General features: G+C 43.2%; 3 protein-coding genes and 1 long non-coding RNA gene across 6 annotated transcripts; 2 read left to right on the top strand and 2 right to left on the bottom strand.

Annotated features, from left to right (window-relative positions):
• Positions 1-60,267: 60,267 nt before the first annotated feature.
• On the top strand, positions 60,268-68,046 carry NMUR2 (neuromedin U receptor 2; the record flags this gene model as incomplete). The annotated part of the gene is made up of 4 exons (XM_084536189.1): positions 60,268-60,987; positions 65,673-65,757; positions 66,670-66,795; positions 67,735-68,046. The coding sequence occupies 4 exons, from the start codon at positions 60,268-60,270 to the stop codon at positions 67,992-67,994; spliced, it is 1,191 nt and encodes a 396-aa protein (XP_084392315.1). The 3' UTR covers positions 67,995-68,046.
• Positions 68,047-87,465: 19,419 nt separating this feature from the next.
• Positions 87,466-238,710, bottom strand: LOC311444474. The gene is made up of 6 exons (XR_014697895.1): positions 238,613-238,710; positions 180,048-180,198; positions 107,678-107,755; positions 93,125-93,461; positions 91,242-91,362; positions 87,466-88,404 (listed from the first exon to the last, which is right to left on the bottom strand). It is a non-coding gene; the product is annotated as an uncharacterized lncRNA (long non-coding RNA).
• Positions 214,194-250,771, top strand: GLRA1 (glycine receptor alpha 1; the record flags this gene model as incomplete). Of its 2 annotated transcripts, none has more annotated exons than XM_084535679.1 (9): positions 214,194-214,285; positions 231,115-231,245; positions 234,675-234,742; positions 242,524-242,747; positions 244,345-244,427; positions 245,399-245,536; positions 246,061-246,275; positions 246,485-246,631; positions 250,481-250,771. In XM_084535679.1, the coding sequence occupies exons 1-9, from the start codon at positions 214,230-214,232 to the stop codon at positions 250,769-250,771; spliced, it is 1,353 nt and encodes a 450-aa protein (XP_084391805.1). In that variant the 5' UTR covers positions 214,194-214,229. The 2 variants fall into 2 exon arrangements, with proteins under 2 accessions (XP_084391805.1, XP_084391804.1); XM_084535678.1 differs by having other exon boundaries at positions 250,457-250,771.
• Positions 250,772-265,522: 14,751 nt separating this feature from the next.
• G3BP1 (G3BP stress granule assembly factor 1) lies at positions 265,523-286,460 on the bottom strand. Of its 2 annotated transcripts, none has more exons than XM_084535676.1 (12): positions 286,275-286,460; positions 274,052-274,165; positions 272,737-272,818; positions 272,212-272,385; positions 271,312-271,402; positions 270,719-270,812; positions 270,151-270,355; positions 269,344-269,445; positions 268,735-268,846; positions 268,268-268,393; positions 268,050-268,180; positions 265,523-266,592 (listed from the first exon to the last, which is right to left on the bottom strand). In XM_084535676.1, the coding sequence occupies exons 2-12, from the start codon at positions 274,144-274,146 to the stop codon at positions 266,386-266,388; spliced, it is 1,419 nt and encodes a 472-aa protein (XP_084391802.1). In that variant the 5' UTR covers positions 274,147-274,165; positions 286,275-286,460; the 3' UTR covers positions 265,523-266,385. The 2 variants fall into 2 exon arrangements, with proteins under 2 accessions (XP_084391802.1, XP_084391803.1); XM_084535677.1 differs by having other exon boundaries at positions 268,050-268,159; positions 286,275-286,419.
• Between the last annotated feature and the right edge of the window lie 1,898 nt (positions 286,461-288,358).

The raw sequence follows: 288,358 nt of genomic DNA, 5'->3' as shown, positions 1-288,358 counted from the left end.
GACTTACATGTAAGTGGAGAAGGTTGAATAACAACCACTAAATAATTTATTCAAGGAATTGCTCAACTTTTTTTTCTGCAACTCTTATCTGATGAATATCTGTGTAAGCACGGGGACTTCTTTGTACCTGGCTGTTGTGGTGCAGTAAGGATCTTACGAAGGCATTTTGGAATTTGATTGCTATTAATTTCAGGTCATTTACATCACTGGAAAACTTCCAGTTCCACTCAGTGAGGTTGCGACCAAGAGGTTCTTTTGAATCCTTATATTTAGAGTATGTGCACACATGTATATAGCCAGCAGCTGAAATTGGATTTACCACATATCAATATAAACAACCAGAAGGGCCAGTGGTGACTAAACCACTGTCCAGGGTCATACCCTAGGTGTAGAAAATACTAGGTTTTCTTCTGGCAGAGCCAGACTTGCTGTAAGTGCACCTGGTTTGTGGACCAAACAGGAGAGAGAACCTGGATGTCATGCACTGAAAAGCAAAGTATGGGCAGCATAGCTATTTCCTAGCAGGAGGACTGAGTGCTTGCAGTAACTATATATATGCCTTAATTCTTGTCAACATCTAGATCTGATAAAGGATTGCATGAAAGGAAAGTGGGCAGGGTACCAAGTGTAAATGACCAAAAGAGGACCCCTGAGTTAGGTACTGCCAATGTTCTCCTCAGGATATTTTCTAAAGACAAGCTCCAGTGTTGAAGTTTGCTTCTGGTTTTATTTTTCCCCATGAAAACAGTTAGTTTGGTTTTTATTTAGACATTTTTTGTTTTTAATTTCTCTGCAAAGTCCATTCTGGCTGCAACCCACAGGGCTATTTAAGAAGACCTGGATTGGACCAGTACATTTATGGTAACAGAGGAGAGTGGTTTAGACCTTTAAATAAATCTCTTCCTAGCCTCCAGATGGGAATTATTCAGTCTTTGTTGCCCCTAAGGATGTAACCCTTTTTCATCCAAAAGAACTTCCCCCTCGAAGGTTTTTCATACTGCAGCCTTCTTCTTTTAGCTGGGAAAATACAATTGAAAAACCCATCCCATTTATTTAAAGAGCTTTTATTATTTTAAGAACGTTTCTCCGTCAGGGATGAACGAGGTTATATTTGATAAATCAGGGGTTGGGTCTCAGGTGAGATACTCTTGTCTAACCACATGATGCCGTGCCTGTCAGGCTGGTGTGCACCTTGCCCAAAGTGGCACACAAACCCAGAGCAGCTGAGCTGCTGAGCTGCTGCAGTCCCTGATGATGGAGAGGGAACAGGGCCCAGCCCCCGAGGAGGACAGACCACCAAACGTGTTTAGGCTATGCTCTACCACACATTTGGAAAGACTGACTGCGTTTATCTTTCCTCAGGAGCGGGCTTAGCATCACTGGTACACACCACCCCAACCCGCAGCTCTGCTCGCCGCAGCATCCCCAAAGCCCTTCCAGAACACCAGAACAAAACAAGATGAACCAGCCGCAGTCTGTAGCCACCTAATTGAAAGTTTCAGAGCCTGGCAGGCTCTGTTATCCCAGATCTCTGGCGGAATAGCGTATTCCAAGCTTCCCACAATTATAGCTACCAGCAGCACAAGCATCAGCTCCTGCGCTGGGCTTGGTCCTCCCACACACCCGTTCCTCTCGGGTTTGTTGCCTCAGGACCAAGTTGCTTGGCAACAGGACTGTGCAGCTTTGGTAGACAAAAGCTATTATTTCTGTCACACAGATGTGCTAATGTGATTATTGACTGGGGGGGTGGGGGGGGACAGGTCAGATTTCTGATACTTGACAATTTCCAGGCAACCAACTTTTAAGGGAGAAAGGCAGAGAACCCAAAAGCCAAGGCAGCCAAGGCGAAGTGAGGGGGCAGGCATCTGGCAGATACAGCAAGGGGCAGCAAGGGGCAAGATAAACATGCCCAAAGATTTTCCAAAAAAAATGTTTCATCCAAAAAATTAATGAAAAGAGCAGTTTGATGGGTTTTAGTTGAGGTTTAGCTGAGGAACGTCTACCGAGTTCCTCCTGAATTCCTGCTGATGCTCTGGATGCAGGCTGCAGGTAGTGACCCCGGTATTCAGCCACGTCTCACAGAGGAGCTGCCCTGGAAGAGAGCCTGCAGCTCTAAAAATGCTGCTGATCCGACAGCTGGGTGAACAGAAGCCCCCAGGACCTCACAGATGCTCTGCAAGGACCAACCTCCCTGGCTATTTGCTCTTAGGATCACTCTGATCCTAAAAATGTTAATTTCACCACTTTTATGCTAATTTGGACCAAGACCAAATGGCTAAAAGAAAAATTCATTTTCCTTTCCTTTCCTTTTCTTTCCTTTCCTTTCCTTTCCTTTCCTTTCCTTTCCTTTCCTTTCCTTTCCTTTCCTTTCCTTTCCTTTCCTTTCCTTTCCTTTCCTTTCCTTTCCTTTCCTTTCCTTTCCTTTCCTTTCCTTTCCTTTCCTTTCCTTTCCTTTCCTTTCCTTTCCTTTCCTTTCCTTTCCTTTCCTTTCCTTTCCTTTCCTTTCCTTTCCTTTCCTTTCCTTTCCTCTCCTTTCCTCTCCTCTCCTCTCCTCTCCTCTCCTCTCCTCTCCTCTCCTCTCCTCTCCTCTCCTCTCCTCTCCTCTCCTCTCCTCTCCTCTCCTCTCCTCTCCTCTCCTCTCCTCTCCTCTCCTCTCCTCTCCTCTCCTCTCCTCTCCTCTCCTCTCCTCTCCTCTCCTCTCCTCTCCTCTCCTCTCCTCTCCTCTCCTTTCCTCTCCTTTTTTCCTTTTTCTCTTTTTTTTTTTTTTTTTCCCTGCCACCTCCTGTCTTTCAATGTTCACATGTATGTGTATTTATGGAGGGAAGATAAGGCCATAGCTGAGCAATGACCATTTCTGGTTCCTAGGTTACTCAGTTTGCAGGTTTATACCAGATTTGCAGGTTTATATCCAGATTTGGATTTCTGGGTGGCTTTCCATCTATGTCACTTTTTAGCCAGAACCAAATAAAAACCTGCCCATCCTCTGAGTTTCTACCAAGCCAGCTTGTGTAATGCTTTTCTCTGGCTGAGCATATCTATGGGAAGGAAGAGCTCTGCCCTTTCCTTCCAGGAGGTGCTGAATGGTGCCTGGCTGCTGCCATGCAGATCCATAAGGCTGCAAGTCTCTGTTTTACTGAGCAGAGCTTTCCCATTATTGCTTGAGTGTTTGACCACTCTCAGATGTTAAAGTGTATCAAACATAGGATTTTATTTGAATTTCTACATAGATCAGTTTTGTTTTTTCTCACTTAAAGCCTTTCAAGAAGAAATTTCCCAAACAGGATGCATTTTCTTGGTGCCGAAGTCCAAGACTTATTGCTGCATATTCACCAAATTGTGCAGTCCACTGTTTAACAAAGAATGTTCCAGGCTCTGTACAACTGAGGCTCACCCTGCTCATTGCCTGCACTTCTCTCCATCGTTACTACTTTTTAAACAAATAGATAATGTAACTAAAGTACCCAAGCAAATATCAATAGCAATGAGCAAGGCTAGGTGAAACTGAAACTCGTTATTCAAAACATGTGTTCGTGCTATTCTGATGAGTGCTTTTCAATAGAGGTACGATCCTTGCAATGACAGTGCCCATTTTGTTGCCGCTTCTCCTGCTTGTTATTTTTCTAGCATAAGGTGTGCTGTTCAGTGTAATGAGGCATGACAGACACCAAAGGAAAAGCTCTCTCGGGGAAAAAGGATGGCCCAGTACTATTTTGCTGGCAAAATGGAATTGCAGTGACTAGAGCATGAAATGCACTTTTCTGCTTTCTTCGGATGTGAATTAACAGGAGGGAGGTCAAAGTAGTAGTAACAAATGTCTCTTGGTCCATGCCTAAAACTTGACTTGCGCCTGGAGCCAAATGCCAATCCAGCATGTAAAATGGGGAGTGTGTGTGAGGGAGGGAAATTATTTCTTTCCACTTTTTTTTTTTTTTTTTTTTTTTTTTTTTTTTTTCAGGGAAATTATCTCAAAAGTGGAAGAAATAAAAATGGGTGAAAAAGTAACTTGGGTGTCGGTTGGGGTTGTGGGAGGGTGGGAAGAGATTTCAGTGTTCATCTCCATTCCAGAACAAAACGAAAACTAGACCTTTAAAAGAGCCTGTGGGGGATTTAAAAAAAAAAAAAAGAAAAAAAAAAAAAAAAAAAAAGGAAAAAAAAAGAGGAGCACATAGCAGATTGCTGGGGTATTCTTTTTGGCTGGTATTTTGTTTTGGCTTCCCTTTCAATTTGGAGTGAGTTGAAAAGATGAAAATCTTTCTACTTGGTTGTAAAAAAAAAAAAAAAAAAAAAAAGATACTAAACACTTTGCCTTGTCTTGAAACCAAATATTTTTCTCCTGAATTTTCAGTTGGGCCATAAAACTGAATCAAGTCAGGAGAGTAGCCACATAGTTCATCTGGCCTGTAAGGTAAGACCAGAAAGACCTCCTGAGCTGACATTTCCTTCTGCATATATATGATATATATACAGAAGAGTGCAGCAGTTGAATGGAAATGAGGTATCTCTAGCTGTTATGTACTGCAAAATACACTGTATGGATGTTTACAAATCCTAGAGAAACAAAGGATCCCTTCTGTAACACAACTTCCACCCATAACAGGAATTTGGTTTTAATTTTTGCTTTTCCCGCAGAGCTGAAACTATGGCTTGAATGCTAGGATCCATAATAACCTTCAGATCAGTTATCAGGGCTTACAGTGTTGTATGTTTCTGGGAGTTGATAGGTGAAATGGAAAACAATAGAAGAGCTTAATTAAAAATAAAAAAAAAAGATTGATTTTGGATAAGCTAGAAATTGAAAGCTGGAGCCCTAAGATGCAAGTAGGAAACATGCCTGCCCTTAATGAAATATTTAAATACAAGGATTGAACTCAAGACCTGCATCTACCCAGCAGTGAAAGAAGCTGAGAATCCCTGCTGAAGGGCTGCATCTGTTATAAAAATCATCTTCCAGCCATGGCTTCAGTTCCTTTTGCAAGAAATCAATTCCTTGGTGAAGCTACTTCTCACTTACAGTGTAAGTTACAATAATAGACTGCGGGAAAAATGCATTTTTGGCACCTTTTGGCTTAACCTACTTGAAAATGAACTTCTCCAGCTTCCAAAATGAGCAAACTTCTCTGCAAGAATGGTTGCAAGGGGAAGTCAATCTGTTTGTAGAGCAGTGAAGAAGTGTGATAAATTCAGATCTCCAAATCTTCCATTTATTATTACATGGTTCCCACTCAGGCAAACTTCTTACTCACTTTAATAACCATTGTGCTTTGATGGGAAGCAAGTACAGACCCCAGGATTTTTCCATGTAGCCTAAAAAATCCAAACGAATATTGATTAAAACTGAAATGAAACTAAGAGGCACAGTAAAAGCTGCCTGCCTGTTGCAGGTGATTTATTACACAACACTGTGTTTTCCATTTGGCTCCTGCGCGGGTAGGCTCTGAATACTAGCCCTGAATTAGAGGATTTATTCTATTCAGCCACAGAACAAGTTCTGGCTGATACAAATACTTCTCACTGAAGGAACTGAGTCACAATTTCACAAATAAACCTTTTTTTCGAGCTTTAATTGCCGAAAAAAGGAATATTTTGAGCACCGTTTCTAATAGCGCCATCTGGTGATTTCCCGGCAAAGGCTCAGGCTCCCCAGCCAAGCGACAAAGGCAGCCCGCAGCTCATCCACAACATATTCCTCCTGTACGTGCTGCCCCAGAACTTTGTGCAAGAATAAAACGCAGGGCGATAATTTAAGCTTTATAGGAATCCACTTACTGCAGAGAAATACGAGCAGAATTTGGTTTTGTATGTCATCAGTGCTCCCTCTGCCTTTACTTATCTCAAGATCTTGGTGCCTGTTCCTAGAGACATCAGCACAGGCATTACAGAGGGGCTGTTAAAATCCCTACCAATATAAGCTAGCAAGCAGACATGAGGAGTAATCCATTCCCATCCATACAGCAAAGCAGAGCCCAGCTCCCAGTTCTCAGGACCTGTGCTCTTATCACCAAAGGATGCTCTAGCAATCTAATCTTTCCCCTGCTGTTAATTCTGCACTAGTTTCTCTGTTTTGTTAATAAAATCAAATGTCAGCTATGCCACGAGGAGAATGCAGTGGAAGACATCCTGCTAAAAAGCATCCAGCTGTGTTGTAGGTTTTCTTTCATATGAGCACCAGGAGAGATGGCAGCACCTCCCAGCCTCCCTCTGCTCTGCGCAGTTCCCCCACCGCAAAGTTCACAGCCTCTCCGGGTGTGCAGGCAAGAGGAGAGGCAGAAACAGCAGTGACAGGATAAAGCAGGCTGCCTTACATCCCCTGCAAGCCCTCAGAAATCAGGAGGGTTATGCAAAAGGCAGCAATGTTCAGAACTTGCCTCTAGGTGTTATGCCATGCAGTGCCTTGTATGTGAAGACTTTGGCCTTCCCCATGAACAACAGTGAAAATATGGATTTGTCCAAAGTCAAAAAAAAAAAGAGATACTCCAACCAATGCTGACTTTGTCTCTTGAAATAAATACTAATAATACTAATAAAATAAAAATAATAATTAAATGAAAAAAAAAAAAAAAAAACTTTCCTGCTTTATCCTACAGTGGAAGAGAGCTGTGGAATACAAGTGGAAGATGGTTTACACACATTGGTGTAGGTTTTCCTTTCATTTCCCTGTGAGGAGGAAATCCCCATCTGACAGGTTGCAGGCAGGGTCTCCACACCAGGGCAAGGCTGAAAACCCTCTTGGCAGGATTCAGGGAGCTGGGGTGTCTTGTGCACTTTCTGCAGGAGGCCCCCTACTATTTTCCTCCCTAACTTAATCACAGAAGAGCAAGCTAGAGGAAGGCAATTTTCAATAAGCCCATCAGCATAAAGAGCTGTAATGTCTAGACGCCTACCTAGGATCGGTACAAAATTCAGGATAAGAAATTCAAGGAGAGCTGGGCTTATAATAGAAATGTGGAGTAGCAGAAGTTCTGTGGGGATTTCAAGTGTAATTCAGCACATTTTGCCCTGCTGTGGCAGACACGTTTTTTTTGCAAGTGTGTAACGCATCCTCTCTGTTCTTTTGCCATAAGCTTCACTCCTACAATTTTTCTTCTTTTTGTTCCACTATTCAGCAAAGCAGAGACATAAAACACTGCCAGGGACAGTTCTGCAATCCCAAGGCTGATGTTGTGAGATAAGATCAGCTTAGCTTCAGGCAGTGCTGGTATCACATGTATTTATTTATTTTTCAAATGAACGCAACGTGTCTGTATTCAATGCTGAAGCTTAGATTATTCTGTTCCTTGTGTAGCAGACTTTGATAACAATAAGTCATTATATCATTGCATGGTTGATGGTGGCGCTCCAGTAACCTTTTAAAGCACAATTGACCGTCAGAATGACTTCATCCCAGCCAGTTTCCTATACTGCAAGATGCAGAGCTTGCAAATGGCAATACACCTACCTTAGCTCAAGATCCTGGTAAATGACAAAAACAAATGTCCTTCTCTCCCTCCCTTAAAATCTCTCACTGAAAGAGAAATAAATTTTTCTTACTCATCATGCTGCTTTCTCGCCTTTTCAAGCTTTGAATGTACCCCAAGAGATATTTTTTTCTTAATTTAATTAAAAATCTTAAATGAAACAATTAATATTGCATCATTTAGGATAACTGGCATTGTTTTTATAGGAGCATGGTGAGCTCCTTTTAGAAGCAGTATATTCAAAACCAATGGAAAAGATTCAAGTTAGTTTTCTCTTTTATTTTAATTACATGCAAATCATGGTTCTGTTTTAGATACATGGAAATAAGTTCCCCAAGTGCTTGATTATATTTAATAGGGGCACGAAAGTCCTATCCAGAGGCTGCAGTACCAGCCAGAATATGCACAAGCAATGGAAGGCTGATATAGAAATAGAAATTAAGATCTCCTTTAGTGTTTCCATTTTTTTTTTGTTATTATTTATTTAACCCTGCTTATGCAACATGCAGCACATTTGGGAAGCTTGTTGCTAGATAAGAAGGTTCTTTTCTTCTGAACTGAACAGTTAAACTTAATTAGTTTCAGCACATTTTGAAAAATGCAGTGATTTTCTCATACACACACACACACAAAAAAAAAAAAAAAAAAAAAAAAAAAAAAGAGAGGAAATGGAAAAGTTTATGGTTATTTAATAGTCTAAACAAAGTTATCAAATGTGTAATTAAAGTTTTTCTGCTAAGCACATCCATGAGTTTAGCTTTCAGAGTGCACGTGTGTGTGCACATGCACAGTCATGCACAATCAAGCTCTTTGAAACTCTGACAAACACTCTCCAGCGTAGAGACATCTGCAAAACTGCATTTCCATGATGCTGATCATCATCATCATGAAAAGCACATCATTGTTCCTAACTTACCAAAATGAATTCTTACACTTTGGTTTATTAAACAAGTGAGACCTTCAAGGCCACTCTGATCAGGCTATGCAAGACAGGATCCCCTCTCCACAGCCATCTCTCTGGTTGCTTTTGCCTCCTTTCCACAAACCAGCTTTCCTACTCTGAGCCTTCAGCTCACTTGTCACTTGTTCATTTGTTAGTAGTTCTGCAATCACCAAACTCCAAATCAGTGGTGATGGTGTTGTGTTTTGTTCCACATCAACATAAATCCCAGTGGTAAAACCCTGACATCCTTTGCACAGTAGGATTCTTGGTTTGGGACCAATGTTCTCTGGGAGACCAAAATGATCCACCCCAGCGTGACTTACCCATTAAGTGGGAGACATGCCTCCCAAGCATTCTTTTATGGATCAAAAATATTGCAGAACTTTACAAAGTGACAATACAAATCTTTAACACGTCCCTGATGCAGAATCACTCCAAGGCAAAAGTATTCCTTCAGCTGTTATTTGGAGCGATTCACCAGGGCGCTGTTTGGGAAGGGATCTCACTGGTGAATGCAGCCCCATTTAAGCTCAAGGCATGCTGTGCTTAAGAATTAAAAGAGAAAGCCTTCCTTAGTCCAATTGCATTTTGTGGTTTATGCTCGTTTTTAGCTGGTAGTCTCCAAGCATTAATTCAAAAGAATGATCCTTCCCAAAAGGGTGTAGGAAGGACATGAATAAATGCCCACTTGCTGTTTGCGATGCTAAGTGGTATTTCCCAAGGAGACAATTCAGTAGCAGCACAGGGTCTCAGTTAATTGTCCCTGTCTCCTATAATAAAGTAACTCCCCTAATCTGGAGAGAAGCTCTCAGGCCCACAGGAGTGGCCATTCACATTGGCCATAATTGGGTGGAAGAGGGCAGGCCAGCCTAACTGTTCAGCTGTGCCATGTGAAGGCCCCATCCAATTTCACATAATAGCAGCCAGTAGAATCTGAGCAACTGAATGCCGGAAAGGCTCATTTACATTTTAAATGAACCTGCTGATGCCTTTGGGCAATCTTGATGGTTAATAGCTGTATCAGTAAAACATACCATTCTTTTCTCCCCTCTAAAACAAACAAACAAATACATCTAAGGCATCAAAGCATCTCTTCTCTGGGTCGATGCTTTATCTCTAGTATGAGGTCTGCATTTTAAAGGGTTTCTTAGTGTTTTTAAACACTTTTAAAGTCCTTAATATAGACAGTGACACTGGATTTTTTTTTCTTTCCTCATTATAAAACTAAAGCAAAACAGCAACACACACACACACACAAAGAGCCCTTCACAAAAATCACAGACTCCTTGTCATGATCTCCACAGAGGACAACTACACACTGCCATCCCCTTGCAGAGGAAATACAATTCAATGTCACAGCACTTCCCTTAATACCTCAGTAATCCCTAGAGCTACTTAAAGAAGTAAATTCCACCAGTAATGGGGAGATGAACTGACTATTTAACAGGTTTCCTTCCATGCAACTTGATTTCTAAACAGGATCACCGTGAAGGGGATTTGACTACAAGCACCCATCAGCTCCATTAGCTGAGATGAGCAAGCAGAGCTCTGCGTGATTAAACCTGCTCTCAGAGATGCCTCAGTCAATTGACAAGTGATTGCCCAGACAGTTGGCTGAAGGTATTTTTGTTTGCTGTTCATCCTCACAGTGTGCTTACCGTGTAAATTGTACTCATCCATCTTCTGCTGGCCAAATTTACACCACGCAGCCTCTCTCCACCTCTCATCTCCTGTTTCCAACTTGCTGTGACTCCCTTCAAGGGCAGAAAAATTGTAGGGCAAATAAGCATGGAACTACCTTCAGCTTCCTAATGTATTCCATGGCCAGGAAGGATTGCAGAACTGCTGAGCAAAGATAACAGAAAACTTCACATTTTTTAATAGTCCAGCACTCATAGCAGGCTGGAGACAAATGTTTTTGTGAATGAACTCTTATAGATACAGATACAGCTTCTCACAGATATGGATATGGCTATAACTACTCAGATGATGGAGCCATACATCTTGCAAAATCACCACTGCCTCCAAGTCCCTCAGGAAAGCTGTAGACTTAGGCAACATAACACAGGTCAGCTGATTGCATTCAGGCAGCCTGGATGGCATCAGAGGATGGAGAGGGAATTAAAGAAAATAGTGATATTCCCTCCGGGGATGACAAGAGTAACGGAGTAGATCAAAATGGAACAGAGCAAGTTGCACAGCTCTCCAGGCGATGAGATGCTGAAAAGCAGGAAAAGGAAGTGCCACATTGTCGGCTAGGTTAAATGGTTCCTTCGAGGGACTGGGACCTTGGGGATGGTCCCATCCATTTTGTCTCCCTTTGAGCACTTGAGGATGAAGGAAGCATCCTGAAAGATGTTCCTCTGAATTTCTTGTGTCGCAGTCAAATCATTTTTCTAGCATTTAGCACTCTGAAAGGCAAATGATTTCTCCAGCATTTTATCCAACAGCCGCTGCAGAAGACTGAGCTGACATTCTTTTAAGTGTGTCCAAAGACCACATACAAGCAAGTGTTCTGCCTTATGGTAGAGATACACCATTGCTGTGTGTTGCTGAAATGAGAGGCTTTGGTCAGGCTGCATGACAGGAAACCGAGTGGGAAAATATTGGCTCCAGCTTCACTTGAGCCTCCCACAGCAGATGGGTCGAACATTTTAATAAGTCTTCTGAGCAGATGAACTAAATGTTTTAGACCACATAAGTACTGATTAGAGAGGCCTTGTGTGTGTCCCCATGCTAACATGTCAACTTCGCCAAAGCAAGAAATACAAGGTTGCTGTAGTAACAGAATTAAAATGGCAAGAGAGAAATCAGTGAAAGGGAAGGAAAGATTTTGAAAGAAGAAAGCTCAAGCCCACCTCTTTGTTACCAGTTTCCTATGGAGATGGGCTGAAATGGAATGGGAGCTCAGACGCAGATCTTAGAGGCTAAAATTGATTGTAGAGAAAATGATGAGTTGCTAAGAGGCAAGGATTGATGGAAGCTAGATGGAAGCTATAAAGAGAGGGCTTTACAAGAGACCTGGCTCCAGACAGTCTCACAACTACTTTTCCCCCAAAATGTATGTAGTGGCAATGTCATGATGGGAACCTCACTGGGAGCCCAGATTGTGCTGCCCTTGAAAACCAGCTGCAGCAAGTCTGGGTTTACTGGAAAGCTCTCTCAGGGCAACAACACTGCAATATTCATTAGGTATAGAGAGAACACATAAAATAAGTGTTAATTTATAAGATGAAGCTTAAGTGGCTTGCAAAAGTATTGTGTGGTACAGATACCTGTAGCTGGTACTCTGGGACCTAGGAGTTCTTTTTTTGTTCCTCTGCATCATCTGCAGCATGCTTCCCACAAACTCCTGGTGCTCCCTGGGCAGGCGCTGACCCAGGCAAGACCACAGATTTGTTTTTTTTCCAATTACTATTGATCTGCAGAAGCTCTAGCACACCCACACACGGACGTGAGGATGGTATGGCACTGGGAGCCAGGCAGGAGTATTTGTGGGGGTGGATGATGAGAGGACAGAGAACAAGCTATTACTCACTTACAAACCAGAGCCTTTGATAGGGTGTGATGTGAGAAAACAAAATCCTTGAGGAAGTGAAGGAATACCAAAATTGAATGTTAAGAATAAAAGATTTTTTTTCTTTGCTGTTATCTTTTTTTTTCCCTCGTGGGACAGAAATAAATGAGGTACTTAAGTCCTCCCTGGAGTTATCAGTTAAAGCCAAAAGAAACACATCAGAATGGAGTAAGACCTGGTGGGACAAACTCAGCATTCAATGGAGAATTGTAAATTATCAACAACATTCACTCCTGGGATCTCTGTGTTCACTGAGGCAAGAAAATACAGATTCACTGAGAAGCTGGGTCAACATACCCACTGGCAAACAATAGGATTCTGTGGCCAAAACAAAGAGTATTTGTTTGGGTCACTGCACCCAGGTCTCAGTTGGAGGGAGGCATCTTGTATCTTCTCCCCTTTGAATCCACAGCCTCTTCCCTTTCACCAGCCTTCCCCTGAGGTCTGCAGGGTTGGTGTCCCTTTTCAGAAGGGGAAAGTTTTCTTCCTTAATTTTTCCTTTCTCTCTCAATTCATTTCTTGATCAGGAAAGTGTAAATTAGAGGAGATGTACATCTCAGCTGCGGAAATGTTCCAGAGAGTATAGTACCACATGCATTTGTCAGCCCTGCTCTCAACAGCTAAAATGAAGAGGCTTCCATCACTTTTGCTATGGCAACCACTCCATGTACTTCAGTTAAACTTCATTTGACTTCTTTTCCTCTGATGATATTGAGCTGGATTTGTCCTTCCCATGGTCAAAAAGCCTGCAAAAGCCACTCTGAATTCTGCCTGCATGAGCAGAAATTGAAGGCTAAGCCAGACAAGGCACTTTGACAGTGCAAACTGCCTAAATGAAAACATATGCAATGTCTATACGTAGGCAAATACATCCAAATTAATTCAATCTTACAGAGGAAGGTTTGTTTATTCATTACACAGAGTAAAACTGAGAGTCAATTTGCAGAGACCTGGGCTGGTATTGGCCTTCTGACACTGCAATGCGAAACTGGAAGCCCATGTTCAGAGCAAGCTAAGAAATCCTACTCTTCCATCTTCCAAACAAACAAAGGAAGGAATCAATTTTAAGCCATGTCCTTCTTCTCTTGGGAGGTGACAAGTCATTAAGAAACCTTCTTCAGAGTTCACCTTCTCCACCCCACTTCCAGAGGAGTCTCCTTCCAGATTTTTGAAGAGAAGTAACTGCACTTGAAGCTTGGACATGTGCATTAACCTGCTGCTGTCTGTGTTCTTTGCAAGACATTCCTAACCACAGGGTAACTAATGATGCCAGCAGGAAAATACTCTCAAACCTGGATATCTTTGCATTAGGTACCTGTCATCCAGATTTTGATCTGATCCTTTGGAGCCATCTTATTTAGGAGAGAAAGTGAAATTTTACCGTGAAACGAGAAGAAATTTAGTCTTTATTTTCTCAGAAAAGTAATGAGTTTCTGAGTCCTGCTGTCAACTTTTGAGGTACAGACTAAAAGGAGCAGCATTTCTGTTAATTCCCTTGGAGCCATCTGCATTTATTTCCTGCTTTGTTGCTAATTAATCTGTTTGTACTATTTATACATTTGAACTGTCACGAGTCTAAAACTGATCCAAATTACTTCACAGCAACTAGGGAGTAGCCTTGGGGAAATCAGAGGCATTCCAGGGCACTTCGGATGCAAGCCTAACTTCTGAAACCTTCCTCCCCAGGGAAATCTCTCTCCCCTGGAGAGAGCACATGCAGTCAGCTTAAACTATAAGTGCCAGGCTCTTTGCAGTGCCTAGACTCAGTCACTCTGTTTTACTCTCCTAGCTTGTCAGTGCTATTAGCCCACTCCTGCACTGAATTTTATCCACTGCAAAACGGATTTGCCCAGGGCTACAAATTGCTTTGCGGTCTTTGGCCTCTTGATGTTTGTAAACAGAGCTAGACAAGCCAAGAGGTAGCTATGTATATAGACATGCATACACAAACCATTCCTGCAGCTTTGCTCACACCACAGATGCACGTGTAATACCAGCTACTGCTGAGGTATTGAGATTCGGTGGGTTTGAGTCCTTAAGCAAGCAACTCTGAATTGTACAGAAATCACTGGAGACAAGAATAGTGTATGCAGGTGCTGGTGCAATTTTCTTCCACATGACTTTTCCAGTGCGGAAGGGCTTCTGCCATTCCAGCTCTGGATTCCAAGCAGACACAGTGTCACCTAGAGGAGAAACTATGGCCATGCACATAGAGATACAGAGGGAAAATGTTTTCATGGGAATGAAAGTCATGAAAGAAACCGGTGCTCGTACTGATACAAACTGCAGTTTTCCCTCCCTCATTATCTTTCTGGGTTGTGCTGTGTGTGTGTGCATGGGGCATGACATGAAGGTCTCTTGGGAAACTCCTTTGTGATAAACCATAAAGACTATCTCACTGATCTGGGTCATTTCTGTCTTTCTATTATCTCCTCCTTATTTCCCTTCCCTTGAGCATAGCAGGCTAACAATAACTTTTGATACTTCAGTGCCCAGTTTGAAATGCTGTAGAAATAGCTTGGATAGTGAATTATTTCTTTGTAATTGGAGATGAGAGCCAGCAGGAGCCAGGAGGAAGATGATTGGCTTGCATTTAGGTTCTCCTTCTAAAGGCCCTACTATTTCTTTGCTTCTACTGTACAGGAAGCAGAGAAGCTGTTATTTCTAGCTGTTGAGTACAATAGGGCTTGGAAGAAATGCCCTGGGTTTATATTAACCTCCTGTATTGAAAATCTTGGCAGAGTTAACTCAGTCCTATATACCCTTGCAAGATGCAATAGATAAATGAAGTATTGAGCAGTTCACTGCATGGGAGGTTTTTCAATACTGCTTTAGAATAAAAGCACCGTTTGGCATGGGCATTTCAGGTAGTGCAGAGCATCGTGCTAGTTTTGGCCAAAGTTTCCCCTTGTATGTCTCTGCTGTGCAGTCTCTTCTGCCCTTGGAGAGCTGGTATAATTTGTCCCCAAAGATGGATATACTTATTTCTCATGGCACCTAGATAAATTTCTGGCATTTATACTTCCTAATCACAGGCATTAAGAGAGCATTAAATATAGTGGTCCTGGGGTTAGCTGCTTGATTGCGTGATAGAATTTCATGCTGTGTAGGAAGGAGAAATGAGGAGTAACAATAACACTGCTTTACAATACGCTCTTCAGTTAAAGAAATCTAAAAGCAGTTCCAAAAAGGCTGGCATGTGGGAGAAGCATTGACACAGGCCTGGCAGGAAAGGTAATCTGAGTCCAAAGTCAATTCTGCCCTGGACTTGGAAGATAAGCATCCATGAGCAGGAATAACTTTGCATGAGTGACTTCTTCCACAAGAAGTGAAGCTGTCAAACTCATTTTGAGAGCATTTCTTCAGATGCAAACAGCTGCCTCCAGGCTTTGGAAACAGCATGTTATTTAGGCAGTACCTGATGTAAAAAGCAGTTTTGAAAAGCCTTTATTTAAAAGTATTTGTGTAAACCAAGCCCAGCAATCCTAGTCAAATCTGTTCTGGGATATACTGGAATCACAGGAGACATAAAAAGATCATGAGAACCCCACTGGGTTTAAGAACAACAATGAAGAATGCGGCAGTACTGGTACAAATGAAACCAAACAATAATCCAGGATATTCTTAACACAGTCAGTTTGGAATATGAGGTTCACGAATACTGCTAATTAGATGACACAAGATCAACTACAATTTACATTCAGAGGACATGAATAGGAAAGGGTATGAGTATTTCTTTGGTAAACAGTTGAATAATAATAACAATAATAGTTGAATTTATAATAAAATTAGACATAAGGCTGGGATGTGCTGAGCACCTGCTGATCACTTGCAACTTCAGTTGACGTGAGGGCCAGTTTGAAGGATTTCACACCTTTCTGCATTTCGTATTCCAAAATCAAGACTCTTTCAGAGGGCTGCTTTAAGTATAACTCATATTTAAAGAACACAATTTGATTATTGGTTCCAGAGCTGGGAGCTTGTTTATCCAAACATGATTTATGCTCATCAACGAGATTCAGTCATCTTCTTGATAATATTTAGATACCAGAAGAATAACAGGCTGGACTTAGAGTCTTCTATATCCCCTATTTCAGTTCATTCTGTTCAGTGTCATCCTCCCATCCAGCTATCTCTATCCTGAGTATGCACTGATGACTTGGACAAGTCACTCTGTCTTCCACATAATCTTAATTATGCAGGTGATTACTGAACAGTTCTGTGCAGTGGGCAACATGCAACAACTGCAAGCATGCTGAAGTTTTTAGCAGCACATTCCTATAATGTAGTTGTTCAGAGAAAAGTAGGTAACTACAGAAGAGAGAAGTGAATTTGTTCAAATCCTGATAGTCAGAGACATCTGACTGGGGTAGACATGAGGGTGCTTCAGTTGTTATCATGGGAGGGCAATATACCCAGATTTTATAACCAAGTATGTTCATATTCTAGACTTGGTCTGCTCCTGTGAGTTACTAAGTACAGAATCCCATAATGATTTTCTAATAGCAAGGTAATTGATAGTGGGTTGGGGATTACGCTTAGCATATGGGAAACCCCACATTTTGGGAAAGGGAGAAAAGTAGGAAGGAGAAGTTCTGTTAGGTGTTGTCCTCCACTAACACTGGACATACTACACATCACATCCCCTAGTTGTATGCTAATCACCCCACTCATTAAGCAGTAGGAGTTGATTAAACAAAAGTCGCTCAGTCTGATGATGGAGGTTGTGTTAAGTTCCAAAGCAGATCAAATTAGGTGGCTGGATAAGTAGTTGCATACATTAACATTAACTAGCCCTCTCGTTTGTAAAGATCCAGGCAACATCTTTCTGGGTGCAGCCCAATCAGCATTTAAATCATGTTCTCACATGAACAGTTCAATCATGTTTCTGATACTGCGGGTCTGTGGCTACAAAGCACAAAACATTATTAAAAATACATAGATTAATAAATAAATAGATATACTTTGGGCAGGTGGAAAGCCTGATAAGCAGGTTGTCCCTTCCAAATTAACCTGCCTGGGATGGTTAGAGCTACATTTGTGCTGTTATTAGATTCAGGAGTCATTGGGATTTAAATCCAATGACCTCAAGATTAGATGTGTTCAGTCTCCTGAGTCATCCAAAACCTGTGTCTGAGAAATGTATTAATATCAGTGCTGCTGTGCTTCAGAGCATGGGTTATCAAATCTTGCAGTGTCATTTCAGGTCAGGGTTATGAAAACCTGTTGTGCTATTTCAGGTGCTGTTAGGTAACCCATATGCATAAGCAATATTTACCAGTGTTTTCTGCATTGTTTCTGACATGCTGAACATTCAGGAATCCTACTCAAATCTATGGAAGCTGCATGCTTTCTGCACCTTTGGAAAGGAAAAGAAGTGTTTCTGGTACTTTTTTGATGGATGGACATGTCTGTGCTTGGTTTACAGTAGGAACACTTAACGCCTTCTGGTGCAGACATTCTGGTGCCGATTTCTCACAAATGAATGGGTAGGAAGCACAAAGCAGGAAAAAAAATAAATAAGAAGAAAAAAAAAAAAAAAGAACTGCCTTTGCTAAGGGTACTTCTTTCATTATTTCTGATATGAAAATATCTGTGTACACTTACTGTTACTCCCATGTTAACTCAACCAGTAAACCTGTAGTAGCAGGCCAGTATTGTTCTGTGTATCAATGAGTCCCCATGTGTAGCAAGTTTAAAAAAAAAAAAAAAAAAAAAAAAAAAAAAAAGCATGAGGAAGGAGAAAGACTAAATATAGTTATTGCCATGTTCAGGAAACAAAGGGGGGAAAAAAAAAAAGAGAGAGAGAGAGAGAGCAGTTATAAAGCTTTATCATTTCTTTCCTGCATAAGAAATTCAAATGCACTCTACCCTATCAGTTTTAGGCAGACAGATGCCTTCATACTAGAAAGGCTCAATAATATTGCATTATTATTATGACTTCTTTAGAGAGGATAACATTTCAACTATTAAAATCACTCGCTTTGTCCAGGCTCATTGTTAACAACCTACTTTATCATCATCAGTAACCCAAGTAGTAATGCTCTCACTGGATATGGTAATCAAGAATTGATTTACAGTCTGAGCTGAGCCTAGCTGCCATTATGAGAGTCTCAGTTGCCTAGAGATGAGAAGTGGCTTCCAAGCTGTTCATTTGTTCTTTCTCCTTTAAAGGTTGGTTAGGCACAGACCAGTATCCCCTCTCTTGTACATACGTGAATCTCTCTTACTGCAAAATAAGCCTATGTAATTCTTTTGAGATGAAACTTTATGAAAGTCGCAGTCTATGAGGTTTTGCTGGCAGACTGCAAATAGTTGACGCAGTCAAAGATTCATAACTGCTATCAAGAGCTGGGAAAACTTCCTGGAAGAAAATGAAGCCTCTTTGCATCATTACCCAAAGTCTAAATATCCCAGTGGCTGGACTGATTGCTGGGCCCCTCGGAGCACTTAGGTCACTTGGCCACGATGTGCTCACTGCACAGATGACAGACTACTTCTGCTTGATAAAGATGTAGCTGAGGTTTGGAGCCTGACCTTTCATCCTGTACTTGCACATCCTCTGTCTCTATTAGTCATACAAGAGAAGTGGACTTCAGTGGAAATAAATAAAATAAAAAAAAAAAAAAAAAGGTGTTAGAACAACTGAAAGTGTCCTTCCAAATATTTCCTTTGGAGACAGTGGATATTTGGTCTCTTGAACATAACAGTTATTTTATTAATTTGTAGCCAATTAAACATGAGCTGCAATAGCGAATTAGGCTGGTCAGAAGAAAACGTGTTTTATCCCTGTCTGCAACAGGACTCCGAAGAGTTTGATTGCAATGAAAGAAAAGGACCATGAAAAGTAGTTCTACTTCCTGGCTTTTGCTGTACATAATACGTACATCTGCTCTTTCTGTAGCACCGAAGCTTTCCTGGACAGTAGGTGTTGGCAATATTAGGAAGGAGTAAATTCATCCATGTGGCTGTTGTCTCAGTTACATATCACCTACACCATAGCCAACAGAATGAAGCACTTCCCTTAACATAGAGATCCAGTGACTTCAATAAAATATTAAGTGTTAACAAGGCTAATTTGGCAAACAGAACATTTAGAGCACATATTTTGATTGGTACAAGGAGTTGTAAACCCATAACTCTGTACTAAAGTGTCAGCAAGACTCCTGTCTAGATAAATTCTCTTTTCTGAAAAATTATAGCAGTCTGGGAAAAAAAAAAAAAAATAGCAAGCACTGTTATGTGTTGGTTTTTCAGAAATTATGTGATCAGGTTGCAAATTAGTCTGAATTCAAAGGTAACCTACAAACACAATGTGTCATGCATTCTCTCTTTTTCTTCAATGAAGATGTCTGAGCAGTTTGAGAGAGAAGGGAGCAATGGAGATGAAATTGTCCAGAGATGACAAGAGGGGGATTTATTGGCATGTGATCAATGAAAACAAGCCAGCTTGTTTTCACTTATTACCCATGGTCCTTCAGATCAAAGTTTTACAAAGCGATAGGTAGTTGCAGGCTCAGATTTGAGATCTCTCAGAGGTGCTGATGCTGCTGATGCTACCCTTTTAACATCCAAACATTTTTTTTCATTCTATCTCATTAGAGGGAGTAGGTCTTAGCACTGAGCATCTGTCACTGTATTTTAAGCACGGCAATCAATAACCAGAAAACCTTAGTGGCTTCTCAGTTTCCTCATCTAAAACATAAGAGAAGTTCTGAGACAGTTTTGAGCTGTCTCCAGTCCACTGCATAACTTGTGTTAAAAGTGGGGCTGGCTGCTTTCTGCCTTCAAACAGAAATGGAAGATACGGATGTCTGTTTTTCCCTATACAAAAGAGTTGTGCTTTGGAATCTGAATGTCACAGACTTAATCCTTACAGTTAATCTCCAAAGCAGCACATTATAAATATATGTAATCTGCATTCCTGAGTCCACACACCCCCTAAATTCACACCCTCTGAACATTCAGCTCTGCTCTGGCTATGGCCTTATAGATTAAAATTAAAAGGATCCCAAGAGGTCCTTTAATCCATCCACCTGCCCTGGGATGCAGCCCATGTTCCTTTTTTTGAGCAGAAGTTGCACAGCTCTCCAGTTTGATGTCCCTGAACACCTCAAGGGCTCTGCTCTGAAAATGAGGAGGAACAGATGCTTTCTGTGTTATTTTAGTATGAATATTTGTGTTCTTCTGAAATGAACAGAGAGTAATATCAGTAACCTCTTGTTTTTACAAAGGTCAGAGAGAGTGTGACAGTGGTTTCTATGGAAATAGAGTGAAAGAGCTTGGATTACCTCTTAGGGCAGTGAGAGGATGACTTGAACCATAACAAAATGCAGTTGAAATTCTTCCCATACTGCAAAAGAAGGAAAGATGTTGCTATCTAGTGGTGACTAACAGGCCAATGAAATAGTGTCCCATTAGCTAGTAGGGCCAGGGCAAGGACAAGCCACAAAGAGCCCTGGTGAAATAGCTACAAGAGAAATCATTCCCTTTATAAAGTGGCTGGTGGAGGGGAGCCATAGTCTGAGCTGCTCCATTTGTTCCTGCAAGTCTTTATTTTACACTGTCACTAGATAAGCATTTTCCAAAACACTAAACAAAAAGAAAGTCATCACTCATAATTGCTCATTAAGAGTCATTACAGCTCCTTGAGTCCAGTCAGCATTTATGAGCCTGTCTTTAAACCCTGGCATTGCTAGGTGTATTTATTACATGTTAATTAGTGCATGTGCACACATTTGAGTTTACTGAGCATCTCCTGCTGAGGATATTAGATTTCTAAAGAAGCTGCTCATCTCAGGCACAGATACCCCCCAGTAAGCAGATTCCCACTGGGAAAAGCTCATTAATTAATGAGAAGCTCTGGATTATCATTTTGAATGTGGGCATGGAAGTGACCAGCTAGGAGCAGCTGAATGACAATTAAAGCAGACTGTCTTGCAACAGCAGGACGCAGCTGCACACTCTCCATTTCCCTGCTGACTTCTCCATTCCCCTGTTAGGACACTTGACTTCAGCAGAACCTGTCAAGTATTCCCTAAATTTCTTGAGAAACTTCTTGCCGTGCATGTATGAACAGGAGAGAGAGGGGAATTTGGCAATTCAAGGAAATGACAGTGTCAGAAGTGGCTAGAAAATGCTGTCAGTCTTAAGAGGTTAACCTGGAGACCTCAAGAAGATTTTAAGCTCTTTAATGGGAGCAGTCTTAAAGATGGTAATATTACAAAAGTGCTCATAAGAAGAAAAGCTTTCTGCTGCAAGGAACTTATATAACGTCGATTAAGCCTTTCTAAGGGATAAAATAAAGGGAGAGTTGGCATTAAAATAGACCTACTGCCTGGTGAGGAATCTGCAAAAGCTGGCAAGCAGGAGGTGATATAGGATCTATAGATGTTTATCACAAAGGAAGTTTTAGATCCTGTATGTTCCATGCAGACACGCATGCAAAAAATAAAAAATAAAAATGCACTAAACACTGGGCTGGGCATAGAGTGAGGTATCTGCAGCCTTAGTTTAGGAAGATGAGTGTCCCACTGCAGTGAATGGAGAGAAGTTTTAAGAGCTCCTCAGAGCCACTATTCAGCCTCCCTGCACTGACTAAAGTGAAATGTTATGCACATCCCCAAAGTCACATCATGGTTTTATGGGTTGGCCACCTCCTCAGATGACTCCTAGGAGAAGGCAGTGGTCATTGTTCTGGTCTGTAATCTAGCTTTTATAAAAGGTAAAGGAAAAAAGTTTCAAGGGTTTTCTTTCACAAACACAGGTGAAAGATGCAGAAATCCCTGTGTGGCCCCTATGAGCATGCCTATATCAGCACAATGAAGGCTGTTTTGTTTAGTTTAAGGGCATGACCTAACATCTTTCTGAAATGCAAGCAAACATTTCAGCAGCCAAATTAAGATGTTTCCTCTGTAACAGACTACTTGTTCCTGTTGGGGCAGTGCATTACACACACTGACTACAGTGTCATCTCAGTGTTTTGTCTAAGAGAAAATCTTGAATCAGATACCAGGGTAATACCTCAACCTACAGTCAAGGCTCACACCAGACCTAGGCATTGCCTAATGAGTTTTCAGTTTAAGCAAGCAAGACAGGTAAATAATAGGAAAAATGCACGTTTGTTGCCATATTCCTATATTCATTCTGTCAGACAAAAAGAGAAAAATTTAACTCACCTAAAAACCATTCACCTCTAATATTGAATTGAGGCAGACTAGGACCTTGCTGTCAGCATGGCTTTGTGAACGGGGCCAGCAGTTGCCGAGGTCTGGGATGTCCTCTAGTGGCCAGTACGGCACAGTGGGAGCTGGAGGAAAGAAATGCATCTTTTCTGGAAAGAAACAGGTATTAGCTTCCCTAAGCATTGCTTTGGCTTCCCACGGAGACAAGTCTGGAGAGTTCCAGATATTTTTGTCAGTTGTTAAATTCGGTGTACAGATGCCATTACTGGCTCCTCTAAGAGCCCGTGATTCACAGCATGAATCCTATATTGCAACACCGAATTCAAGCAAAGCACTTGCCATTCCTGCAGAAGAAAGACAGAAATAATGCTCCTGTATTACAGTAGGAGCTCTAAAGCAGATCCAAAAGTACTTTGGTGCCAGGCTTGGCTAGGTGGTTTGAGCTGGTTCAGGACACAGAGCTCAGTCCCAGTGTGAAGGCTTTGCCACTTTTGGGATCAGTGAACAGGCAGGGAGTCTGGATCAAGCCTCACCTCTGAACAGGGAGGATCTCAGTCACACATATGAAGTAGAAAGGTTGAGGGAAGTTCATTGTAACACCTGGGTCACAACAATATGTTTCACCTGGCTGACTTGGGAGGATAGATTTAGTCTCTGTTCATCTTAAAAAAAGCTGCATTAGGCAATTCAAGTTGCCAAGTGTTGAGAAACACTGTAAAATTCAGCTGGTGACTCTGAGAGGAAAGTGATGAACAACTCTAGTGTTATATTTCATAATAGCAGAAGAAATAGATGCAGTCTGAAGGAGCCAAGACTGATTTTTCACACAAAGTGCTTAAAAATTAGTTCAACTTGAAGTGAATGCTCCAGTCAATTTGTTTTTCCACTATCTGACCTGCTTTGTTAGTAATGTAAGAGTAATAGAAAAAATATATTGACAAAACCATATCCACAGAATACAGAGCAAAGCCTGCCTGCACTCACAGGGAAGACTATTACCGATTGCTACAAGAATGTTTCTCAAAATGGTTTATAAGGCATCAGCAAGTCTTTAATTTAACTGTGTGCCATTATTACATGCTGAGTGTGGGTTATTATTGTACTAATAAACCATAAAGAAGACTCTATAACTTCATTACCACAGTCAATTGCCATGTGCAGTGTTAATTTACCAACAGATCATTAATTGCCAGTACTCGCTGAAATGTAGACATAAAGCAAAACTATTGGGCAGAGTTTCTTTTCCAGATTCTGTTCTGCTGACAGCAGTCAGACTGAGCACACACAGAAATAGTTGGGATTTGCCAGTGGCAAGGCTTAGCAAGTACAAGAATACAGCCAGGAAGGAAGCCACAAGGGCTCCCAGTCCCAGCAGTAGCTCCACTGACCTCTTTGTACAATGTAGGTAGCTTTCAAACAAAGCCAAATGTATTTTGATCTGAACCCTTAAAAATGCAGGTTTTGCACTATCCAACAATTTTACAAATGTAACTGTTTGGGGTACTATCATTATTTTTTCCACAGAGGAAAATCAAAATAAAATTTTTTGTTTGTCTGAAGTAGCCTACCTGTGATATTCTGAACTTCTTCAGTAATGTGATGGACTGCATTGTTGTTTTTTTTTTGTTTGCTTGTTTGTTTTTGTGTCATGGGCAATGTGTTTTGTTGGGGAGTTGTTTCTGAACCCTCTTTGGGCTCTGTAATTGAATGTACTGGGTGTATATGCAGATGTATATTGTGGACTTCCATGTAGTCTTCAACATGGCACCACAGTCATCATGATAAACAACTTTAAGTGCATTAGTGAAGGTGTTGGAACAGGAAAATGCTGTTTAATGTTGACAGAAGTGAGAGATATTTACATCAATCCAATAAATCAAAATATTTAAATTTTGTTAATTTAGTTTGGGAATTTAATTTTGGTAATATTGAAAATACAAAAACACACACTAAAATCCCTGATGAGAAGTTCGTTTTTGTCTGATTCACAATGAACTTAAAGACTGAAAATTTATCTGGGGATGAAGTTCCAAACTGCAGTCTGTTGAATCAGCATATTTGTTCCAGTTTAGGAATAAAGCATAATAGTCCTGATTCTGTATGCTGTGTGCAACCCTCCCTTAATGATGCCATTACAACTGGGAGATTTTTATGTTTACTATCCCTGGAGATGTACAACCCCACTCCTTTCACATCCAGTATGGGATATACTAAGCACAACAGGAACAATTCTTTATATTTTTATCTAAATTGTTAGCACACTAATTTCTGTTTGTAAAGCTTTTCTTATACTTTAATACTTTAATACTCAATACAGAAATCTGAAAGGTTATATAAGGTGATAAAAATATTCCTGCCACAGTCAAAATGGGATATTCCTTTAGTAATAGGTCCCTGAGAATGAATATGGTTACCATAGGACAGAAAAGTATTAGCAGTACTCTGCAGCTCATACATACTGTTCAGAGATGGCCTTGATTCTTAATCTGGTGAAAGAGATGATCTCTAACTGGGAGGTTTTTGTGGTTCTGATGACAAGGTGGTAATTTAACACTATGGTCAGCTGTACCCTGAAGCATGTTTCTAATTAGTAGGAGTAAGACAAGGAGAAAAATACAAGCGAGGGAGCGCTTGAAAGTTTAAGGGCATTAATTGCCTCCCAGCTGTCAGGGTAGTAATTAAATTCAGCTTGTTGACTTCAGCTTTGTTGCGATTATGTGAAATTAATCTTCAAATACACTGAAAGCTTCCATTGCTGTTCACTTTAGTGCTGAAACCAGCAAATCCCAAACAATACAAGAGAGGCATTGACATGCAGCTGGCAGCCACCCAACAAAAAAGTCAACTTAGAGAAATGCAATGGAACTTTTTTTTTCCAGTTTGCTTTTGTGCAGTGTTCTCCCCTTGTTTATGTCACTGACAAGGCCAGAACTATGCCTGTCTCTCTGGGAGAGCAGAAACTTGGCTGACAATCTTTTGAAGAGGTCACAAAAGTCCAGCTGAAATTCTTCTCCCATTCCTTAGCTCAAGCTGGATTAGGTGTGAAGGATTACTTGGAAATTTCAGCTTTCAAAGAACAAATCCTTCCTGCTTGTTAACTTTCGATTAGTGCTGTCAACCTCCCTGTGCTATGCATCACACATAATCAAAAGCAGTTTCTGCCCCAGAAAGCTAGAACTCAAATTTCCTGCTTAGTATGCAAATACACTACCTGACTTGTGCACGTGTCAAAAATTTATGCATCAGTGTAGTCAGTGGAAGCTTTGCTATTAACATCAACTAGCACGCTAAGCTCTTTTTATGTAAGTGAGGCATGCATAAATACATTAATGCATTTTACATCCTTACTTTCAGAAAAAAAATGTCATTTTTCTATAAATACATAAATTCCTTTGTAACTGCACTTGCTACATTAATTAAGTGATGTTCACTCCTAAGCAGTGATGTGCCAAGGAGTAATTGACTGGGTGGGTTCTAACATCTAGGCAGAAACTCTGTTTATTATCTCTGCTTGCTGTTTTTAGCTACTGGGTTTTGTCTAGGTCCTTATAACTAGATCAAATTGATAACGTGATTAAGATTTCTCTGCTAACTTTTCATGTCATCTTTGAGAAGCAGGCAATTTCAGTAATCAAAATTTGCATCGGGAGTCACCCACTTCCATGGGTATGAGATAATTAGGTAACACATGTTGTGTGACATCTATGTGGAGAAAATAAACAATGCACTCTGTATTACATGGACCAGAAGGAGAAATAGTGAAGCAGACATCACTATTGCTTTTTCTTCTGAATATGGACACTCAGTTAATGTTGAAGTCTATCCAGTGAGCCAGTTGCTGTAGGTGAGCTGAATGCTATCATCTCCTGGGTGAAGGGGCTCCCTTAGCTTACCTTACATGGGTGAACAAGTGAATTAGCTTAAACCACTATGAGCCAGCTACTGTTGTTACTGAACCCTGATGCAACAGTTAAAACACACATTGAATTTTGTTGAACTAGATCCTTAGGCTTTATTCCAAAATATTTATTTGGTCTCTGTTGTGGTTCAGCCAGAGCAAGTGGTTGTCAGCCTCAAGGCTGTCCAAGGCCAAGAGTCAAATTATTCAGTTTAGCAGAGAACACCAGATCTGTCCCCTAGTAGATTATTTTCCTCCAGCAGATCCAGCAATCAATGCTTCCTTGTACCTGCTCTAATGATGGTCAGTTAGGGAGCAGCTCCATGGAGGCTCCTTTCTCATATCCTTGGAGCAAATAGCTAGCATGTGAAGAGCTGAAGTATTTTGTGGTACAGAATTTCTTACCTCATGGTTTCCCACAGCAATACTCACTGGTGATTGCCTGGCCATTACCACAAGGGGAGACTCATGGGTCTGTGGCACAGATCTGTTGCAGTCTGCGAAAGAGCCTGGGAAGCAGTGTTACATTGTGGAGAACATCAGGAGGGACTGAAATCTAGCTGGGTCTTCTCGGACTGCCCAGAGATTTTGATAAGGCAAATTGTTCCATGCCCAGATTGACAAACAGTCTAGTGTCCTCTTATCTCTTTGTAACACCTATCTGATTCTCTAGCTGGTCAAAGGCAGCTACAATCAATAATTCCCTCTTTGTGCTGTGTACAAAGATTTTATAGATTTATTTGCGGATACCTGTTTGACATCACCCTGGAGGATAGCAAACGCTACTGGCTCTGTTTTCCTTCAAGAGCTATGTTCAGTCCTATGACGCTGTTATACCATATAACCCCTGTTCTTTGCCTCTAATATGTGATATGCTGAAAAAAAGTTGTCAGTTGATAGAGGGCAGAGATCAGTTTTTCAGAGCTTGTATTACAAGGTAAAGGTTTGCAACATGAAGCCAGCTACTGGATGCAAAGCCTGGCTGTTGAGGTGACCAAAAGGCAGAACCCCTAAGCTGTTTTTGGAATTGTTTTTTTTTTTTTCCTGAATATTGCTATTATATTGCCTTATAATCTAAATTTGCAGAAGTCTCGGTACAAACTAAAAGGCACTGTGTTATTTTTACCATTCTGGCAATCCAGAATTCTTATGATCTGAAAATCAGCCACATCAAACTTCAGTGCCATTGGCTATATGCCTGGCAGGCACCCGTGGCAGCCTCAAACCACATGCTTGTGTTCTAGCTGAAGGCAGCTCTTGGCCTTGCTGTTTGTCAGCTTCCCCCTCAAGGGAAGAGTGATGAGGAATTACTGCCAATGTGTGTAATACTGCAGGACACGAGTCTCCATCAGCAGAAAGAGCTGGGACTGGTATCTCAGATAAATCTTTTTTATTTTGTTGACTGCCTCATCGCAAAGTTTAGTTCAGATTTCAAAGGGAAGTGCATAACTTATCCATTTACTTTTGAACTGCACCAGATCTCTAGGTACACATCTAGGATGGAAATGACAGTAAACTACTAGAGCTCTGGGAAATTCAAGTGAAGTCTCTGTATGACAGAAGTTCAGCTACACTCACTTAGGTCATTCAGACCTGGATATGTCAAAGAAAACTTTAGATGTTTAACGAGGGTATCTGAAAGGCCTAATTGGTGTACATTCTCTCTACAACCTGTTGTGAGAAAGAGGCCCACCTAAGGTATGCTATGAGGATAATTGCAAGAGAGATTGTGAGGCACTGAGGTGGAGAGTGAGGGACAACAAGCCACTGCAAAGTTCATTATACTCTGAAGGAAATGCTGGATGTCTTGAAGTTTATTGTACCAAGCCCTGCTGAGACCCTGATTAGCAGTGTCTGCCAAAGGCATTCAGATGGTTTTGACTCATCTTTTGAGATACCAAAGAAAAGAAACTGCAAACTCAGGGCAGAACCTAACTTTTGATTTTGTGATCAAACCTAATTTATTGCTGTTTATCATGTAATTTAGCTATGCTCTGTTGAATGTCATCTGGTGGGTGCAGTCACCACTGGAATTTCATTGGTTTATATAGATCAAATCTTCTATCTACCCCCAAAAAGAAGCCTTTTATACACCTCTGGAACCTTCCAGCCCAGCACAGGCCTTAGGTTTTGCAGAAACCTGGGCTGTTTCACAGTGTGGACACCAGTGCTATTATGAAGACCCAGTTACAGCTTTAGATGCTGGGGAGACAGCCACCTCCCACACCTTCTGTGCTGCCAAAGGGACCCCACGAGATGATTGCAGCCCTGGCATTGGCACAGCATGAACACAGGCAGCCCATGATACAGCTGCGTGGTCTTTCCCTCCCAGAGCTGCAGACTCTGCAGTGCAGGTACATCCTGGGGTCTTCCGCTTGCTGTGGTCCTTAAATACAGCTTCCCTCCTATACAAGTTTTTTTCTGCCTTTCTCATTAGAAAACAGGAGAATCACTGACCCTAAATTTAACCCTAATCTTAACTCTTTAACCCCAATTTCTTTCTGAACTATTTATTTCAGACTTTTCTATTATTTCTCGAGCAGGGCTGACAGGCGATAGTTCTGGAATAGTGAAATGTCTTGCAACCATGGTAACACAATGCACTCATTGGAAAGTTTTCTGATGCTAAAAGAATTAGTTTACCACAACCTTGTACATTAGGCTTCCTATGAGATTCCCCGGCTCACCATGTTGTTTAAAAGCACAGCACTATTGACTGATCAGGTAACATTACAGAGAATCACTCTGACATGCTACACAGCAATTGCCCCCGAAGCACACAGCAGGAGCAAGCCCAAAGGAAACTGCTTATGAAAACTATTGAGCTGAAAAATTTGGAAGCATTGTCATTAAAGGGTACTTTTGTTCTATTCCTTTGTAGAATTCCCTTGCTTCAGATATAAGCTTTAATTTTGCAGCTACCTCTTTTGATTTGTCAAGAGAAGCAGAAGCCCTGCCACTGACAGCAATAAGCAATTCCTCTCCTTTTTCCACCCTGCAACCTTTTGTTCACAGTGGGACCAGATTCCTGCTTGCTTAAATCACCAGTACCTCCACTGCAAATATTAACCATAGTTTTCCTCTCTTTCCTTTAATACTGTCTCTCTCCTCAATTTATATCTAATCTTACTCTTTTTCATCTGTATTATGCCAAATTAAGTGCATGAAAAATGGTGACTGTAATGCATGAACGAAAATTAATAAAGCCAGGAGAGAACATGAAATCAATAATCTAATGCTGACAGCTTGCTTTGTCTTTGTGGCCAGGCTGTAAGGATGTACTAGTGTTTCCTTCTGTTTAAAATTAATTGAACTATTTTATCATATCAGATAAGAGTGCACTCTTTGTGCTACTGAAGTGATAATTATGACATGATAATTACAGTCTGTGGCCTGCATGATTCTGTGAATGATTCAGCAAAGGCAATTAGTTTGCAACAGCAACTTTATGTGAATGTGTCCTTACAGAAGGGAGCCACAGGATAGTCTAGCTACTTGTTATCTCTATTCCCCAACCTTCCTTATTCACAGGAGGCTAGGGTTTTATCGTTGGTTGTAAAGGTTTTGTTTTGTTTGTTTCTGTCTTTTCCAATTTGGACAATCCATTTAGGTATACAAAATAATTGCAGAAATCAGAGACAGAAGAAGATGAAAACAGTTCCAGTCTATAAGGTTGTGGATTCTGGGCTCTTCCATGGTGTCCTTTGAGAAATTCTATTTCATGCGGGAACGATATGGGCTCACCATGCTTGCTGCACCTCAGCATGACTCCATTAAAACTGATCAGCCTTGGAGTTTTCTAAATCATCTGTCACTGTAATATCCTGCTGACAACTCTATGCTCCTCTGAGCTTGCTGAAAAACCTCAAGAATGTCCTGGAAGAAGGGAGAAAAAATACATGTTAGATGAGAAAACCAAATGTTGCTGTAGGGTAGTTTGGTTTTAGCAAGCTCAAAGCACAAGGATGCTTTATCCCAAGCCATTTACAGGCTGAACAAAGAGACAAGATATAGATCAAGATATATACAGATGAGGAAATACTGGAAAAATATTGTGAGACATGAGAGGGTGCAGTCTCACAGCATGGTACTTAAGTTGTTATGTTACTCACTTTTAGAGGGAAGGTAGGGAAGAAGGTGAGGATTGTTTGATTTCTGAGTCATTTCCCTGTATGATCCCAGTGGGGAAAAAAAAAGGAATTATGTTCATCTCAGAACAAATCAGTAATGCATTGCAATAAATAACATACAGGGCAACATTGTGAAAAATAGAGAGAAAACAAAATATGGAACAGCTGCTTAGTAAGTGAACATCATCCATCCTTCAAGCTGATGAGACAGTGGAAGAAACAGCATGTGATCATGCAATTAAGGATGATGTGCATCAGTATGATCCAAAAGAGCTGATTTAGGTCCACCTTTCCTAATTTTGTAGTGTTTAATTTTGCAATCATAATTTTCTTTGAATGTGTGTCTAATTATATCTTGGCTCTATTATTCATTTATCATGATGTTATTTCTAAGCTGGTTCCACTCTGGGCATACAAATAGGAATGTCATAAGATCAGGCCAGATCCAAAGCAGCTCAAATGGAGAGGACATATTTTTATTCTTTGGGTGTCATGGCATGTTACCATCTGTGAAATTTCAGAAGAGGTGCCATTCCCTCATCCTAGTTCTCTAGTAGATGTGATGAGCTGCAAGGGAACTGTCAGCAAGAAGGAATTGTATAGAACATGTTGCCTCCTGATAAAAGGAACCAACACACATCAACACATGCACAACACGTCACTATTAGGTCTACATTTCGAGTTCAAGAGACAGATGCTCTGCTTATGTCAGCAGAGCTCCACTGAATTCCGTATGCACCAAGTGAGAAAGTGATTCAGAGAGAATCAGGGGCTTGTCCTAAACATTGTGGAAGATCTTCTGGGAGACAAAACAGTGTGTCCTGTAACATTCAAAATGAAGGCATTTTTAGTCATTAGGAAAAACTGAATTGGCTAGAGGATAACCCTGTGCTTCAATTATGTCTTAAGGGTGAAAACCAAACAGGAAAATTTAACACATGCAGCCTAATTGGCATCTGTTTGAGTGACACATAACAAAAGTCCTGCATGTGTTATGCCTGGCATAACCCCAAGCTTAGCCATAAGAATAGCTCAATGCCAATAAAAATTTCTTTTTTGTTCCTTTGTTTTCTTCATGTGAATTCAGTACGATTATGAAAATTTTCTTCCCTCATCTCATCCTACCATCACATAGGAAAATGCTGGACATGACAGCCATGCACACCTTCAGTAGCATTTCCCCACCCACATAGCTGGAAGTAAGTAATGATAATTGCTATTTCTGACACTCTATTTGTTAACAGGTTTTAACCTGCAAATGAATCTGAAATACAATGCACAAAATCTTAAATACCAAAAATCTCATTCTCATAAGTAAATAAATAAATAGTCCAGCTTTTCAGTCCTTTCACTTGAACAAAAAGGAGAAACAAACTGAGAGAGAAATAGTAGAAACAGAGAAATGTTGGCTGGAAGGGACCTCTGGTGGTCACACTCATATTTGGAGGAGGAATATTGCCACCAAAACCAATAAAGCTCTTAGAAAGCACAGAAACTCCTCATTTTGTGTTTTATAATTACGTATACTCATTCACTTTCTACAGGTCTCTGTGTTACTGGGGAAACTAAAGCCTAGAAACAAAGAGTGCAGCAGCAGAGGTCTTAGCAGAGGAGCTCCAAAATATGAAGACTGGTGCACCACATGCAGAAAGCTGCTGTTACCAGTCCAGTATCCACCCAGCTGGAGTCAGCAGGAAAGAGCATGAGCTCAGGTGCACAATTTTGAGCCAAATGTATTGGAGTGTATCATCCACTGGGGGCTGCTTTGTGTTGGTGTACCACAACATGGACATGAGGGATGGAAATCCAGTTTGTGTCCCGCATCTCTGATTTTGTGGGACATGGCTGGAGGGCAGCAAGGAACAGCTGGAGCTGTTTGGGAAGTGCCATATGCCAGAACACCTTCCTGGTTGCTAAAGCAGGATTATGTCTGGACCCCTTTTTAGTGCGCTTGTTGTATTACACAAATTAAATAGATGCAAGGGGTCCCTGGAAGTTTTGTTGTGATTAAAGAGACATTTCCTGAGGTCTCAGTGATACCGTGCATGGGATTGCTGGCAAACCAGTGAAATCATTTTGTAGTCTTCGAACGGTAATATTTAAAACAATTTATCCTGCAATGACATCTGGTGGTTGCTTTTCTTAGACAGGAAATTCTTGCAGAAGCATCCTAGGCAAGCAGTGCCATAGTGCAGATCTTCCCATGGCAATAATTCACTGAGAATCTACTTTTGTGGAGAAGTGCAAATGTTTTAACAAGTTTCAACAGTTATGTCAATGAACGGCCCACAGTCCCTCCTTGGGGCCAGCCACTGCAGCCAGATTTCTTGTTGGGAATGATCTGATGGGCAAGTATCCAGCAGAGAAGCCACTGATGCTTTGGAAAGGTGTACGGGGGTCATCCTGCTGAGTTGCCACTAAATATCACCATGCTGCAAAGGGCATCCCTGCATGGGTGCCTCATAAAGGCGAGGGAGCCATGCAAGAGTGGCAGGAGCAAGGTGCCTTGATTGCGTCTTTCCAGACAACCTCTGACAAACCTTAAAAGACAGAGAAGGTACAAATGACCCTCAGTTATCTCTTCCCTGAAGCTGCTCACCATGGACTAACTGGAGAAAACTGATGGACCAGTTTCCCTTTTCCAGCTGCAGTGAGAGCAGCTGCTCAGGCACTGGCAGTACACTGACACTGTCCTTGGATGGTTGTGCAAGCACTTGTGGCCATCGAGGTGGACATTTCGGAGCCTGTGGCTATCACAGGCACTCTCCTGGCCACCAGGTGGAACCCAAGCCATGCCTCTCCTCTACAAGATGCACTGCCAGTGGCTCCTCTTGGAAACTCACAGGCAACTCAAGGCTCCTCTTGCATAGGTTTTATTCTGGGCTGTTGTGGGACAGACTGGTGATGGCTGTCCTGTTCAAGGAAGCACAGGAACAGTAGCACAAATGGGCATTGCCTAAGGGAAAACATTCACAGACAGCAGCAAGAACTGGAGTTATAATATTTGTTTCACAAAACAACACTGAAGAAGAACCTGAGCACACAGTGGCTGCAACGTAGAGTGAGCAATGTGAATTAATTCATAGATTTTGGTCTCTGTTAAAGTAATGTGGGCAAGATAAGAAGCCCTGGCAGCTATCAGTGCCAAACAAATATTGCATTTCTTCTTAGGGAAAAGTTCAGGAAATAGCATGGAACTGTTGAATTTGGTCTATAAAGGTTTTAGTTGTAAAGTCAGGATTCAGATGTCCTGGGATGAATTTCCGTCTGATAGTCCATCTGAGACCTGATACAATTGAATATTGTGTTAATTCAATTTCAAACTAAATTATTCGCTGTGCTACCTTCCCATTTGATCTTCATAGATTTTGTAACTTCCCTGGTCAATTCTGGGAAGTACTGATTGTCAATATTTATGGGTTTTGTTTTCTACAAGATGATTTTTTCCCATCAAAATTTTAAATGAAATCTGAAAGGTTTTGTAATGTATGTGTTTTTATAAAAGCTGAAGCAGAATTGTGCTTCCTCTTTCCTCCCCAACATATTAAAAACATGGAAAAATATGGTAAAAAAGGGGACAGATACCCTTCAATATTTCTCCTAGATATAAGCAAGTCCTCCCCCTCAGCCAGAGCAGGATGAGGATACAAACAGCTGTTGCTGTTTATGCTCTAGGATTGTGCAGGCTCCCCCCAGAGAAGGTATACGCACAGTAGCTCATACATTTGGGACCCCTATAGCTCTGCTGCTGCTACAGCTCTTTTTTGCTTCGCTTCCCTGCCGGGACCAGCAATTATGTACTCTTTTATTCTCCCCGCCAAGAGATAAAGCCAAGAGCCAGCCCACGAGGATCATACATGGTTAATACTCTATGCCTTGCTGACTCACACATCAAAAGAAAGTTCTTAATATTGTTTAACCAACTGTTGCTTCTCATTACAGGCACTGAAAATACATCTGTGATCTCTGCTGAAAACCCTGGCTACTCAGGATATACTGTGGGTTCACTGCTTAGCATCAGCAAGATCTTTCTAATTTTTATATGTTTAAATTTTGTATTCAGTCTTATTTATTTGCAGTTGTTTCTTCACACTGAAGAATCAGGATCTGAGTTCATTTCTGTCATGGTTTAACGTCCTAAATGTGTGTGAACATCCTTCTGTACCATTTTTAGGATGCTGTAACCCAGCTCTCCTTGCTGCCTGGTGGTCAGAGAGCGGAGCACTAGGATGTTTCACTGGCAGATGGCAGGGTCTTGCTTCAACATCAAAAGCTGTGAGTTTTGTTTGTGTTTCTGTTTCTTTGCTCGTTTGTTTGTTTTCTTTTAATTTTGTTCCAAAACAGAGTTCTCCATTCAAATTTCTAATTACATTTAAAGGTTGAACACCTTGAGATGAAATGTTTCATTTCCAGCCCAGTGAAACTCTTTTATTTGATCTAAAATTCAGTTTGAGAATGCTTTTGCTTTTCTTGAAAAGGTGTTGGTCTTATTGAACCTGCCTGTCCTTCTGTCCCCTGGAAGGAAATACATGACTTGAAGCTAAATTTATTGGAAAGCACTTTGTGTGTCTGGCTCCACTTACCTTCCAGGTAGATTCTCACATGTGGCATTTCACTCTCTGAGGTGCAGCAAGACTGACAGCAGGATTAGGGCTCTGACAGCTGAGCCCTGTCACCTTACAGCAGCCTTCCCACCTCTTTCTAGGAGAGAAGGCAGAGCCAGATGTGTCTCCACAAGCGGCTCCAGCCTCCCCCTGAGAAGGGTTTCAGGGATTAGCACATATTCACTTCTGCAGCATCTTGCACCAGGGCAGCAGCTTCTGACTGAGTTTGGGCAGATGTTTCTTAGTGCCCTTCCTAAGCCAGCCCCTCTGCCACCTGTGTACCATTTATGTCAGTGTTACTGAAATACACTGTGCCATACTTTTTGCTTGTTTTATTCCACCAACTAGCTGCACAAGGCTATGAGTGACAGACATAAGACAATGTAAATGAATATTTCATAACTGCAAAAAGATTCAGGAAGCTACAGCAAAAACGATTGGATGCTGGATAAAATTAAATGAATATACACAAGTCAAAGGGTAACAGATCATATGTGGAGATTTTTTTGTGTGTAGAAAATCACTCATCTCCAAAGATATGAGTTACTGAGAGCTTCATGCTCTCAGTAACCCGCATCAGTGTCACCATCTGCTCCCTGGCATTACCACTGCACAATAGCCTTGCTGTTCTCTGCCTTGAAGAAAGGCAATTGCTTGAAACACTGTTTTTAAAAGCTACTACTTTTCAAGTGATGCCCAAAAAGAATTGAGTAAGAGTTGAATGTCTTAGCAGGAATGGTGAGAAACAATCAGAAAACCCAGATAGCACACAAGACAGCTGCAGGAGAAAGAAAAGCCCAAAGTAGCCCCAGACAATTCAGGCAATTGTTTTCTTCAATGTGGGTTGAATGTATTTGCAATATCCATGCTTATGTTGAACCAAGAGGGTGAACACTGGCTGAGCTACCTGTTGTGATTCTTCATGCTCTAAAATTAGCAAAATCAGGTTTTGTGGAAAATTAAGGTTTATTTCAGCTATGCTGTGAATACAATACCTGAACTTATCTCTTGCCTGCAGAAAACCTGGGCAGCATCTTCTGTCCCTTTCTGCATCACTTTCATCACCAAAAATAATCCACATTCCTAAGGTAAAGGTAGGAGGTTTGCTGAGAAGTTATGAACAGCCTCATTGCAGCCATGGGTTTGTGACTTATGAAGACATGAAATTATTTCTATTTCCTTTTTTCTAAGAGAAAATCTTTCAAGTGTTTCTCCACGAGCAATTTTGGTATCTTAGAGGAAAACCTTAAAAAGAAGATATTTCTTCTAAGAAATACAGAGCTTACTTTGCTGCTAATATAATATCATCACTCTGTGCTGATATTGCCTAGCTAAGAAAGATGTGAGCTAGAAATTTTTTTGTTTGAAGGCCAAATGTCCATTTGTTTTAAAATGAATAAGGTAAAAATGTCTGTAAGTTTCCAGAACAGGAGAAAATCATGCTCAGGTCTGAACTGGCCATGAGACAGCATCTCTATGGCCCAAAATGTTCAGCCCAAAATGTTCAGCTCTAGGAGATGTGAGAAGCAAGATGAAATAACAGCCTGACTGAAAGCTCTGGAAAACAAACAAACAAACAGCAAACAAACAAACAAACAAACAAAAAACAGGAAGATGAATCTTCAGTATGGGTGTAAGAATCAAGTGGGGAAAGAAAAGAGGATGTTGTTTTAGACATTCAGGAATGGGTCTGTTTTTACCAGATCTCTGACCATGAAGAAGACCATCTCTATAGCCTCAGAGCTTGTTTTTCTTCTTTGTGGAAAGGAAAAGAAGATATAAAATTTTGGGGGTTGTTTTGTGAGAACCTTACACCTGTTTTGAAAACCTAAAAAAAGGGGGGGGGGATGTTGGGGGATGTTCCCTAACTTATTAATTTAAATAGATAAATATATATATTTTTTTCCTTCTAAAGAGTTTTTGTCTATACAGTCAAAGAAGGAAAACATCTACTTGACAGGGGTATATTTTTGGGAGCACCTACCTACTCATGCTGTAAATAATGTTGCAATAGTCTGTGGAAAGTGGGAGACTTCCAGCAGATTAGGCTGGAAAAACCTCATTAAGAAATACTTCAGAAGTTGTGGAAGCAGGAGGCATTGGGTCAGACTGGCTCAGGAAGATGTGGGAATTGAGCTGGGATAAGAAAGTGCCGTCTGTGTTGAGTTATTGACTTGAACAACTGCTCCCACTAGCTGTGAAATGGAACTGATGTCTGGCCTTTAGTTCCCACTGTTTTCTAAATCTCAAAATTAGAAAATAAGAAAACACTCTTTTTTTGTTGTTGTTTCTAGTGAGAAAAAAAAATACATATTTCAGTTTGAAGCAAACAAAACCGTATTTGTACATCTTTTAAAGCAATGGTAATTGTTAGTCTGTCAGCATGCATGTCCACTAAAGGTGAGAAGAGCAGCTAGATTAATGGGATTACTTTTTCAGCAAGACACAGTCTATGATTTAGCTCTAATGGTAGATATTAATCTTTGTGAGAGGGCAATGTTTATTAGCAATACAGGCAGTAATCTACCCTTTGTTGCATGGTAAATCTGGGGGTGTTGTACTTGAAAAATAAATTGTGTTCACTGTATACTAACTCTGAATCACTGTGGCTTTATGATATCCTGTTTTCCTTCTGCCAGAACTACCACAGATTGATCAAGAAATTACGGAGTGGAAGACAAATTTTCAATGCATATATGTAATGCCAGGAGAATTTTCTTCAGATTCAGCACCGCAATTTGGTACAACAGCAAAGTTCAGGGAGAAAAAAAAGATTTGCTGACAGAAAAGCCTGAACTTCACAGCAGCAGCCCAGCTAACATTTCCTGAAATGGCAATTGCACTATAAACAGACTCAGTCTGTTGGCTGTAGGGCACTGTCTCATCTGGAAACACCCATCTCACAGTGGTTGCAAAATTAACAGATATTTCCCTAATAATTCACTGTCTGAAATAGTTTGCTTTTTTTTTTTTTTTTTTTTTTTTTTTTTTTTTTTTTTTTTCCAATAAAATCCCTTGCCTTTAAAAATTGTACAGTGAATTCCAGGATGGAAAAGATACCCTAAAACCCATTACAGCTCTTTCGGTGTTCCTCCCTGCACCACAAGCAGCTCTGTCTCGCTCTTGCTCACCCCACTGTGTGCACCCGGGAGGGCTGGCTGGCCAGATTTCCAGTCTGTTTGAAGCAGTGATTCAGGGCAGTCTGCTCATTAACACTTAATTTCTCCTTTGCTTGCCCGAGGCTCGCTCTGGTGCGGTTCCAGCAGCGTGATGCAGCTCAGTGCCCAGCGCGGTGCTCACCATGCGGCTGGCAGAGCAGAGCGCTACCACCGGGTCTGGCCGATCCCAGCCCCACGCCCCAGGGCTATCATTGCCTGGACTTCTTCTCGACTTTTTGCCAATGTCAAGTTGCAGCATGGTTTCTAAAATAATGCGTTTAGTTGCAGCTTAAGGCACATTTTGTTTTTGTCTTAAGACAGCCAGGGAATAGTCACGTATTTTTCTCTACTATTCCTCCAGGGAAAATTCTCCAGGGAAGCTTAACAAATGGAAAGGTCAGTAGAGTTCAACTAGAAGCTCAGGCTCCCAGAAAAGTGTAGTGCATAAAAACCTTTGCAGGAATTTGCAAATGATATCATCTCTAAAAAATACTGTTCTCCTGGCTTTTTTTTTTTTTTTTTTTTTTTTTTTTTTAATTTGAAGTTGGAATCCCCAGCTCTTGGGAACCAAATAAGATTTGCTAAACAGAAGATGGTTACCAATGCTTTCACTAGGGCCCCAATATCCTGAGATAGTTATCTTACTGAGATAGTTATCCTGAGATAGTTATCTGTAGAGCGAAGTACCAGGATACAGAGATTGATAGATACTCTTTGTTGTGCATTACAGTTGGAAACAGGGAAATAGCCAAACTCTCAATCACATGTCCATGATGAACAGGAGGGTAGACATCATCCATGCCAACTCCATCCCATGATCTCTGGGTAGTCTGTGAAAGTGGACAATATTATCTATGTACCTACTAGACAAGTGACAATTTCCTACTGAATCCTACACCTTAGTCATTGACATCACAAAAGGATCTTTCTTCCTGGGGTTTCCACTGTCATAAATGGTTAATCAGAAAATCCTATAGCTCATTACTTCTCCTCAAAGGTCCTTGTCATTAAGGCTCCTGTCATCCTTGCAATGACTGTAGAGCCAATCTTTTACTTCTTAGGACTTTCTATGATGTTTGAGGAATGAGCTGAGCAGAGTCATCTAAGTTAAAATCAGACAAAAATAACAAGACTAACCACAGAACTTCTGATCATTTTTGCTTTTTTTTTTTTTTTTCAGACACCTGGGGTTGAGTTCCTTTGTGTGCTATCCTACCAAATGAAGTCAACCTCAAGTGAGAGAGAACACTTAGACCCCAAGGTTATGTGTGGCTGTAACTAGATCAGATCAACAAAAAGAACTATTTGATTTTTCCTTCATTTCTCTTCTGAAGCCAACACTTTTCAGAATTTCCAGCAATCCAGAAATTCCAATATAAATTTGTTGCTTGCCATTCCAGTACAAGGAGATAAAGCCTACACTTTTCCCAGGCTTTTTCTGTTTCAGTATGTGTTATTATTAAGCTCAGAATTCCTTAACCTGTTAACTGTATAACATATGAAATTCATTCAGTGGTTAATATTTAAGCATGAAAGTTCATTCATAAAACACTAAAAAAAAAAAAAAAAAAAAAAAAAAAAAAGTGTCTGAAATTGCAAAGTTTTCTACTCTGATATTGCTGTCCACAAAAAGTCTTCTGCAATATTATTAAAATTTTAATTAAGAGTGTACTTAACTGCCCTCTATTAATATATCAGGGGGTGATTACCAGGAAGCAATCAGTAAATTGCAATATTACAGAACAGCTATTACTGGCTAAAGGCTATAAAATGAAAAGTAATAGAGTTTGGGGAAAGGCATGTTATAACAGAAAATTGACAGAGATTAACTTATTTCTTCCACAAAAGGAAAGTGACAGGGAAAATCTGATAAACCTCAATGTGCATGGAAGGTTATCATCACATGAGCAGTGATCTGCACTTCTCCATATTCACAGATTTGGCTTAATTAGAAGCCAAAGAGATTTAATGGAGATATTAAGGAGAAAACAAACAAACAAACAACAACAGCAACAACAACAACAACAACAAAACATGATAAAGGAAATTTGAGCTTTAGACGAGGAACATTTGGGATACTTCAGCAATGGAGGTTTTTAAGAATAAGTAAATGTTGCAATCCTGGTAGCTATTCCTGATTATACTTTAGGTCTGGGAGATGAGAAATATTTGGGAGATAAATATTAGGCAAACGTTGCTAATCTGTAAAATGAACTCATTCCCACTCACCTGTATTTCAGCGGTTATAGTTTGGTCTTGTTATATTTGTATACTGTAGGTAGTCTCTAGAACAAAAACACCAGAACTGCATTTTGTAGCTCATAGTATTTAAGTGGCTTTCTGTGTTAGATTATTAAACAATATATTCCCTGTCTAGCAATTTATCCATTCATTTACAATAAAAACAATTAAAAGAATCACACCAGCTCCAAAAACACAGTGGTCACTACAGAAGGCCAATATTGGTTCTAATTAAAACCTACCCCAAAGAGGTTAAGTGCTGCATTTGAAGGGAGCTTAACACACTGATAATGGAGCAAGGTTAAGTGGAATGAAAGGCCATTGAAATGCACTTCAGCAATTCAAATGAAGTGGAGTGAATATTCATATGAAAGCCTTCTTTTTCAGTGCTGTGTGGGATACAAATTCATTGGAAGAACCCTCCCAGCTGTCATGTTAAAATAATTTGATTGTGCAATCACTTCAGAACAACCAGCTCAATAAATAATCCACAGATATCCCACAAAGTGAGTATAAAATCATGTGTCTATTGAATCAGGAATAAGAGAATAACTTTTAAAGCCCTATTTCTAAAAGCTCGTTTCCCTCGTGTAATTATTGGATATCACAGGAAGGTAAAAAGCTCCTTGAATAAAAGATCCACCTCTGCAAATCATTACAAGTTGTCATGTATGCTATCAGGATACTGTATGAAAAGTTCTTAAAAAATACAGTAGAACTGCAAATGACCCACCAGAAATTAAAATAAATCACGAAAACAGGTTTTTATTGCTTAAAACTATCTTGATGATAAACTATGATGATTCATCTTTAACTACAGAATTGCAACACCATCTTAAATGAATTTGTCTAATGTCATTTGAACATTTCAGGAGTTTTCAAAAAAAACTTTTGTCTTCCATAAAAGTAATAATCAATAAACCCCCAAAACCTGTGCTATTCCATGAAAAAAAGGTAGCAAAGGTAATGAAAGTTTCATTGCAGTGGATCTGGACTGCTCCTTTTGCTGGGTGTAGAAGGTTCACAAGCATTAATCTGTTTTTTTCATCAGACTCCCTCAACCGATGCCCTTGTCACTCTCAATGTGGCACTGAGAGAAGTCCCTGGTGTGTTTCATGGGGATGCTGGCTGTCTCCCCTTCAGCCTCTCCACTGGGGTGAACCTCAGAGCTGATGTTTTGACCCTTCCTTTATGCAGCACACTCAAGGAGCTCTGTCAGGTCACCAGTCTGTCCCCAGTGGAACTCTGGTCTGGGTGACAAGCTGAATAATTCCCACTTGCCCCATTGGCAGGGTTTACTGGTTATCTATGCAAACATCCCCCAGAGCTGCCATGGCAGGGACTGGGCTACTGGTCTGGCACTGGGGGAGAGGCACGTGGGTGGAAGGGAAGGCATGGGTGTCGGGATGACTTCCAGGCACTCTGCGGCTGCCACAGCCATGTGGGTTTCAGATAGACTAACCATGAGTAATTCAATACATCTTACCTTGCTGCAATGAAACAGTCATTTGTTGAGTCTCCCTTGCCGAGAAATGACTTGGAGCCACTAAGCTGTCAAGCAATATTCAATTGAAGAATGGATTTGGTGGATTAGCACTGGCCAGATCAATACTGTCATATTTGAACAGCATCTGAAGTTATTGTTTGATGGCACAGAGAGCCAATTTGGGAGAATTATCTGCCTGTTAGAGTCCAGGCCGCATCTTCATCTCATTTTATGACATTTCCCCATGGTCTGTCCCTCTGTGGAAACAAATCATTATCCTGGGAGTTTGTTTATGGTATTTTTCTCACAGTATGAACTCACAAGGCTGAAATTCGTTCCCAGAGAGTTTATGAATGTTATGAGAGTTGATTACTTAGACTCACCTAGACAAAAAAAATCAAAGAAGGTGAAACTGTGGAACTGACATCTTTATTTCTACTTCTAAAAAATTGCTGGAAAACTCTTCTTCAGAACTGTAGTCTTTATTCTTCCTTCTTTTCCCTCTTCTTTGTCTCTGTAATTAGCTGCAATTTGGGGATGGAAGTTGATGTTAAGTGATACATATAATGACAAGTGGTAACCATGATTTTTATTTTTATTTTTGAGTTTTTATATGACAAGACATTTTATACTGCAGGTAAGAACTTACTTCCAAAGTCCTGCCATTTATAGGGATGTGCACAGTGCTTGTCACTTAGGAATATATTGAAAAAATGGACCTATGTCCAGAACATCAGTCTCAAACCCCCCTGCTCCTTGCTGGGTGGGAAGGAGTTATCACCAGCAAGGCAGCGGCAAGCACTGCAAGAGGTTGCTGGATCTGTACATGTGCAATGAAACCTTCATTCTGTGAAACATGACTATGGACACATGTAGATAAACGTTGCAAGCCAAAGGCATCTGAGATGCTGTAGTACATCCTCTGGCATACCTCACTAGGAAAATCTACATGCCTGCCTATTGGCCTTGAAGATTGCAAGTTGCTCTGATACTATGCTGATGAGAGCTGTAGTGAAGGGGGATGTTTGAAATGAGCCCCATTTCCTCCTGATTGCACAAATGTGCTATTTCACAAATGCCTCCTACAAAATGGCCCCATTTTGAAATACTGGATGATGAGCTGTCTGCTAAATGGCCCAAATAGCAGCTATGTATCCTGCCAAGCAATTGACAACTTTGAAACACATCCCATGAACCATAGCAGGGCAGGCACCTTGCTCCATCAAAAAGATCATCGCCATGAAGGAGCAGCTGGCTCATAGTGCTAACCAGGCTCCTAGGCATGCACCTCACTGTGCTACCCTCTTCAGGTTGTCATCAGCCCTTCTGGACACTGCAACTTCTCCTTGCATTGCTCCTCTGTGAGGTTTAAATTGTCCCAAGGTTGTAGAATTGGAGTTGTGCCCCAACACCTAAGTAGAACATCACTTTGCTCCAGACAAAACTGAAGAAACCTTGAAGAAAGAGATTTGATTTTTTTTTTTTCATTTTTCCTATTTTCCGAGAAAGACAGTTTCTTTTTTTCTATTTTTTTTAGCATCAGTTGAGGTTGGAAGATGAGATTTACATTCTCGGAGATCATTAAGAAAACATATTTACAATGTTTGTATGCACAGAAGCTGCAGAACTCTGCTTCTGGGTTATGAAGTACACAGCCTCATGCTGGGTAGCTCATTCAGAGAAACACATGTCCGAGCAATGGGATTTCCAAGCCTTAGTTTTATGGCTACAGAAAGATTATCTTCTGTTTATAACACGATCTCCACCAGAGGGAGAAATTTGCTGAACAGTAATGGTCCTTATTTGTAAGATTATATGAGATTGAGGCACAGTTCCCAACACTACTTTCTGCAATAAGAAACTAATAAAACTTTTAGGCAAAATGCATGCAACGATTTAATTTCTCAAAAGCTCTCATATTTCCTTTTAGGATTATTTTTATTTATATTTATTTATATATTCTATTTATCTGTCTAGCGAATAACATTTACCCAGCCAGGTCACACCATGGTCTATCTAGGCTGTGATCCTGCCTCTGCCCATGGCCTGACCTGCCCCTGGAGAGGATGGCAGGGGAAATCTGCTTTGGGGAACACTTTATGACATCTATATGTGCAGCACTATTTATAATTATTTATTTGTTCTTCCCCAGAAAACTTGGGAAATCCTTTCTTTACAAAAAGCTGAGGAACCACTACATTACCCAGGCTGAGATGGCATTTTGCTGACAATTACAGACACTTGTTTTGCCTTTTCAGAGACAAACAGTGTCAAGAAATGAAAGAAATGGATGCTGTTTCTAACTGAGTTTAAAGGCATTAACTACCTCTATTTCTCTACCATGGCAGAAGGTTATTACTATCTTGTAGAGAGTACTGAATTTCTAATAGGTCGGTTCTCTTTGCTGCCTATTTTCCTCTTGTCTTTAAATAATAACATCAATGCCCTTTTTAGAATTCAACCATTTTGCCATTAAGTAGCAAACAAACTACTTCTGCTCTGGGCATGCTGATCTGCATTTCCAAGACATTTTTATAATAAACACTACATGTATTCTTCTGTCAAAGCTATTAAATCATGGAAGAAATCTACAGAAAAACAAGCAAGTGAGAGATGTGTGCTCAGAAGGTGAGGAAAAGGTCAGCACTGAAGGAAGAAGGGTTCAAATATTATTTTTTAGCATTGATGGATCAGCACCTTCAGTCCTTAGCTCCATTTTCTCAGGTGTCAAAATAAATAAATTGATCATTTTAATCCCCTCGGGTTTATAGCATGATTTACACACACAGACACAAACATACACAAATACGTCAGGCAAGGCTGATGGGAGATGAATATCAATGTCGGTATAGCAAATGTATTTAATATACTTTGTATGGCAGGTGTTATTTGATTTCTAGGAACACCTGAGAAAGAGAAGCTGTGCAGATGCCAGGCAAACACACAGAAAAAAAGGTTAATCTGGAATGAATGGTTTCAGAGCAGTCAGACACCACACTACTGCAGATTTCAGCAACTGGAGCAGCAGCAAAAGGCTGCAGCAGGGCATCCAGCCATCCTCCTGCCTCCAGAGTTTAAACAGAGCTTCCTCTACATTTCTTCCCAATCCTGCTAGGAAGATGGGTATCCTGCACTGAGACATGGCAGTATGGACTCAAGTTATGTCAGTATGATGTTAGTAAGATTTCTATTTTGGCCAAGAGAATTAAAAGGTAACAGCAAAGGGAAATCAGGACATGAGCAAGGATTGGAGAGGAAGGAGGTGCACTAATTATGTTGGAGGCACATAGTATAGGTACAGAGAGGTGGAAGGAAGATGTAATGACATTCTTTTTGCAGATGTGAGAGCCCCTTAGTTTCCTGTAATATTTATGGCTACCTGTGGGTAGTGAAAAAACAAATTCCCTTCCTCTTCAACACACACATAAAAAATAAGGAATGCCTTCTGCCTTAACACCTCTATATCACAACTTTCATAGCAAATCAATAGTGTTTTTGTCAAATACTGTAAAACTGTGATTTTCATCTTTATGACTGATTGCCTACTCTTCTTCAGTGAGAAGGTTGTGATTTCTGATGCTTTAGTTTAGACACTTTACCCAAGATTAATTTTTCAACTGATTATGTCATTCTTCTTCCACCATTCACTTTCCCATCCTTACATATTTATTAGTCCTGAATGTATCTCTGTAAGGGGACATAATCAATATTTTATGCAGCACTCTTCATTCTGGTGACTCTTTCTGCCTCTTTTGTGTGTCCTATCCTGTTGCTAACATTTTCAGAATGCAGTTAAGTCATTTGTGATTATTCATAAAGACAATCCTGTTTGGCTTTGATTTTTATTTTTGTTGTTTTTGCTACAATAAGGAGATAAATAGATTCACTTGAAGTGCTTGTCACTGAGAAAGCTGAAGTAATCAGCTCCTGAATATACTTACAGAAAGAAAAAAAAAAAAATCAAAGTCAGGTCTGCAGAAGTTTGGTTATTTATCACTTTCTTGTTTGCTGGGCTTCTCTTGCTTTTTTTTCTGTTTCTAGAAACCTGCATCCTGAACTATACATAGATTCCAAAAGAGTCTTAAATATAATCCTGACTTTGAAGTGAGCAAGCATCTTGAAACATGTGCAAGTATATTTTAGTGAATTTGACTTTTACTTTCCTGCTGTGTTAGAGTTATTATGATAATAAGTGCTTTTAAAAATGGGAACAGCTCTGCTGAAAAGTACATAGATATCAGGTATTAATGTGTTTCATTGTTTAAGCTAAATTTCCAAATAAAACTACTTGAATATATAACTAAATATGTAATATATATATATGTATATAAATTTTAATTATTTGGTTTTTGTGTGTGTAAAGCAGTAGTAAATTAGATGTCACTGATTTTTTTAATTTACTTTAAACTGTTTAACTTTATTTTTACAAAAATGATTACATTTTCCCTTTCTAAGCTGTAGCACTTTCATTACTGAAGGTATGTTTCTGAACTATCACACTCTATCAGCAAAATTAGGAGATAATTTTTATCTATAGCTCATTTAGTCATTTAAAAATTATTCCAAACAATCCCATTTTTGTCATTATGTAATCACATGTAGTTCTTAAAAGTTCCTCTTTATACTTTAGGGCATTTCAGCATACCAGGGAAACAAATAATGCAATCTAGAGAAGCAAAGAGGCAGCTGGGAATCATAAACATTGTATTCTTATAGTAGTTGAATTACTGACCCGGTTTCCAGCCCTAGGCAAGTCACAGAATTTTTTACATTTCATTTGTCATTATTAATGGCATTTGTTTGTCATATAAGGGAGAAGAAAGGAGGAAAAATTGTTTTTACTTGCTCTTTGGAAAAATTTCAATGCTCTCTCTGTTTTCTGTATTTGCTTGTGCTTGATGGGTATGTATCCTCACCAGAATTTCACTGAATCTTAGCTACCTTCTGAAATAATTTTCAGATGTTGAGAAGAAATGCCTCTGTTACCACATTAATACTTCAGGATCTGTTTCTATTTAAAGCAGAGACTATATGAATGTTACCTTGAGAAAACACGTGTATATGTGTGAGTACTCGCTCCTGCATCCTCAGCATGATGGCACATCCAGGTCAGGCTCAAACCTCTGCTCTGACAGCTCTGGATCAGATGTCTCAATCTGATCACCACAGAAGGAGTTGAAGTGCTAGACTTATGGCTACTGTGGAATTAATTTCAAAAATGTGTAGGAACAGGGATTTGAACATGATCTCTCATAAGCTTGGGGTAATACCCAGAACACTGGGCTGTTGACTGTTCTTGGAAGGGAAAAGGAACAAAGTACTTCAATGTGCTTCTTAAGAAATCTTCACACAATAATGATTTGAAATGAGTGCATTCCCATGAAAGGCTTTGAGTACAACAACTTGACATTTTCTGATAACCACTTTCTTTCTATTCAAAAAAAAAAAAAAAAAAAAAAAAAAGGATAGAATAAATTACCTATTAAGTCTAATGCATTCCCTTCCCTTCCCTTCCCTTCCCTTCCCTTCCCTTCCCTTCCCTTCCCTTCCCTTCCCTTCCCTTCCCTTCCCTTCCCTTCCCTTCCCTTCCCTTCCCTTCCCTTCCCTTCCCTTCCCTTCCCTTCCCTTCTTTGGGATATTATGATATACTATCCCCAGTTGTTACCTATAGAGAACTGCAAAACTATCCCACAATTTCAGCCAGGATCCCACTGAGCTGGAAAATTCTATTAAGGGGGAAAGCATTTGTATTTACATGACTTCAAGCAATGTCAGGGAGTATTGCTTTTCTTTCCAGTACTTAATAGGTTCAAGACTGCAATCTCACGTAGCAGATATTGTGAGCTCTGCAAAAACTGTGCTTCAAACATTATTTACAGAATCCTCAGATCTCTAGTTATATTCAATAAAAGCTGGGCAGATAAATCCCCAGAAAACTTCACATGTCAGTCATCTCATGCACTTGAAAATGTAATGGAAATGCAGACAGTAAATAAAAGGCATTTGGTTTCAAATGGCACCAATATCTTAACCATTTTAGAGTCATATAGTAGCTTTAAAACATGTGTCAGAAGTATGAGACACAGTTTTGTCTTTCTAAATATAGACTAATATTCCTTGCAATACTGTTGAAGTTATCTATATGTTTGTTTGTTTGTTTGTTTTTGTTTTTGTTTTCATTTATGGAAGGCTTAGAACTAAGATAATCCATGCAAAAGAAAATATATAGTTTCATATCTACCCTTTATAGGTTGTCCCTCTATGTAGACATGTATAAGTGCACACATATAAAAGTCCCTAATAGATCTTGTTAACAATTTAACAGGATATCTCTGAATCAAGACTTACATTTCCTGCCCTCTCTTATGTGTGTAATTGAGGCCCTGCCTCACAGCTTGTCTGTTTTGCATGAAAATGAAGTGTCTGACGCTGCACCCCTTCAAAGCTTGTCTGCTCTGTATGTAAATGTTATCTTGCCTACCTAAAGTCTCCGGATCCTATTTGCGAAGGTGTCTGTGGAACTTTTCAGATGTCAGATGCACACATAATCGATCTGAGTAAAGAAAATGGATGGTTATTAGAATTTGTGAGCACTTTGGGTTCACTGGAAACACTAATGCTTAAAGACTTGTTTTCTTTCTGAATTAGGAGGAACAGATGTAATCTTGAAATATTTTGCTGAGTGAAAAATGTCTAAAAATCAATTTGGTTTTTATTAATATATTTTTTGTGTATGTTACAAAAATTATTTAAAGTTGGGAATATTCCAAGCCCATCACTGGGCTACTGACAACACCTATTCCCTGGGTGATACTTTCAGTGATGCTCTTGTCTTTTTGATCAAATGAGAAACACTGTGACAGACTTTATGTTACTTTTCTGGTTCAGTCTCTACTCAGAAGTGTAGTTAAAACTTATTTTAAAAGGTAAAGGAATATATAAATGTCATGTTATGTCAGCCTGTATTTCACAATGTATCTTGACATGTTCGTAACAAAGCCTATCAAGCAATATTTATAACAGACCTCAGAATAATATAGAAATATTCAAACTAATATAAATGGAAAAGCACAAAGAATATTTTCACGTTAAAACTTTATTTTGACATTTCTAAAGAAGATTACATTTTACGTTCAGATTTTTTTCTCAAGGGGATTCATTTCATCAAAATCAGCAGAATCTTATAAGGTGCAAGCCCCCCGGGTTTTCATCATAACATAACTTCACCCCCCCCCCCCCCAAAAAAAAAAACAACACAGTTTTAAACAAAAGCTTATAACTAAACTTGATTCTTACCAAGGATTTCATTATTTAACTTCTACACAGCCATTTGTGAGCTTAAGATGGAGCCACTAGTGGCCAGACAAATTAGTTTAACATGAATCATCTGAGGGTAGGATCAGGAGGAGAGGAGTTTGCAAGCTGCCATGGAGTTTTGGCAAGGAAACAGCAGAAGAAGACAAAGCAGGTAGAAGGATATGTCTCCATGTGTTGAACAAGATGAATTATTAACAGTGATTGATCCAGTTGTGCTCAGGAGTGGCACAGACATGCAGCAATCCATAGCAGCACACTCTCCAGCAATGTGCACTTGTATTCACCAAGTTGTGAGGTTGGTGTTACTCACCAGAAAGGGTCAGGGATACCCTTCTGTGCCCAGTCAACTCTTACCATAGTCCCACTGAAGCAAGAAATGTAAAGAGCTTTGATGGGCTGCAGCGTAGGCTCCATATCTGAGGACTCTTCTCCAGCAAGAGTAGAAAAGGGAAAGGGGTCTCCTGCTCCTTACTGTCCTGCTGCAACTCTTCAGATTCATTTGGTGGAGCTGTTTGAGGAGGCTTTGTTGCTCTCTAGCTTGAGAGTTCCAGCATAAAGTAGAGCACATCTGAACCTAATAGCAAGTGAAAGTGGAAAATTAGAAACTTTTTTTTTTTTCCCCCAGCTAACTTGGTAAACATCTATTCACAGGGTTTGTCTATTTTTTTTTGGTCGATTGGTTGGTTGTTTTTTTATTCTTCTCTTTAGGGAGTGCTTTCACACATTTCCACAATATTTAACCTTTTGTCCCTCAGATTTCAGCACTTTGTATTTGAATGATGTGGTGCATGTACTTTAACATGCTCAAAGTAATGCCTCTTTGCACTGAAACACAGCAGTATTCAAATCACCATTTTTCTGTAAAAAGCATACTTAATTTTCAGTCTGGGCTTTTGGGCCCACTTATGGTTGACTTCAGAGCTTAGAAGCCTAACTCTAACAAAACTACACCAGCTTCTTTTTTTTTACAACAGCATAGCTGTGAGTACAGAAACTGCATAATTGCTTATTTTCACCCTTTTATTTAGTGTGAAGAAACAGTGAGAGAACACCTTCCATGGCCTGTATTTTAAAAATGCCAAAAGCACATAAAAAAGTGCCCACTTCAGTATAAATATGTATAAGGTCTGAAGAAAGAGCCTTCAAATTAATGTGTACAAAATCTGGTAGCAATCTAAAAACGTTCAAAATATCATACAGCAGATTCAGATGGGCTTTGAAGTACTCCAGGGCTCTTGACATTATTGCAATTGTCGTCAGAGAAAGACGTGATGTCTTTCAAAGCAGAATCTACACAACTTTCCCAAAGGGATGGAAGGAAAGACAGTGTTTCTTCTAGAAAGAGGTAAGAAAAGCCTCATGATCTTCCTCCAATGGGTTAGCTCTGGCTGGTACAGCACAGGGCTTAATGCCAAAAAAAGTTTAAATCTCTACAATTTCTGTAGAACATTACACTTTTTCTGCATCTCTCTGGGAAAATGGGACAATCTTGCTTTGATGGTATGGGCCACTCATGCCTATAAAGCACTTGAAAATCTTATGGGAAATCTTTTAGTGATGCAAGGATAGTTGTGCTTAGGAAGATGAGCTTTTTCCACACTGAACACAGCCTTTTTAACACAGCGAAGCACCATCTACACTGCACTGTAGAATGCTTTTCAAAGAATCACTGGCGAAATGCATGGGCCTTGATTCTCACATCCTGAAGACAAAATCAAGGCCTGTACACTTCATCTGAAAAGTAGCTATTTAGCACAAAGCTGGAGTGTGAACCGCTCACTCACTGTAGGAAGTCTCATTTAGGTCTGTGAATAAATGTTTCTCAAAAGGAACCAGAGACGTGCCAATTACTGCCCTGTGTTCTGGTTTGCACCTTTTTTCCATCTAACCAGTAAGAGTAGATCTTCTTCCTTACTCTCTGGCTGCTAGCTAGCGTTTAAACATTGTACCTTAACAAATATGAGCATATTCTCTGGGTTTCCATTAGCTTGGAGGCACATACAGTCCTGTCAGCCTGACTGATCATCTTCACTATTCTAGGGACCCAATAAAACTATTAGCAAATATGAGAGATGCACCAAATATCACCTGTATGTCTTCCCTTTCCATTCTGTTTTGTGTTAAATCTCTTGCTTGTCAGCTCTGAGACTTCAGTTTAACAGGTTTTGCTAAGGCCATGCATTTCAAAAGATTGTGATCATCAACCAAAATAAAGCAAGCATAGCCTCTGGATGAAATGAAATGAACGGCCCCACTGCAGTGGTGCTGGAATCTTTGGCTATGGGGAAACACCCCAAAAATCCAGGAGGCTTACTGACCAAATCTGTAGCAATGAAAGGGCAACCAACAGGTCTTGAAGCTAGGAGCCTGGAAACCTTCAGGTCTAACCCTGGAACTACTTTATGCCTCGAGAAAAATTCTGACTGATTTCTATAGTCCATTTATAAGTGCTAACAGACTATCCAGTGCCAACTGATCATGCATTATATCCTTCAGAGAAACGGCAAGGTAGATTTAAGTAGGACATTCCCAGTGCTGCAAAAATTTGTGTTGTAGTCTTTCTCTTCTGTTACTGGTAACATAATGCTAGGAACTGAAGCTCTGAACAGCCTTTAAGGTTTGAAGTCTCATGAGTACCAGAGAGACAGGCTCCCAGACACCACATAAATCTGCACCGTGGGCACTGCTTCCTTTCTCTTCTGGGATGATTGAATCATTTCAAACAGCCGAAGAGAGAATAATGAATAACAATGTAGGACTAATCAGGTTTATACACAGTGTTATCTTGGAAATAGCAATGGTAAAGAGCCATTCCTCAAACATTAAGAGTAAGTGCTGCCACTCAGGGGAACGCCGGGGAAGGCAGACCAATGCATACTAAAGTAGAACCAGCTGGGGAGCAGCTCTGTTGAAAAGGACCTGGGGGTGTTGGTAGGCAGCAGTCAGAGCACGAGCCAGTCGCTGCAGTACCAAGGAGGAGGTTGCCTCATGGTGCATTGAGTGGTCTGACTGCACAGCAGACCCTGCTCTGAGCAGGTTGGACTAAAGACAGCCAGATGTCCCTTCCGGGCTGCATTAACCTATAATCCTATATCCTATTTACTTCCAAATTCCTTGTTGCTTCCTTTCTCTGTTCCTTCATCATCTCTGTCTTTATCCCTATATGTTTTTCTATTTCTATATTCTGTTCATTTCCTTCTCCTAATTTCATTTTGCCATTCTGTTTTCGCTTCCAACCCCCTGTCTTTCTTTGTTCAGCTTCCTAAAAGGTTACTGTTTCAAGGTTTTTAGGTCTTATTCTCCCCCATTTTATCTCCTTCTTTCATCTTTTGCTGGATTGTTTTTCTTGTTTCAAGCAATTGTAGTCTTTAGCTATTGATCTTTAAAAACAATTGAAAAAATAAAACATCAGGCTTCCTAGTTGTGTTTTCCTTACTTAATTTCTGATGTAATTTCAGATTTATTATTATTGTCGTTTAAATACGGCTTGCTGTGTTGAAAGAATAATAACTTGACTCATATTTGAGTCACTTCTGTCTGCAGCAGAAATTTGTTTTATTAAAGGTATTGTAGAACATGTTCAGATGTTCATCAATAAGAGATACGTTTAGCATTTAGTACAGTCAGAGCAAATCAATAGAGTTCTGGGTCAGCTCAGCTCCAATTGTGGATCAGCATTTGCAAACAAGCACAGATAATGAAGGTTTCTTGGCCAGGCAAAGTTTCTATCAGTCTGGGTGGTAAATTGGTCTACCAGTGAGGTGGACTAAGCCAAATTTGTATAGCCAGTGTACAGTTAGCACTGGGGAAGGACAGAGAGAGCTGCACTGCGGCAGCTGTGGCTTTGGTGGGCCATGGTGTAAGGAAGCACCCAGACTTTTCATGCAGCCTGAAATGCAGAGGGCAAAGCCTTCCCTCCCTTGGCTGTTTGCAGGGATCTGTGTGGGGAGCTCCTGGACCTCATCTTCAGCTTCAGCATTGGGAATAAAACTCCTGACTCACAGAGTGCACTGAATCCTGGCAGAGGAGAACTGACCAGGTAAAACCACTGAATCCAAAAACACCAGGCCACAGAGGGGCTCAGGCCAATCAGCCTCACACCCCAGTGCTGCCTTGGAGCTCTTCTCACTGCATGGTGACCATCCCTGCCCTCCTGCTCCTCAGCTCTAGAGGGCATAGATGGATTATTTTACCTTATTTTGGAGGTCTGCCTGGGATTGTTTCACTACTGAGCGGACAGCAAACCCCCATAATGTTTTTGAGGCGTACACTGCAATTTGAAATGAGCTTTTTAACAAATTGACCCAGTTTGCTTTGCATGCCTAAGGCCTGTTAGGTTTTTTGAAGACTGTAGTAAATTATCCCTCTGGCATGTATCTTTTTCATCGCTGTTGTGTCTAGAGATTTCTTTCTGCCTCTAACCTTGTAACAGGAGACATTCAGAAGAACAGTACTATCCCTCGCTGCATTTAGCTAAGCCAAGATTCGGCTCCTGGGGATAGGCTAATGGAGAAAAGAGCAGGAAGAGAACATCATCTGCCAGCATATTAATGTTCCAAATTATGCACATCCTTCTCCATAAAGATGTTTTCATTAATTCCAAGTCAAATAGTATTGATTCTCAATGTGACACAAAGACAGGCGATCACAATAACCTAACTTACGGAGCAATTTGAACAGCAGCTGAGGAAGGGAATGAAAACTCTTGACAAGTGCTTTTGCCAAACAGTCACCTTAATGAGACATAGAATAATAATTTTACTGGAGCCAAGAAAATTTAGCATGCCTCGATAGTTTAAGCACACTTTCTAAAATTAAAGAAAAGTAAAAAAATGGGGTTTCATTTCCAGTTATTTCCATTATTATAAATTCCATTATTGTTATGTAAGTGGCTCAGATCTAATTGTTTGTTAGAGTATAAAATAACACATCATTGCATTTCAGAGGGAAATAGAAGGTATACATAGTTTTCTAACAGGAGAAAAATTTTTCAGATAGAATTTATTATCCTTATAGTAAGTGTACCTTCACACCAATCCTAAAACAAATAAATGTTTAGTTACCCATAACTCTCTTAGTGTTTCTTTTACTATTTCCTTTATATATGATAGGTGCTATATAAATTCCATGGGTCCCATTTACCACCTTCATCGACAAATTCAGTTTTCCCATAACAAATTGCAAACTTTCTATAAACTCCAACAATGCAATGCATAAATGTGTTGTATTTCTTTGAATGTGATAGGAATCATCACTGTGATTCCTTCTGTCTCATTAGTGCATATGTCTGATACAGACTCTGTGATACAGTGTGGATTTTTTTCTTTAATGGAGAAAAATCTTTGCCCAAATCCCAAGGTGAAGAAGAAAAACCAAATGGATGTGAGCTGAAAAATAATACTGATGAATCACATCGTGGAAAAAAAAAATAAAAAAAAATAGTAACTATGTAAGTGTTTTGTGGGTCAGACAATCAAGTGACTCAAGCTCTCCAAAGCAATGTATAAATCAAAGGAAGAAGAAACTGCAATGGAGTATCAATACTGTAAAAGAATGCAAAATGCCAGAGATGCCGAATAATCTGATTCTTTCTGCATAAACAAGTCTTGTAGTATCAGATCCCTCCTGACTCAGTCAATCTGAGTCATTCATCTCTGTGCTTGCAGTTTCAATACATTTTCTGCCATGACAATCCTTTCATCTTTCCCCATATAAATCAGAGTCACTTCACCATGATGGACACACTCAGTACAACAAGATTTTCTGCATCAGTGTTCTTTTTCAGCTCTTGTTGCTACTCACCTGCCCATCAAGCCTGCACTAAATTCATACATGCCACCCACTGGCTCTTCAAAGCATGAGCACACACACCAACACACAAAAGGCTTACTAAAAGGACATCATTCCCACTAATTTCTATCATAAACAAAGTAATAAATTTCTGAAAGTCATCTCAGTAGGTACATCCACCCTGTTGGGTAAGAGAGGACCAGGGAGTGTTTGTTAGCACTGGGCTGCCCTTGCTGGCTTGCTCTCTGCCCTGTTTTTGGCTGCCCCAACACCTTCTCCAAGACAAAGCTGAATATGGTTCCCTGCAAAGGCTGTTTCTGAAGGAAGGGTGAATAAGACTGCACAAAACTGGGGTCTACATTCATCTTGGCTTTTAACAATCTTGTTGTTAAACCCCATCATCCACCTTCCCTCTGCAGACAATAGCAGAAAACAACAAGCTCCTCCATTTCATATCTCTTACTTATCTTGTGCTCTGGTTTAGAACAAATCACTTTCTGGAAGTTCTCCTTTCCATTATTGACAAAAGTAAAAGCCTAAAAAATCAGCATAGACTCATTTGCTGTTTTTAATGACAAAAGTTAGGTAAAATGGGTTCCACTGCTGAAGTGGACTGTGTCTGCAGTGCCTAGGTAGATTGCCAGCTGCTCCTGGCCAAGAGGTGTGCTCCTGGCTATTTCCACTGTAGTCATGAAATCCACTTCTTGTGTGTGTTGATTGATATCCTGGGGACTTTAGTTATCATGTACAGCCATGGAGAAGCTGACTGCTAAGAGCCTAGATAATTGCAAAATGACTTACAATAAGGCATGGAAAGGCTGCTGCATACCCAGCTATTATTACAGCGCAGCTCCCTCCTCCAGCCTGTCAGGAGAGAAAATATACAAAATATACCTATGTATTTGATGGCATGCTGAATGTTATATTGAATACTTAGAAAAACATGGACTCACGCTCTTGCTAATTCAGTAAACCAAACAATTCACAGAAGAAAAACAACAAAAAAAGAGTCAATCAATGATCTCTAATTATAATTCAGTGATTTATAAGGGAAATTGAGTGATATTTTTCTAGCAATTGTATTAAGATATTCAGTGTAGCACAGCTTAACATTTCTGCCTACCAGTAATGTGCCCTCTAACTTCCATCTTCCTTGCATCCATATGAGATACTTGGTACAAGTTCTTACAGGACTGAGACTGTGAGCTTGAACTTGCAGTGCACAGAGCTCGGTGGCTCCATGTGCAGCTCTAAGGGCTCTGAGAAAGGAGTTAGGGAAAACCAGCTCAGTCCAGCTGGATAACAGTCCCCACAGTCAGAATTTCTACAAGATTCTGCATCTACCTTCAGTATCTGCAAGTTGGAGAAAGGGTAAAGCTACAGAAACAATAGTCTGATGGCTGCACATGGAAATCAGAAATGAAGTGCTAGACTGTAATTGCTGACAATAAGAACTGGTTGACCTGTTTTACCAAGGATTGCGGCAAACCCCATACATACCTCTTCAAGCCCTTTCCCTGAAGTAGAATGTCTTTCTAAGGGTGTACAGTGAGCATCTCTCTTGCAAACCCTGAGCTACATTCCAGGGCTGCTCAGAGAGGTCAGTTTAGGTCCAGGATGCCAACCAGGAACATCAGTGTGGTATTGCATCTCAGATAATCAACAGAATTAATTAACATGGCACAGCATGGCAGGAGAATAACTATATTATTTCCAATCCTACAGCCAGAACATTTGAAGCTGGATGAAGAACCTCTGCCTCACCGCATAGACGTAAATACCTAAAAGAGCTTGTTTAGCATGAATAAATTTCTATGTTCTGAGGAGAGCAAATATTCAGATTAGACCATCATAATGGACCATATTTCTTCAAAATATATCCCCCTGTAAGCGTGACCCACGGAGGATTTATACATTTGTTATATTTTGATTACCTCTATCATTATCTGGCTCTTTTGATGAATGTGTTCAATTTTCCCTAAAACAAAAAAACAAAACAAAACAAACAAACAAACAAAAAAATGCTCACTATTTACTGATCTAATATAGAGTCAGTAATGAGTGCCCTTACAAGGGCTTTGGGAAACATGAAGGTACTTGAATTTACTTGTTCTTAAATGTACACTGTACTGCCCTTAGTGGAAACAGCAGTGCACCGTAGTGCTCTTACATCAGATAAAGGAAAGACTCTGCTGAGTAAACGTGGCAAGAGAAATACCACCAGCATGAGGGCATAGGCAAACCCTAAGGGGATAATGCTACACTCGGACTAGCACTGGGATTTACCATGCCACAAAAACTTGTATGGCTTTTATGTTGCCAAATAGTACGCTGCAATTAAATATATTACATAACAAACATTACATTAATGTAAATATTACATTATATCAATAACATCATTATTACTTTAAACTGCACATTTCTATGGCCAACATACAGCACACAATCTTCCTTTGAGTATAGAACAGCAAGCACCAATGAAGCATGCTTTACAGTGAAAAAAAAACACAAATACTTTCAAAAGGAAAAATCTATTTTTATTTTCCATTTCCCTTGTAAAAAGAAAATATTTCCAGTCATGCAGAGCTAGAATTAGTCTTTGGTTTCCAGATATACTCTCCTCTCCTCATTGAGACAGATATGATAAACACTGAACAAAGCTTCAAGAAATGAATTGAAATATATTTTCCACTCTCCTAGCCCTTCTTGTCCTCTCCATCTGCCACTTAATCCTGCTCATAGTGGCATGACTCCAGGGGTGGCCTGCTAGACAAATAGACCAACTTTTCTCCTGTGCCCCTACTTTTACAGCCAGTCAGTTCTCATGCCCAGCAGGATCAGACACGATCCAGGAGGGAGGACAAGTGGAAGTAGATGCAGGTGAGCCTGGCACATCCACACTTCCAAGGGCTCTCATGTGTTTCTACAGCCCATAGTTTTCCTCTCACAGAGCTCAAGACTGGCAAGGCTGCCTTGGTGGCTTTTTAGTAAATAATACTTTTTTTTTTTTTTTTTCCCTGCAAGACTGAATTCAAGCTAAACAGACCTCAAGTTTCCTTTTCTCTTTCTCTATAGTGGTTAATGTGTGTGAATCAAAATGAAGACCTATTTGGTAGCTATTTTGGTATCTAAGTGTTTTACTCACTTCAGTTATGATGCTGTATAGAGAGTAACTTACTGGAAGAAAAAAAGAAGAAATGGAAATAAATGAAAAGTCAGTGAGAGACTGGTGATGAGAAAAATCCTGAAAGTTAAACAGAGATGCAGGAAGTTTTTAGTCCTGGACAAATTGTTTACAACTATTTGTCTCCTCCTGTGCCTGTCACAACCAGGCACCCTCCTAAGGATTTCCCCGTTCCTACCTTTTGTGGCAGCAGTAGTTCAAATCAAAATCAAATTCAAATTATTCTGATAATGCTGAAATGCAAGGAACCTTGTTCATCTGCATCACTAAGGAAGGGAGAAACAGGTCAAAGGAGCACCCTTGTAGCTTACCAATCAAATAAACCCTACACTCTGCTAAAAAAAAAGCTTCGGTGCAATGCAGGAATAAATCTGTGGATTCTTTCTGATGGAGACAGTCTGTGTGTGAGATAATTTCAGCAGGTCTGAAAGTTATCACAGGCGACATGTTTCTGTCTTTTAGTACAGTTCATGTGGCGTATTATTCTGCTAATATTCTAAATGAATGCACAGGAGTAAAACAAAAAATCCTCGGAGCTACACATGTTGGATATGCCACAATGGGAACAGGCCCTTGTTCTTTGCCTACTGCTGCTATTTTTGGAGGCAGTCTGTGTTTACTACAGCAGTTCTTTTTTTCTTTTTCTTTCAGGGTTATTGAACTACAACTAAACCAGAAATTAAAGAGGGAAGGAGCAAAGAAGGCAGGATCTAAGGCAACTAAAATTTTGAAGACTTTTTTGTCTTCAGAAGAGGAGAGTTTTTCTGTGGGATCTGCTGTCAAGCCACCTATAGTGGAGTAGTTTACATCTTCCTCAGAAAGCTTGCTTCTGTCAGGATTTTGGAGGAGATGCCAGACAAGTGGACAGTTCTTTTGCTCCTGGGTGATTAAAAATACACAGTTCTGGTTTAGGAGCCAGGGTTACTCAAGTTAAAAGGCTAGAACAAAGGAGATGGTTCTTCATGTTCTTCATGAGGACTCAAAAAGCATCCTAACAACAGGTGTTGGGGTGTTAAATCTTACAGCAATTCAAGGGGGAGTTGGGTAGGGACTCAGAAGAGAAAACTAGTGAGAGCTACAGAGCAAATTGCACATCAGGCTGACAAAGTCCCCTACACTACACCAGGTTTTGCAGTAATTTGATTCCAAAGAGCTTAACTTTCTGATTCTCAAAAGAAGACATCCATGCACTTCAAAGCTTTTTTGTTGCTGTTTCTGTTGTTGTTTTAGAGAAATTCAGTAAGGAACCAAGAATTAATCAGGAGATAAATGATCTATAGTGACACAGCCATCGTCTTTGTATCAGACACTTCTTTGGCTCAGAAAGTACATTTGCAGAATACTTTTCATTCAGGAAGAAATAAGTGTTCATAAGAATTCATGTAACCTTAACCCTAGAGGCACTGAATATGTTTTTGAAACAATATGGTCTTCAGAAAAATTCCCCAAACAAGGCTATCTAAAACATGGGATCAGATTCCAGAATTCTCAAAACTCCAATCAGCCCCTTTTGTCAACCCTCAATGAAAATTTTGTATGCACTTTGACACAACACTTCCTTACAAAACAGAAGTGGGAAAAAATATTTTGATATCACTAAGAAGAGCAGTTAAAATCCTGTGTCAGATTTCAGGAGAAAAAAATACAATATTAAAAAAAAAAAAAAAGGTTGAAACTGTATACTTGTCTAATTCCACATGCGTGACTACAAAAACAGGTTGGCTTTCTACAGATCACTCTCTGTTTCCAAGTACTTGCTCCCATAGAAAACAGAGAATAAAAATCAGCAGATATCTGAAAAATAAAATTTTTATGATTTTTTTTCCTGCTTGTGGATTATAACTGTCTGTAGTATTAATATATTATTTTCTGATTTCCCACCCTCTGACAAATGTAAGCATCTTGCAGCAAGCTTCTCATCCTATATCTCAAATTCCCAGCTCTCTAAATCCCACGTTTCCTATTCTATGAGCGCATCTGTTACAGGAGCTGATGCAAGTAGCCAGAACCTCTTTTCTTACTCTATAATCTAATGCACTTAGTGAGCCAATGAATATGTGTGAAAGGAGGGGCTTTCTGGCTTAGGGACTCCTCGCAGGGGAACAGCTGTTCCGACAGCAAACACTCCACCGAAGCCAGGCAAGCACACTCCTCACATCTCTCAGTGGCTTTGTGCATCTAGGTTTGGCAAGACAACCCCTCTCCCTCCCTCTCTGCAAAAAAAAAAAAGTGAGTGAACTAGCACAGAGAAACTTAAAGAAGACTGGCTTGCAGTGGTGGAGCATTTTGGGAGGTCCCATGATGGCCTGGACCAGCAATACCTCCTGGTTTAACCACCTGGCTCTGCATGAAGAACGCTTCAGGAGGTACCTGAACAGCACCGAGGATTACTTAGCCTTCCTATGTGGGCCCAAAAGGAGCCATCTCTTCTTGCCCATGGCTTTGGTGTACAGCTTCATCTTCATTGTTGGGGTGATAGGTAACTTCCTAGTTTGCCTGGTGATCCTTAAGCACCGGAACATGAAGACCCCGACCAATTACTACCTCTTCAGCCTCGCTGTCTCAGACCTGCTTGTGCTGCTTTTCGGGATGCCCCTGGAAGTCTACGAGATGTGGAGCAACTACCCCTTCTTGTTCGGGCCCATTGGCTGCTATTTCAAGACAGCACTCTTTGAGACAGTGTGCTTCGCCTCCATCCTCAGCGTGACCACGGTCAGCGTGGAGAGATACTTTGCCATCCTCCATCCCTTCCGCGCCAAGCTGGAGAGCACCCGCAAGCGTGCCCTGAGGACCATTGTGGTGCTCTGGGTCCTCTCTGTCCTCTTCGCCCTCCCCAACACGGGCACCCATGGCATCATGCTGCAGTATTTCCCCAACGGCACCCTGGTCCCTGGCTCTGCTACCTGCACTGTAGTCATGCCCATGTGGATCTACAACTGCATCGTCCAGATCACATCCTTCCTCTTCTATGTGCTGCCCATGGGGGTCATAAGTGTGCTGTACTATCTGATGGGGCTAAGAGTAAGTCCTGCTCTGACTGTGCTCAGTGTTTCTTTAGCTCTTGCTTCTGTGTTTCTGTGTCTTTTATTTCCCCTTTTTTCTTGTCCATCTGGTTTACTCAAAAAGCAAAAGTATTTAAAACCCCTGAAAATAGTGGATCTAACCCCTTCTTTGCTGTTATCCTATTCTTAAATGAATGTAGCTGTGGCTTGCAATAATTTACCCTCATCTTTTTGTAAAAAATTACTATCAATGCTGCTTGCATTTGAATGTTACTTAAATATCCTACTCTGTAGATTGATTCCAGACTCTCAGAGATTTACACCTTTGTGGTAGAGACTAGAAATTGACCAAAAGGAAAATGTGAAAAGAATAAAAAGGAGTAGGCCGGTGATTGAATCGTATGTTTTCTGTTTTCCCTCTCCTTGTGACTATGGAGTTTCTATTACACTGCTTTATTTTTCTTCTTCCCTGAAGAGGGTGATAATATTCACTTGTTAAGACTCACAAAGCTGTCATGAACTGAAATGCTACCTTATTGCTGCAGCTAGCAATTTCAGCAGTCTTTTCTTTATATAACTATGGCACAGTTTCACCAGTGATTGATGCTACCTTAGAGTTCACATTTGTGCTCTCTTCAGAAAGTGGGACTAGTTTTATCAAGTATTATTATTTAAATACAGGGATAAAACAATCAGTATCACAGTATTATTAACCTACATACCTATGTAGTCCAGCAATGCACTGCTAATCATAGCGAGTCCATGTGTTTTTTTTTTCTTTCTCTTACATTACCTGCATTTTGAAAATATAAAACCTATCTCACTGCATTGAATACAATTTAGAGTTTTAAAAGCTGTGTGTGATCATAGAGCAAGAAAGGGATGCAATATGCATGTGGAGACAGATTAACTTACCAAGTAACATGCAAGAAATTCAACCAGTTCTGTGCAAGTTCATATATCATTTTGTTGTGCTGGCTGATATTTATGGTTATCTGAAACTGTAGAAAAGCAATCTTTCCCTACTTGGGAAAAAACACAAGGATTAACAGCCAGAAGTCTATAGCACACAGATCTTTGAAGCAAAGAATGGGTTAAATTATTGCAATATCACAGTTCAGTAGCTATTGCAGGTTTTTTGCATAGTTTCATTGTTTCTTTGATGAAAATTTTGCAAAATAAGACCTCTGTGTGTGTGTGTGTGTGTGTGGAAACTAGTAGCTGTTAAAAAAGAAAAAAAAAAAAAAAGAAAAAAAAAAAAAAAAAAGATAAATCCCCAAGCTAATAAAAAGAAGTATGAAAAGTGCCATAACTTCTATTTGTGGCACCAAAAATTCTTAATCCCCACCCCAGAAGAGAAGGTGGGTGCCAAACAAGGCCTGCTACCTGGGAATTTCTGTATATTCGCAGAGTTGTTTAAGCTGTCTTTCCTGAGGGCTGCAATGCTCATTGTTTACACCTCTGCTTTTCTGTATATCCGAATGCTACTTCCAAATTTAAAGTGCACATCCCTGATATACCTGCATTGCGTTCCAAGTTGTGCTAGGCAAAATCTTTTTTTTTTTCTTTTTTTCTTTTTTTCCCCAACAGAAATGATAGCAGAATAGTGTGTGTATATAATTTTCAAGAGAAGACGCTTTTTATCTACTCACAGGTGATGAAATCTCTGAAGCTTCAGCAACACTCCAGAATCTCCTGAGTGTCTTGTATTGCTCTTAAACTGTAGTGCAAAAGCTCAGAGTTGATCCAAAGGTTGTACAACAGCTCCAACTTGGCAAACCAAGTCATGACCTTTACCAGCCTTTGTAGAAAGGGAATTTTCTTGCCAAAGTTTCTTCTTCAAGCTTTGCCAGTACTCAGGAGTGAGCGCCTCAGGATATAATGCAGAAGGAGGCATGCATGACATGTTAAGGAGCTATGAGAGGGTAGCAAACGTGTCATATGCCAGCTCTTCATTTTCAGTGAGAACGTGGGGAAGTGGCTGCTTCATGGAGAAGCTAATCCCAGTGGTGCTGATACAGGAGATAGGCTTGCATTGCCTGAGCAGCAGCCTGTGTTGCAGCAGGATTTGGGGGCAGCGGCCTGGACCTTTTCCTTCAAGCTGACTTCTAAAAGGAGACAGGAATGGGGGCCTGTATCCAGCTGTCTAATAGTCAGATCAGAGTTATCTAGGATTTTTGACAGTCACTGACAAGTGTGGAGAGCCCACAGACCTATTTATCCCACCTACCCAAATTGTCTATGAAGGAGATCTAGATAACCAGATGTGACCAGACTGACCTCACCTAGGCAAAGTTCTTCTGAGTCCAGCACATCACTTGCCCTGGGTAACACATTGGGCACATGAAAAATTTTATGTTAACTGTCTTTTAATTCAGAATACTTATTCTATAGTGTGGAATTAATCTTGATTTTCTCATCAGAATCTATTTTGCCTCTCTCTCTCATGCCCCCATAAAATATTCAGTTGTTAACTCCAGTATCAGTTGTGGGCAGTGGCTGCCTTTGGCAAATTTGTGCAGAGCCCAGCACAGATGTGGAGGGGTCTGTCCCCTGTCCATGGAGGTCATCCTGCACACCTTGTGCCCACTGACACATTTTCCTGTGCAACTGGGGAGAGCTCACAGTGCGGCAATGGCAGCTCAGCAGATAGTTGGCATCGGCCAAATCACTCAGGATTTGCATGCCTTAGCACAAGCCACGTGGCTTTTAAACACCAAGTTTTCCATCAGATGGAGCAAACATTTGATCACTGTTTGTGTCAGGTAATGTAACTTAAGGAGAAAGTTTGTCCTGCTTCTGCTGAGTTGCCTCACTGTGTTTGCCTGGGGATAGGTGAGGCCCTAATTTCACTCTGCCTTGTGATTTCTAGCATGAAATGCCGTAGCTAATTACAATGTGGGGGAAAAAACTAATTTTCAGCTTGTTGCTTCAGACACTTTTAATTCTCTTGCAGAGAAGGGGCAGCATTCATCTCCAGGTGATCCTATCTACTCTCACACATCTGCAGTGATGTAAAACCATTATCCTGGCAGGACTTCTTCTGTCATACCCTTGGCATGGACTGAAGCCACAATCCATGTCATAAACTCATTTCTTCTTCTTCTTTTCTCTTTGTCATAACTCATTATTTTCTCAAATTGCAATTGCTGAGTTATTTTTACTAGATACGCCCCCATGTATTATCGCTTAAGGCTAAAGAAGAACCTTAAAACATCATCAAATGACAGGAGAAAGGTACAAAATAAAGATACGTGTGTCTCTGTTTTATTACAGCATCAGAGAGCTGTATTCTATGAGCCTTTGGAATATTCCTGGAATAAATTACTGTTGGGACTGAAAACCACTGAAAGGAAGCTAAGGATTTTAATCAATCTGAGCAGGCATTTATCACTAGACGTATTACAAATCAGCTTATTTTATTCCTTAAGCAACAGTGGCTATGACTTAAAGTCTCAAAAGGTTATAATATAAAATAACAGGAAGCTGAATGGCACTATAACTGAATATAATTCAATTCATATGTGTTTCTTCTTTATTGGTTTTCTGAATAAACAGCATTGAAAGAAAGTCTCTTTGATCAAGATTACTACTACTTAATAAAACAAAAATAAGCACATTTAATCAAAAAACAGGAAAATCGCTGTACAAAATATGAAAGAAAGTAGCACAACTAGCATATTTTCATAAGAGTTCTTACAAGTCCAGATTGGTTTTTATCTTTTCCCTTATTCCTGATATTCTTTTCCATGTAATTTAAAGATTTTTTTTCCAATTTCTCTCTGTTGAAAAAAGCATTACTCTGAAGTTGTTGGATAATCAGCAGTTCTCACTTCAAGAAGCTAGATGCAATTATGCAGTTTCTATAGATGACTCCTTTTATAATCAAAGAAAAAAAGTGGTTTTGTCCTGATTATCTTGGCACAGTCTTTTCATCACCAAAGCATCAGTGCTCTCACCTTAAGCATATTGGGGAAGCATTTATTATTTTTTAGAAGTCCGGGGAAAATTGATAAATAAAATAAAATAAAATAAAATAAAATAAAATAAAATAAAATAAAATAAAATAAAATAAAATAAAATAAAATAAAATAAAATAAAATTGTATTTGGGCAGAGTACGTTTGAATCTGCGTATGTCATGTGCATTGCTTGTTTGCAATAGAGCATATATGGGTTTTGTTCATCAGATGGACTGAATATCAATTAGTCCAAACACTCAGGGCATGAAACAAACTCCCTTGAACTCTACACAATTTTTTTCCAGTGATTACAGCTGTGTTTCACTAAGGCCTCTCTGGGGTATTTTTTGGATCATTGGTTTGTGCTTAATTGTGGGGAACCCTTTCAGAAAAATAAACAAACAACCAATATTTTGCTAGAAGACAAAATAATGTTGAAATTGAACACAAACTGTGAACCAAATATTGACTCATTGAGAAAGGACGAGTGGGGAATGGAAATCTAAATTTGCTGTTAGTATGCAGTCTCAGATACATAAGTCTGCTGATTGTTATGAATCTAAGGCTTCAATGCTCAGTATAGACTAAAACTGAATTTTAAATGAAGATTTCTTTCACTGAGTCCTGAGTTGCCTCAAATTTTGCCTTCTTAAACTCAAACTACAGCTATATCAAAAGCAACATGTGTGGTGGCGTTATCATCTCCTATCTAAGCTCTTCTTCTGCTTCCCTCCTTTTGCCAGTTGAAAGGAGACAAATCTTTGGAAGTGGAGGAAATGTCTGTGAGTGTTCAGAGACCATCCAGAAAATCAGTCACCAAGATGCTGTGTAAGTAGTGGTGCCTTCCGTGTTCTGTTTACCATGGCCAAGAGTGTGCATGTAACTCTCATATAGATGAGGAACATATATATAAAAATATTTTTGGAGTTAATTCCTAAACTAACACTTTAGTGAAATACTCAGTGACCAGGTCCAAGCAGCGGATCCAGGAGTTAGGAGTAGCTGTGCAGGCTGACAATCAAAAGACTCAAAGGCAAATTTTTGTCCTTACCATACCACCACAGGTTTTATCCCTCATTCCAAAACTGGCTCTTGCAGCTGTCTTTCTCAGGGTCAAAATGACATTTCTTGTGCTGCCCTGGCTCCCAGGAGCTACATTTTGTGTGCTTGTAATGCATCACAACACAGGCCCTGCTCATGAAAATGAAGGTCCTGTCAAGCCACGTTCATCACCTGCTACTGACTTCACCACTAAAACCTTCCCAAGAAAAAGTAGGACCCAGGCAAACTCACATGTTATGCAGCACTCTGGAGAGCTGGTGCTGCAGCTACCCTGAAAGTACTTGCAATACTTCATAATTTAGGGCTGTCTTTAAGACGAAGTAAACCTTGTTACTGAGATGATGTTTATGCTGGAAATGTAAATCACCTTCAATATTTCATCCGACAGAATTATTCTTTAGGCAGCTTAAATCCCCTTCTGATCTGGGAACCTGTAGTCTGAAATCAGCCTGATTTTCTGTGCCCCATGACCACACATGTTCGCAGGCACCATCTGGGATAGGTTTGCAAGAGTCCTTACTGTAGTCACCAGAGGCCTTGCTGTGCATGGAAGCAAACTTCTTTCTTTCATGCTGATTGTTTCCTCCAGCTTTCTGAACTGGCTCTGCTCTGTGCTGGCCAGTGAACCCTGTCCTCGCATAACCAGCTAGTTTTTCTTCTCCCCTTTCTCTGTGCTAGTTGTCCTCGTGATGGTTTTTGCTGTCTGCTGGGCTCCGTTCCATATTGATCGCCTCTTCTTCAGCTTTGTTGTGGAATGGACTGAGCCTCTGGCTAATATATTCAACTTAATTCACGTGGTGTCAGGTAAAGCTTTCTTCTTCCTCTTGCACAGGGGCTGCCAAAATGTATTTGTGGGTGTTTTATCTGATGGAGTCATTTATTTTTTGGTGACATGAGGCATGCATAAAAGGTTTCTTGAGTTTGGTAGCCAGTGATGATAACTGTGCCTCAGACTATATGCAAATTTCTGCAACTTTCAAGATGTTGTCCAGTACAGCTGTGTGAATATTCATTAAGGAAAAAAATTAAAAGAAAAGATATTATGTATCATTACCAGCTGTTTTTATTTCTTGGAAGTGCTCAGAAATGAATGCTGCTGTCATTCAGCTGCTTCTAATGAATACACAGCAGCAGGCACCATCCTCCAGAGGGGCTCTCAAGCTAACAGGAGACCTTACTGAATGGTAAGACAACAGACTTACCTGCTGCCTGGAGCTGGGTGATATAACCAAGCATTTATGGCCCAGCCAACCATAAAATGAGGGCTTTTTCAAGGAGGAATCTTATTTTCAGTATGTCACAGGAAAACACTGAATATGGCCATTCTGCAGCTCAGACAGATCCAATCTCGTGCAATTGTCCTGGGGTGCTGCAGGGAATTAGCTCCCCTCATCTGGAAGTTATCTTCTGGCAGCTCTGACAGGGCACCAGCCGTGCAAATCCCGCTGGGGGATGAGGGCTGGAGGCAGGTTGGTGCAGCTCAAAGGAGGTGGATCATGAACAGCTGGAGACAGAGGGCTGCAGCTCATGCTGCCTACTGCTCTCCCCTCCCCTTAAGCTGCGGGGCGTGAGCTGCCCTTGTCAAGATGTGCCTCTGCCTCTGCCTCCGCCTGGGTTCTGGCTGTCCAGATGCGCTGCCACCCAGCCCTGGTGGAGCAGCACTGGCAATGATGAGATTTTCCTCTTCTGGCTTTGTTCAACCCACAAATGAGGTCTCTCTCTCCTTTCTCCTTGTTCTCCCAGGTGTTTTCTTCTACCTGAGCTCTGCCGTGAACCCCATCATCTACAACCTGCTGTCTCAGCGCTTCAGGCTGGCTTTTCTCAGCGTCATCTCTCCTCGCTGCAGGCACTGGGCCCCAAAGCACCCCACTAGCCAGATTCCTGCCCAGCAGAGCATCTTTGTGGTTGAGGACCACAACCTTGCAGACTCTGCTGAAGACACAAGCATCCCTGGCACCCACAGGACGTCTGTCAGCAGTTCTCAACTCTCCACTGGTCTGTGACTTGTCATGCTGTGATCCACATGAGAGGGAAACTGAAGAAAACGACTTTGAGAAATAACAAGAGACAGTCCTAAAAGACCAATTTCAGAAAGAAGAGCTCACAGACTGTGTCTCAAAGAATGAATGAGTGAATAAATGCATGAGGAGACTGTAATTAGTAGGTTATTGAGAGGCATTGTATTACCCTCAAGCTAATGGGAGGGCTGGAAATCTCAGTTCACTGTCTGCAAGCTCTGTCAGCAAAGACCTACTTTACAGAAGCAGCACCCACTCTAAATGCTGCCAGCACAGGAGAGAGACACAACTTATCCAAATCGTACCAAATGGCCTTTTTGTGCACCAGCCTAAACGTCAGTTTTTATTCAGCTTGAACTGAGGCAATCTTCTGGACAAGCCTTGTCTGCCCACTTCTGGCTTTAGTGAAGCCACTCCCGTTTCTGTCTCCAGTGATCTTGAGATGTGTCTGTTACAAACCTCTTGTGGCAATATGATCAAGTAGACATTAACGAGCCCTGAGCTGAGCTGGTACACCTCAGACACCAGCACCAGCACTCGCTATTTCTAGGCCAGAAGAATGAGGAACCAAAGGTTACACAAAGCAAACTTTTGCTTTCCGAGCTAGGTAAAGGTTGGAGTGGAGGGTGGTGAGTGAAGCCTTGCATCACTTTGTCAAAAAACTGCCCTCTAGTGGGTTATTTTTTAGAAGTCTCGAAGTCACTGCTGTACCTCCTTGCACTATGGCTGACTACATTTACTCAGTGCTGAAATGGCATGTGCAAGCCATGAATCTGTCTACATTACCTAGGAAATAACCATTACTGGAGGCTAAGGATATTCCCTTGTCCAAAATGAAGCTAGCGGAGGATAACTGCCCAGGGAACCTCAAAGGTCTGCAGCTTCTGCAGGTTTATCCTGCACATCAGATGATTTTATTTCTGTCCGTCTCCCTGAGCTGAGTCTAACCATGTACTGGTAGGTTCCTATATGCCCCCACCCTGCAGTTTGCAGCAGTTTCTTCTGTTTCTGGCTGATAAGACTCCAGGGTGAGGTAAGACTTGGAGGTCTCATATCTGGAGTCCCCTTTTCCTGCAGCTCAAGGGGAATTTCAGCCCCTGTCTTCTGCCAGACCCATTTTACCAACTGCATTCCTGAGAAACAGCCAAGGAGAAGGTAACAGGTACACACAGGGCCCTGGAGAGCAAAGACAACTCCTGCTTCCTGAAGACACAGCTGAAATGTTTTGCCACCCCCAAGTGGACACTCTAGTGATATCAGTGGCATTTACACCTGTAACCAGTCTTGCATTATCATTTTTCTCTCTACTACCCCATAAGGTAAATTTTCCCACAGACTTACCATGCCAGCCATGCCTGGCTGCCTGCGTGCTGCTGAGGCCCTGGCTCTCAGTTTGCTCAGGGTGCAGTGCTCCCAGTGAGGGGCTGGGACCACCGGGGCAAAGGCTGTGTGGGATTTCCCCCCTCACCCTGTACATCACCCCTGTAATTCCCTAACTGACCCCACAGGGTTCTGCTCCCAGCCCAGCTGTGTGCCACAGAAAGCTCATTTTCTCCTCTGCTGTCCTAGACACCCAAACCAGAGAAGAGAGAGTCTAGTTTGACATGCACACCCACCATATGATAAAGACATTCCTCTGCAAGGTTCTGTGGCTCTTTGAATACATCTTATTCATTTAGGACCAGAGTGTGACCTGCATTGGGGCACAGATCTGTCCGTGAGTGCTGCCACCCTCTGCAATTCTATGTTAAATGTATCTCTGACTTGCAGGTGGCCAGTAACTCACCTTCAGTTTTGAACAAACTAGCATAAAAAAAACTTCTTTTTGTCCTACAAGCAGTTTTTAGCACATTTAATTTAGCATCAGTCAAAAGAGGTCACACTGGTAACCACAAATTATTGAGCTTTTTTGGCCAAAAACAAAAAACAAAACTGAAAAAAAATTTAGTCTTGCATCAAGCCAAACATTGTTTGAAGATGTTATTGGGTAGACATGTCAAAATTCTGCTAAATTCTGTTTAAAAATAAAAAAATGCAATGAATAAAATGAGTGCTGGTTTGAGGTTGAATGCCCTGAGCTAGCACAGCTTGGTACCCAACTCAATCCTGAGGGAGGATTCCTAAAGGGCAGTCAATGTGCATTGTCCCTAACGTGTATTCAATGTCCACTGGAGGCTATTCTTCCCAAAAGGTCAGTGTTTGAGTGTGTTATTTATCACTCTGCTCTGTTATTTAACTCTCTGAATTTTGGAAGCTGGTCACAAACACGAAAATAATGGGAAGATGGATAGATATGTCATGAAAGCCCAGGATACTCCTCTATTTGTACGTTTAGTTGCTTTCATAGCCAAGTGCTGAAAAATGCTGGTAAATTGTCAAGATCAACAACTCACTTTCCCCCAAAGTGGTCTGGTATGATGAAAATATATTTATTTGAAATCAAGCATGACTTCCTAGGCAGAATTATCTATTGATTTATTTCTCTGCCTCGCTTTCCCTCTGGGAAACATGTGAATATGTGAGAAGAAATTGTAGAGTGCAGGGGCAATGCTCCAGCACCACAAACAAACCATGGACAGTTGGAAATGGGTTGCAAGGAAGCTCTTAGAGGAGAAAAGAATTGCCTGCATTGCTGATGAGTGGTACTCAGATCTAATGCCAAGTTCAGTACTGAAAAAAAAAAAAATAAAAAAAAAAAAAATAAAAAATCATGACAGTGAGTAGACAATTCTGTTCAGTTTATATGAGGAGTTTTTGGAAACTGCAGTGTTTTCAAGCGTTTAAACCATGGCTTGTCAGTAAAACTAAACAGATACTTCAGCTTCAGGGCTGGTTATATGCATCTGTGTAACATGAAAATAAACTTACTGAAGTCCCCCTTCCTATGTCTAGTCTATCCTCCAGCAGTCCTTATCTCTCTTGTTTCTCCCTCTGATATCATGAGTAGCAAAAGATGGAGATTTCCACATAGCAAATATATAGCAAATTGCTGGGCTATAGAATTTCCATGTCAAATGGAAATTAAACTAGGGAAAATCATGGTGACAAAAATAGAAAAAAAAATAATCTGGAGTTTTACTTTCTATAGTAAACTGAAGAGGAATAATAGGAAAGGACAACAAACTAAACAACACTCTTGCAAGGAATAAAATCTGGTTTTAGAATTTGGTTCAAGCTGGTGCAATGATGGCAAAAGTCCTTCAGAGGGAGCTGGGGGATAAAAGAGGTTGGAAAGAGATTCTGCAGAGAATTTCCCAGTTTGGGCCTTGCAGATTTCACAGTACAGGAAAATAAACACTTTTGGGGTTGTTAGGAATCAGCATGCACTGTGAGGACACCCACACAGAAAAACAGTGACTATCTTGTGCATAATTCAGGACCAATTTGCCTGAATTAAAAAAAAAAAATAAAAAAAATAGTATGTGTAAAATAGGCATGGGCCCTAGTGTAAGAATTTCATCTGTATAGTCAAGGGTTGTTAATTTTCTTCCACATTTCCTTTACTTTCACATTTGGCTAGTCACTAGCCTGCTGTTGCCCCAGACACAACTCATTTACAGCCAGAAGTGGAAGACTGGCTGTTACTGTCTAGACTTTGTGCAGCACTGGAAAGTTGCAGCTGTTGTTTTTACGGGAACTTATCTTAAACCCATTTAATTTTTAAAGATATGTTTGTTTTAGGAGTATGAGAGCTGTTGAAGCAATTTGCTTCCCACCAGCACAGCTAATTCATGAATGAGACACTGAAGTCTTTCTTGTAAAAGTCCAAATAACTTTTTCATACCTCCTCCGCTTATACCGTGCTCTGGGATGCAGCGAAGTTCCTTCCCAGAGGAACTGCCTTTTGTTTTTCTTTTTTTTTTTCTTTTTTGCTAGAAATGGGTTTTGCAGAAGAGACCCAGATGTCTACTACATGAAGAGCTCCATCAGAGGAAGCCTGGATTCCCTTTACAGTCAAAGGAGGAAAAAAAGCTGTGTTAAAATCAATTTATCTGACCTATTTCAGTCAACTACCTGAAGTGTTTTGTAGGTAGTTTTTATGCATATTTTCTACTCTTGCAAAGCAAAGCCAGGCAGCTAGGTGCAGGTCACCTTGAAATGCTGTATGTTCTTGGTTTCGGTGGCTGCAGAGCAGGTGTTTTGCCAGTCTTTTCCAATTTGTATTCTTTCTTTAGAGCTCAAGAGATCCCCTTAGAAATGACTCACCAAGAAAATCATGTTCCAAATGAGCAAAACAAATGGCTAGCAACTAACTCATGGCAAAGCAGTGGGACAGAAGAGACCAGCATCCTCGGGAGGCTCACTTACCTGGTCGTTCACTGACTGGCTGGTGCCTCTGGGATGCCCAAACCATGTTCTTGCAAGCTGAGGATTTCTGAAGTGCTGGATCTATCCTTCACATCCTCTCTGAGATGGAGAGAACCCTGTTTTCAGGCTTAGTTCTGCTCTGCTGGTATGAATGCAGGGGAGGGGGTTAAGTGTGAAAAGAAAGACAGTGCTCCAGAAGCAACCACTGTCCCAGGTCTGAGCTTGCACATTCCTTTCCATACTTCTGTAGGAGCTGGCAAGGGCAGGAAATATATTTGGCCTGCCACAGAATGTGCAAATAGCTACCTAAACTCCATGGAAAAGCTCCAAAGGGAAGTCGTTTCAGGCTGCTGTTGACTGCAGTGCAGGTGGGCTGGGCAGCGCTGAGCAATTGCAGCAAAGCCTCAGAAGGGCGTCACAGTTTGGGAAAATAAAAGCACTCCCCAGCCTTTCTGGAAGGAAGGAAATAAAACACCAGTAGAGGAACTTGGAGTTACAGTTATTGTTTATTTAAACACATACATGCTGGAGTTTCTGCTAGTTGGCTTGGTGGGAAATATCACAGGCAGATGGTTTCTCTAAATGAGAATGAACTTGGCTAGTGCCACACAACCCCGCTTCCCCAAAGCCCTGCAATGTTTCCTCCCAGCTCATATCACCCGTTCCTGCAGGAAACCAGCCCACAGAAATATCAACATTTACACGCTGCTATTACAGCAGCAAGGACAGGACCCTGCACCAGGACTTAGGCACATACAATACGTGCTGGGGTGGCAAGAAACCATTCCTGGCTGCTTTGCAGTAACCACCCACCTCCCTGCTCCTGGCCCAAAGTAACACAAAGCAGTTTGGGATCCTGCAAAGATGACCAGGCAGTTGACATCAGTCCAGTTGCATCTTGTTGGCCTATGCATCTCATCCCCAAGGAAAGGAGCTGAGTCATGTGCTGCTCACTCTCTGCATAGAACAAGGAATTGTCCCCAAGGCTGGGCCTAGCACGGTGCCTGACAAATCCCAGTAAGACCACTGTGGTACTCCGCAAGGCAGTGGTGTCTGCCATCCGTGATTCACCCTTACCTCACTCCACTTTTTTAGTGTACCTTGCATTAGCAACAAGGAGCACTTGTACAAGTGTTGGCCTCCATCTGGTCGCTCCAGGTCTCATTTCTTCTCCTCTCTTCCCTTCCATGGGGAACAGGTATATATTGAAAAACCCTCCCTCTCTCCCCCCAGCCATACAGCCCCCGTCTTTTCACTGCTAAGATATTCCGCTGAGAATTGACTCTTTCCCCTGCAACTTTATTTGCCAGCTGTAGGGTTTTCACACCGTATTTGTATTCCAGTCCCGATTTCAATTACCTGGCTAACCTTTTCAATTTTCACAGAGAGTGAGAATCAGAAAACAGCAGGTCCCTTATTACAGCTCACACTGGCGGGGAATGTTTCGCCCCCCCTCCCTCCCCCATGTTTGCAGGAAAGCTCTGTCAAATTCAGACAAACTCATTGATCATAACTTGTCTATTTACTTATGCTTTGCTGAATGTTAAGTATCCCGGTCCCTTCTGCTGACCTCTTTTCCCTCCTCCTTTTGGCTTGAAAGTGCTGTTTTTCATATCATTTCTAACAGCCAAGGAGAATCAGCATTAAGTCTTTACCCTGGAGCTTGACTCCAGTGGGAACTCTCACCAGGGTCAAATACTGGAGAAGGTAAAAGCTTTGTGCTTCAAGAGGGGATGGCTGCTGATCTCTGATAAGCAAGGCATGGTGCTTTTCACTCCTTATTTGTATGTCTCTGAACACTTTCCAGTGGAGGCTCAGGGTGTCACCGGGCTCTCCCTTAGACCAGGAGGAAAATCTGGCTCAGGACATCACTGCTGATCCCAAAGCCACTATTCTGCCAATAAACTGCACTGCCCGCAGCCGTCACCCATAGGCAAAATCATTTCCTCCTCCTTTTTGCCTTTCTCAGTTCCCCAAGTCAGGACTCCACCCTTATCTCCCTAATTCTTCTGAACTCTTGGTATAACAATCATTTCCAGGCTTGAGATCTGTCTGACCCATCACTCAGCCATCCAGCCCCTAAAATTTTTATTTTATTTTATTTTATTTTATTTTATTTTATTTTATTTTATTTTATTTTATTTTCTGGGAAAGGAGCTCAACTGTGTCCATCCTGCTCCCTCCAGAGAGCTTTCCCAGTTGCTCACAGCTTCTGCCTTTCTTCTGAGCCACTGGGAAGTGAGGCTTTCCATCTATCCATTTTGCAGCCTGCCAAAATTCATCACAACCACTGAGCTCCACAATAGTCAACTTTACAAACTGCCTGGCGAATGCTTCTCTTGTGCAGATGTCCAGGGCACTGCAATCTTTCCATCTCTTCCTGCTCTATTCTGATGGGTGCAAAGTGCCCACTTTCGGTGTCTGTGCCTATTGGAATCTGCCCTGGGTTCAAATCTGAATTAAACCTGAGTCCTATTGAGTCTGAATACTGGATGTACTCAGCCTGGGATGGCCTCAAATTACTAGCACAGTCGGTCAGCCACACACCTTTATAGGTCAGAAGGGTCTGAAGAAGGCAAGGAGCAGAAACCTGCTCTGAAATCTGTATGTGCAGCCTCCAAAGAGCACTTGTACACACCGTTCCCTGATTTACAGGCCAACGACACAAATCGGTGCCCACTGGAGGTCGCTCTTGTGCCGTGAAAGCCTGCGTGGGGAGTGATGCAGGGGGTGCCCTGTGAGAAGCCGGGACCCTAAACAATCCACATGTGAGGTGCAAACGATGCCTCAAGAGAGAACCCATCCCAGATCTTTTATTACTATTATTATTATTATTATTATTATTATTATTATTATTATTATTATTATTATTATTATTATTATTATTATTATTATTATTTTCCCTTATGGTCAAAAATATCCAGTGGATAAACTCAGCGGCATCATTATTGTACACAGGTTGCATGTTGCGGATGAGATACTGATGCAGGACCAACACAAGTCCAGCCATACCTATTTCAAAGCCATGTTCCTTGCCAGAGCAAGTAAATAAGATTTTTTTATGTTGAACCCCAGGATCCTAACTTCACAAAGCCACCTCCTCCCATTCCTGTGAGACAGTCCAAGAAGGGCTCAACAAATATTTGATGGGAAACAAACTTCTTCAGTTAGACACTTTGATAAAACAGATTTCACCCCCCAAGAAAAGAATCTATGCTTTTACTGCAGGATCCCACAGATGCCAATGAAAACTCAGCTCTGTCTCTACCAAGAATTGGTAACTCTAACGTTTGCATAAAAACTATGTATTGGTAAGGCCAACACAGAAAATGGAAGTGCTCATTTATGATCTCCTCTGGTTCTACCCATCTGTCTGGGGCCCAGATATTCCTTATTTCACCTTCACTGTGATTTATTTTTTCTCTCTAAATCAAGGATGAGCTGTCCTGCCTTGCCTCCAGTCAGGCCACATCTGGAGTGAAGGATACGCATTATCCACACTCATTCACTGCAGCTCATGGCTGAAGTGACAGCCAACATTGAACAAACCCTCTGTTGGCCCTGAAAAGGACAACCATAGGAAGGCTTAAGCACATATTTCTTCTGCTTTGCTGTAAGAGATAAAGAGCCATTCCTTTTCTAGCACAGCAATAGAATTATTGATCCCCACCATTGACTTCCTCCTCTGTGAATGATCAGTTATCCTCTGGTGTTAAACAAGCTGCAATTATGCATTCTAAACACCCGGAGAATCACAAGGGTCAAGGTACCTTCTGATCTCCTGCCTCTCATTCCCATTAGTATTCCTGTCTGCATGGCCTTGTGCATGCCACATCTTTCCAGCAAGAGAAATGCTGTCTCAGTCTCTCCGTCCCTCATCACTCACACTCATCTCCTACCTCTAGCAAAGGTTTTTTCCACATGGAAAAAAAAAAGAGACAAGGTGGGGCCACTGCAACAACACAGTAATATTGGATCTCCATAATTTGGTAATAAGTCCACAGCGTGGCCATGGCACCGGAAACATTATTTGGAAGACGTGACCCTAAGCAGCCCAGGACTTCACCAGCCCAGTGATGACACAGACAGAAGGCTGGCAAGCAAGGGATGGCAAGTATCCTTGCATCAGCCCTTGGAAGTTGCCACATTGCTGCATGCTGGAAACTGTGTTAGAAGAGTGGGATGCACTGTTCTCAGTGTGATCCATATGGGCAAATTACATACCAGTGAGCTTAGGCCAAGGCAGCTTTCATGTTATTTGCTTTGCGTATTAACCAAATTTGCATGTAGAGGTAAAAGGGGGGCGGTAACAAAAGAAACACAAACCTCTGCCATTTAGTAGTAGATGAAGCTCTGGTTTCTTCCCTGGCTGGGCCCATGGTGGAACTTGGTGGAAGCACGCAGAAGACAAAAGGTTTGAATCAGGGATATTTATTTAGCCCTGGTTATTGAAAGAAGGATTGGAAAGAAAGAGAAAATTTAGAAAGCATCTAGGAAAAATATAGCTGTATAGAAGCAGGACAGATCTGTGTGAGCAGGACCCAACTTTTTATGTCTTGTCTGATTTGCTCCATTGATTTGCCAAGTACATTTTGAAGTCAAAATTTGCTCAGCCTTCCTAGGACCTTTTCTGCCTCCTTCTCTCATTGCTGCAGGCTGAGACCTTGCCATGACCCAGGAATGAACGTCTGCCCTGGGCACAACTGGATAAAGAACCCCCTTTGCTGAAATACTGCAGGATATGGGTGCATCATTCTTTAATGAAGCTCAGAGGGAAATAGTGCTTGTTTTAGAAAAACAAAAACAGAAGGTTTTGTGGGTATTTGGGTTTTGTTTCTTTGATTCTGGCAGAAGCAGTTTTTCAATCCATTTATCAAGCTGCCTGCAGCTCCCATTTCAAGGCTGATGAAGCCATAATAAACAGTGAGGTGGGAAAGAAGAAAAAAAAAAAAGTCCTTTGGAAGGTATAAGCAGAGCAATTTCATAAATAAAAGAAGGCTGGGAAAAAGAAGAAAAATCATCAGTGCAAGTTTTGGCTTTCTTCTGCTCTTCATTTTATAAAATAAATTTAAATAAATGCATGAAGCAGATTGGAGGAATCACTCTTTCATTCTCAAATGTATTTTCTAAAAGTCCTGCCTGGGAATTCATCTCTCTAAATGCTCATGTCTTGCTAGTCACCCTCCAAATTACCCTTTATATTTCCTCTTTGAAACTTATCAGCATACTTAGACCCCCACAGTTTCTTTGAAAAATGCACACACTCTTAATGAAAACTCTTCATGGAAACTGCTGTACAATAAACCTCAATACTTTTAGGTACCTGGGTGCCACCTAGCTCAGACGACCTTCTGGCCAGCCATCTCAAATATAATATTGCTCCCTTCCCTCTGCCAGTAGAGAAAAGACTTTAGAGTTTGCACTAATATTTTGTCCTCCATAGTGGAGACATTGCTCTCAGTCCTATCAGTTGTTTGTCTGGGTACCAGGGCAGCCTCTGCTTCCATGGGGATGAAGTGCTACTTGCCACATTTTCTTTTCCATTTACGTTCATGGATAATTGGCAAGATGAGAGACTTCTCCAGATCTGTGCCAAGTATTTTGTGCCATTGATCTCTGGGGTATGGCAATGAAGTTACTGCATTTCTTTCCAGTGTATTTTGGATATCAAGAACTGATAGGCTTTTAGATTGGTTGTCCAGGTGGGACTTTCAACACTTTTCTTCCAGAAGCTGTCACCAAGTTTAATTAAGTTGCAGCAATTGACAAAACAAAGAGGAAATTTTAAGCAAAAGAAAACATTGACATATTAAAACAAAAACAAACAAACAAAAAAGAGAGAACTGGGGAAAAATAACCCCAGAAGAAAAAAGACAGAGAATGAAAATGAAATATAAAAAGAAAAAAAAGGGGGGGGAGGGGAAGGGAAAGGAATAAAGAATTAGAATAAGGATGAAAGAAGAGAGGATAAGGAGTAGGAAATGGGAAGGGAGGAAAAAAAAGGCACAGATGGATAAAAAAAATCCACACTGGTTTGCACTAATGCTTCATCAGATGGAAATGGAATCAACAGTAATAGAACCTCTGAGCTCCAGAACAATAGGTGAAATAATTCAAGCACAGCTTTCAGATTAAAAAAAAACAGCGAAGGGTGTTTGGTTTCTTTCTCAATCTTTCTTTTCCTTCTCTATATATAGAAAATAACCTCATCCACTTACTCACATTCTGTGGCTCATCACCACAAAAATATAAATAAAAGAATGAAACCACCCTTCGCTGCAGACAGAAAATAAATCAGAGGCCTCAGTGCTTTCTCATTGTTGCAGCTGGGGCCTGTCTTCACATTTATTTATTTTTAAATTTTCCCTCCCTCCTTGCACTCTAGAGACCACATCCCATAAAATGTTGGGTTATCAAGTTTACTGTGAATAATTCATGAGATAATTATAAAACATTTAAACCAGAACATTATTATCTTGCAACTAAAAAAAAATCAACGAACCAACAAAAAAATCACAAATACTTAATGATGTCCTCCAACATTGATGGCAAACCTCTTGTGCCTGCAATGTTCTTTATTGCTAAAATGAAATAGAATTAATCTTCAACACCATTTTTTGGGTCCTAGCACAGAATCACATAAGAAACACTCTGAGGTAATATGGGAACACAGAAATACCTATACGTATGTGTATAATCAGGCACATGCACACAAAGGTGATCTAGTTTCAGTCCTCCCCCCCCCAAACATGCTCTGAGGCATGAGGGACATAAGCTGTTATGCTCAAGTGATAGATTCAGTGCATGCTGATGGGTTGTAGGATCCACAGACACACACACGAGCTGTGCATGCAGCAAGGAGCTGGTGTGACTGATGGAGATAGACAAGCACATAAACGCTTCCAGACCTGTGGCAGCCAGACCATCCCCTCATGGGATGCTGGTAGGATATAAGTTTTTCTTTCTCATACTCTTCTACTGCAAAGATGTGTTTTCTCCCTTCATCCAGAAGTGGATCTTAGGTCAGTTTTTGTTTGGATTATTACTGCCGAGAGCTTACCTTGAAGTTAATATAATAAATTTCATATTTACACTGGTGTCAACATATCAGGATTTGGTCTTGTATATGAATCCAAAATTGAGACTGCTCTCTATGTCTACAAAGGCTCCTAGGAAAGCATCTCTGATAGTGCAGATCTGTAGCAGAACAAGCATGGCTGGCTGTGCAGGACTCCTCCAGCCTGGAAAACAGCTCCTCTATCCCCTTCCAACTGGACATGAGGCTAGAGAAGTGTCTGGGAAAATTCACAAGGCCATGTCTTCACTATGTGCTGTTGAACCTAACCACCACACTACTCCTGAGGGCTTCAGTAGGCATGTACAGAAAAATCTTAAAGCTTAGTTTACAAAAACTATTAGCCTGTGGCTGGACAGATCCAGGTTTTTCAAAAATGACTTCAGGAACATGGCAAAATTTGCCCCCAGAATATGTGGTCATCTGCAGATTCTGTGCTCATCTGCACAGAAAAGGAGGCTAAGGGCTCCTCTTCCTGCCAGCAGCTATTAAAAGGCCACGTTAAGCAACACAAGAGCTACATCTGCCTTACAACCATGAGCAGCCCTCTGTGAGGGCTGGAGGCATGCTGCACATGCTGCACAGGTGAATGTGTCCCCGAGGGATTTGCTGCTAAGCCGCTGTTAAACAAAACCGCCCGAAGCCTGAGGCATGGCTGTTTGATTAACCACACACACACCTTTGTGGAAGGATTAGGCAGACTCTATAATCACGATGTTTGAATCTTAATTGAAAACCAAGAATCTGTCCCCGGTCCCTCCCCTGGGACAGATTCTGGTCTGGGACCTGGCAGGGGAGATGTGTCTGTGTCTGTGACATCTGCTTTGGGGAAGCAAGGAGGGTCCCTGCTCCAAAGAGCCGTGTTTACCTCCTGTCATACATCAGCCTGGTAAATGCCACGGGATTGTACAAGACCAATGGAGACAGTGGGGACTGGAGCTGGAATTTCAATCATCTTTACGGAGCCCATTTAGAAATCTGTCTGCTCTGTGCAAGTGTCAACAAACACTCATGAAATTTCATCTCTGCATCAATTTGCAAAATAGGAAAAATGCTTCATGAACACGAACGTAGCCCTATGTATACAGCTGCCAACAGATGCCCTCTGGGGTGATTCTTGTTATTTGCTATGTTTCTCTCAGCAAGATGTCATTTATCCTGAAAATTATTATCGATATATGAGCTGAAGATTAAGCCCTAAGAAGCTCTATTATCCCCAGCCCTGAAACACAAAGGAATCCTGTTTCAGAACTTCTTCTCTAGGTACCTAACTCAGCTATACTGCATAAGGACCTGTGGTCAAGAGAGTGCTAACAAGCTTGGATTACCAGACTCTCATCCCCTATACTGTCTGTGTAGGGAAGCAGTCCCAATATCTAACTTATGAGCCCATCAGCGACTCTGTCAATGCTCAGGAGTCCCATTCGTGAGCATTCAATCTCAGTGCTGATGGTGCAGTGCAGTGCTGGCATTAGGAAACCAACAAGACTGTCAATGAATGGTTGCTACTCTTGTCTATGTGATCCTGTAGTTAAAGACCACAAATCACAGTGCTAGATGTTGTTCACGTCCCCCTCAGATATGTAACTATAGAATAACCCCTTCCCCAAATGAGTTACCTGTTTCAGAGAGAAGTTTACATCTGTGCATATAGATAGGGACAATGAGATGATAATGAGACAATCTTGACTGCTGCTACAGAGTCTGACAGAGTTTTGATTGCTGGTACAGCAATTTAACTAGTGTTACATAGCTAGTTACAGATCGTAAAGAGGTAGTGTCCCTTCAGGGAATTCTTCATAACCACCTGTGATTTAAAATCTGAGCTTTAACTTGACACATCAGGACAGTGGCAATAGGAGGGGGTGTGTTTTAGCTCATGCATTTGCTTATGTTCTTCCTGAACATCTCCTCCCAATATTTGAGATCATCTGAGTACGACAGTTTCCCAGTGAAAGAGCTTACGACTGCAGCAGCATTTGTTTCTCTGTGGAAGGACAAAGGGAGGATCAAGTCCAAATTGTTTCTCCTCAAATCATGGATCAACTGAGCATCTCTGATGATGTCAGAATTCCTGGCACATAGACCAAATTCAAAATTTGCACTGAAAGATTGATTTCCAGCATCAGCATTTAATGTCTGCTCTACCTTTCTTTTCCCCAAGCAGGGAAAAGAAAAAAAAAAAAAAATAACGGAAAGAGAAAAAGAAAAGGAAGGAGAGAGGGAGAAGGAGATGGTTCAGATTCAACTGCAATTTAGCATTCATTTGCATTTTTAAATTAGTTAAGCTATGGACCGTTGCAAAGCAATGACAGAGAATTTTTGTAATAATTAGTCTGCTGGGAGTGTAGAAATGGCTATACAGGCAGGTTGTGCTGAAAGAGGAAGCAATACCCAAATGCTCAAACTGGGATTTGCACAGACAAATTTACTCTCACTCATACAGGGCCAGATCCAGCTCGCCAGACATGCACAGCTACAATTCAGACAACTTCATCTGCACTAGACACTGTCTACAGTCAGTGGAGAGAAACGGACGTTTCTGGACTATGATTCATTTTACCCTAAAGTAAAAATCTAAATCAGACCAGATGAGTAGCTTGATGCTTTTGATGAGAGTTTAGCTACCTAACACAGCCAAAGACATCTCTGTAATAGACATCTGAAGTGATGTGAGGTAAATTTCACCACTGTTGTTTTCAGTGTAACCTTAAATTCTGCAGTCTTTTGTATGCATCAGTCTCTCTGCAGGCTCACTTATCTTCTCCATTCCTTCCACAATTCCTACCACAACTCTCCTGGTGCCTTTAATGAGATATATCCCTCTCCTACTTCCAGTCCTAATTACTTCAGAGCCATCAGTTAATACTCATGGAAGAAGGAAGGGTGGTCAGCATGGGAATGAACTAAAGGACCTCCAGTTTTGCCCCAGAGACCTACCTTCCCTGGGCTTGTATAAGGGCATACAAGCACACTTCACGGTACAGTGCAGGTTGCTGCATCTTCAGCAACTGGAACTCCGAGCTTTTGCAATGCCTCTCATGCATTTCGTATTTGTTGTTTGAGAGATGGGTGAATATTATAACGTCTCCTTCCTTGGCTGGCAGAACATGGCAGCACTAATGCTCACTTTGCTCAGTGATGGGAAGAGCCCATTCGTGACTAAGCGCTGTTTTAGAAACACTTCATACTGGACTGTCTTGAAAGCAATTGTCCACCAACCATTAGATACTCTCCGTCTCGTATCACTGTATATTTGTTGTCCTTTCCCTACCCCGCTCTTGGCATCTCTTTCTCAGTATGAGTGCTACTTTTTAAGTTTTCTCTCTGAGTGAACTGAAGCACAAGGAACATTGAGTGAATTTCCTGAAGTCCAAAGCTTTCACCTGATTTGAAACTTCAACCTTCAGTGTGTTTGTGTTTCTCCAGTTTTGTCACTGTTTTGCCCCAAAATGTGAATGCATTCTCTTTCAAAGCAGCAACAATCAGTCCCAGCAAATCACCATCAGGAATCAGTCAACACTATGTATCTGGCATGGGGATGCATTACTCTCAGTAGGAACAAAAAGTTAAATGATAGGGAGACTACAACCCTTCTCTGACCACTGAATCAGTTTAAATGTTTCTGATATTTCATTACAAATCTGCATCTGTCCATACACATGAAAAATGATTCAGAGTCACCAAGTACATAGAGTCCAAACACTTGAGTTGGATGTCACTGATTATGTATCTATCAACCCAATGGGATAAATAATTTAAAGAATGTATGCAATTGAAGTGTTGTCTTAATCTATGTTACAGAAAATTGCATGCAGCATCCAGGGTAATTACAAAGGAATGGGATTAGGGCTATGCCATGGAATGGTTTGCTATCTCTTAAACATAGTGCTGGATTATAGAGGGTCAGCATTTTATGGATGCTTAGTCCATAATGATGTGTCATCTGGGTATACAAGAACCAATCATCTTTGAAAAGTTTTACTTCTAGTCTCCTTCCAAAGTCACGATGACTTGATAATCACTCCACCTGCATCAAATGCGTTGACTCTATGACCGCAAAATAGAGACCTCATTATTCTGACAAGAAAGTGAGTGCAACTGGATTTCCCTAAAGGAACCCAAAGCTTTACGGTTCTATTACCGTGTCACTCTGAGTTTTCATAGGTATTAATCACAATGTTACATTTTGTCTCAGCATGGATTTAAGTGACTTGATCTAAGCTATCTATTTTGAGGAGAGAAGGGCAAGAACAGCATGAAAGCTAAAATAAATAACTGGCGATACTTGCAGTATGGATGCCAAGACCAAAACGTGCACCATTCCACATCTCTTAGCCACGTGTGCAGCTTTTGGGACTGGCATCTCATTTATCCCTTCAAAGGTTCTGATATGTTTAGTGTTACCAGTTTGCCCAGTCTCAGCTATGATATCTTAGAAAGCTCAGGTTTCCTGCTTGCTCACTCAACATTTTCCCTAGCCACATGTCCAAATGGAGGTTCAAATACTTCCTAGAATCATCTGTGCATTTTCCCTCATGATATTCTTTTGTTGTTCCTCTGGCAGAGAAGAGTTGTGGTTATTATGCTTTACAGCTGTGGTGTAACGTCTGGACAGGTTTTTTTGTTAGCGTGTAGTATAGAGGGGCACACGAAGCACACCTTCTGCCAATGCTTCTTCTCAACTGAGCTCAAGCAGCTGATCAAGCATGATGGTTTGGTTTCTACTGTAGGCAATGGAGTGAGAAACAGCTCCCAGGGACCACTTATCTCATCCTAAAATGGTGTTCCAAGAGAAATAGGCTTTATTTTTGAAGGATCATTCTCTCCCTACTAACTACAAAGCAAATCAATCCAGTTGTTTAAACTCGAAAGCAATTTTTAGACAGTTACATTTAGACTAGGTGGAATACTAATAAGAGGATTTTGTTCTTTTGCTTGTTTGGGTGTTTTTGTTTGTTTGTTTTTGTGTGATTTGTTTGTTTTTTTTTTTTTAACTTCATCCGAAGGCATCCAATGTATTTACATGATACAGTTCTTTGTTAAGCTTCTATTTTTGCTCTCAGTGAGCACTACAATACAGTGCAAGTGCAATACAGTCTGAGCACTGCGTTGCAGAAGGGGCAGAAGGGGTCAAGCCCAATGCCCTCTGACACATATGCAGACCTACTCCTATTGAGGTTTAGCTGTCTATTACTCTTTGCTGTGTATTTCCGTATGTGCAAGCAGCTTTTCAGATAACACACTGTACTGCTCCATAAAAACAAGATCCTGTAAAACCTATTCCTTTAGACCATCCCCACTCTGAGATAGCCTATATCTCTCTATTTTACAAAATAAAGGCTTGAGAGCTCATTCTCCTGAGCCTAGTGTTTCCACTGTGTTATCTGTATTATCTGTGATTGTCTTGGAAACCCAGCTCACCCTGAGGCCAGCTATTAACATCTTTCAGCATAACAACAGCTTTTATTGTCCCACTATTTCACATGCATCCTGTCAAGACATGCAGATGAATGAGTTACCAGGGGGTAAGTTTGGGTATAAATTTACAAGGCCTCTACTCCATCATAATTGCCTGTATTCATATTCTCATTCTTCATGCTCAACCAGATGTACTTGGAAGTGATTTGTCCTTAGGAAAAAAAAAAGAGGGTGGGGGGGGAGGTGGGTTACTTTGCATCTGCTCTGTAGGAACAAAGAAAAAGGTGTCCTGAAGCTTCTTGTGGAGAAGCTGACATCCTGGGAGGTCACCCACTAACATTCCCTGCCTAACTCATTCTTACATCTGTAAACCCTATCATGTCTATTCTGCAGTATTAGAAACGTTTAGGGAAAAAAAAAAAAAAAAATGAAGACTTTTAGTTTGAAAGATGATTTTCATCCAAGTAGCTGGAGTATTTCAGTTGGAAGGAAACACATTATCAGGGAGAAAATACTGAATGGGATTGTCTACACTACAATTCTTGACACTGTGTATATGTGAGCAACCATCCATAAAGGACATGCAGTTTAAATCAGCAGAAGAGTCTCCTCCAAGCCCAGCTGTAATATTTCTCCAGAGACACAACCTGAGAACATTTGGCTATCTGCATTTCTGCATGTTCCTCAAAGCTTTTGTCAGCATGACTATGATGGCTAGTGGGTATGATTTGCTCACAGTCCCAGCTGACAATCAGGTCAGCAAAATCCCAGAGTTTATATATGTTCTCTGGTTCTTTTTATTATTTAGTGGATTGACTAAGAAGCCCTTAATAGCTCCAACGACTGTTGTGTTTTCAATGAAGCAGCAAATAATTGAAAACAGTAAATACTCATTATAACTAGTAAACGGCAATACAATAATAGGCAGGCAAATATTAGAGAACTTCTCACCCAGCTGGGGGAAGCCAAATATAATAAAGCTTGTCTTCAGAGAAATAAGCCATGAAGGGCATCCATCTCTGTAATGAGTTCAATTTGCCCTTCTGACCTGTGGTGCTATTCCACCCAGAATGAGAGCAAAGCTAAAGAAGCTCCCTAATTCCAGTCTGTACACATACTTATCTTACTTAGTATTTATCTCTTACGTGAGTACATTGACTTTGGTGATCTTCAGCTCACACAAGTTGGGCTCTTTATTCTTTCTGACTATTTATCCGTTCCAGCAATGCTGAAATAAGAATTGCTCTGTAATAGTTTGTGAATACTGCGTGATGTCCTAATTATCACAGTGCTCATCATCTTCATGTTAGATGAACTGAAATGTGAGGGGAGAAGTCACAAGGAGGATCAGACATTCTGAGGAAAAGTCTGGCTCAATGTGTGCTGCTTAATGCAAACAACTCTGGGATGTTAAGAGCCACATCCAGGACACACAAAAAGGAGGAGCATCAGAATATCAATGCCATATCCCTGGTGTCTTACATTACTGTTGTAGAATTGTGACTGTGATTGGCTTTTGTTTCTTATTTAGCTTCAACCTCTCCATGGCTAGAGAAGATGACTGTAGCTTGTAGAAGAAAAAATATATTTTTCAAGGATATGGAATTGTTATTCTAATTTGAAAAAAAAAAAAAAAAAAAAGAGAGAGAGAGAGAAGCAGATACAATGATCCACAGCCCTTGGGACCTTGGGATGGATTCCCTTTCTGGCTTATATTGACATAAAATCATACAGGAGTGGAAAAATTTGTATAATGAGAATTAAAATGCACTACCCAATTTTCATTACTGAAGTGGTGAAGGTCTGTAAGGACATAATCATAAAACTTTTCCCCTGAATTTCCTCTTTTTTACTCATTAACTGACTTGTTCAAATTCTCTTCTTTGTTTAGATTTCAGCAATAAAAAATGATTCAGCCAAAAAGCTTTAGAGTAACTCTGGTTTTGCATCAGTGTAGAGGATAGCAGGTTTCACTCCAAAAGCTTATGTGCCTAGTTCAAAATGATGCTACAATTGCTGATGTTCAAGGACAGATTGGATAAGCAGCTGCAAGAGAGACCCAGCGTGGCTTACTGAGAATCACATCAACCTTCAAAAATCCTGAGATGAACACTCAGAGAAGGGAGAGTATTATGGAGAAAGATAAAGCATGCTTACCCTATCCTTATTCTTTACCAGGTGCCTGCTTATGTCATCTGTTGGAAACTGGGTACTGTCTTAGGTGGTCTAAAACACTATTGCTAGCCTTATATTCCAATGATTTACATCCACTGACTAGTTAGAGATACACTTCTTTAAGGACAATTCTTTGCTGCTGGACATTGGCAGAATAATTCTAGAAGTTTTGCCACAAACTGGAAGTGTTTTGCAAAAGGGACAGAACCAACCACAGCAATGCCAACTTCAGACATTTTATGGCAGAATAAGGATGTGTTCCTACTGGAGCAAAAACCTAATTGACCCATAATCCCTAAGAGCAACAATGTAGAATAAAATTCCCAGTATAATTGGTTTATAAATCATCCCTGTGTTAGCAGAACCTAGCAATTTATTTTGAGTATCTGAGCATTTATTCTCAGGAAACGCAGTGGTTTAGCTATATTTAAACTCTTTGGCTGGTGCTACTGGAGCAAAGATGACAACCATGCACAATGATTTATTTCTCCACTTTACTTGGGTTGTAAAGGTGTGAAGACACAGCTCTGAAAAAGCACTCTATCTAGTGGCCAATGTGCACTGCACAAATGCCATCCCTAGTGGCCAAAGCTTTCTGCTGTGCTGGATTTCCACTCAAAACAGCTGCTGATGGCCAGCTACCTTCATCCCTCCACGATGCCTGACACAATGTGCTAGCTTGTCACTACTCTTTGAGAACTGCTTTGCCAGCAAAGGTTTTCTAGGAAGTCAGTGCCCCACACGGGGAGTCCACACGGTAACAAATTCACTCTTGTGTAAATCCACGGTAACAAATTCACTCTTGTGTAAATCCTGTTCCTCAGGTCACAAGCTGTCCTTGTACCCTGCATTCCTAACTCCCCTGTACTATGCTAATGTTAACATTTATTCATTTATTCTGTACAGTGGGCACAGGAAATCATCAGGGACATTTTTGATTGATGCCAGTTAGGATGGTTACTCCTTATTTTCCTGCTTTGTGAAGAACCTTCACTCTCTGGCAAAAGGAGCAGAAATGGTTTCTGGATGCAGCATCTAGAGAAAACCCCCAGCATTAGCAACCTTCACAGGACAGTGGAGTGGGATGAGGTCCAGATGCAGATTTGGGTGAGATCAAGAATGAGTAGTGAAAGCAGTTTATGGTAGTTTTATCTGAGCAGAGGCTTAGCGTACAGAAGAAAAAGATCCTGCCTTTCTCCATGGAAAAATTTGGAGCCACCTGCCAAATCTTTCCAGCGCTCAAGTGGCCAGCACAGGGACATGGCTGGCAATTTCCTTTTCCTGATGTTCATTTCCACGTTCATCCCTCCAGGAAGCTATAGCAGGGCCATCACTTGATCTCTGCAGCTGTTCTGCTGTGTGCCAGAATGGTGACCTCAGCGGCAGCAGATGGGAAGCAATACAGTAATGTCATCCCTGTGCCATAGATTTAAAAGGACAATCCAGCTTTTCATTAGCAGAATTTCACAAAAAATAACAAAAGTTCAGGAAGTGCCATATGCATATCCTAAGCAGACAGAGGGACCTAGTTACTTTTATCTTAATGAATGATGCTTCTAATGTATAACGAGGCACTGAAAGTCTGTTAAAAGGGAGCAGGATGGAAAGGTAAGTTTTTGCACCACACTGTTCTTCTACATTATCAAAGGAAATCTGAAACATTGGTCTCCAGTTACAACAAATTTGATCATGGAAATATGGTTGTAGGGAAAAAAAGAAAAAAAAAAAAGAATCGAGAATTAAAGCTGCTTTCCCCCTTGCTTTCCAAAACTAGAAAGTAGCTGGGCAAAGAGAAAACAGTGAAAGAAGGAGCAATGCCTCTAGCCCCAGCGCAAGAGTCCCAGCCTGAGCATTTGACTCTGTGGAAAGAAACAAATACATTTCCCAGCATATGTACCTTCTCCAGACAGAAGTCCCACTCAGGGGGAGATTTCTCACATACTGATTGCAAGATATTTGGCATGCAGACACACCAGCACACACGCTCCTTCCTAATCACTTAACAAATATCATTTACCTCTTTCTAGAGCTGAAGCTACAAACACAGCCATGCCTACACTTGCTGCACCACTTGGGAATGCATCACCAGGCATTTTCCTTGAAAAGCACTGAGTGGCATCTCTGATGCAAAAAAATGTATTTTCTTCCAAGTCATCTGTTTGCTTGATATACATTTTATCTCAATGGTCACGGAAAGTTCTGAATAAACCTTTATGGAAATTAACATTCTTTGTTTAGTTATGCTCAACATGCAATTTCTACAACCTCTTACACTTTCGTCCAGCAAGATGGGTTGTACAGAATCTACCTGTCTCATGATACAGTGCATTGTCCCTGAAGCTCCTCTTGCATCCCAGCAAAGAATTTCAGCTGGGCTCTCACTCAGTGGGAAGAGATGGGGGTAACTCAGTCATTGTGCATTGCACTTGCCTTCTCCTCTGGCTGTTGTGCAAAGAGCTGATTTCATTTTTAAAATCTTCTGTTCGATTCATCTCCTGGATGCTTAGGAGACCACCAGATGGTCCCTGTAGCATAAAGACTACTTAAATGAGAACAAATACTTACAAAGAACTTCATTGAGTTCTTAAGTAGCCCATTACCTACATATGGGCAAGGAAAAGCAAGAGCTCAGGGAAGACGCTTAAAGAAGGAACTTAAGCTGAAATCTTCAAGTACATGCCACTGCTTTCAGTAAGTAAGGCACCTCTTGAGCATCAATTTTATATGACCTGGAGAGCAGTTTTTGATTTTTAAACACTGGTGCAAAATTCTCTCTCTAACCTTAGCTTTGATCCGAGCTAAGATCATGGAGAACAGGTGAGAAAGAAGAATCTATATGGAAGTGATTAATTATTGCTGCCCATCTTGGACAGTGCTGTCTAGAACTGCATTTTAAAAGCACATAATTTTGATGGTATATCTGTTCTGATTAGCCCTTCAAAAGAATATTCATATAAGTAGGAGCTGCAGCATCTCTGCTGAAGTATTCTGACGACATAATGGATTGTTATAAATATGTAATTTGCCCAAGTGAAACAAGTTCAGCTATTTAGGGTAGGTCAGAGCATTGAGTTATTGTGCCCACTCTAACATAATTCTTACTACCTCTTAGGTCAGAGAGAGCCTGTTTAAATGCAAACGCACTTTGCAACTGCAATTTGCAAAACAATGAAAGAAATATGCACAACACGGTTTGCTGACAAAGCAGAATTTAGTTAGAGTAGGACATTGTTTTAAAGGTTTACCCTGGGGACACCAGCTGTTATCTTCTGTCATTTAGCAGTGCTTTAGAAGATACGCTTTCACATAGTACAAGGAAAAGCCAAGAATAAAATCAGGAGACATTTTACTTGTAAATAACAGCACAAAGGCAGGAAAATCTGTGAGTCCACAGATAGGATAGTGATGACACAGAGGCATTCACCATCATATGTGCTACTTTAACAAGCAGGGAAAGCTCATTCCCAGTAAGAGGCTATGAGATAGCAGTTATTTTATCCTTTATTAATACACAACAACTACAGATGCTGATGTTCAGTACTTACTTTTTCTATCCATTATTTCCTATGTTTTTTTTCCTCCTAATATTGCAAACAGCAACTGCTGTTTACAATATTGTGAATGATGGTTAATGCTTAGATTAGATGAGAGTTGGGAGGAAGAGATGGATTAAATGCAGAGATTATACCATTTTAACAGACTTCTGGCCTTTGTCATAAGTGAGCTATCAAACTCAGACCCAACAAAATCCATCAGGAGAATAGCAGCTTTGCCAGCAGCTGTTACAAAGGGGATAGGGAATAATTTTAAGTCAAGACCAATAACTTCTATCGGGATTAGACAAATTCACAGATGGTGGAATTATCAGTGGCTATGAAAAACAACAGTTCACATGCAATGACTCACAACATCTCTAACCTGAGATAATGGGAAGATAAGCAGAAACAAAGCCACCTGTACTTGTTCCTTTGTTTGGCCTCCAAGGTGCAGCTGTTGTGCGAAGAAGGTAGCAGAAAAGGAAGGCAAGATATGACATGCTAGCTACAAGGAAAATGTTGGACCCTCTCCTCCGATGTTCTCAAATCTGTAGTGATGATGCTGTGAAAGGCATTCTACCATCCTAGAGCTTGGGGCGACAAGTCAGCAACTCAAAAGACAGAGGAAAAAATATATAAATACCAAGGGAGGTGGAAGACTTTACAAGGAAAAGGAACAGCAATGACCTGCATCAAAATAAACAGAGAACCACTTGCCTGAATGAATCTTTGGTTCAATACCATTTGTGAGTTCTGATCACATCAGCCAGGTCTCCAGGAGACAGAATTCCCTGTACAACATCAGCAAATTAGTCCAGTCTCCAGTTGTGACTAATGCCTGGAGGAAAACACATTAAAAACAAACACACAAACAACAAAAATCAGGAATTATTGAGCCAGTTACACACTGAGGAGAACAGGGAAAACAAAAAACCTGCAGGTGTCTACATAAACCCAAAAGACTGATAAGCTTATTTTCTTAACTTAGGGCTGTAGCTTGATAAGCACAGGGAGTAATTTTTACAGTGGCTGTTTGCACGAGGTCAGTACATAGTACAGTGGTCACCTCAAACACATCTATGGAGGTAGAGCCAAAGGGCTTCCAGCACTTTGGTTTGTATCGCATTTTTTATCTGCAATGGAGTTTGTAATGACAGCCACATGGGAAGAGCCAATTACACTTCTGCCAACGGTTGCAGCGTACCCTGTGAAATATTGCATCCCTTCAGCACCTCAAGGACTGCAAAAGCTGGGGCACGAAGTCTGAGGCTGAACACACTGAGGAAAATCTGTGTGCACTGAGTTACAGAGCAGACTTCCACGTTATGGACCTACCTCAAGGTCTGGAAAAAAATAAAATAATAATTAAAAAAACCTATCTTATTCCCTTAATTAGCCCACTTAGGCACAATTGAGCCTGCTGCACTGTGAAGGAGAAGCACAAATGTGTCAGACAGACTGGCACAGTGGAACTGAGCATCAGTGCAAGCAGCAGCAGGGACAGATTCAAAACATTGGTTTTGAAACCTGCTGTTACAAAGTACGGATCTGGGGGTGAACCAAGAGGGACTTCAGAGAAATGTCTTCTTGACATCTTCTTGTTGCACTTGATGAAGTGCTATTGCCCACTCAGACTCTCTCCATGTTCTGCTGCTCAAGCACAACCATTATTCCATCCTAGGAAGGGCTTTTGTGCCAATCTCTGATAAGACCAGGGGCTGCTTTGTCTGCTGGAGGTGATCTTGTATTGCTGCACAATCCACAGGAATGGATACTGCCAGACCTCATTGGGCCATATACCACAGACCAGAGCTGAAAAAGCCATTGTGTTCCCTGCCTCAGAGTGAAGGGAAAGACTGAATAGAAGAGATGCTGCCAGTTGTTTTCTATATTGATTCCCTTCGCACTTTCCAGTCACCAACTCCTAGCCTCATAAATACCTGCAGGGTCAAAGCCCTGTCCTCATGTGTTGGAGCAGTGACCTTGATAAGTGACACAGCCAATATACTGTCACTTCTTTGGAAGGAATTGCCCCCCAGTAAAATTTTTTGCTCATTCAGTCTTCCTCCTCCTTCAAGCAAAATCTGCCAGAACTGACTACATCCAATTCATTTTCTTCTTCTTTATATTTTATTTTCCATGTTGTCCCAGCCTCCCCTCGCAGAGGTGTCTCCCTGGGGAAATTCATGTCCCTTGTACTTTTTACTCTGTGTGCATAATAGAACATTATCTGCATAATTTATCTCTCACTACATGTTGTGTTCCTTCTGGCTAAGTGTTTTTCGAAAATAAATATATATCCTTATCATGTACACTGAGAAAAAGAGCCAACAAGCCTGTCCTATGTGAGAACTCTATGATACCCAAACCCTGAACTACCAAAAATATATTGGCCCTGTCCTTTGGGTCAAATGTGAGTGTAAAGCTGAGCTCCATTCTGCCTCTATATTTTGTAATGCTCAATTCTTTCTCTAGATCTAATGCAGCCCTTGCAAAAATGAATCAAGACAAAACTTGGAATTGAAATGCAACCCACAGAATAAGGGAATTCCATGAGATAATGAAAAAAACAAAAACAAAACAAACCCTGCGTTTAATGCCTTTTGTCACACCTCTGAATGAATCAACCGTCATGGGACTGGGAAGAAGCACCGGCTGTGGACTAATTAGCATGACCATGACATCCAGGCTACGTGGGATGGCAATGTTTCTTCCACCTAGCAAGCTCTCAAGCAGCACAACTGCCAGCCAAGCCATGTTACAGCTCATGGTATGCAGGGGTGCTGACAAAGCATTTGACCATGTCTTGAAGTTAAATGTCCTGGAGCTGCTGTGGTCCAGTCGACACAATCTTCAGTGAGCTTCTCTTCTGTCTGGTTGAGCATGAAGACAGCACTGTGCTTTGCTGATGTTGCTGTTATTTCCAGGTGTTTACAGCTTAGAGCAAGAAAATTTAAAGAAAAACATAATAGAACAGATTATTTTCTATTGATGCCTGAGGTTTCACAGTAAATCTGAATCACAGCATAATAGGGTGAAAACAAGTCCTGAATAACCAGGGGACTGGAAAATCTTCCCTCTTGGTTTATTTTACCACGTGATTACACCCACACAATTAGAAGTGAATGAGATGCTTCTGTCTTTCTTTCCGCTTCCCTTCACAATTCATAAAGTGTCCAGGTTTTCCTCCTTAACACCACACAGTTGAGCCCCTGCTTTGCACAATCTTCCCCACTAGCAGTTCACCAGCAGTTTCATAGCTTGAGTTCAGAAGGTACTGGGTGTACCCCATACAAGGACTGAGTTGGAAACTTGCAATAACAGGCAAATCCAAGAACAATGTCATTTTTAGAGTGTCACAGCAGTGGATTTGAGTCAAACCAAGTGAATTTGACTAGAATCAAGGCTGAAAGCTGTCAGAAGCTTTGCTATCCCATCCACAGATCCGCTATCCTATCCACAGTGTCCCCATTTACACATTTTAGACCTGTTAATACTGTCCCCTTTCTGATTTCTTTAGACCAATTTATGTTTCTTAGGGGAAGAGCCTGAGGAAGGCAATGTGAATTTAGCTTCACTAAATCACTAGTAACTCCCTGATACTTCTCACAAGTCTATTTGCCTTTTATCTTAAAAAGATTTTAAAAGTAAATAAATAAAAAATTGGACTTTATTGAAGACCCTTTAGAGCTAGGAACGTAGCACCTGTTGGAGTCAGCTGTGAAACCCTGAAAATAGGAGGAAAAACAAACAAACAAACAAACAAACAAAAAAACAGTCTGTCTCCTCTCTTCTTTGATAGTATTGCAAAGCTCTGCTGTGCATTTTTATGTTTTAGCAGAAGAGCTGAAACCAGACTTAATAGCTGCAGAAAAGTGACCTGCTTCATTACAGTTTCTTTGAGAATCTCTGAGTCTTTGAGGCCCCTTGCCATGGGAGCAAATACAGAGAGACTAGCATGGACTGGTTCTTGTGCATGAGCACAGTGGCAAGAAGAAGGGCGAAGGTTTATGCCAAAACAAACAAAAACTTTTCAAAGCTTCTCATCTCCTCTAAACATCAGCTGATCCTTACAAACCTTCCTCTGAAATCACAGGCAACAGTCACTTCTTCAAGGACTTCCTTGGAGGAAAGAAGTTTCCTCTCTCTCCTCATTTTGCCATATCCACCCTTTTCCCTTAAAACCCAAAGTTTCTTTGGCATGTGCTCATCAGAGCCAAAAAACCTGTTTGAAACATGACACACTCTTCTGCTTCCAGAGCTACTATCAAGACTCAGACTTGTATTGATCTTTCTCAACATTTTCATGGCATTTTATTTTCATTTTTATGTCAGTGCCTGAGTGCATCCAACAGAGGTGTCCTTCAGGCAGGTGAAGTCACACTGTCCTTTCTTTCATTTTCTCTGTGTCTGTGCAATTCTCTGTTATCAGTAATGGGAATAGGTTGCCCCTATGCTGTATCAATGCAGAGATGAGACTGCTGGCCTGGCTACCCAGTTCTGGTATCAGACCCGGTGTTGGTACCGATACCTGGACCAGTATCGGTTCTGGTATTGGTATTAGTTCCACTGCTGGTATTGATTGGAATAATTTACACAAAAGGATATGAACGGTAACATTTGGTGAGGGGAAGGAAGCCTGAGAACACACAGGTCATTTCAATCAGCTCAGCATGATCAAACACCGTGACGCATCTGCTCAGAGCATCTGTGGTGTTTAAATGTTTGCCCCAGAGTCAAAATATTGCGATACAGAAAATACCAACATGTTATGCGCTAAGGAAACCAAGAGTCATTTCCTTGGTGAGTGCTGTGATCTCGGGATCAAAAGGAAATGGAAAAAAAATCAGTTTTAAAAAGGACTGTAAGGATAATAAAGAGTTTTCTTCATTGATGAAAGTCACAAAGCTGATAGCTACCGAACAAAATTCAGAAAGAGGAATGAGATGATATAGCACATGTGTGGTCAAAAAAAAATCAATCAATTTTTGGCATTTTTGCTTTTCTAATTTCAGTTTTGGACAATCAGTATAATTAAAACAGAATTGCTTAGAAGACCTATAAAGAAACCCCTTTTTTAATAAGCATAAATAACCACTGGAACTCCCATTTTAAGTGGCAATGCAAAGTGATTTCTAGCATGAGGGATGCCTGAGTATTTTTATCTTATTGGTTCTTTTTTTTTTTTCTTTTATTTTTTTGGCAAGGTTCCTTCATCCCTTCCCCAAAGATGAAGTTTGGTTTGGTTTAACTTGCAGCCACACAACAAATCTTTGCAGAAAATTTCATCTGAAAGAGCTGAGCAACCTCTTAGCTTCGAATTTTCCTCTGGAAACATCTCTCTCACACTCAGGACTACAGAGGGAGCCTCTCTCTTGTCATAAACCAGCTTCACCAACTAAATTAGCTGGGTAACACCGAGTGGTGTGCAAATTCTCAGAGAGAAGGAAATGCACTAGAGCAACTTCATTCAACCATTAAATTGGGCTGTGTCTACCTCTTTCTTGGGGGTCACAAACAAGAACATTTTATGGTAAACCTCTAGGGATTTTGCAATATCAAGGTAGAGGCAAGGTAAATATTTCAACTCTCTGTAAAAATTTCTGGTCTGTTTATCATTGCAGTTTCTAAGCACTTAAGTGAACCAAAAATAGTTTAGCAGTTCAATAGAGCAAGACAGGCACTGTATCCATGCTGGACTGGACATGTGTGTGTTAGCTGCATCACTGACCATAATAATATCCTTAGGAATAAGTGCAGGATTCATGTGTTCTTCCAGATGACATTTTAGTGTAATTCTACATTAATAAAAGTATAACTGAAAGATCTATGCAGAATCTAGCTCCATCTAGACCGCTGAAGCTGGAGGAATACCGTGAAAGCCTTTCTGATGCTGTGGGTTGGAGCTGGGTAAAACAAACCTGAAGATGAAAGGGCTAGCACCCAATAGCACTGTCTTCTCTGTTACTACAGACAGTCAGTCCTTGAGCTGATGACAAATTGATTTGGAAATGCTCTGATTCACCTTGGTAATTTGAGGAAAGAAAAGGCCTAGGGGATTCCCTTTTCAGTCTAAAAGGGAAATATATTTTTATGAAAACCAGTCATGCTATTTTTCTTTTGTTTTATCACTGAGATGTTCTTAGCGATGGTGAAAGTGAAACATGCACAGTCCTGGGGAGAGTGAGCATCCCACAGGCAGGCAGTAATCAAACCCATCTCCTGACAACTTTGCGGCTTTGGTGCAGAACTGTAGCTGGCTTTCATCCTTTCCTTGCCTAAACTGGTCTCCTCATTACTTGTGGATGGACTCAACTTTGGTTTAGAGCATTTCCTGAACTCCTGGACAATCACATAAACATCCTGTAGCCTTGAGATTTTTCCTTAGGGCTACTTGGGACTAGAAAATAGAGAAGAAAGCAAGTAAATACTGACTCAGATGATAAATTCCATACCTCACTCCCAGCTGCTAAGGAAACTTCCACTTCTTAGCTCTCAGAGACCACTTGTCCCTCAAGCAACTACGCCATTTTCTTTCCGAACAGAGGCATGAGTTACTTTATGCCAATACTGGGATCAATACCAGCAGCCCCAGGACTTTTAATACAGCATTCACTCCATAAACAGGGTATTAGCCAAGTACTTTGTCTCAATCAAGGTACAGCACCTGACCTGAAAAGTTTAAATAGCCTTCTGCCCAGGTGATTCACAACCACAGAGCCAGCACTGGATATTTCAGTTACTTAAAACTTTACGAAGGATAAACAATATCTGTTAACCTTTGAATTCATCAGTTCTTATTTATTGATATAAAACCAAAGAACACTCTAATATAGAGCTGGCTTCTTCTCAGAAGCCTTTCCTCCCCCTCCCTTGACAACTTTTCAAGTACTAGGAGATCAAGGACTACAATGACTGAATTTCATTGAGGGGTTTAATTAACAGCTAAAAACTTTTGGCAGAATGGGAGCAGCGTGAGGTCAGCTGCATGACGTGTGCTCCTTCTGTAGAGTTAGTCAGGAGCTGCCGTGAGAGGCATTTTCAGGTTGCTGAGCATTGGGAGGGATACAGAAGAGGGTGGTAGCGTGAAGCCACAGGGCTCCCTGCAATCTGCTGAGCTCAGGAGGAAGAAGAGCACGTTCCCTTGTTGCCTTCATGGCTACCTGTTCTCTGGTGGAGATAAAGCATATGTTTGGAGCCTTACAGAGAAATATTTCACTTCATTGTTTCACTTCCAGCCTCTGGCCCAGTATGACCAAACAAGAACAAGCTGATGGGTTGATTGTCCTCCTAGAGCTCACCTTTATTCTCTTGCTTGGACAAAATACTTCCACACAGATGCCTTCTCATAACCTATAGAGCTGAATTCCTTCTCTGCTCTAGTAGCATCAGGTTAATAATGAACCACACTCCCTCACCAAGCAAAAAAAAAAAAAAAAAACAAAGAAAAAAGAAAAAAAAAAACTCAAACTCTAATCAGACACAGGAAAACTCAGAGGACAAAAACGTATAAATAATAGAATCAAAAAATGCAAAATAAATGTAATTTCAGCAACCTCTGAAGCAGGAGCTCCGTCCCTGCAGGCTGTCCGTCTCCCCTGTTTGCCAGAGACAACAAGAGGAACCTGTGTTCAGCTGTTCCCTTTGTGCAGAGATTAATTCATTGACAAGGCTCCCAGTAATGTGCCAACTCATTAATTACTGCAAGAACGGTGTCAGCAAGAAGTAGGCAAGGTGACTGCCGAAAATGGTCAGAGAGGACCGTCTATTAGTGCTCGCTACCCTGCCCATTACATGCCAAAAAAAAAAAAAAAAAAGCAAACTGATAATATCTGGAAGACATTTCTTAACTATTAAAAATCACGAGCTAAGTTTCTAATACAAAGCACTAATTTAAATCAGCTTTGGAGGAGCAGACTAAAGGGGAATTGACCCCACAAGCCAGTCAGCCCTGTTCCAGGGGTGAAACTATTAGGTTGTGTCCTGTGGGCACAGCGGAGTCCTGGAGTAGGATGGGTTGAGGTCTGCTTATGTGAGTGCTTGACTCACAACCCTGGGCTGCCTCCAGAGGCAAAGGGATGGCCACAGCCCGTTTCAGACCTCACAGCTGATAGCTCTGCCTGGTGCCTCCATCCGAGGGGGACGTGACCACCAGGAAGACTCCCATTTGCTATTAAAATTCATCATTCTTCTTGTAATGCCAACACTGGGATAACGCGCCTGGGATTAGAGGTAGGAAATCCATCAAGGCCAACACTTAGTCACACTCAAGTGCTTTCAATCCACAGTTGCTAAGTAGAGCAGCTTCAGAAACAGCCCCTTTAGAAGATCAGCAGGGCAGGGGGCCTCCCGACCGCTGTGCGATTGAAGTCAGGGCTCTTCCCCAGGCAGAGCCCATACATCTTCAGTAAAGGGGCATTTGAATGTCGGGTGGTGGGAAGCAAAGTCGTGTCACTGCATCAAAGGCTTTCCTTCCTTTGGCTCAAGGGAATTAAAGGAGTAGAGGCAATTAGCTGGAGAAACTTCAGGTTGTTTCAATTCGCTTAAAACTCAGAAGAGCTCTGGAGTATTTGTAAGAAAAGGCAAGAACCACGTTACAACTTCTCTCTTCTCGTGCCTGCCACAAGGCTGGTGAGTTTATACCCCAGAAAAAAGGCAGAGGAAGGTGCTCAGTTAATAGCTGTGGCAGCATCCTGCCACACCCCCAAGAACCTACCCATACCCCTTCCCAATCTCTGCACTAAATCTAAGAGGGTGACCTTCCTACCTGCCCTGTAATTTCCTCACCTTTTTCCAGCCTTTTTCTTTGATGGATTTTCATTTTAATTTTTCCCCCTCTCCCTTTAATTTGGCCAGTCTCACTGCAGGCCGTAGGGCTAGGAAACATTATTTTTATCCTCTGATATAAAAGGGATATGACAGACCCGTGCTGTAAAATGCCAAATCATAAGGAATTCCGCACATAACAGTTCAGATATCCAAAGGGGAGAGGCAGGATATGGATGGCTTCCAAAAGTATCTCTAAGTCCACCAGCACCACAGAGAGAAATGTACTCCTGCTCAGAGGTCTTGCAGAGATCAGAGCCTCTGGGTGTCAGTGTTAATTGTGTCACACACCTGGAGTGGTTTGAGGAAATCAGTGTTTGCTGATGGAAAACACAGGATGGGTGATGTGGGTTCCCTTAAGGGTGAGGGCTGGAAAGAAATCAGCGAAGAAAATGTGTGAAATATCACCTGGCAGCAATAACCCAGGATCAGGGTGGTGCTGAGCAGCTGGGAGAGAGCAGGGAACCTGATGTGCTGGAGGGAAGGGGAGCTGGTGGGCTGGGAGATTAGAGACACACGTGGTGGGAGTAAGGAGGGCAGAGGGAAAACCAGAAATGAGGGCTGGCAATTCAGATACAAATGGATTACGCTGAGATAAAGGCAGCTGGGAGGGAGTCAAAGGAGGTGAGATTAGGAAGTATGAAAAAATCACAGGAGAGTTGATCAGCGCTCAAGGAAAATCAGAAAGCAAGGTCACCTGGATCCTGTTGATGGCTTTCAGATGAGAAGAGTTGGAACAGTTTGAGAAGGGGAGAGCCACAGAGAAAAACATGGCAAGGTTATAGGCCAGCTGGATTTAGAGCCAAGCCAGCTACATGCAAGAGACAGCTCTGTCGCTGGGGACATGCCACCACCCAGGGGGACTCCCAGTGGCCCCAGGAGAAGCGTCGCTCCCCAGGGGCAGCCAAGTGTCACGACTCCTTGCCATGACCCCGGTGTGCTAGCTGTTGTGTGGCCATCGTGTGGCTCATCATGTGTTGGAAAATCAGATAACAGAGAGGTCTGAATAGTGCAGTGAGCAGATGATGGAGGAACAGCAACTGTGCTGGCTTGAGCTCTCTTCTGGGCTGGGAATCAGCTCCTATGCCAGTTTGGTCAGGGAAGAGAGACCACGTTGCTGTGCCCCTGGCTCCTCACAGCCTACCTCTCTGTTTACTTTCCCCTGCCAACCTGCAGCATTCACTAGCAGATTCCTGCACTGCAGTTACTGCAAAAAGAGCTGGCGCAGGTCTTCACTTGAGAAACCACCTTGGGGACTGTAGCCTTCACACAGCAGTGAGTGGGGCTGCTGAATGCATCATTCACGTAACCATCAGATTACTTTATTTCCATTATTCCTGACAAACAAAAAAGGGTAAAGCTGAGAGGAAAAGGAGAAGAAAAAGGGAAGAAAGGATGAACAAGAGGAACCTGCTTCGAGCAACTGGGGTTAATCTGACTCAAAGCCTAAATCCATGTTAGCAGTTAATCCAGTTAGTAAGGCTTTCATTGGGAGCTTTGAGAAATCCTTTAACCTCTTGCTGTAAACTAGGAGCAGCTTAACAGCTCAGTGTTCATGAGAAAAGCCTGTCAATAATGCTGCTAAGCAGGTATTTAGCAGGATTTAAGAAACAAGCATGTGACAACTCTTCTCTAATGAAGCAATTGGGCTTCTCTCCAAGAATCAAGTGGTCACTATTTTCTTTAGTCTTGCCTGTTATCTGCTTTTCTACATTCAAAAGAAGACGCAGATATGGTCTCTATCAACTTGGGCAGTATTCCTTCCCAGCAAAACCACAGTAGGTTATTTCTAAAAACCACAGCAAGGTTATTTCTATAATCCTTATGGATTCTTCATCCTCAGAGATCTTTTATGAACCAGACTGCAGTACTCAAAAAACTAAATGAACTTCCCTGTTATTTTTTTCCCCTTTCAGGGGTGTCTACAGTGTTCCAAAGAAAGCAAATTGACAAATAGCTTTGACAGTTATGGCTTTTTACCCTCAGCCTGAGTCTAGCAGGATAAGCAGTAAAGCAAACTTTTTTTTTTACCATCTGCCTGCAAAGTCATTACAGATTCACTCTGCCTGCAGAGACTGGCCAAATGTGAGCTAGCTGCAGTCCAGAACTCATGCAGTCCCGTTTAGCCTGGTGCTCTGTCCAGGTTCCTGGCAAAGGCAGACTGTGAGCATGGCTGGGGAACATGGACATAGTGCATAAACCTCACCCCTGCCCTGGAGAGAGACCTGAGGGATCAGATTCTCTCAAAGATAGGTGTCCCAAGGTGGGAGTGACCACCTCTTTGTGTGGGAAGCCCTCTCTAACCAAAGCAGCCAGTCGTCAGGGCACAGAGTTCCCCACACCAGCATGGTGGGGACCAGGATCAGTCTAAAAGCTCCAGTACAAACCAAGATTTTCCGCTACGATCCCCCAGCCACCATGTTACTGTTGGAGGGCAGCTCTGAGCTATGGGGTTATGGGGAAGTAGAGAGAGTAGATGTATGTGTCAAGAGTGTGTGGCACACACACACTGACCAAGGCACAGAAACCAGGGCTTTTCTCAGCCTTCCCCTCTGACAAATACCAGGAGATTCAGCCAGGACTGTTATCCCTCTGCCTCTTGGATCCCGGGCACACACATTTCCTGTTTCTGTCCACCTTCACAGATGAAAGGTCATTCTGCATTTTCCAACTCCACGCCAAGCAGGAACGTTGCATTACCTTTGATATTTGCCGTGTTCAGCCAGCGCGGGTAGAGTCCACAGAACATTAAGCTGGTTTTACTACCTCACCGCGCGGAGATGTTCAAAAGGAGGTGGATCACTGCCAGCCTGGCTGCTACCTCTAATGCAAAGAGCTAGGACAGTGAGCAGGGTCTTTCAGAGGGAATTAAATGTTTTGCAGCTCTCAGTGCCTGAATTCAGTCCTAAGCAAGGGCGAGAAATCCTATGTGTAGGAAGATACAAGAGAAAAGAATTCATCTCTACGCACCCAATCAGAATTTCAGTGGCATGAAGGTTTTGTGTCACTTGAAAGTATTTCCATTTCTGGCCCTTTAGTCTCTTTTTTTCTACTGATAAGGGGAAAATTTTCCATGCACACATACAGATATTAAGCCACTTACAGAAGGATTGTCTTTATGGGAGGCCTACCTAATGAGACCATGATCTATGATCCCTCGTGAATAACTCTGGTAGGCGTAAGGACAGCACACATACTAATTAACCTATAACACTGCCATTAAAAAATCATGCCATGGGTTAATAAACTGACTAGCGTAGTTATTTTTCCTTTCATAAATTATATTTTCCTATAGCTCAATTATGTGTTTTCAACTACTGTTCTTTCCCCAGTTCCAAGACGGTGTCTTTTCCAAAAAAAGACACCTTTTAAGCAAGAAAAGGATTACCTGAAAAATAGCAGACAAGTGGTAAAAGCAGGTGAGCTTCCACTCAGCTCAAACTCCAACTCAGTCCTTGTTGGGCAGGTATACTGATGGAAATGGGATTTTTTTCTGCATCACACAGTCATTTTTTCACAGCAAAATATACTCAAATGGGTGCAGTGGTAGCAGGCACCATGCTACTGAGCAATAGGTTATCGTGCTTACTGCAAAACAACCTGTTGTGTCTCTGTTTACAAGGGGAGCTGCCGCTCTTTTGTTCAGATGCATTTTGGTAAGGTTGGTGCTGACATCTTGTTTGGGAAGAGACCAAAAAAAGCCATCCCTGTGCTGCTGGGGAGGAGAGAGGATGCTGCAGGACTTGATTCACCTCCCTTTTCCTGGAGCTGTTCCTAAAAATCCTCTGCAGACACCCCTTAGAAACAGGGTTAAGGAACCAGCCCTCCATTTGCACCTCACAAACACACAGCATCCCCCCACCCCGGACCCTTTCCATCTTCCTTTCCACCTGAAGAAAGGCAGCTTGCAGAGGCTCAGACTAAGACTAACTGCTGAACACATGCTTGCTGAAAGGGGGAGATAATCTTGCATATTAGGCTGGGAAAATCTGCAGAAGACAGACTCCAGGATGAAAAGTTTTGCAGCAAAATTATGTAAAGGACCAGACTGAACCAGAGCCCCTCTTTGACAGCACAGTCACGCTACACAGACCAAGCCCCTTAGCCACTGTTTGCAATGAGTGACCTTCTGCCTTTCCATCACCTGATGAGTGACAAGATCATCAGCCACATGGCATGCTGGGGAAATGATGATGGTAGAATTAATGATCCCCTACTCATTTTGCTGCACATCCCTGCCTATTGCACTGCCTTTACCCCAGCAACTGAGAACCACGGCTGGGCTCCATGGGCATGGGACAGAGCCTCAAAATTTCAGCCTCTTTGCTGTAAGCAATCAGGGCAGACACAGACTGAATGCATAAAACAGGAGATAGCAAGGCAACAAGGGAGGACTTGGGAGAACATCAGGTAGTGCCAGGCTGTGAGCAGAGACGGATGGCATGGCATTTCCCCACGTCAGGCTTTTGGTCCCAGCAGGTTAGGTACAGCCGCCCTGCCAGATGCAAGCATCCAGCTCGGAGGGATTCAAATTAAGGTCAGAAGGGATAAAGCAACGGTGAGCAAGTGAGTGCGTTGTTCCTGGCTCACAGTCATGCCCAGATGCGTGTTCATCATTTATGAGGATAATTAAAATACATCATTTGCATGCCTATGTATGCACATACGTGCACACACACAATTTACATCTCTGGAAAATAATACAACTGTATGAGCAATTTATTTCTCTGCCTCTGTAGCAGCTATCTAGATCTTAAACTTAGAAAACGGGGAACGAAGATGGGAAGGGAAAGATCACACCTTTCTCTGTTTAACCTTGCTGGGAGAGAAGGGAAAGCTGCTCACAGCCCTTCAGCCCTGACCAGGGACTTGACAGCACGCTATTTATGCAGTTTCACTTTTGCAAGGACCAGGGCCTTGCAGTGCCTGTGATTAAAATTGGGCCCAGGAGGGGTGGGTTTGCCCCCTATCGCCATCACTCAGCAGATTAATTAGCCATAACTCTCAGCTCTACAAAGCAACCGCCGCCCAGCTCGGCAGCAGCAAATTCTGAAGCCATCCCCGAGCACAGTGCCAGCTGTGCCCAGCTCTTGTCCAACAACCATGAAGGTCCTACGTGCCAGAGCTCCCTCCCTCCTCCTCCTGGGCAACATAGCTCTGCTCCATGACAGACACACATCCTGCTCTGCGTGCTCTCTGTGGAAGCTGACAAATGTCCTTGTCTAAAACCTGAGCCACATAAAAAAGTTTGTTTTCACAGTGGCACTCCGAAGCTTTGAGCAGAACCAGCAGGTAGATATACAAGGGATGGGACTGAGCTGGCCACAGTCAGCAAGATAGCTTTGGCTCTGTGGCACATTGACAGAATCCTATTCTTCAGTTTCACATTCACTTTGTGTACCTCTCCCAAGGTATGAACACATTTTGTCATAGACCCAAAACACAGCTAGAAGCAGAGAAAGGTTTCTGAGCACTGCTCTGCGCACCACCCTTGTACAAGATATTTTGGCTAGCCTCTAATATCATGTTAGTGCCTGTCCATGGATACACAAGCACACTGAAGGGAGGACTGAATGCTTTTGTTCAGCTTAGATTTGTGATGCTTAGGCATTTGTGTATTCCCAGCCAGAAAAAGCTAAGCCCATCAGTTATGTCCTCGCTATTCTCATCATGCCACCTAATTTACACTGGCCTTCCAGCCGGAGCACTGCTCTGAATTGTCACAAACAGGCAGCTCTCCATTACGCGGCTCAGTGGAGTGAGGGGCAGAGACATCTGTGTGCACGGGCTTGGTGTTATTCAGCACAGGATCCCCAGGCCTAATTAGCTTGAACACTGCACTGAATCCTGGCTGACTCTCCTGCAGCCCTGCTTTCCAGTTCATAAACCTTTCCAGAGCACCAAGAAACACAAAGCAGCACTGCGGTCCTCTGCTCACCCCTGGCATTACCTGTCCCTGTCTGTGCTTCTTCCCAGTGCTGCTCCAGAGGCTGCTGCCTCCATTTCAGCCATGCCCAATGCATCCCCAGCTGGCCCAGAGTTGGTCCATCCCTCAGCCCAACAGCCCACCTATATTGTCTGCCTCCACACCCTCAGTTCTGGGAAGCTGGGCGAGGAAGAAGCTGGGATGAACCAGAAAATGTCCCACAGGCTTTAGTAATTCAGTGTCCCACTGCTAATTATCTTAATTATGTGTTCTCCATTAGGGACTTGACCAAGAGTGCCTGTGAGCTGAGAAACAGGCATCTTTAAGATGCCTGGGGATCATCATCACTTTGGTCTACTTCAGGATTTGGTCCTCATGCAAAGTAGTCAGCAATTAGTGCAGATGTATTTTAAGTCTGTTTATAAACGTCTTGCAGCTGCGCTGAGCAGGAGCTGGGCACAAATAGCAAGCAAGAAAAATCTGCTTGGGCTCTTTGCTGATGTGACTGGCTCTGGGCAGAGCCAGCCTTGATTTTCCTGCTCCCAAAGACATTTTCCTGCTCCCAAAGACTGATCACGTCTTTAATCTGTGAAAGCTGGGTATGGAGTGGGAGGGGGAGACGGACAATCCTGACCCTTGAATCCTCGAATTACTCAGACATCATGACTGGCCCAGTCTGTTGGTGGGATCTGCTGAGGCTGGCCAGAAACTCTCTCAGAGTTCAAGTGGTCATTAATTTGTCAGCATTCCCACAGGGGATTTCATCAGGGCTAAGACTAATGCAGAGTTAAGATCATCTTCAGAGAAGCGACAAAACAAGGAACCTGGTGACATTTCAATCCTGCCTCCTTCTACCAGGGACCTTCTGCTAAACATCAGATCCCAGAGCTGCCTGCCGAGACCTCAGATATTATCAATAAGTCTTTCCACTGCTTGTCGCTGTGACGTATTTATCACCGGTGGTAAATCAGCACAGTACCTGCTGGCTAGAGATGCTGCCCCCAGCTCCTCAGCCTCAGAGCTCCTTCCCCAGGAACACCACCAGGCCCCAGGTGCTGTCACCAGAGCATCCTCCCTCCTCTCTGCTGCACCAGCCCAAGAAATGCTTTGACAAGACACAAATCTCAAAAGAAGAGGCAGAGGGCACAGCCTGGGTTGTTAGTACAGCATCCATATGAGTGAAGAAGAAAAATCTGTATCCATGCTGACATTTTTCTTGGCTTGTTTTGCTGGCTTCCTGCTTCGGCATCCCTCAGCTTGCTGGTCATGACCAGCTGGTACCCGGGAGCAGGACCTGACTCGGCACCCCCCAGCCCTTGTTGCCATCCCCAGCTCCTGCTGCCATCCCCAGCCCCACTGACTTGGGACCACACTCAGAGCTGTGTGAGCTGAGTCGTGCGAGGCCCCATTAGCATCTCCCGAAACGGTGCAGATGGACAAGGTGACTTCAGCAATAAAGATAGTTTGAAACCACAAAAAAGCAGCGAGAACAAAATGAAGCCCCTGCAGTGCTGCTGCCATTAGGGAAGCACCAGCACACAAACAGAGGAGCGCATGGAAATGTTTGCTCTGGTCGGGAAATGAGGTACGTTCACAATGCAGCAGGAGCCGGATGCAAAATAATTCAGGCTGCAACTCTGAAGTGTGTCTTTTAACCAGTGCTGGATGCTTGATTCTACCACTTACAGTAAAAGGAGGTAACAAAAGGGGCCATTTCCCTGTCCTCATTGTAAAAGTGCTGCGGAATCAGGACTGACTATTACAGGCAACTCTGCTTAAAGACATGGTTAACTGCTGCACTGAAGTAATAATCCTGCCGCTAAATCCAGAATTTAAATGCCTCAAGGGCTTAAGGGCTGTCAGGAGTTAGAATTCATTTCCAGAGGTTTTATTTAGTTGCAGCAGCAATTTTACCTGAGGGTGACAATAAATTTGAGAAATACAGGACTAATAATTTAACAGAACTGGCTGCGGTATTTTCTTAAAGTCGCACAAACACTCACACAAAAGCTTGATGAAATGAGTTCTGCACATTGCACGCTTGCAGGTTTCATTTGAATGAAAATGATTAATGGGAACACAGAGCAAAAACACAGCACAGCAACAAAACAAATCAGCTCTGCCTCCTAAAGGTCAGAGCAAACCTGCCTCCGGATTTGGAAATCATCTCCTAGGACAACATCAGGCATTTGCTTCGGCATCTGCCTCGTGCCTCTCCCGGCTTCCCAACACCCCAGGCGAGTGGCTGGAGCTGTAATGAAACGTGCTTAGCCAGAGTTGTGGGACATGATCGGAAACAGCAATTTATACCACTGGCTCTCTAATTTCAAAGTATAACTTTTGACTGTCTGCATATTAACTGTTATTTGCAACAAAAAAATCAGAGATCTTTTACTCATACCTCATTTCAGATCAGATGATGCTTTCCTTCAGGAAGAGCTGGGGACTTGGCACTGCATGCAGGTAGGATTTCCATCACCTGTAAGAAAAGAAAAACAAGAACACAAGAGCTCATGGGATGCTCTTGCCCCATTGCCTTGGTTCCAGGTGTGAGCAGAGCAAACAGCCCTCCTGCCCCCATCCTGTGCCAGATGACAACCCTGGGGACACCTCTCTGCAGAAGTCCCCAAACTGCTGTTTCAGGGAGAGAAAACAGTGAATGGGGCAAAGGAAGTGAATCAAACATCCCAATTGTGAGGTTGTCTTAACAGAAAACCAACAGGATTTAAAGCCACAGATATCTCCCCTCACCTTCTCCACTGTTGTAATTGAGAAATATGTTTTTGTTTTTCTTTTCCCCCCCATTAATAATTGGGATGGCACAGATGGTGAAGGCTGTGTTTAATGAAATATATCCATTCTATTAACCCATGTCACCAGGGATTCGTCAATGCAAGAAGAATCATCTTTTGCTGCTGTGACAGGTTCCCTCTGCCCAAGCCTGCACACCTGGGCCAGGGCTGGGATGCTCCGGGCAGGATCAGGAGACGTAGGTTGGGCCTGATGAGCCTCGCTCAGCTACCATTTCTGCTGCTCCAGAAACTTTGTTTCTTTCTATTTCTCTTTTCTTTCCTTTTTGAGCTGATTGCCTGGTTTAGGACAGTGTGCTGGACTCTGTGCTCTCTCCCCTGCTGCCAACAGCACGTGTGAAAAGTAAGAGTGGGCCATGTGATAATTGCAAAAGGAAAAGGCTGTGGCTTTCAGTCAACAGGGTGCCACAGTGAAGGGAATCAGGCCCCACTGCTACCAAATTTTTTGGGGGTAAGCCCCATCTGAGCCTCAGCTTCATCTGTAGTGGTGCACAATTCCTAGTGCTCTGCAAACATCCAGCATATGGTTCAAGAACCACCCATCAATCAGTACAGCTTCCTAAAGTAAAGCATGACATTTTATTTCAAATCTTTGTCTGAAACAAAGTTTGGGACCTTTAGAGGGGGTGTACAACATTTAGGGAAAAAAACAAACAAACAAACAAACAAACAAACAAAAAAAAACATATTCATATTGTTTAAAAAAAAAAAGAGGAAAAAATTATTATTTTTTTTTTTGTCCAACTACACAAGTAATAACTTCTTTACTTATTTACCATGACAAACAGAGGCAAAAAGATACAAAGGCTGAGAATTAGATCAGGTGAATTTGGAGTGAGTATTTTTATGCATGTAAATCATTTATTCCTAACCTTGTTCCCGATATTGCAAGAGCAAAGACTCCTCAGAGTTACGACAGGAATGGCTTCAGCTAAAGGAAATTCATTAAATGCCAGCTGGATGTATTTTAACAGTTTAAAATCAAACCATTTCAGATTTTTCACTCCCAAGTGGTAAATCACTACATTTGCCAAAATGAATTAGTTTGGTGTTTGTTTGTTGCTGTTTTTGTTTTGTTTTTTAAAGTAAGAAAAGAAAAAATTAAAAAGACTTTGGGTTGGAAGGGAGATTAATTTTTCTGTGTTCTATTTTGGGGGATAAAAAGGAAAAGAGAAATGAAGCAGAAGGGAAGGAGAAGAGAGGGATTCGTTTCAGCGAGAAAACCACAAATCTGTCTGGGATTCATTGAAGTTTTCATTTCTTTCTTTTTTTTTTTTTTTTTCCTCAGATCAAGAAGAAGAGAAAGCACTCAGCTGCTTCCCACGCTCAGTTGCGGTGTGTTATTGATCTCCACAGCACAGTGAGGAAAACAAAATGCTTTGACACGAAATATCTATTCTCCTCAACAATGCATTTTTTTTTTCTCATTTGGGGAAAAAAAAAAAAAAAGAAAACAACAACAAAAAACTAGATGTTTATCAGTCTCTTTGGGGATGAGGAAATCCCTCTGACAGTGATTCATTCAGAAATCAGATTTACACAGCCGGAGGAACCACGGCCCGTGACACCTCCCAGCCGCCCGACAGCCCAGGCTGAACGTGGCACACACGATGATGACATGTAGCATGAAGCTCCCCCGGGGAACGTGCCAGTCAATCCATGCACGCGTGAGGGAGCACCCGATGTGCCCTCTGCCACTCAACAACCCCAGCAAACTTCAGTGCCTGCGGTGTTCTAGTCCCCTGCTGCAGCAGCGGCTGGCAGTCCTGCCACAGTGGGAGGGCAGCCCCCCCCCAGCCTCAAACAGGAACAGATATCTCTTAGATTCCCCAAAACACCTCCCAGTTTCCCCCCAAAATCTCTCAGGTTCCCCCAAATGCCTCCTAGGTTCCCCAAAACATCTCCCAGGTTCCCCCAAACACATCTTTCAGATGTTCTTGGTCACCTTGGGTTATGACCCAACTTGACTGTGTTCTTTCTCTTTCTGTTGTACAGGAGAGCAATGACTCCTTTGGCATCCTTTGAGCTATGTCATGGGCACATCCACCTCCCAGCACTTATTACCACCTCTGGAACCAGTCTCTCCCTGATGACATCACAGACACATTTTCTGGTGTTTGTGACTGCTCCCACAATGTCTTGGTTGGAGCAAAACAGTGTCCAGGTCCAAGTAGCATAAGTGAAACTCCTGCTAGGCTTTCATAACGAATATTAAGTTACCAGCCAGTAGAAATTCCTAACTTCTCTCAATTCTCCAGACCTTACTTAACAACATTAATCAGCCAAGACCAGTCAAATCTTCCCATTTTGGCTGGATTTACTCTCTTCTCTTTAGTTACAATGCAGTTCTTGCAGAAATGTCAGTATCTCACCATATGTGAAAATCAGTATTTTACGAACAAAATGTACTAACATAAGAGTCAAACAGGTTACTGACTGCAAAAAAAAAATGGCCAGGTTCACTCATCTCTGTTGATGGCAGAAGTTTCAGGGAAGCATCCTACCTCCTGCCATGAACTGTTCAGGCCTGAGAGCAGCCCTGGATCTGAACTCTCTTTGGGCTTTAAGATCCTCTGATCTAGCTCTAGATCTGATGGTCTGGAAGGCACAGCTCATCCTCTCCAGGATGTTTCAGCTGCTGAATTGAATCATTTGATGATTTCATAGTGTGCTCAACTGGGATGCCACAGGTTGGCTGTGCTAACCTAACTGCTGGCTGACTATTGCAGCTGGCTAACAATAGGGCTTGAGATAAAAGGATGAAGTTGCAGCTCTAAAGTGAAGGCATGCTAGATTTAAAAAACAAAAAAAAAAAAAAAAAAAACAAAAAAAAACAACTTGCAGCCTTTCCAAAATAGATGCCAGGATGAAAGCAGCTTGTCATCCACTTGCCCTCATCAAATCAGGAAGGCTGGTGGGCAGGTGGAGATGCCTCTTTGCCCAGGATGCTTGGTTTTGGCCAGAGCAAAGGAACTGGTTCTGCATTTGTATCCCCCTCGTAACAGCTCAGAGAAAGGGATGCTTTCTGACAGCTTGACCACCTCTCACACTCACAAGCTGGCTGCCTTGTCATTGGCAGAGTCCTCGAGCAGACCCAGCTGCCCAGACAGAGCTGGCTCATGCTTCGAAATGTGGCAGGAGGCCAGAGCAGCACAGAGATGTGCTGGCTTTTCCCTGCATAATCCCTTAACAAGGAATCCTGATGTTCTTGGGCACAGCTTTCATTCCCCAGGTCCTGCACACCATCCAGCAGTGGCTCTGATTGTCTCCGAGACTCCCCTTAGCACAGAAACAACCAACTTTTTTTCTTTATTCCCCTCTTGAACAAATGAGAAACACTGTTAAACAGAAGCTTGACTGGACTGGAGTGGCAACAAGGTGAATTCTGTGCTTGCTAGCCTAACACCTAGCCCTGTTAGTTTTTGTGCCTTTGCTTCAGCCATCTAAATCAGGCATCTGCAACAGCTCCAAGAGGCTGTGAGCCTTATCAAAGGTGCTTACCCATTTGGCATTAGGGATGGACAGAAGTTAATACTCTCATTTCTTTTCTAGCCATATCTGCTTTGACCCAGACAGGGAGCCCAGGTCATCTCCAGATGGTACTTTCTGCCCAGATATATTTCACATCCCCTTCTCCTAGGATGCCTGAGTTTAACAAGAGCCACATGTGATCACTCACTAATCCCCTTCAGATGCAACAAATGGTTTAGCACAGCAGTTTAACCAAGAAATCTTCACTAACCATCCTCACCTTGAATGGCATGGACAGGGCAACTGCAGTTTAATGGCGTGAACTGCAAGAGGTTTGACAAGCCGCTCTGCCCTGTAGCCTCCACCATCTCCCCATCTCTGTGAATGTTGGTTCACGATGGACTTTGGGAAAAAATAAGCAGTAAAAGCAACTAATTTTGCAGGCAAAATGGTGCTTTCAGCTTGCCACAGAGAGTCTGCAGTATCAAAACACAATTAAGTAGTTGCACATCGACAGACTTTCCTAATTGCTGCAAGGAGCAATTCAATTACGCTTTCGACATTGAAATGAGTCATTATCAGTCTATAGGGGAAAATTCTGTTTTTGGGGTCGTGTTTTTTATAGCATGTGCTATCTTCTTCCCAAAAGTTAGCTATTTTACTGCTGACAGTTCATTTTGGATGGATTCTTCCCTTTAGGAACTAAATTGAGTAGTTGCTAGCTCTAGGAAAAAGGTTCTGTTGTAGATCAGAAAAGCCCAAAGCCCTGCTCTCCTTTTTGGTGTAATGAGAACAGGAATTTAAGGTCCCTTCTGCCTTGTGAAATCCTACTGCTTCATAATTAGATGACAAGTAATCATAATTCTATTCTCAATTCAGTGTAATTCTAGTCTATGTAGAACCCTAATCACAATCAGGCTAATACCCCTGTTCAAACCAGTGACAGCTTGTTTTCAAGAAAGAAGTAATTCCTGTTATGAAAGCAACTGGGATGAAAAGCAGCAAAGATATTTTCAAGATATTATGAATTACAGATGCCAGAAGAGTTAAAATACTGATTGCATCCTAGGAATTGAAGCAACAGTTTGGGTCTAGTTGGGTGAATGAAAATGGTTGAGAGCTACAGGAAGACTTGAACCTTTCTCACAGTGAGTTTCTTATTGTTCCACAGTGATTTGAAAGCAAGATGACTGCAGAGCCGTGAGATTCAGCAGCACTGAATAAGTCCTGTTTTGAGAGCTCTGGGTTAAACAGCCCTGATTTAGATGTTCATGCCTGCACAGTAGTTCAGCAGAGATAGCAGGTTGCAGTAGCCGCTTGGTAATTGACCTATGGTGATTTAAAACCTTAATTTGCTTCCATGCTTCCCAATTTAAAGTAGTGTGTGCACTTGGGCATAACTGTCTTAAGAGGTCTGAGCAATATTTTAGCCCAGACTCCTTAGAAAACAAGGTTTAACTGAGCATGCACTCTATTGCTCCTAATAACTCCTAAATGCAATGGCCATTTTCAGCCAAATTTGATGCATGGCTCAGTCTTGATGCTTATAACGTCTTCATGGGTTTTGTAGAGAGCCAGAGCCAAACTCTACTCATACTTATTGAAAGCAGGTGTTGGTTGAGCGCTGTGGGAAGCCATGGCTTGAGACTGTCTCTCCTGTGGTGAGCACATCACAGGGAAACAGCCAGAAGAGGATAGCTGGGTCCTAGATGAGAAAGGGAAGACAAATCTAGGCTATATCAGTCTCTCTCTTTGTAGAAAGTCTTGTTTTGAAATAGCCATGTTATAGCCATGGCTTCTGTGACATTTCTCTTACATACAGCCATTGATGCAGGAACAAAATACCATTCCCTACCAGAGAGCCCAGCAAGCAGAGGGTGAAGCAGATCTGCCTAGGGCAAGAGGCACCGCACGCCGCAGAGCACTGAGTGGCACCTCCAGACAGGTAACAAGACTCCCTGGGTGATTTGTAGGCTCTGAACAGCAAATTTGTCACTGAGCTCCACTGAATTTTCCTTGGCCTGCACCTTCACTGAGCTGATTTATTGAATGTGCCAATAAGCGAAGCGGGCAGGGGGCCCGCTCCAAAGTCCAAAACCTGGATTTCCTATCAGTTTGCTCTCCCATCTGCCTTCAGCTCTCAGAGTTCCTTCTTAAAACAAGTTCAGGTTTTGGCTGGCTTTCAATGGCAAAACGCTGCTGGAAGTGAGCACCACTGCTTTATCTGCATGGGTTAAACTGCAGATGCTCATTTTCACAGACTGCACACTTAACAGCTGAGTTAAACTCCCAGGAGTTAAGAGGCAGCTTGGTCAAGCACATGGGGAAGAGCTAGAGCCTCCTGTTGTCTGTTAAAAAAAAAATTATGAGCTAATCATGTGCACCTTTGGGCCAATGGTTCCTTGCTTAGAAAATAAGGCCAGTCACAGTGTGCTCTGATCACAGAACAGAAAGCATTCCAGAAGAGGGGTGCTGCTTTTTCATTACTGGTATTCCTTAAATCAAAATTCAAGCATTAACACAAAACCAACTAAATTAAAAAAGAAAATTTCCATGGACATACAAAAAATATAATATATCCCTTCTTAGACAGGCTGATATAGTCCCAGTCCCAGTGACATGCAGAGGAATTAATGAGAAATGCCAAGAACTCTCCAGAACTGTTACATTTTTGAAACCAGGCTGTGTTATCTGCAACTGTGAGATACTGTGAAGCTTGCATCCATCCCACTGGGGCCATGCTTCATGGTGGCAGGATCCCACCAAGACCGGCAGGACTTATCTCCTGGGCACGAGGCCCAGGGCTAGGGAGGGAAGGGGTAACAGTTAAAAAGATGTCTGGAGTTTACAGAAATAGATTTTCTCCCTGGAATAAAACATGACTTTGAATGAATGTTTTATTCCATTGCACATAATGAATGGCAGTGAATGTGATTTGGGGACCTGTCAGAGCGGGGAGCACAGACAGAGTACATGCACTGCAGACAGGATTAATGAGGTTGTTTAACTGAAACACAGGGAATTGAGATCACTGTTAATTTTAATCCCCTTTTCTCTTTCTTCTTCTTTTTTTTTTTTTTCTTTTTCTTTTCATGATTGCCTTCTTGCATGGCTGATAAAACAAGGCCGTCAAAATATTTATCAGAAACTCTCGCAGGAACCAATCCATATGCAGCAGCATAGAAGGCAAAGTGGCATCCACTGCGCAGCGTTTCCAGCAGATTTAGCAACAAGCTCAGCTTGCAGCCCAGCAAACCCCACTATTTGCTTCCAAAAGTAGTGGAAAAGAGTCGCCAGGAAATAAAGGACAGAGCTCTAACCCAGGAGCTGCTTGAATTGCTCTGATGTGCGGCAGCATCACTTTTCCGAGGAGCTTTTTCCTGTTTTCCATGTATGAATTAATATTGGGTGTCAGGGTTATGGAAAACTGTCATTCTTGTGTGGATCAGAGCAGCTCCCTCCCCTGTGCTCAGGAGACAACATACTGTACAGCTTGTAAAGCATGGGGAGTAAGGGTAGTGTCTGGTGCATTATCTCCTTTCTGGCTGCTGAAGGCATTTTTAGAAGGGGTTTTGCTCCAGTTCTATTAACTGCTTCAATCTGCAGAGAGCATTCTTGTTGGTAGACTGGTTTCCTCCTTTAGGAGGAACACACTCCCCTTTGCCAGCTAAATGTTCCCTCTATGAGGCTTGGGGAGAGTCTGGTGTGAATGCAGTCATGTGTGGTTCCACCTGGTTAATTTGAGCTACAAAGAAGCTTATCCTGCCAAAGGAGCACTGTGGTGCTATTAAAAGAGCAGAACAGCAACAGGGCATCTTCTCCAGCTAATTGTTTCGTCAACCTGGAGAGCGACAACTGCTTGCTAAATAAGGCGCTTCTGTTCTGCCTTGCAATTGTGCTCCGCTGTCTGCCAAGAAAAGCTCTGCCACTGGAGGCTTCTCCAAGCCTCCAGAAACATTGCCTTTGGTTTCAGTCCAGAAAGACAAAAAGCAAAACCAAAAGCTGCAAACCAGAAGAAGAGAGAAAAACCCTACGGAGGTTTACCACCTTCTCACCTACGTGGAAACCACAGAACTACTAACCAAGAAGAAAAAGAATGAATGAAACTTATTTGTTGCACCTGCTTCAGAAAATATTAATGCTCAGCTAAAGAACAGCCACTTGAGAGTTTCCTCAAAAAGTTTATGTTTTCAGTTGCTTTTGGAAAAGCAATCAAATTTGCATATTTTAACCAAAATATTGAAAATGCTTCTTTCTTTCATTTTACAAACCAGGAAACTGAATTAATCAAGCCAGTCCTATAATAGGATTTGAGAAGAAACAAACAGCTATTTAGAACTAGTTATTGCTCTTCATAATGAACTGAACTGGCAAATACTTTTTTACTTTTAACTCTTCCTGAGTTATCCAGGAATCAAACACAATGTAAGCACCTATTGATTAAAACACATGCTCGTGTATGTTGATTTCCTTTGCCTCAGGCTCCATTCGTTTGCAATTTTAAGCATTAACAGTACAACAATTTTGCACTCAAAAGACAGATTTTTTTCACTAGTAAGGTTCTTCCTCAACACACTTCCTTTTAGTTTTGGCATGTCCATTTTTGTGCTGCCTTTAAACTCTGTATCTACACAAAGTTTATATCTGTCTGTACACCGTCTTTGTCCCTGGTGACCAGACAGTGAGCCCAGGCCAAACACTTCTGGGTGTTAATTTTGGCATCAGTGGTATTGGTCTGTTGTCAACAGTAAAGGTACTTTAAGTTATACAAATGGCTCCAAATCTGTGATCTTAAACTTCTGGAGGAAGCCAGTCGATAAAGTTAAAGACCTCCTTGTAGGACGCAAGAGTGAAGGAATAGACATTTCTCACTCCTGAAAATAATAATAATAAAAAAAAAATAATTGTGGAGAGAGATCACGGCTACCTCTGAACCAGCCAGCCTACTTCCCAGTAAGCCCAGGGGACACCCAAGAGAGATGTATGCAATTTCCAGATACAGCCTGGACAGCATGCCTAGCACCTACATGCCAAGCCAAGCCTAGCTGCCCCATGAGCTGTGTGCATGGGACAAGCCAGTCACGACAAGGAATTTCTCTAGTTCCAGTTATGATTGACAAGAAAAGGAATAAGAAGATAGAAGCTGAAAAGCTGTGTGCAGTAACCTTTCCCTTTGTCAGAAATGTCAAACCAATTCCTAACAGCTCACTTTAAAATGCATTTTATGTCCTCTTTTTGACATCTTTCCCACCTCCCCAGTGTTGCCAAAAGATACAAATTCACCCTGACAGCCAGAAGGGGAAGGGAAAACAAGGAAGAAAAAAAAAAAAAAATAGGAAAAACAAATCTCTACTTTTTATAACCATCATAGAGGACAACAAAATTTGGTATAATACACTTATTGACAAATCAAGCATGAACCACCTTCTCCATGAAAAAAAATAGCACTAATCAGGCAGAAACAAGGTTACTTATCCTAGCAGGACACAATTTGTATTGTCCTATTTCCCCGCTAAACACTTATGACACTTCATAACATAACAATATCAGGCTCGTTTTCTTAGATTTTTATTGTCTGTCTCCCCTCACAAAACTCCTCCATTCCTTTTCTCCATCGTGTTGTATTACAGAATCCTACGCTTTTGCATCAGGAAAGCTGTGCAGCTGAACCAAGACACATCTCACACAAAGACAAAAAGAAGAAAAACAACAACAACCAAAGCCACATGCCACACTACAAAGACAAAAGGAAGAGGTTTTAAAAACTCTTACATCTGCATTCTGTGATTTTATAGGTGTATTTCCTTAAAAAATAGATGTCTGGTCTCATTAACCATCCAGGCTTCCACCACCCTCAGCAAAGACAGAATGGGCAAGTCAGGAGAATGATTCACTTCCAATACCTTCTTTATGCAGCTATTTTGGGATGGAGTAAATCATTCTTTGAAAATTAGCCAATTAATATAATAGCCTAGGTATCCAACTCCTATAGAACTGCAGGGTAGGATGTGTGTCATGGCACATGGAAAGACAGGTCCAAAGATCAACGGCTAGTAATAGTCATTGGTGACATTTATTTGGCTTTAAACCTCTGGGAAGGAACAGACTCAGGGAGAGAAAACACTTGTTCAAGTTCACTGAGAAGGTCAGTAGAACTGCTCAGGTCTCTCAAGTGCACTCCAATGTCCTGAATAAAACATGTTCATTTATCATGCAGGGGACAAGTTTTAGGAAATGACAGCCCAAATACCACTTTAAAGAAAAAAAAATAATAAAAAAAGCATGACCTTACATTGGCACATGTTGTGAGCAGAAACACAACAGTTCCCCCAAGATCCCAAGAGCATCTGGAGTAGGAAAACACAATCCTGCAAGTTTCCAATAGCTGCCCGCTTTAACAAAAACGCTAGGCATAGGACCATATCGATGACTGTACTACCTAAGCAATCCTAAAAGTAAACGCACTGCAGTCTAACTAGAACTGGGGCAAAAACTGTGGGGAACAGAAGCACCTCACACTGCACCAAAATAATGCTGGCTCTAGGCTAAGTGATGCGAGGTATTTTGCCATTTGCAGCTGTACTGAGGACAGCAGCCAGTGTTAAAAAATGCCCCTTATATTGTCAGTGTAGAAAAGCCCGCACAGACCTGAAGAATGTTTTTTATCTGTATGTCATCACGTCCCTTTGTACTTTCTTTCAGCTGTAGCCACTTGCTTAGAAAAAGAAGTAACTGCCAGCTGAATCAGTGCTTCCGCTCCTCCAGACACTTCATAACCCCAAACCTCAGCTCTTCTCACTTATTTCTTGTGTTTACCCAACAGATCATGGCAAAAAGGGACAAGAGAAAGGAGTTTATAATAGGAAAATAATCAATACTGACATGCCATCACTGTCTGCAAGGCAATCATTAGCAGCTCAGGAGAGACCTCGGGGACCTCTGTTTGCTCGATGTGTGATTGCCTCCTGCCGAGAACTAAAGCTGCTATGAAAGGCTTCAGCAGGTGCCTTTTCCTCCTCCACTCCTGCTCCAGCCCAGGGAATTCAGTGCAAGTCAGGCAGCTAAATTACACCTCTGGGTTATTATCTGCCGTATTAATTACTGTGTTCTCCCTAATTATCCTCCTCTCTTAACACACTCCGTTGGTTTGCAGAAAGAATGCAAGGTTGGCAAACAGTGGCATTTAAAAAAGATTGGGCCAGAGGCTCAACTGCTATAAAGCAGCACAGCAGGTTTATGGAAAGGTCAGTTTATGCTGGTGCTGGAGTTTGCCCACTTGTTTTATGAGGGTGTGAGCTGAGTTTCAGCTAGGCTGACATGCCCTGGCCAGCTGGCTTGACTGGAGACCAACTGTTTGGATCAGTTGTTCTCTCATCTACATCATGACCTTGTGCAAAGTACTATTCCCTAGCACATCTCTAACGTGACTTTCTGACCTACAACTAAAAAAAAAAAAAAAAAAAAAAAAAAAAAAAAAAAAAAAAATCAAACAAAAAAATCATAACACATTATCAACATCCAGAGTCAAAACATTTCTTTTGTCTCCTGTTCCATCCTGTGTGAACTGTAGGCAGACTTGGGTGACCCAGGGACACTCATAATTTGGCTGTCTGTTCTGTTCTTCAAACAACCAGTCTGTGGTGGACTTGCACTCGGTTCACTGGCATATGGAAAATCACATTTGCAACATGAAACAATTCAGTCATACCTTTGGTGGACAAACGCCTCACTGTCCCCCAGCAGGCACACTGCTTGGCTGCAGCTTCTGAGCAAGGTACAAGCCCAGCTCACCAGACTCAAACCACTGCAGGTGTGGTTGACAAGGACGTCTGCTCGGGAGCCTGACAGCTTGCTGTTGGAGCCATTACTTGGAGCACTGGCAGATTTGCTACCTTGGGAGATGACAAACGTAACCCATATAAAGGTACATACACCTCCATCATACAGGTCTGATCCTGAAAGAGCAAGAATAGTCAGATAAAGCATATTAAAAAGGAGCAAATTCTACAATCTGGAGTGCACCCTCTGGGGCTATATTCTGTCAGCATATTCCATTATATGCACATGTGTTCATAACCTCAGACTTGCACCTCTAGCTGTGGACTATTTTTTTCCATGCCCCTCAGAATGTGTGTGTCTCTTTTTTTCTTACTTGATACCTGAACAAATAATGTCTAACTGGCACTCTGTCCTGCAGAAGACATGCCATAAAAACTGACAGTACTAAAGGCAGAGATGGACACTGCAAATGTCACACAGCTTTCTAGCCAGAGCTGGCTAAAACTCTATTAGTCCTCTTGTCAGCCACAGGATACGACGTACTCCCTGCAAATATCACCAGACTACTGTGCTCATCTGCCTGCACAGCTCACAGCTTTCAGCAGAGGCTTCTGAAGCACCCAGAAAATACAGATCCAGGCAGATGAGATATATCTTCTAGTGGATAGAAAGAAGCAACAGACATCCCATCTTAACACACTGCTCTCCAGCACAGAGAGAAATCCAGTCTGCTGAGGTCAGTGCCAGCTCTGTGTATATTGTTTAAGTCCCTCTTAGGCCTCTAGCTGTCACACAGGCCACATGCTGTTGGAAATGTTTATCCTGAGAGAAGATCCATGTTTTTCAAGAACAAATAGTAACTGATGAATTTTCAACACACTCTCTACAACATATAGCCAGGGCAAAATGAGTCACAACCCTGATCTAGGTTTGCAAAGTGTGGGCACCAAATAAGGCAGATTTGCCCTTTTCCAGCTATTTCCCACTCCTTCACTCCAAGGATAGATCCACAGCTCTGGAGAAGGAGAGGCAGAGACATGCATGTGTAGGGACAGACCCACAGAAGGAAGAAAAAGTGCCTCTAACATCAAACTCTGAGCCCTTCCCTGCACATGTGACCCTTTATTTACTCCATTTGCCATCTCCAGCATAAGCTGGTGACACCAGAGCCAGAACTGCATGCCTTTGTAGAGGACAAAGGGATTTACCTCTCTTTTGGATACAGGAGTTTTGCTCCAGCCATATCATGGCTGGAAGCACCCAGCCGAGAGCTGAGAGCAGCCATATCCATAAGAAAAAGCCAAGGCATAGTTAGATCAGTCATGTTATAGTACTGAAGAAGCCATCTCTGCATTAATTCATTAGTGGCAATAAGAAATTTGCCCAACAATGCAACAAAAAAGAAACTGTAACATAAATAAAACACCACTGTTCCAGCCAGCAAAGCCCCTTCCTTGTAAGGCCCTTCTTCAATGGCTCTGAGCAATCCCTCAAAAAGTAGCACAATCTTTCACCAGGAGCTCTGCATCACAAAGGTGACCTTCTCCATGATGCTGCAAAATATTCAGGGTGTAAAATGTGACACAAGATTACGTCCTGATTCCTACCCACACAGGCCATTTTTAGGTAGTTCCACAACCCATTTCAGTCAAAGGAAATCTTAGCAGCAAGCTCTCAATCAAGACCAGAGTTAATTTGAGTTCCCAAGGCCTCCCTAGTTTGGCTTTTTGTCCAGAGGAAAGTGTGCAGTACAGTGTTTGTGCTGATGAATGGGTTGGCATTAGAGTAACAAGGTGCAGGAGATCCAAAGCCGTGCTGCTGTGAATATACATGAGTCACCATCTCTACGTGTGCCAAGCGTGCTTCCAAACCAAGCTGCAGTTTGCCCTTGGTTGTTCAGCTGGGCAAAGGCAAGTGTGCAGAACTTCATTTTTTCAGTGATTCAACACACTGACATAACAGGAATCTCTGTCTCGATCTGCTTACTGGGAAACATCAAACAAAGAAGGCTGTTGTGTGTTTGCATTTTATTAATAGTTTACAACTTGAATTTTTCTGCTCTTTTGTTCCTGCTTATCTCAGAGAAAACTACACATATATATATATGGTTGCCAAACAGATTTCTTGCAGGAAAGAAGAAAAGTATGAATAATGGCTTCTGAAGTATAGATAATTAGCAGATCAAATAACCCCAAAGACTGGAGAATTTTTTCATCATCTGCAGATATTCGCTTTTGCTATTTTTCTAAATAAATTATGTGTACCCTCCAGGTACATTTCTTTTCCTAGTTCATATAACAAAAATGAAGGTGTCTACTGTGGGGGCAGGGTGGATATTTATTTTTTTTTACTTTAATTTACTGTTTCTGACAGTGAGAAAATGACAGCTCTGGCTGTAGTTAGGAGTCATGCAGGCAGCTGCTGTACAACCTTCCTGACCATAGCACCTCTACCTTGTCATCTCCACTCCTACAAAGGGATGCTGTGCAATTTAGTCTAGTAATGCCAAGGTAAAGTTCGCCAGCATCAGCAGGACACTCAGTGGACACACAGTGAAAATTGGGGGCCCATTACTCTCTGGGTGCAAATGGCTGCAGCTCTCCCTTAGGATTCCAAGTCAAATACCAACATTTTTATTTTATTTTTAATATTTCCTTACTTCTTATTTATTTACTGTGCTTCTCAGTATATCCATAACAAAGGAACATGCAAACCTCCAATAGCATGAAACCAAAGCACTTTGCTTTTCATCCAATACAGGACAAGGCTAGGACACAGGAGAGGGTCCTTTCCTCTCCCCAAACAGCAGTTTATCCACCACTAGAGTCAACTCATCGCCAGCCCACGGCTGATATACACTCGGAAAGACATGTGTAGCTTTATCCATCCATTCCCAGAGATAAATGAATACGTAAAAGAATGGCTGCCCCACCGAGGTGTTCAGCTGCTGATTTGTGGAAGCAGTCAGGGAATGAGGCTTTAAAAATGGGTAGGACTCTGGTGCAACCCAGGATCTCACAAGAGCAGAATTTTCATAGCAAATTTCTTATCAAAAAGTAGAAAGCCAAAGCTCTGTATTCTACTAAAATCCCAAGAAAAATGATGCAACTGTTACTTATTATAAATAAATCTGATAAAGTGTTACAAAGCTTGAGCCCTTCAAATCTTCTTTTTCCCCCTTAATGAAACACTGTCATCTTAGAAGCAAAATAAAAGTCTTCCTTTAGTGACAGTAATTTAATAGCAGGGACTTTAATTAATTTCATCTCCACATCACTGCTCTGTTTTATTTAAACTCCCATCCTGCAGCCACCGGGGTGCTCAAGCATCTGCAAAGCTGGTGAGGGCCCTGGATGGCAGCCAAGGGGAGGTTTGGTGCTGGTGGCAGATGGCAGAGTCACAGGGACATGACAGAACCAGCTCTAAGCTACTTTGTGCAGGTAGCAGTAGTGGTTCACCAAGAGGAGCATGGTGCTGAGCCCAGGAAAAGCAAGATAAATTGCAACCATCCATACTTAGCTCAGGAAATGGGATGACCATAGGCCTTTGCTATCACTAATGAAATTATGGCTATTGCAAGTAGTCTTTAAGTACTCAGACAACCTAAAGCCATCCATTCTTCATCTTTGTTGATGAAAGTTTGCAATGGTGATTCACCAGGGACCCAGAATGGTCATTGTTATGTGTGTGAATGATGATGGCTTCCCTCCTTAGAAATCTCCTCACCAGACTACAATGATGAACTGAATAAATGCAGCCAATGCACATGGCACACAGAATCCCATGCCCAGAACTACAAAAGAAAGGTTTGACATGACCCAGAGACCTCGCTAAATCCTTAGCTACAGCCTGCTGAGGCCTGAAAAAATATAATTCAATGTCAAGGAAAGATGTCGGCAAGCACTGTCAGGGAGACGTCTCTATCAGTAGACGCATAGAAAATCGAATTGATCTTTCATTACCCTATGCAATTAACCTATGTAAATATGTGCTAATGACCACTTCCCTAGCAATTCACTTCCTTCGCTCATCAAGCCACAAGAAGCTATGAGCAGACACCGTCCACAAGAGCACCTCTTTGGTGACCAGACCCCTCCAGCCTGGGAGGAAAATGCAGGGAGCTGGTGACAGTGACACCATGGAGATGACAGCCATCCTACCTCTCTCTGCAGGTGGTTTTTGAAAGGTGCTTCTCAGCTACTTGCTCATGCTGTGAGAGACTTCTCATGGCCATCGCAGCCCCTGCTGTTGCTGTTAACCATCTTTATTGTTCTGAAGCAGGGGTTGGTTGGTTGCCCGCCCATGCACTGCAATGTTAAAATAAGAACAGGCGAGTTCTGCTGTGGACGAGTCTGTTCTCCCTCCTCCTTGCTAAGTAAGCCCAAGCAGATGGTGCGTGAGGAAGAAGGCAGCAGCAACGGTGCCTAAAAGGCAGCCCAGAGGATTCCCAGCTGGTGATCCCAGAAATAGGAAACCACGTTGGTCTGCCTTCACTTCACTTCTATCTCACTGCTGATGCCCCGCTGTTCCTGCTCCCCCAGAGAACAGAGGCTGTGTCTTAACGTCCACACATCCCAGGACACCAATTGACCTGTTTGGTCTTCTAAAAAGGTACATCAGATCTCAGCAGTGCAGCTCATGAAGTTCACACCAGGGCATTAGCCCCTCTCCCAACAGACTCAGATTCTTCATATGTCCTTTAGAGACTCTTCCAACAATACTGCAAAAATCAAAGGAGCTTTATCTGACCACACACTCCAGTCCACTTTTGGGAAGGTCCTGCAGTTGCTTATAAAGCACCACATCAATCCTGCCCTCTGTACAAGAAGTTATACTGTGCCCAGTTCCTACATAGACACCAGCAGGGCCACAAGGATATGAATTAGACAATAAACAGGACCTCTCTCTCCATCCAACAGCACAGTTTAATTTTTAGGTAGCCCTGCATGGAGCCGGGAGTCAGACTCAATGATACATGAACAAAAGCTGATCGGAGCAGGACCTGCCCCCGATTTCCCTCCCCTCCTTGGTGATTTCCCCTGGGGGAGCCCCTGAGGAACCACTGCTGGCTGCTGGGAGCACCACACATGGGGCATAAAAGGACTGAGGTGCCCACCTTGTCACCAAGAGGCCGACAAACAAGCACCTCACCCACCTGCATGGCTGCCGGGCTCCGTCTCCAAAGGCTCAGCACCCTAACAGGGCACCCCCAACACCCGTGAATGAGCCCTGTTTTTACATGCTGCCTGTTGCCTTCAAGAGCTTGGAGCCCTCTTGAAACTGAGTATAAGAATTGGAGTTGTCACCTCCTTCTGCCTGGTGCTCATCACCAAAATAATGATAGCAGCAACCTCTCGACACGAGCTGCTATTCTCGTGGTAGCTGCTCACACTTCCAACACCGCCTGGGTGCAGTCTCGGAAAGACAAATCACATCCTCGGGGTTCTTTGCCATTAGAAAGTAAACTTAATTAGTTTACTGTGTAGATATAAATGGAAGACATGGCTGCTGGAGAACTGAAACACCCACACACTCTCTGCAGACAAATCCAGAGCTGCTGCATGCTGCTGTCCCTACAAACACACATCATGGACCAGTCATACACCCCAGCACCAGGAGCTGTAACGTTTTTATGTTCTGTCAATAATTCTCTCCAGAAGCACAGCAAGGCTGGCATAGCCCAAGGCTATAGCCACCAGTTTTTACGAGCATAATAAGCAGAGTTTATTCCTACACCACAGACACAAACATTTCTAGGATCCCAGCCACGTACAGAGGGCACCTTAGACACCAGCAGCTGTCTCCAGCTCCATCTGACCCCCTGAAAAAGGAGGCATGGAAAATGCTATTCCAGCAGGCATTAATGCGGGTTAATTAAACCTCAACTGCTCGGCAGGGGCAGAGTGAATCGAGAAGCGGTGCTTCTACAGGCTGCCCAGTGCACCGATCCCACTGCGGCGTGATCATTAATGGTTCTCATACCAGCCTCAGGGCTCATTTGCTTGACAAGAGCAAAGCAGTAATTTTACCGTTGAACACTTGCAAAAACGATGCCCTGACTGTTATCAGAAGTGACAGGCAAGTTATGTGAGCAGTTAACTGAAGGTTACTTTTTAGGGCCAAACCTCTGAATAGATCAGACAGCCGCTGGTTCATGCATGGGAGGAAGAGTGGAAAGAAAACATAAAGAGAAAAAAAAAAAGGAGGGAGGAAGGAAACCTAAGAGGGGAAAAGGAAATAATAGAAAAGAGATGGACTTGGTCTCCATGAATCAGTGCTCTGGGGGATAGGAGGAGGAAGACCATCAAGTACATCAGCCGCCTGCGTTCACCAGGGAGCCCTGGCTGTGCCAGTTGGTCAGCAGCTGCAGCAGGTCGGTGATGCAGCTGGCACAGCAGGAAGCAGCTGAGGTTACAGCACTGGCAGGAGAAGCACCCTTCAGTCTGTACCTCCCACCAAGCTTGGGGCTTCTGCTTTCTTCCACATCTCTCAAGTGAAAACCTCTAGAGAAACCTTTCCAGGTCCAAAATGCTTCATTTATGCTGTGGACACTTTGTAGAGGAACAAAATCAGCCATCAAGTGAAGGTTCCTGGGCACCCTCCAATTCAAGATTTTTAGGAAAAAAAAAACGGAGTCTCTGAGACTCAAAAAATGCTTAAAGAAAAGCTTTTCAGTTTTGACAATGTTTCTCGAAAAAAAAAAAATCCAATTTGAATTGCTGAATTGTCCTAAATATTTGTGTGGTTTTTTAACCTTAAAATATACTAGCCTAGAAAAATGAAAGCTGAAAGAAGAGATAGTATAATTCTACAATTCAAATGAAGCCTTCATTTAAAAATAATAAAGTTTTTGTTTGCTCTTATCCAAAAGCAATGTGGAATCATGATTTTATTTCTGAAAGAAAAAAAAATGGATGGAGTCATTCTCCCAGTAAAACTTTTTATATGTTTCACCTGATGGCAAATGTGAGAAAAGGCAAGAAAATTGAACTCTCGACCTGTGACCTGACTCGTTACCAGGCTTGGTGGAGCCTGCCTGGCTCACAAAGTCACATCCCCATCACCTGCAGGCTGAGGGAGCAGAGAAGTCTCGTCCCTGCCCTGTGTGTGTGTGACCGAAGGGTTCGGCTGCTGACAGCCGCTCCTGCTCTGGCTGCTGGCTGATGGACTGCTCTGCTGGGCTCCTTTAAGGCAGCAAAGCACAAGGCCAGTGGTTCTCTGAATTTTGCAGAGAATAAGATTGATGGGTGGGAGTGGGCGAAGGGGATTTCCCGCGATTGAGACCTAGAAGAATTAAGCTTGTAGACTCCAAAGGTAGAACAAGGGGTTTTCTTGCAGTTAATGACAATGGTCTTAGAAACAATCAGGGTCACAATTTATATAAATACTTTCATTTATGATCAGCAGAAGGGGATAGAAAAGAAATAAACTGCTCCTGTCTCTGCTTCCCTCCCACACCAGCTGCCAGCAGCAGAGGACATTTGGTGTTACACCAGTGGGGTGACTGCCCCTGGCTGCTACCTTGTGGGTGCACCTGGGGACACCCAGAGCCCAGCACAGCCCAGGACCACGTCCTGCCAGCCTGTGCTGTGCCGGAGAGGCACCGAGACAGCTTGCCGAGATTAAAACCTCCTGTTATTTATCGCCAGATATGCTCCATTCTGGGTCTGTCAGCCTGGACAGGGCCATAAATACTCACAGGGCTCAGGCTGAGTGAGTCTCTTGGGTTTTGGATGATGGTATTGCAGCTGGGAGCTTCTTTGTCTGAACTCCCCCTCTCCCTCCATCCCTCCTTTTCACCCTACTCCCCACCTTTTCTGATCTTCACTTTCCCAGGAAAGGTCAGCATTTTACTACACCGTTATATGTGTGGAGCACACCTCGGCTGCTATAAGAAGGCTCGATGCAGGCAAGGACTAAACCTCACAGCGAGCACCGGTTGGCTTTCTGATCACATCCCGGGCTGGCTGTCAGGCTGCAAAGGCAACAGGATTTATTGCACTGAAACACAGCAGCAACAGAAGCCCGTGAGGAGCCTACGGAGCTTCATGTACAGGAATAAAAATTTCAGGGCCGCTTGGAGATATGAAATATTTCTTAATTACTTTCTGCTCCAGTACAGCTTGAGAATTTTTCTGCTGTTTTTGTTCTTGGGGCTTTTTTGGTGGTTTTGACTGCCCAATTTTTTTATTTTTTATTTTTATTTTTATTTTTTTTATGTAACTGGTAGCAAACCAGTATTATGCCAGCTTCCACACTGTGTCTCATAAAGGGGCTATCTGTGGCTTTGCTGGGAGATTGGCTGCTCACAGAGGATGCTGGCACCGAGAAGGTGACAGCCTCCGCCAGCACGGGATCATTTACCTCCTGCTGAAACACATTAAAATCTCCTCTCCTGAGACATTTCTCCATAATGGGTTTGTGGAGAGGTGCATTATTGTAATGTTTGCTCACAAGAAGCCTGAACTGGCTCCTTCCATTGATCCCTTCCTGCCCTGCCAGACCAGGCAGTAATGCCCCTTTTGCTCAGTAACATTTGTCCCTTGAACTGATTTCTAAGGCACAATTTTCCCAGCCATCCTTAAAGCTTCATCTTGCTCCTCTCCTCTTCCTCCTGCTCAGTGTCTGCCCGTCAAATAAATGTGTTGTTTTTAACTGCCAAGAGACTGAGCCCCATTCCTCCCACCATTTCCCATCCTCAGACACTGCCCCTTGCAGCCAGGCCTGCAACAGCAAAAGGAAACTGCAAACAGCAAAAGGAAAAGGGCGCTGGGAGCTGCACCTTAGCTGCAGCTTTCATCTCTCAAAAATACCAGGAACAAATCCTGTTTTGCACTGGGCAGCAATTAGTAAAAAACTCCAGGATTGAGGCCAGCTGGGATGTGGCCCTGGGGAGACCAGAGGTGACCGCCTGTCCCCACACTTTGTCAGCTGTACTCCCATACCTCTCTTTGCTTCCCCTACAACACTGCTGGGCTCAGTGTAACACTGGCATCCCCCCCAGACCAGAGCAGAGGAGAAAGACTTATCAACTCCTTACATCCCCTTTGCATCTACTTTGCATGTGTTTTATTGAACTGAGAACAAGGCAGCGCTCACAGTAAAACAGCCTTCCTGCCCATGCCACAGTTGGTGCTTCAGCTTTCAACCAGGGAAATTTGGTTCTGAATAGCTATAAAGCAAAAATACAAAATAAAATAAAATAAAATAAAATAATCCACAACAACAAAACCCTGGACTTGACCTCAGAACTGAGCCTCCAAAACAGAGAATAGGCACAAGCAGGATTTCCTTCCCTGTTACCAGGACTGCTCAGATCTCTGTTCCTAAAAATGACAGGTTTTCTTCCAGCGTAGCAGGCTGGGGAGGACAGCAGGGGTGGACAGCTGAATGGAAAAGAGAACGACAGTTTTGCCAGGACAGCCCAATGACCGTGCTAGGTCATGTTTTTTAATCTTTTCTAGGTTAAACACAGGCAGTTGTGTCTTGTTACATTACATTATATAATATGATTTGCTGATATAGTTTGATAGGTTGAATCCAAGAACATGGTGACTCATGTAGGAAATTGGAAGCCTCCTTGTCTCCAGCACAGTGTCTCCGGAAGCTGGAGTGAATCAAATTGATTGTATTTATTCTGCTACTTTTTGTTGTTTAGTAAATAGCTATTAATTTAGTTATTTTTAAAGTCTCTAAGGGAAAACTCCACAGTTACAAGCTAACAGCTTGGGCAACAGATTCTCTAAAATGAAATATTTTTAGGAAATGTCCCCAAAATGGAATGACAGGAGAAGGGAATGTCACCGAAGTCGTGTGTCAAAACTCCTGGGTTGTGACCTGCCTGGCTGCCAAGGAGTCCCTTGCTCTGGGAGCTGAATGCTTTTAACGAAAAGCCTGAGCTTTTCTGAAATGCTTCCCTCTAACATCTGGCCATCTCAGTTTGCCCAGACATAAAGACTCACTTCACTGTAGCAGTGTAAATCTTAATAAAGATCTGTAAACTGTAGATGAAAGGGATTATATGAGTACACAAATACCGGTATCAGGTATAGCTCCTGAGAAGCACAGACTTTCATGCTGTACCATGCACAGCAGCAATGCAAAATGTATGAATGTCACAGCGTTATTGATTTGGTAGCTGCTAAAAAGCTCCAGGATCCCTGGCAATAAAAGCATGATAATGAGAAGTAGCCACGATAGCTATTTCAGCAAACAGTATTTGCATTCACTGGGACTAGAGCATAAGCCGTATTTATCAATAGGCAGCTGAGGGATGGTTTGAATGCAAAGGATTAGCCAGGTTCATTTTGCATTTGGTGGTTGTGGCTCACCTTTTTAGCACTGGCTGCAAGGTATTGTTACAAAAGAGCAGCTCACCCAGAAGGGAATGCTGCAAAAACAAGAACTATTAGAGAAGAATCTAACTTCTTTATTTTATTTATTTTGGTGGAGCCCTCAATTTTTCTGTAGATAAAATACCAAAACCTTGGTCTATTTATACTCTGAATGTGCAGGAACACAACTCCCTTACAAGATGAAGGAAAGGCAAAATGTTAAATTGCCCTAATGAGTAGTTACTATTTAATGAAAAAGAAGATAATGTATTACTTTATGAAAGCCCAGAGTGTCAGAGATTTCTCTTGGGAGGGAGATATAACGTAATTAAGGCCAAGTGCCATGATAAAAGAGCTACCTCAGTGATGTATGTTGTCTGCTACTGCCCCCCTTTCTCCCCCCAACCCCTTCTAGTCTCTGTGTAAATGAGGATACAGCTCCAACAGGGCTGCCTTCTATAATTTACCATAGCAGGGCATTTCTAAGAGCAGAAAGGAGGAGAGTTAGTAAACACCATCCGCTCTCCTACTGAGAGAAAGGGGAAAGATGCTGCTGTGCTTTAACAGAGGCTACGTGAAAAAAATGACTGCTTTGTTATTGCGGGTCATTAGCATAGGTACAGCCATAAATTTTGTTGTTCCCTACTGCTGCCACTGCAGTACAGCTCTCACTCGTAGAGCAGAAATCCTGCTGAAACCGACCTTTGAGCAAGCTTACAAAGTTTTTGGACAAAAGGCACCCATCCGATGGAGGAGGGGGACGTGCGAAGCCTTGTGCTCAGTGACACATGGGCTGGAGCCACGTCCTCCCCCTGTGTTGTCAGGGGTCCCCCTTGCTCAGTTCTGGTGGGATATTCTGTGCCCAGGTTCTGATGGGGATTGGGGCAGTTTGGGGATTCAAAGCTTAGAAAGCCTATTTTGTCTATGTTTCTTTCTCATTAAGTGACTGGTTCTCTCTTCATTTATCTCCTTTCTGGAAGGATCTACTCCTATGGCTGCCATAAAGGTCCCACGTGGCAGGAAATTAAGGAAAACTTTTCACCTCCCAAGAATCCCAAGTATGTGGTTAATTAAACACTAATGATTATGCTTCTTCCAGTAATGCTGTGCAGCCAGCAAACTTTTGTAATGTAAAGAAAAAGAAGACAGAAAGCAAATTCCTCCAATGTGCCTTGTCTTGGGAAAGCATTCAACTCCTGCTGGCAGAAAGTTTATAGGCCTCTGCAGAGATCCCAGCTGGGTGATTTTTTTCCTGTCTCTCAGACACAAATACCATGTAAATTCTCTTAAATTACTTGGTAACTAAGAAAGATATGCTTGGCAAATACCCTATCGCTACATAACACAGTAATTACATATTCTGTATCCAGGTAGTAATTATATTGCCTGTTGATTACTCAGTGATTACACTTTGAAGTAATTACCGCGACACCTATGTACTCTGGGTGATGAAGTAGCAATAATCCTGTATCCATTCTATGGGGAATTGGCTTCCCTATAAACATGCCCCCCACACCTCTTTGTATAAAAGATAGGTCTGGAGAACTCCCAAGGAGTAGGTTGTGAGAAGGGAGAAGGCTGTGAAGAAATGTGCATCTTGGTGGGCTGCAGGTCCTCCACGGACTATCTCTGGATGAGCTCTGAAGACAAGAGACTCATTTAATATCAAAGGGAGCCCAATGTCAGTAGGGCAGAAAGCATGCTGAGCAGTCAGGAGGCTTTGATGACTACAAAGAGGCTGTGCAGTGGCTCCAGAGAGGCAGCAGAGCAGGACAGCCAGTGAGTATTCGAAACAGAGACCAAGGAGCAACAAACCATCACCAGCTGCATGCACCAAGCACAGTGGGCACACTGAAGCTCCACTACAGAAGCTGTTGAGATCCGAGACTGCAGCTTCTCTGGTCCAAAACCAGAAGATTTTGCCCTGTGTGGCTAAGCCTGACAAGCTCCCTGGGGTGACTGGTGGCATCAGCACAAATGATACGTGCCCTGGCATCATGTAACTGTGGTGCAGATGAACGCCTTAACACAGGAACCCAAGAAGGCTCAAAATGCTCACACATGTAAAGGAGCTGCTTATTGTTCTCCCAGTATTCAAGAAACCAAACCACACTGTTAGGACATGCTCAGCCGGTAACTTCTAATGCAGTATTTGGCTAGCAATGCTGAATAAATCATGGGGAGAAGGGAGGGAAAGGTTTTTTAAAACAACAAAGACTACTGCCATCTACAGTTCCTACTTGCTTTTCCCATCACCTCCAGAAGCTCGTTTCTGAACACATGAATCGTTCAAATTCTCCCTGCATCCCAGAGAGATGACCTTTTTTAATTGCAGCGAGTGCTAGAGATTGACTTCTGCCAACCTTGTCAGGCCAGTCCTGAAAGCTCAGAAGCAACCTGGGCAGGATTTTAAGAGCTCTGAGTTCTCACTCTGTCCCTTAATAACGCTTAAGTGGATGCTAATAGGTTAACACGTTAAATATTGCCTCTTTCTTGCCTGAACCAAGTGAGAAATATTTCAATTACTGTATTCCCTTGGAAGATCCCTACCCTCTCCAAGTTATTACAAGCCACTCCACATTCATCACATATTTGCCTGCTCTAAGCTAAGAGCATAGCTCTTTGGAGTTTTCCTTTTTTGATTGCACTGTGCCTGATCCAGGGGATCCTCTGGAAGATCACAATGCAAATAATAAATAAAGCCTCCAAGCTTCTTCCTGTCCATCCCCATGCTGAAACTGTGCTGAGGTCCCAGCCCACAGCACAATTCAAGCTTTTCCTTTTCCCTAGTTAAGCACAGGTATTACCCGCAGCTTATCGAAATTGGTGGGAATTTTCTACTGATTTCAGCATACACTAGGTCCAGCCCCTGGAGTAATTTCCAACTAAATAAAGTACTCTGAGAAATCACCAAGAGAGTTCATTAATAAATCTTATGATGGGTTTATTGTGTACTGTGGAGGGAGAGGGAAGGAAGAGAAAAACTGCATACTGTCTGAAAAAGCATGCACTTCCCCATTAAAAACGCTCTTCCCTTGAGAGCATGATAATTACCAATGGAAGCTGGTCAACTATGTGCTTCTATGCAGCAAAATTATCTGCTCCTCTACAGAAGAAACCTGTTATTGGGCTCCTCTTGCTGCAGCTGATCTCAGCTTTGGTCATCTGTCCTCACCATGCCTGTAAGACATGTAGACAGGTAGCTCTGGTGTGGTTGACAGTACTGAGATACCGCGGTGAAGCTATTAGGGTGAGTTCAGCCCTCCCCGGCTTTCCTTACTCAAATGGCAACATCTTGTTTAAATGGCTTCTAAATGTGCATGGCCTTCTGTGGTTTGAGTGAGATCAGCTAAATAAAGGAACTTTCCAGAGGCAGGACATAATCCACGTCTGGAGTGTACAGACGAAGATCTCCATTACAGACTTCCAAAGGAACCAATGTTCACTCGGAAGAGTTTCAGGCAGAAATTCCCCTTAAGAGACCAAAATAAAGCAAAGCTATCCTGTCATTACAGAGACAGAGATACAGCCTCACAAGGGCTTAATTAAGAACATTCCTCTCCTGCTCGGTTGGTGACATCGAATGTGGTAAGTTCTGACCTCCTTCTTTGGTGAGACCTGGAGAGAGTTGTCTGACTGAGTCTGAACAGTACTTACTCATGCCCCAAGCCGTGCTGTGAAGAACAGTGGATACAGGCATCTCCTCCTGCCCTGAGCTGACCTGAACCAACGCTCATCCTGCTGGGAAGGCACATTGCTTGCAGCCACAATCAGGGCTGGACTCAGACCACATTTTAACCTACTGTGTAGTGCTCCCACAGAGATCTTCCCACTCTGACATCACCATCTTACAGCAAAAAGAATTCCAGACTCATCCTCAGGGAAAAAGAAAACGTTGTATTTGTGTACCTATCAGAAAGAAGAAGGTGTTGCTTAAGCTGCTTGTCACAAGATGCTTATATCCCTGTCCAGGTTCTGTCAAGCCTGAAAATCCCTGGTCAGCTCCTCTTTAGCAAGCAAAAATGAACTGGAAGGATCCAGTTTAGCTGATGCTAAATGGATGGCAAAGGCTCTGTGCCTGGAACATGCAGTTTCACCCTTTGTGTCGAATGCATTCGGCCCTATTAACATTTTATCTGTGTGCCAGAGCAAAAGCAAGAGACTTGGCAACCAGTCAAGAATAATCTTTCCTGGCACGCGGCACCCTGCTGCTGCAACAGCTCTGATGAACGCAGGGACAGCCGACTGGCAGCAGGGAAGAGGCTGAAGGCAGAGAAGTGGAAGAGGGAATGGGAAGAAAGGAGCAGGAAGGTCCAGGGCTGGGACTGTGGGATTAAGAGACACACATGTTCATGAGTGCATGTCTAAATTGTCTGGTGCAAGAGGATCCTGAGTTTCCTTCAGCCACTGCCTTACTAAATCACTTTCTCTGTTCCCTTTGTGACTCTGGTCTCTGAAAATAGAAGGTACTAGCACTGATCTGCCTGAGAGGTCTCATTGCTGGCCACTGTTCACGCAGCTCTGTTAGAGGAAAAAGCCTCTCTGAGCAAAAAATCCCACATTCATGAGCTCCTCCTGAGTGGCCTTGCTTAAGGAGAAAAGGAAAACTGTAGATGAAAGAGTCATCATCATGGATCAGTGTTGATGGGAGGCTCTACCTTGGTCAAACACATTAATGAAAGGGAGAGACTGCTCACACCACTTCATCATGAGACTTACGATGACCTCATCAATGGGATTTGGTGGAAAAAATGCCCCTTCTTACCTACTTTCTCCTGAACACCCAGAAACTTACTCTTGGGACAATTATTTGGTCCTCAGAGTCAGAGCAGTAGTAGGTCCAAGTGATCAAATGTGGGAAGCACTGGGCAAGAGGCAGGAGTGAAAGGTTACCATCTACCAGTTGAGGAGCAGAGACTCAATTCCTCTGTAGGCAGGAAGAGCAGGCTAACCATACAGGCTTTGCTAGGACCCATCTTCAAAGACTTGATCTGGGGACTGGTACATATCCAAACACGAAACTAAAATAGAAATATACCATGAATGGTCTCCTGACACATTCACATACCCTGCCACTGACCTGGGTCTGATTAGTTGGTATAATCCGCACTCATGTTAATTAATTGGAACAACTGGAGTTTCAAAAAACAGCTCTTCAATCGGACTGCTTAATTAGCTTGTGGTATCACCAGCTAAGGCAAAAGGGAGGGATGAGGATGTTAGTGATTAAAAAGCTACTCTTTAATGAGATAGTAGTCCAAATTTTACAGAATTCATCAGGGATGGTTGTGAAGAACACCCAAATTAGGTCTGTCTCGAAAACACACTACAGAGCCAAATTAAGGTGAACCAGCAGTAGCAGGCCCACAGAGAAAGAAAGTCCCTAACAAGGATAGGTGAAGTCAGAATGCGTATAGTCAGCTGGAGGATTTTCCTACTGGAAGTAAGCTTTCTCATCTTTCTTGGTTTCCGAATGAAATGACCCTTAATCCTGCTGTCTGCTGTCTGTCCTTCCCATGGGAGCCCAATTCTGTACACTGCCACAGTCTGAAAGCCAGGGGCGGGCATCCTGCTTGTTTTGCAAAAACAGAGATGTTGTTTGGACTATGCTCAGACACATGGTCTGATTTTTTGGCTGGTCCTTTGGGGACCCAGGAGTTGGACTTGATGATCTTTGTGAGTCCCTTCCAACTCAGGATATTCTGTGATTCTGTGTTCTTAGGGCAGCTGGGTTACAGTGGGGTTAGCATGCAGCCATCGTACTCCTTGTTAGTCCTGAGATAAATTTAAGATTATTTGGCTCCTGCATTTGGTTGCTTCTGGAACAACATCTTGTCTTTACTATGATTTATGTGAAGTTATGCTGCATCCCTGTGGCCTCAGGCAGGGGACATGAGACTCAGCTAATGTGCAACTTGGGAATGCCCAACAATACAAGGAGTCACAGTATGCTGCTGCCAGAGGACTTACTTACCCATGGAGGTATCAACAAATGAAGTCAACAATGTTACCAGCTTTTCCCAAATGGTGAATTAATAATGTTACATCATATGGTCTACAGGAAACTTCTTTCTTTAATTTCTTTTTCTACCCAGATTTATTAACTCTATGGAAAGGGTCAATTCTCAAATGTCTGTTTTTCTTATAAATCTGGTGGAAATAACAGTTTTTCTAACCAAGGGAGGTATCAAATTCAACTCCAACATGTGAATGCGAGGCCTGGACATCCCAGCAGCTTCAGAACAAGGCCAGTACACTGAACACCTAAACTACCTTTGACAGAATGCAAGGGAGCAGATAAAACTCTGCAATCTGAAACCTCCTCTCAACAAGCTTAATTCAATCCAAACCCTGTGAATCAAGACCCTTAGAAAGGAAAATTTAATTCCTTACACCACCCGTTAAAAACCTGCTAGTGCAATGAATATATTTATCCTCCTGGTGAAACAGAGGAGTACCCTTCTGCCTGCAGTGCTTATCTCCAGTCCTGCAGCACAAGCAGCTTCTTAGCTGTGCACTTTAGCACATAGGTCCCACATCAGCTGTGCTCAGCTGGGAGGCATCATCAAAAGCATACTTAAGCCCAGCCTGTGACAGCCTCCTCTCATCACCTTTTGGCTTCTTCTCCAGCCAGTTTACCTCTGTGTTAATTTATCTGTCCTTGTCAGTTTTTCAAGATGTAATTCTGTCTCAACCAGTGATTTCCCCACCCAGCAGGCTGACTTGGGGAGCAGGGCTGCAAAAGAAAAAGTTCCTCAAAGGAGGAAGATGATGAGGCACTGAATTCACTTGGCCCGAAGCTTTTGTTCGCATCCTACCAGTGTGAAATGAATCCTCATCTTCCCACTGCAACTGCAGTCTCATAAAGATCCAGTTCGCTGTTCCTCTTCTATTCACGCTGATGATAATACAACTAATTGTAGTCTTCCCATCCACTGAAAATTGAATGAAGAAGGAAATCTGCATACTGACTGAACATGCTGCCAGGGAGAATAATAAATGAAAATCAAAGGCCCAGCTCCCAGATGAGTGTATGCAAAAGAATCGGTTTGCATGAGAATTCACACTTTCAATCACCACTGGAAGTCTGCCGTTGATGGCATTTTTCTGGTGCAAATGATACAAGCATTTGATCTTCCTCAGAAGAAAATGTGTGATGTTCAAAAATGCACAAAATTGTCTCCTGTTGCAAAGTGCCTGGGTGGGGAGGCCAGGAAGAACCGAGCTTTGGATGCGTGAATGCCACAAGCAGCACTCCTTGATAGCAGCCCAATTTATGCGACGAATTCCAGAAAAAGAGATAATTATGCAGATTAGGATTATTTATTTACATAGCCCTGCCACATTCAGAGTGAAAGCGGAGCCCCTGGTCTGCACAAATTCGCTTGCCCAGCTGATGCAGAGTTTCCCTGTCACAACAGATAGAGCATGTGCCTGTCGCACTGCCTCTCCCTGGAAGTGAAAGGACATTATTCAGGCATGAATCACTCGAATCAGGGCAGGGTCAGTCCTAAAATCCTCCTCAGCTCAGAGCCAGTGTGCATGGCTGCTGTTGGTCACAGCAACAGCAGCTGTGGCGGTTTTATGGGTAGGTTTGGAAGCACAGCTCCCCGTAGTCAGCCGTGTGGACGTGCTGGAGATGCATCGTGCCAACCCATGGCAGTCTGACAGCAGCCCAGTGTCTGCCTGGTTTTTCAAGAGGAAAGCAGAATAAAGCAATACCATGTTTAAGATGCAGGTTTTATGACAGAACTGCAAGAACAATGCTTGCATCCCACATCCTAAAAGCAATCTGACCAAACGCTGGTGCTGTTTTTCTCATCTAGACCAGTTTCTGGAGTGTGTCCCTGGTCATTTTTGTCAGAGGGGCATGTGTACAACCTTTCCAAAAGTCCTTTGGAGCCACATTTCTCACCTAATGATCTATGTACTGCTGCAGGATAGTTCAGAAATAAACAAGATGCACTTCACTATGGAAGACTATAAGATTCCCCCATAAGTACAACTGCACCAGAGCTACTCATTTCCTTACTTAAGAAGAGTCAGGGCCAAGCAATAAGGTGACTGGAGGTGAACTTGTGACACACACACACAAAAAAAGTTTTTAAAAGACATTTTGAATAAGAAAGGTACTGTACAGTGCTATTTGGGTCACCTTTACTCCTTTTCCATCACTGCCCATCAGTCTGGGAGTGGTGGACAGAGCAGCTATCAGCTTGTTGTGATTTGTACTGCTCAAAAGCAGCTCTTTGTGATTCAACCTTCAGATTTATTGGATTGCAGATTGGCCTGGCCGTTCCCTTCCAGCTTTGTGCTTATTTATGCAAGAAAACATCTATTTAACTCTTTATGTCAGCTGTGTCTCCTTGCATTGCTGGAGCAGTGCCAAGGGCATGGAGCTAAGGCTATGGTCTGACCTTACATATTAAATACAAGTCATACGAGTCAGTAAAACATTTGGAACTGCAGGTGGTCCCTCTACCTGCCAGAGAAGAGCAATTAAATGAACAAGTACCCAGGGAACTAGAAAGGCAGAGGAATCTGGATGTATTTGGAGGTGTTGCAGTAGTCTCCTTCAAAAAAGCATCTCACACCTACATTCCTCATTAGTTTCACTTCCCTTCCATCAGCTCTACAACCTAGTGGAGCAAAATGGTGAAAAGTGGGGTCAGAGAAAGACTGCAGCACTGTTCTCCCAGCAGGGAGGAGGTTTTGATCTTACACACAACCTGCCTGCACTCAGGAGGACAACTTCACCTTGGGAGCTGGGTGCCTGCACCCGCTGGCTGACGTTCCCTCTCCGATCCCCTTGGCCATGTGCTGCCCATGGGCACGCTTGCAGCCTGTTACTAATTTGGGTTTCTCTCTCCACTTCACTTCACTCATTTGTCAAGAGGGAAGATTAAAAACAGATGAAAAACAAACCCAGAAAATAATATTTTTTCACTCGGTACAGGATGGAGTTCAATCGAGAGAGGGACATCCTCTGACCGTACATCTTTCTGGAATAAAAAGTCACCTGTTCTCTACCCATGCACAGATGTGGGTGAGGAGGGAGGGACCTACAATTTTTTCTAATACCCAAGAACATTTCTTTGGCCTTAATGCCAGCAGCAAGGCTATAGTTATGGTCAGAAAGTAGCCAGCATTGGTAGCTGGCTGTGTAGGACATGCTTCTATCCACCTGACAGGAAGGTGCCTACCTGGCTGCCTACAAGCTCTACACCTTTCTCCCTGAGGGCCTTCTGTCTCCTCCATAAAATTCTCATCACGACAAACCTTGAGCAGCCTGTTTTGACAAGATCATTTCTAGTGCTGTGCGCCCAGCGTCAGCCCGCCCCAGCAATGCTCCAGGTCAGGGCTAACCTGCTGCTGGCTGCAGCTCAGAAGCGAGAGGTGCCTGCTCCTGCCTCGCTCCCATCCTCCCCGTGTGCATCAACATTTCATCTAATCACCAAGATGACAATATACATCCTCTTTTCTTGAAAGCAGATGGGCTAAAAATACTCAGGGAATGATTTTTCATGAATGAAAAAATGTGTTTTTTTCTGCACTGTTGAAACATTTTAATTCACTATTTACCCCCAAAAGATCTCATTTAGGAATTTATAATACATTTTAGTTCAACATTATATATATATATATATATTTTTTTTTTTCTATTTTGGAACCAGAGGATGGAAATATTGTTAAAAAATAAATTAAGATTAAATGGTGGAAAACAAAACACAGTCTTTTGTTGTGGGTGAAATAAAATGTTTCAGATAGACTATACTGAACATTTGGGAAAGAGTTTCACTTAAAAAAAAAAAAAAACCTTACTTTTCTCACATTACTTCCATAGCATACAATGCTGACTTGAAAGAGGCACGAATTTGTTGGTAGCAACCAGACTGGAGAACAGAGAGGCAAGCCTGCAGGAAGAGTTTCTAAGCTGATACCACCATAGCCTGGTGGAAAAACAGTGAGCATTCATTGAAAAAAAAAAAAAAAAAAAAAAGAGCTGAAGAAAACAAAGGCAAAAGCTGTGCATAAGCTTTAAAATTTCAAAACATTTCATCTTTATGCTTGGACCCAAGGGGATTTCCTTAGAAAAAAAATGCATGTGAATGGGACATTCAGAACTCCCCCATGAGAGCAATTCCGCATTGTGGAACATTTTATGTTCTTTTGCCAGAAAGCTGATTTGCGTGTGACCTGTATGCAGAGCAGTAAAACTTTTATGCCACCTTTCATTGTGAGTTTTATCCCAAGACAGGAGTGGCTAGCAATCCTAAATTGTTAACTATATCAGCCAACACTTTTAATAAAACAATTCCTAGTCCCATGACTATACATCATCACAGTTCCATCAGTCTGAGCCAGTTGTAATAAACTAATGTGCAAAATGATTTCCAGGCACCTGCAGCTAAAGAGAAAATAATACTATGTTTCTCCTCTTTTCTTCTCCTTTCTCTCTTTCCTTCTCTAGATAGAAAGACAGGTGAATAGACTGATAACCACCCTGGTAAGAGGAATATGCCATCCTTTTCTTTCTTGCAGTTCAAAGCTGTCTTTGCCAGAACCTTGTAGATGGCTGCAGTATCTGGGATTTAACCATGCCTTGTGCAAGGAGGCACTCCTGCACTGATCGGGGCACAGTGGAAATTCCCTTGCTACTGGGAACCTTCTCCCAAACTCAGTGCACAGATCTCATGGAGAGTCTCCATGCAAGGAGGGGTTGCTGGCATTAATACAGGTCTAAGAGGGTGTTACTTGCTTGTTCTCTATGGGTATCTGAGCGACTGGATTATTTTGTTTATGGGTCAGGCCTAAACTTACCATCATAACTTGGTGGTCCTCCAGCCATAACACTGAGAATTTTTTTTACCCTAACAAATCTGGGCTGCGTCAACACTGAGAGCAAAGGATTTTGTATTGGAACACGTAACCAAAGAGGCAACCAGTCATTCCCTCTGAGTCTGCCCCTGGAGATGGTACAAACCCATCTTGGCAGAGCAGAGGCAGCTGGAAATGAAGAACGATGTGCATTAACAGTGCGGAGATAGATGTCACTACCAAAATGCCAGGGGGAAGAGTGGGCTGCAACTGAAGAACCTCAGCTGAATGGTGAGTGCACGGACAGCCCCGCAATAACAAGGGGGTGCTGCAGACCTCTTCCGAGCGCCTCCACAGCGCAGCGTGAGAAAAGCCCCGTGCAGCATTTCCCAGATGTCTGGTTGCCTCTCGCTAACACTGTCAGCCTCTGAGCATCTCGAGCCAAATAGCACTTGTCTTGCTCCTTCTGCTGCTTTGCTGCATCCCACTCGGATGACGCAGAATGCGCCAGTCAAGACTGGAGGAGCATCATGGTTGCCTAGGCAATGCCTTTGCCACGCGCAATAAACAAAATAAAAGACAACGGGTTTGGGTTAGCAGCATCCAGGGGTCTGTATTGCACTCGCCACTGCAGTAACTCCTTACCGAAAATCCTGCTTCTCCCTCGATACATGGGCACACACATACACACACACAAGTGCTGGTGCATTCCTCCTGCCTTTCACCGCGGGAAACTGCCTCTACCAGCTCACTCATCAGGTAAAAGAAAGAGAAAGACGGGAGAAGAAAACATCCAAAGATATTCAATGGAGCCCACTCCTTCCTGCATCTTTGTAAATGACCAACAAATCGTGGGAGGAATCCAAGACCCTAAGACAAGGTGTTCAACCCTCTGGTATTGCAAGCTGTTACAGTGAAATGTCTTATTTAAAGGCAAATAGTCTTATATATACACATCAGAAGGAAAAGCAAGCCACTAGCCCACCTCCCTGCTGGAAGAGGGTTTCTATTGCAGGAAGACACTGCAGACCAGCACTCGGTGTGGGCAGGCAGCCACCGACTGCCCAAGCGTGATGGCGTTGCTCGTTTTTCACTCTGACACCACTGCAGGCTCCACAAGGCTCCTTGACTCGCAAGGTGATCAGAATATTGAGTACGATACTGCAGTAGCGAGCCTGGCACCCAGCACGGCGGCGGAGAGACTGCCTCCCTCCCCGCCCCCTTTCTCATCCGTACACAGGGAAAAAAAGGAAAAAGAACACCCTCCACCCCCCAAGACAATGAGATTCCAGGCATCCAATGCCCCCTTATACATCTTCAGAGAAGGGACCTTGGCTCTATTGTTTCCGATCCATCAGCCCATTTCACAAACGCCAGAACGTGTCTGTCCCCCCTCGCCCCACACACGCACGCCCTTTTTAATATGCATGCTTCTGCTACGAAAATGTAACCCCGGCAGTACTTTGTAGTGATGGCCACGCTGCAGGGACACTGCAGTCCTCCTCCACCCGTTCCTATGCAAATAAAGTTCCTGGAGAGAGCAGTAAGTCATCATCATCATCTCCCCCACACAATAGAGCCCATGACTTGGATCAGCTGCTAGGGTCGCGTCTTGCAGCGGGACCTAGTTTTTTCTCCACACCCCATTCACCCTCAGACCCTTGAGCCTCAATGCCCGTTCATGAGGTGGGAACAATATTGTCTGGATTGGCAGACTAAAATCCCACCGTAAATCCAAAACTACTTCAGACTGATACAACAGAAAGCCAGGGAGGCTGTTTTGGTCAGGGAAGTATTGCTGGGCTTGAATCTCTGAGAGCGTAGGCTGATTGCTCTCCAACACACCTCAAGGCATGACATCCACAAACCTGTTGCCTGCCTTTCTCCTTCTACTGATCTTTTCTGTCAACTGCCACCACTCCTCAGTCTGCCGTTGGGTCTCTTGGACCACTGTCATCCCATCTCCTATCTGCAGAATACCTATCCACAACCTTCTTTCCTACCTGTAGCCTTCCCACAATGAAGTCATCAGAAATACCTTAATAAAACTTCCCTTACACTTGTGAACTTCTTCACCTATTCCAGCTGGGCAGGTGTGCAAGCAAAACAAGTTACCTTTCTTATTTCTGAGGTGCCTGACCTATATTCTGAGCAGGAAAGTCAGGGAAATTCAGTCCCACAAGGGTTAAAGGTCTATTTTCATTGTGTTTCTGAGATGCAGAAGTAACCTGCATGATCAAATACCTTCAGGACATTTAACCATTCTCCCTGTTCATCTCAGTTCTTATTATTTATTTATCTAAATAAGATGTCTCTGAAAGGCATTTAAATTTACATAAATATTGTGGAGAAGAAAATTTCATGCCACTACCTGACTAATCAGTTACACACTAGCAAAACCAGCAATAACAGCACAGCAGAGATGCAATTCTCTCCCCCTCCCATTTATTTCTTCTGGAGAACTTCTTATCGATTGGCTGAATGACACAGCAGAAATTTCCATTTCAAATTAAAAAAATAATAATTTGCTGATTCGATTTCAGAAAATGTTTGTAGTATATTTCAATGTCAAAAAGGCATCACTTCATTGACCAGTTCTGAGTCAAGAATATGAAACTAATGCATTCTGTTGCTATTCCTTTCAGTGGTAAATGAGTGTTATAAAAATTAAGACTGGAAAAATTGATCATTGTTATAAATATCCAATCACAGATATTCTGGGTCCATATATGTTGCTCTGATGTGAGCTGAGGAATGACAGTATAATCAGCTCTCTTGCAGCTCTGCCTGTCTTTGGTAAAAGGTGTTCATGTGCACTACAGGGCTCCTCCTTCCCCCAGTCTTTCCCTTCTTCAGGGTTGCTCAGGAGAGCTCGTTGCTGCCTGTGGTGAATCAAAATGTGTTATCATTAGGCTCAATATGTTATTGAGTTAATTAAATGTCACACTTTTGATAACAGTAATTAGAAGCATTTCAGACTCATCTGAACATAAACCCTTTGCGAAACCTGAAAAACTAAATGCTAATGTTTTCATCTGAGTAGATTTTGTTGCTGGAAACACTTAAGGCTGCAAGTTGCCCATGGTACACAGCCTGAGACCTCTACAAAGTCATCACAGATGTTAATATTGTTCAAGTTTGCTCAAGGATCCATCCCTGTTCCTACTTAACACGAATTTCCACACCTTGGATTTGAAACGAGGCAAGGTCATAAACCACAGCAAATCTCATCTCATAAAAAATACATGCCTTATTAGCCACAGCCAAGACAAGTTTCCAAGTCAGGTCCTACGCTATCCATAAATTCCTTTACGCAGTACAGCACTTTTCTTAGACAATATTGCATCTCCCTTTAGCCCATTAATCACCTCCTATTTCTTCTTCCTCCTGGTGGGTTAGTGCTCACCAACCCAGCCACCATACCTGGTTCAGGGCTGGTTCAGAGTTAACAATTTTCTTTTGAGGAGTAGAACAAAGCCCATTTCCCAGGTTTCACTTCAGGACATCTCAAGCTCTTTGAAACCACCATGTTGTTCTTACTACAGACTGAAATGCTGTTTTGCATCATATCAGAAGTCTTTTTAGCAGTTTGCTATTGTATAAGGGACATGATGTACCAAATAAAGGACATCCTCTACAATACAGGACAGGTGGGCACTCTAGCTGCAAACCACTGGTCATATTCACAGGTTCCTGTTATTTACTAATAAATGCTGTGCTGCTTCTCCAAGAATTCACTTATGTGAGGGTTTGATTGCTTTTTGAAACCAATCTGGCCAATGAATACATAAAAATCACACCTGATTAAGCCTCCATGCTGAGGAAAAAGCAATAAAGAAAGCAAAATAAAATACAAAGAACCATCATCTCTTCTCCACTTCTCTGCAACCTGGCTGGAGCCTGAACTTCAATGCACACACACAATGGACTCTTTCATTTGAGCCGACCGTCTTTTGTTTCCTCACCACCATGACATTGCTAGCTTTCTGTGGTCCCACTGCATATTGCTCTGTCATTTTTGTCTCAAAGCACACTTTCATATGTCTGACACATGAGGTGTCCAAGAGCATTTTTCATGTAGCTTGACCTTGGCTTTCAAAAGATGTGGGGGAAGGAAGTGTTCCTGAAAGCTGTGGCTGAAGGGGCAGGGGGAAGGGAAGAAAGAAGACAAAAAGAGACTTATGAGAATTTTTATCAAGCAAATGTGTAAAATACACCATTTGCTACTAAAATGATGAACTGGAATAGTTTCCAGAGATAAAGACTATGACAAAATTCTGTTATTAAATACTATAGGATTGTTTTTGGCAGTAGCACACTGAAACCAATGTGGCTGTGATAAGACAAGGAACATAAGTAAATTTTCACTGAACTTGAGGCAAACAGGAACAAGAGAGCAGTATAGACAATAATATCACAATTTCAGCAGATTCCCTACAGCATTTAAATGAGACTTTGCATAGCATCGTGAAATTGTGATAAAGTGTAGTAAAAAACTGTTTCACTATTTGAATACTAAAATAAGAGAAAAGAAAAAAAAATGGATTAAAATTTGACATTAATTTCACCGTTGGGAGACTGTCAGAAAAATTACCTAGCTTGAAAATGTATCCAAACACTATGGGCACGTACATGTTGGTTTATTTAAACTAAGGGAAGACAGAGCTTGTTTGAAAAAAATAGTTATATCAAGCTTATTAATGAGAAATTGCTATCTTTGTTTTGAAAAGTCTAAAATAACATTTTCAAGACTTCTTAAATAAAGTTAAAAAAAAATAATAATAATTTGAAAGAGGATCACTGCCCAGAGCTATAAATACATTCGAAGACAGGAGACAAAGCTAAAATAGGACATACAAAAAAGTCAGATTTGTTTTTTGCAGTAAGAGCAATTACCCACTAAAACAGTTTATCGACAGCTTTGTGAGGAGCTCTTTCACTCAAAGTCTTTAAATCAAGGTGGGATGATCAGACAAAGGTTATGGGTCTTTGCACATGTAATGGAGAGCAAGTTTGCACTCTGTGAGCTGTCAAGATGAGAAGGTTAGGACAAAATGACTCCTGATCACCTTCTAACCTTAAAATCTGTGATTTCTAGACTCTCTGTGTTACATGCATTGCTGCCTTGTTTTGTAGGTGGGTTAGAGTCATCGGAGCCATAAACCATCACTGAGGAGACAGTGGCCTCTCAAAGTCACAGTGCTGAAGTTTCCTCCTCATTATTGCCTTTTCCTTTGGAGCTTCTCTGCACAGACCAGCTGCTGCTTTGCTACTTTTCTCTACATTGAAGGAAAAAATAATGAGAAATACTCAGGCAGTGACTACAAACTTGTCCTTACTTTCAACGTAATGCATTTTCCCATAATTATTTTGCATATAGAAATGCCTCAGCATAACTGATGTTCTTTAGAATTTCAAAACATATCAAAACCTGGAAAGTAGGCCCAGTGAATCAGAAGGACAGCATGGTGGTAAAGGTGTAAATGGAGCATTCATGGATGAAGAGCATTTTGAGTGGAAGACAGTGACCAGTAGATTCCCCCAGTACCAGTGCTAGGGAAAGGTTTATTCAACATCATCTTAGTCAATGAATTTGGTGATGAGTTTAGGAGTACTTCCAGTTCCTGCAGTTCCCACAAACAAGCCCGAGGTGGAGTGAAATCTGAGTAGCAAGCTTGATTCTGCAGGCTCTTCATACTTTTGGGATAAGCCATGACTGGACTGTGAATTATTTAGAGACAAGTAGAAAAGGAAATTCTGTCTCTTCAGGTTACCAGTTGTTTCTTAAAGTGCTTATACCAGTGGCAAGAGAAAGAAAAACTCTTCAGACATCAAGGAATAAATAGCGTTGTTAACATCAATGTCATTTAGCTGCTGGTGGAAGAAAACATTTATAGAAGTGGCAAAAGTTACTAGCATTACGTAATGTGACTGCATGCTGGGTTTTGTTTGTATGGTTTTATCATCACAGAGCAGAATCTTTCCCAGGGAGACCCATACCAATACATAGGAAGGGATGTTTCCAACCCAAAAGGCCTTACTAAGAGAGGACAGCCTGCTGTGCGAGTTGGGTTCTCACTTTAGGAACAACTCTCAGTGGGAGATGACCCACAGGTCCCCACCAGCTTTGCTCTGAACCACATTTCATGATAAAGGAAATCTTTAAAGGACTGAAAAGATAATAGTGATGTAGCTTTGTGTGTGTTTGCAGGGAGTGCTTCTGTATAAAGGTAGGTAAGGAAAGTATTGACTAAAATAAAAGGGGGAGGTGAGGAGAGGACGAAGAAGCTGGTTCTCATGGTCTGCTCATGGGAGCAGGCACTGCTGGCTGACATTTATCCTTGCTGACACATCCTGCCCCACTGTCTGGTTCATCTTCTTCCCAGTCACACTTACTAGAGCTGGGTAAAAAACCTGTTCAAAGGCAGCTCATATCAAACCACATCTGTTGTCTCACCTCATGCATGCCAGCCCCCTTGCCATCCCTGAAGGGTCACAGCATCAACATCACCTCTGAAACACCAGTGAAAGTTGTCAGGGCTTGCTTGTTTCAGAGGATGTTGGGGAGGAAGGGAAAGGAGGCAGGAACATGAAGCCAATGTTTTACCTGGCTAACACGGCCCAGAGATGTTCAAAATCAGGTTTGCTGGAAAATTCACAAACTTTTTGACAAGCTCCACGCAAATAACCTGACAGGCCTGCCCTTAGGCTATGCTTCTACTGCAGGTACTGCTATTGCCCTCACCAAGGTAGCTCATTAGAAGATTGTGTTGTTTAACTTACATGGTATTTAATCAGCATTTAAACTAACTGCTTAACAAAGGGAAAGATAATCATAAGAATCAGGAGAAGAAAGAAGTTACCCTCTGAGATAACACAGATGGTCCCCCCAGAGCCAGTCAAGCGGAGATTCTGGGCCAAGTATTAACAGCCTTATTCAACCAGGAAACCTACAGATGTTAGCAGTGCTGGTGCTTACCTGGCAGCATGGAAATGCAAGGCATGTGTCAGTGCTGAAATATGCATCTGCTATGCTTGAGAAATCTCATTTTGACATTGGCCTCCCATGCCTGCCCTGCTACAGCTTTTTTTTTTTTTTTTAAACAGTTACTCACTGCCTCTCTCAAACAAATGGTAGGAAAAACAAATATCCCGACTGATATCTGGAGCTAGTGAAAAAGCTCAGAATGGCAGTACAAGAAATGAATGTTTTCACATCTTTCAGAGCAAATAGCAAGTAAATCTAAGCAAGCTACCCACGCTGCCATCACCCTGTCAAGCCTAGGCTCTCCACTGGTCAGGCTGGGAACTCGTCTTCTGCACTGACAAACAGCAAGCTCACACAATACTTTTCTCTGAAATCACCAGCATGATTCACAATAGCTTCACAGTCTGGCCTCAGAAGATCAGTCGAAATAGCCTATCCTATCCTTAATGTCTTCTGCAGCCTCTGAAAAGAAATACATCCTGGGAAATGGGCTTTCAGGAACGCTTCCCAGCTACACAGCCACCTACAATCTACTCTGACCTTCACTGAAAAGTTCCTCTCAGGGAAGGAAAATTATATCTTTTAATTTTTTTCTAATGTTCCTCTTTATTGTTTTTGCTCTTTCTCATGCAATATAATTAAAATGATGTCCTCAGAGTTGGAGAATACTTACAATAAACAGCTTCTGTGGAAGCTGAACAGCTCAGCTATGGTGCTTAATCAACTGGAGAAGATGTTTATTGCTGCATATGCTCTGCTGCTGTGAAAACTAGCCCTTAAACATTCAGTTTATAAACACAAGAAAATAAAAATCCAATAAGAACAAGTTAGGGTCCTTGACACACTATAGGGAAGTGAAAGCAAGAAAGAAGGATTATCTCTTGCACAACAGGAATAGACTTAGGTCAGTTAATACATTACAGCCTGAATTACTAGTGACAGATGAACCACAGGGCACATAAAATGATGGTTTTCTTCTGGTAAGTGGCTATGTACAGAGATCCTTAAACCTATAAAATTTCTCTCTCCTCTTTTTCTCCCAGTGCTGACTGCTTCAGAGCTCAGATAAAACCTATGGCCTGCAAATAGCTCACACGCCAGCACTTTCTGCTTTGTTTATCACGCACTACACCCTACAGGAGGTCTAAACAGAGGTATTTCAGTGCCTGAAGAGCATATTTTAAATAAATGCAAAGGACAGAAATGCCGATGTTAGCAACGATGATAAACAACGGGGAGGTATTTTGAGGGCCAAATGTTTCAGAAGCCACAAGTACAAAATGAGCCTGTCACTGTAATAACCAACCAAAAACTAAGACACGGGAAGAGTCGATGTCAGGCTGTGCCTCGTTTGGTCTCGTTTGTTTGTTTGTTTTCTCTTATGAGCAGACAGGATTATACAGTCAAAGCACGTCAGTGCTACCAGGATGCTCAGTTTGCAGATCGTGCACTATTTCGTTCAGTGGGATTGAACTGGGCACATTCACGTGACTGCAAGAGATGGCAATTAAAAGGAGCAGGAGGAGAGAACTGGAGAGCTGTAAGCCACCTGCACGTGTTGTGTGTCCCTTCCTAGGGGCCACCCAGTTAACGGTGCCTCTGAACTAGGAGTTTGCTTCTGAACACCCCAAGCGTGCTCGTAGGATTGCTGCAAGGCTCAGCTGAGGCGGCCAGTTCAGGAAAGCTGGCCTTTGGTGCCTGCACCTTTATGAAACAACTCCTGTATAATTAGCCAATTTTTACCCTATGTATCTTTCCAGGGAACAGTTTTTATATCTTCCCCATTATATATTTCTGTTGGAGCCTTTAAGTTGAATAAATTACATTATTAACAGCGCTAATAGCAACAAAGTGAGTGATTGGTAGGAATTTCATTTGGCATGCTGGAAATTACAGCTTCAGATGTGTTTTAAATGTTGATAAACACAAGCACAGCAATCCTACTTTGCTACAGAAATAGATTATTTCTTTCCCTCCTCTTATGACTGAACCCAAAACATTACAAAAAGATTTTTCTCTGCAATGTGCAGCCCAGTCCCTACACCTTGTCTCTCCCTTCAGCTTTGAATTGCAGACATAAAGCTTTTGTGCTTTGACTTATCTTGCCTCTACTGAGCTACTGCACACCTCGATACAGTGACCCACTGTAAATCCTCCGCAGTAAATTGCTCTGAATAACAAAAATAGAATACAAAAACGAAAGCATTTGATTTCTGTGGGCACCAGGGAGGAATTAACTCACACATAACAGAAAATAAGCACCCTGCTAAGGATTGCCCGTCATACGGAGCCAATGTAAATATGCCAGAGGAATCGAAGCACCAGTTGTTACACTGAAGTAGCACTGCATTTTTGCAGAAATCACACAAAAAACAGTGGGACAACCCCAAGAACTTAGACATTAAGGGGAAGTAGCAGGTCTGTTTTAGGAGCCCACCCCCACCTACCTGTTGCTATTGTTTTTTAAGTTGAATTGCTGAAACGCTATGCTGGAAACCAAAATCCTGCACTAATATATATGGAAAGCATTTGTATAACATGAGGAGAAACAGCAGTAGCAAACTGACTCCAGATTCTGTTACTAAACCACCTAAACCTGGCACAAAAGGTCATTTCTTTATATTCCCTCTCTCTCTCTTTTTATTTATTTATTTTTTGTTACACGAAGCCATTTAAGTCTTCTTTGTGTCCAGTCATATTTAAGGGTACTCTAAGTCAAGAAACTTGGAGGTGGGCATGTTCTTAGGACAGATATTTTTCAGACAGAAAGCAAAGAAGGCTTCCAGACAGCATTTTCAGAACTTGTCAGAAGGCAATCATTTGCAAGAGAAATTTTATTTTGAGTTGCATGTATTCAGTTAGGGAACAGAAGCAGCACTGCGTGAGCTGAGTGAACGGGGGCACAGCCTAATATTTTCAGGACTAAGTATACAGGGAGACAGACTCTAATACAAAAAGAGTAAACAGTTTGTGAACCACTTCAAGCACAAATAGTCATAAGAGTGACGTGGTTGTTCATGGATAAATTGTGACTGAATGCTTTGACCTACAGGAAAACACAGATCCAGGCTCCTGCAAAATACTAGCCAGAATCTCTCACTGAAATCACAGAAACAATTTCTTCCTCTCCTGAACATCCTTGCCCTGCCAACCAAAGTATCTTCCCCGCTGCAGTATTTTCTAAACTGGAAGTGTTGACGCCTGTAAGGTACAGAGTTCTCTGGCTCCCCATCCATCAGTTCACTTAAGCACGTGCTTGTTTTTAACCATTTTGAGTGGTCACCTGGGACTACCAACCTGAGTGTGTTTTACTAAATCAGGACCGGAGTGCCAGCACCTTGTGGGACCTGCAGGACTGAGCCTCCAGTGAAATCATGTTTCGAGTCTCATCCCTTTCCTGGCAGCTGGAGCTGGAAATACTCCAGCAGCTCTGATACCAGCTTTCTGCTGGCTTATTCAGACATCAAAACTCCCTGGCAAATCTAAAGTGCTGCCTCCTTGAACAAAATCACTACCACCACATTATTGTACCGTAATCCCCTGGGATGCCAACCATGAGTAAAAATCTAATTCGAGGATTTTCACTGGGAGATGAAAGGGTTTCCTCAAACTCACCCCGTGTTCCTTCACCTCCGGGCAGGCACTGAATAACTCTGAATAGGATTTTGCATGGAATGAAAGGAGAAAAAGATGTAAAACCCCAGTGGTTCTCAGTGATGAAGGCTCATGCAGGGAAATGATGAACATGAAAACATGAGGGAAGAGAGAGGGAAATTATAAAAGAAAAAGGCTTTATGATCCTAATAACAAAAATTCATAATCTATCCAGTCTTTTGTTCTGGCTCATAAGGACATTTCCCCTGAGGGACAACAACCAGGAAAAAAAAAAAAAAAAAAAAAAAGAAAAAAAAAAAAGATGCAGAAACAGAAAGAAAGGGGGAAAATTATTGAAAAAGACTGAGGAAAACAAAGGCTCCCTTTGGCATGCAGCTTACAGCAGAACAAGCTTCACAAGCTCATTACTAATCCTCACGGTATCAGGAAGCATTGGGGAGCACTTTTCACTGAGCAGCAGACCCTCTTCTGCCAAACCTGTTGCAAATCCCGCAGGCTTTGCAGGAGTTACCGTAAACCTCAGCATGGGCTCGCTAAGCCAGGGGGGCGTTCGGGAGAGGTTTGGATATTTCCGGCAACCTAATGGCAAAGCTTTCTAGCAAACATAGGGGCAAACCTACTCAGCTTTCTATCCCTGATGGCATACTTAGTTTAGGTAAATGGATGGCAGTTCACTATCTGATGGAGTTTTGGGGCGAACGTTTGGAAAACTGCAGGTGTTAACCAAAGTAAGGTCCTGCATGCCTGGAAGTTTCATAAACAATGCACAGACTTTGTGCACAAGTTTGACCTTTTCTCCTTCCATTGTACCCTTCACACTGTTACCTCTATCTCTCAGATCACCCCAAAAAGGTGCCTTTCTGAGGCCAGTTGTATAATGACTGATTTCTCTGAGGATCTGTGCTGGCTGAAAGGCTGTCACTCCTCTTCGAGTGTCCTGCTCCTTCAATTCACAGTGAAGACAGAGCAGCTGATGTACCGGCTGCTGGCAGGAGCACCACCACGCATCCTGGTGTGTTATTCAGATGTACCTGAAAGGGGAAGAGTGCAGTTCAGAAAACCAAAGCAACCGGCCCATAGCCACAGCTAGCTGAAGCACATCGATGTTGCTGCTAGCAAGGAGTGAACTTCAGCTTAGCCTCAAGGCCACCAGGAGCCGAAGAGGCCAAGGAATGAAGTGACCTAAGACAGATACTCCCAGACCTTTTTGTTTGTATCGGCTTTCTCATATTGACTTTCTCTCAGGGGCAGTGGACGGAAAGGTTTGGAAAGAGAGACACAAAATGAAAAGACCCTTTTTATTTTATTTTATTTTATTTTTCTCAACGAAAGCACAGCCTTGAAGTTGCTATGAATTTTGAAATTATATCAATTGAGACCAAGATTTTTCCTTTTGCTTTCAGGCATCAGACGTCTAAGCATGTCTAGCTTTTTCTCTTAGGTATCTAAACATGGATAAGCCACAGAAAGGCTGAAGATTTGGCTCAAATAGGCACATGTCTGAATGTTCCTCCAGCTTTCCAGACCCTACACCAACAGCTGCAAGTGTGGAGATTTGACTCAAAACTGCATGAACTTAACACAAAATGCTCTGAAAGAGGAAATTCTGGAAGAAATATATTATATTGTTGTTAAAGAATTACAGAGTAATTATATGCACAATCATTGATTGCTTATTCAATTTTAATTAAATTATGCTGCTTAAAACACAGCCTTGAGGGCAGCGATGGGGCTGCAGCCCCTCCAAAATGACTCCGGCCGGGGCAGGCTCCTCCTGGGCTGCAGCCATTAGCCAGCCGTGGGAAGCGGCCGCCTTCGGCAACCTCCTGCTCTGATCACCAAGTGTCCAACCCGAAATAAGCCCTTGATGCAATTATAATGAAGATGACCGTAATACTACGAAGATGAGGACATTCTCGATCTGTGATTGCAGCTAAAATTAGAGCGTCACGGGCTGTTACGCCTTGTTAATTTTCTCGAGATCTTGCAGAAACGAAGGAGGTAAGGTCAGCTTTCTCAAACAAGTCTGTCTCCCAGGAAATGAGACCGCAGCATCCTTTCTGCTCCCTATAATTGAAGTGTGTAATCAGAGACTGCATTCCTGGACTCTGAGCTCTAAAAGTCCAGCTGCTTTGCAGGGTGGCAATTGATGTCTTCTCCCATTGATGAGGCACTTTGGTGGCTTTACTTCAATGAATGCCATGTGAACTAGCATAATGATGACAACCAGAATCATCTCAGACTTAAGCAGTGCCCGAAAATAAATGAGCATCTCACTTAATAGAATCATCCTATTTCAGCTCATCCCTTTCTTTCTAAACTGCCAGCTAAAAAGAGCTCTTGTATCTCTGTCACGGAGGATTGGGTTGGAGTGGGAAGAGAAGAACATGCCCATGGCATTGCTTTTCTTCTCAGCTTTCCCTCCCACAACACACCTGCTCAGATCCTCTGGTCCAACTAAATTTAACAAATGCTTCAGTGCACAACTGGTGCCAGGAAAAGAGGTCCATCAGCTATAAATGTTCTTGGGAATTCACACTCCCACCTGCTCACTAATGGCACAGCTGGATCCAACCCAGAAATGTTTCCTAGCTGCTTCCACCATGACTCAGAGAGCTGGTGAAGCAGGCACCTGATGCTTTTCCAACTAGATTTGGGTGTATAGCTTCAAAAGATACAGTGGTAAAAGAAAAGCCTGCCTGGTTTTGTTATCTGCAGACATCCATTGTATGAGGGAATGAATGTGATAGAGAACAGGGAGAGGGAGGTATGGACTGGGCTGGCTGGAACCAGGGACAGGAACACACAGAACTGGGCATGCTCTTCCCCCAGCTTTGTTCCCCACCACCAGTAAAACCTACCATGTGAATTCAACATAACCAGAGGTGCCTCCCCTTCACAGAGGTCTGCCTTCTGCCTTCATTTTCCTGCTCCCTTGCCTATGTAAATGTACTGCCTATAGGTGTGCCAATGCAAGCTTCAGGCAACTGTATATATGAACCAGGAATACTCATGAAATACTGAGGTTTTATAAAGACAGCGTCATGCTGAGGAGACCAAGAAATGACCTGAACAATTTTCCCTTAGCAAGGACTCTTAAATTTGAGGTTTTGTTTTCCCAGAAGAACTTTAGCAGTGTTAGAAAAAGAAAAATCAAAGAAACCATTCAATGGACACATAATGAAGAGCAGCTAGTATAATTTACTATGATTGCATTTAAGTCTATCTTTCCCTGCTCAGAAAGAGTACTTGCAGATGGAAATATACATGAGGACATATTTTTATATATGGAGCAAAACAGTTCTATATGCAGAGAGCCAGCAGAAAATACACATCATGGAAACCCAACCATGGTCCAACTGCAGGCCCACAGCCCACTTTTGACTACCAAAATAGTTTCACATGCTCTGCTGCCTTTTCGGGGGAGGAAGGAGCAAAAGGTGCTGCTAGAGCAGCACAGACCCATTCTTGGGAGGCCTGTGCTCCTCCTGCTGCTGTGTGACAGCTCATGGAGAGCAGGGGTGAATGGAAATGCGTGTAACACCGTGCTCCCAGAGGGCTTGCACAGGGGACTTGTACACAGCAGTGGAAAAAGTGGCCCAAGCAGGGTGTGCAGTGTTTGCTCTGTGTATAAGGGTGGGCTTCTCACAGCTGCCAGCTTCTTGCAGTGTTCCTTCAGCAAAGGGGGACAAACTAGTACTAAAACGTATTTTTTAAACCAGAAAGATCATAAAAACTGCCGCAGGGGAAAGCTGCAACAGAAGTACAAGGAAAGGAATTACAGGCTCAGGGTACATTTTGTCTGCTTTAGACCTTTCCAAAAAGGAGAATGAAACATTAATCTAATTTACTCAGCCAGTTATATGAGGTTTATGCCTCCTTCATATCACCAGTCTGGCATAAAGCAACCAGAAGTGCACAGGTAAATCAATCTCATCATTTCCATTTTAGCTTTAACAAGTTATTTTACTGTTTCTAGGTGCTAAACATGTGTATCTGATGGCTGCAATACGCATTATGCAGCAATGCATCCTGAATAGATATATGAATATTAAAGGTTGCACTGTTCTGACAGCTTGTTCTAGAGTTTGCCTTATGCTGGCTGAGATTTTCAGTTCTTCTTAAATGTAACTTGCATATCAGTGTAAACTCTCTCCCTTCTTTTGACAGGGTGCCCTTGTAGATGGTAATTTCCTGAGTAGGGAAGAAGAGACTCACAATTCATCTTGGATTGGGTATCCTACAGCAAGACATTTTTGCAGAACATAAATATGTATCACTAGATAAAAAGCTGAGGTCCTATTCTTACAGTAGGCTGTGATAAATACAGAGGAATATTATGGATGTCATTGTGGCTACAGGAATGGAAAACTGGTACAAAAGAGGCCAAAATCAGCCATATACAGGAGTCCAGGACAGAAAGTTGTTATTAAGATGGGGGCAAATGTGATACTCCGAAAAAACAATCTGTCTTGGTGCTCTGTAACCAGTATCATAATACTCAATGTGGGTGCAATAACCACAGCAAGTAACTTACGGAAATGAAATATAAAGTAATGCTAACTTTACACACAATTATACTAGGACTCCTCAAATTGTGGACCCCTGTCCTACTCCAGACTTTAAGAGTATTTCACTCGAGCTCACCTCTGGCGTTTGCCCTCTCAGATTCAGGTCAGAGCAGCTCTATTTCTTGTTCCTCTGCCATTCTCCTAGGCAGACACCACACCTCCCAGCCACCAGCAGGCTTCTTGGACAGCACAGCCTGCAAACCACAACTCTCTGCTCTTCAAACACCCCCAGGCACTATGCTGCCCTTTGATTCAAGCTAGAAATTCTCCCAGTTTACCCAACAGTAAATGTTTATAGGGGAAGGCAATCAAGTTCAGATCACACAGGACATGGCTGCACACAGTGAGTCACAGCTCTGCTCTTACTCTACCACCAGCCTGAGCACAGACTGATGCCGTTAGTAGATTAATGAACTAGGAGAACTCAAGGAAGGAACACAGGCAACTCACCCTCTGCCAGCTTGCACCTCATCCATCACCTGCAGCTCTCCCTGGGGCTTTCATAGACAAACTGTCCTCACTGGGGAGGATCACAGCCAGAGTCACTCTCTCCAGCATTTCCTCCAACCACCTTGGCAGCAGATCTGCCCTCCAAATTGCTGTTAAATCCTGCATCATTTGGGAGGAGAGGAGAGAAGTGAAAACAGATACAGAGGAGCACAGGCTGCTGCTTGCACTGGGATGCAGTTGAGGAGTGCTGCACTGAAAGGGGATGGGAAAAGAGCAGTGACAAAGTAACCCTGACACGCTATTAAAGCAACATCCAGGCTCCGTGCTTTTGGTGGGAGCCAGCTTACTCTCAGCCCAAGGACCATTGTGCTCCCTGCCCAGATCACCATCTGAAGTGCTTCTGCCTGGAAGCAGCTACTGTCAGTTTAAACCTGCAGCACTTGCAGAAGTAACAGAGAACAAGGCGGGCAAATCCTTTAGGGAAACTGAGATGCAGCTGGCTCATTGCTAGAAGTGCTTTTGAAAATGCCAACCTACACCTGAAAGCACTTTCTTAATGGTTTTAATTTTTCTCCCTTTTGTTTTTGAGAACAATGCCCAGGGAAGAGTAGAAGGATGTAAACAGATGCTGGAAGGCCTTTCAGTGGGGGATTTTGTTAGATGTGTGACAAGATGAGACAGAAAATCCCTGCAACAGGCAACAGTAAGGACTGGAGAGAGAGGCTTGGGACCCATCTAGGAGACAGGTAACCAAGAGGGAAGGGGACAAGAAACCTAGTGGAGCTAGGAAAGGAGAAAATAAGACTGTAAAATGGGAAGAGAATAGCTCCAAAACCAGAAATCTAAATTTAGGGGCTGTCTTTTCTCCAGACAGCTGAAGCTTTGCTGGGGGCTTCTTTCCAGCTTTTGGAGGAATGGGCTGCTTGCATTTGCTCAAAGAAAAGACCCGGCTCCAGCACAGCTGCCAAAGGCCATGCAGTTGCACTGCAGATGTTTGCTCTGTACCCTGCAATATGCTGCAAAGTGCTACGGTTGGTCAGCCCCACTCCCATCCCAGCACGTGCCCTCTCCTGCCAGCACCTTGGAGCACAGCAGCAGAAGTGAAAATGTCAGTGAGTTGCTCAGCACGCTGCTCTCACAGCAGCCTTCCTCTGCACTGCTTCTCTGTGACTACCTGCAGCACTCTGTCAACTCAACACGAGCCCAGGGGCAGCTGCTGTTAAGGAAAATTCAACAAAATTAAAAAAAAAAAAAAGTTTTTAAGGGTGCTAGGGTTTTTCATAATCACTTGGTGATTTCTCTTCATCTAGGGTGACTCTTTGGAGCACGATTTCCAATGGTTTCCTAGGCTGTAAACAGACCCCAATTGCTACCACCAAGCATCACCTGACTCAAACTGAGTCACACCAGAGCAGCAGTTTCAAGGTTTCTATTAAAGCTCTAAATACAGCATCAGATTTTATCCCAGGACCATTCACCAAACCCAGTCTGGTTCCACAACAGCCACCCCCAAAACACGGGGAATGTTGCAGGGCTTTGCTGAGACCGCTGACCTGGTCTGATCTGGGAGCATCAGGCTAAATTTCTTCCTTCCTCTGGAGGAGCTGCACCAGCCCTTTATTTCCTCCCTTAACTTGACACAAGGTCAAGGAAATGGCCATGAACTGCTAGATTTTGCTCCGCAGCACACGACAGAGACACAAGAACCAGGCTTTTACGAACCGCCTACCATGGAGGTTTTGGACGTTATTGCAAAGCAACCCAAGCAACAAAATACAGATGATCCTATGGAATCTGTAACCATGATGCACATCAACAAAAACACTAAAATGTTTTGAAACAAGCAATAAAAGCCTTCCACTACTTCCCTCAACCCATGTCTGTTATCTGTTAAGGTTTTTATCAACAACCGAGGTAAGAAAGTGGCAGTCTCGAGCATTAGTCTGTACCTAAATCCACTCAGCAAACCAAACAGAGCAAAGTATCAAGTCACAGATCCACTCCTCCAAACAGTCTGCTGTCAATGATGCTGAAAACAGCATAAAACACAAACTTTCCCTTAAAATGAAACATCTGTCTTTCCTCATTATATGAGGCAAATGACTCTGCCTTCTCCCTGCGCACCTGTATCCCTACAGCACTTAGCACAACAGCCTCAGCAGGGCTGAAAGGCAAATGATCAGTACGGCTTTGCTCTCTGAAGCTCTCTCCACATTTTGCTGAGAGAAAGAACAATTTTCATCAAAGAGGAGAAGAAACAAAGGCACATTAAGCAATCTGCCTGAGGCGTTACGGGAAACCTGCAGTGACAGAGAACTCCAAGGGACCAGGAGCCTCGGTCCCTCTGCCTTCACCACCATACCAAAAACCTTCCTTCCTGCGTGATCCTGTGGGATGGGGAGCTTGCAGCACTCCTAAGAGAGATTTGCTGGTTTGTACCCATGGGGAATTAACAGCCTTTCCAGGCAAAGCCACCAGGCGCAGTTCCTCCATCCAAGCTGAGCTCCACGCTGTAGCCAAGCCAAGATTTGGTTCCCATTTGTGCGTAAGAAATGCAGGGTATCCTCCCTGAGCTCCCAGCACTGCCTCTCTGGAGATGCTGCATATGAATTTCCTGACATGCTACAAGTAAATCCATTAATTGTTTCAGAAGCTGAAATTAATTAAAAATGCAGCCCTTAAAAGAAACTTAGCATCTGTATGTCTTCTCTTTGTTCTGGATGATCTTAAGAGTGAAATAACAGACTACACAGATTTTCCACATAATGAGCCTTAATTGAAATCTTTTACATTAGATGGCAATTGAAGAAAATAGGTTGTAATTAAACCAGGTTATTAATGATTTTATATCTAATTATTATAATTACATAAGCTAGCATGAGACTCGAGTTACATTTTCAGTGAAGGTCTGAGATATCAAAGGTAGCGCAACTCATTCCTCTCCCCCTGTCTCTGCCTCCCTGCAATCTCCACGTTCCCAGCTCTTCTGCTGGAGACAGCAGGGGTGCATTTTCTGCTACTGGATGAGCTGAGCTGCAGCTGGGGCAGCAGGGAGCATCCCACAGCACTGCTCCTCACCAGTCAGCAGCAGGATGTTAGGACAATGGGTACCTCTGGCTTCCCTCTTCCCTGGAAATGTGATGTTCCACCTTGTTATTTTTGATGGCTGCAGTTCGAAACCTCCCCACCTCTCTTCAGGAAAGCTTTAAAGGGTGAGATTAAAACTACTGGAGCTCCTGCCGACGTGCATGAGTTGCCCGTGGCATGTCACTTGGCATTTTCTGCTTCATTTGTTTCTGTTGAGTCACCTTGTTTCTCACAGTTTTGTGAGCTCTTTTCTAAGGTTGGCATCCCACATCCATGCAGCGCTGTGGGGAGAGGCTCAGGCAGGCCATGGGGCTCCTCCCTGGGGAAAGCAGCAGGAGGCACAGAAGCTGGGAGCAAACTTAGGAAAATTCCTCCTGAAGTACAGAGTCACGATGAGCACAGCTTGCAGCAGAACTTGCAAGGGATGATGAAGCCAATGCTTTCTGATGGCCATGAGGAACAAAAAAAAAATAAATCTGTATAGCTTCACTGCAACTACAGCAAGTGCTAAAACCAGAATTTAAAATTCAGAGCATGTAAATTCTTCAGTAGTGGTAGAATTTGAGTGTCTTATTCCCTCCAGGGGAATTTTCTCATTTTAGACATAGGCAAAAAAAATTTGCAAAATCATTCCAATTAAACAAATCTTGGGACAGAGCCCCAAACCTCTGAGCATTTTCCCTTTCTCTTCTGTGAAGACAGTGCCGGTGAACACAGCACCTACAGGAAGTATGGAACCTTGTATGATTCTGGGCAGAATTATGGCTAAGGACATGTGAGACTCTTTGGGTTGGGAACTGGTGGGTTTTATTTAATGCTTTTTATGAAGCTGATCTTTGTACAAGTTTGCATTACTAACTGGACTTTGTAAGTGCACCTCTGGGACAAAGCCACGTTTCACTGGGATAAAGCTTCCTAATTCCTCTCTCTGGAAGGCCGTTACCTCCCCTGCCCCTTGCACATCACTCCCCAGTGCAAACCAAAGCACTCAGGAGGGGGCAATCAAGAGAGTCCCTTCAAAGCACCCCCCTGAGCCAAATTAAAACATGAGCAGCACACCCTGAAAGCACTTTCAAGATAAATGGGCCTCGGGTCTCTTTGTTTCCTACAAGGAAGAGCCAGCAGTCTGCAAACTGGGATGAGCAATACCCAGAATCATTTTTCCCTCAGGGAAAACCAGGCAATTTATGCAAGCCTCGCTATGCAGCACTGCTGTGGACTTAAGCAAACACCCAGTTATCTGCAGCAGCGTACACCAAACGCCGTACTGCCGTGTCTCTCTGCATCTCGTAAATCTGCTATCCATTTCCAAGAGGCCTCAGCAAGCACCTTTGTTAAATGGATGGGAAAAGTTCCGTACCACTGATGATGTGCTTTGGTCCTGTCTTGTGGGACCCCTGTTCTGCCAAAACAGAGCATCGCTTTCTGCATCGGCTCTAGTGCCCAAGACAGCCCGCAGGTTTTTTATGACAGCTGCAGACACCGTTACGGGCTCAGCCATAAAGCACACAGCCCTGGGCTGTGCAGTCAGCGTTAGCTAGGGTACAGGAGCTATTTTATCCCTTTCAAGCAAACAGCAGCAAAGCTCTTGCTGTACCAGTTTGTTTGCCTGACAGTGCGTGGCTGTCTGGGTGGCAGGGTGAACCCAAAACCCCCAGCAGGTGAAGTCAGCAGTTACTTTCAGAAGGATCACATTCAGAGAATATATTGTCAAAAGTGTGTGTCTGCTCGAGGCAGGACATGCAGGGCTGTTTTTCTCAACCTTTCTGGCTTCATTAGCTCACTGGAGTTCCTGCAGTGGCTGGGATGGAGAGGGAAACAGCATGTGGCAAACACACACGAGCAGCTTCTGCTGACACCAGCATTCAAAGACCCATCAAGACCTGGATAAAATAAATTCAAGCACTTCACTGGCACTTGACCTCAGCCCACAACCGGAGAGCATCCACTTTCAGGATTTGCTAAGGAAAAGGTTTCAACAAGAGTCTTAAGGCAACTGATGCACCGTGTGTTGTGCTTGCTACTGGCAGCAGCCCACGTGTACCCGGCTTTGCTTACAACGGCCCCATTTTCCTAAGCACTTCTCTAGTCCACAAACACGACCCCTAAACCAGTCTCAGAGATAAAGCTTCCCTCCTCAGGTGCCTTTATCATTCCCGACCCCTTTAAGAAAAAGCATGGCACATTCTTCAGTTTACCCATCAATATGGATTATGTTCTCTTTTTATCAGCATCTTTTCTTTAATGTCTCTGGCCATTCACTCTGCAGGTCCGCTTGGATACCAGACAGCCGAGCTTTCCCCACTGAAGGGAACTTCAAAACATTGTTGGGAGGAAGAAAAAAGCCAAAGTAAAATCACTAGTCGTGTGTGCTGGGCTATTGCGAAGGAATCATCAATTATGCAGGTTTTGGAATATGTTACTCACTCACAGCTGGTTGATAGCTGGGTGATATGATTTATGAGTGCAGCCAAGATTCAATTACTGATTTCCCATAAATTACCTATACAGCCCTTTCATCCAGTGCCAGGTTATGAAGGGCTCTGAAGAACAGAAGGGACCGAGGAGGGGGTTATCTGACCATGAAATGAACTAGGATTTTCAAAGAGAAATCAAAAGGAGAGAAACAACAAGCAGTACGGCACCGGTGGGAGGTGTCAGACTTCGGGTTCATGAAATTGGGCTGTCATTCCTGGGCAGGAGTGAGAACACTTAGTACAGAAGAGCTGATTGAGCCAGTCTTCAGACTATCTGTCTCTTTGTCCTTGACTTCTTATCATGTTCTTTGGGATAGGCAGAGTATGACTAAAAGGAAATCGTAGTTTTTGCTGCATTTTATAAATCTGTAAATATTACTGAGAGAAATTGCTTAATAAGAGTCTGGGTGATTTTCGATGCACGTACTGTCTTTAGTGAGGATTTTATCAGAGTATAGAGAGCAAGACTGGCTCTTTGGAATGATAACAGCAATTTAATAGAGGCTCGCATTGGAGGGGAAGGGTAAAAATGACTGTCAGTCTTGTTTCAAAGCAAAACTGACCGTGAAATACTGGAACATCTTGGATTTGGGACGTATTTGGAAGTCTCACTTAGAAAATATGAATGAAGTGGGGAGGAACTGAAGGAGCAAATATTGTTCTTGTCACCCCACTGTGCCAACTGCTCTGGCCAAGGCTCTGTCCTGCATGGCCAGTCAAGGACACCACAATGCTGCTATTTACGCTTTCCCTATGGCTTTTCCACCCAGTCCAAGCAGCAATGAGCACACGTTTCTGACAGCACACTACTCCCTTTTCCACCACTTTTGTTTCAAGACTCAGATTTTTAATCTGGTCTGTGTCAGCTGAAAACAGAAGCCTCTCTAGTTAGAAATGAAACATGCCACCTTGGGGAGACTCAAACCGTCCTGTGCTTGCACTTTAAAGAATTGAAAGAAATAAAAAGAACAGGAAAAGTTAAAGAAAGCGAAACTTTGGTAGGACTTCAATGTGCACTCAGGAGTTACAAGTGAAAGTCTTTGCCTCCCACTATATCTAATGAAGAAAAACTTTTCTTGAGATCAGTACCAGTATGCTTGAAGCCTAGGCTCCTGGCTCAGGCACACTACAGTTAGATACTGAATTCTCCCTGCTCCCACCATTACCCTTCTCCCTTTTGGGAGATCAGTAAACTTTTTCTCTTCTCCCATCCAAGAAAATACACATTCACACTCGCCAGGAGTCCATTGCAGCTAGAAATTCATGGGAAGGTCAGTAGAAAACATGACTATATTCTCTCTTCCATAGCCCTTCAGTTTATTTTTTCATCCTTTCTTTTATCCTCATTCCACTGACCTCCTACAGGCCATCCCCATGGAACAGAACAGAGGCACAACCAGCACATCCTTATGGCCCTCTGGACCCAGAAAAAGGTGACACCACATAGGGGTACCTCCAAAACTCCAGCCAAAACTTTCTTCTCCATAACATTACTGAATCCAGTCTAAATAAACTGGCTTCAGGAAAAAATATGTTTCTTATTACTGTCTACAAGTGGGTTCCACAAGTCAACAGAGAAGAGCTCACTCTCCCTTCCAGCTTGTGGATCTCTTCCATATGGGGACATAAAAGTCATCATCAAAACATCAAAAATAAGCAGCAGCCATATGCTGTGGGAAGCTGTGATGGTCCTGATATTTGTTACTAGAAGGTCCCTTAAAGCCTAGAGCAGGGAATAGAACAGAGCATTGAAAAATAGCACATTGAAAGCACATTTCATGGTGCTTTCAAGTTTTTTAGCTTTTTCCTGTATTTCCTCTGAATTTGTCTTATTTTTCCTGCATCAATTTATTTGATTTTGTACCACTCGATGGCATCCCCTCCCTTGCTCACACATTAGTGGGAAGAGAAGACTGACGCAAGTCACTGGTTTTCTGCTTGCTTTAAAATAATAGAGCGAAAGTTAATATGGTTCCTTTTTTGTGTGAAGAAAATGCTCTGACTGGGGCACTGCTGTAACAGAGCAGCAGAGGGAAATGGATTTTATTAGCCTGGTTTCTGATCCCTTTACTTAGCTGGCTGGTTATTACATATCTATCCCCTTAATTGTGCAAGCTGCTATATAGACAAATAACAGGTGAGGCCCGTAATGACAGGTTGTTACGATCCAGAGCACTCAACTGGCAAAGCTATTCTCACAGAAAATTGTCTTTGCTCACCTGCGTAAGCCCTGCGAGGCCCTTGAGGAGGAGCAGTATCCGAGCTGTGTGCTCAGCACATAGGATGCAGGGGCTGCAGCAGGGATTGCTCTTGGCATTGTAGCAGAGGCAGCCCAAATATTGCTGCAAGCAGCAGGGGAGGATGGTGCTGCCCCACACCAGCCTCTCATCTCTGGCAAAGAGCAAGGAGGGGAGAAGAGGGAGAACTTTCCACCCCAGGGCACAGTAGGTTCAGAGCCTGGAAAAAAGCCAGCTGTTGTCCAGCACCTTTATACCACCACATGTTCCCATGGGGTCTGCTCCCCTCATCTGAGCATGGTCAAGACCATTACAATTAGCTGAGTCACAGATGTGGGATCTGGCAAGGAACAGTGGCTGGTCCCCTGGGCCATGTATTTTTTGAGGTACCTTCTCCTCAGACAACGTCTTGCAGAAAATTTTACAGCCAGAGGAGCTTTTAGCCAGCTCACATCAATGTTTAAGAAAGGCCCATGATTTGCTGATTCAGCACTAAATCCCCAGGTCCCACCCACCTTCAGGCAAGGAATAGCATATTATAGCAAGGCCCTTCCTTGGGCCAACCTCTCAAGAGATTGCTTGAACCTCCCTTATCCCCCAGTTTCTTGTTTTCTTCCTGTAAATGTCTGACAAAATTAATTTAAGGTTTAGAAATCCAAGTTACTGTACTGTGCCCAAAATAATAAATGTCTCAGAATTTCAATTACCCTAAATGTAGAAGTGTTGGATCCCTTTTCTGTATCTAATGCGTCACAGAGAACCATTACCCCACTATCAATTAATTATAACAAGGTCAGCACATTCCCTGATGTCTCTTCATGACTACACAATGAACAAGGAGTGCCTAGAGCTATGGGTAGAATCCAGTCATATATACAGCCCTCCCACAGGACAGCCAGGCTTTGGCTACTGAAAATGATCAAGAGGACAGTGCTAGGCTTTGGGGAGAAACATATCTGGATAGGACAGGAGAAGAAGCCAAGGGAGACTGAGCTTTCTGCCTGTCCTTCAGCCTAAGCAAGAAGCACAAAGACATATTGCTCTAGGGAGATGTGCTAAAGAGCATTAACAACACCAAAGAATGGCTTCAAGAATAAAATGTGAAAGATCATCTTCATCCACAAAAGATTTCAGAAAATGGGGAGAAAGGGAAAAAAGATTAAAAAAAAAAAAAAAAAAAAAAAAAAAGGAAAAATGAAAAAGATGGCATCTGAAATATAAAAAACTGCCCATTCTCTCCTTTTGTACTTTGTTTTCCCACCTTGCCTGGACTTTCCCCACCTGGTTTTCATTTTCAAAGATTCTAGAGGCAGTATTTTATTATAATGGCTTTTATTACGATGATGTACAACACCCTTAAGTGCTTTGGTGACGGAAGAAAGAAAGGTTGTGCAATAAATAAAATTCTCATCTGTGATCAGAGGAACATAAATGATGGATGTGCATGGGTGACTGCACACATGTACCTACAGGTAATTCCTCCGTTGGGTGGTAGCTGCACTCGGAAGAAGCAGGGTTGTTGTAAAGATGAAGGTATTTGGCAGCAGAGTACTTCCAAAGAAGTTATTTTGGGCGAGATTCCATCATGTAAAGACTTAGCTAGCATCCTGCGGACTAGAGCCAGAGAGACCACTGAAGACAAACCAACACCTACTGCACTGCTGCAAGACAAGACTCAGTGCTGTGACAGATGCATCTTTAAGTTGACCTTAAAGACTGGCAGGGATGATGACACAATACCAGACGCTGATCTCACAATGCCAATTTTCCTACTACTCCTTGTTGCCATTTTTGTCCATTTCTGATTGCTCTGTGCCTATTAGAAATGAGGAACGGTGCCTACCTTCTTTGCTGCAGCTCCTGTTCATATTTGAAGACTGCTGTCATGTATCCCACCTATTTTTTTATTTTTTTTCAAAGCCATGGAATCATTTTGTGCTCCTGTACAGAGCTTTGTTCCTTCTCAGCTGTAAAGACTTGAGAACTTCAAACATTTCCTGTGCCTCTCAGCCAGCGAGAAAGGATCTTTGGGAAAGGTGAAGCACAGCAGGGTTTGATGGGCTCTGGCATGTTCATTTGATTTGGTGGCTCTGGGGTGAGTCAGCCCAAAAAGCTTCTTCTGACAAAACTTCTTTCACATCAGTCCAAAAGTTAACCAGGCTGGGAGCCAACAAGTGAACAGGGAGCACCAGCTACAAACATGATCTCCATGTTGTCTTTTTTTTTTTTTTTTTTTTTTTTTTCCTGTGGATTGGCCTGAAAGTTTCTGTTTCCATGGCATCTACAAGACTTTAGCTCACCTGGGTTAAAGAGGTCTTGTCCCTCATCTGCAGCTTTTGCCCCTTTGAACTGGCCAGTACACAAGCTACTGCTGTTGGAACTGCCCCACTGCAACGTCTCTCTTAACACATGTATCTGACTTTAGTTAAAATAGAGTTAATTGTTTTAAGAGATGGGAGAAAATCCTACAACAGAGGAGAGAGTACAAAGAAGGTTTCCAATTCCTGAACTGATTCTCCTTTGAGCTACACTATGAATGAAGGGAGGTGGGGGAAGATGATGAAAAGTTTTGTTTTCCTTCCATGGAAAGGAAACAAAACAAGCTAAAATAGATATTAAAAAAATAAAATAAAAAAGTACAGAGAAGAACAGAGGAGGGGGTGGGTATCTATCCTGCAGCTTTGCAGACAGTATTAGCATCTTGTTGCTTAATGAGCCATAGATGTAACAGACACACCATGAAAATAAAAGAGGGAGGGAAAAGCAAGCATCAATAACAGAAAAACAGCCACAGAGGCTGCTGTTAAGTGAATGTCACTTCCCTCCTACCCTGAATCTTCCCAGCCAGCTGCACTCCTCCCTTCCCAGATGCTTGCTCTCTGCCTCTCTTCTAGCATTTTATCTCTGCAGTCCTTTGGTTATCATTATGTCCTGGGGCTTAGGGCTGATGGCAGCCAAGGGGCAAGATTCAAGAGTGGCTCCTCAGGGGTCCTTTGCAAGTCCTAGCATCTCCATCTCACAGTGCACAGGGACAGCCTGACCTTGCTAATGCTGGAAAGAGAAGAGGGCAGAGCACAGGGACACAGTGATGTTTACCTCTCAGCAAGTCACGGATGAGTTTTCATACTCAGGGAAAGCAAAAAAAGCTCAGCCCTGTCTCCTTGGTTTTGCAGAGGCAGGTTTGGTGAAACGTGCCTTCAACTTGAAAGTCCTATGCTTACCGGCAGAAGCAACACCAAAGCTTCCAGAAAAGCGCCCACCCTCCTTTCACAGTTATTTTATTGGCACAGCTTTTAGCCAAAAAACTACAGCAATGGCAGGAGTGTCAGCCAGGCAAAGATCTAGTCAATACACCATTTTCTTTCCTAAAAATCTCTGCCAGTAACCTGGACGCAGAATGCAGCTGGCTCTCAGTTAAACTACCTCTGCTCTTTTTGGACATGGAGGGATATGTCCTAGCTTGTTTCTTCCTCTCCTCTTCCCTATTTCTTTCTCCTTCCTTAACCTGTCAGCTCCTCCTCCGTTCCTTTCATTTCTCTTTCTGTCCCTCCTCCTGTCTTCTTTTTCATCCACAGCTCTCACACCTGCCTTCAAGGTTTATTCCTTTCCTGCGGGATTATTTGGAGGTTTGCTTGTGCAGGGCGAACAGCATTTCTGTAATAAAGCCTCAGCCACATTCCATTAGTGTCATTTCCATCTGCAGAAGTGAAGTGTCAGCTAATAAAAGGTAGCACAGACCCCTTGGGCAAGATGAAATGAGAGAGCAAGAGAGGGGAAAAAAACTCTACCGTCAAAGATGGAGAAATGATAAATGCCTTTCCAGAAGCAGAAACACCTGAAATAGGAATAAGGGAACACTGGGGAACAGGGAGGGGAAAGGAAGAAGGGGGGTAATATTATCTTTGCTAAGAGAGCGTGTTTCTGAAAGGTCTCATTAACTTGAAAATCACCTGCTACTCATCTTCTCTCAACATTAAGGACAACAGCCAGCCTCACTGAGCCTCTGCAGGGAGGTGCTAATGTGCAATTATTGTCTGCAAGCAGTAATGGCCTGGGGGAGCCATGGGGGCTGCGCGGTGGGGGCCAGCACAGAGAGCAGAGAAAGCAACGCACCTGGGCCCTGCGTGGCTCTGCTGAGCCTCAGCTCGTGGGGATGAGAGGAGACAGGGCTGTCCCTGGGACCCACGGGCATTTCTCAGCAGCCACAACCGAGTTCGTCTGCCTGAGCTGTCCCCAGGCTCCATGTCAGAGGTCCAACAGGTCCCCCCCAGCCAGATGATCCCTCGGGGAGCTGCACAGAGCACACCTCCCTTACAGCTTCGAGGAACATTTGTGACCCATGTGGTCCCCATCTGTTCCCATTACACATAAAGGAGGTGACTGAGGTGCTGCAGGGGCCTCAGCGTTGTCCTTAAACACTCAGCAGCACCACATGCTGTGCAGGAAAACATGCATGTCCTGGCCTCCAGTCTCCCTGTGGTACCCTTCCCTCTGGACAAGGCCAGAGAGGCCCAGAAATCCCACACAAAGACATCGGGTTTGGTCAGGAACAAATAATTTATCTCCCTGATCTCAGATGATCTTTAGCTTGGTTTTGTTCCCAGTTCTGGAGCAGTCTCAGCACTCTGCTGGCTTCATCCATGGCATTCAGGCTTTCCTGGGCCTGTTTACTACTACTCAGCTCTGCAAGCAGCTCACAGCTCTATTAGACAAACACAACCACAAAAGAAGATCTCTGATTAGGTTTATGCCAGCACAGCAGCTCTTGATGCCATAATCTACGTATTTAACACAGAAAAACATCACGCAAAAGGGGTTGAGTGTGCCGTACCCCAGAGATGTCAGGTCTCCAGTTAGGCCACAAGCTATCATAGCTGGCAGAAAAAACAACAGCCTTCAGGCTTCTTACATTACCCAGAGGAATACAGCCTGTCCAGACTAAGGCCACGTTCACAAGGCCTTCCCAAGCAGCCCTGTGCACTCATCCTTCACAGACATTTGCTCTGTGATATGCAACATGCATGCACACACACAGAGTTGTTCTCAAAGCATTGGCCATACCTTTCCTCAGTGTTGCCCTCCAAAACAAGGCTGTTGCCTATTTTGTTCTCAAACCTCCAATAATATGTTACTACTAATGGTCTGGAAAGCAACCGGCACATAAAAAACCACCACATAGGTAAATAAAGAAGTTTGTAGTGTTTAAAGGCTTTAGTTTCTCCTAGTTGATTATCCAAGAGATCCACAATAAAATGGGAACTTCCCTTTTCATTTTAAATGCAAATATTATCAGTTGGTAGCCACTCTGCTTTGACTATATAAGGATTTTTTTTTTCCTGCATCTGTATCGAAGCATCATCCCTGGGGATACTGGCAGGGTTTTTAAGCCTGTGACAGATAACCGTGTCCCTCCAATTTCCCAGCTAAAAGCTTCCTAAATTCACCTAGCTCAGCACTCCGGGGAGCCAACTGGATAGCAGTTTGCTTAATAAAAGTTGCCTTTATACAAAGATCTAAATCCTATTTTCTAAGAACTGCCGGGGGATTTTCAGGGTGTAATCCACCTACTGCTGACCCTCCACGGCAAAGAAACTTTTATGTTGCTGGGTGGGATTTTTTCATTTGAGCACAAAATAGGCTTTTTCTGGTGACGTCAGAAGAGGAGGGATGTGGGAGCGCCTGAGGATTGCCACGGGCAGAGGAAAGGTTAGGCAGTCGTTTCCACATCTGCTGCACAGCCAGTTATCAATAATGACAGGAGAGGGAAAGGTTTGCTGAAGAGGCTGCAATTCTGAAATTTTACTCAGGGAAACTCCTGATAGCCACACTCAGCGTGGAAATAAGCTGAATGAACAGTCTCTGAAGGAGCTTGGGAAGCCCTTTTTGCTACTTCAGAGGCAGGTTTTCTTATGATCTCACCACTGTGCAGAGCATCCACGGTGCTCCCAGCAAGCCCTGGCAACTCCACGCTGTGCTGAGATATCTCAGTTCTGATATGAAAGTGCCTCTGTCTCACCCTCCTGCCACATGAAGCAGTCACTGGGGTAAAAATGAGGCTGGAATGATAGGAATGGTTAAAGTCGGAAACAAATATCCATCAATGATTTAGAATTTCAGGAAGATTTGCTTGTCTCAAGGGCCCAGAAAGCCATATTGCAAGAGGCTCCTTTACCCGAGAAGTAATTCACACCGGGCCTTTAAGTCTCCAAAACATATGCAATGGGTTATTAACAAATGTGAGTAGAAGGGTAACTCAGTTTAATGTCACCCTTGTACACACACAGGCTTCCATCACTTCTTCACAGAAAGATAATCCTCCCCACAGACAGATTCTGGAAGTCGTCCAAAAATTTAAGAATGTTCTTTCATTCACAGGTGCTTTTGGAGCTTACAACAGCAGTGCTTATTCTGGAAGATGATGAGGGAGAGAATTGCCTTGGCCCTTCAATCAGCTTTTTCCCATTTCACATCAAATTGCAATCTGATAATACTCAGTATAAACTGGAACATTTTAATACAAACAGAACATCTCCACAGTTATTCCAGCAGTCAGAGGAAACCCTAATGACACAAATTAAATGGAAAGATGCTAAAACATGCAGCGCACGTCACTGACCTGGTAGACAGGTTGACCATGAGGATGAAATGTGTCCCCGTAGCAAAGCAGGCCAGCAGCAGCCTGGGCTGTACCAGGCAGGGGATGCAAGCAGGTTGAGGAAGGTGTGATCACTGCCACTCAGACCTGGATCACTCAGATCACTGATCACTCAGATCACTGATCACTCAGACCTGGCCCTGCTCTGAGCAAGGAGGTTGGCCTAGAAGATTTCCAGAGGTCCCTTCCAACCTTCACCATTTTACAATTCTGCCGTTCCATATGCCTAACCTCCAGTAATACGCCTTCTTGGATAATATGCTTCTCTCTGTTCTAGTTGCCACAGAAATATCTCATTTTTTTTAAAATGCTTGTTTCTTTATCTTTACAGTTCAGAAATTTTCTTTCTCAAGACTTCTCCTAATGCCATTGTTAACACTGCAATAAATTTTGGAAAAAAAAAATATTTATTATTATGTTTTTTTTTTTTTCCCCTAAGGAACAGAGCTAAGTATTTTGTTTCAGGTCAAGTCACCACAAGTTGTATAAGCAAATGCAAATGTTTCAATTCAAATAAGTTCACCATAAATATAGTTCTATTCAAGCTCTCAAAGAACTCTGAGAAAGCTGCAGCCCTGATGCTGCAGATGTCTGAAATTACCTGGCTGGATTACATCTCCCACAACACAATGACATTTCTTCTGCTTGAATCACTTCAGTGCATTGCGTCTGGCTGGGGACGCTCCCTCACAGAGGGCAACGCAGACATCTGGAGGTTTAGGAACCACTGCTCCTACATATGGCAGCTCTACAGACATGGGTCAACATTAAAACAACCTAAACCAACACAATCCTAGATTGGAATTTATATATATATGCAGGTATTAGGGGACTTCTGTCCCATTTTGGGGATGCAGATGAAATATCAAAACTTTCAATGCACATCTATTACAGGAATCAACCAAACCCCACAGAATTAAGCTTCTTAGGGGTACGTCTAACAGAGCTGTACAACATTTAGCAAGCATTTGCCCAATTGTCCCCATGTTCTTTGAGACAGGGCTATCACATGCCAATGACAAGAGTCTCTCTCATTTGCTGCAGTCTGTGCCAGAATTTAGCATCATGCTGCCTAGAACAAATTAATAGGAGAATAAAGCTATTTACTCTTTACATCTTTGTGTCATTATTCAGATGTGCTGCCTCATCAAGCCAGTTCCCTGGGATCAGAGACAGGGAGGAGAACGTCCCTGTTCTCCTTGCTCAGATACCCAGGGCATGAGGCTGAATTCACCAGCTTCAGCAACAGCAGGCAAAGAGGGAGAAACACTGAGGCATATTTGAAAACACATTCAGCAGCTGACAGCAGTTTAACAGAGGATCATTACAAAGACACGCAGAAGATGTGTCAGGGATGCAGCAAGATAGTTCTGGGACTGAGGGACCTTAACTACAATAACAGGATAGAGGAGTGAAGCTGGGATCCATAGGACAAAAAAAGTTATGACCTGACTGAGTGATATCAATTCTGGAGGGACTGAGGAGGGAAAAGAAACTATAAAGCTACTTAAAACTGTATCAAACACACAGAACAAGGGCCACGAACTTAAAGATGTGGAAAGGTTGAGCCACAAAGGAGCAGAGGTGGAAATCAAGAGCATCAAAAATAAAACAGGCACAGTGGAGAGAGTAATAAGGGTGAGCAAGATAAAAAAAAAAAAAAAAAAAAAAAAAAGGAGCTGGACAAGAATATTGACAAGTCAAAAACATCGATCCTGTGCTTCCTTAGCAAAACAGAACTGGGAACAGTGCACAGGCTGGGCTCTGGGGAGGACGAAGAAACTTCAGCCAAGGCATCAACTACCCCTGTTCCTCGTGACAGAAGCCAAGGATTGCTCACACACATTCTGTTACGTTGATGTCTGTCATGTAGGCAAGGAGTAGGGGTTTGACACCTTCCTGTGTGTGGCACAGAAGAGGGGAAAGTGGGTCACACAAGAGAAGAAGCAAACTTTTGACATCCAGGTGCATCTTAAACCACTTCACGCAAGTCACGTGCAGACAGCACAGTGGCTCTGCAAGCAAACACGGGGTTCTACTGCCTTGCTGTGTGCTAAGTGGGAAGGAAGAGGGGCTGCACCATCAGCTTTTCATCCACGCTTCTTCAGCCCCAGCAAAGTCCCACTCAGTCCAGAGCTCAGGTACACAGCAACTCCTCCAGCATCCCGTTTCCCAAGCATGTGCCATTAAACCCATAGGATCTCCTGCTCGGAGCCAACTGGACTGTCCTGAAGTCAGTGCTGAGTACATGACGTAAGCTGACTTTTCGTGCCATGGAGCTGACATCCTTTCTCCTCCAAATCTACTTCATTAGATTTAAATTATCCCTGTTGTTAAGATATTTGAAAGCAAATTCCCCAAATGTTTCAATCCCTGTCCCCAGCTACTGAGGGAGAGGCAGCACTGGAGCCAGGAATTGTTTCACACAGAAAAAAACTTGGTTGCCGTCATAAATGTGCACAGAGAGAGTCTGCTGCAGCTGAGAACTGAGATGAGTCGCTCCAGCAGCTGGGACAGAGAGATCTCTGCTCCAGAGAAGGCTGTGAACTACAATGGCAGGACTGCGAGGGTTAAGAGGCATCCAGGGTGGAGGAGAGAGACAGAGAGAAGGGAGAAAAAAAAAAAAAAAAAAAAAAAAATTAATTTGGGGGTGGACAGCCTGTGCATTTTCACAGCAGCTAAAGATGCCAGACACACCGTATGCTGCAGATCAAAACCAGAAGACAATAACTGAGCTGCAGAGTGGCTTAGACTAGCAGGAGATGCCTCGGGCTGGAGCTGAGGCATTACTATAGACTTGAACAAGAGATCAAAGTAAACTGAGAATTTGGCTGGAGAGGTCTCTCGCCTGACACAGTAGAGTAAATGCTCTAGTTTCAAGCCTGACCACAGAACTGTCTCCTCTTCAGAGACAGACCTTTGAGTGGGGACCAGCCAGCTTGTCCCAGTCACTGGCAGCCAGGACATGTGTGATTTCACCGCTGGTAGCACATGGACATTTACCCATACACATCAGGAATCTTCCAGATGGATGTATGATCACTGGGTCCAAATATCCAGATTCTGCTTTTCACGGCACTTACAGCACCTAGCTGAAAAGTCTTTTTAAAAGCCTCCTTTGCATGTAAAAACAGCCTCTGAGAACAGCAGTTTCCTTGCCTCCCAGTACCATGCTCTTCCTCCCACCTTCCCTAGCAGTCTAAAATTTTTAGCCCCCCTCCGCAGGAGGCAGCCCGGCAGCCCCGTGCTGGCGCAGCGTGTAAATGTGCTGACACGCGAAGCGCACGTTTCCCCGCTCGCTGGAAACCCACTGCGTAATGACAGAGCTCCCAGCAGGAGCAACACAACCCGCGTGCCAATTACCTTGGCAGGCGCCGTGGGATCAACCGGGGCAAAAGCACAGTGGTAGACGCAGCGAGGCTGAGCTTTCCTGCCTGCCTCTGCTCTCGGCTGAATGGTGCCTTGTAACGAAGGCATTTTGGCCAGCAAGACCCGTGAGCAGTTGGGCTGTTGTTCAGGGGCACCGTCTGCACCATCCTTTCCTTGGGGTGTGAAGTTATTCGGGTCAGTGTTTTCCCAGCGCAGTCAAGGAAGTGAGTTTGTGAGGTGTTGTGATGGCACTAAAAGTGTGTTCAGCTTCGTCAGCACTTTGGAGAAATTAGCTTAAATGTCCTCAGTGGCAAACAGCATTTAGTGCTGCTCAGCACAGGAGAGGGAAGGAGGGAAAAGAGGCTACACAGGGTTTTTAAAAATAATCCTCAAACCAACTTTGGCACGATGAGTAAATCACAAGCAACTGTCTCCCTACAGTGCCCCGCTGCATGAACCTCCTTCCTAATATACATCAGTGCCATACCTAGCCAAATAAGAAAGCTGCGCCAGCTCCTGCTGCACAGTTTACCTTACTCTGAGATATTAGCAGAAGCAGCATTTCTCTCTGGACCATTGCAGTATCTCACTTTATGCCGCACCATGCAGCTGAAAGGGGAGTTTGCTGCTTATAACCGCCCCCCCCCTCCCAACACACACACACCTGGCTTTGCTGCCTGGCATCATTTTATCTGCATTCCTATTCCATATTTTCTTTCCCCACACTGCCATTGGGACTTGCCATAGCACAGCCTACAGTGACCCTAAAAATTCAATTCCAATTATTGAACCTCATTTTCACACTTTCCAAAATATTTTGTCTCTAGACCGACATTCAAATTTTGCTCCAAAATGAGTTTTCTTTATTTCTTCCTTTCAACAAAATTGTATCAGCTGTTTTTTACATTTGTGAAAGAGCCTGGGGAGGGAAAAGGGGAGAACTATATATATAACGATATGCATTCTCACAGCTTTTCTTAAAAATAGCCAGACAAATAAATAATAAACCAAATAGCATCATTCAGTGAAAAAAACGCCTGAAGGCTTGAAACTGGGCAGCATGACCCTAAAATACTTTGAATTTGCTGGGGGAGAAAAAGGACAACTGAAGCAAAAATAATATCATTCTGCCTCAGACAGCTCTCCAGAGCACCTTTACACAGAACCGATCCAGTTCCCACCTTGCGGGGAGGAGAAATCCCACCCGATGCTGCCCTGGCTGCACACCCTCCTGCCAGCCCTTGTAAGCTCATGGTCCGCTGTCCCTGGGCTGCGTCTGGGCCAGTTTGCATGAGGAGCATTGCAAATGTCACACTGAAACATGCGCAGCAATATTATCCCAAAGCAAGTAAAGCTTAGGACCAGGAAGTGGAAAAAACTGTGCCCAAAAGTAGTTGTAAATCAGCCCCAGTGCAGGCCCTCTGTAGGCTTTGCTGCCTCACAAGTATTTGGCAGATTCAAAGCTTTCCTTTGGACAAAAGCTGGAGGCATCTTATTTGCCTAACATGAATTTGCAGCTTTCATGGTGCAATGAGAGAGGTCACCCTGATAACACGGGACAAGAAATTACTGGGTTCCCTCTTCCCACCCAAGGCAGTAAAGATTTTCCCGTAGCAGAGAAAAGACCAACTTAACTCTTTGCATCTGAGCAGGCTCAGGACATTAATCAGCTTCTCCTCATCCCAGTCAAATTCTTCGTCAATCCCAATAGTTTTGGCCCTGAAGATGTTGCTGTGAGGCTGAAATTAGGCTGGAATTAAATGACACAAGACTGGTTTCAGCAGCTTGGCACCTCACTTGGAAGTGCTGGGCAAACATGACCTGTATTTATTGGGGGAGAGAAGACTTGGAGGTGACTGATGTAAACATAATGCTAAAGAGAATCCATGAGATGGGAAAGTACTACTTCGGGCTGTGTCAAATGTGGGAAGCAGGTGGCATAAACAAAAAAGCCAGGGAAAGGTCAAGCCTTGGAGGAATTGAGAGAGAATCTCTTCATGCAGGGGAGAGCTGATCTGAGGCAGTCTGTTGCCAGAGGCAGCCAGGGAGGAAAATCAAGCAAATAGCTCTGAAGGAATTAGACAATTGGATTCATCTCATCTAACTTTAAGCATTTAAAAATGAAGTATGTGGCCTCGGCTTGTCATCCAGGCTCCCTCTACAGTGGGTAGAAACGGCAAAAGACACGTTAGAGGGCAATTAATCCCGGCTATCTGTGAAAGCGCCTGCCAGCACGAAGCCAGGAACCAGTTCAGACGTGCTCAGAGAGCTGAAGCTTGGTGAGGAAAATCTTGGGATTCCTCAATCACTAGGGAGCTCCTGAAAAGGTGGCAAGCATTTGTCAACATGAATTTAATGAAGCGCCTGCCTGGAGCAGCACCCCACCATCAAGCTGCAAGAGAGATTGCAGGGATGTGGCTCCTCGCCAACCTCAGCTAACCAAAATAGTTTTAGTTGGTTTTTTTTTGTTTGTTTGTTTGTTTTAAAGAGGATCTTTACTAGTCTCTAAATATCTTTTTTTTTTTTTTTTTTTCAATGAATAAAAATATGGGGGGAAAAAGAAAGAAAGCAGATGAATGCTAATGAAATAAATGAAAAAATACATTTTCTTTGATTCCTCTTTGCCTGGATCTATAATAATTTCAGAAAAAGCAATTGGATTATGAGATAAATTTCATTTATTCCTGATATAAGAACAATGCAACATTTTTGACAAGTATTCTTCAATATGCCACCTGGGTAGTTCTGGTAACAGACAATAAAAATGAAATATGATAGAATTCCTTAGTAGATTCCAGCAGTTAAAGGGGAAAACAGTACATAGCTCTTTCTTAGGGTTTTCCCAGATTTCCCAGGAATAACAACAAATTTGTAATCAGTCCCTTTGCAAAGCATGTGCGGTAGGTTTTGAGAGTGTAGTTTTATTCCTGGCTTGGCTATAGATGTTACTCAAGAATCAGCAAAGAAAAACCAGAAGCTTTTAACTGGATGGAGGCAAATTTCCTCAGTGGAAACTGACGGTGTATAAGGGATCACAGAAGGAAAGATGGGATGAGTTTTGTCAGGAGCACCAAACGCTCTGCAGTTTTAGAAAGGAAAAGCATCACCATCATGATTCAGGGTACTGAGTCAGCAAGGAGAAACTCTGCTTTGCCACTGGACTGCACCATACTAGAAGGGAAAGGCAAAGTATTTTCAGGCTTTATGTTATCCTATAAATTCATCACTTCTGGAAACTCGTTTTATTCAACTGTCCTAGGTCTAGCTCTGACTGTATCTCTACAGACATAAACATGCCATTAACACTCTGCCACTCTCGTGAGCCTGGTCACAGACTCACTCTGTTCTGAAAGTAGCCTGGTCTTGCACAGCCCAAATCCCCTGTTAGTTCTCCATGGAATTAGATTGGCACAGGGCTCTCTTATGGGATGCCCTGAAAGCCAGCTGTGAAGAAGCAACATCCTTGAGGAGCTTAATCCAACCACCCCTCTGTGCATCAGCTTTGTACGCTAAGGCATCAAGTGAACCTAACGCATCAAATCTGCCATTTCTTCTCCCAGATCAGCTTCTCTTGGCATTTGTTTTTTGTATTAGTTTCTCCTTGCTTTCCAAACATATTTCGACAATCCTAACAGAGCTCCTCCACACTGCCACCTCAGTATAATCAGACAGCGAAGGAACCCCGGGGGAACCTCTCTTTGCTGTTGGCTGCAGCCAACAGAAGAGAAATGCTGGAAAGTGGCAGAGCTTATGCAACAGATAAATCATAGGGAGAATATGTTTTCTTTTCCCTTTGCACAGATTCCATACATCACCGTGACTCAGTGCAGCTCCCCCAGTGGGGATGAATTCCAACTTCTAATGCACTTTCCATCTGATTCCTCCATGATAAAAGATGAGTCGCTGTCCTGAGATATTGCATTTTGATTGTAATATATTAAACACCTCTGTGTTTCAGAACAGTTTGGTTTGGGGACCCAGTACTAATCCCATTTCCATGGTTTGAGCTGCACATTTTACCACCGCTGGGAGAAAACCCCTCCAGTCCAATTGCTATCTCACTTCTCCTCTCTTCTAGCTTTCCTGCTTTTCACCAACCTTCCTCAATGTGATAAATCTTGTAAATTTAATTTAGAGATCATATTGCTGGCTTTGAAGGTAAACAAGTTTAGCTGTCTGCTTGTTGCCCGGAGTCTGCTAATCTTGTAAAATTCCTCCATTCCCACTTGACTGGAACAGTTGTGGGGAGGCTGGGGGGGAGAGCACAACATCTATTCTACGAAGTGCTTAGGATGTCTGTTGGACACTTGCAGATGGCATCCTGGCCACTGCCCAAGCTCCCATACTGCTGCCCAAGGACAAATGCTGAAATCCTGAAGTTTGTTTTTTTTTTTTTTTTTTATAAGCTCACTGTATTGTAAACATTACCTTAGCAGTACAAAGCTGGTGCTACATTTCCAGACTTTTTCTATAGTCCCATTGGTTGTAAACTTCTCCTAGCTATAACACTTCCAAAATGCACTACCTCTGTCCACATTTGTTGTGACCATTGATGCCTCTCCTCAGTCAAAGTGAAGGCCACCACTCCTCCACTAAAGCAGCAGCAGATCTGCAGAGGAGATGCATGAAGTAGAATTCCTGCTATCTGCAAGAAAGCACCACATCTTTCCTGTAAAGAGAGCCTTTGGCCCTAAGCTGAGAGTTATAAACAGTGACCAGGCATATTATTCATGCAATCTTTCCTTTATCTATAAATTCCCTTTCTAAGGAAACATGCAACAGCAACAAGGGATGACAAACAGTTGTTTCACGGGCATCCCGGGTGGCTGTCTTTCATCTCCTTTCCTAATATTTTCTTTAGGCTTGGGTAATTTTTATTGTTTTTTCTCTTTGCACTTTCCCACACCTGAACAGTTCTTGGATTTGGCAGGCACAGAAACAGAAGTTATATGACATGCATTTTTTAACGTATCAAAACACATTCCTTTGATTCATTTTTTAAAAAGCAAACTCTGCTCACTCAAGGTTAACTTTCCCACTTCACCTGGGCATAAGAGATTCCCAGGTGTTGCTGAGAATTTTAAACAAAACTCACACCTTCAGAAATTAACAGGGCAAAACCTGCTTCTCAGATACCTCCCAAACCAAAGAAACTGCTGGGCCCTCCAAGGGGTGGCCCACAGGCTTGTTCAATCCAGATATTTTGACGCATTTAATAGAAGTTTAAGTGAAGTTATGAGAGCTGCATGAGCTCAACAGCAGCTGTCCAAACAATTCACATTAGTAGCTCTCTGCGGACCTGAATATCACACAAAGAGGAAATGTAAGAAACCAAACGTTGACCTCAGTCAACAAGCACGTGATGTTCTCCTCAGCAAGTCAGTATTTGTAAATCCAACATTATGAGAAGATATTGTGTCTGGTCAAAAACCTATGCGCTCTTTGCTGGGTGACCATCTGAGATAGCATCTATGAAAATATGTAAGGGAGGGAGAGAACTAAGAGTTCTAAAGGAGGGAGAGTCAGCTGCAAAACAAACACCATAAAATGCCAACAGCAAATCTTGAAATCAAAATGGAAGGAAGGATGAAGTTCACATTAAAAACATAGTTGAAAGCCAGCACTATAAAAGAGTTCACATTAAAGCCATGTTTGCAAAGAAAACATGGTTTGGCTAGTCTCTCAAAGTCTTTTGCTAGACAGAAGTGCCAGTCGTGGGGTCAGAAATGATGCAAGAAAATGAAGAACAATAAATGGTAACCTCTCCCATTTCCAATAAACAAAGCTAAAACTCACATGTAGCTCTCTCTCACCCTAAATCAGCAGAATACAACAAAAGGAACATTTGGAAACCTGTTAGGTAATATAGACCATCTTCTGTTCTGCATGTGTCCACACTAAAATGCATCTCAGCTTGTTTCAAGTTTTACATGCAAGAAGCTAAAAATACTTTCACTCTTTTTTTTCCCCTTCAGCTTTATGAAGAAAATGATGAACAAGTGAAAAACATTTTGTTTCCAAAGCGGATTTTGCTGGGAATTCCTTATCAACATTTCACTGGTACTGTGAGCTTTTAAGAAGGATTTGAATCTGGTGGAAAGGAGACTTACCGGACAGCACTGGAGGCAGCATCCCACAGACCAGGGAAGGGTCATAGGGCTGTGATTGGAGACAGGTAAAATTCTGCGCTTTGGTAGAGAGGAGACGAGCACAGAAGAAACTCAGGTCAACAGTATCAGTATAAGTGGAATGATGGAGAGCCTAGAAAGCAAGAGCAAGACGTTTCTGATTAAGAAACTACAGCAGATTCAACGGCACATGCCAGTCTTAGCTGAGCAGACCAACTGCTACTTTCACATAGTGTTAGCCCAGGTTCCTAATGAAGCTGAGATTAGTAAACCCTCCTAAATTCTTTACCGGGAAGGAAAATAAGAGCTTTGCTCCCTTGGGACAGCTGAACTAATTGATACAACTTATTAAAATCATATTCTTTTTCCTTGACTTCACATTCAGCTCACCAGCAGATGTGCTCAAGGAGAGCTCGCTGGGGATCCCAGAATTCACTCAAAATGCCACTTTTGTTGTGCAAGGAGAATAACCTCTTCTTCTAACACTCTACATCTTTATATATACACACTTTTGGTGCTAATACAAGCAGAGAAACACTTGGAGCCCAACTGAAGTGGCCACTCTGCAAAAATCACATTTTCTAATACAGCAAGTCATAGACAAAAACGTAAAAAACAGGAAGAAAGAAAAAAAAAAGAAAAAAGAAAAAAGAAAAAAAAAAAAAAAAAAAAAAGAAAAAAAGAAAGAAAATCTAAGATCTATCTCTATAGAGAAAATATCAGAAAATCATGAAATCATCCTTAACAAAATTAACATAAGAAAACCGTGAACTATTATAAATAGCTTTTAGATTTCTTATGGAAAAAGGCCCACGACCTCAGCACTGAAGATGCCCATGCACCTGAAGGCAGCATTAATCTCTGCATCTTGTCCACCACGTGGAATTTTGGAATGTGCTTATGCAGGTTAATACAGAGGGAGGGGAAGAGCAGAAAAGGAACTACTTGCCTGAAAGGCTCTTCACATAGAAATATCATCATGAAATTAATTCATATTAATTTTTAAAGCAGAATTTTAAAGAGAGTCATAATTTTTAAAAATCTGGCAGGAGTCTGCCTCTTGCCAGTTCAGCATTTAGAAACTTTCACCTATGGAAAAGTTCTATTTTGAGTAGCAGACCTGACAGCAACGAAGCTGAATAAGGATAAATTTAAATTAGTCAGAAAACCATCACACTTAGATGAGAACAAGGTCTTCCCGGGGGTAGCATTTAAACTGCCTCCAAGATTTCTGAAGGAAGGACACTGCTCTGCATTGCTCTTTGCAGGAAAGTCAATAGCCTGAAGAAAGATGGATTGTTTTTCATCACATTCATAAGAGCTTTAATCAAAAAATACCATATTCACAGGGCATTTGAGGTTAGGCTCCTGATTTTCGTTTTCCTTCTGTTTCCAACAGCTAGGAAAATTGGATGAGGAATGGAGGTATCCATGAAAATGCACAAAAGGTGCAGAGCAAAAGAAAGGGAGTAATGCATCGCCCTGTGCATGGGCACTGCTTGGCCTTACAGAGGAACAGCCCCAGCCCAAATCCTGCACATAGCCATGACTCATCCATTCGCTGTCAGCGGGGAGCAGAGCCTGGTTTAGGGCAAAGCTCCGAGAAGTCAGGACCACTTCAAGCCAAGGGTCCAATGCTGCACAGAGCCCAGCAGGGATGGTGCTACCACCCCTTCATGCCACTCGTTCTTTCTCCCTGCAACCTTCCATTCCCCTCCAAGAAGGCACCAGGGGCTTCATTTTAGCAATGCTACAAGCAAACAACAACTCAGCCAGCTTCAAGCAGTGCCTCAGAGCCCAAAGCCCTCCTGGAAACGAGCACAAATCTGGCCTGGGGCAAAACAGCACCAAGAGCCAGGTATAGCAGCAAATAGCAGATGGTGAGCAAGGGACAGCAACATGGCTCCTTCAGAGAGAGCTCGCCTTCTTTCATTTTTATTTTAATAATAATAAAAAAATCTTTATATCATAAAATAATAGAATTCTTATTATTCACTAAGGAAAAGTTGCTGAATCTACTTGTCCTGTTACAGAAGGGAACTCTCTGGGGAATTGGTACTGCCAAGATGGTCAATTATATATGAGCTTATTTAGATACTGGTAAAAATAAAAAAAAATTATAATATCACTCTAATCTCTTTGTAGCCTAAATAAGCAATGATGACCACATACACTATCCGAGCCATAAAAATCTCTGTCACATGAATGTTTAACTAACCCAACTTGTATTTCTTATGATAGATCAAAGCATTTATTTTGACAGAAACAATTTCCTGAATTTCTGCTCTCAAAAGCAGTGCTTGAAATGCTTGCAAATGTTTTTCTGCTGGGGAAATGAAGCTGTCATAGGAGTGAGGGACAAAACAACGTGCATGGACAGAAACCCCTTCAGAGCAGTAATAAATCTCAGAACAATGAATTAACTGAACGCCCCCAAAATTCCATTTCTACAGCTGTTTCTGCCTTTGTGACCAACCACAAATATAAGCCCACCAAAGCGTGGTGAGGGAGGTATTTTCCCCATTTGACACCTGAGGATGCTGATGCACAGGTTTGTGAATGTGATTATCTGGGACCTGCCCTTTCTGCGTGACTCCACAGGTGACATAGAAAATTTTCATTTAAATATACTGTGTATTTTTAAATAAAAAAGAATACATATATATATTTAAATATATCATCAAAAACCCTGGGTAGAACAGGCTTTCCTTTTAATAGGAGCAAAATCCTTTGCATAGAGATGAATTTAATTATATAATAATGCAGTCACTGAATAAAAGTTTAACACCAAAGTTAAGATGAGCAAAGGAGGGCCAGAGGTGAGCTGCGTGAGTCCTAGTGAGCTCCAGGAACCACCAGGGACCTGGTGAATTGCTATCAGTTGCCATCAAGGCAAATGATGAAGCATGGCAACTGCTGTGGCTAGTGCTGGGTCACCATGAGCACATCCAGCTGCCCTCTCCGATGACACACATCAGACCCTGGGACTCGGTCCTCACCTCCACGAGCAGCGATGCAATGACACATGTCCCTGCTGCTCAACAGCCTGCTGGAGGGCTGGGTGCAGGAAGCCTCTTCCCTTGGTGCTGTCCAAACAGCAGGGTACTACCTCTCATGAGACATAATAACCCTCACAAACTTAATTTTCCTCCACTCTAGAAGGATTTTATTTGGGCTGGCCTTTTTCTAGCAACCATTTAGCCTGACGCGTGCATTTAAAAATAATAACAATAATAAATTCCTAACAAATCATTCAGCTGAGAATGATTACCCAGAGGAGGGAACAATTAAAAAAAAAAAAAGTGCCAGATGTGAGTCGCGCTGTTCGGTGTGCTTCTGGAAGGCAGACAGACACTGCGGTGCTCAGACAACAGAGGAAGCGAGGTGGGGCACAATTACCAGCGGGACGTTAAATTAATTCTCACTTTGTTTTCCTACCAGGTTCACTACAGCAACAACAGAAGGGATGGGATTAGATGGGAGTGTTTACATGCTGGGAGGATGACAAAATAAGGGGAAAAAAGAGAGAGTACTAGCACAAGCTTTGTTGTTTAATTTTTGCTCTGTTTCTAAACTTTTAAGTACCTGTGGGTTTGAATGAGATTTTCTCATTATCAAAATTAAAATATTACTGCTACTTTTTAATATCTGCTTTGTGAAAGTTTAGTTTTAACTGGTCTCAGCACTATCTGCAACCTTTTCATCTCAACATGTTTGCTTTGGGAAAACCACTTACACAAAACGTATTTACAAGTTTAATGAAAAAAACAATGGATCTTTTTGAAATTTGTGCTTTGGATTTATTATTATTATTACAGATCACTGGCATTTCATTCAAATTTATACAACTTCCAGTTCTCTATTTTCACACAGACATATCACGGTACCAAGTAACAAAAAAACCTTCTGCTGAAGATGATCATTTGAGACAAATAATGAGGTTGGATTAAAACATTTACTATAAATAAAAGTTACAATGTGAATGTGAAAATGTAAATGTGAACATATGTAAATGCGAACAATGTAAACGTGAACATATTCACATTTAGAAATACCACGGATTAAGAAAAGAGTAAAAAATACAAAATCACAGGAAGGAAAAAAAAAAAAAAAAAAAAAGGTACTCTAAAATGCCTACTTTTCCTATAAGGAAAAACTTCAGAAACTGGTTCATACTGATTTAGTGAGAAAAATGAAAAGACAGCACTCCCCATGAAAAAAGACCTCCTGAAGCCATCCACCTCTCGCCTGGTGTGTGGTGAAGGAGAGGAGAGACGTGCGTGAGGGTGCTGGAGGCCAGAGGTTCCTGGTTCGCCCGTGGGCCTCCCTGTTCCTTGGTCAGCAAAGTCATGAGGTACAGTAAGAAAGCACAAAACCTATTCACCGTGATAATAAAAGGGCATACAAATTCCTTGGATACATGCCAGCTCCTCCCAGACACGCTCGCCTGCTCCCAACAGCAAAATGTTTCCCGATAATAATTACAGCTGAGGCTATCAAAGATGCCCATGGGATTTGGATTCCCCTGGGACCCAGCAGCACTGAAGCTCTCCACCTAGGGATTTTACTCAAACTCTGATTGATTTTTTCCCCCTACCCCTACTGGCAACCTTTCAAGTGCACACATGCAGAACGGCAAGAATATTTGGAGGGACGGCATCTTCAGCAATCTTTGCAATTTGGAAGCAACAAAACAGACACAAAAACTCCAAAAGCCCATTTTCACAGGGAAATGTGTTGTAACTTTGAATGTAACTTTGTTCTTCTCCTTTCCAAAATCAGATTTCATTCAAAATTCTCTATGCAGAAAGCCACCTTTCTAGATGACCACCTTCCTAACGCAGCATATTCTCCTCCCATCAACAGAACCATTGATATTAGGTTTGTAGGCAGCAAATAGACAAGCTGCTGTCCTGCCAGTTCATCTTTTCCTTCAGGTGGAAGTACAGAGTTTTCCAATGATGAACAGCAGTGCCATGCAGCATTGTCCTTTGCTAGGATAGAAGTTTCCTTCGGGAGTAGAGGTGTTAAACCATTGATGCTCAGGCATCAGGTGGAGAAAGCTTTGCTGTTGCCTTGTGCTTTCATTCTGCCCCTCCAGCCCTCCTGCCCTGAACCCAGGGGCTGCCAACAGATCCTAGCAGTAAATTCCACCTGCTGGAGAAGAAAGGAGGAGTGCCAAGAAGAAGAGGGCCAGCAGCACATTCCCAGGTGAGACTGAGATTTCCAGGTCCCTTTTCAGGCGTGGATCTTGGCTCAAATTTTCACCAACAGCCCAGGTTTAACTAGCTCAGAAACTCCTTTCCTACCAGCCCTAAAAGAAACAACGGAGCCAGAATGGCTCCGAGGACAAGCAAACTCTGGGTTTATAAACCAGCTCGTCTGCAGGCAGCTTTCATTTCCACCCCAGACCCTCCCACGACAGCTGCCCTGGGTGCTACAGCAGCCAGTGGTGACCCCATGCCTGAGAAGGGGCACAAGCAGGTCGCACACCCCAGGAAAGGTTTTGTCACAGGCACACCAGGGTTTTGTGCTCCCTCCTGATGCCCGCATGCTTTCGCCCTCCTCATACGCTGTGGTTATTTCAACATAATGGAGAGGGAAGGGGCTCTCCCACAAGCTGCCTTTTAATCCAATTTTTGTTTCCTGTTCTTTCATTAGAGTTATGGGCTTTGGCAGTTTCTTGCTGCATTTCCACAGTCCTCAGATTCTGCAGGCAAAAGAGCCTTCTCCAGAGCAGCAAGTGAACAAATAAATCCAGTGCTGGATCATAAGAAGAGTATGGAGATGGGGAGGAGGGCTGGAAAGAACTGGATTGCCCCATCCCAAGGCAGACCCCAGGGAAGCCTTGTGTCTGAGCCTCTCCTCTGCTGCTCCTGCAGAGCAAGAGAGCAAAACCTTCCCCTTCTGTGCAGGAGCAATTTGCTCACACTTCCCACACTCTCAGAGGGCAGGAAAGGGATGAGATCCTCTCTCTTTGTTCTTTATTGCTTGGGACATTTGCATAAATAGAGGCTCTTTGTAATTTAAACACTCATCCGCTCCCAGCGCTTATTCTCATTTTGAAGTTATAATCCTCTATTAGCAACGTGTCAATCACAGTGCCACGGGCTGGCCTGAAGGTTACACTCTGCGTTGCAAGAGCCCAGCTTCGGGGCTCCACGTGCATGGGGAGCTGCAAGCCTAAAGGTCCCTCTTTTCCAGCAGGTGCTCCTGAAGCCTGGTACTAATGTTGAGATCAGCCCAGCAGAGACACAGGCTAGAGCTGAAGATGTGTACCCCCAGCACAAGCAAGGTTGAACTACTAAAATCAGCAGGCAGAAGTCAGCGGGGGACACAAATCAGACCCCCAGTGCTGCTGGAAGTAGCAGAAGTTTCTAAACTAGCTTTTTTAAAACCCAGTAAATACATGTATTTATTTTGTTTTTCACAAAGGAACACTGAGTAAGCTTGGTTTACAACATAGAGCAGATGCAGGCTCCATACTGCTAGAAGATGACATGGCTTTGTTGCTGTATGCAAAATTTCTTTGTTCAAGGAAAGCACGGAAAGCTAAATTAAATGCTTTAGTAATCACGATGTAATTAAATGTCAATTAGTCATAAAAATATGGAGTGAAATAGAAGTCTAAACAAGAATTTCTGAATTATAAATGTACGCGTACCCATTCTGATAATTAAAGATTTTTTTCTGTTCTATTTCTGTTGAAAGGTGGAGGTTTGTTTTTTTTTTCTCCTGGGTAACTGTCCGCTATGTTTGATATTTTCTGGGTTTGTTTTGTTTGTTTTTAGCTATTTATTATTAGGATTTCAATACCTTTTTATCAAAACAATTTTCAGAGTCATGGTGTCAAATTAGCATTATGATGTTCTTTGACACATTAATCCCTGAAAATAGAAACCTTTAAAGTAGCTTTTGTTTTGCTCATTTTTTTTTTTTTGCAGAAATTTGCCCCAGAATCAGATTCTGCTAATTTAGAATTAGTCTGAAGTTTTTCATGAAGTTATTGCTCTTTTTCTAATTAGTGCTACTTAGGCTGTTCATGACATTTAAAAATCCCCTCCTCTAGCCAACTGTCAGGATGGAGTTTGAATTATCCAGAGAAAGGTGAATTGCTTTTAAAAGCAGCCTGTGGCAACAAAGACAACAATATGGCACGATACCTTAGTCCCTGTAACTTCAGATTAGGGTTAACAAAACAGAAGGAATTTTTCTAAGGTACCAGCCTGGTCCAAGCCCCAGCGCTGGATTTGAACACAATGGAGCTGGGGCAATGGTTTAGAAGCACAAGTCCCAAATAAATCCTCTCTGTTTTTATACTTTGGAAAAATCCCTTCCATTTCTGTTCTTGAACTTATAGATAATCTTTTACCTATTTGTGGTGAATTTGCCATTTGTGAGGATTTACCCACATTTTCAAATAGGGTGTAAATAATGTCGTATCAGAAGGGATTAGTAAAGTAAAAAGCACTTGAAGCACTTGACAGAACCTACACATGTCGTGATTTCTGATTCACTATCAGCTGATCTAAATACTACTGTTCGCTGCCTCTGAAATACCAAGCAAACCATGAAATTAAAAATCCCCTGTGCCCTACCTTTTGTACAGCAAGGAAATCAAAGAATCCCTACAGGGACTTAATTCTTCACTGATAAAGGGAAATGGCTTTCATTAAAAAATTCATTTTGAAGAAGAAATACTGTATTTGGTATGACAAAAAAAAAAAAGTATAGAATAGCCATTGTGGTTTAGCTAAATATGTATTGACTCATAAAAGGTACAAGTTTGACATTTCTCTTCCAAAAGTTAAATATTTTTGATTCAGGATTAAAATAAGTAAATAAATAAATAAAAATTCTGAGAACATCTTGATCCCAAGGTTAGTTCTAAAGGATTTTGGAATTTAAGAGTCACATAACTGCAGTAAATTTCCAATGGCTGGAAAGTGTCTGAAATGGAAACTTGAAATATGACTATATTTCCCATCACTTGACCCCAGGCAGTCCAGACACAATCCTTCTTTCTGACAGCATGGCTTATGCAGTTTTTTCCTTTTTTTTTTTTTTTTTTCTTTAAATCAGTCCTGCCCATTTCTGTGTTCACTCTGCCCCAATAATGAAGAACACGTTTCTGCCATCACTATGTTGCTGTTTCACTGCATCTTGCTTCATCCAGGAACCCCATCTAGTGATGCTGGCAGCACCACCTGCAGAGATGTGGGGGTGCAGCTGTTTTTAGTTTCATTGTGCTGAAAACGTGTCCTGGCCTTTCCTGACATGCACTGCAATAGGAACACTCAGAGAAATAGAAATAACCTTTCAACAACAGAGAACTCTTCTCTGGTAGCTTCTTGCATCCAGGAATTGGACATAGATATATAGATAGATAGATACACACATTTTTTTTTTTTTTTTTCACAAAAATTCCAAAAAAGTAAACCATTTGACTAAATTGTGGAAGGGGATATATATGCAGATCTCCAGCATCCACATCCAGGTGTGCAAGTGAAGCCAACTACCGACTGAGCGTGCAAATGCTTCTGGCTGCTCTGCAAATTCCACCTTCCACGCCGCCACTGAAGACACAGTTTCATTTGGATACACCGTCTGATTTAACAGGAGTAATCATGTTCCCATGCTTGAACGAGAGACAGGACTCGCCTTAATTTCCTGAGCTGCACAGCTATTCACTCACGGCTGCTGGTTCACTTTCAGCCTTTGCACAGGTTCATGAGTCTGCATTGTAGGGGCTGGACTGAGTGAATCTGAATGACACAGAAACCTGGGCTGGAAAAGGCTTCAAAACCATCAGGATTTAGCTGATTTAACTGTGGGGGAATGGGGAGCACCAAGGAGCTGAGAACATTTGGGTGCAGAAGCTGGAAGGCTGGCAGCACAGCAGTAAGGATAAAACGAGCATAGTGATATCAATGATGGTTCAGAGGAGTCCAGGAAAGTGCCATCACCTTGCAGATCATGCCCTGGGATAGCCCTTTCACAGCCTGCTTTACATGTCTGGTTTTTGCTTGTACATTTAACTGTCTTAAGAAGAGCTCTGATACCTCCATGGCAGGTTTGACTTCACAGTAATCATTTAAATAGCTTCTCAACACATCAAACATCACAGGTTTGCACAGCAAAATGCCCAGCTGAACTACAGCTGAGGGGAGAAAGCCCTGTATACTTTTTCATCACCATGGGTGCACAAACATCAGGCTCTGAAGAACAACTTACATGTAGGCTTGAGCAATGTCTGTTGCAGTCATACCTTCTCCATCTGAGTTTTGAACTATCCTGCTGTTCGTTTGACAGTTCTCTAGTTTGCTTGTAAGCCATGGAGAGACTGACGTGCCTGTGACTGACAAGCAGAGACAGAAATCCCCTCCACAGACCAGCTCACGTGAGATGAAATCTGAACCAAGGCAAAATACAGGCACCCCACAGCCTGCAAAACCAAGGCACAGTGTTTACCTCCATGTAAAGAATTAATAATGAGACAAGTAAGACTATTTTAGACATGCAATGCTGAAATATTAATGTTGTTCGTAGAGCGAGTACACGAACCTGCAATTTTGCGAAGTCTGGCTAAATGTATCGAAGGTAAACATTGAATAAATCACTAGAAAAGCCAGATCTTATGCTGTTAGTTCAGGTGCCTGTAGCCAGACATACAGACAGTTTATTCTGTTCTGCTTCTAGCTGGAACAGCTTTTCCATAACCAACCTGTTGGGCTTTTTTTTTTTTTTTTTTTTTTTTAGTGTCCCCCAGTCTAAACAAGTATGAAAGGTAGCTCCACACAGCAACTGCCACTGGTCCTATTTCTGTGTACATCTTGCCCACATGGCTTGTACATAAACTCTTACATGAAGGGATCTCTGCAGAGTACCCAGTAAACAAGACCTATTTGTCACCCCATTCCCCTGTTTATTGTTACTCTAAATTCCTTCTGAGAAGAGAAAATATCAGTTGCAGACCCTGGGAAAGTAGAATGTCAAATCTGATTATGCAATCAGTGAAAAACACTTTGATCAATGCAATGGAGCCCTTACCATTGCATAGGTAAATATTTCTCAGCTCCTCAACAAACGTAAATACTAAATTCATTCGGTGAGCCTTTGAGCTTAGAAAAAATGCAAGAAAGGCACAGGAATTAACAGTGGTGAGCACAGCCCATCAGGTTATAAGTGAGTGGAGGCACATGCTTAAGGCAGTCATTAAAGGCTGCACAAATCAGCCCCTAAGGTAATAATAATGTTGTTTTCTTTCAGGCCCCAGCCTGCAGGCAAGTGACTGGCATTCAGTTCCCTCTTCCACCAACAGCACTGAATTCACATTTCTCAGGAATGTGACCAAAGCAACCAGCCAGCCTCGAGGCTTACCTGGGCTGCCCAGAATATGCAGCATGGCCCTACAGGGTGGAGAGGAGCTTCTCCCCTTGCAGGGTACTGAAGCATTGTACGTGGAGTACCGGTACCAAAGCAGGAACAAATAGCCTTTAATCACAAACACACCCACCCTGCCTCCAGCCTCACTGTCAGCGCACTCTGTACAGCCATTTATATATATATGTATATATACACACACACACATATATATACATACCAAATGGATGAAAGGACTTCACACTGGTACTCACCACTCTTTCAAACAACTTTAACATTCCCTCTATTTGACATAAATACAGATAAATTGTTTAAATAAATAAATAAATCTAATTGTTCAAATAAACAAGCAGATGCCAGTGATGACCTATGAAGCATGCGATGCAAAAGCAGGTTTGAGACGTGACATTCGCTGTGGAGATGTGCGGCTCCCTGACACGGGAGACTCAGGAGGGCAGAATCATGACTGGATTAAAGAAGGAATTAGACAAATTCATAAAGGACAGTATATTAAATGGAATAGCTTGGGTGCAGCCATCAGCTCAAAGTCTAAATTACTGATCCCTAGGAGCTGAAAGAACAGAAGGAATATATATCTGGTTTCTTACACTTTTAAAATTGTTTGCTACTGACCACAGACAAACTGCATGGACAGGCCCACAAACTGCCATTTTGGTGCTCTTACATCAGCAGCAAACACGGTGGGGTGGGAATACCAGAGAATTAATATTCACTGCACCTGGAAGACGGAGTTCGTAGAGCACAATCCCACAACATAGCTGTGGGGTCAGTTCTGCCACTCACCCTTCACCAGGCTAGAAGCACACAAAGCAACGTGGGCTAATTTTAAGTCTCAATAAGCACCACAACGTGGTTGTATGTAGTTTGAAGAGGTTCAAAGAGGATCTGTGGCTTCAGCTGTTTGAATGCAGGCCACCTCCATCCCTCATTTTTCCCGTGACAGAAAGGTAAATGGAGTTCTCCCTCCCTCACACCAGGAAACATAAAGCAGGAGATTACAGTTATTACAACCACCTCTTGTTTGAAACAAAGTTCAAAGACTTGTCTTCTTTAATCAATCTTCCAGTGGGCTAACGGGGCTGTAAATCTCACTTTCATGAAACCAAAGCACTAAGGCTAAAGCAGAGTTTTTCCCTCTGTTTCTCTTTTCAAAGCAAAGCACAATGCAAAGGAGCTCAGACGAGAAAGTTAGCCAAGCTGGTGATATAAGCCACAGCACTTTCTCCAAGGAAAGCAAAAGGCGAGAGGTAATAAAACATCTTGGCTCCAGTACCATATGCTGGCAAGGCACTTTCAGGAGCAGATATAATGAATATTCAGCAATCTCTGGGTATTGTGGTATAGCAAAGTGCATCTGTCAGGGGAGTCGTTTCTGTGGCGGAGGTGAGAAAATAATAGATCTCCGCTTGGCAGAGGTAACCACAGACATGTTAACTCAGAGCACACGGATCTCCCTGGGTAGTGTCCGGCTGGAGGTTATTAATGAGTCCATTAATGAACATTTCCACTGCAATGAAGTGGGGAGGAGCTTTTACCATATTTGTGCCAAGTAACTCTTGGAATAAAAGGTTCAAGGAAAAACAACAACAAAAGCATTGACCAATAAGAATAAAAGCAGAGTGTTCTCTAAATATATTTTACTATTCTTTAATAGCAACTACAAACATGCAGGACTGCTATTATGTTCACATAGAGTCAAAGACAGCAAAGAACTCACAAATGCACAAGCAGGAGGGGTTTCATGCTAGCAAAGCTTCTGAAATGCCTAATTTCTTTCCCCATCTTCATAACAGCTCAGACATCATTCAGTCTGGATTTCTTCCAGTTCAGACTCGCTGATGACACCATAGATTTTAAATGGCCCCTCAAAAACAGCAGCAGTAATGGAGAGCAGAAAACCTGGTCAAAGGGAACATTTTGCAAACAGGCTGGGGATCTGCATCTAATTTAAGGGCACATTGGAACAATTCTGTACATCTACCATCACCCCCTTTCCCTCTGTCCCTTACAGCCCCGTTGCATAGGGGCTGCATGGCAGCCTGGTCAGTACTGTGAGCATCCAGGATCATGAGCACCCTCCTCATTGCTGGCTTGCTGCCTTGAGCTGCAAAACCTGCACTTTCCAGAGGGTGAAGAAGCCCTGTGAGTACCATGCCTCTCCCCTCTGGATGTATGGCCCAGCAGATGCACGCATAAAACCCACAGCTGCCTCATAGACATTCAGCTCTGCAGAAGGTCAGCAGCATTTCTTTTATCTTCTGTCCCCACTGTTTATGCAACCATCTCATAACTTGAGGATTTTTGACTTGTTTGCATAGCATTGGTCCTTTATTTTTTTTTTCTCCTCTCTTTTTGTATAAATCAGCTTTTAACAGCCCCCCCCCCCCCCCCTTTTCCCTGAAGGAAACATGAGAAAACACTGAGTCATGCTCTGCTTTCCTAGAAAAAAAAAAAAAAAAAAAAAAAAAGCTACTTTCTGCATTGCTCTCCTGTCAATTTCCAGGTGTCGCACAGGAACTGGACCAACAGAAACCAGCCTTCTATCAGCACAGGCACATTCCCAGAGATGGGGATATTTGCAGTTAAAGATAGCTATTATCAATAAGAAACTCGTCTCCCTTCCCCTTCACTGGGCTCTCAGAGCATCACTGGAAATGGCTCAGTGCTGCAGAGAGACATGACTTCGGAGAGCAAATTGATTAGAAGGAATTTGTTGTTAAATCAAGGATGGGGAAAAGTGATAAGGAGAAGATGGAAGCAGCTGCAGGATGCTCCTGGGATCATGCAGGGGGATGCCAGAGCTGGTGCTGCAGCCAATGCCTCTGCAAAGCACTAGGTGAGTTGCAGCAAGCCATCCTGCCAAGGCAACCAGCCAGCAGCTCCCCACAGCACAGACACAGCCCCAAAGAGAGGGACATGTCCACCACCATGCAAACTGGATTCCCCAACTCCTCCTAATGTTAAAGGCTGAAAGGGAGAGGCAGAAAGCAGGTCCTCGCTTATCCTTTTCTAAGCTACAAGACATCCTGAGAAAGAAGAGGACTGCACTGCAGGCTCGAGGTGCTGGATTAACACCAGAGGCAGCCACTGCCCTAGGGAAGGTCCTCGTCTCTCAAGCCTGGAAGTACCAGGGAGAGGCATCTCCATGCCAGCACCAACCAGTTAGCTCAAACACCATGCCATAGAAGTGCCATGGGTGCAACATACTTCATTGTGGGTAACCACTAGAGGCTGCAGGAACAGCCTGCTCTGTGCACATGCCAGAGAGCTGAACTCATCTGAGGTTAACAAAGGGACAGTTTCAAGCATGGTCTGGTAACCCGGCAGGCAAACCAGGACAGGACCCCTGTGTACCTATTCATGCTGCTTGAGAGGTCTCCATTACACCATTCCTAAAGGACAGCACAGTATTTTATACCACCACCCTGCTACACATACCCACGAGAAGGTAGCACCTACAGCTTTACTGCACAGTGCTACCTGCCATGGGGCTTGTGCTCTGGCAGCCACTGGATCTGTGCTAGTCCCGCTGCCTGCCACAGGCAGAGGCATTTAGAGAGGCCTCACAGTGCTGGCATGCAGCAGTCCTGTTGAGGCAGCATCACAGAGACCAGCGCCAAGCTGCTGCGAAACGTCTGACAGCTCCGAAGCTGCAGGCACGTTAATGTGAAGCTGTCTGTGCTGCAGCACGGCCGTCTCCAGAGAAACAACACCACGGGGAAACACACGCAGCGCTGACACCAGCCAGTGGGACAGCGAAGGGTGAAGGAGCTGTCTCGTTTCTGTGCAGGTCTGGGACTCAGTAGAATAATTCACACAAACGGCAAAGCGTGAGACTGCAGGTCCTCACTGCTGCCAATTTATCTGCAGCCTGCACATCACCAGCATCTTCTCCAGGCCCTTTTGGCCAGCCAGAGGGTTCTGGCTCAAATGCAACCTCCCTTTCCCTCCAGCTATAAAGGGAGGGAGCTAGAGGAAATATCTGTGGTCAAACCAGGTTTTCATACGTGCACTAAGATGGGGGATAAGGCGAAGAGCAACTGGTGCTGGCAGCATGTCAGAGGCAGCATCAAGCCTTCTGTAGATCCAGCAGGATGGAGAGCAAAATGCAATGCAGACAGTGATCCAAATCCTCTAGAAGGTGCCTAGGTGCTCAGAGGCCAGGAACATGTTCTCAAAGACACTAGGAAAAAGAATGCTTTCAAACATGGGTGTTCAGCAAGGTTACCATGGGACCCCTATTCCATATTTACACCCCAAATTCCTCCCCAATACCCACCAAAACCACAGCTCATGAGCAGACTGCAATGAGACAAAAAAAATATCCAGAAATCATTAATTTATCAATTGATATGATAAATCATTAATTTATCGATTCTGATGAGAGGCTCTCTCTGCAGCAGCTTCAAGTCACGCTTGAGGTTTAAGTGCCAGGGCAACATCCTCCAAGCTCACTTCTGGGGGGATAGGACAGTGCAAAGGCTGGTGTGCCCAAGCACAAGGCGTGAAGGAGCAGCCACTGAGCTGTGTCTGCTGCTACAACTTCCCTAGAGCAAGCAATAAGGCTAAACAGGGGTTTGCCAGCCAGCTTGAATCCATGCCCCTCTCTTCAGTAGAATTGTGCATTTATCAAGTGAAGAAGTAAGGTGTTTCAGGGGTGCTGGGAGCCCTGCTGCACACCAACACCTCTGCTGATGTTCACACCTGCTCTGTAACTTTTCTTTACCTGTCCAAGGAGCATCACAGAGAGCAAGGGCACTTTTCAGACACCATGCTGGTATGGGAGGTTTGACACTCCCAAAGAAGGGAACCAGGAGACAGCACATCTATACCACAAACACATTCCCCACCCCTGGAAGAAGAGTGTGAACAAGACAACCCCTGCGAAGCTCTGCCACACCTCTAAGAGCACCGAGCACTCGGTTAGCCACAGGGTGCAGGTCCCTCTGGAGCTGCTCTGAAAGCTGTGGTAATGCAGCGGCTGTGGCAGACGCTGCCGTGAAATGTTGCGGAAGGCATTCAGCTGTGACAGTGATGGGAGCTGCACGAGCAGGAGGCAGAGAGCTAATTAAGCAGCCTTATGGGTTTTTATGTTATCCATAAATGCCCACAAGGCTCGTAGCAAGGGTGTCACACCAGGTCACCGTGCCAGGGAGAGCAGCATGGGGACTTTGCTCCTTGCCAGACATGTGAGTGACTGAATGAGTGCATGCGTGTCTGGCATTTCATGGGAAAGTGAGCTTTAATGGGTTGGGAGAGACTTCAGTTCATCTTGCTGTACAGAAACCTTCCCTTCCATCCCCTCCATGCAGATCAATGTGACATCTGGACAGGAATTATCCCTATCCTTTCCGACGACTCCATCAGGGCCAGTTACTGCCACGGAGGCTCTGTGCAGCTGAGGCAGCATGAGGGGGGTCAAGAAGAGAAGGAAATGCAGGAATAAAATCCCCAGACACCACACAGCATTGTGTATGCTGGCTCTGACCAAACTGTTTTCCAGCCCACTTCCTGCAGTGTTACTGGGTCCCTGAGCCCCTACATAAAAAAATACCCTAGCAGCCAAGCACTCAGAAGGGTGGAAAAGAGACAGCTGAGCAAGGGAAGAAGAGATTTACAGTGCTGAGCAACATGAAGAGGGAAATCGTTTGCTTTCTTGCCCAGTGTACAAAGTGGCATCAAATGCACTAGCAGGCAGCAGGTAAAAGCAGAGCAGAGAATGAGCATCACACACCACTTTGTTAAGCTCTGAAACTCCTCCCCACAGGAGGCTCAGGACACCAAGTGCCTGCCTCAATACAGAGAGCAGCTGGACAAGTTCAGGGAGGAAAAGTCCCATCAAGTCACCAATGTTAATTCTTGTTCAAATAGCTGCTGAGCTGCAAGCTGCTGGAAATCCTCACCCAGTCCCACAAGTAGGCATTTCTGATGTGGCTGCTAAGCACCATTTCCTAGCTGGACCTTCCTCTGCCTCAGACCTGCTACTGGAGGATCAGCAGAGAAAAGCACCAGAGCTCCCCAGGGGATCTCAAACCAGTCTCAGGGCAAATACCGATGTCCGGACAGGTCAGGGAGAGCTTGCAGAGCTTTCAAACCACAGCACCCATCATGAGCCATTGGCCCGAGGCTCCATGGAGAAGTACACTTGTGGTCTTAGTGATGAAGAATGGGCTGATAAGGGGTCCTAGCAGGCTGTCCTGACTGCCCACATAAGCCTTCACCATGGATGCTGGAGAGACAGGCTTTGTCCCTTACCCAATATACAACACTGGGTAGAAATTTCCACAGAAGAACAGCATGAGCAGGATTTGCAAGGTGAAGAGTGCAACTGCATGCTGATGGGAGGGGTAGGAGAACAGAAATGATTCCAGCTGAGGTTTTTATTACCTCATTTGCTTTAAATACATTTTAAACAGACACTGCTAAACCCAGGAAGACTTACACTAAACTAAGCCAATTACACTGTGATCAATAGCTTAAATTTTGAAAAAAGTCACGTTTTAAGCCAGCTGTGAACCTCCACAGAGTCTTGCACTTTTTTGACAAAAGAGTTTAAATGTGCCCACTGACTTCGAAGGCCGGGCTCCATCCTGACAGTTAAGTCTTCAGTGCCTCTGATGTCTCCCCTCTACTCAGGGTGTTTAAAATCACCCAGCCCCTCCAAACAGACCGCTCAGTCTCCAGGCAGGCCACCTGCAGCTCAAACACACAGCTCCTGCCACTTGAAAGGAACACACCAAAAAGCCTTTTTCAAAGAAACCCCTCCAGGCGGCCACGTTTGAAGCGGCAGAGACAAAAGCTTTTGCAACTAGCACGGGGCTTCGAAGGCTCTCGGGGGCTTGCGACTAACTGCAGTTTTCCCTGGGGAACCCATTTCTTCTGCCTCCCGCACCAGTTTCTACCAAGGACAGCTTTGTGGGTAGCTCAGGCAGGGCTTTGAAGCTTGGCCAAACACAGCCCAGACAAATTACCTGCGAATTGAGCCTCTGCTCTGCTCCTCAGCTCACTGCTCTACCCCAGGGCAGTGCTGGAGGGCACGGGGTGCTGGACTCCAGATGCAAACTGAGTGACTACAAATGCATCAGGGCATCCCAGCTCCATCTGTTGGGCTCAAAGCACTCTAAACCTTCTCTCACCTCTCCCCAGCATAACCGTGTCTACAGAGAGCCCACAAGGACAGCACAGGCTCTTTCAGTGAGGCGATAGCGTTGTGCTGTTATTCCCTCCTTGGTGCAAATGTCACTTCTTCACTTGAGTAATTAGGCTGTGAATAGACTGCTTTTTCCCCTCTCAACCCCTGCTTATATCACTCCATCCCATTTTGGCCCTAATTACAGAGAATAATAAATCCAGCTAGACAGCGCTTTTCTGAAGAGCAATTTGGTTTGACTCTTCCCAGCACTAATGAGTTCGTTAATAGAGGATTTTCCCTCTCCCTCCCCTCTCCTAATCTATATTTCCCTAAATAGCATCACACACATGGGTAGCTTTCCCATACGGCTGCAGGTGCTGCCTCTCCCTAACCCATCTTCTCCACTCCCCGACAGCAAGAGAAGCAGAGCAATGCGCCTCCCCGCCTTTTCCTTCTGGCAAAGGAGATGGAAAGCAAGCACAATTAATAACTGATTGCTAACTAGCACCAGGAGGATCACTCGCCAGTTCACAAGCATGGCAGACAGAAATGCTGGGCTACTACAGCCTGCCAGGTTAGAACCAACATCAGGACTGGCAAAGCAGCAGAGTGCTGGGGAGGTAGGTTAGCCACTAGCCCAAATAGCAGAAAGACAGCACACGGTGCCTATCACAACTTCACTGCTTCATTCAAAACAAACCAAACACACACAACTTCAAAACATCTCGTTTACATCATAGGAAATATTGCTGGTGGCCTGCAAGAAAAAATTTCCACCTCTCACTCCTGACAGAAACAAAGGACCCAAAGCAGCAGATGTTCTCTAATAAATAACAGTTTCCCCCCAACTCTTATTCAATAAAAGCTAACCAGGAAAAGGGGAGATGCAGATTCCCTTCCCTAACACGCGCAGAGAAACAAGAACTGTCTCTTCATGCCTAACCAAAATTTCCTAACAAGGCTTTTATCAGTGGCTCTGTGAAAGTCTCACCCCAATTGTTATTCCTAGAACTTAAATCAGAATTTCCAGGGATGGGTATTAGATTTGATAGTTCCTTATTAATCCAGCTCTAAGAGGAATCACCCAAAATATTGAAGGGAAATGGCTGCATGGGTGATGCATGGGTGACCTTACCTGCACTGACTCTGCAGACCAGATTGCAGACCCCAAATTCCAGATTCCATTTTCCATATGAAAATGGAAGCATTCAGTATTTTTCAGCTTATACTTTCAAGGCTTTGTCAGAAACTATTCCATAAATTCCACTCAAATTCACTGATGGCTTCTGTTGCTCTCATTCAGAGTATTCTCGGGATATTTTCATGCCTGCTCTGTGCCTGAAGACATGCCCACTGACCCCAGAGCACGCAGCATGTCCCTAGGCATTTCTCTTCTTGGATATTTTACAGTATAAACCTGAACTAAAGTACCAAGTCTGAGACAAGGAGAGGTCATCGTGGTGATGTGCGAGGTACAGAGATACCAACGATTCTGGAGATTTCAGTTCTGCCTCCATGCTCCACAATCTTTCCCCTAAGCCCCTTATTTGACAAAACTATTTTCTCATATCTCTCAGCAGCCCATTTATTATCCTCTCTGTTAATAAACCTTCATTCCCTGATGAATGAATGCAATTTATCATTAAATTAGAAGATGAAATAGGGCTATTTTTTTTTTAAACAAGGAGATTAACTACTATCAACAGGATATTTCTCCATTATAAAGCTCCATCTTCCTCAGCGAATGCAGGAGCAGCACTGTTTAAAGCAGCCCTAAGATGAGGCAAGGCAGGAGGGACAGCCAGGTGACATCCTGCTATGTAAATATACGGATCAATCTAAAAGTGTCTGTGAAAGAAAACACGGGGCGTTATAGCCATGATTCACTCTGGAGCTTTCCAATAGAACAATTAAAAGAAATTTAAAAATTTCACTCATGCATAAATAAAGCTTCCAGGAGCTGACGTGACAAAGCACTGCCTAGATAATAGAAACCATCTCTCCACACGTACCCCAGTGATTAATCACACAACAGAAGGTCAATCAGGAAAAGCATTCAAACCAAATATGAAGCAGCTTTCCACTGGAAACCCAGGCCAGCCTCCCATAGTATTTCTGTGTCCTCCAGGTCCTGAGAACTGTCCCTCACAAGAACACAAAATCAGCACTTGCACAAGCACAGAACATGTCCTCAACACCACTGTGGTCAAGCAAGTTTGCTTTCCTGCAAGTTTCTCTGCAAGGCTTCATCCCCTGGCTGCCACCTCTCTCTTCATGATACAGTAAATGCAATTCTAATTTCATCTAGGGGGAGTCCACTATACGATACTGGAAAAGCCCCAGTGTTTCCTGCAGGCTGATGATGGCTCCAGGACTGGTCCCAGGCAGAAGCCTAAGAAGAAAGCACGTGTGCACATCCCGTGTCCCACTACAGGTCACTACATCACTGCCAGGGCTGCGCTGGCCTGCTTGCCTTTCCTCCCACATCTCACCACCTTTAATCGCAAAAGGCAGCCTTGATGGGGCGTAACAGAAGTCAGCCAGCACTGGGCACCACGAAAAAGCAAAAACTTCCAGTACCATTTCCCGACTATCCCCAGAGCCAGTGCCTTCACACACCTCATTATCTGATTTCTATCTCTAAAGCCAAGGAAGTGATTTTCTTTCATTTTTGGATGCTAAGGATGTAGGCCATCTTCTGCCCCCACAGTGCGGAGAGAAGACAGAATTGGGTTTCTACCTCCCTGTCCCCGGTCAGCTGCGATGAGGTTTCTTCTGAAAGGAACACAGCGAGAAACTGGACAAAATCCACCCTGCTGAGCACACTCACACAGCAGTGTGCCCTTGCTCCAGATGCAATCTTTCCTGGAGCAGCACACCCTGGCTGGGCTATTCACGGCCCACGTCAGGTTCCTGCACTGGAGGAATCTATTAATTCCGAGTAAGGGCTCATTCTCTAAAGAGCTGCAGATAAAATGGAACTGATAAAATGGAGGTAATTTAAAGGTCAGATGAAATCCAGCTCGTGTTCATCCTGCCTTATAACGGAACATCACCAAGATACTTCATCAGCAAAGGGGCATTTATATGTATTTCTATTTTTTCAGAAAAATTGCTTATCTGTAACAGAGACACTGAATGCCTGATAGGAAACCTTCCCACATTAATCTACCTAACAGCGGGCATCCTGCTGCCCGCCTGGGTGTCCCTTCCTGGAAATTAAATCTCCTATCTTCTTCTTATCACACTTTGGAAGAAAGAAATGGGAACCAAACGCAGCATCCACATGAGCAGCAGAAAGAAGAGCTGAAACAGATAGGTCTGCATTAACCCAAGCATGTAAGGAGACAAGTTGCTGCCATACTCAGTCACATTCCTCCCCCTTTGCTCAGTGCCATCTCAGTCCAGCTGCCCATGCCACATTTTTGTTTGCCATTGGATCCACAAGCCACATGGACTGAATCTTGCCCTTGAAACCAAATTCTCTATGTTGTCCACGTTACCAAAAATCTTCTCACTTTTCATGATATGGGATAAGCTATATCAAAGAGCATGTCTGCACTGCAGCAGAAGCAAATTCACACGACAGGAGTAAGCTCACACATTTCCCCAGGAATACGCAGGAGGAATCAGGCAGTACCTCAAGTTGCTTGCCTTCTTCACACTCCCCTGCCTCAGCAGCCACTGTTGGCTGCCACGGAAGACTATGCTAAAGCTAGACCTGCTACAGTGCTTCCAACATGCTAAGGTATGTGTTGAGGTACTCCAGGTCCCAACTAAACAGGGGCTTCCAAGCAGTGATATCCAACCCATGAACTTTTCTCCATCTATCACACACCCTATTCTTTGCTAACTGAACTCTCTGCTGTTCCCATCAGGAATACACATAGGCCCTGGATCTGTCTACAACAAGGGAAGCTTCTCTGCTGCCACAACTCAATGGGTAGGAGGTTCAGATAAACTCCCCCATGCTGATCAAAGGGACAGGGCTCCCCAGCTGCTCCACTTCCTTCTGCAGCAGGAGACTGTTGCACTCAGACCTCATTCCCTCCAGCCTAGTCTCTGCTTCCATCCTTCCCATGCTCCTCCCCAATTCCCTATAATTAATATTAAACATCACAGTTTTGTTCTATTAACACAGATTGCCCCTTCCAGAGGCAGATTAAAGAGTTTCCACTGGGGATTTCTCTTCTCCTTAACAATTTGGCTTCTGTGATCAGTACTGTCTGTGTCTCTCACTAGCTCCTAGGGGAAAGGAGTGGGAGGGAAGAAGAAGACAAACACTTATTAACAACTACTTTGAAGATCTGGAGATTGTGAATTAAACTGATGATTAACTCCCGTTTTGCCAACAAGGCAGGTTCCCCTTTGCTTCCTCCTCCTGCTCCTCCTATGGGAATGACAACTGGGAATCACCCAAATCATGTGCAGAGTTTCACCTAATCAGCAGACTTTCTTTCTTTCACTCCCTCTCTATTTTATTTATTTATTTTTGTGGCTGGGAAGGCAGGGCGAGGGAGGAAGGTTGTTGCTCAACAAGAAATAAATGCACATAAAATACTTGAGCATACAGGAATGAGTGTGGGGGTGTACATGAATTCCCCATGATCCCTCCAGTTTGGTAACGCACGTTGGCCTTGAGGCAGCTCTAGCTCCCTTCCCAGCTAGGTCCTTACTGGTATTTTAGCCCTGAATTTTTAAGGGGCATTTCAGGACAAACCTGACTCATCAGACAGCATTACCTGCATGCAGCATCACAAGGTTTGGCAGCAAGTACCGTATTTCCACCAGCAGCACGCAGCCCGCCACATTAAAACCCATGTATTACCACAGCCAGACTTTTCCAAGTCCTCACCCTGACGCTCCTTGCTAACAGTAGTGTCCAGAGACACCTTAAGTCCAAAAGAGCAAGTAGTGGTCCTTAATACAAACCCCCATTCACTGACAAAACCTTGGGCCACCTGTAAATGTGGTGATCTGTGAAACAAACCCCACACACATCACTTGTGCTTTCCCACAGACAGCTAGGGGACAGCTGATGTTCTCCTTCCCAAAAATACCAATCCCAGGGGAGGCTCTGACCAGCCTGGGGGCTTTAGGCAAAAAGCAAAATTCTGAGTCTTTCAAGCCAAGCAAAAAGGAGCATGTGTGTTTTTCAGTTTATTAGAACATTTCACAAGTGAATTACTATTTCCTCATCTGTCATGGTAAATGGATAACTGAATTTTGACACTCATGGTATCACCAAGAAAGTCCAGGCAATGAGAATTCACTATGATAACTCATCTTATTAATTGAAAACCAACGTTATCATGAGATTTAACATCTATGAAGATGCATGCTTAAAGTGAACAAGCTACTTATAATCAAGACACATTATTTAGCGTACAAGCCCCATACAAGATCTGAGTTAAATACAGAACTACCTGTACACACATGGCATTTATTTAAGATGTTTCAGGATGCAGCAGCTTTTTCAGCAAAGAGAACTTAATCAGTCCCTTGAGCTTTCCCTTCTCCTGCTAGGGAAAGGAAAGTGCAGCTGTATTGATTTCTAATCTACAGCTCTGCCACGTGAGCCATTTTATTGGGCCAACAAACTGTTTAACAGACAAGGTCCCAGAGGTCTTTGGTTTTTGCAGGAGCATAGACACACCCTCTATAGAAAGCTGATGTCATATTAACTGGAATTTACGAGACAATACATCACAATACTTGGTGCCAGGAGCATAGGCTGCCTTGAGTACATTGTAATGCCCTGTGTCATTTCTTTATTACTTTGTCCACTTTCTGCTAGTAGATCCAGCGTTTTCTATACCAGATTTCTCTTTAACTTTCCAACAGAATAGCACAGACTTTTAGAGGAAAATACGTTGTTTCACCAATGCTAAAAAGCACCCCTCTGTAGAATTTTTTATAGGCACTAACCTCTTCCCAGTAATTCTCAGTGAAGATTTAGATTCAGTAGGGCTGAAGGATGTGCCTGTTACACTTCCCAGGAAGAATTGTCCAACTTCAGCCAAGTTATGAACCCTTGCAAAGCTTCAACGAGAAAGACTCCACCAGATAGCTCGGAGGTACCACGAAATACCTTTCTGGAAAGGAAGAAAGGTCTACTCATTCTTGGTGGAAAGTCACAAAGGGAAAACTTTTACTAAACCTGCACAGGAAAGTTTCCACCTAAGGAACTGTTCCCTGGGTTACATGTCATAATGCATGTTGCATGATGATTTTTATGAATTACTTATCATGCTAACAAGGCTTTGGGAGCTATCATACTCTGTCAGGTTTCCACAACAGATCTCAGAAAGGTAAAAGATGTTAGGGTTTGGGCTCATATTTCCCATCCAGAAATCCCACACAGCTGTTGTAGTAAGTTGGTTATTCCTTCACAGACAAATCTGCCTGCTCTCAAATACCAAGAAAAGTGTATTATAATAGCTTGTGTCTACAGAGGAAAGCTCTCTTAAAAAATTAATTTGGTACCTAAGTTCTAGCCCTTTGACAGAGTTCTTCCATTTCAAATAACACAAAGACATCGGAAATATCTCTAACGTGTCGGAGATAGAAATCAAGCAATAGTCAATGTTCTGTTTCTCTCTGACACTGAGAAACACTGCTTCAAACCAACTCTACTTTCTGCTTTACTCTCGCCATCAAAGCCCGAGAGAGTTTAAGCAGAAGCTAGGATGCTGTCAAATAAAATTCTCCACCAGTTGAAAGGGCTGATTTTTCCCATGGATGTGTTATCTGGGAAGAGAGGGGAGATTTTTCTCAGTGAGGGGAAGTCACTCTTTAACCATAACACATTACATGAAAGTTAAAAAGTTGAGTTATATTTACAAGTCCACATGCAAGCAGAAAAGTACACGGATATGTTTTAGCAACCGTTACATTCAGACAGCAAGCCAAAGGAGAATACGGCCTCACAAGCTTCTTCGGCTCCTGTTGAAAGATGCCCATTGATTTGATTTACTGCCTTTTGTTTCCAGACAACAGCTTCATAGATTCAGTAATCAAGCAGCAAATGCAAAATGAGGCCACGTCTGGTCATAGGCATGGAAATTTAATGAGAGGATTGTGATTCCCCATGTCTCAGCCAAGCTGTTTCTCACCCTCAGTGTTCCAAATCTTCCCTGAAACCTAACAAAGCCTTTTCTCTCTGCACAGCCTACATAAATCACTTTTGTCTAATTCAATTGCCTTGGTAGTGAACTATTTTCATGGGGAGGGAAAGCTATATAAAAGAAAAATGCTGGCATGGTGCAACATCATGAATAGGCTGCAATTTCTTTTCTCTGACTTGTCCAAAGGAAACGCATGATAAGGCTCCCATTTTTACCATAAAGAATTATACTGACACTTGGAAAAATTCAGAGCTAGCATATCTCCCCCTCTAACCCCTCCCCAAGAAATCCATTCTGTTTATAACACTTTTTTTTTTTTTTTTTTTTAAACGCATCCATTCCTTTTAATAAATGCTGGCCACTGATACTTAGCAGGAATTTGCACAGACTTTACAACTCTAGCTCTTTGCCATGCATGCAGCAGGTAAAAGCAGCAGAGAACAGTACTGCAAAACTCGTATTCGATAGCACGTTACTACCTATGCCTTAGCTGAATTCTAGATGCAGAAGCTGCCTGCCTTGAGTTTCTACAAAACACAGTTATTTTAATATTTTGAAAAAAGGGATGACAATTCAAATTCTAAAGTGATAAATAATATTGTAGTTAAGGCAAAAAGAATTGTGATATAGGGAATTTGGTGACCCCAGGGTATGACTTTAAGAATATTCACCATGTAGAAGAAAGGTCGTTAATGATTAGCATCTTAGGAAAATCAAGACATTCCATTCTTTAAGGACAGCAGTCATTTGGAGCAGGAGCTTCAGCAGCTGCTGTGATCCAACAGAGCATGTAGAAGCCTGTGTCAAAGAGGAGTGCTCCCTCTGTTCACGTTTAGCAGAGAACAAGTCAGTAAAAGTGACTATGCCAAATTCCCTTTGTTGAATCCAATGAATAGTCCACCTTCTCTCTCCAAGAGCCTTCCCCAAGTGGTGAATTGATAGCATCACACAAAAAGTAGAAAACAGAGTACACCAAGCAAAATTCACAGGCATCCTACAAAGGCAAATTCTGCCTGAGTCTGGGACGACCAGCAAGCTGAGAGATGGCATGAAAGAGGACTTGTATCTGTCATCGGATTTAACTCAGCAAGCTGCAAGGAAAAATATAGCTTAAGGCAACAACAAGCTGCTTGGCAAAAATATTCAAATCCCTATTCTTCCCAGGCTTTCTGACAGGCACACCTGAGGCATGAGATACCACACCTGAGGCAAGGATTTTAGGTGAGGTAGGCATTTTGACTTACTCACAACCCAGCTGAGATTTTCAAGTGACATGTTTCACCTGTGGTAGGGTTTCCAGAAACAGTTATCTGCATTCGTAGTGCAGAACCACCTTTAGGAACGCAACACTACAACATCAACCCTCTGTGCCAAATAGAGGGGTAAAAGCAAGGTGTTTTTATGAAACACCACGAGCTACCAAACAGCTGGGTTAAGTCAGTGGTGCTCAAGTAAATTTCCACAAATCCACAGGACCAGTTTTGAACAACAAAATAAAATACAGCTGTGTAATCAATCAGCCTTTTGCCTAATGACCTCTCAAAAATCACTGCCGGTCACTTTAGGTAATGACTGCTTTGGATAACAACGAAGCTGCCAGTCCATGTGAATGAAATAATCTTGAAGTGTATCTGTTAACTTGGACAATTCAAGGAAACTCCAATACTGAAGCAGGAAACATATTCTACCAGATTGAGGCCCCTACCAATGCATGACATCTCAGCAGCACAATCAAACCTGAAAGCATCTCAGAGGGGTGGAAAGCTGTTTCTTCTGCTAATACAATGCGAGAACCTACCCTGTTATCAGCATTTTCTTGTGCTTGGAGATCACTAGCAAGAGCAGTTCCTTACTTCCCTTCAGAGTCAAAGAATTTCATTAAAGTAGAAGAAGGATCAGACCTCTTATTTGCTAACAGAAGAGCTTCATTTTATCCTTCGCATGTCTGACGTGCAAATATTTCCATTGCCAAAAGCCTTAAGGAAAAAAAAAAAAAAAAAAAAAAGAGCTGCAGCTTGTTTCTTTCACTCCAGAAGATAAATTATGCTACTTGGTCCTATGAGTGAATTGGAGCATGTAAGAGGATGTTTCAACTTCTAAACACATGCACACTGAGGGGCCACTTCAACATTGCCAGCTGTGATCTCCCAATTTGCTTTCTAAACCTGTTGCTTACAGTCAAGATTTTCCTCTAAAGGGTTCTACTTCTTGGTGTCACCCCCTACAAAAATAAATAAATAAATAAAGACTGACTGTAAAAGCAACTTTGGCTTATTTTCCATTCACAAGATATTGTAGCCCAAAAACTTTTGTTGGCCAAGATCTTGGAAAGAAAAGGTAGTTCTGAGTTCTCAGGGATCACCTAGTAATTATTCTGTACATCTCAGAAGATATTAACTTGTGACCTGCAACTCAAACTTCTGATGGAATTAGCAATGTCTTTTCTCTAGGGCTATAAGGTCCATGCTGCTTTCTTAATAGCTCCCCTCCACATACTACATAAATTATAACAGCGACAAGCCCATGATATGCAGCAAAATGGCTCACAGCTCAAGTCAGGTGCCATTATATGAAATATGAGACATTGAAAAATATTAATAAATCAGCACTACTGGAGGAAAAATGACCATCCATTCTTTCTTAATTCCTCTTCTGCAGGGATTACTGCTTTAACCTGATTCATACACCTGACAAAGGAGGCAAACACATTCATGGGAAGACCCGAATGCTTCTCTCAGCAAGCTCTTCAGCCAGCCTTCAGCAAGCATACAGTCTACCAGGAAGCCACCTTAGTGCAGGGCTTCACACCACTTCCCAGGAGTCTATGATCACAAATTGGCTAAGCTTAAACTCATTAAACGTGTTCCAGCTATGAGAAACTCTCGTCTTGGGTGCAGCTCCTAAGAAAGGGTCCATATAGAAATGAGGAGGTACTTTTCTAAGGACTCACCACACACAATGGAGTACTTCATAACCAATAAGCTCCAGCATATTGACAGAATTCAGCTTTGATACTTTTCCTAAGACTAAGTTATGTTTCTATGATTAGACCTATAATTTTATAAACAAATCAGGCAAAAGATTGTCAATGATATTTGGTCTGAATTTCATCCAAAATCAATCAGCTACACCACAAATCCCTCAGCTTCACACCTAACAGCATTCTTCCTTACTCTGCAAATGCTGTTGAATTTCCTATGCAAAGGTCTCCACTGGTTTTCTTCCACAGATCCACTTCATACAAAAACAGAGCTTACCAAAAATTCCATCTGCATTCCATTTTAAACATATTTTTAAAAATATGGATAAAACGGACGTTTAAATTTATGCCAGTGGATTCTTTCATCTGCGTATCTCTTCAGCAAAGTCCTGGCCAACCACTTTAGAAAACACTTCAGGAACATTTTAGGGTGTTATTTTAACAATAACTGGAGGGGGAGGGAAATCATAGGCTCTTGAGTTCCTAGGAAAACCATATTTAGTTTAACTGTCTCACACAGAAATAGTATACTAAACATGGAAATTAACTGAATAGGAATATAATTCATAGAATTCTTTGTAAAATGGCCCAAACTTGAATTTCGAATCTGGTTTTATTTTTCAGTATCTGAAAGGTAAGCATAGCTACTGTAGCAATTTGAATCTGTGTCTGGGGGAGCACAATCCAAGTTGTTGGGCACTGTTTCCTCATCAGACATTCTCTAAAGAACAAACTGACAATAATGGATTTAGTAGTCCCAAGTTAAAGTGTACTTCACTTCTGTGCTAGCCACTTCTTCATTGAAAATCCAATAATTTATCTGGGGAAAGTAGGCAGTGTGTGCATGTTTTGTTTTCAACTTGAAGGAGTTTAAACCCTGTATCTGAGTTTATTATCAAAATTTTAATTTTAAAAAGGAAAGAAGAGAAACTGAAAATGGCTTTATCTACCATAAAATCCAGAGATGAAAATCAGATCTTGAACAAAAACAACTTGCTGTTGTGAAGGAGGCTTTAGGTGAATTCTGCAACAGCATGCAAGTTCGTTTAGTCACAGGGCAATTTCCAAGGCCTTCTGGGTTTCCCTTTCCCTTAAACAATACTTAGGACCAACTATCAGTTGATACTCTTGGACTGCAAACAACACTGAAAGATTCATTTTTCCCCACAGAGAAGAAATTCACTTACAGACTTCAGGGAGAAAAGATCAGGGATGAACCATATGAAGGAAGAATAAAGTGTAAAGGAAGCTGAGGGAATAGGTATTCCCTGACTCTCAGAGCCGTAAGAATAATTAATAAGGAAAAGCAGATAATTAGAAAATTTGTTTGTTTGTTTCCAGCCATGAAAGATTTGGACCTTCTGACAGACACATCATCTGAATGTTATTCCACACGCATTTTCCTGCACGTGTGCATTTGTGGAGTAACAAATTTTAGCTAAGAGGAAAAGAGGTTAAAAGCATTTTGCACATTTCCCCTAGCTCCTGTTGTGTTCTCCAAGTGTCTGATTTGAGCCTTTCTACCAAAAGGTTCTAATCTGCTCCTACTGTATGGGGAATTGAGAGCAAAGATATTGAAAGCCTTATGGCTACAGGTGCATTTCAGTAACTCCATTCTGTGTCAGACTCAGCCTTTGATACTTACTATACAACAAAGATTAATTCAGAGGTGTTTGTTTATTACCAACCTCTCTATGACAAATAATATTCTGAAAATTTCTGACACAGGCACTGAGCTTCTGGGAGAGGAGATAGGCCAGAGGTTTTCTTGTAAAATTACCTTCTACAACTGACCTAATCACCTTGACTTCAACTTGTTGCTTTGTTCAGTGCCCAGAGAAGGCAAGAGCATTAATTCATGAATTCTTTCCCATGTCCCTGTTTCCATCTCCCTCAACAGCTGCCTTTTATCTCACCAGTCATGATGGCCCACTCTTGATTACAGTCATTTCCTCTTCCTGGTAATCACCACTTGTAGAATAGCCAACCATAACACTGAAGATTGAGATCTCATATAGAAAATGAGCATCAGAAGTTAGTGATCCCTGAAAAAACAGGCAGCCAGTTGTCCACCTATCTGAAACACTAATAATCAAATGGAGAGAAACACAAAAACAGCCAGCTGCTACATTGCCTGGACTGAGTCACTACAGAGTCCTCAGTCATCAATACTAACTGAAAGGTTTGAATCACCAAAAGGAAGGATAACAATCACATTCACCTGCAGTGAAGACAGTCACAAGATTATTATGATAAGACAGTGTTAAGATCTAGCCTTCTGCTATATGACAAGTGTCTGCGGCCCCAGCAACTTCCTTTTCACTGAGGTAGCCTTAGAAATGCAGAACTCAGTCCCATCTGTTGATTGTTGTAGCACTGGAACAGGCTGCCCAGGGAGGTTGTGGGAGTCTCTTTCTTGAGACATTTAAGGCCCATCTGGATGCCTACCTGCGTAGTCTACTCTAAGGAACCTGCTTTGGCAGGGGAGTTGGACCCAATGATCTTTCGAGGTCCCTTCCAACCTCTTCAATTCTGTGATTCTGCGAATGTTGCTTTGCTGACATTCCACTGTCAACTGCAACATTTAAAATGTTGAGCCACTACTGAAAACCCTGATGTGAATATTGACCTCCTAAATGAGAAAATATTTCATCCTACACTCCAGCAGTTGCCTCACAATAACCATCTCTACAGTATCTTATGATGAAAAGAATCCATCAGTCACAGTCAAAAAGAAAATGACACGGAAGATTCCCAAGACAACTTTACCCAGTTTTACAAGATTGTTCCATTTTGAAGAAAACTAAAATAAATAAATAAGTAAGTAACAAGGTGAACACACAATAGCTAATTCTCATTTTAAGAGCCTCATTGATATTATGATGAGTTGTCTTCTATCCTGTTATTTCTACAAGATACACCGTGGAAAGGTATCTTTTAAGTGTTTTTTTCAAAACTATTTGGACCCTGCTTGAAAAATAAGCAGACAAAATAAGGGCAAGTAAACCCTCTCAAACATCACAAAACACTGTAACAAAACCAAAAAGAGAGCTAAAACCCAGCCTATGAACAAGCCAGACCCCATCCTGGGAGGAGTCCTGCCAACCTGTACCTGACGACAAAGGTTATTTGCAGTAATGGTGATAAAACGAACTTCCAGCCTTTATTAGATCTTTCATAGCTTCTCAAGAGAGATGAAGGATACTAAATCTGGCATTGTCCAGAGCCAGCTTGGGTGACTTCTTTAATATTCTGAGATCTCTACAGAAAGGTTTCAGTGGAGGTTGGATTGCTGTTTCTTAAATCACCTGGGTTAAATCAGATAATGGGAACTCCAGGGAGCTGGAGCCAGCCTTGAGAAAGGTCCCATGGCACTGTACTAAGACAAGCGAGCAACAACTACTTTGGCACCAGAAGGATATACAAGAGTATATATTGTGGGGGCAGATATCCCAGAAAAAAAAAAAAAAAAAAAAAAATCAATGAAAATTTTTTTCCAGAATGTGTTCTTGATACAGCAAAATATAATGAAAGTGCAGGTACATTTGGGGCCCCCATAGTAAGACATAGAAAACTCATCTCTCTTAAATTGACACCTCTTGCTTTTACTGTCTGATTTATGTTGCCTGAATACCTAGACATGCTCCAAGCATCTGTTGCAACCTTTTTTGCCCATTTCCTCTAATGCCATAAAAGGCAAATATGGCTCTTATTTCTCACATTAATATGGCACATTCAAAGCAGAGGAATCCCTAGGCCCACACCAATCACTCAGTCTGCCAACTAACATCACCACGACAGAGGACAGCAAAGAAGGTAAATGCTTTCACTGGAAAAAGGGGAAAGCTTCACTTCAAAGGGAACAGCTGTGAAGCATCACTGTGTTATACACACATGCATCTGCTTCCTCGATCTTATGCACAGCCACCCTCCTCCCCTAAAGCTGAGGCAGCGCAAGGAGAGCAGGTGGTGGGGAAAAAAGAAGGCAAGCCTGAATTCCTTTGGTATAAAGATGAACAAATTTAAAACCAAGGGAGAAATCACATGAGATGGTCATATCTGTCAGAGCTGATTTCTAAAGGCTGAATAACCTCTAGATTTAAACCACAAACTCCGAGGGATGATTCTGCCTTCTGCCCTTGGACCTGCTTCCTGATAAAAAATACAGAGAAACACCATTCCCCTCCTGCTGTTTGGGTCCTATTAGCACTCCCAGTCTGGAGCTCCTCCTCTGGGCTGGCAGCTCGCTGGGGGCTGGAAAAGAACAACATCAAGAGGCTCATCCATGTGAGGACAAATTTCAGGAGAGGAATTACAGCAAGGAGCCAGCAAGCAGCAGGGAGGATGCCCTGCATGGAACCATGTCCCCAGGAGTCACCATGAACTGAAATCAGAGCTTGTTATTAATCTAGCTAGACACCAAGACCCAGTAGCTGGGGTAAATCAGATTAAATTCCTTCTCTTTAATGGATAAAAGCCAAGCAGGTCTTTCTTCCTCTTTTCTTTTGAATGACAACTGAAAGGATATTTCTGTCTGCTTGACTAAAAAAACATATTGGTTTAAAACAAATAAAAACAGGAAATCAAAAACATCAGGTCAGTTTTGGCATTGCAGCAAGGTCCTTTGAGATAAAACCCAAAGCAAGAAGAAACATTTGGCTAATTCCTAGCCCACGGGGGCTGCAGTACTGGTGAAACACGCACTCCATTTCACCCCCCTTCTTCCCCCCAATGTACAGATAGGAAGATTCTTTGAACAAATTAAAAAAATAGAAGAAAAAAAAAAAAAAACACACAGCTAAAAAGGGGTTAAAAGTGACTCTTTCTGTTCTGTGGGGAGTTTTACAAAGCACTGGACAAGTAAACAAAACTGAACTTGAAGAAGACATGTCCCATTACACCAGGACAGAAGAGAATTAAAAGAAAATTTTAGGTGATTCATGAGAGTTCAGTTTTTGTTTCAATTTTCAGAAGCAAAGCAGAGTGGCTGGCTGGCACAGTGGCTAAGGAGCCCATTCCTCCCCCTCCCCAACAACCACGCTTAGCCCCCTGTGAGCACAGCCAGAGCACAGGGTCCTGGAGCTGCGATAGGAAACTGCTAAATGCTCCTTACCTGCCCCAGCCTTGGTGGCTCTGGTGTTTGCCATACCTCTTTGCAAAATGGGTGAAAAAGAAAAAAGAAAAGAAAAAATAGAGAGAAAGGAAAAGAGGAAAAAATAAAAGAGAGAAACAACACACAGATGCTTCTTAAAAGCCAACAGCAACACATAGCAAATGCTAGTCAAGCAGATCTTCCACGAGATGGAGACTTAAGGCACGTTACGCTTGCCATGTCAAGGGAGACGATTTCAGAATGTTCTTAAAAAGACAGCGATTTGAGTTAAAAAAGCTGAAATAAAACAAAACGTATCAGCACTTTAAAGGTTAACAGCCTCTGCTGAACAATATGCGTTTATCCAACCACATCCTAGAGTATTTTTTTCAGCCCTGAGACCAATGAGCACTGCTAAGAGGAGGGCCTTGGGATGGTGGAGAGGCTGAGTTACCCCCTCCCCTCTGCTTTCCCTCTTCTCCACCACCCCCCCCCCCCTTTTTTTTTTTAGTTTAGTAAATTAATGCAGCAAGAAACTCCCAAGATCTGGTGAGTCCTAGCAGGGGGAGAGGGCAGAGGGGAAATGAGATGCATTAGGAGGACACTGAGCCACTTTCTTTCCGAGCGCAATGGGAGTGCTTCCCAAGAAACTTCCCCTTCGCTCCCCTCCGCTCTAGCCCTGAGCAATGGGACACCTTCCCTGCAGCAGCAATAACTTATTCGGGAGGAAAATAACCCAGGAAGCCGGAATCAACAGCAGCCAAACGGCGAGCAGGAAAGCGACACAACCGGGACTGCAGCACGGCTTCACGCTGAAATTCCTGTGGATGTAATTAGGAAGACACCCCGGCTAGCGGCGGAGATTAAAACCCCGGCTTGCCGAGGGTCGCCCCCCTCCCACCCAACCCCACCACCCCGATGGCAACCCGACACCCCCTGCCTCTGCCCCGCTCGCCAGCCTGATGTCCGGAGCGGGATCCCGCTGAAGGGAGGGAGCGGTGCGGGAAGCCCGGCTCCTCCGGCCCCGAGCACCACTGCAGTGGCGGTGGTGGGGACACAGCGGAGAGGCGGGACGAGCCGAGCCGAGCCGCCGCCGTCCGCGGTGCTGAGCGAGGCCAGCCCCGGGTGCTGTCCGTGGTGCTGAACCGCGCCAGCCCCCGGGAGCTGTCCGTGGTGCTGAAGCGGGCTCTGTCCGTGGTGCTGAAGCGGGCCAACACTTGGCGCTGTCCGCCGCGGTGAACCGAGCCGCCCCCGGCTCCCCCCAGCCCGAGAAAGGGAGGTTCGCCTCCCCTGCCAATTCGCCCCAAGTGCTGGGTTACTTTATTGGCCAAGCCCGCCGGCCCACCCCTCGCGGAGTACAAAAAAAAAAAAAAAAAAAAAATAAACACAACAACAAACAACCAACAACAACGCGGCGAGAACTGGAAAGATGTGCAACGTCAACGCGCTCGGAGTCTACGTGTGGGAGACGATCGTTTTCTTCAGGTAGGGTTCGGCTTTTCGGGATGAGCGGGTGAGCAACGGGTTGAGCTGCCGTGCTCATCCCGAGCGGGGCAGCACATAACCCTGAGCGGCCCCAGCACTAGGACAACGGCGTTCCGCCGTTCTCGAGCTGTTTTTTCGCCTTCGCTCGGTTTCCCGAGACTGGCTATCGCCCAGCTCCAGGCTCGGGACTTTCCGCGGCTTTGGGAGTTACTCCGTTTAATTAGCACCGCAATCTCGCTAACCGCAGTGCTGAAAACACCGACCCCGGCTGGTTGCAAAGTGACAACTAGTGGCGGCTGGGAATGCTGCACTTGAATTTGCCCGGGTAAATATCCCCAGTTCGCCCCCTCCCCGTCCTAAGATTGCAGGTTAAGGTGAGTTCTGTAGGAGGCTTTCCCTGCTCAGCTCTGTTATCTTGAGAAATTGCAGGCTTCCTACCAAGGAGAGCTCACGCTGTCACTAGAGCTTGCTATGCCTGTGGCCACTGAACACAAATAAATAATCATCCTCCTTCCCTAACTTTGTTTTTCTTTCATGTTGTTTTCAACATCCTTCCCTTGTGGAATCTAAATGGAAGGTAGGGGGCATATTGTGAGCTTTTTTCAATTATATCTATTACCAAGTAGCTGTAGTTTGACTCTTTGTTAGTTGTGCTCATTTTTTTTTTTTTTATTAAGAGCTAAGGTAAGAGAAGGAGCAGTTTTACTCTTCAGGAATCATTTGTTCCATCTCTCCTTGCACTGGTTTTGTTTATTTAATAAAGGAAAATAGAAAGAAGCAGCTCTTCTCCACCTGCATGAATAACACAGACTGCTGTAGCAAGTGATAGGTGCCAGATAGATGCAATTAAAAAAAAAAAAAAAAAAAAAAAAAGCTTTCATGACCTGAACTCCTCTTCAATCTTAGACTTCATTTCAGTTGCATGACTCTCCTACATTTCTGGGTTTTATCAAAGTTTAAGCTTTACGTGAAGATGTCATATTGCAGCTTAATATGAAAGGACAGACATTATTTACATATACATCACTGGAGTAATACCCCTATTTTACAAATCACTATAACATACCTGCTGACACTGGACAGAGCTGTCTAGCTAGCAGTCTTTTTCCTTAAGAATACTAAAGTCTTTCTGGGTATAAAAAAAATCAGGATATCTCCACTTTTCTTGCAGTTCCACAGAAAAACAAAGACAGCATGACCTCAAAGCACTTAACAAGGTTTATCTGTTTGGTAAACCAAGAAAGAACTTGTGGAAAAAAATAACATCTGAAAAGCAATTTACAACACTCAGTATTTCAGAGCCATCCTTCCTTGTCTCATTCAGGCAGAACTACACAATATAGTAGGGTAGACTAAAAAGAAGCATATCTACACACAATAAAACCTCTAGTATAACAAACAACATTAAAGCAGATAAAAAACAAGGTTAAACAACTCAAATACTCTCTAGAAAAGCTAGAAGACAAAAGGAGGGAAGCGGGGAGGGGTGGGAGGAAGAGTGCATTCCCAGGCATGAGCTTCCTATGGCCATAGTATTAATGCACTTGACAGGCTCTCCTCTGAACCACCTGCACAAGTGAAATGGGTACACATTTGTCTTGTCAATCCTGTTTTATGATGCACACTGTTATGCATTGTACAACACATGTGAGCACTTACAGATTCTCAGTACATCAATTAAAGTCTGAGGCATTCAGAGCCTTGGTAAAACAGTCCATGTTCTAGTGTAAATGTTTACAATGTTATAAGTTACATACATGCATACATACATGTGCTATATTTGAGTACGTCATATTGCATACAAAAAGAAGTCTAGTTTGCCTGAAATTAATATTTAAGAAAATTTGAAAGTGTTTTAATTCAGTTGCAGGGAGATGTTGAAACCAAATTATTCTCTGTACAGCTATCATTTTCCAAACAAGAAACAGTTCAGTAATTGCTCAGAGTCAGTTCTGAGCAGGAATGTTTTTCTTTTCTTCCCCCCTCTTCATGTTATGCCTTCAATTTACTGCAAGCCAAAAATCTACCAGCCTTTCTAGTCCAGGAATAGCCTCGCTATTTCAGCTTCAGTAAGAAAAGTTTATTCATTAACAGTCATTCATAAACTTAGCATGCCAATTACTCAAGCACTCAGTCATGCATAATGTTGAAAAAAACTCAAGCTGATAATCCAATAATCCATAATAGAAGTATACATTGCCTCAAATTACAGGGTGTACCACACTTCATTTTCAGCCTGTTTAAAATATTCTGGAAAGTGAATCTATGTTAGCACGTACACTGCAAAAAAATTATGAAAGAAAAATCCAAAGTCTTAAAGGAAAATCTGGTATAGTCAACATGAAAGCAAGACTAGATCTGTTGGTTAAGAAAAATGTCCTTAACCAGCCTTTTAAAAAATAAGACCCTGTGGGAAAGAGTAACAGCTGGTGTGTGAACACAAACATTATGGTATTGCCAATATAATATTTGTTTCTGTTACAGTTGGGATGCTTTAGAAGGAATTTGCCATAAGCAGCTTATTCTGACATGCCTTTTCTTTCTGGAAAAGGCATTTCCCTTTTTGCTACCTGCCTTCACGGACTGCAGTCACTTCGCTGTGACTAAGACATTTACTGAGAACCCGGGTTGAGGTGGGGATGGAAACTGGGTTGGGGTGGGAAGGTGAAAGGGGTCTTCTGACAGCCAGACTGCTTGGGTAATCCTTTCTTAACCATCTCTGTCAAGAAAAATGGTATTTCTTGAAAATTATAATGATTGGACAATATTTACACAAGGTCTTCCATATGCCTTGCGTATTATCCACAGAGACACAGATAAATGTTCTCCCAAAGCCTAACTGCATGTTCATATCCCTCCTCCCCCCCAGCTCAGTTTTGAATTCCTTCATATAGAGCAAAACACTGCCCCTGCCCTGTGATGATCTTGCCTCAGCTTTTTGTTGTGCATTTTAATAGCTGTAGTGATCCGCAAACACCATTGCAGAAGCCTGGGGGTAGGAATGCACCCTGTACACATTAGGAAATAAAAGATAGCTTACAATTGGCACCTTACCCAAGTGGACACTGTCCTGTGAGGCTTTGAAGTGGTCTGGGTCTGATTCTTATCCTAATTACACTTCTATATGTCAGGAATTACCAGTATGACCTTCACCTAATCAAGATGAGTTGGCCCCTTCTGAGCAGGAATGTGTCAGATTCCAGGCTACTGCTCTGAGCAGTTCACAGCCTGAAAGTTGCTACCAGCCTCAGACCCTACTGAATTGCACTAAGCAGCTTTTTTCTATTCTGTCAGAGACAGACAACAGCTCTTCAATTCCAGATTTTAAAAAATAAGATGCCATTGTGACTATGATGCCTCTTAAAGCAAAAGACATTTTTTCCTGAAACAAACTTTCAAGTAAAATAGGTGATTGGAGGGCTCCTGATTTCAGCCCCTTGAAAATACAAGGAAACAAAAGGCAGAGGAAGGAAAAGGACAGTAAGCATATGCATCTCCAAACCCTCTGCTATACCTCCGCAGTGCTAAACAGCACTGCAGAGGTACTCGCGAGTGAAACACTAACCAGAGACTTCTAGAGTCACAAGCTAAGCAACGTAGCAGATATTCTCAGCAGATAGAGTGGTTTACTCGTGATAACTGAAATCTAGCAGAAGTTGTGCCTTATGACCTGTTGTGCCTCTGCTCCGAGGCTGTCAGCTCCTCCATGAAATACAAATGATTTAGCAAAGCCTTGCACTAGGCAGCTCTAAGGATACTCTTTAGCTTCTTTGGTCTGCAACCTATGATAGGCCCATTTAGAGACGCCGCTAAAAGTGCTGTCTATTTGAGGTTTGGAAATGTGATGAGGTAGACAATTCTACCTAGAAGCCCTTATAAATCATTCAACAAAGCTAGATTAATTTGTCATCCCACCAGAGGTGCAAAGTGTTTGGGACCCTGCCTTTTGCAGGAATTTTATACACGCTTCCTTCCACCCTTAATAATTCACTCACATCTCAGGCAATTAAGACATATTAATGTGAAGTAAGTAAAACACTTCTAACTTGCAATCTAATCTTAACCTTCATCTCTAATTAACTGCCTTAAGCAACCCCAGACCTACTCTCTGTGTAGGCCAGAACAAAAGAAAGGTTCCACCTGTCCAAACGGAAACCATTTTCCCCCTTTCTGTTGGGTGCAAGGAGCGGGAAACCAATAGATAGGCGAGGTGAATAACAAACATTACCAACAAAGCTGCTGTCTCGAATGCACTAACAAAGTGGCCTACATCTGTGATACACTGGTGCTGTGCAGATTTTAGGTAACGTGGACTGGCTGTCCACCTTTGCTCCCACTGAACATGACCCTCTTCTGCAGGACCCACTGACAGAACACACATTTACTCCTCAAATCCCCAAAGGGAGCTGCTTCTGGAAAGACACCAATACGTGACAGGAGTGGTAGGATCCTGACCCTACATACAGGGGCACTGCATAATATGGGCTTTCTACTAAGACTTCTTTCAAGGAGGAGACTTCAGGCATGTGAATTTGGTCATCTCCCCCTTACTCCTCTCAAGAGGGTATTGGAGACACCTTTTTTGTATGGAGCAAGTCAGCAAAGGGCCTCTGTCTCTGTTTTAAGTGTTTCAGATTTAACAGCAGAGAATAAAGACTGAAGTTCATTCTGCTACCCACCAAGTGACCCACATTAAGGAGGAAAGCACTTGTAAGCAGCAGCACACTGCAATTCTCCCATTCTTAGGCAAACACTTCCCTTGGTGACATAAATTTCATAAGCCAACACATCCCCATGAGATGACCTGGGTAGAAAATGATTCCACTATCTGAATGAGGATGTTAATCAATGTCCAGAATTAAATTACTTCATTATCCCAGTGGCGACCAAAGATCATTCATCTGTGATAGAAAACCAGCAGAGAAGTCTGTTCTCATTTCATCCTAGCATGCAGGTGAAAAGGGCTCTCTAAATTTCAGTCTTAGGAACAAGATGTCTGACCACCTAGTGAATATAATTGCTATTTAGTTGCTGATGAAAGACAAGGGTTTTGAGAAAGGAATCCTGCTTTAAAAATCACAACATCTAAATCAAAAGCACAACATCTAAATATGTCAAATCATTTAAACCTATTCATGGAGTTCTGCTCACTCATCTTCTGCAACTCTAGAGCTTCCCTGAGAATGCCCCAGAGTGACTAGTACTAAGACAGAAATCAAAAGGCACCATCAGCTTATTTTGTCTGTATCTGCTCTCACTGCTGTGGCGTGTTAAATCAGGGTTTCACTAATTCCAGTAAATTACCCTTTTGATTGCCTATTGTTACCTCACATACTTTCTATTGATCTTTGCCTATCAGCAAAGGTGGAATGATTTCTATTCTTATCAAGTGTGGTTACACTCCTGCATCCTGCACCTTTCAAGAAAAATGGCTTATCATGTTTTGTCATAAACTACCAAAAAAAATAATTCCAGCAAATCCTTCCCATCATGGCTTGATTCACCAGCTTTGACAAAAAAAAATCAGTTCAAATACTTTAAAAAGTTCAGTTTGCAGGGAAGGGGGAAGCTGCTAACACAAGGGTCTTGGGATAAAAGGAGCATAAAGGAAGCAGCGAGAGGCAGGAATTCTTCCTGCTGCTCCGACATTAGACACTGGAGCGACCGGTAGCAGCCATGAGCAGACACCTCATCACCAGGCTGTCTGGCTGCTGCCTTCTAGACACATGCACAGCCCAGAAAACAGCAACTTTTGCATTTCACTCAACTTAATAAAATATTGCTAATTCAGCAGGTCAGTTCTTCTTAAAAGGAGCAAAAAAAAAAAATCACTTCTCACCTCTTTCTCTCTCCCTTCCCATAAATTACCCAGAACAATTTGTATTTACAAGCCAGACAACAGAGGATGTTTCCCTTGAGGGAAGAAGGTTTACATTGGTATCTCTCAGACCTGCTGACTGCTTGGTGCAAAATAACAGAGTCCCCTTAACCTCTTGGAAAGCTGCCGGTTTGCTCTGGCTGATCTGGTCCCAGAGGTCAGCATCCTTTGATCCTTGTGGTGTTACTGATCAGGTACACACCTCCGAGGTGCTGCTAAATCTCTGCTGATCCTTCAGGAGACCAATGCTCAGAAAACCAAGAAACAAATGTGGCTGTTGTGCCCCTCTGTAGGGCCAAAGCCTAGAGAAGGCTTGCAGAGAACAGAAATAGATGGAGACAGATGCACCCGTCATTTACACGCGCTGAGCACACCCCATTATGCAGACAATTATTTCATCCATATAATGCACCATGGTAAGCTGCTGATCTGGGGACTGCAACACATCTGGCTGGTACATAGACACAGTTGGCATCCTGTAAATACATCTCTGCTGGATTTAAGTGCCAGCTGAGAAAAACAGGAGAAATCTTAATTTACCAAACCCTCATGAAATTTGGATTTTGAGAGGGAGGGGAGGAAACAAAACCAGCATACTTTTGCACCTGCTTTCCTTTTGATTTCTCCCTCTTCATCTTGCCACTGTGGCTCACAGCCCGCTAGTGGGGGGAAAAAAGAAAAAAAGAAATGCCTTAGCAGACGGGGAACTCTGTTGTTTTTATCAGCAGCTCATTGTGGGGTGGGTTAAAAAGGGGAAAAGCCTGCCAAGAGGCTGCCAGGATGAGGAGTGCCGCATGCACGGAGCAGCAGGGCTTGCAGTGCCATCAATCATCGCACGCGCTGCCGGCAGACGAAAGCTGCCGCCTGCAGCTCCCCCCGCGCCTACCCCAAAGCGATTCCTGCCCCTCCGACCCCAGCCCAGGCTGCGGATCCTGACCCCCAGCCCAGGTGAGATCGGAGCAAGCAAGCACATGAATCAACAGACAGCAGCTGTGATCAGTGGTGGATCGGATCGCTATCGCATCTGTCAGCAGCAAAACACGGTGAGCCAGGAACCGTGTAGGAAAGCCAACAAAACCCATCACTTGTCACCTTTACATGTTTTCCTTTGGATTTGGGTTTGTTCTTTCCTTTTTGGATGATGTGAGTAAAAAGATGCTTTGTGCAAAGCCCCAGGGAGCACAGGCACCTCCTCTCTTCACTTACAGAGTGGGTATAAACCCAAAACCACATAAGGGTCAGCTGTTATCAGCACTCTTAAAAAAATCCTTAGCTCCAAGCATCCTCGTTGGTGCCAAGAACCCCTACACAAAATGAGTAGGGTCCCCTGTTACAGCAGGAGCTGTGCAACACAGGCGTTACTGCAGGTAGGAGCAGGAAGGCAAGATGCTCTGAATTCCTGGGTGAGGCAGCCTTTTCTGATCTCATAACAACTGCAAAGACAGGCTGTGGACAAGAAAGTGACTTTTCACGTGATATCTTTACAATCTTGTCTCTCTGGTCACTCCTACTGCCTTTACCTGTTGGAAATGCTGCTGAGCAGGGCAACTGTTCCCAAAATACCCCCGTCACAAACACAGAGATCATTTTCTTGCACCAGAGCTCCCAAGATCTGATCCCCAAACTCTAATGTGAGCATCCCAACCCTCCTACTGCCCTATGTGCCTGAGAATCACAAGCATCCTCCAGTTCCCAGCCCCATCTATTACACCCTGACACAAGGCTGGGGGTTCAGAAATCACCTGCTGTCAGTGTGGCTGACAAAGCAAAGCCCTGTCAGACCCAGCTTGCTCTCCCACATCAGTGTGGGCCCAGCAGCACTTCCAGGACTGAAAATCTTTTTTTTTGTCAGGGAACTGAGGAGACCAGAGTCAGAGGACAGCAGGCAGGAAGGAGAAGAGCTGCCCTCAGCAGGGATGCCAGAGCTTAGCCATTTGTTCCGAAAGTTACATCTCTTTATTGCTCATGAATAAGCTGATAAGTAACACCAGAAATCAAAGACAGCTCACAGGGAACACTCACCTCCTGCTGCCTTTGCGAGGCAGGGCATTTGCCTCATGTTTGTGTACCCAGACCTATGCCAATTAAACTGCACTTTGCCTGCAATGCTGTTGGACACAATAACTATAGCTCTATCAGAAAACAACAAAAGTTCTCTTACCACTCGTTCTACACAACGTAAGATATGCACGTCAGAGAACCCCAGCTTTACAATGGGGCCCACAATTTTCTAGGTAGGTTGTGTGCTAGCTCGGGTTCCCTTAGCAAAGGATCTGTAGCACAGTTTCAGAAAATAGAAGCCACCACCACTCAGCGATGGACATTAAATCCATTCTAAAGGAATTCTATTCAAACCACCTGATTCATCAAAAAAAAAAAAAAAAAAGAAAAAGGCACTTTCAATATCCTTACTCACTCTTAACAAGCAGCATGAATTCTTAAACTAAAACTAATTTTTAAAAAGCTGCCGTGGCAAACTATTTGAACTGATGAAAACATGGCTGCTGGCATGACTGCAGAGCTATAGATAGAAGAGCACCCGCAATTTCTCGTAATTCTCTGACACTTGTCTGGGCTGTGATCTAAAACCTTCTGACGTCAATAGAGGTTCCCACCACAGCTCTCCATGCAAATGCTAAATCAAGAACACGTCAATGAAGAGAATATTATTACATAAAATATGAAGCCTTGTCTTGTAAAGACATTTTCCCCCTTTATACACCACGCTTGGGAAGGTGCTTTATGCATAACTTTAAACATCTGCCTACTCCCCTTGACTTTAAAGGGAATATTCAGCATGCATGAAGCTAGACAAGCATTTGTCTTCACAAGGTCTTTTTTCCATTTGTTTTTCCATAACAATGCAATTGTGTCTTTTTTTAAACCCTTTGGTATATGCACATGTAAGATTCGATGCTGGCGTTTGCTGGATTTACTTCACAAATGGTTAAAATCTGGGCATTGACTTGTGATTCTCCCCTGTTCATGAGTTATGGTTTCAAACCTGTCTCAATGGTTTAAGATTATAGATTTCCATAAAGTCACTACGTGTGCTCTAATAGCTGAAGCCTCCTTTGGAGGAAGGTTTAGTCGAGAATGTAATCAGAAGGAATTCTAGCTTAAAAACTGAATTTAACACACTTCTTTGGGTGGAGAGAGGGGGAGACAAAAAGCACCTTCACTAAGTAGTATAAAGAACCAAATGGGCTTAAGCTTGAAATATCAGCCAAGCTTATCTGTAACAAACCCAAAGAAATCAAAGGCTGGAATAAACCTTCCCTCTGGCTCACTGGGGCTCATCTGGAAGGCAGGAGGCAGCAGGGAGGGTGGTGGCACTGCAAGAGGCACAACGAGGGCAGGAGGGATGCCTGACAGTGGGAGAGGGTTTGAACAATGGTCCTGGGAAGAGCAGGGACTGTGCATGCACCCGAGCATCATTCCCCTGCAATTTCTTGACCTCCCTGGGCCCCTCCCATCCCAGCTACACACAGCGCAGATTTCTTTTGCCCCCTAGCCCGTTGCCCAGTCATTTATTATTTCTGTATTGCTCTGTCCAGGCAGAGTCAGCAATTGTTCTGAGTGCTGGTGTCTTTCCATAGAGTTAATCAGTGTAATTGGGATGCTTTATAGCTCCAGACAGGATGCTTTGCCATATGGGGTAGGAGCCATGGGCTGCAGGAACGTAGCAGTGGAATATGGAGACATCTGAATGCTGCAGTCTGAAAAGATTTTCTCACTCCAGCAAAGTTGTGGCAGCTTCCCCAGGCTGGGAATGATCGCAGAGGGTTAATTCCACTTGGGCTGTGGAAATGTTCCTCCCAGCTCCTCTCCTGCTGTACTGCTGGTCCCTGGGGCTGGAAAATGGTGTGTGGGACCTTTAACCCAAAGGATCCCCAAATGTTCTCAAAACTTTAACTGATTACATCCTGCGGCTACTGCAATGCAGTTACTTCTGGTGCAAGAGCTAGAACTGGTTTAAGCAGCTCACAGCAACTGAGCGCAACCACCCAGGCCAGAGACAGCAGTATTTACAAGCTTCCTTTTTCCTTCCTGCCCCTCTCTTCCCCCTGTGAGTAATAGCAATAAAACAATAAGAATAACCGAGTAGATCACTGCATAGCTTGCTGTCCAGTTCTTTCTCAGGGTGAAAACGCCTTTCTCAGATGTTCTCCAATTCCACATCTCACCAGCCTTGCTGTGCACAGCTATCTCCCTATCCTTTCCCAAGGTCCAAAAGTCTGCTCCGTGCCTCCATTGCACAGGCTCTCAGATGAGAAACAACACAACCAAAAATCCTAAGCCAAAACCTAAGCAAGTTGCAATTCCTCCCCACAAAAACCCATCATGAAAATTAACTTCACAAATCCATGCCTGTAGTCCACCCCATATCCATGCTGCACGGTGTAACCTCCTGCAGCTGAACACGAGCATGCAACCAACACACCCGTACTGCTTGGAACCCCTGCTCTGCACCCAACCAGGCCAGAAATGCAGTGCCCCTCTCTTGCCCCCTCTCTTCATCCCTCCTGGCCACTTCTGCTGCTGCAGGCCAGGAATCCAGGGACAACGTGACAGAGAAAAACACGCAGAAAATAAGTTCTTTTTAATTGAATTGTATATCAATATTGATTGTGCTATTCATTTTGATAGTAAATCTAATTATTTTTAAAAAAGTCTGCTTGCAGTCTCTGCCAAGCATCCCCAGGCCAGCGCCTGGCAGCATTCCCCTCCAGATAACATGCTGACGTGCAGTCAGGAGCAGCAGGCTCGCTGCAGGGTTTGGGGCTGTCCCTGTCCCTCCTTACAGGGAAAGATCTCATCTGTCTGTCCATCTGTCCATCCTCTCTCTGGTTGCTGAGGACAAGATGGAGACAGGCAGCCCTGCGGTCAGGCTGAACAGGAGCTGGGCCGTACTGGGCTCAAGTTTCTGCTGGGGGAGAACTGGAGAGAGCAGAGCAGGGATCAGGACTGGGAGCACTGGTGGCCACGCTCACGTCTGGCCTCAGCGCATTCCCCCACAGCCCCTTCCTGCAGGAGAGTTGCCATGGGTACCGCAGCTCTCGCTAGTTAATCATGGACAACACGGTGTTTCCCTCTGCCCGAATGGCTGATGGTCTCTTTGCGACCGTGGCTCCTGTCAGAGCCTGCTGGAGTCAATAAAAGTCCCGAATCCCTGGCCCATGCTGCAGGCAGGGAGGTTGCTGGCCTCCCCGCAGCACTCCATCCGAGCACCTAGCAGTTCCAGGGCTGCCCAAGTTTCCTTGTAGAGGCAAAATGCATCCAAACCATCAGCAACGTACTTCCCCCCCCACACACACACCTTTGCTCCCTGGGGTAGTGGGGTGCAGCCTGCTCTTGTGTCTCGCAGCCAGCTTTGTCAGCCATGGCGCAGGGACTGTGCCGAGGTGCAGCAGCAATTCGAGCAGAGAGGGAAATTGCCCTGCAAAGCAATTACTGCTGCTGCAATTAAAACCAGGAGAGAACAGTTTCCACCAGGAGCTCAGCTAGCCAAACTTGGCTACTTTGGCTTGCAGATGGGAGCCACTGCTCACATATGAAGCAACCCAAAAAAAAAAAAAAAAAAAAAAGAGAGGAAAACCAACACAGAGACAGCACATGGCTCCTCAGCAGACAGGTGCCTTGTTCTCCCTCCTGGCTGCACAGCTTGGCTTGTGCAGTCTCTCTACCCCACCTCTTTTTCTTCTCCAATGATTGGGCTGGGGACTGCCTCACCCTCTGCATGAATAAGCTCCCCTTGTCCTCAGAGAAGTGGGGAGGAAAACCAGATATTCCCATCCCAGTGCTCAGAATCAAATCAAATAATCCACCCACGGACAAGCTGAGGTGTTCTCTTCATCCTCCCACCCAGGCAGGGGCTTGCAGGGTATCAGTACCATAGGTCAGAACAGCACCAATCTCTGTGCACATCCAAGTGAGGAAGGCAAAAGCCAGCTCTGGCCCCAAAGTTATGTGGTTGCATCTCCGGTGCTGCTGTGCCTGAGCTATCGAGTGCAGGCAGCAATTTCCTTCTGCTGCATCCCAAACCCCTCCATTCGTGGAAGCAGGGTTTGCCATAACACTCGTATTGTGAGGCAGATATTCCAGACTGAAATTCAGCTGCACTAAGCGACGTCAGTGGCATCCAGACCTAAACCCAGCCGCAGTGACTAGAGGCATGAGTAGCCCCCACGAGAGCTGTGTTGTGCCTGAAGAGCCAAGGCCAGGGACAAGCCCAGGGCATGGAAACAAGCTGGAGTTTGTCCTCCCTCTGTCCCCAGGACCCCACACTCTTCCAGACCTAGCTTTGAAGGCAATGGGGCAAACTGTTATACTGGTCACCTGAGCCTGCCCCAAAGACTCGGTGTGATATTCCCCTTTTAATACCTGTTTACAGAAAACAGCACATTTGAAGGACAAATGCATCAGTCCGCAACCTGAACATTATTGTCAACACATCACAGCCAAACTTTCTGGCTTGTTTTTATATAGATAGACCAGGTATCTTCCATTTCATCAGCCCACAGAGAGCCCAACCAGAGGAATAAACCCAGTGCCGGTCTCTTGAGCCACTGACATTGCACCAGCTTCCCCTCACAGGCACCTGATCCTTCCATGCTTTTCAGAGATATATTTCCTCTGCAAACACTCATTTCGCAATGTGCTTTTGCAGCCAGACATTCTTTTTTTTTCCCCTCTCAGAACTAAAGATTAACAATTAAATTATTTGACAGGGGAATAGAGGCCCAGTGCTAATTAAATTCCTTGGTCTCTCCTCTTTGCAGAGGGAAAAAAAAAAAGCTCTCAGTATCAGCATTCAACCAGAACAGGGCAGTTTGTGATGTTGGAGTTAATTAGATGGGCAGCCATGGGCACAGCCAAAAAAAGAAGAAAATAATATTTCTCAAAGGCCATACAAAGGTTGTGGGGAAAGAAGGAAATGACCAACTGGGAGCTGGGAACTGAGCAAGCTGACGTGCCCAGACAGCACAGGGTTCACCTCTGAAACCAAATACCTGTTTATATTTCATCTGGCTGGCTGAAACTAAACAGCAACGAGACACAAAGCAAAACAGCACTTGCATAGGCTGGGAGAAATCAGTACCGGGTGTCCTGCAAAGCTTGGCTGCTCCGTTTTAAGGAATGTAATTCTTCAGTGGCCTGAGCAGCCAGGCTCTTCATCTCCACCTGCTCTCACATTCACGTGCCTGCCGGTGGGCTACAGCTCCCGGGGGCTTGCTGGTGTCTGCCTACACACTGGTGTTAATATCACGGAAGATTATGCTAGTTCAGTCCTTTGATGCAATCCTTCCCGATGTTGTTACAGTGATGATTGCGCGATGGCACTTTCTCAGCCAGATCCACCAGGGATTGCACCAGTGTAAATAAGATAATCCGCTGTCTGGCTGCTATTAAAATGCACCAAGATACTCTCAGCTCAGGCAACACTCTTGTGCCAATGCAAACTACATCCTCTGTGTTTTTGTTATGTTTTGCCTCTATTTATTCAGAGAATAAATTCTCTCCCTGAACACATCAACCCACTCTAACGTCACAGTTCTCTTATCACCAGCATTTTTCAACTCACTTGGTGACTTCCCCCTCCTTGTCTCTGCTGGGCCAGGAGAGCAGTAGTCCTGGGGGACTTTCAGGGGTGTTTCTGTACAAAATAACACCTGCAGAAAGGCCCAGAAAGCTCCCAGAGGAGCACACACTGCACTGGCCAAGATAGACCAGGATGAGAACAGAAGCTGATGGCTTTTTGGGTGCTGAGCTGAGCTGTTAAGGCAAAGTTTGGATGTCACACCCATCCCAGGGAGGTTTTATATTACTATTCTGACCTAGAAAATAGATATACCTGCCTGCTGCCCACAGAACCTGTTGCTGGAAAGGTTTTGCTGTTTCCTCATCCCCCACTTCCTTGCCAAGTCTTGGGGGGGAAGTTGTTACAAGCTAGTTTTAGAAAACCATGTAGTAACCAAGTACAACCAGGAGAAAAGTCAGGGCTTAATCATTCCTAAGCCACCCAGATACAACACACAAGTCACCAGAGTTCCTAAAACACACACCAGGAGGCACAAAACCATCCTCAGCAGTTTCAGCGTAATCCCAAGGGTGCTCAACAGAAACTGCTCAGGAGGGTGGGCACAAAGCTGCAAAAAGCAATGGGGCTGTGAGAGGGTGTTCCTCCCCCAGACACTCACAAGACATCATTTTTACTAGCTGTATACCTCCATGTAGGAATTGAGCCTGTGAAATTAATTCTACTTGCAACTTCGAAGCAGACAAACAGAAAATGGCACCCAGAAAACACCAGCAGAGACGTTCTTTGGAAGTAACACCAACACATTCAGCACGGGCTCTCCTACAGCACTTACAGGAAAGCTGAACACCAATTTCTGTGCTCTTCCACCTCATTTTTAAAGTGAATGCCAGGGGAATTGTAGTTTTTAATTATCTTTTTTTGCACTTAAAGCTTATTAGATTTGTATTGCCTCCATCTCCTTCCCACCCCCCACTTTCTCTCTTCCCTACACTTCCTCCAGTCAACAGTTAATGAGAAGAAATCAGCGTATTGCACTATCTGGCATCTTGCTGCTGAAGTGGCAGGAGTCTTTGGTTACCAAGTCATTTGCTGCTTAATTGAAATCTTTTCTCTGGATTCATTGCCATGCAGACACTCTATTGGAATGCAGCATTGGAGCCCAGTATTGATTGCCCTCCCACTCCCAGCTTTCCTATTCTGAGTTTGCAAGTCAATTGCACCGTGTTGTTTTCCTTCAATAAATAAACAAATAAATAACTCACCCACTCCACAACCCCATTTACCCCTTCTTAGAGCAGGGGTAGGATGAGACAAGAAATGCCAGGTGGCTATAGGGAAAACTAGATCCACATTTCATCAGCATGAGCATGCATCAGCTGGTTCTGATAAGGTTCAGGTTGGGAACAGACTGAAGATATAGAGGGTACATGAAATCCTAGCTTTATGTTCTTGCTGGAAATTACCTGGAATTTATCTCCCCTCTGTTGCAGAAATTAAAGATCTCTTTTTTTTTTTTTGCTAAAAAAAAAAAAAAAAAAAAAAAAAGCTAGCAAACACAGCACCCTAATACAGTTGCAGCCTGAAGCCAGCCTGCATTTGTGAGCTTGCAGGGCTGAAAACCAAGGCTTGGCAAGTTGTGACCTGCTAACACCGGCGAGGAGAGTCAATGCAACATGCATTGTCACTGACTCCTGACTTAGAAACTATGGCACTCAAGACCTTTTTAACCCCACCTGCTTTTAAAGTTCCTGGAGAATTCAGTGGTTCAAAACGCTCTTGTCAAGGCCTCATGCAGATGTTTGTCCTGAGTCTCAGCTCAAACTTGCTTTGTATCAATAGATCTGAGAGCTGCAACACATTAATGTTATGCATAGTTACTATACCCAAATTCCTCCTGATGGCTTTTGTGTCGATGCTGAGCACCACACTTCTGAAAGACATGGGGTTTAACTTCTGCAGAGTCTCCCAAGTCAATGAGAAAATTCAAAATTTCTCAAAGTGTTGTTGTCCTGCTGTAAGAGGATTCTATAGCATCATTTGTGACTGTTCAGGCAGCAAAACACCTTGTGCTTGTTGTAAAAATGCTTAAGCCTCTCAGATGCTCAACCACAGCAATTCCTTGTAGTTTCCACACAGCCCTTGTGCTTCTAAAATCAGGAGCTTTGCAGAGGGTGATGCAACAAACCCCACCTCCTCCCAAGTGGCTTTCTTTGCCTGATTACATATTTGCATTGCAAGACTGCCTGGAGGCTCCAGCCAACTTCAGGCTTCTGAAGCCACAAGCAGAGACCGCCCTTATCTCAGGCACCTGGCAAGTCACCTGTGGTGGTTGTTATTGGTGGTTGGTTAGGATGTGTTTTTAATTATTAATTGTTTGCTTGCTAATCTAGGCAATTTTACACCCCAGTTTCACCCTGGGAAGAGATCTGTTTGCATAGAAGCCACATAAACACAGGGCAGGAACTGAACAGTGTCTGTTCCTGTCTTCGAAGTCAAAGCTTCCTTCAATACTGGGAATAAGCACCCGGTACCAGGGGTCACTCATTCCTGCACAGATAGCACCAAGAGAGGCTGCCTAAGCCATGATCACTGCCCTGCAGATCCTGCAGACTCCCACGGACTCAGAAGGCACGGTGCCAACCTTAGTCAGGCTGCTGAAGGAGATGATTTTCATCTTTCGCAGATCAATCAGTAACGCTTCACTTTTTCTGCCCCGTAGGTCAAATAGGTTCCCAAAAGGTTTTGCTTCCTTTTATCTCAGCCCAACATGAGTTCCATTTCAGGATCACACCCCAGACACCTCACAGTCCAGTATTGGTGTGGCTGTATCGAGCTCAGCCCCCTGCATTGCAGGTACCAGCAGCAAGCGCTGGGCTGACCAGCAAACAGGGAGCAAGCTCACATCCATCCTCTACAGTCCCAAACGCTCTGCAGCAGCTATGGCTTCATGTGACATTCATATAAGCCTCAAATTCCAAACTGCTCCAATCCTACCTGCCTTTTCATAGATTAGGCTGGGTAACAAATATGTTCCTTGCTATTTGCGGTGTAATTAAGCAGTAATTGCTGCCCAAAGCTAATCTCAGAGTGTGTTTTTCCTGCAGAACCCAGTGCCAGAGTTCACATTTGTCATTTAGTGGCGTGCCAGGGAGCTGTACCTAAACTCACAGAAGGATTTTCTCCACTCATCGTTTCTCTTCTACTTTGGTGGCAGCTGGGATTCTGCATTCAGAGATGTTTGGGCTGGGCAAACAAATTAGCAGAGACCAGCCTCATTAGGAATCCACATGGGTACCCATCCTGCCTCGCAATGGGAATGAGATGTTGATTGCTCTGTTTCTGGACCCCAAACTCTCCCCAGCATGGGATATGCATTAAAACCTCCTCTTTTTTTTCCTACTCACACAGCCTGGCGGCCTCCAAAGAAGCTGAAGCAGCAGCACGATCTGCCCCCAAACCCATGTCACCTTCTGATTTCTTGGATAAGCTGATGGGGAGGACTTCAGGATACGATGCCAGGATCAGGCCAAATTTCAAAGGTATGGAAAAAAAAAAAAAAAAAAAAACCAACACTGCTTTTGAGGCTGTTTCCTTTTGTGAAGGAAGACTGCATGAATACCTCCCTAATTGTACAAGGAATACAAACAATCCTTATGTTCATATGAAATATGTATAATAATAAGAGATTTGGAACATAGACACCCTGTAGGTGTCTGGAAAGATCTCATTTCCACTCAAACAAAACAACCTCGTACCAACTTTACACACAGCCAGCACTTCTATATCAACCCAGCAAGGGGTCAGGGATGCCTGCTGATCACTGACTGGACTGGCAGGAGCTGAACCTCTCACAGGTTAGGAGGAAAACTTTGATTTTTCCCTTACATCACTGCCCACAGCACCCTCTGCCAATGGGTAACGCACCCTCCTTGCACCCACTGAAGCTCAGAGGAGGCTCTCCCACTAGCTCAGGAAGGAATTCAGTGGGGTGCCAGGAGCAGCTCCAGCCAACCCATCCATGTCCCCTGCAGCAGGGGTCTCCCAGGCTGGGGCTCAGCACCACTCCATCACAGCAGTTTCAGACCCCTTTTCAGCCACTGTGCAGCCCTCTTCAATGCTCATTTCATTCATTTCCTTTGTTTCTTACCACCAAGTCCCCCTAGTCCCTCCCAGAGCCCCTTGCAAGGCTAACACAGGACTCCCAGGAACCATTAATCAGTGACAGCACCTGCCATCCAGCTTTGTGAAACAAGCCCTACACTGGGCTCTTAACCCTAAAGCTGGGGGGAAGCTCATGCCCTAACAATCAACTAGGCAACACAAAACACTGCTGTTTCATCTGGATCACAAAGAGTTAAAAATACCCTGTAAACTGTCCTACTGCTAAATTATGCACACACACAAAAGAAATTAAACTTAAATATTTAATGAAATGTGTACATTATCTTCTTGCTGAAGGCAGCTGTATTGTAATTTTATTCAAGATAATTTAATTTGTTTTATTTCAATGAACTACACCTTCCCCACAGGGCAGTTTTGCTGGCTTAGCCTCCCACACATAAATCAGGCTCCAATTTATATGGGAGGTACAGGAGGTGCATTACAGAGCTTGGGGCTGTAGCTCTCAGAGTACGTCATTGAAATTAACTGGCACTAACTCATAGGGGCATTTTAATCGCTTAGATCTAGATGAAAATAATACCAAAGCCCCCCATGATATTGATTTTGTGGGAGGGGGAGATTAATAAAAAGAAGATTGCAGCTTTTCCACCCTCAGGGCAAGCTGGGTTGTCCCAAGGGTGCCCTGCTCTGAGCCCAGACTCAGCTTCACTCAGCACAGGGGCAGGATGAGCAGGGCCAAAATCTTCCACATGCATTCTTCTCTGATGTGCATGCTGTCAGTCAGGATGTTAGTGCAGAGTTTTTCCTTCTGGGTCCTTTGGGAGGGGAAGCCACATGTACATAGACGACCTATATGGTCCACAGAATGTATAGAAGCATCTTCTTCCTCCTGAGCATTATGGATAGCAGAAACCCACTGCTAAACCCTGACCAAGTGTGAACTTACAGCTGCTGGATCGACTGCAGCACAAGGGCTGATGAGCTCAGATCTCAGTTACATGGATTTGTTAACATTGGGCCTGCCAGCCACGAGCCTGTGGGACAAGAGGGGTAGTGAACAGGGGAGGGGAACAACAAGGCACCATTTTGTACCTGATGTTAGCCCATGCTTGTGTTTACCCGTCTGGAGAAGGAGCTGTGCAGACTGAACAGCCTGGGAGCTGCTGCTGAGCTGGCAAGGGGCTGTCTGGAAGCCGGTCAGACAGAAACCTGCTCAAATTGCCTGGGATTCATACCAAGAAAATGCTGGGCTGTGGAAAGCACTGCTGTAACGGGGCTGCAGCCTTACTCCTACAGAGGATGGGGAAAAAGTTTCAAAAGAGGCCAAAGCAGGAGAGGAGAGAAGGGAAGCTGATAGGAGCAAACCAAGCTCCAAACATCCCCTTAATTTCCAACACAGGAGGAAGATTGCACTGATTGCAGGCACAAGCTTCTCATTAAAGCCCCCCCAAGTATTTCATCTCACAGCAGCTGCCAGACTGCAGATGTGGCCTCAACGGGCAAGCGTCGCTCCCTGAGCATGGCTGAGCCATCAGGCAGCGATTGATATGCAGACACCATCCTGGTCCCCATAAGCATGGAGGAATTATCTAAAAATCCACACTTGCTATTTCCACAGATCTATTTCTTCCCAGAAGCATGTCTCAGGGATGATGTGAGATTAATTCCCCCGGCATTAAAGGGGGACTTCGGTTCCTGGGGCGTCCTTTGCTTTCTGCATCCTTCCCCACCCCATGCTGGGCAGCTTCAGCTCCCTTAGGAGCCCCCAGGGTAGGAGCCCCTTTTGCTTCATTTCGCTTCACCCCTCTGCTCATTAAAGCTCTACAGAAGCCCCACAACTTGTGCAAGTCACTGGCGTGCCAGGCACAGAAGGCCAAATGCTGTCCTGGTTCCAAAAATCTCTCCAGCTTTCTTCTTTGTGCTGCACTGCAGCTCTCAGCATCTGCCTAGGTCCAAATGCAGCATTTCCATCTGAAGTTCACCAGGCAATATTGTTATTTACATTTGCTCATACCAATAATACCAGGCACCAGAACCAAACAGACTGACAGTCCCCAAACCTTCTCTCTAATCAGTCTTTTTATCCTTTAATCCCCACCCACCCCCAACTTCTGCAATCCCATAACTTTTCTAATATGAAGAGGTTAAGCAAAGCTTCAGTGCAAAAGCAAATAAAGTCCCAGAGAGGCACAGTCCAAGATCTGGGATTACTGTCTCCCAAAACATGACAGCCAAAGAACTTCTGAACCCTGGCACTCTCCCTTCCAGCTGAGAGCCTCAGACACAACCATTACCATGTGGGATATTTGTTCCATCACCCAGCTTGATCCCTATGGCACACACTGCCTAGTCATGCACCAGCTCCATAAGGAACCTAGAGTATTAATTCAGACACATTTAGATGCTTTAAACCAGTATTAAAAAAAAAAACAAAAAAAAACACACACCATAGAGCTGTGAATAAGAGAGCCTGTCAGTAGTCTCTTGTTTCTTTCCTGGCTCTTTCCCTCACCATCATGTTCAAGGTGAGTTTGACACCCACACACCAGTGTTGAGATATCTAAAAAAGCTGTCCTTCCTGGCTGTGATCTATCCTTTTTTATCAAAACAGTTTACAGAAGTGGTATATAAACACTCACCCGACCAGGGGACCAGAGGTGAAGCAAGAGTACTGCCTGACGTCAAGCTGGCATCAGACCCAAGGCTAGACTAAGTCGGGTCATCCAGACCTCATTCCCATCCCCAGCCACGCTGTTATCACAGCAGGTTTTAAGATTGCAGAATGGAAATCTTTTGGCTTATGAGCTCACAGTGAAGTACTGTTCCAATCTGTATTTGTCATGCAGGCCCACCAGTGAATGTCAGCTGCAACATTTTCATCAACAGCTTCGGTTCGATTGCAGAAACAACTATGGTAAGTGAAAATCACAGCACAGCTGTTCAGCTACCCCCTCAGCCTCATTGCACTCCCAGAAATGCAACAGCAGCCTCTGCTTTAGTGTGACCAGAGGAAAGTATCTGTGTTCCTGAGTTTACCTCGGGTTTTAGTAAGTTCATGGCCAACACGCAAGATTCACACTGCATGTAGCCACACAGTCTCTATCCATCTGCAACTCTATGAAAATGCTGTAAAGGCAAAGTTTAAAGGTCAGAAAAGGGAACAAATGATTTTTTTTTCCCCTACATACTTGACAAAGGCTCCAAGCTCAGAGACATTTGCAGCTGCTTTGTATTAAGTGCATTTAGATAAGTGTTGATTCAGACCTCTTAAGTGAAGGGAAGCCAGCTGAATTCAAATCCAGTCTGCACCAGATTTCATATTCCCAAAGATCAGAAATGGGTTTTCTGGAAGATGTTAAAAAAAATCATTACCTAACAAAAAAAATAAATCGATATTTGCAAGTTAAGGCCATCTTCAGACAAAATTAGTGAACGTGGCTAAAGGCTGGATCTAATTAGCAGGGCACTAGCAGGAGAGAATCAGGAGAACAGGAGATAATTGCTCTATCTGAAACCTATTAAAGATTGGTTGTGACATGATCAGTGAACAGCAAAGGAAAGCTCTGGAGGTGCAGTGCTTTACCTCCATGCTAATTAGAGATAATCCAGAAATATGGGACTGAATTACTCTGGTAATTTTTTCTAGAAAGCTGTTGAATGAAGGATACAAGATTCCAGCTTCAGGTGTTTTGTGCATTCAGCCAGGATGTTATAGACTTGATGTATGGGTTGCACCCACTGAATTCAATGAGTTACTTGTAATGCACACCACTGTCAGAGTTGATCAGCAGCCATATACCTATGGTTATAAGTCTCTTCTAATGCTACTCCTCATATCTTGCTTCTGGCAGTGCTTGGGGTGGGGGGTATTCAGTTCCAGGAGTAGAAAATAGCTGTGACTCTGTCCAAGCACAAAAATACATTTCATAGTTGGATTGCAGAATTTGTCTGAGTTTATAGATGAGAAGTGCATTTACGGATTCATTTGTATATAGTGTAAAAGAGAAAGAACTAGAACTGAAATACACATCTGTTCCTAATGTACTTTTTTATTGGACACCTCCTATAGCGTTACAGGCAATCCTACAAAAATTCAGCAGAGAAGATCCACAGCCTGCAAAAGAGAGGGGCAGGCCCACAAGGGATCCCTATGCAACACACAGAGCACATTATACAGTGACATGTTTTTCAAAATATGCCCTATACCACAAGATGCATTGTAGGAAGACAGCACAAGATCCCAGTAAGCAGAATGCTCCATAAATATTAGCATAGACTACCACAAGAGCAAGAAATGTAGTTCACCTCCAAGACATGCTACAGGGACTTGCTGTCCTCTCCAGATGCCCCCTATTACATATTCTATCTTTCATTTAAAAAAAGAAATTCCCATGGGAACCCAAGAACAACCTCTAGGCACATTGCTTTGTCTAGAAATACCCAAGCCAGTTCTGACAAGCTACTCCAGATGTCAGGCTGACACAGCATTGCACACAACCTAATATAACGTGCTTCTTTGGGGACTGCGTTTCTGCTTGTAAACGTTGACAAAAGACACAGGCAACACAGATACTGAAGCATTTGAAAAGGAGAACTCAATAAGCAAGAGCAGTCTGTGGGATGGGCTAATTTGGGATTTACTCTGCAGAGAAGCCAGACTCTCTTTGCAGCAGGTCAAAGAGGCATCAGCTCCTCACCAGTCTCTGGGAAGGAAAGGTCCTGTTGTGGAGGAATTTTGACTCTAGAACCTGACTACTTTGAACTGGGACAAGTGATCAAATTATGTTGAAGGAAAAATGTTTGAGTGCAAGAGAAGCAATTCAGCCTTTCACCATAAAGAAGGCGATAGTCCATCTGACCCACAGGACTGATCACCACAATGCTCCACCAGCTGCTTCACTGGTCACAAGGGAGAGAACAGCACTGTGGTGTAAACCACAGCCATTAGGCACACAGCCTGGCCACATTCAGGGCCTAGAGTACTGCAGCATCCTGTAGTTGGTAATTATTTCACTAGTAGCCACAGAAAAAGAGATACAGATTTTTATAGACATGAGTGCAATTAGAGAAGATTTAAAACTATATCTGTAATGGGACTGTTAGTTCATACAGAAGACACCACTGGCATTTGAGTTTACATTGACTGCATCTCACAAATCAGCATAAATCATGAGGTCACCATGCAAAGGACTGGAGAGACTGGAGGTGAAGGTGCACCTACAGCTTGAGTTATCACGGCAGGAACAGTATAAAATACTGCAGGAGAGAATGAAACAAATATTTTGTACAGTCACTGAGGTCTACAGACCTCGGAAAAGAAGGAGAGTTGGTGCTGAGAGAAGGCACAGACCTCGCAGAGCAGGCAGAAAGACGGTATCTCTGCCACGAAAGTTCAAAAGGAGCAAGGCAAGCAGTGGAGGCCTGAAAAGTCTTGCAGGGAGAGGGGCAAAAAATAAACACATCAAATAAAAATAAAAGAGACAGCGATCCACTAAACTGAATTCCCTAAAGCAGAGATGAATTAAGCTGAGGAAAGTCAACTCCTTTCAGCATCCTGCAGAGCTGGAGACCCATCATAAAAGCCTTTAGTGGTGCCCATAATTAGTGGGACAATTATGTTAGATTGTGGCTCCTATAGTACACTCATCAACCTTGCTTGCAGTTAACTCTAAGGACAAGGGAACATGCAGTTGGGAACATCCTTGTGAACCCAGCAAGTGCCTCAAGAGGAGACACTACCAGCTACAGAAGCCAGACAGGTTCAGACAGCCTCCTTCTGTCCCACAGCTTTACTACAAGAGTGCATCCAACAGCAGGGGAATCCAGATGACAAACAGGATGCATACGCTCTACTGGCTTACTTTTATTAAAAAGTTAAACAGAAAACTCACAAACTGTTAAATCCCTGTTCCGCTCTTCAAAAAACACACACACTCTCTCCCCTCAGCCTTATCAGAGTAGGAAACTATAGCAAAGCTACAAATACTTCATTTAAAATGAAATAGAGATCAAGGACCTAGGGAACACAGTCCTGTTCTTTAGTGAATAAACTGAATCTTCTAGTATGAGACAATGCTAGGATTATCTGATCACTTCATCTAACAAACCCCTGCTATAACAAAACTCTTGGAATAAAGCAATGCCCTTGATCTCTCTTCCTGTGGAAGCTCAGATTTGTTTATTGATATCTAGCTAGCTCAGGCAGCTAGGAGTATTTTGTATACAGCAAAGGAGGAATATTCTTGAATATCATCACCTAAAGTTGCCAGGAACTCAGTGCTCAAGGTGACCTGTCCCAGTGTCATATTTTTAAAGGACTCACAAGCAGCAAACAAGTCTAAGATAAAGAATTACAAAGCTACTAATACAGGCTCCCTCAGACACAGGGCATATATATAAATTCATCCCCACTGATTTCATGCTATTGTAATCCCAGCTGAAAAGAACAAACCAAATGTAACCTTCCAGACAGCTGCAGCACAGCCACGTTCGCTCTCCCAGCATCTCCTAAGGACAGGAGAAGCTAGAGTCTGCAACTGTCCAAATACAAAATACTTGCTTAGAGATATCTGTATGAGATTTTTCCAATCAGATAACAAACCATTCCTGCAAAACAGACTGAGCAATTCACTGCAGCCTCACAAGCCACAGAGCAGCAAGCAGCAGACATAACTGATGCAGTGTACAGGTCATGCATTTAATACAGGGCCTGCTCACCCCAAGGTCAGCAGAAGACATGAATACCAGAACCCAAAGCCTGCAACAAAGGACCCCAAGCACCTACCTTCCTCACACAGCATGCTTCCTCCCCAGGGCAATAGCAGCCTGCATGACTGGCCTCAAATAGGCAGACTAGCTACAGCTGAGGTGAGGTTACATTACATTACATTAACCCTAACGAGGGCTGCTCTTGCATGTGTCTGTAATCAGTTGCTTGTAACACTCCTCGGTGGGGTGATAGCCTGTGCCCAAGCCAGGAATTAAAAGTAAAAGCCTTTGTTTAATCTCTTTCTAAAGAGTCAACTCATTGTGAATGCAGGCCCTTGTGCTCTGCCACCCAGGTGGGATCCCCACCTGAGGGAGCCCACTCTCTGCTTTCTTTCTTCCATCAGCAAAATGTGAAGGCTTTCACCCCCTTTTCAGTGCAAAGGCAGCTCTGAGAGAACCCCTGAGGCAGGGACTGAAGCCTTTTGGGCTTCCTGACAGCCTCTGTCCACTTTCTTCACAGTCCTACCCCGGTTTGCCACTGCTTTCATCACCACTGCTCATCAGGTGCCAAGGCCGTGGTGTCTTGGGACAGAGAGATCTCAAATGGTCTTCCATTTCCTTGGCTCCTCATGAGGCCACTACGCAGAATTTCAGTTCAGCATTATCAAATTGAACACTTTGATCATTTCAATTATTTTCTTCCTGCCCTGTGTCATTTCCCCCTTGGGAGCAAAAGGTCTTTGTGCCAAATTGCAAAGCTCCTGAATGGCACCACAGCACGGGCTTGCCGCTTGCCGCTCCCCAGCCAGCCAGAGGAGCAGGCTGCATGAGATAATCAATGCCTGGATGTGATCAGCACACAAATGAGGAGCTCAAGTGATAAGAAGGAAATGGAGAAAGATTTTTTTTATATTTTTGCTGAGTTAGCAGACCCAGTACTTTTTTTTTTCTTTTTTCCTTGAGAGTTCACATCAGAATTGCTCTGTTCTGTCCATCATCTAGCACTAACCACGGCCTTCTTGGTGATGCTAATTAAGATCTCCTACAACTGTATCCAGAAGAAACACTACAAGACTCCAGGTAGCCTACAAATGAGTGTTATTCAGCTCATTGCCTCTCAGCTTGCCTGCAGTACCTAGGCACAAAGCTTTCAACACATAGGATCCTTCAGCTAGCCCAGAAATCTGCAGCCCCTGCTTTTGGCTATGCCATGGCCATAGACATGACACATTTGTTCTCCAGGCCTTGCGGCAGCTCCTCAGGCACTGTCACGTCCAGTTTGCAATCACAGTCCCTTTTTTCACATTTCTGTTCAGATTAGCCTAATCTAATGGAGGCAGGTTGCTGCTCGTGGTGGCAAGTTGTTGCTCAAGCCCTGTCCCTGCCCACCTCCCCTTCCCATCTGCCCTCATATAACAGGTGTGAGGCTCTAGAACATGACAGTCACATCAACGACGTAGATGAAAGCCCATCCCAGTTGGAAGGGAAGGCAACCTACCCCTCGCATTGCTACAGCTTCTGTCAAAAATGAAAGAAGGGTTATCATCAGGGGGGGACTGCCTTCTGAAAGGGACAGAGGGCTCAATATGCCGTCCAGACCCAACCCACAGGGAAGTCTGCCGCCTCCCTGGGGCTTGGGTGAGAGGGAAAGAGATAAAACCAGGCCTGCCAGTGACAAGCTAAGGGATGGCACGCTAGAATCAGAGGGACTGTGTGCTAGTGAGGCCCTTCGGTCTGCTCCACAAGGTGCTGCATGCAATGAGATGCATTTGAAGTGCTTCTACACAAAAACACACAGTATGAGGAATAAAATGAGTAAATTTCCTCTTGCAGCAAAGCTTGCCTGCAGTATCACAGACCATTGTGGAGAGATTGGCTCCATTCCCCACCTTCCAACACTCCATCAGGCTGAGAACACTTCTGGGCAGCTACCACTGAAGTTTCTTCCAAACATGAGTTTAATTTGTGTTGTACATGACATAAGCCCCCATCTAGAGCTGACCTGCTAGCATCCAGCTTAGTTGTAGCTGAATAAGCAAAACAACCTTTTGCTTTCTACCTATTAGGTCAGTGACACTTATTTCCCCTGACTGCAATGACTGCAGATCTTTACACACAGACAAGGGAGAACTGAAAGTATATGAGTTGTTCCAGGAGCTGCTGTGTGCCAATGGGAAGTGGAGATTCTGTGTTTGTGGAGTGTTTTCCTCTGTCAGGTTTGCGTGATTGCACTAAGACCCTCTATCCTAGCTGTCTGCAGCTATTTACATTTTCTGCAAACTCATTATCTGGAGGGGACGGAGATGAACTATTAAGTCAGAGGGACCCACTAGGACTCATGAAGGTGACATCTGGAATATCAGCAGAAGGAGAGAGTGTTGCAACTCTTTTTCATGTTCAGAAGTCTGCTCCTTTTAGCGTCAAGTCCTTGGTCCATTTGCTGTTGTCATAATCACAAATGTCATTAGCAGCTTCTCTACTCCAAGGATGCAGATGGCACTAAGTGGCCTGAAAAAAAAGAAATAAATAAAAATGTAGAACGTAAGCTATGAACTACCCTGACCAAAACCATGAAGCATCCAAGACACAATCCTCTCCTGACCCTCCAGTGTGACCGGACCACGAAAGAGTCATGTCCTCGCAGACAGAGGCTGTAGGTTCCTAGCCAAGTGAGCACTTGAGGCAGCAGTGTCAGACTGTCCTCCAAATGAACTCTTCCACTCCAGAGCCTTGTGTTCTCCAGATGGAAAGAACAGATCTGATGGTGGAGTCAGGGGGAGTCCTTCAGAGATGCCAAGTATTGTCTCACTGAAGAAAGTTCCTAGTGCCTGCAGCAGGTATTAGTTACTGGCAAGCACATCAGAGTCCCTCCATTACCTGTCACTTAATAAAAGTCTTCAAAGTACATCAGTGTTAGAAAGGCACCAGAGAAACCCTTAATCATGATAGTAACTATAAATTTGGGCCAGGGCAGTGGAATTGGTTTATTATGTGCTGCTTTTTAGACACAGCTTGCCTCTATACTTAGTAATGTCCATTAATTTATGGACGTGGAGCTTTTATCCCTCTCCTGATAGCTGCCATGTCCTTTCCCCATTTAGATTTGCTGGCTAACTTTCCTATGTACAATTCAGCAGAAAAGAGGCATGCAGGTCACCCTGGGAGAACAGGAACTATCTTTAATTGTCCAGGAGAGCATCCGGAACATTTGGGCTAGACCTCAGCAGCCAGTCTTGGCCAGGAGAGCTCAGGGGAGCTGTAAGAGACAAGGTTATGAAGCAGATGTCATTTTGTGTGGTGCTGGGGGGCTGTCTACAATTAAAGATGTCTAGCCTACAAAATCTGTAGCATTTATGACACATTGACTTTGGAGAGGGGAAAACAGAACACCTGCTTATGGTTAGGATAGGAGACTCTATGCACATCCCTTCTGTGTTCATACTCTCATTAAGGACATCTGGTCCCATCAGCTCAGCTGAATTACCCTTACATTAGTGCACACACAGGTCTCTCTTCTGTGTCACTGTGCCTTTTATTTTTTTTTCAAGTCTGAAGGAACCATAAATAGTCAGAAAATGGGATGGTTCAACACTGAAGGGAAGCTGGCTTCCATGTCCCTTTCCCCTCAATTCTCTGCCACAGCTGTCTTGCTGATAGCAGCCCTTACGACATCTGCAACTGAGCGTTGCTTCTCCAGCCCCAGGGTTTGGACTAGAGGTCTTGACACTTCACACACAGCTGAAGATTGCTGTGATGGAAGGATGCAAAGACAGACAACTGCATGTGCTATAAGATAGCTGTAAGCTACAGGGCTAAAAATAACAGCTCCTTGAGAAATAATGCCAAGAAGGCCTGCCATAACTTGGGAACATGGGTTTAGATGTTTGGTTTTGAGAGCAATTTTAGCACATGCCCGCCATTTCTCAGCAATTTCAACCTGCCCTGAGCACTGACTGTGTTTCTTTGCTCCCTGCTTACACCATGCAGGATTACCGGGTGAACATCTTCTTGCGACAGCAGTGGAATGACCCACGGCTGGCGTACAACGAATACCCTGATGATTCCCTGGACCTGGACCCTTCCATGTTGGACTCCATCTGGAAGCCTGACTTGTTCTTTGCTAACGAGAAAGGAGCCCACTTCCACGAGATCACCACAGACAACAAGCTGCTGAGGATCTCCAGAAATGGAAACGTCCTCTACAGCATCAGGTGAGGTGACTGACTGGGGAGGGCTCCACCAAATGGAAGAGGGTAGAGCTGAGATCCTGCTGTATATGCCTAAAATGAGCAAGCAGAGACTTTGAGCATGCCACTGGATAAAAGGAATTGAATTGTATTTTTTTAGTTGGGAGAGCATTCTATTAACAGTGTTATAGCCATGTGGTGGAAAGGGACCTCTGGAGGTCCTCCTGCTGGGGCTATGATTATGTGCAATAGTCAAACCTTAGTTAAGGCTCTCACAAGAAGGTGGACTTTGTCTCATGGACCCAAAGATTAGCAGCCTTAGCACTAAATTCGCCCAAAAACACCCTCAAGGATTTTGCTCCCTGATCCCTTCTGAGCACACACTTGTCCAGCACGTGTGTGCTGTCCATCTCACGGCATAGCTGCAGCCACAGCCACCCCTGTGTCACATCTGGCAGATATTTAACATGAATTCTTCCCAAGGGGCTTGTTTAAAGACATAATTGAAGGCTTATCTCTCTGATTGATCTGAAATGGAGTCCCCTGCCAAAGATGCATTGAGAAAAACAAAGCGGACAAAAGCTAGTGGTGGTTCTTTCCTGCTCAGGTGCTAGTTTAAATACAGAAAATGCAGTTGCTTTCATAAAAAGAACATTTGAACAGGTCAATTCTGTCTTCTTTTACAACATCTTCTGTCACAACATGCCCTGTAGGTCTGATAGAAAAATTCAATTCCTGTCCCCCAGGAAATTCTGCTATTTCTAGATGAAGGCAAAAAGCTGAAAAATCTAAACACTCTAGCAAACAGCATTTTCAGCATTATCAAACCAAATAACACAGGTCTAGCTATCTGAATCAAATCATTTAATATCAGCTTATAGAACCAAACAAACAATTTGAGCACAGATCATCAAATAGGGCAGCACAGCAACATACCACAGGAAATGCAGCCAGGACCTAGTGGAAAATGGAGCTTGAAAGGCAAAACTAAAGGTCTCATGAGGTACAGCAGGAATTCAGGAAGATACAGAGATTCATACTGACTTACCAAAGGGCATTTTCCTTGCATAAAATCCCACCAAAGTCTCCGTTTTTCCCCACAGAAACCTGTGAACTTGACCAAGCTTTTTTTTTTTTGCTTTTTGTTTTTTTTTTTTTTTTCCTGACACAGAAATGTTCTGTTCAAAGATTTCCAAACAGTCCAAACAGTCCCAGTCTCTAGAAATGTATCTGGGGGGTCCATAGGATAAGTCTGGGCTTGCTGTTAATCCAGACTGTTTTGAGCCTGAGGCAAGAAATGAAGACAGAAGCAGCAAAACTGTTTGATGTGGGAGCTCTCTGTTCTGCACTGTCCAAAGCAGTATTACAATGAAACAGCACCTGCAGCAGGCAACTCAGATGGAAATTATTTCACAGACCCAAATTCTTTGCGTTTCTTTCCAACACCATGTGCGAAAGGTCAGGCAGGTAAGGGGTAGATAATCAGTCATTTCCTCCAGCATTCCAGTGTGTCTTGGGCAAGGTACCAGCCTGTATGCAATGTTGGGTGTCTGAGAGGGTTTGCCCCTTTATCAGTACCCCAGACTGTTTGGCACTCCCGTGTGCTCTCTTATCTCCTCAGGATCACGCTGACTCTGGCCTGCCCCATGGACCTGAAGAACTTCCCCATGGATGTACAGACGTGCATCATGCAGTTAGAAAGCTGTGAGTCCTGCACGTCTCCATCTCAAAGAGGAGACAACGTGTTTCCCCTCTCCCTCTCCTTTGCCATCTCCCTCCCTAGCTGCAACTCCTTCCCAGTTCAGCCTTCACTGGGCTCTCCCAGCATGGAAGAGAGCAGAGGATGGACAGCTGGGACAGGCTTGCTCTACTGTGTGTGCCTGGGGCACCTCTCTCCCAGCCTTGTTTCTCCTGCTCCTCCCTGCTGGCACATCCTCTGCAACCCCCATACAATCCTCTGCATCTACATCTTCGGCCAACGCCAGCAATAATGTTTGCCATCAGAGACAGAAAGCTCTTAGAACAAATGAGGGCAAAGTGAGTTCAGATGTCACCAAAACAAGAACCAGCCTCTAAACTGCTTCAAGCCAGTGCGTGGTTAGAGACCCCCCCTCAGGGGTTCATCACACTTTGCCCCATCCCAAGAAGTATTTGCTCAGGATTTTCCATTCATTCAGCACGTGACATTTCCTAGAGAAGCTAAACCTCAGAAGGTCCCGTGATAGAAGCCCTGGCATGCTTGTATTTACATTGGCCTTTCACTTTGGAGGAGAAAGGTGAAAGTGCTCTCAGCTGCAAATGGGATGTTTTTCTCTAGCTGAACATTTGCCCCTTGTACATGCTGCTTATCCCAAAGGAGGGAAAGACAATGAATAACTTCATCCAGATAAAGAGGTCAGGTTTGAAAACATAAACAGCTCAAACAGCTCATTCCAAGTAAAAATGACAGATTATTCACTGAACACCATCAGTGCCCCAGCACAGGTCATTGCCCTAGCTTTTACCACATGTATAAGCAGTTCTGCTTCAACCTAAATCCCACCCATTACAGCATTGCTTGGGAACACCAGGTTCAGCCCCTGCCTCCAAGCATAACTCTCTTCTACAAATCTGTCCCTTCCCATGTCAGTATTTAGTATTTATTTCACATGCTCTTTGTTCCATCCTCTCAACAGTTGGCTACACAATGAATGATCTAATATTTGAGTGGCAAGAAAAAGGAGCTGTGCAAGTTGCTGATGGGCTGACATTGCCTCAGTTTATCCTCAAAGAAGAAAAAGACTTGAGATACTGCACAAAGCACTACAACACAGGTCAGTACTCTTCACCCTTAGCCCCTACACTCATCAAAGATGAATTCAAGACCATGCATGTGCCAGAATTTCTTGCTAGGTCTGATGGCAGTCTGGTGACGTAAGCCTTGTTCAACCCAGCCAGGAACAACATAACTAGAAACACACATAGATACGTTACCAGTAAATATATACATATATAGACAATAAAAAGCTAATAGACACAAATATTGGAACCATCTTATCCCCATAACATCTGCATCAGTTCAAGGGAGTTTGGCTTGGACCTTTTTTCCCTCCGTCTTCCTTTGTCTTTGATGCAGGGGAGCAGGTGAAATTTAACTGACAAAGGACATACTGCCACGAGCTTTCTTTGCTATGTTGATGTATGTGCATGTTTCAGAACTGGTCAAATGATGTTTATGTCCTCATCTCATAAGATTCTGGTTTTAGGCAGTGTGAGGAAAGTGCCCAGACAACAGCTGAATCCAAGAGGCTCACCGTACCTTCCCAGTAAGTTTACATTTACCTCCTGTCATTCTCAGGCAAATTCACCTGTATAGAAGCTCGTTTCCACCTGGAGCGGCAGATGGGCTATTATTTGATCCAGATGTACATCCCCAGCCTCCTTATTGTCATCCTGTCCTGGATCTCCTTCTGGATCAACATGGATGCTGCACCAGCTCGAGTTGGCCTGGGGATCACCACGGTGCTCACTATGACCACTCAGAGCTCTGGCTCCCGAGCATCACTGCCCAAGGTAAGGAACACACTTAACTTAACTGAGAGCAAAACAATCACACTCTAGGGACAGAATATGTGTAAGCCACAACACAAATCCTCCTGCTCAACGCAAGAGGTATTCTGCTGCTATTGGACTAAGACCTGGAAGTAACATGAAAAATGACAAACAAAAAGGCATTTGGATGAACATGCCATCACATCCCCCTCTCTCCCTCTGACTCCTAGGTGTCCTACGTGAAGGCCATAGACATCTGGATGGCCGTGTGCTTGCTGTTTGTGTTCTCTGCACTTCTAGAGTATGCTGCCGTCAACTTTGTGTCCCGGCAGCACAAAGAGCTGCTCAGGTTCAGAAGGAAGAGGAGGCATCACAAGGTAATACATAAGGCGTGAAGGACATGGCTGGAAGCTGTCCCAGCAGAACATCACTACATGGTCAGCTGGCCAGGGAAGTCCTCAGTACATGGTCAGATAGTAAGGAGAGTCATGCATCGAAAAGCAGGGCAAACTCGATGAATTGTGTCTCTTTTAACAGTCTGCTGACCACAGGGGTCTAGCAAGCTGGTTTTTGTTAGCTAGCCAAGCATTTTGAGCCAAAAGGGTTGTTCTCATCAGAACAATTTTCATACAGAGAGATGTTCTGGTCTGAGTTCTCCTCTTCAGAAGACACAGTGAGGGCTTGGGGGGAGGCAGGCAGGGAGCTGGGAGGGATGTCTGTCAGAGAACGGCATCCCCCTGAAAGTCAGCCTACATTAGCCCGGAGGTAAGTGACACCTCTTTTGTTTCTATCATCTCTGTGTTCAAAAGCATCTGCTGCTCAGACTGACTGCAAATTCCTCTCAGAAGGAATTCCTCTCACAGCCTTAGCCTCGCTCCATGCTCATTGCCATGACTGATGCCAACCTGAGCATGCACATGTCACATAGATTGCACCCCCTGCAGCCTGGACTCCACTAGCTTTTAGGCTGAGGCGCCACAGCTGAGATCACATCTCAAAGGATGCACTAGAAGGAAGCATGAAGGTGATTGTGATCAATTAACAAGTGCCCTTAATTAACTAGCAGAATCAGGTGGCAGTATCAGTTTTTATCACCAGGTCTGACACTGCCCTCAAGCTAGCATGAAACAACAGTATAGTTTTTAGAAAGAAACACTGAAAATTGAGCTGAGGAGGATCTGAGGATAGCTCCTAGGAGATCATCAGGGTTGAAGCTACCCTGCCTAAAATATTTCTTATAAACGTTTGTCTAGCCCATGCTTTAGAGAGCCCCCTTGGTACCATCCCACACAGAGACCACTCGATCCAGAACTTCTCGGCCTCAGCTATGAGAAACCCTTCCCAGGGTATAACACATCACAGAGCAGTTCACAATGCCTGCCTGGAGAACTAGCAGCATTCCAGGAGGCAGCATTGGTTAAAGGGCAGGGTCTCAGCATGCCTGATTCCCTGGCTTTTTGTAGATTTGTCTCTGACAGCAAAACACGAGATGACTGTTCACTTTTCCTTAGTCCATCCAGGACATGGAACAGAGTATTGCATAAATGTGAGGGAAAAGAAGTAACAGATGGGACCATGAGCACCTGTTAATTTTTTCAGAACAGAGTGAGACCCTGCCATCACATAATCAACTGGGGCTATTTTTGCTCAGAAGACGTGTCCTGATTAATAGAACCGAAGCTAAAACCACTCAACCTGTGTGCCTCATAGTGCTTTTATCCCTTTATTCAGATTTAAGCATCCTCTCTGAAGACGTGCTGTTGTATGCAGATAACTCTGGACTAGTGTTGATAAAACAATAAGGAGGAAAAAAAAAAAAAAAAAAAGGAAAAAAAAAAACAAACAACACAACACTAATATACCGATGAGTTTAAAAGATATTTGCCAAAGATGTTCCATTGAACACAAGGCTGTTATTACAATCCCTGCCTAATCTCACAGCAATTTTAATTGGAACAAAGCATAAACAAAAACACTTGAAAAAGCAAAATGAACAAGGTTTGCAGGCTCATCAGAAAGCTAGGAGCTGACTGCAAATATACAAATGGATTAGTACAGCTGCCAGAGAACCTAATTGCTCTGTCCCAATGTCCTGATGTGTCTGGGTAGCTCTGCCTGGTTCAGACGTGACGTGTGAGGCTGAAAACAAATGATACGTTGCAGTGATCCGTCTTAGTTGAAGAAGCTGGGTCAAGGACTATCCCAGACTCACATTAATAGGCCTACCCAAACCAAAACCTACTAGCTGTTCTTCACAGCTCAGCACCCCAGACCATGTGTCACAGTCTGGCGGTAGTACAATGAGCAGTCTGGCACTAACACAAGTGAATCCAGATACATCTGTTTCTTGCTTTCCTGAGAGTTAGATGCAAGATGCTAGCTCATTCTTGTCAGAAAGACTCTTTTTTTCCTCTCTAAAAATAAAAATAATAATTAAAAAAGCTAATAGCTAAATATATATTTATTAAAAAAAAAAAAAATATTGGCTAAATAGCTGCTGCCAGGGTTTGGTTGGTCCTTTCTACCTCTTACCTCCTTCTGCCTGGAAAGAGAAGGAGAAATAGATCAGAAAGTCTGACTAGACAACTCTCTCTTTGAGTGTTTGAGTGTTTTTTGGAGAGCCAGGCCAAGGATGCCAGCCCAGCCTGGCTAGTGATGTGGAAGCTCTCCTGATAGTGACTGAAAGCTCTCCCTGATTCCCCAGGGCCGAGTGCTGCCAGGCACTGCTGCCACCCCCAGCACTGCAGGAAGAGGAGCAGCAGCCCAGGGCCTCCTGCATCCACCCCGTGCCACCAGCCAGAGATGCATGGGGTGCTGGCAGCAGGGGGACAAGGTACCCTTTCCCCCACCAGCAGTGCTGCAGGTTGTGGCCACCTGGCAATGCCTGCATCACCCATCAACAGCTAATCAGGATTTTAACTAAAAAAAAAAAAAAAAAGAAAAATCTCTCTAGGAGAGCCAAAAGAACAGTTTCTGTGAACCTTGACTCCCAGCTTGCAGTTTCTTTCTTAGGTCCGATGGTCCCCAGGAGCAGCTGGGTCCTAATTTGGGGTGCCTCAGTGTCCCCAGGCAGTGCACCTCCTGGCAGAGTGCCCCTGGGAGGCAGCAGTGGTTAAGGATTGTCTCAGACACGAGGAATGAGAGAAGTGGTCACAGCCAGAGGAGGGAACTACTTAAAGGCCTGCACAAATTGTCTTAGCCAGGTTTCTGAAACAAATACGCCTGCTGCTAGGTCATACAGCTCAACAGCTTGCCTCGAAATTAAAAAAAAAAAAAAAGCAAGCTTGATTTTGTTTGGGTTCTTTATTTTTGCTTAGATAACACCTCTTCCCTCTGCTTCCCCTCCCCAGAGCGAGCACAGTCCATCCATCCCACGCAGCTACCCACTCGGTACAGGGGCCATCCAGAAAAGACACTCTGCAAAGAAATAAGGATGGGAAATTTCCCCGTGATTCCATAATTGCATCCTTGTGTGCAAGAGAGTAGGGCTGCAAGGCCTCTGCCAAGAAAAACAGTAACAACACTTGCTTTGAGATTGGCAAATAAAGGATTTTTTCTGCTCGTTAATTGGAATTAGCACAAGGAGCTGTGTCTTAGCATTGGCACACGGAAGGGACACTTCTGCCGCTCACCTGGCAGAGGGATGATGGGGCAGGGGCTGAGGGGCTCGAGGATATCCCGCAGGCAGGCGAGCTGAGGGCTGGCCCCGTGCTGCCTGCAGAGGTCTTTTCCTGGACAGGCCGTGCCGCCCGCACGTCCATGTAACTCTGTAGGAAGCCTCCTGGTGTGGCTTTGACTGCTTTGAGTTCCATGGAGCCCCCTCCTTCTGGGCGAGCTGAACCCCACAGGCAAAGCAAAGAAGGTGCTGCTAGGGGCAGGGGGAGGGAGGGCCAGAAGCAAAACAGGGGATGCAGCTGGAAAAAAGAAACGTGGTGCCGTAAAACCGTTCGAGTGTGTCAAAGATACCAAGGAGGCTGGAGTCCTTCTGCTCTCCACGGGGTGCCTGGATCCCCTGCTTTGCCTCTGCGCATCACCCAGCTGGCACCCCTCTATAAGGCTGACCTCCCAGGAGCAGAGGGTTGGGGTTGGTCCACCAGTGCCAAGACTGGGGTTCGCCGGAGGATTCTCTCCCTCGAGAGCAGGGCGCTGCCAGTGGAGAGCCTTATAGCAAGGGTGCACTGTCTATATCTCATTTTAAGTAGAGTCCCATGCTCAACCTGTTTCAGGAGGACGAAGCCGGCGAAGGCAGGTTCAACTTCACCGCCTACGGGATGGGGCCGGCGTGCCTGCAAGCCAAGGACGGCATCTCCGTCAAGGGCGCCAACAACAACAACACGGCCAACCCCGTCCCCCCGCCGTCCCGCTCCCCCGAGGAGATGCGGAAGCTCTTCATTCAGCGAGCCAAGAAGATCGACAAGATCTCGCGCATCGGTTTCCCCATGGCGTTCCTCATCTTCAACATTTTCTACTGGATCATCTACAAGATCGTCCGCAGGGAGGACGTGCACAACCAGTGAGGGAAGGGGAGCAGCTGGGAGGGAGAGAGCAATCCTTTATATATGTGCAATAGCAATGCAGCAATGCATGAATTTAAGAATGTGGCAATATCTACTAAAAAAAAAAAAAAAAAAGGGAGGGGTGGGGGGCTGGGAGGGACTTTTAATCATGGGAAGTGAGGATAACGGGCACAGGGAGGAGAAAAAAAAGCTCTTGATCTGGGGAGTGCAAGGGCAGGGGTTAGTTTTACAGCATAGGAAGGTTTGGATTGCTCCAGCTGCAATCCAAGCAGTGTAATATATTAATATATATTCATGCTTAATTATAATGCAAAGAGAAAACAATCAAAAAAAAAAAAAAAAGATAAAAAAAATCATTTTTTTAGCCTATTAACAGCTTAGATTCTCAAGTCACTGGAATGATCCATAATTCCATGTGCAGAAATGATTGCAATTACGCTTTATCTGACTTTTGCTATAGAAAGGCCATACTAGTTAAGCACGTGGGGGAAAAAAAGCCCTAACAAAAGAAAAAAAAAAAAGCAAGAAAATCATTCTATGCTTCTCTAGGTTTCGCACTTTGAAAACTGGATAGACGGGGAAACTTAAGAAAGAGGCTGTGGGTTGTTGTTTATTTTCTATATTTATTTTTTTTAGTCACGGGTTTGCCGATCAAACATTTTGTGGTTTTTGAATAGAGGAAAGCAAATATATTCTGTCTCTCATCCCCATCAGAGAGCATCCAATGGGAAACTCGAGAAGGACAGCAGAGCCTTCATCAGAAGTCACAGGTACCTTCTGTCCTTCTAAACGACTTGGAAAGATTCGAGTCCCAGGAGTCAGAAATACTGTTCAGACCACTAGATGATGAAGGTTTTTTAAAATAGCCTTTTTTTTTCCTTTTTTTTTTTTTTTTTTTTTCTTCCCAAGCCCCTTTCTGCCATGTTTGTTTACAATACGGGGGGATAGAAGCGTTGGGTGAGTTATAGCATAAATTATATTTAAAATATAGTGAAACCAGGCATATTCATGCCTTGTCACGACAGGAACGGGCGAACGGCAATATTCTCAGTACGGGGTGGGGGGGAAGGTGTGTACAGAGAGAGAGGCTGTTATTTTCGGACATTTCATAGCAGTAGTATTAATAGTGAAGTCGGGCCAACGGACCCGAAACTCTATTTTTGTAACTATTTTGGTGCTGCATTTAGCTTTAACGTGGATGGGAGGCTGGAGCAGGCAGCTTTGCCCCTCTCTGCCACCCGGCAGAGCCCCGGGGAGGCTGGCACGGGGTGCTGGGGATGGGGAAGGAGGGGAGGGAGGGCGGGATGGGGGCGGTGGGTGCCCACTGACAAGGGAACAAAGGTGTCTCCCTTTGGCCAAATGGTGGCACAGGTTGGCACCAGCGTTTGGGGTGGGGAGGGCACGCCATTTATCGCCAGGGTTTTATTTGAAAGGCTGGCTCAGGTCTGGGCTCTGCGGGACCCTGCTCGTGAGCCGGGCCGCAGCACCCAGGGAGATTCAGTTGCGTTCGTTTGCACTTTAGCGAGGCGGGTAAGAGGGAGTGGGAAGGAAGAGACAATCAGTCTGCACTGAAGCACTTGGCGTGGGGTCTGGATTAGGCACCACAGGAAGGCAGAGAGATGAGCAGCTCCCCATCTCATGCTCAGGCCCGCTGACCTGGGCTGTGGACCCGATGCCTTCCTCGGGAGCAGGATCTGCATCCCCAGGGCAGCTGGAGCAGCTCACGGTGCTGTGCCAGCCCCGGCACTGCCAGCTCCAGCCTGGCCCAGGTCAGCAGCAGCAGAGCCTGGGTCGGGAGGTGGGAGCCCCCCCTCAGCCACCGGTGGTCCAGGCAGCTCTGGGAGACCTGGGTGCTAGCACAGGGTCGGTGCCAAGGGGAGAAACCACCAGGGCCAGGCAGAGGGACACCCATCTCCGATGCTGCCAATTCAGCACCTTTCACCAGCACTAAATACACTTTATTTAAAAATAATTAAAAAAAAAAAAAAAAAGAAACAAAAGAACGAGAAGGAAAAAAAAAAAAATCATGATGGTCACTGTGTGGACTAGGGCAAATGGCAATATTTCCTAATGTTCTGGCAAAGGCCACCCAGCTTTCTGTCTCTGTTGGCACTGCTGGGACAGGGAAAGGTCACACGATACCAGTATGACCCAGTACATCAGCCCCTGCCCCTTTTTCCTCTCTTGGAGCAACAGAAAACCCGTGGGCTGGGGATTTCTCCTTCCCCTAGCAGACTGTGCTTTCCCAAGGAGGGAGACCTCAAGCTGTTGAGCAGAGCTGTTATTTGATGCTAGGACAACTTTCTGAGCCTTGGCTGGAGCCCAAGCCTGCTGCCAGCTCGGGGTTTGCTCGCTGAATTATTGAGCTTCTCCTGCATGTGCGACGGCTGGCCGTGCATACCACGGGTTGTGCAACTGCTTTAAACAACTCGTCCTTGGCTGAGACAACGAGCAAAACCGGGGAGTTCCCCTACCTGCCCCTGTCTGGCAGCAGGGGAATGACCACAATTCGCTGTCATTTGGACAAAAGCGGTCCTTGCCTCAGTGCCCAAGCCTTGCATGTAGGAGTCAGCAGTGTGGCCGTGCTTCACACAATGTCTGGGTGTCCCCAGGACCTCAGGGCACAGCCAGCTCCAGATTTCCTCGCAGGGTGACTTCATCCCAGCACGTCTCTGTGCCCATCCTGCTGCCTAGCTGGAGCTGCTGCAAGGAGCTGTCTGTTGGCTGTTAACAGATCCCGTGCACTGTGCTCCCACCCTTTTAGGTCTTGATCCTACATCCCAAGGGCAAGACCAGAGCAAGGAGAAGGAACCTCCTCCCTCGTTCATCTCGTACGTTCCCCTCTCATCTCGCTCTGCTCTGGCTAGGAGAGGGGGCAGGAGATGTAGATAAGCTGGTGGTTACTGCTTCACTGGAGCTCCGGTGTCACTTCTTGGCACTGGGTAAGGCCAAAGGAAGGCAAATTAGGGGCTGGAATTGTCAGAAAGGTGCTTGCATTTCCTGCTCATGTACAAGCACTCTGGCTGCTGGTGGAGTCCATGGGAATTCAGGGACAGGAACGAGAATTGCACACTTACCAGCCTGCTTCTGCAACTCTGCCAACCCCTAGACATGTTATATGCTCTCCATAATACTGTTTTCTCTTCATGAAGAAGCCAGTTTCCACCCGGGCCTTTTTCCATTTGCCCACATGGCGAAAGGGAGCACCACTCGTACAGCCCAACATGAAACATGCTGGGGTTTTGGCAAAGGTCGGATGCTGCTGATAGCTGGCCCACAAATGTTCTGCCAGATCACTTCACCATGTAGACAAGACCTTAGTTTGTCCTAGGAGCCCCTGGAAAGTCTGAGAAGTTTTCAAAATCAAACATTTTTCTCCATCTGTACTTCCCTGTTTAGTCGCAGCATTGCAACAGAACTTGCTTTGATAATCTGTCTCCTAAGCAGGCTGCTTCAGCAGTGCCAACAATTATATTTATTAGTAAAAACGTACAGGATTTGATATTGTGGGGTAGCTTCCAGGCATGTTGATGGAATTTAACTCAGTACTTGTTAGCTTTCTTTAAAAAACAGGCCCAGAAACAAAACCTCTGAATAAAGTCAGTGGTCGGGCTGGCAGTAGAAAGAAAATAAGGTCCTAATTTGCTTGGACTATTCAGAAAAACATAGCCTCATCCCAAAAAAAACATTATTTCCAGATGTTGCTGAAGATGTATCAATTCATGAGCAGGAATTATTTTTGCTAACTGTGGAAAATAAAAATAAGGTAGGATAAATTTGCTATTTTAGTCAGGGAGATGGGTCCTTCACAGTTTAATTTCTGACCAAAGCAGGCTTCCAGTTGGGATCACAATCCCACTACCATAGACATCCATGAGAGGTGCTGAAAAGGGCCCAGGACAGACCTGTAAGCACTTGGTGTGCTGCAGACTGCAAGGCTTTGCCTTGACACTGGCACAGCACCAGCTTGCCTTTAAATACATGCAGGGCCATTCATTGAGTGGGTCTCCTAGCGCCCGCACCCCTCTTGTCCTGAGAAGCCTTTGCTGGTCAGGGCTGGGGGTCTTTACTCCTAGAAACATCAAACAATACCAAATGCAGGATGTTCTCATGTCCTGTGAATAGAAACATTTTTGTTGTTGTTGTTGCTGTTGTTTTTTTCCACTTCTTTTTTCACAGTCTTCCAGACTTTTCTGGAAGATTTTTATTTTGTTTTGTTTCTTCTGCCACTTCTGAAGATATTTATTTTTAAGGCAAATCCAAGGACCACAGAGGGCCATTCTTGGCTTCCTAGTGCTGGTAGAAAAAGATTACAAGCGTTGACAATATAGAGATTTTTAAAAAGAAAGGAACATGTGATAGAAGAAAAGGATATTTTAAATGGTATCATTTTTCACAGATTTTATACAATCATATTTTTGTACTGTGCTACCATTCCTTAATAAAACACAGATCTTATCCTTATGCCAAATAAAGACAACGCAATCTCTTTCAATACCCATCACTCCAAGCAGCAGTGGGTAACATGGGCTGAGCTTTGCCTGCCCCACAGCACAGCCCTATGGGGGGCTGCAAGTTTGGGGTCACTGCCTGCCAGCTGGACACCACACATCTCCCATCCAGGGGCTGCAAGCAGCTGGTCTGGCCTCTCAGTAGCATCCCAAAAAGCTCAATTCAGTGAGAAAATTATCTGATCCCTGCTAGAAGGCACCCTGCACTCCCATCTGCTCTAAGGGAGATGTGAAGGGTGTTACGATGCTCCCGCTTCTCAGTAAATTCCCTTCATTTCCCTGGAGACGGCACACTATTTAAGTAGAAAATTAAGCACTTGATTGTTCTTCAGGGTGAGGAGATGAGCACCAAAGCAGAAGCTAATGAAGTTAATGAATAGCAAAATTAATGAATGACACCTCCAGAATTACTTCAGGTTCTTTAAGTTTTCTCAGCCCCTCTTTCCTTCTGAACAATTCTCTCTTAATGGCAGCTTCACATCTATTTGCTCAAACGGATCTAGGCCGGGAGTCTGCTACCTATTCAAAGTGAGGTAACCAAAAAAAGATATATATTAAAAAATGCATTTTTCTGCATTCATCTCCCTTCTTCCTCCTGAACTCTCATCTCTGTGAGGTTATGTTCCTCAGCTCTGCAACCTCTGAAGGGCCTGGCAGGGACAGTTGTCTTGGGAAACAGAAAGCAATAGGAGAATAAGTATTTCTCCAAAGCAGGCAGGGTAAGGGTGACCAGGAAAGCATTCCCATAGCAAAGCATGCATGAAAAGCACCCCTGGAGAATGTGAGGGTGGGCCAGAGACCTCCTCTATGACCATGCCCTGTGTGAAAGCAAGCTGTGTACAAGTTGGAGAGCAGGCACACTATTTTCCCTTATTGGACTGGGTGATGCTGGAGTTAGCTCGGCAATGGGACAACCAGGCTGAAATCCCAGCCCAGGATCTCCCTTGCAGCAGGCGTCCTGATTTGTAGGGTCTGCCTCTCTGCCGGCTCATTTCTGCCCTCGCTGACCGTGTCACGTTGTCCCAGCGTCGTGCAGCCAGTGAAGAACCAAGGCTCCTGGTACCGTACCCTGGTGGAAGACAGGGATAACAAGGCAGTCTTCAAAGGGGGAGGATTTCAGCATCTAGCAAAGGAAATTACGGGTTTGCTTGTGAAACGAGGATCCTAGTGTAGATTAGGAGAGAAGGGGAAGGAAGGAGAAAGCAATAGGAGAGATTTATTTGCATGCCTCAATGCTGTCTTCTCCTGGCATTCAGGGTGGAAAGTGCCAGTGTGTATGAGCAATAGTCAAAGCTATTACCAGTAATTAAGTTGTATTTAATAAGTGGCCATGGAGTCAAGCAAGCCTGGGCTGCAGCCCTCATGCACTTTAGAATCAGGCTTTAAGTAGAAATGATGGGCTTGTCCCTGCAGTATTCCTGCTCCTGGGAATATCGCAGAGAGGGCCCTGAGGCCCATCCTGGGATAGGGCCAGCTCCTGACAGTGGTGGAGATGAAGAAGCCAGGGTTTGACCCAGGCCATGCACAGGTTATGTTCATGCACTGGGAACAGGTTCGGCACAAGAAAACGATGCCTTGTGGGGGAAGACAGGGATGGCTTCATAGCAGTTTAGCAATCCTTTCAGCAGTCAAAGCATCACTGGTGGGGCTTAAAGGCTGTGCTTAGCGCTGTCACTGCTGCTACTAGCAGTAAGAAGCCAGTCACATAAAAAGAAAGAAAAAAAAAAAAAAAAAAAGCACAAGGGAGAGGGAACTCAGCTACTTCCCTGCAGTGGAAGTTCACAGCGAGGGGAGTGGATACAAAATCTTACCCTCGGTTCTCAGCCTCAGGTTCAAATAGGGTGGCACTTCCAGTATGAAAATATCCATCTTTTACTGGGTGTGGGATGATACGGCCATGAATAAAACATCAGCCCGGCTGGAAATTAGCTCTTATTTATACAATGTGAGCGGCAAGTGCTTAAGCAGCTCATGGCAAACAAGGGCACGCTCTTGACCTGCGGAGGGACCTTGGCTACACCCGGCTGGGGCACGAGGCAGCGCCACTGACTACGTGCTCCTGCTCAGCACCACGAGCGTGTCAGTGCTCCTGCAGGTGAGTCAGGCTTGGCACAGGCAGGGACAGGCAGAGCCAGCCCTCAGCTCCCCCGTGTGAAGGGCACAGAGCTCAGTGACTGGTGGGGCTGGGGCTTTGGGGAGCTGCTGCCAGGGTAGGGCTGTAGCAGGCTGGAATCACCTGCCCTAGAGGGTCTGTGAGTGGACACCTGGATTCTCTAGGCACTTGGGGCATCGCTGGTTCCCCCATAGGTTAGGCCATATCCTCTCTGCAGTGTGCAGGGCTTCCTGTCTGCCACGAGCATGGCTCCAGCTGTAGGCTGCAGACTAGCTGAGCCAGCTGGCCTGGGTTGGGCACACCACAGAATTTGGGCACTAAATTATAGCTCCAGGTACGGAGCAGGCAAGAGCCTGGATCAACCTGGCAGTGAAAACACCTTTACAGTGAAGACAACACTGGTGGCCTGCTAGGGGCCCTGCACCACCCTGCAGGAAACAACAGGCCACAACTTCCAGCATCAGGCCTGGGCTTCAGGGTTTCTTGCTTGGTACCTAACCCACAAACAATGACCTTTATTGAACTAAAACTATGCAATGTTAAACAGATTGTGTCCAGGGCAGCACCTTAGCCCCGCTCCTGCATATGCATTTACAAATTTTTTTAAAGCATCCTAATCACAGGTATTTGTCAAGAGGTAAAGTAACACGCAAGGCCCTAAGGAGTAGGACTGGCTCTGGAGCTTGTGATGTGCCAGAGCTGGACACAAGTGTGTTGTGACCACTGCTTCTAGGCCAGCCCTGCTCCTGAGAGGCTGCAGTGAGAAGCAGGCAGGGGAGGCCTAAGTTCAGCTCCCTACCAAAGAGCAAGGCAAGGGCAGGGAGCAGGAGGATGAAAGGAAGAGCAGATCAGGACCCACAGAACAGACAAGAACTTCTAGTAGTAACTCATTAAGTGCAGGCAGGCTTGCAACCCCAGTCCATGCAGTACTTTACAGGTGCTTGTTCCTCAAGGGGCTGGGGTAAGAATTCACTGGGCTTGACTTGTCCCATGGAAGAAGAGGTAGGATAATCATGTGTCACCTCTGAAATTAACCTTGAAAAAACAGCAAGTAAAGGGAAGGGGAGGAGAAGGAGCAAGAGCTGTAATGTAAGAGTGGTGCTGGAAGCACAGCTCCCTGAGTAACTGCACCCTAAGGTGAGGGACACAAGTACGCTCTTCATGGGCAGGAATAGCATGAGATCTCTTGGCAAGTCCTTGTTCAGATGTACACACTCACTTCCCCTCAATCCCATAGGTGTTTTTGTTTTCTGACAAAAAAAATGAAAGGGGAAGGGAGCACAACTTCCATTGCTTTGTGCTCACCTAGGCTGGGGAAAACAACTGAACAAGGGCTCCGAAACTCTTCTCTGCTTTTGCCTACACTGAACTTTTGCTGTTTCCTTTCTGTCCTGCTGTTCCCAAACCTGAGTATGTTTCTGTCCAAGATGTTTGTGTCCTTCCAATGCCAGGCTTCAATAAGAAGCAAGCAGGGAAAAGAAGCTCAGAAGCAGCATACCCCAAGCTGACAAATCCCTGGAGTAGCCTACTTGAAGTGAAGGTCTAACAACAGCCCCTCCAGCCTCCTTTGCAGTCCTCCAGCACTGAGCAGGGGTCTGAGCTGGATTACTAAACTCAACAGGGCCAGTGAAAGATGCAGGCATTTCAAACCCTTGGTCAGTGCATCCCTTCTTTGCTCAGTTCAAGGCAACAGGTTAGTTTAGGGATCTGTCAGCTTCGGAAGTGTCCAAACTGGATTTTTTTTTTTCTGGAAATAAGTTAAAAACAGCGATGTTCTGTGAAAAATTTGGATGGCGGGTATGTGAACCACCTTCTCCTCAATGAGAAGTGATCTGTTATGCGTGAACTCTGCCCCTGAGCTTGGTCCTGCTGCTGAGTGCAGGGTCAGAGTCCCGCTGTACAGTCAGCGCTGCACTCCCTGCAACGGGGGCAGTAAGTCAGGAGAGACGGGCCAGCTCCAGAGCTGCATCAAGTGACAGCCATGGCCATTAAGGCACAAAGGCCAAGTGACTTAACTCAGCACACGCATGTGGAATAAATTATCTGAAATGCACCGCCTGGAGCATCTCAACCCTGCTGTGAAATGGAGTTCATATGCAGGAGATAGAAGCTTGTGTTTCCTGAGCCTGGCTGCAGCATACTGAGAGCAACCACTGCTGCCAGAGCTCACCTCTTCTTTCGGGGACTTACTGAGCTGCAGGAGAGAGATGATTTTGTTTCAGATGATTTTGTTTCAACAGAACTGAAACAGAAGGCAACTGTGCTAAAAGCCATTCACCCGTGCATTTGAGCTACAGCAAAACTTTGAGTGAATTAAGAGATTTATAGAGAGATCTAAAGATGAAGCGACACACCAAGGACTTCACCTGAAAATGGCCTGACATGCAAAGGTCACAGCGCATTTCATCGCAGATTACCATCCCTGCAGCATTGGTGAACACCATCCTGGAAGCAGCCTTTGAATCCTGAAAGATGCACAAACCTGTCCCAAGCAGCTGTTCGTAGCCACCCACGCGAGATCAAACAGCCATAAGCAGGCATAAACAACATCCTTGTGGACAGTGACATTTTATGGACTGTGTTGTCTACTCACATCCTACCATGGTGTGCAGCATATCACGCTTATTATATTAAAACTGAGATGAGGAGTAAGGAAAAAACTTATGCATAAGTGATATAAAAAGGAAGGGAGGACCCAGGAACTTCTCCCTTCCAACTACAAACGCACATCCATTTACGTTGTTTTGTAAATGAATTTATCTTTAGAAGAAAAAATAAAAATACTTAAGATATTTCTGTTCAAAACAACCATTGCACATCTGGTTTTACTTTCAAGGGGAGATACAGATACGCAGCAGGAATACTTTCTAATTGAAAACATACAAAATAAATAGAAGTGGGAACATTTCAGCACAAAGAGTGCATTTTCTTTGTGTCCTTAATAAAGACCACCTCAGGTTCCTAAAGTTTTCCTGAAATATCCCCCTCATCTGTCAAAAACCCTAAAGAATCTTGTATCTCGGGGTACCTCCCACAAACTTCAGGTTTTCTTTTTCTCCCAAGTTGCATTTTGTTCTCTTGCCCGTATCTCTCCCATCTGTAAGCCATTTGTATGAAGAAAATCTTTGTTTCAAAAGCTTGACTTAAAAGCTCATTTGTTCCAAAATACAACAGCGCCTTGGTACTGTTTATACCAGGGACAGCCAAGGGCTGTGACAGATGAGCCAGGCTGCATTTAGCAGCTGCTGCCTAAGATGTTACTGGCTGTCCTGTCCCCATGCCAGCAGTGACTGTCCCCAGAGAGGGCAATACCAGCCACCCACCACTCTCAGGTGGAGCTCAGGGAGAAGACATCACTTGCCAAGACAGACCACAGCTGTAGGAGAGCCTCCTGCAGAGGGGCAGGGCAGGTAACAGCATTATATCCCTCCTGACAAACCCATCCATCAGCACCCCTCTACCAATTGGCTTCTGTAAATAAAAGTCTAAACTACTCCTGCAGTTTGTTTAAAAATTAGGACACAGATTAGGACACTGTTCGTATTCAGAATATGAATGAAAACAAGGCTGGAGCTTTTCCCTTTCATTCTCAAGTCTTACCGAAATCTAAGAACTAAGTCATGGCATTAAAGCTACTCTATTTTAATTATCTCTTAAGCACAGGAAAAAAGAGGTAGCTGCTGCTAAGAGAACAAAATTCAACTTCCTTTAAATTCCAATAAGCTTCTATAAAACAGGGATAGAAATAGTTCACATTCACCTGTTTTGGTTTGTGGGTGCTAAAATATCAGCTTCTCACAGGGGATCATCAGAAAAGTATTCACAGAGCAAAAATTAAACACTAAAGTTTAGGTGAAAAGGAAGAGAAAAGGAGGCAATGCTCATGTGCTCTTGAAGTAGCACTACTAGATCATGAACAACTTTCCAAGAGATACAATGGAGACAAAGTCAATGCTTAGTTTTCAGGCTACTCTCCCTTCAAGAACAGAGGGAAGAGTAGAGAAATACAGTGTACCCCCTACTTAAAACCTAAGACAGAATTTTTTTTTTTTTATAAAGTTTTTAAAAAAGGATGAACTAGCTTAATCATTAAGCACTTTCCAGCCTACCTACCTTTAAAATAAGCCTCCCTTTTTCTATAGGGATTGGTTATACATACATGAGATAAATAAAAGACAAACAAAATTGGCAGGCCTTACAATTCAACTAAGGACATTTTGCTGCACTGGTCAGGGTGCAGAGCATCTGCTTCTTTAGAAGCAGCATTTTTAAGCCATGAGGAAGTAAACCCATACCTTACAGTTTGCATTGCACACAAAGTGGCAGGTTATTTTTCTTGCTTGTAGAATTTCTATTTTAAAGTTTATTTCAGGAGTATGAAAGCAAAATGTAAAAGTTTCTGCTGTTACATGTGTATGTTTATTGAATCATACATTCATGCTGATACCAATTAAAAAAAATAAAGATTTTTCTCAAATTCTCTCCCTAGACTTTTAGCACCAGAGATTCGAGGCTACAGCCCACACTGCTGGTACATTTGTGCTAATACAACACTTCATGAAAACAAGGCAGAGGACCAGTTTCACTGTTAAACCTTTTATGCTGAATAATCTCTCCCATCTGTGAACTCCTGAGCTCCACCCCACACAGGAATTCCTGAAGGACTGAAGATCAAGTCTGGGCAACAGCAGAGTGTTAAAATGAATGTCTCACATTTCCAGCCTGTATAAGACATTGCTCTGGTCTTTCAAACAGCACTGACACTTACCCAAACACAGAGTTTGGTTGTTTGTATCTTTACGGTACCTTGGACTTCAGTCTCAGAAGACTGGTGGTGCTTCCTGCAGACCCAAACTAGGCTTTAAATTCTCATACAAGGGGAAGGAGGGTGCACTTCACATGCTTTTCTGCATGTTTGGGTACAGCATTATTTATACACAGCCTTAAGACCCATTGGGAAATGAGTTGACCTCAGTGCAGACACCCAAAATGACTTTTTGGAATGTTAAAGGACTGCCACTCGCATTGAAAGTGCAAGTTCATTAAAAGATGAACAAGAAAGTATCTTTCAACAGGCAGGTGCTTTGTCAAGTCTGAAATATCATCAATTGAGCAGCAGATCCCACTTGGCATGGCAAGGTGCCTTTTAGGACAGAATAGAAGGGCAACATTCTGCTCTTTAAATCTATTCTGAAAACACACTGGCACTCAAGCTCTTATCTTTAAGAAATAGTTTGAAAGCATTTCACTCAATCACTGTTTTGTATCTCAAGACAAGCCATTAGCACCCCCCAAACACACACACACACACTCTTACCTCATCTTCCACACAACACGCAAACGAGATTATCAAGATCTCAGAGTAGTTTTTCAAGTTACTGGCCAGGGTAAGAATGGTGCTGCTTGGAAGTGAAATAATCACCGAGATAAATTTGTGCATGCTTTAGCAGGAAGTAATTAGGGAAACTGCCAGCGTGTCATCTGCTCTTAGCCCCAGGCAGCAATGTGTAAAGAGGAACTAAGAACCACGTTTTGTTCACAAAGATCGTCAGTCAGGTACAGAATCAGCAGTACCAGAGATCAACTCTGGATCTTCATACTTGCCCCAAGAACCATCCTTTTCGCCAAAGAAAGCAGACTCAGGTGTAAAGGGCATCCCTTCTGTATACCACTGCTGAAGACTGTTCCTCCTTCGGATTCGAGTCAGAGCTCGCTGTTACCACACAGCATCTCACACACAGGCTGTTTCTTACTCCAGTAAGTTCTTTGCAAAGCCCCACTTCGTAGCCTGAATCTCACTGCAGGACAAACACAGTCCCAAACACGTGAATTTCAGTTCAGCTTTATACAACAGCCCCGTGCAAGTCAGCTGACAGTTAGAAGGACTCAAAAGCAGCTTCCCTCTGCACAAGAAAACAGGATTAACTAAACTTGGTTAAGGGCCTTGCACAGTTAATCTATGAAAATGCAAAGGCAGCATGGCTTTCAGTTCTGCTTTGGGTAGCATTACTTATGGCTGTACATTAAACTCTTATTTCTACTCATCTTACACTATTAAGAACAGTCCATACAGGCCAGATCACTCTAGTCATAAACTGAAAAAGTCCCCCAGAAGGGCAGACCATTGAGGTAAGGATCACGAGGTGGTCCTAGCACTGGGCACGTGATTGTGTGGGTGTGAAAGTGGCCTAAGGAGAAGTTTGACCAACTTTTCTAAAGCTTCCTATATTGCAGAGCACTGCGACAGAGAACACATCAAAGAACAAAAGTTTCACTACCTACATTAGAGTGGAGGTGCTAGTAAGGAGTCCTGTTCACTTGAAGATTCCCCACAGCATTTTCTGTTCAAGAACAGGTGCTAGGATTTTTCATATTAGAGGTTGTCCTTCTCATAGGTACTCTAAGCCCACTGCAGCCAGTTGAGGCAAGCCAAATCACACTTTCTTCAGAGTCTTCACCATTAAAACATATACACCACTGAAGACCTCAATAGATACTGAGGTTTTAACAGCAGAGTCAAAGCACAAACCAGAAAGGGTCCAAGGCTACTAAACTTTAAACAAAAAAAGCCAATATGACATTTCAGAAGGCTGTTTCAGCATAGCTGGTTACTAGGTAGTCACAGAACCATAAGAAGACAAGTAAAAACCATTAAGTCAGCCTGTATTTTGAGATGCTGTCAACATAACTTGCTTCTGACAGGTATTTCTGCACAAGATATCCCAAGAACAGTTTCTGTAAGTATTTTACTTGTCATCTTCTCATAAGATTATAACTTGCTGGGTCTTACTCATGCTCAGTACGTTAAATAGTAACATGAAAACAAGCACACACTTCACATTACAGGCTTTTCAGTTCTTTGCTGACATTCCTCAGACCTTTCTCAACCCAGATGACAATAAGCCAGAGTTGTCCAGAAGTGCTTTTTCAGGTTTATGGATGCTTTCACAGATTTTAAGCTAAAGAAATTTTTATTAATAGCACTTTCATAGTCTGAAGTGCAACCTGTTACTGCAATCTCAGATTCAACATCAAGAACATCAGAAACACAACACATGAGAAAAAAGGATAACAAACAAGGGCAGTTCAGTGAAACACTTCTGTTGAACACCTTCACTTGATGATCATTCCCAATGTGGAAAAATGCAGGTTTTTTTAATACCAGTTCCCACCACAAGAGGAAGCAGTATGCATTTCCAGTACTTCTGGCTGTGAGAACACACACCACAGCTATTCGCTGTCACACTGTTCTCTTCCACTTTACCAAAATATCTGAGAAACATTCATAAGAAGGGAAGCAATGCAACACTGAAAATAAATCCAAAATAGAACAAAACCCCACTGAGAATTAATACAACCAGGCTTAACCACTAAGTTTGTTGCTTCGTAAGTGGCAGCAAGTTACCACTCTGGAGCAGGTAGAACCCACCTGCCCTTTAGAGCAGGGCAGTTTTGTTCTGCAAACAAAGAACAGGTTTTTTTTGTTTGTTTAAAAAAAAAAGGCCAAGAAATCTGTATTGCATATGCATGGAGGTTGTTAATAAATTGAGAAAACACATAAAATGAACCTTTAGCACAGAAAAAGAAGCTTACTAAGCAGTTCTGGTCTATTATCAGACCTCTGAAGGTCTGGTGTAGACTCAAAACTGCGTTTTCACCCAGATGTTTACATGCTACAGAAATAGACTGTTTTGTGCAGTAAAATCTTACAAGACCTCTCCAACCAAAACTCATTTATTCAGCTTCTCTAGGAGGTAGAGGAGAGCATTTCTGTCAATTCCAGGACAGACTGGCATCTTCTTTGTTTCTGACAAAAGTGCCATCTATTTCAGGTTTGGCAGAAGCAGGAGATTAATTTAATGCCTCAACTGCAAAAGTAACTCACTTATTGCAGAGAGAAAGAATGTGACACAAGTACTTCTGCAAAATTTGTAACAGAACCTGCCCAGCGTCAAAGCTGAATTTTTAAGTTCTGCATCCAAGAACTACTCAGTTCTGATTACTCAAATACCAAACTGATGAACAAACAGCATTAAAAAGCTTCAGCTACAACCATCTCTACCTAACAAACTTAGTGACAGAATGAAGAACATCTTCCCCTTGGAAGAACTCCAACATACTCTTGACTTGATAAAGCAAATCTAGACCTTTTTTATTTTTATTATTTTTTTAAACAATTTGCCAAGACTGGAATGAGAGATAAATAGAAGGCACAACAATTTTGCTTTTTTATACAAATACAAACTAAACATGAAAAAACCTCCCTATTTCAATAAAAAAATTTCACAAGTTCAGGAAAAGTGTTTTAAGAGTCAAGTTCTAGACATTTAAAACCTATCCCACAATCCAAAATTTTAAAGTGGTAAAACAGCAGTTAGAATTCTTTTCCGTGATCACGTATCAAAAGAAAAAAGATTCTACGGATACCCATTATTCCACTTTTACAGCGCCACAAAGAGAAAGGTGAATGTCAATTTTTCAAGTGGCAATATCTCCAGATCAGAGGATGTTCATATGACCCTCAAGGGATAAATCAATAGTTTTGCTTTCCTGCCCTTGAAATACTTGCCAAGTACTATGTTTTCCTACAGGCTCTTGAACGCATGCACGTGAAATATTATTCCACTGACTGAAATGCACCCAAATTCAGTAGAAGGGGAGAAAAAAGGAAAAACAAAACACATTCTTCTAGGAAAGACCACCGGTACCAAAAAAAATCCAGTCCGTAAGTTTGAGGTGAGCAAGGAAATTCAGTTCTTTTCTTTTTAAAATCCACTTTTCCTAAAATGTTGTTCCACAAAGCTGGAATCTGGGACAAGGACTAGAAAAAATAATCACAAAACCATAACACAAACAAAAAGGGGCCAAAATAGTATCAAACGTAGCAGTCTATAACAGGCTAGGGCCACATTCCAAGATACCCAAGGCTGAAATTCACAAATCTGCAGGAAAAAAGGGTTTGCGCCACCACGTCAACATCCACGATGCATTCACTGGCGTTGCCCGATCCCCCTTCCAGCTCCAAATCCTGGCTTCTGGGACATTCCTCCACGTGGAGGCCCTCGAATCCCACCTCCCAGCCCCCCACGAGTGCCTCCAGGTCCACGTGGTCTGTTATCTCTGCGGTCACCCTCCCTGGCAGCTCGTGTTTTCTTCTCCTCCACATTCAAGCGCACCTCTCCCCTGAACATGATAGGCTGTAACACAAGAAAAGAAGTACTTTCATTAAGGAAATATCCGTAGGTCTCCTAAGTCAAATATCCTTGCAAATTCGTCTCATATCCTCCTTTCCATCCAAGGGAAGTGGTTTTCAGAAGAACATTTCTTATATCTTCTCCAGCCAAGCACAAGACTAGTTGCATACTCTGACCATAATCATTTTCTAGTAATTGTGAAATAATTCTAAGACCTAATGCTGAGCATTCTGACACTTTAAGAAGGATTTAAACTATTAACAGCAACCTAATTTCATTAATGTGGCAATCCAGTCTTCCACCGGAGTTTTTTTCTTCTTCTGACACATGAAACATTAGACCCTCTCTACTACCTTGCTATAAAAAGCAGTGAAGTTTTTCACTTTGATCAGTCAACTGTTTAGAGTTGCAGCAGCAAGTGCTTGCTAGATCGGAAATTTCAGTGAAATGAGAATGGAGATGAACAGGTTGGCAACATCCAGCAAGCCTCACTGCAGCCAGAGTTGAAGACCAGAAGACTAAGAACTACACGAATATGGATTTGGTCATTCCAAACAACTTATTCCAGTAGTTACACAAACAAGAATGTGAAAAATATTGAAAATATAGCATCACTGGCACAAGTGCTTTCATCAAACGAGAAGTCTAGCTATTTAATTCTGCTGAACTGGTTACAGAACTAACAGATCTAAGGATGAAGTACATCAGCTTGCTTTAGCCAGCAGCTATGCTGGACAAAGCAGCTGTAATGTGATGCTTTGACTTTACTGCAATAGCAGTGCAAACTCTCACATTACATCAGATAACAGACATCAGGTTTACCTTTTTACTAACAACCTACCAAACCCCTTAAAACTCATTTATAGCCAAGCTTATCATGAGAAGATCCCTACTGTTTCTGGAGACATGCTTGCCCAAAGCACTGGGCCCACATGCAAAGCAACAGAATTTAGCGCTGGTAGAAGAGTAGGAGGTACATTAAAGTACTTTTTTCAGGATTTAAGTCTACATTAAATACTTTAAGAATGCACATGCACTGTAATTCATGCATTTACACGGGCTTGCAGGAAAGATTCTTGTTTCTCCCTCTCAATCCTTTCTTACTCAACTTCTGGCCAAAAAAATCCTCCTTGCCCACATGGGTCAGACTCTACCTTTCCTCCCTGAAAGGTATTCACCTGCTTCTTGTGCAGAGCTCAGCAACCTCTCTTGGAAAAAGCCTCTACAATGAATAAGTTTTTAAACTCACTGGAGTTGTTACCACCTACCTTGATGACAAAAGGCTGTCTGTACAAGTGCTGTACAGGCCTTAACATAGGAAGGAAAGACACCCCACTTACTTGAGAATACGCTTGAAATTAGAAAGGGACCAGGAGGAATAGCTTTTCTTGTCAGTCACTTGAAAAAACACTGCCTGTTATCAAAAGAGCAACTAACCACTGACAAAAAGCTTATTTTACCCTGTTGCTAAGGATCTTCTGAACTGGTTCAGGATCATCAAACACCACAAACCCAAAGTTAGGGAGCTTCCCACCACTGTTGATACGCAGTTCAACCACATTGCCATAGCCTGCAAGAGAAGAGCCAAGTTCTTGGGTCACACATTAGAATGCTCTGTTAACCACACAGATGGCCATAACCCCAAACCCCAAGAAGTAAAATAGAGCAGCCAACTTACTTTGGAAAAATTCTTTTAGTTCACTTTTATCCACATCATGAGGAAGATTCCCAACAAATAGCTGGTGACTGTCTGGGTACCTCACAATCCGTCTAGTTTCCACATCACCTTGTTCACCCTCACGAACTTGAACATGAAAGTAAAAAGTCAGTCAAATTAAATGCCTTACAAAAAAATCTGAATTCAGACTGTCTATCCATTTACACATAAGTGTAAGCATCCCACACTAGTGGGTTTGTAGCTGCTTGCTTTTTGTCACCTGACTGAAATCAAACACTGAATAGAAACCTGGATACTTCATTGAATGCTAAAAAATGTTCGACAGCTTTGCAGACTAAGATAACCTAGAATACCCATCTAGGTAGAAATATTCACTTACTGACAGTTGAGATTTTCAAAACTTTAATGACACTGATTCCCCACACCAAAGAGAAGGAAACACTGTTACAGTCTGTAGCTTTTCTTACTTGGTCTAGGACCCCTCTGTGGTGGGATGTTTGTTCGCTGCTCCCTCACTCTTTGATCCCTCTGAGGTCTCTGTGGTGGTGTCTGAGATTCAGGTTTTGCCTCAGGACGGGGCTGTATAAATTCAAAAAAGGAATTATCATGCAAGAATCAAACATAACTGTAGGGTTCAACTTTTAAGATCTTACTATGAAGTTACAGATAAAATATCTTGAAAATACAGAAAAGCCTAAATTTAGCTCAGCAAGGCCACAGATACACAGCTTATATTACAATAAAGTAATTGATTACAGACATCTTGTTCATCAGCAGGCAAAGGAAAAACCATTAGAGAAACTGCCTCTCCTGCTAGGGGGGATAACAATTTTTTAGACTACAGATGTAGTCAGTACTCTCATGACCATTCCCTGTTTTTCCTTCACAACTAATTATTCCTTCTCAATACAAAGAACAGGGAATTAGATTTATTAAATTTATCACAGGACACTGTGATAGTCTTCAGTCTCTTCAAGATCTCAGATCATAATCAAATAGATTTCACTACATTTTTCCTGTCTCAACTTACTGCCAGGCAGTTTAGCACTTAATGGCTGTAGTTGCTGGATTCCTACCTGTGAGACCGGTACTTTCACAACGTGGGGTGGTATTCCTGATACTGGAACAGCTCCACTGGGAGGGAGGTTCTTACTGGTTACTGATGCCCAGGAAAAAGTCTAAAAAAAATGAAGATCGTAACTCAACTCCAGGTGCTTATATCTCTGACATATTTCAGATGATATAGCTAACAGACACAGGGTAATAGGATAGCTTAAAAGTTTTACTTGACATTCTGGATTCAGCCTTTAAACTGCTCCAACTCAAAAGACTTTGTATTATAATAACAAAGTCACACTTTAACCTACTTCTGAAACCCATGTAAAATTGAAATATTACACAGCAGCAGCCTAACACCAAGTATCAAACAAGAGGCTGAAGTATTGCTTTCTGGAATACTCATTTGACTACTTTTGCTTCTCTTGACACTGAAGAGTGACAAAAGTCACATTTCACCCATTTTCCTGATTTAGCACATTGGTTACAGTCTGTTCAGAGTTTCAGAAGCTCTGTATACAAACAAAGAATTCTCACTGCTATCACAGTTCACACACCTACCGAGTTTACAAAGCCTTCCTTTACATCCTAATATCTTATTAGTCAAGCAGTTACTACTACCTATAATCTCAACTACCTATTACTGTATAGGAGCCAACAGAAAGAAGACAACTGGACTTTTAAAGAGTAACTTGGGCATGGGAAAGAATTAAAGCACTTATATCTAATTCCAGATACTTTTTGCACCAGAATAAGGAACAAAACAACCAGAGTCTATCACCAATGAAGCCACTACACCACAGAAAAGTGCCACCCACGGTCATTACCCTGGAGTCTTCTTGTACTGCAGGGGCTGGATCAGCAGGAGCTGGAGAAGGACTCTTCTCTGCAGTTTCTTCTGGAGCTGACTCCTCCAACACCGGCTCAGATTTTTCTTCCTGCACCTCCGGCTCAGGTTCCTGTTCAGGTTCTGGCTCTGGCTCAGGCTCTGCCTCCGCAGCTGTCTCTTCCAGGTGTTCCTCAATGTCATTGCTATTACCACCACAAAAGAGAAACAGAAGTAGTATCATTTTGATTAGATCACTGGGTCACAAGGAATACTATTTGTTCAATACAGAAATCAATCACATTGCATTCAAGAGGAAGAACAACACTAATCTGTCTAGATGAGGCTATACTGCACAAGCATGCAAGTCTCACATTAGCATGCAGACCATCAAAACCATTGCATCTACAGAAAATCCAGTGTCCCTGCATTCAGCCTAACAGCACTTAAGTTTCATCCGTCTTTCAACTGTCAAAAGGGACAATGATGAGTAGCATTAAGTTCATTTGACTTGTTTTACAAACAGTCTGTATTACACAACACCTGACTTAATCTAATGTAATTATTACCTGACAGCTTGCTCATAATAAGCACCAGTATCATCAGGAACAGCCTCAGGTGTCTGCTGTCTTTCCTCAGGTTCCTCCCCTTCTTCCTCTGATTCTAATCGAAGTTAGAAAAAACACACAGCTTTAATATTCAGTAGAAGCCCAAGTCATCTTCTACAACATGTATTTGAAGTCTCGTGTTTCCTATTTGTGCTCTTTAGCATATCAAGACATGACATTAAACATATTTCCTTATACTTATGCTATCATTTAGGTTACTCAGTTTTGACCAAGGTCTAAAGTTTTCTGAAGTATTTGGAAAAGCCAATTTGTAGCCTACAAGTCTGATTGCTATTGCTCAAAAAGAAGTCTTACAATTCTTTTAACACAAACAGAATATGCAAGAAAAATATCAATTGTCTGTATATTACAGATCTTTGCTGAAGTACAGATAGCATAGTAAAAGAAGAGTAAAACTACAGACAAGAAAGAGACCTGGAATACCATGAAGCCTAATGCTTTAAGAAAATAATTCCTCTTGTCTGGGAATAGAGCATTGAAACAGACTCAGGAACAAATATGAGCAGAACCACAAAGGATTTGCCTGTACTTACCCTCTGGAGGCTCAGTGTCCGAGTCACCAAAAACCTCATCTTGGTAGCGGAAGATATCATTGTGGACATAAAACTTGTTTGCAACAGATCCCTAGAAGGGCAAAGGAAGAAACTGATTCAATTGAATCAACTGAAATAATGTAAAAAGTGAAATAAGGTAACTATCTCATATAGCAACTCATCCTTTTCCCACTTAAAGGTTAATACAAATTTGCCCCCTTTAAAAGAAGTCTACACTATTCAGAAAAGAATAGCATCATACTAGCAAGTCAAGCATGTATGAACCAAGAGGAAGAAATTTAGTGCTTTTTATTATGATAGCTGACAAAAACACTGACAAAGTAGGAGCCAGAGCTCTCTGTGATTTGAAGCATCTGTTTTTCAGTTTGACCTACAGCTAAGAATTAAGTGATCTTGCAATCCTTTTTTCACCACCATTTTCAATTATTTGAACTATTTTGTTCAAAAAAACGCCTATTTTGAAGACCACCTTAAACAACAAGTAAACTATTCAGAGAATATGAAAATCTGGATCCTTTGTCTTCAAAGGACAAAGTGTTTTCCTCTTCCCACTAGTACTTTCCTGATACAAGGGCAAGTTCCTAGGAGGGCAAATCGAAGAATGAACTTTAAAACGCATAAGGAAAAAGTGTGTTGCAAATACCTAGTAGCCATAAGTCAAGATGTTTACATCTTCAGTTATGATGTTCTGGATTAACAGATCCAGAACATACAGAAGCAGGGATATTCCTTAGGAATCTCCAGAGTATTACTACTGAATTGTGTGGTAAGCTACCTTAGACTCTAACTCCTCAGATTCCAACAGTGAATCAAAAAGGCCTCAGATCTTGACCTTATAGCGTAAGCACTGTAATAACTCTGTCACTCAATATAGCATACCTCAGGTGCAAGCACAAACGTCTGCATGAATCTGCGCACTGGCTGCATGTTATTAGAGAGCTCTCCCATCACCTGGACTACAACACCATCATTGAGGGTAGCATGGGCATCCACATGACGGATCTTTGTGTGGCAGTCCTTGAAGTTTAATGACAGCACCTTCTTGTGGATATCCTACAAAAGGACAGAACACAGGTTACACTGCGAAAGCCATTTCTGCTAAGTCAGCAGCCTCCAAAGCAAGAAAACAAACACTCTGTTTTAAATTCTATTTCTAAACTGTAGCAAGCGAGCTTGGCAGCATTCTCTTTGTTTTGCTTTGCAAGCAATTTTATTTTATTAACTTTACTAAAAGGAAGCACATCTTGCTTCACTATTGCTGTTTACAATTAGGCAGTTGTTTCTCCCCATTTTCTACAGAAAGCACTTTGACAAAGTGAATGAATCACAGCTGGATATCTGCCTCAACCCACAAAGGAGACCAGAAAAAGAATGAAATGACACTAAGTTTTTCCAAGTACTTACAGATTGCCCATAGACTGCATCAGCTGGTTTTCCATTAGAATCCAAGCCACCATGGACATAGGAAGAGTTCTTTCCATAAAACCTGTTGGAAAGAAGTTTTAAATATTTGTTGTGCAACAACACAGCCTCTACATTAGGGTGCACTATAATATACTATCAAGCAAGTATTTTTTTCTGCCTTCATTACTGGAATAAAGCCATACAATTCGAGTGTCACTAACAATTTTTTTTGATCAAAGGAGAAAACAAAAATACAAAGTTCTCCTGTGTAAGCTGCACTGTTCAGGTCTGTCAGATACCCAAGCACTAATAGTCAAAAACAAAGTCTCTTATAGGAAACTAGATGGTGCAACCCTGTTCTCCTTTTCCTGTGTAAGGGCTATAAAGTAACACAGTATCCTGAACACACAAGACATGAAAGGCTTCCCTCAAGCTCTGGTTTAAAGCTTCAGCAAGGAGCAATAGCAGTTTTTGTTCATGTACAGTACTGAAAGCGCTGCACATAAGCCTCCCATTTTATAACTAGAAATTACAAGCTAAGAAGTCAAACATCATGGGACTGCATTCTGACTGCAGATTAAAAAAAGGCTAGAACTGGAATCCACAGCATGTCCTAAACTTTCCTCCAACCCAAAAGGAGGAGGTCAGCTGTCCACTTAACTGGAAAAGTATCTGAAAAGCCTTTTGAAGGCTTTCCTGAGACTAGAAGGAAAGTTTCAAGAGTTGTTTATCTACCACATCAAAGCACAACAAAATGTATCTTCAAAAACGAGCGTAAATCCTCAATGTAGGATACCTATCAAGTCAAACAGGACCATTTTGTTTCAATAACAGATTGTAGTTTGCTGCACATTCATAATTTGTCTGATTTCCTTTAAGCAGCAGCCAGTGGTATGACATACCAGTATAGGAGTACATGCCTTTTTCAGTTTCTCCCCTAGTCAGGAGGCATGGTACCAAGACAAACAAAACTGTTTAAGTAATGTTTATCCAGCTTTCATTTATACTGATTACAACTACAAGCAGCAAGCAACATACTGATTTACCTTTTTTATTTAGAATGAATCTAGCAGTATTTCAATAGCAATCAGAACAAAAGTTTTTATAGCTCCTTTAATCTTCATTATTCGTGTTTTAACCTAATTGATCAAAACTGAAAGCAAACTACACCCAGAGTCTGTCTTGGGTAAAGTATACTTAAATGCCCAGATCTTAAATTTGGCAAGCCAAATCATGGGAATAAGTTTATTCATTGATTTAAAAAAATAAATAAGAAATGCATACAGAAAAAAAATCAAGTGAAGCAGAGCCTTACCTGTGCAAATAGTCAGGTGCCTGGTTCAGCAGAGTATAGTACTGCCTCACAAATTCCCGCCCGACCAGCAGGGGACTTGGCTTCTCCATCACCATTTCTTTGGTCAACTGAAAGCTAAAGAAAATCAAAAGCTCCATAAAACACTAGCATTTCACATCACTGTTAAAATACTGAAAGCATAAGCCACATAATCATGGTGGAAAGCACACACGAAAACCTGTTAGCAGTTCCACCACAGTAAGCAGTTTAACCGATGTTTTCAGAGACATCGATCTTTGGTGCTGAGGAGAGGACTGCCAGGGAGCAAAAACCAGTGGTGGGAGAAGCTGCACAAGCAAGGGAGATTACCTCATAACACACCACCATGTAATCATCCTTACCCTCAGTAAAATGCAGGTAGCAAGCAAGTATGGTTCTTCAATAGGATTTGCTAAGTGGCTAAGTCATTTACAGTTGATCCAAGTTCTACTTACCTCACTTGACTTCAGAATCAGAATTAAAAGTCAGATGTTCCAAAGCAAAGCCTGTGCTACTGTATTAAGGGCATTTTTAAAAGGTCAGAAAGAGTCCAATCTATTTTTGTCAGTAGTGCAGCACTCCCCGCCTGTGAGTGACAAGTGCTGTAGAGGAATATCGGATTATACCAAAATTACTGTGCTACAAACAGAAACGTATGCTGCTTTTCCCTTACTTTCCCTGAACTCAGCAAGTTACCTATCACTTCCATCTGAAAGATCAAATACCTAGGCCAAAGGACAAATTGATCTAGGTACCTTCTACCCAACTCCAGCGAGTCAGTAAATTACAAGAAAGAAGTATTTGCAGGTAGATTATACACATATCCCTTCAGGCCAGGTCAGTCAAAACAAAGCACATTCCTGTTTCCTTCTTTTCAAGCATTCATGCAAGCTGTTCAAACTCATACAAGACAGATTGAAACTGGAAAGAGAATGCAGAAATATGCTCTGGCATCAGTGCACACAGTTCAGGTGTTTCTGCAAATCCAAACTAATACAGTACCAACTTGAGCCCCAGGAAACCACCACTAATTCAGAAGACAGCATTCACTTAGCTGCTTTTTCTTAACACTGCAGTTAGGAGTAGCTTCAAGTGGCAATGTTACCTAAAGAACTAAACAATGGAAATCAGACTAAGCAGGTCCTCGAGCAGAGAGCAATCCAGATGGAGTCTGCAAAGCACATGCCATAGCAGTTATGCTGGGACAAGTTTTCTTCTGTCACATAGCAGCACCCTGTAGCCAGGGTAAACAGAGTTGCCCACAACTATCACCTGAACAAAGCAAGGGAAACAGACTGCCTTTTCCGTGTACTTGTACAAAGCCTCATCCCGTTCACCCTAGGATCTTGTCTGAAATTCAAGAAATGTAGTGAAGGCTACAAGCAAAATCTTTAAATGCTAAGAACAGGTAACAAATTGTAGCTCCAGCAGACAGAGGTGACCTACCAGGTTAGGATATTACATCAACAGCTTCAAGTGCATTGTCATGTATAGGTCTGCAAAGGAAGCTAAAATCACACTGCAGGATGTATGAGGAATGAAAGAACAAAATTTCAAACCCCCCTCCCCCCCCAAAAAAAAAAACAACAACACAACACAAGAGGAAGCATGGAACATGGGATTTTGCATAAAGCTAAATCCAAACTAATCTGGTACCTTTCTTCCATCTCTAACTCCGGTCTAACACAAAACATGCTGTAAATGAAAGACACAAGGCAACATTTAAGCAGTGGCAGAACATGCCAATAATGTATTTGAGGATGCGATTCCACCCAAACCACCAGCAGTGGTCAGCGTGCATTGCATCCAGAGATGCAACACGCTAATTCCTACCCTGGGAGGTATGCAGCTTCAGGTTCAAACCAGAAGAATGCTATTACTACAGCAGAACTTGATACAGCTTTGCATGCACTGATGTGTATTGTTCTGCTTTTAAGAGAAAAAGAGATGAGTTATTCACACCACTTTCTCTTTAAGTTTTAAAACAAAGCCTACACATTCCATCTCTGAAATGCACTTCTTCCTAGTTAAATATAGGGGAGAAAGGTCTGACATGCTCCAGAGGATGAATGTATACCCGAGCTCCTGCTCGTTCAGTAGGAAGTGTGTATATCAACACCGTACAAGGAAACACTACTTACGTGACAGCACACAGAGTAAGACCAAACATGACCTAGAACTAACAAGGGCTTTTTAATAAATCAAAAAGCTTTGTTGTTTGGTGGTATTCAAGAGCTAATTGTGGATAAAGTGCTATGCCACGGTTGGGCCTGGCCTGCAGGAAGTGCTCAGATTCTGCAGACCGCTTTCATTTTAGGAAGTTCCCAGTATTTGTGGTTTTGAAGCCTTTGAATCGTAACCATAGTGTCCGCACATACAGATGTCCGAGACTGAACACAGTCTGAAGTAACTAATTAAAACCTCGAATTTATGAACTTGATTGCCTTCTAGTGCATGTTAAATTAGATCCCCACTAAATATGAGACAGTAAGAAAAACACAACAGGGCAAGTAAGGATAAGCTGTGGGTACCATGCTGATTTCTTAATTTCACTTTCTATTTCCTGTAAAGCACTTGTGAAATACGATCATTGCAAGCAGCAGAATGACCCTGAAGCAGCTGCAGTGGCAGACAACACCTTCACTTTTCAGACTCAGCTTGGCTTACCAGGCAATGCAAGACTCAATCGTTCCACAGAAGTTCAAAAACCTTGCCTGTGCTGTGAGTTTACAACTGGAAGACCAGTTCTACCATATCCCCTACACTGAGCAGGGCAAGAGCTCCACATAAGACAGCACACACACATTCCTTGTTCACTCTTCTTTCCTTTTTCTAGGGGAAGTTGGGGGTGTAGTGAATCAATTTCATTTCTTTACAGACTAGCTTTCTCTAGAATCCAGCCACATCTCTACTGATGTCCAGAGAGATTTTCTACACAGTTCTGTTAAAGGAATCAGGCTCCTCTGAGAATTATTTTCTAATTGCTTCTAAGAATATGAATGTACAAAGCTGGATTTCCTCACAAAATGGTAAACTGTTACCTGCAGGACTTGAGTCACAACAGCTCACTACCAAAAGCTCTTTCAGATTTGTCCTCAGTGAAAGACTCCTCACCTGCAGTAACCCACCAGCACTCACATCATCTTCTGTGCTGTTCTGACTTGTCCCAGCACTACACTGAAGACATATGGGAGGTAGTGGCTAGTGGTTATGCCATATTTACCAGACATACTCCTACTGCAGAGGGTGAAAAATCTCAGAACCAACTCTTCCCATGGAAAGAGATGGAATAGCAGAGTGCCCAGTTCTCATTAGGATCTGAAGAGAAATGGGAAAAACCTCTATGTGACCTAATCAGGGGACAACAATCTGTTTTTACTCCTGCTGCACCTGCTGTTCTGCCAGTTGCCATCTGTTCTTGAGCCCCAGCCAGCACAACCTGAATGATACAAGCCAAGCATCTCCAGAGAATATTTGCTCCCTAGCACTCATGAGCTGTTTGTTACTTGCCTCTCTATTCCTTGAGCTTAGAATAACTGCAAATATTTTATACTACATTTCTACCACACAGGTCATGATGGTAACAAATGTTTGAGCTGTCACTGCATTACTCCTGATAGCGGTTTATCCAAATAGTGTTGTCAATTGAGATGAAAGGATGAGAGTTGATAGGAAAAGCTGGAAATCGGTGAGATTCATTCAGAAATATGCATTCATATTCCATATATGTAAAACACGGAGTAATTCAAATTATAGCAAATATATTAGAACAATTCTGCAACGTAACTGAGCCCTTTCCTTAAGCCAGGAGACTTACAAATGCCTCCTTTACAGCGGTTATCACCTGGCTAGTGGAAAATTCCACCATCTGTTACAATGCTCCTACTTGGCAGGAAATCAATGCCAGGCACTGAATTTCTAGAGTACAGTTATGTAAATTAGAGCCATTTATGTAAATTGTGTATTAGCAAATTTAGGTCCAAGGAGCATATTAGCATGTTAGTATTAACAGAATTAATAGGGTCAAAGAAAATCTAGTATTTTCTCAGACTGCTATACAATTGTGAAAGTGAAACATCGGCTGTCTAAACTTTATTTTTGACTTTTATTCCATACAAGAAGCAGTCTGTCAAAAAACCCCCAGAGGTACTACCACAGATTGTAGTTCTGATTGAGATATTACACAGCAGACACAAGGAACAATCCTATAGCAGTTCCACATGCTCTCTTTTGGCTGTTGGTGTGCTGTAAGACAAGAATGTAATATCAAATGAGCCTCTCTACAAATTGGTGCATTTTACAGAATAAGAAGTGTCATTTCCCCGCCACCTTTTAATTACAGGTTTAACTAAGATATTCTCACAGAGCTGTTACACTGCTTCCCGACACCCTAGTCAACTTCTATGAAGTACAATTCATATCTTTCATTTCTAAATCTTTACCCCTAAATATACAAAGGCAACTCTGACAATATAATTGATACGCTCCACAGATGAAGATATTTTTCCCCTTTAAACCAGAATGCCAGATTTCTCATGCAATTCTACTTCCTTATTTTCGTATCAATCATTTCCTTAACATAGAAGGACTTTGAGAACTTAGAACACCCAGAGAAGCTCACATGGAAGAGCAGCATCTACATCTAAGTTTCACATAACAAAACTGGCAAAAAAAAAAAAAAAAAAAAAGCAATTTTGCTGGACTTTAAAGGTCTGGTCAATAATTAACAGGATTGTGTAATTAAGTGTCATTTAGGATTTCTGCAGGTTCTTTAGGAAGACATAGGAAGAGGTGGGGATGTTCAAAGCTACAAACCATTTCTCTATATGGAGTAACGAGCATTAGAAGCAGTTGCTTTGGACAACAGAAAAACAGCCAGTACAAATGAAAGAAAACTCCCTAGCATTTTGTAGGTAATGCCTGCTAGAAACATAATGCCTGCTAGAAGCATAAGTTAAATCAACAAAGGCAAAAAATCCCATTAGTTCCCCCTCTCCACACATTTTACGTGACTGGTGGTTGCTACTGATGCTGATTAAACAAAACCAGGGCAGCCAGTACCTGTGTGAACTGAGATACAAAACACTGCAGAGCGAACAATGCAACGCAAACAAACCAAACTTGCATCACTCGGCAAATTCCAGAGCCTGTCTCATCCGGGGATTTGTATCATACACTAGCTTTCTCTCAAGTAGGATGAGTAATGTAAGCCTTTTCGAGGAAATGCATATTTAAAACACTACAAGATACCAGATACACTGAGATGCGAGATGCCCTTCTTTTAATGCAGCATTAACCATCTGAGGGGGAGAGGGAATAAAGAACAACCCCAGTTGTTAACCTCAAGACCAAACCATGAAGTGATGAAAAAGCACCTCAAATAGCTAAGCCACAAAAGCTTCAAAGCACTAAGCTCCTTTAAAAAACAGGTGTTATTACTGGTGTCACATGGATGAAGTACAGCATCACAAGGAGCAGTATCACAGCAATACAGCTTGCATTTTATACACAAGCCATTAGTTACCTGCCAGCAGACAGCTCTCTTTTTTGAGTTTTGACAGATCCAGAGGGGAAACACTGTCTGAAAAATCATCTTAAGAGGTAACAAGCCATAGGCTGAAAGCTACATGATGGGATAACTTGGCCAAAGAACAGTGAAACATTTAAAGACTGAATTTGCAACAACACATCATGAGGTTAGGAGTATCCAAATTAACAGGCCATAGGAAGTATTGACTACAAACTTCCAGAGACAGGTACTCCTCAACCAAGATCAGAGCAGTGTGCAGTTCAAAGTATCTCACACAGAAGAGCCTTTATTAATAATCTTCAAGATGTGGATCTGGATACTTAATGCAGCTGTTTCTCCACTGACTAATAAAGAATGGCATCTTCCATCCAACAACCGTGCTGCCTACAAAGGAGCAGTGCTTCTGTTCACAGGGTACCTGAGCCAGGAGCTGGAGTCTGAAAATCAGACAGCAACTAGAATGCTCCACCCTTGGGTAAGCATCAGTGCTTCATTAACATGATACTGCAGAAAGGCAGAGCAATACCTGAACCCTTTTCTGAAGCTCTTTGAGACATACTGATGAAGGACTCCGCAGAAGAGCAATGCGTTGTACTAACTAGAAGACAAAGAATTAAGAAAACTGAATTAAAGATGAACTATTTGGATAATTTGATTCAAAAATAATCAGGATAAGAAGATATGATAAGAGTTATGTTTAAAATTGGATAAAAATAGTTCAGAATTACATTCAACGCTGCTCATGCTAATGCTGAAAAACCACTGCTTGCCAGTGGCAGATGGGAAGCCTTACCCAGCAGCAATGTACAGCCCTTAAACACTGCAAGAATACAAATAAACAAACCATGAATTGCTGCAGAAGAGCTGTCATTCTAGAAGTCAGCCTGTGTTTTTGCTAACAAACCTAAGTGTGAACCACAAGTACATGGATGCAATGGAGTCTGCCAGCTTCCAGTCAACATTCAGTGTTTCTTGTATTGTTCAGCTCTGCCAAGCAAGAAAGAGACAAACTGGTGATTTTTTACTGCTATTATTCAGAATTTACATGAACATTGACCACTTCAGAGGAATACAACTTCAAGAGCATTAAGATCAAAAGCAGAGAAGCTGAATACAAGGAGAACTACCTAAAGTGTAAGTATGGCACAGTGAAATGATCTGGAAAATCAGATACTATCCTAGTTAGGAACACAAAGGCCCACTTGCTGTCCAAAGACAAACAGTAGATTAGGCCCTGTTTAAAATGGAATGGAGACAGAAGTGATCTAACTTTGAATCTTAAAATAAATTGGAATTACACTTAAATGTTATCATAAGAGTTTCTCAACAAGTATTCTTAGCCTGTCCACAAAACTCTTTCCTTTCCCTGAATAGAGGGCCTACTTCAGTTGTGGGTTCATGTTTTTTTCTATTTTCAAATCTTTTTCAACCATCTTCCAATTTTCTATCACTTTGTATCACACAGTCACCACCTCTATTCAGTGAAAACTGCAACATCAGTGATACACAGGAGACTAGCACTTTGGCAGAAGCAGCTAAGCATTTGGGTTCCTGCTTAGAATTAGCATCGAGAAACAGGTTTTATTGCAGAGTTAATGTTGTAACAGCTGCCCCATGCCCATGACCCAGCAAGGGTCACCTTTCAGTCATCAAGTTCAGACTGCAACTAGTGTATTTGCGTTACTTTTTGAAAACTTCTGCTGTTCTGTATCACAGGAGACAAACATTCAAACTCCAAAGATAGATATCTAAGTTATTTCTTACATTACCAACAGACCAAAACACTGAGTTTCACAGGCAGTTTATTGCAATACTTTTATTTCAGTAACAGGCACTAGAGATTTATGATAGGGAAATGTGAGGTGTTTGCTCTCCATTCTCAGATGTCCTAGCATGGCTCTGCACCTCTCAACAAGTCATCACAATCCACACTCTTTACACAAAGGAGATGCAGAAGCTCTAGAAAGCACACATTAAATTTGCTATTATTCAGTATTTATTGACCAGAAAATACTGGAGCACCAAGCTAGACATCTTAATCCCTCTGGTCTTCCCAGATGCCCAAAATGCAAGAGAGCTCTGAATTAATGGCTACTTTTCTAAATCCCTCCTGCAGAAGGACTGTGCTACTGACAGCAGACTTTGTACACACAGTCTCAGAAGTACAAACTGAATTTCAATTGCTGTTTGGGGGACCTTCATGAGATGCTGTAAAGGTCAGCTCTCACCTGCGGCAGGTCTTACCACACACATCTGTAAACAGCCAGTGTTTTTGTTTTTAGAACACCCAGAAATAATGTGGTCATCCTCCAGTAAGTTACCCCCAAGACAATCCCAACAGCCTCTACATGTACCAACTCCCCTGAATCCCTTTTTCTCTGGATGTACAGTTCAATCAATTACTGAACATTTGTAGCCAGACATGTTATATTAAGCAAGCAGCTCTAAAACAAATGGAACATGCCTCATCCCTTCGCCATTTCATACTAGTACACTTCTGGGGGCTGCTTATATCCTGCTTTAATTTTATGAGGAAAAGCTGAAAATTGTCTTGGCAAGGAAATAAAGCAAGTTAAGCAAGGCTACTGCAAGGGACCTGATGTAAGATAAACTATGATAATCTGCCCTGAGCATAACTAGCTCAGATCATCACAAGATAGCTGTGTTGCATTAAGCATTACAGAGAAGACTGGCCCCTGTGATTTGATGGAAATCACAAGTTAATTCCTCTTCAAGATGAGAGTTCTCCCAAATCTCAAAGCCTTGAGAATTCATAGAAATATTCCTATGCCTCTTTTAATCCTAAAATCAGGTCCTCCCAAAGAGGCCATCTCCTACACTAGGTTGAAGGATTTCTATACCTAACTGGACCTATTCTAACTTCCCTTTCACTTAGCCTACGAACAGAAGTACCGTTTTTCTGCAAAGCTACATTTCAACCATGGAAATTTCACCTTAAAGGCCAGTGACAGTCTGAACGGTTTGTTTACTGATTTTGTTAATGAAAATTAAGTCAGATTTATGTCCATGCTGCACTCTGAACTGCTTCACTATGAAGTAGCTACTTCTACCCTATGATTTTGCCATTAGAACAGGTTTTGTTTTGACATCTAAGAGCTGCTCCAACAACTCAATGAAGTTGGCAGCAGATCCAGTCATCTTCTCTTAGCTCTGCAATTTTTCCATTTGGCTCCACTGCAGCTTCTTAAAGTAAAAAGCCAAAGTTACTCCCAAGCACTCAGATGAAGCAGATTAGAACACCTAGCTACACAGATATTACAACGAAACAAGCACACTCCCGCTTGGATTAAAGTCACAAGAATTAAGGCTTGATAAAATATTTTCTGCACACCAAGCAACAGATGCCTTTAGGAGCCAACCATGTCACCTCTGTTTCAGCCACAGAAGACTCTTAACCACCATACGCAGACTGGTCCTAGCAATTAAGGCTGATCCATCGTGGTATTGTTACTTTAAGACATTTAAAACCAAAACAGATCAGCATAATAGCCGAAGTGAAACTAGAAACAGTACAGGGCAACACAGAAGGAAATGGATGATGGCCACCCACATTTTAAGATTCAGTATTCCACATTTGCCTCAGCAAGGAATGTACAAATCTGTTCTAAGCCTCAGAACTGACAGCTCACGATCTCCGAGCTCTTAGAGCAAGTATTCCACCAGCTAGGCCTTCTGGAAGAGGTCCAGCCTTAATATAGCTAAACTAGGGCTCCAGACCTATATAATACTCACTGCCAGCAAAGTATGAGGCATCCTTTTAGATTAGCTGAAGATTAGGGGGCTCATTTGTTTATTTTGGTTGGGGGTAGCATTTTTTTCAAGTTTTGTTTTTCCATTTGGTCCGTGAAGTAGCTGGAGATTACCAAATCTATTTGCAGTTTCAGCACAAAGTTATTAGTTTCTTCAAATCAATTCTGGAAGTTTGACACAGGCACCTGTAAAAAATATCCACCCTTCTAGGTAAAACTATTACTTCCACCTCTGGTTTATTTCAAGCACAGCAGACTACAGCCAGAGTAGCAACTAGTACCACCCAACGCCATGCTCTACTTTGATTTCCTCTTTGATTTTGCTTTCATCACACTACTTCCTTGGAGAAAAAGGCTCATTTCTAGTATTAAAACTACAACACTCAATTCAAGCTTTTTCTAACTCATCCAATAAGCCATTTACGTTAATCTCATGACTGCTCTCTCAAAATTACTACTGTTATGAACAGAAACATCAATGTGCACATACAGCGACACCATTTGTTTTATTACACTTGCATTAAAGCACGCTCCTCAGCATACACTATTACAACAGTCCACAAGGAGAAAAAATGCTAGCTTTCTGAACCAGTTCTCAGACATACACCATTCACTTTCAGTAGTGACTGAGGGTATCAAAACCAACATCACCTTGCAAAATACACTAAAACAAGGTGCATCTTGCTGAAGTCATTTTTAAGGGTGAATTCTGATAGCAAACTCAAACTTTTGCAGTACATTCTCAAGAGACCATGGGTAGTAAGTGCACAAAAACCAGGACTACAGTGAAGAACTTCCTGTTTCATTAGGTGCCTGAAGGTTTCACATTTAAAAATTGGTGTTCAAACCCAGAGTACCATCAGTTGCATGACAAACCGCGTTGATGCTGCTGTGTCAGCAGCAAAAAGAATAATAGGGCAAAGCGGTCCTATACTCACAGCACACAAAGCTTTCCCACCATCTACTTTTGGTTTTGTTTCTTAGATCGCAGTGTCACCAAAAAAAAGGGAGGAATCCCTTCTGGTGATACTGATGTTTACATTTGACTCGCATGCACAAAGGAAATTTGGTCTGCCTGGTCTTCTCTTTTACTTTCAAGTACATTTTCCAGCCTTCAACTAAATGGGCTCATACTTCAACAAGTTCCCTTTCTGGGGTTAGCTCTTATTCTTTTATTTCCCACAACTCAAGGGAGACCACTATTCAGTTGGATCTGATGCATACAAGATTCTTTAAGAAAGATTTATATTTTAAGATGTACATTTACAAAGGCTTCAAAGCTGACGTGATCCTTTTTCTAGAATGGTGCAGAACTCCACTTGCTAGTGTGTTTTAACTCTGCCTTTCGGGAAAACTCATTTTGGAACAAGAATTACTAACAAAAAGCCTAGAGATTCTCTTCACAAAGATGCTCTACTACTGGGGTACGAAACCCCTAAGCATGTAAATACTTAGAAGTGGCCTTCAGTTTAGCTATATGGCCGACTAAGCTGCCTTCCACCTTTTTTTTTTTTTAAACTGAAGCTAAATTTCACTTCATTAAGAACACCGACTGTAACACTCCTAGAAAAGGTGAGTGAGTCCAGTTTACAGGATGCACCCATATTACCTCCAGAATCAGAGAAGTATCACAGAACTTTTTTTTTTTTTTTTAAGTAAAAGTCTCTCTTTATAGAAATAGAACTTAAAAATGAAAACTTGGTCAAAATGAAAATTTCAGAAAAGAATCCAAATGCAGTTTTTGTTTCCCAACTTCTTCACCCCCTTCTCTTTATGATGGCCATCCACAAGGTCTCGTTAGCACCCACCACACACCACATTTGATTTGTGGCACCTGGGAGCGTTAGCTTTTGGAGCTCGGTGGCAGTGTCCACATTTCCTAAAGCTGTCACTTCTGCCTGTGAGAGCACAGGCTAGACAAAAATAGCATGCACTGAAAACATGGCGGCTTGCTACAAACGCTGCTTTCAACCAATTGTGGGGGGGAGGAAAAAAATAAATCATTTTCTTTGGATGGAGTAATTGAGTACATGTACACAAGCCGTAACAAAAGAGGTCACCAGGTAAGCGCGTCAGGAATTGGTAATGTATCAGATAAAACAGCTCGAGGCTGAAGCGCACGTGAGAGATGCAGGAAACCTTCCCGCTGTGGGGTTTTCCTTCCCTTTCTCCCCCCCCTCAACCAGGGTACGGGGCGCCCCGCGAGGGGCCGGGCAGCCTCCCCGCAGCAGCCCCTCGCCTTGCAATCCCGGCTTAATCCCGGACCCAGCCAAGGTCACGCAGCGAGCGGGGCCACGATGCGCGCCCCCCTGCCGGCTCCCTCCATCCACCAACCCCACGGGGGCCGCTCCCCTTCCACCCCCCTCTCCCCTTACACCCCATCCCTGCCCGGTTTTATCCCAAAAAAAAAAAATAAAATAAAATAAAATAAAGAAACAAAAAACCACAAACCCACCCTCACGGACACAAGGCGCGCGCCCAGCCGAGAACAAAGCTGGCGGCCCCGCGCCCCGACCCGCACCACGCGGCCCCCCCGCGGCCCCTTCCCAGCCCCCAAAACAACCCCGGGGAGCCCCGAGGGGGGGCCCGGACACCCCCACACCCCCCCCCCAAGGCAGCCTCCGGGGGCGCTGCGGGCCCCAGGGGCTCCCCCACTCCCCTCAAGGAGCCTGCCCGCGGTGTGGGGGGGTTGGAACGGCCACAAGGCCCCAACAGGCCCGGGGGCGGCCTCGCGAGCGCGGCCACGGCCTCCTCACCCCCGGGGGGGCTCCCCCGGTCCCCCCTCAGGCCGCGGCCTGCGCCGGGGAGGGGGACGAGGAGGGCACGGAGGGACCCGGCCCCCTTCAGCCGCCCCCCGGGGGCTCCCAGCAGCCCGCCCGGCGCGTCCCGGGCCCCCCCCGTTCACCTGCGGGCGGAGCGGGACGGGAGCGGGAGGCGCCGCTTCACCACAGGCCTGCCCCGGCGGACGAGAAGCACCTCACGCAGCGGCGTGCTCTGCCGCCGGCTGCATATATCCGGCGCGCAACCTAGCCCGGCGGCGGGAGGATCCACCAATCAGAGCGCGCCGCTCGGCCGCCTTCGGATGCCGATTGGTGCGCCAGGGGGAGAGGGGGCGGGAGGCGGGGTGAGCGGCAGGTCGTGTTACCAATCAGGCGGCCTCGCTGCGCGGAGAGGGAAGATTGACCGACGCGCTGCGCAACCAATAGGCGGCGGGATTCTCGCTGAGGGGGCGGGATGAGACCTGATGGATCGCCGTTCCGGCCAATAGAACGACACTCCCCGCGCTTCTAGGCGCGAAGGGCGGGGGCCGCCCTGACGCGGTAGTGTGGTTGAGGCGCGCAGCGGCGCCCTTGAGAAAGTGCTGGTAAACCCCGTTAATAGATAGGGGCGGGACAATGCGCGGCACGGGGCGCGGCGGCCAATGGGAGCGCGCGGCGGGCCTTGACGGACAGCCAGCCTCCGACGGCCTTAAAGGGCCAGGCAGCGCGCGCGGCGTGCCCCGCACCACCCCCTGCTGGAGGCGCGGGGAGCGCGCACAAAATGGCGGCGGGGCCATGCCCAGCCCCGGGACTGGCGGTCGCCACCCCACAGCTCCCCCTGCCCGGCCCCGGGAGCCCCGGCAGGAGGGAGGCTGGCAGGGGCTGCCCTGAGGAGAGCAGGGCAGTGAGGAAGCCCCAGTCAGCCCCTAAAATGATGCGTTACCCCTTTGTGTACACCCCATCGCACCCCACACGTATCAGTGGCATGAAGCAAATATAGATTTAACCCCCTAAAAATGCCTTCCCCCCCCTCTGTTGCCGTATCCCCGGGCTCAGCCCGACCTCTCCCTGCTGTGTTGTGCAGAGATAGAGGCTGGGGCTGGCGCGGGGCCACGCACAGCACCGATGTCCCCCCCTCCTTGCTATTTATTTATAGGCAGTGCCGCATCGCAATCTGCCAGCCCATAAATCAGGGGCTCGCTTGTCGCAAAGTTTAACGTGAGAGCGATGACCCAGCACAACAGCTAAAATAAACCCCGCCGGGGCGATGCCCGGCGTCCCTCCGGGAACGGCGGCAATACAGGGATGGGAAATTCCTTTGTATGTATATAATATACATATAATAGCAAAACAGCAAGGTCCTATCGCATTAAAATCAAAGCCCCCGTGGCAGCCTGCTAGGAAAAGCATTTGCATCATCTGCTCGGCCCGTATAATATAAACTCAGAGCGCAAGAGTCAGCCAAGGCCAGCCGAAATCCCTGCATGCAGCTCCACTCGGTGTGGCAGCAAATAACCAGTTTTTTTTTTAATTATTCTTCCTGCTGCAGGTCAGGCTTCTTAACAGGAAGATGTTGAAGCCCCACACGTGGTCAGGAAGCAGCACACCCCACGCAGTGCTGCCGGCTTTCCTCAGCCCGTCTCCTTTCCTGGGGACCCGAGCTGCAGAAACCCAGCTGCTGGCCCCAACCTCCTCCACCTTCTTCCAGTTTGGAAGAGAGGAGCCCGTCCTCCTTCAAAGGGCCAAGCAGACAAACAAACCCTACAGAAACACCCTCAGGGGCCAGCACCCCTTCCCTCAACCTGCTCTGAAGTAGAGATGCTCCACACAAACCCCCCTCTCTTTCGATAACCCCATGCCAGGGCATCTCAAAGCCTCAGAAGGCAGAGAACAGAGCTCTCCCAAGCAGCCCACCCGACCCTCCTGCCCCAGCCCTACAGCTCTTTCCCCAGCTCTATCCCACCGCCGGTTGTGGGATCACCAGCTGGGATCACAGGCAGGGTGCTGTTAGGGATCCATGCCGAGTACAAACTTTCTCTGCTGCTTTCTCCTAGACCCTTTAGGCATGTGAGAGGGCGTCAGCCTCACTCCCACCTTGGGCAAGCAACGTGAGGCTTTTTGGAGAAAATTCTGCTTCGCTGTGACCCAGACAGCTTCTGACCAGCCTCTTGTGTGTCTCCTAATGAGGAGTGGCGGTGTTTTATTAGCAGAAAAACATAAAGAAACATAC

This window comes from Aythya ferina (genome assembly GCF_964211825.1).
Source record: "Aythya ferina genome assembly, chromosome: 14".
NCBI classification, from domain to species: domain Eukaryota; kingdom Metazoa; phylum Chordata; class Aves; order Anseriformes; family Anatidae; genus Aythya; species Aythya ferina.
This window is presented reverse-complemented; position numbering and strand designations above follow the sequence as displayed.

Excerpts from the sequence above, each read along its gene's own strand:
- G3BP1 (XM_084535676.1), bottom strand. The coding sequence starts at position 274,146 with ATGGTGATGGAGAAGCCAAGTCCCCTGCTGGTCGGGCGGGAATTTGTG. Across the intron at positions 272,819-274,051 it reads GCACCTGACTATTTGCACAG|GTTTTATGGAAAGAACTCTT; the intron begins GTAAGGCTCTGC and ends TCTTTCCAACAG. Across the intron at positions 272,386-272,736 it reads ATGCAGTCTATGGGCAATCT|GATATCCACAAGAAGGTGCT; the intron begins GTAAGTACTTGG and ends GTCCTTTTGTAG.